The sequence below is a fragment of the Hypanus sabinus genome, chromosome 7 (assembly GCF_030144855.1).
Source record: "Hypanus sabinus isolate sHypSab1 chromosome 7, sHypSab1.hap1, whole genome shotgun sequence".
Taxonomy (NCBI): Eukaryota; Metazoa; Chordata; class Chondrichthyes; order Myliobatiformes; family Dasyatidae; genus Hypanus; species Hypanus sabinus.
Window position 1 is genome coordinate 125,154,202 of NC_082712.1, and position 288,358 is coordinate 125,442,559.

Consider the following 288,358-nt stretch of genomic DNA (forward strand, 5'->3'; position numbering starts at 1 on the left):
GGGATGTTCAACAGGGAGAGAAATCCTAACTTAAGGCATCATGCTTTGGTGAGCTGTGACCTATTGTGTCCATCACAAAGTTCCAGATTTTGTACCTGTGCACTCTCTGTAAATAACACATAAATAAATAAGGGCTGCCCAAATACTTACAGTGCTGTTCTTAGGCACCCAACACACAGGTGGACATGACTTCCCTCGACTTCTTTCTTGAATGCATGCATGGACCAAGGATGATGAAAAGTTAGTGATATTGCTAGAATCTGGCGTAACAACTAACTAAGAGTAGTTGCACGTTAATTGACAATTTTTCCTATCGTGATTGCTCTCCATTAGCAGCCATGATAATCCCAACATCAAAGAGATTCTGTTCACCTTCCCTACTCATATTACAACACCACTCATAACTCGACATCCTCCACGAGAATCATGGAGGGCTTTACACACAGATATCTCTGACATGTCTTCATTCCTGAACCATCTACCATAGTTGATAAATCTATTCCTCACACCTCCACTCTCACCTGCCTCTCATCCCGGATAGAGAAAGAATAAACTTCACCTTCTACCTCAGTAACCTTCACCTTCAGTGCATTATCCTTCACAAGTTCTGTCACGTTTGACAAGTTTCCACCACCTGAATTATCTTTCCTCTCCTTCCTTCTCAGCATTCCAGAAGGACCATTCCCTTTGAGCTCGCTGGTTCATTTTTCCATCTCCACCCAACACTCCCCTCCACGCAGAACAACTCTGCAACCACAGGCAATGCTACATCCAATCATCCAAGGACCCAAAGAATCCTTCAGGCAAAAGAGCAGTTCATTTCTGTTTCATGGTGGGTATGTAGCCAAGCAGTAGCTGAAATGCTCCTGCGCATATAGTCATAGTTGCCGTGCAGCTGGTAATTTCTTTTATATAATGTTAATATAAAGTGTGGTGCAACTTTCAGGCTGTGTAAAACATTTTCTGCCCAGAGCAAAGATTGGTTCATGTAGCTGTGTAAAAATGTAAGAGGGGACATTGGCTCACTGTCTGGTCTCCTGTAAAATGAAGAGAATGGTCACAGGTTGGGGCTGCTTTGTGGAAGCAATTGCATTCAATCCCCAGGAACAACCTTGAGGTTCTGGTGGCCTAACACTTCAATTCTCCACTACACTCCCACTCCAACTTACCTGTCCATCACTTCCCACTCTACCACAGTAATGTGCAACCCCTGTTTGAGTAATAGGCATGTCATGTTATGTATATAATATCAATAATATCAGTAATATTTGAGTAATATTGTAAATATATTGTTTGATTAAGCATTCTTTGTTGTTTATATAATTAATTACGGGTTATATGTAAGAGTACGTGAATAGCATACATCAAACAAATTGTATTACAATTGTGGTTGGGCTCAAAGGCAAAGCTTGCAAAAAATGCAACAAAGTGGGAAACATACAAAGAGTGTGTTGGCAGACAAAAATAAATGGGCTGCACAGGGATGAGAAAAAGTTGAAAAGTCTGGTTGCAGTTCCAAAAAGAGGACTAATCTGCATGCTGTTGATGAAAAATCTGAGAATGAGAGTGGTTATGATTCCAGCAATAACCAACCTCTTAAAGCACTTCATCACCTTAGATGTGAGTGCGACTGGACGATAGTGCTTAGGGCATTTCACCCTGCTCTTCTTGGGCACTGGTATGATTGCTTCCCTCTTGAAGCAGGTGGGAAATTCTGACTATAGCAATGAGAGATTGAAAATTTCTTTGAACATGTCAGTTGGTTTAAACAGGTATTCTGAGCCCTACCAGGTCCACCATTGGGATCTATTGCCTTGTGAGGGTTCACATTCTTGAAAGACAGCCTGATGTTGGCTTCTGAGACAGAGATCTCAGGGTCACCGGCTATTGCAGGGATCCTCGTAGCAGTAGCAGTTCTCCCTTACTAAGCATACATAAGAAGCATTGAGCTCATCTGAGCGTGAAGCATCACTGTCATTCGTGATAAAAACACAAAATGCTGGCAGAACTCAGCAGGCCAGACAGCATCTATGGGAGGAGGTAGTGACGACCTTTCGGGCCGAAACCCACTCCTGATGAAGGGTTTTGGCCTGAAACGTCATCACTACCTCCTCCCACAGATGCTGTCTGGCCTGCTGAGTTCTGCCAGCATTTTGTGTTTTTATTTATTTCCAATATCTGCAGATTCACTCGTGTTGCCTTTGAATTCACTGACATTTGTGATGTTAGGTTTTGCTTTATAGGAAGTAATAGACCGCAAGCCCTGCCAGAGTTGACATGTAACCTATTCCGAACCTGACCCCAATCAGAATGGTTCGTTTGCTCCATAAGTCGTACCTGGCTTCTTGGATCACCAGACTTACTATACCAGAATCCTGCCAAATCTGGCTACTCTGCTCCTCCACTTGAACTCATTACTACAGATTTGGAAGAAATGGCAATGGAGAAAGCAGTGTGAGATGGCTTTCCAAAACACAAAGGAAACGGTGATGTCAGAAGGTATACACCCACATTATGATCTGCATCATCCAGTGAAGCTTGCCTGTGATGCCTTGCCTTATTGTTACAGGTGCAGTCATGTCACATGTTACGAGTGATGGAAGTAACTAGATTTTACTTTACGTTTCTTTGCCACCCCAGAGTAAAACTACTCACATATTGGCAGAGAGGCCTTAAGTTTTGTCTGAGGTGTAAAATATTTCAACCAGTACTTGTATGGGAGAGAGTTTACCCTCATTACTGATCAACAACTCTAGAGTCCATTTTCAATCCCTAAAATGATTGGGTGGCTTCACCACGGTGATGAGGAATGTTATTTGTGTCATTGGCAAGGAGGAAATTAATGTTGGTGATGGGACAGTAGTTAGGAAGGCCAGGAGTGACAAAGGATTTTCCAGCAGAAAGTTAATGATATAAAAGTTGCAAAGGAATGTGACCGTCTCAATTGTAAAGGAATTATTTAACAAAACGGCTAGCAGAGAGACTGAGGAAAATGAGATTATGAAACTTGGTACTCAACAATGTAATGAAAATGGCCACAATGTTTGAGTATTAAATTTGTTTGGCCATTTTCCAACCATTTACTGAAAAGACATAATGGACCTTTGAATGTGATTTGGCTGTACGTGAAATGCAAAAATATCAGATATGGAAAATATTGTCATATTCTAAGAAAAATTAGAGGCAAATTATCCATCATCAGAGGAAGAAGTACATTTAATTTTCTTTTCTGCAATCTGTGTAAAGTCCACAAACCTAAGTTGGGTAAAAGTAGCCATTTAAAGACATTTTCATTGCAACATTAGTCATTCACATGTGTGATTACTAGATAAGTTCAGTAACAAAAGCAAATATTTTATACTGAAATTGTTAAAATATTTACTCAAAGAATCTCATGTAGTTTCCTAACATCTCTCTTGTGTCAATGATCTCATTAATGTTTACATTGTCATTTTTATCTCCGAAAGGATTTACACTACAGCCGTGTTATCTCCGCCTGGTTAAAATATTACTGAGAGTCAAGTGAACTCATTTACTGTGACAGAAATTCAGAACTGGCAGCTGTTCGAAACTTGTTAAATTTAAAGTTCACAGAGTACGGATAAATATTGTCTTTAATCCATGCTGTTAAAATAATTCCACGTGGAACAGAACCATATGTAAGAGTCATATAAAATGCATCCAAAAGATATTTTTGGCTCATTTTCTATTCTACATCCTAAAGATGTTGTCGGCCCACTGGGGGAAGACTTCCTCTTGCTGTTATTTTTTAGTGACTTGATCAACACTGGGGTCTCTGGTTCTATCAGAACCTGAGACATCCTCTGCTTTATATTAACGTGCTGTTGACTGCAGGGTTCCTACATGTCTGATGAAGGTACCTCAGTTTTAAACTGGCTTCAGGCTAAACTTCCTGCACAACAACTAGACTGTACTATAGCTGAGCTCAGAGTTACTGCCAAAAGGGAAAGGTACTTGCCAATTTTTATTTTAAATTTCCAATTATCTTTCTTCCTCTTTTCCAAAGGTGTTTATCTGTGTGAACAGTCAAAGCAATTGGGCAGGAATAGACCTGTTGTCCATCAAGACTGCCACTATTCCCCAATGAATAGAGTGTCAGATTTGTGCTTTACCTGGCGTCCACTGCCCTGATACTCTTTGATACCTCGCACAACTTTGCGCTCCATGTGGCTGAGACATGAAATCTCCTGATAAAGTCACCCATGCTGCTTTGAAGGCAGAATTAGTTGGAATGTCTTGACAGCCTGAGCAAGTTTTTTGGGCATTGGTCAGTGAAGGCCACCCATTAACTTAGCATGGTAGGCATTTATCATCACGGCTTTTAATCATTTCCTCTTTCTTCAACAGAAGGACGTTCTGTCAATCCAGACACTAGTCTTACCAAAACTTCTTCATGGAGCTTCTGAAGCCAAAGTTTAAGCGGGCAATACATCACCTACCCTGCTGCCTGACTGGCCGATTGATCCAGTTTTTCAAACTCCCGGTACAAAGAACGTCCATGGGCTCATCAGCTGCCACACTTGTCCTTTGAGCCTGATTGAAATTAAACCTTACCCAAGTTCAGCAAATGAATGGGTAGCAATGCTAGTTCACAGAAAAATAAGATGACATTTTTATTTAATTTAACTCACTTTACATGGATTTAATGGTTTCAAGTGTTTGTGAGTGCTTTGCTTTAAATTTGTTGAAGAAATGATCATTTCAACTTATGTTTTTTCTCTCTATGTTTTAAGACCTTTTAGGTCTTTATGATCCTGGGATGACAAGACAGGCAGTGATCACAGGACAAGGAAACACCAATTCTATTGGATATTTCCACTTCTTCTCGTCTATGGCAATCAATAGTTACCTGATTCACTGAGTCAACAGTAATTTTTATGCTTTCCTGCCTGACTTTAATTTCGTGAAATGATAAAGCACAACGTAAGTGTGCTTTTCCCTATACGTAACAAACTCCTTTGTAAGCACAAGGCAAATTATCAGGCCAGAACCTTCTGGAAAGTGCTGGAAATTCTAGATAGAATCACAATTATTTCTTCGCGTAAGCACTGTCATCTTTAGGATTCCTATGTAAAAGGGAAGTCCTGAACTGATTTGCTACTATTTGCCAATGACTTTGTCATCGTGCTCAACCAAGACTGTGAGTATAAACAATACCTGATACAGATTGCAGTGGCATTCCTTCGTTGGTCACTTGCCTAATCTTCAAGCGAACCTACAGGAACAGAAGTGGGGGAAGATTGACAGTGCATCCAAAGAAAATACCTTCAAAGTGAGATCAGTTTCAGACAATCCATTCCACAGAGCTGTAATCTATTCTGTCCTGCAGAACTTTGTACTCCATGTGGATCCAGACACAAGTTTTCCAGATGAGGTAACCCATGCTACTTTGGAGACAGAGCTACTTGGAACAGTTTATCAGCACAAGCAAAATTAATTTTGTGCATGAGATAATACTGAGCAAGTGTAGCCTTGCATTGGGGATTAAGAAAGTAAAGTTAGCCTTGAAGACCTCCTTGCTATATTCCAACTTCCCCAGTTTAACTCCAAAGCTGAAATTCCTCATTCCTGGAACCATTCCATCAAATTCATTCCCCACTCTCTTGGCTTTCTCATCCATTGCTGCTGGGCTCTAGTTGCATCAGCTCTGTTGCAAGCTACTCCCCATATCTCATTCCCCTCTTCACATCACTCCACCATCTAAAGTTGTTATGCACCTGTTGCACCAACCTCTTGCAATTTAGGCTTCATTGCTACTTCAGCCATTCATCAAAATGGAGCAAGCCTTGTGCAGGAACTAAGCCTCAGCAGATGGATCCTGAGGACTGGTCCCCAAAGCTCTCTAATGGACATATGATCACAAGTTACAGAATTAAAATATTTTAAACTCATTTTTAAAAAATCACCATTGAGAACATCTACCATAAACGCTGCCTGGGCAAGGCAAAAAGCATTATCAAGGATGCATCTTACCCTAACCATGGACTTTTTACTCTCCTCCCATCCTGTAGGCACTACAGGAGCCTCCACTCCCGCACCAGCAGGCACAGGAAGAGCTTCTTCCCCGATTCTGTGACCCTGCTGAACCTCACATCACAGCACTAAGCAGTATTGCACCCATATTGTACTGTCTCAGTACTTCTATATTTGTGTGCTGTAGCACTTACTTTTTATTCACAGTTATTTTGTAAATAACACTATTCTTTGCATTTCCGGCGAGATGCTAACTGCATTTCATTGGCTTTGTATCTGTACTTGGCACAATGACAATAAAGTTGAATCCTATCTAATCTAAAAATGCTTCCACCTGATATAAATTAACCAGAAATATTAATATTAAATAAAACGGAGAAAAAAGACTCAGTGAATGAATAAGCTCTTCTCAGGCTTCCATCCAGGTATGGGTCTTGATTAATGTTTCGTTGACAAACTCTGCCATCTTCTTCAGAGATTATACCTGGGTACATCTAGTCTGGTGGTATTTACACCCTTGTAGTCCATACCTCCTGATTGGTTAGTCCTCATCCAATCAGGTCTCAGCTCTCCCACCCTGTTTACAATTGAACTTCAGTTCTTGTTTAGAGCAAGACCTTCATCTTCATTAAAATTCTTTTTCTCCATTTTTATTTCAATGGCCATTGGTGTGGCATAGTAGTTTTGTGACATTGAAGACAATCTTATGGCCAATGCGAATGCAGTGATGTGCAAACACTGATTTCTCCAAGTAACTTAAAAGGGCTGAGAGAAAATCCAGGAAACCTAACAATAAGGAGAAACCTATCACTACTACCTGCCTTCCCTACATTTCCACTGTTTCTGGAAGGATTGCCAAGATCCTGAAGAAAAACCAGATTGATACCATCCTTAAACCTGTAAGGAAGTTCTAATCACAGCTTATGCAGATCACAGATGACCTGGGACTCAGGTTGGTGGCATTTACAGGATTCCCAGACAGGATGCACAGCGGAAACCTGCATCAAGGAGCATGGGAGGAGGGAGAGCGGTGACCTCATTGGATGAGGACTAACCAATCAGGGGGGATGGAATACAGGGGTATAAATACCACTGGATTAGACATGCCCAGATAGCTTCCCTGAAGAAGATGGCAGTGTTTATCATTGAAATGTTGGTTTTAATCGATACTTATACCTGACTGGAAGCCCAAGAAGAGTTTAGTCATCATGTATGCTGGAAAGCACTAGTTCCATTTTTTAATACTCAGTGAAGTTAATTTCCAAGAAATACCAATATTTTCATTCAAATAAATACAGTAAAGCTGTATGGCTGTCATAAAGCTGAGGGCCAAAGCTGCCAGATAACATATCTAAGAACCAGCCTAGTGCCTGGTATCACTGGCTGTTCAGAAGAATGAGAGGAGATCTTACAGAATCATATACAATTATGAAATGGATAGATAATAGAGGCAGGAAAGTTGTTTCCACTGGTAGGTGAGACTAGAACTCGGGGGCATAGCCTCAAGGTTCAGGGAAATAAATTTAGGACAAAGGTGAGGAGGAATTGCTTTTCCCAGAGGGTTGGTGAACCTGTGGAATTCTCTGCTCAATGAAGCACTGGAGGCTACCTCAGTAAATATATTTAAGACAAGATTGGATAGATTTCTGCATAGTAGGGGAATTAAAGGTTATGGGGAAAAGGCAGGTAGGTGGAGATGAGTCCATGGCCAAATCAGACATGATCTTATTGAATGCAGAGCAGGCTCGATGGGCCAGATGGACTACTCCTGCTCCTGTTTCTTAAGTTCTATCAGAATTCTATAGCTCAGTATCTTTTGACTTCAATATGGAAGTAAGGAATACTCAGATGTGCATAGAGGTATTACCCAACACTTCTCCATGGAGTTCAGTCCAATAAGGTACTAGCTGTAGGCACTATTTTTCCATAGATTTACAATCCTAAACAAAACAACATAGCAAAAATGTTTAAACATAGCTTATTCAAGTTGCTGAATCAGCTTGATGAAGCTAGAGGTCAGTGGGAACGGGTGGGAAGGCTACAGAGAGGGTGGGGAATGGATGTCGCATAATGGTTCCAGGGATGAGGAATTTTAGTTCTGGGTTTGATTGGGGAAGCTGGAGCTGTAGCAACGAAGGCTGAAATTTGTTTGGTCTTCAAGATCATGATGGGTTTAGAGAGGGTAAATAGAAATAAATCACCATTAGTGGCTGCTTTAAAGAAAAGGATGTTAAGTTGAAGAATGGAAGAAAATATGACTTTCTTATGCTGGGAATGGTGTCAAGCTGGAATTTATTGCTTGTAAAGACTTTGAAAGGGATTTGGAGAGCCGCCTGAGGGAAATTGAATTGCAGGGCTTTGGCATATAAAGCTGAACAGATTGCGATACAGGGAGCTGACATAGACCTGATAGGACAATCAGTACTCATCTATGTAGCAATAATTCGATTATCTTGATCCTAGAGTAATGGTGGAGGCTTAGTTCTTTGCATTAGAATTTCAATATTGCCAGTACCAGGAATGGAAATCAGCACCTCTGTAACAGCATGAATTCCTCTAGGCCAGGGGCTCCCAATCTTGGAGGGGTGGGGGTGGGAGTGGGAGTCCCTTGCTTAATAGTATTGGTCCACGGCACAGAAAAGGTTGGGAACCCCTTCCCTAGGCTGAAGCTGTCTGAAAAATCACCAGCAGAAATAAAATTCTGCAGATGCTGGAAATCAGAACTAGAAGCTGATGGCCTGTTGAGAGAGAAACAGAATTCCACAGCTCAGGTCAGTGACCTTTCACCAGTTCTGGTCATGCAGGGAGCAGAATGCTGATATCCTATTACAGTATCTCCCGGGACCGCTGGAGATTGGGACCTAAACTTTCCCAACAATGTTTAACTGGGTAAGTACAGCAATGACCATGCAGACAAATCTATTGCTGTATATATACACAATTGGGTAAACAGTTAAAGCTCGTGCTGAGGAAGGTCTCAAAGTTCAAAGTAAGTTTCTTATCAAATCTTGCCCTGTGCTGCATATTTCTCTAAAGCCTATGATTGAATTCAAAGGTGCAATTCACTGTGGAACAAAAAAATGAGAAATCAGTTAGGTATCAATCAACATTAGTGGTATAGTTTACTTTGATTTCAAATATAAATTTCAGGGTCAGGATGTTCTCCTGGATTAATTTACATTCTATAATGACATTTAAGAATTTTGCATTACTTATTTATCAATTGTCATGTGGGTTGCATGAAAAGTATCTGTTCGTTTTCATCTTGTTTCTGCTGAGATTTCACGCTGCTACTCTTCTTTATTTTAGATAATGAAATTGCCACAGGATTTCTTTCCAGACTGTCACAGTTAAACCTGAACTCACACCACCGATGCTGAATCACTTTGCTTCCCTGTTGCACTAGCAAGAATTGCATGCTTCGACAGTGAAACAGACTTTGCAAATTTGCCATTTAGCTGTAATTTCAGGACATGGATAAATAAATATTCATAACTGTTACCACCAATAGCTCATTAGCTCTGAGAAAACTCAGATAGGAGGATTATTACTGGCCCTGACTTTGCTGTCACTTCACACCTGGTTATTCTGACAGCAAAATCTGCTTTACGAGCCAGTCACAATATTCGGTTGCTCATATAGACTCCCTCCCCACAAAACCACACGGTATAAAATTGCACATCGACTATTTTGAATATAGTTCCTTAAGACTATCATGATCAGATGGTTTACAAATGATATCTAAAAATGGTGAAGTACGCTGTTAAATCATCCCACACAACCTCTGCCCCCTCCATTTTAATGTAGGTGTCACCTTTATATTTTGTCAATTGTCAGCTTCCATCTTAACCTGGTCTCTATTAAACATAACCTTCAGAAATCTTTGGTTGAAATAATTTACCTCTTCAAATGAACACCAGTGCTTTTAAGTCAATAAACTGCAAAACCCTGTACCTGCCTGTAATTATGATTGTTGTTAAATGTTTTATTAGAGACAAGAAGGAGCTATTGTACCAGTTTTGGTGTTTACTCCAAAAAAAAATTGGCTGAAGCGGAAATATTATGAAACTCACTAATAAAGAACTTGACTGAAACAGCTTAAAGAATGCCATTGTGAATGGATTCAAAGCTTTGGCCTTCTTATTGTTTTTCTAATTCTCTCCCTCTTCTCATGAAGCTATTAAGTCCTGCTGGGACTCATGTCCAGAGGCACAGTTGAACATCTTGTAGCGCATACAGTTCATTATTCTTTGCATGCAAGCCTGCAATTCAGAGACCCTTGTAACAGTTACCACTGGTGTTGATACCAGACCAATAGCACATATAGGAGCATCTACCTTTACTGTAACCTTATACTTTTTGTCTTAAGCAGACCCTCAAGGTCAAGTGTGATTTACCTCCAACCTTGATGACTGAGGCTGAAGAGATGATGATTCTGCACTGACATAGACATGCTCTGAGTCTTGATGACTGGCTCCTCTCCTGTAGGAGTTTTGTTGGAGGCGATATTCAGCAATACTGCGAGGAAAACCGAGGCAACGTCAGGGTGATGGGATGAGGACACAGTCATGGAGAGGAGCTTTTCTAAGTGCTTATTCCAATGGGTGCAGCTTGCCTCTTTAGCCTTTGACAAACTCTCCTCTGCTCTTAGCTTGGGTATTTGTGTTATGGAGAATCCTTGCATATTAACAAGTAATATTCTGTGTTTGTTTCTTTCACTGCCTGCTTTTTAGGTTAAGGTTGCCTGTAGTGCAGTTTCTTTTCCATGGAGTTGTGCTGGAGCTAAGTAACACAAAATTAATTGAATTTAGGATTCCTGTTCATTTCCATCAAACCAGGTTTTGTGATGGAGATGTGACATGAGGCCTAGGCGAGGATGGTAAGAGCCCGAGTGCTGGAGTATCCGTGACTGGAAATGAGACATGATTTCAAGAGTGAGACAGGAGCAGGGTTCTTGATTAGATCCTAGATGAGAACCTGGCGAGACTAGGCGAGAATCCAAGTGAGACTGAAACCCTAAACACAGCTACAGACTGAAACAAAGTTGAGCTGACGATTGAATCCCAAACCTAAGTGCAGGTGCTCTTTAAATATCCAACTTTTAGCACCGAAACATGACCGCCAATTAGAGGAGCAGGCCAGATTCTGTAAAGGAACTGCACCAGCTATTGATACCCCGGAGAATCGGGGCATCGTACTGTAACAAGAAAAGCAAAGCATCACTTTACAGTTATTGATGCTAGTCCTGATGTGGGTGTTGTGGATGACATAATATAAACGGCGCCAGGGCTTAGACGGGAAGCTGCTGCTGTTAAGTTTTGTGCTTGTCTCTTTGAGAAAACAGGACGTCGTGGTGAAATGTAGAAACATAAAGAATGGATGAAGCAATAGGTCCTTTGGATCCATGTTCTGGGATTCATTATGATTAATGGGTGATTGTTAATGTCAGTACATTCTTTTAGCAAAAGGAATCAGAGTCAGTTTATTATTATTGACATAAAAGTTATATAAGCTACAATAATAAATGAATAAACAAAAAAAATCAAACCTTCCTAAATTCCTAATGAAGTATAGCTGCTGGTGTGTGTGCCATTTTCATGATTGTATCAATGTTTTGGACATTATTTCTACTTCCTTCATGAATATACACTCGGTGGCCACTTTATTAGGTACACCTGTAGACCTGATCATTAATACAAATATCTAATCAGCCAATCATGCTTCAGCAACTTGTTACAGAACAACATTCAATCTTAGTTAAGAGCTTCAGTTGTTGATCAGACCAAACATCAGGATGGGGAAGAAATGTGATCTAAGTGACTTCAAAGCACGTTTATTATCCAAGTATGTATACCATTTACTGTACAACATTGAGATTCAGCTTCTTGCAGGCAGCCAAAAAAAACAAAGAAACACAATAGAATTCATGAAAACCCCCACACCATAAAGACTGCCAAACATTCAACGTGCAAAAAAAAAGAAAGAACAAATTGTGAAACAATCAGGAAGAAAACAAATGACATGCAGAGCTTGAACGTCAGCATCCACAAAAGTGAGCCCACAGCCACGGAGCCAGGTTCAGCACTGCGAGGAGTGCTGGTGGCTGCAGGATGCATTTGCAGAGACAGTTCAGCACTTCAGTGTGTAACACCTTACTGAGTAGAGAGCTGAGCAATGGATCATCCTTCACCCTTGGCCTTAGTTTTTCAAATCCGGTTCAGTGCTTAAACTGGCTGATCATCAGCTCATTTTCCACTCTTGGGTCTGGGTTCTGCCACTCCAATCTACCTGGAAATTTTGGTGCATTCCGAAGTCTGCTTCAGCAATGGCCACCACAGCTGTACCTGCTTTCTTGCGAGTCTAGCTCACTGAATCAATCAGGATACTGCAAAAAAACACCGGATCATACAGATGGTTCAAAAGCACGCTTTCCAAAGAGAAATTCCAGGCTGCAGACTGAAGTGAATGTAGCACCGATAAAGTATATTTTGTGGAATAGTTAGTAGTTTTGTTAGCTTTCCACAAAATGTCACTGTGTCTCACCAGCACTATCTTGGTCCTTTGACCATTGAATGATTGTTGGTGCCAGGTGGGCTGGGTTGAGTATCTCAAAAACTGCTCATCTCCAGGAAATTTCACACACGGCAGTCTTTAGAAATGACAGAGAATGGTGCAAAAAACTTAAAAGACATCCGGTCAGTGGCAGTTCTCTAGGTGAAGGTGCCTTGTTAATGAGAGATGTCAGAAAAGAATGGCCAGACTGGTTCAAGCTGACAAAAAGGTGACAGTAACTCAAATAGCAACATGTTACAACAGCGGCTGGGAGAAGAGATTCACTGAATGCACAACATGTCAAACCTTTTAGTGGATGGGCTACAGCAGCAGAAGACCATGAACTGCATACTCAGTGGCCATGCTGTTAGGTACAGGAGGTATCTAATAAAGTGGTGACAGAGAGTATTTAATGACTGTGCTTTCATTGACTTCTGTTTTAGAAAACTCTCCAGATCCTCCAATGTCCCTTCCCGGTTCAGTGGTAAAATTTACCGATGATAGGTGTTGCTGAAAAGCCCGAATATACAAATATTAAAAATTTAACCTTCCTCACCATTCTTAGAGTGCAATCATGAGAACTCCTTTAAAACTTATACTGTAGCTTGAAATTTATTTCAGAATTTTAAACCAGTTACCTAGTGATTGCTATTGTACAACTGGGGTCAGACACACACCTCTGTTAACAGTGTAGATATTGGAGATACAGCTTGCAGATTGTTCAAGGTGAAGTACTGTTAATACAGGAACTGGAACATAAAAATCTCTTTCAAGTAAAGTGATTATACTTCACTGCTAACTCACATCACTCCTTTATCTCCAGTGCAATTCGTTTTGTTTTCTCCCTCGTTCCTTTATAAATGTTTACTCTGTTGAATGTTTTGTCTGTATGGATAAGCTACTTGAGTCAGCCTGTGGGTTAGCTGGTCTGGTTATCAGTTCCTATTTTTATAAAAATCATTTTAACCATTTAATCATTATAACAATAAATCAAAATAACTTCATGTCTATCGGTAACGTGACAGACAATGATGAGAGGAGGTGGAAGAGTTTGAGTGCCCGGCCAACAAGCTTTTCCTCAATATCAGCAAGGTGAAGGAGATGGTTATTGACTTCAGGATAACTCACAGTACTCACATCCCTCTTTAAATCAGTGGCATAGCAGTGAAAAACTGCTAGCGTTTTCAATCTCCTGGGAGTGCACATCACACACAACCTCTTTTGGTCCCAGAACATATTCTACACCATCAAGAAAGCTCACCACACCTTTTACTTTCTGAGGAAGGTGTAGAAAGCTGGATTACGTGCATCAATTCTCATGTCCTTCTACAGATGCGGAGAAGAGAGATGCGTTAACAAGCTGGATCACTGCATGGTATGGAGACTGCACTGTGGTTGTCAGGAAGACTCTTCAGTGGTTAGTCAAAATTGCCCAAGGCATCACCCGCACCAGCCTAGGACAAGTATACAGGTGTCAGAAAAAGGCCAGCAATATCATGAATGATCCCAACCACCCTACTCATGTACTGTTTGTCTCACTTTCATCAGGGAGGAGGCTACATAGCTCCACGCCAGGACTAACAGATTCAAAAACAGTTACTTGCCCCAAGCAGTAAGGCTGATTAACACTTCCACCTACTAACCCACCCCACCGCACCCCCAACCACCATTACCCTGACAGAGTCACTTTATGTACAAATACACGGGTGCCCAGTGTCATTTTATGGACATACAATCTCATTGTTCTTTACCTTGTTGTGTTTTTTGTGCTGCATCGGATCTGGAGTAACAATTATTTTTTTCTCTTTTATACCTGTGTACTGGAAATGACTGAACAATAAAACCATAAGAGCATAAAATACAGGAGCAGAATTAGGCCATTTGGCCCATCGAGACTTCTCCACCATTTCATCATGGCTGATCCAATTTTTCTCTCAGTCCCAATCTCCCACCTTTTCCCCATATCCTTTCATGTCTTGACTAATCAAGAATCTATCAAACTCTGCCTTAAATATACATAAAGACTTGGCCTCCACAACTGCCTCTGGCACAGAATTCCACAGATTCACCACTGTCTTGAAACTTGAATGGAATCTAGCTCTGGCAGCACTTTATCACTTATAAATACACTGGGAAACTTATTTTCATCTGCAGGTTTTCTATTCCATTGTAAGGTACCAGTGGATACTAACTTCTGGCTCACAGTTGGCAAGTTGCATTATCTGTAAAGCAATTTTACCATTTTCATAAAGTGCATCAGCCAGGAACAGCCACGTTATGCAATTAAAGCTAATAGGGAACAAGTAGAGTCAGGAATTGTGCAAACACTATGAAGAACTGAAGCGAACATCTTTTCCAAAGTGATCGAACAACTTAATTGGTACTTTATCATAATCCCTGGAAATTGTTAATAGTCCTTAAAAATTGCAGGTGGACTGAATTAAGTTTAAAAAAGTAAGAAGATTATAGAACTCGAATGGTACTGGGAGATCAAAGGTTCTTATTGAATTTTTGGAAACATTGTAAGCTTGTAAATGAAAGCCTTCGGGACACTCCCAATAAAAGAATGAATCTGATTGGCATAACAATGCACTCAACCTTTTTTTTGAAATATTGCTGTGATCCTGTGAAGTAGTTCAGTTATCACAATAAGCATAGACATCCTGCTGATGCTGGAAATCTAGGGTAACACACATCAAAAGCGAGAGGACTATGTCCTGATGAAGGGTCTTTGCTCAAAACATCAACTGTTTATTCATTTCCATAGGTGCTGCCTCACCTGTTGAGTTCTTGCAGCATCTTGTGTGCGCTGCTCACTGTTCAGTGCGGGTGATGTCGTGGTGATTAAACATTTATGTCTTAAAATGAAAGGTTGCAATGGCCAATACACTGTTTCCAAATAATGTCACTTCCTCAAACACAACTCTACATTTCTACACATGAAATGCTTATGGTTATCATGACTGAAAGTTTCTGAGGTGTGTTCCTGTCTGGGTTGCTCCTGAAAGCAAAATACAGAAGATGTCAATCAATGACAAATAAAAGTGAAGTGCCCACAGCTTCTGTCTGCAAACAAGAACAACACATCCAGTATAAGACCATACAATCATAAAACAGAGGAGGAGAATTGGATTTGGCCCATTGAATCTGCTCTGCCATTTGATCATGGCTGATCTATGTTCCCTTTCAACCATATTTTCCAGCTTTCTTCCTGGAGACTTTGACGCCCTTTCTAATCAAGAACCTAGCTGCCTCTACTTTAAAGTTACCCAATGACTTGGCTTCCACATCAGTCTGTGGCAATGAATTCCACAGATTTACCAACCTCAGGCTAAAGAAATTTCTCCTTATTTCTTTTCTAAAGGGGTGTTCTTCTATTCTGAGGCTGTAAACTCTGGACCTAGACTCTCCCCCTATTGGAAACATACTCTGCAAGTCCGCCCTATCTGGGCTTCTCAATATTTGATAAGGTTCAATGAGATCTCTCTTCATTCTTCTGAAGTCCAGTGGGTACAGGCCAAGAGCCATCAAATGTTCCTCATACATTAACCTTTTCATTCTTGGGATCAACCAATGCCAGTACATCACTTCTCAGACATGTGGCACACAACTGCTCACGCTACTAGCATAGTGGTCTGGTTAATACCTTACAAGATGTCAGTATTACATCCTTACTTTTATATTCTAGCACTCTCAAAGTGAAAACTAATATGCATTTACCTTCCTTACCACTGATTCAACCTGCAAGTTAACCTTCAAGAATCCTGCATCAGGACTCCCAAGTCCCTTTGCAACTCTGTTTTCTGAAATTACCTCCCATTTAGAAAATAGAAACACCTTCATTCCTTCTACAAAGTACATGACCATACACTTTCCTACAATGTAGGTCACCGGGCAACCTCTGAGACCTCAGGGCTGATCTCCAGGTGCGATTGATAGGTACCTGCAGACAGAAGTCCCATCCACATGACTAAAGATAAGCTGTCTCATTTTTATTCAGATATATCTCCCCATTATGACAGATGTAACAATGGACTGGCTTCATTATTTCATTTGTTCTGGACATGTCCAAGTCTTGAAAAATACTGGAAGGAAGTATTTCAAACTTTTTCTGTAGTTTTTAAAGTAAATTTTAAACCAAACCCTTTGACTGCTTTATTCGGTATTGTTGGAGAAAAATTTGCACATTTTGGCTTTTATTTCTGTATAGCTAGGACGGCATTGTTGCTTAGGTGGAAGGATTTTGCTCTACCTACTCATGAAGCCTACTCATGACACTTAGCTCAATGGCTAAGTGATGTTATGTCATGCTGAAATTTAGAGAAAATTCCTTGTTCAATTTCTGAATCAAGACAAGACTTTCTAACATCATGGGAATCTTTTTTGAATTATATACTGTAATTTATAGTTTTTTTATTATGTATTGCAATATACTGCTGCTGCAAAACTAATTTTATGACATTATAAATGATATCAAACCAGATTCTGTCTCTGATGTTGCAGTCTGCAGGAATGCTACTCCCCAAGCTTCAGTAACAGGACAATGGGTAATTTTGATAGAAATTAATTTTTGTTGGCTTAGGGGTAAAGGACACAAATAGCAGAAAACTTAGAGGAACAATTAGATATGATGAAAAGGACAGAGAAAGGTTATTGAAATTGGTATGTACATAGTAGGTACAATTCAACAGAGAGAGAGAGAGAGAGAGAGAGAGAGATTATTTCAGTCAGAAGAAAGTGCTGAGAGAATATAATCTCCATTGTACAATGCCAAACAGATGCAAAATTTAAATGTGGCAGACGAAGTTAACCAGCTGGCATATGGGACCCTGGGCTGTCTAAATAAGGCACAGAAAAGGAAGTCATGTTAGAACTATATAAGGGACACTCTGCTCCACTTCAGCTGTACAATTGTTCAATTCAGAGCACTGAGAAGGTTTTAGGGGAAGTTCCAAAGATGTGACTTTATCCTTACAAGGAGAGACTCATAAAGTTGGAAGTTGTTTACTTAGAACCAAGATGAGTAAGGAGGTTTGATTGAAGGGTTGAAAATTATCAACAGTTTAGATACCAAAGTAAAAGGAAACTGGTGCCAATGCCTTCAGGCTCAATAACAAGTGGATACAGACTTCAGATAGTTAGTCAAATAATCACATGAAGAAAAACACACACAAATTGCTGGAGGGAATCAGCAGGTTAGGCAGCATTTATAGAAATGAATAGATGGCTAACGTTCCGGTCAAGACCCTTCATCAAGATGCCAGTAGAAAAAATTGGGAGGGGGGAGAGGGTAGGAGAAGGTGTACAAGCTAGAAGGTGATAGGTGAAATTAGATGAGTGGGGGAGGAGTGGTGAAGTAAGAAGCAGAGAGGTGATAGGCCGCAAAGGTAAAGGGCTGGAGAAGAAGGAATCTGACAGGAGAGGAAAATGTCTCTGCTCAGTGTGGGGGAAGGAGTTGAAGTTAGGGGAAAGACTGAAGAGGGGAGAGTCTTACTTCATCCCCTTTCCCCCACCCAGCTGGCTTCCCCTATCATCTTCAAGATTTTGTTCCTTCCGCTCCCTCACTTTCTTATTCTGGCATCTTTCACCTTCATTGAAGGGTCTTGGTCCAAAACGTTGACTGCTTACTCATTTCCATAGATGCTGCCTGGCCTGCTGAGTTCCTTTAGCATTTCATGTATGTTAATCTGGATTTCCAGTATCCACAGAATCTCTTGCGCTTATGAACATGAAGGAAAGTTTTTTTAACCCAATGAATAGTTAGGGTTGGCATTGCTCATTTAGGGTCGTGAAAAGAGAATTGGTAGATGTGGGGTAAATACTTGGAGAAAAAGGTTGAAGGGATTGAGGGAGGAGAATGATTGAATTGACAGCTATTCAGAAGAGTTTGCATAGACACAATGGGCCAAATGCTGTCTTTCTGCACTGTATTATTCTAGAGACCAATCCGCTTGTACACTTCCTGCAAGACACAGTGACTGAAGCCCCCGGGTAGGTTTGATTGTGCATAAGGTGAAGGTGGCAGCATTTATAAGAAGAAAAGCGGAGCTAATGTTTCAGGTTTGAGACAGAACTGTACTGGTGAATAGTCCTGGACCTGACATAGTTTCTACTTCCACAGATGCTGCCTGACCTACTGAGTGTTTCCAGCATTTTCTACTTCTATTTCAGATTTCCAGCATCTGCAGGATTTCTTTCTGATTTTTGTTTGTGCCTATTCTTTTTCTATGTATGTTCACTTTTCAGCTGCTTTCAGAGAGCTCAACACAGAGGTATGACCAAGTTCTATGAGCTGAAGCAGAGGGATGTCTGGCAAGCCCTAGATATTGTATTCTAACATTCTACCATTCATTCTATTTTAAACTTTTATAGGAGTTGGATTGGTATGGTGCAGCTTGAAAGGAGAGGACATAGATGGTTAAGTGTCATATCATTGAAACTTAGATAGACATTCATACCTAGTTCTGCCTTTCTAACCAACTGATGGCTGCTCTGATTTTGTTCATACATGCCAGTTGTCTGGAATGTGTTGTAAGGATGAAAAATCAAAAAGGATTGAAACCTTACCAAACACTATTTGACTGAATATTGCCTGTTTTATGGTAAGAGTGCTACTGGCGATAAAATGAGCTTCCAGTTGGCTGACGTTCATGGATTTGATGAAAGCCTTGTTTTATTCCCAAGCACCGATGCCCTCGACTTGTACTCAAACTTCAGCAAAATTAATGTGGATACTTGAACGTATAGTATATTTTTTAATATTTTGTGTCCAGTGTGAGCATTAAGCACTTTTAGATCAGATACAGCTTGTGTTAGATTTCCCACATTAGTAATCGATTGATATCTTTGGGGAAAGATAGCTCTGGTTATATTTTTGATAACAGTAGATTACAGTTGTAGAAGTGAATGTAATACTTTATACAATACTCATGGCCCTTAGAGTAGTTTAATAATTCCTATAAGATATTGCTTTGTTCTGGAACATTGAATTTTCTATTCAAACTGCACTAATACAAGGAACTAATTCACTAAGATACATTAGCAAATAAATAGATTTTTCAATTGATTTAAACACATGGTTTGAGTAAAATCACAGCTTCATTTTCCAAATGCCAACGTATGCTAATGGAATATATATGTAATTAGGCATAAATTGGTGTCAGGCAGGATTGGGGTTCAGGGAAATGTCAAAGAGTGGTATGAATGAAGGTGAAATAATCTCAAAGTAAAAAGATTCATCTGCAAATGTTTCTCATTAGTACCATCAGGGAGGATATACAGGAGTCCGAAGACTTATACTCAGTTTTTAGGAACAGCTTCTTTTCCTCTGCCATCAGGTTTCTGAAGTGTTCATGAATCCATGAATACTACCTCCCTATTTCTCTTTTGCACTATCTATCTATCTGCCTATTTATTTATTGCAAGTGATTTTGATGTATTGCACTGTACTGCTGTCATAAAGCAACTAATTTCACAACTTATATCAGTGATAATGTGATTCTGAATCTAATTCTGAAGTAATTCAATCATATCTTGCCATATTTCTCTGTGCTAATCAATTGATTTCAGTATAATATCAACATAAAGTAGGATTAAGGGCCCGTCTTAACTATGAAGCCAACAATATATTCCATTCCTTGAATATTTAGAGATTTTTGTAATATCTAGAGATTTTAATTCTTTGCACTATAATGCCGATACAGGGCAACACATTCCATAAGACCAAAAGACTATAAGATATTGGAGAAGAATTAGATCATTTAGCCCTGCAAGTCTGCTCCATTCCATCATGGCTGATTTATTCTCCCTCTCAACGTCATTCTCCCACCTTCCTCCGTAACCTTTGACACCCTTACTAATCTATCAACCTACTTTAAATCAACCTCTACTTTAAATATACCCAATGACTTGGTCTCCACTGCCATTTTTGGCAATGAATTCCACAGATTCACCACCTCTGGCCAAAGAAATTCCTCCTCATCAGTTAGAGATAAAAAACCTGATTCAGATTCTGTGTCTTCCAAGCATTGCCGGGAAGCCACCTCAACTCGGTCTCCTTGAAGAAATACTTAACCAGATCTTTCATTTACCCCCACCTTCACTATTACATTATTCCCAAATTCACCTCCAACCTCATTACCATCAGTGATTGTGATGACTGCAAACTCAGCAGGTGACCTTTGCAGGACCCCACACTCCCCACACCACTGAATAGCCAACCTGGCATTTCCCATTGTCATTTAATCTGCTGATTTCCTCCCCCCGCCCCCCATTGACTAACGAAGCCTACATCTTCTACCAGTCTCCTGACACTCATCCATCTGGCAACCATCCTTCAAGTCCCTGAGCCCACACTGCCCTTTTTTTGATCTCATGTTCTGCCTAAACCTTGGGTAGTTTCCCCCTACAAACTCCATCCCACCACCACAGCAAATTGACCCAGATTTACCTCAGTGCCTTCCCATGCTCTGCAATAATTTTCCACATATCTCTGCCTTTCCTGGAACAAAGCCAATCCAAAGGTATAAACAATTATAAATTATGAAATGACAGGCCCTGTACATTGTTCATGGCTTGTCTGTCATGGCGAGTTTAACACACCTTACTAGGACCATCTTATGTTTGCTCAAACATGCTCAAAAACATGTACTTGAAGAAGCATTGACATTTTTTTAAGATGAATCATTCTTTGCCTTTAAGTTTGCATTCATAAATATATTTGCTCTGTCAATCTAATTTGTACTTCATATTTTTAGCAATTTTCCCCCATGACCATCTACCTTCAAGGAACTGTAGAAAACATGTTAATTACATTTTCAATGTACTTCATTTCCCTTCATTTATACTACAAAAAAACAACAGTAATAATTAGTGGTTGGTTGCATCTTAACAGTGATTTTTTTTACACATGATGTCTGCAAAGTCACACTGGTTATTTAATTCATGCATATGACTGGATAAAATGGCTTGATATGACTTAGCTGCATACTACAAGTGGAAGAAAAGGAGTAGGGTGTTTCCCTTACAGTACTGGATGTACTGTTGGTTCAGCATATCTGCCTATGGCTTTTTAACAAGGGAACCTTATTGACATTTACCTGCTGGATCTTCCACTCAGTTAACAGCAGCACCTCAAGATGACATGATCTTTGCTTCATTACTTAAAGGGTGAATCCAAAAAATGAGCTTGGAGAAGGTCTGAAATTGAGCATAATAGGTGAAATTGTGATTCAAGGTTCAAGTTTATTTATCACGTGTACATTGAAACATACAGTGAAAAGCATCATAAGCATTAACAACCAATACACACCGAGTGTGCGTTGGGGGCAAATCTGGTGCCAACGTAGCATGCCCACAATACTTGGTAGAACAACACATAACACACCAAGCAACAAAACAACAACAACAACCTCCCTCTTATCCACACACACATCCAAAGTCCTTCAAAACCAAGACAGTTCTCCAGCTGTCAGCAGACCAGATATGCTGCTGACACTCGATGAGTTGCTGTGGCTGTAAAAGACAGATACTATTCCACAAGCATGGGATAGGAGAGCCTTCATCTAAAGCCAGGGCCGAGGCAGCTTACTTTCAATGCCTGCTATTTTGTCATCCCTACACCGAAGAAACCCAATGGAGATTGGGTGACCGTTTTCAAGGGCACCTATATTCAGTCCATGAAAATCACTCCTAACTGCCAATCACCCTGACATCTTTATTCCATTCCTCACTCATACTCTGGCCTTTCTGCTTTCAGCCTCCTTACTGTTCTAATAATGCTTTATATAAACTTGAGGGACAACACCTATCTACCATCTGGGCATTATGCAGTACTCAGTGAATTCGATAATTTCAGCTAACCTCCTTAACTCCAAGTGAGTGTTGCTTTGAAAATATGATCTGTATCTTATACCAGGCATTCTATTTTTCTCTACATCTTCCTTCTCTCTGCAACTTAGCACACTTGTCTTTAGTTCTGACTAAGTGCAATTGACCTGAAACGTTGTCTCTTTTGAACTCCCCCACTGATTCTGCTTGATCTATTGGGTGCTTCCAGCATCTCTACATTTTTGTTTCAGGTGTGTTCGTTCTGATAGCAGATTTGATGATTTAATGAACTAAGCAAGTCAGGAAAGTTGAAGCAGTGGTTCACCTCTAAAAGCAAAAGGATTGCTAGGGACAAAACTGGTCCTCTGGAAGACTGGAATGGTAACCCATGTTTGGAGCTGGAAGAGATGGGGGAAACCCTAAGTGCATTCCTTGCATCCGTATTTGCTCAGGAGATGGATGCAGAGTCAATACAAGTGAGGGGAAGCAGCATCAACCTCATGGAACCTGTACAAATTACAGAAGAGGAGGTGTTTGCTACCCTGAGGCAAATCAGTGTAGATAGATCCCCAGGGCCTGACAAGGTGTTCCCTCAGACACTATGGGAGGCATATGAAGAAATTGCTGGGGCCCTAACAAAGATATTTAAAACATCCTTAGTGACAGGAGGGGTACCAGAGGATTGGAGGATAGCCAATGTTGTTCCGCTGTTTAAAACAGGCTCTAAACAGAAACCAGGAACTCATAGGCCAGTGAGCCAGATATTAGTCATGGGAAAGTTATTGGAAGGTATTCTAAGGGACCGGATATATAAGTATTTGGATAGACAGGGACTGATTAAGTATAGTTAGCATGGCTATGTGTGTGGTAGGTCAGATCTAACCAATCTTATAGAGTTTTTTTTGAGGAAGTTACCAGGAAAGTGAATGAAGGCACAGCAATGGATGTTGTCTACATGGAATTTAGTAAAGCATTTGACAAGGTTCTATATGGGAGGCTGGTCAAGAAGATTCAGTCACTCAGCATTCATGGTGAGGTAGTAAATTGAATTAGACATTGGCTTTGTGGGAGAAGCCAGAGTGTGGTCGTAGAGATTTGTCTCTCTGACTGGAGGCCTGTGACTGGTGGTGTGCTGCAGGGATCGGTGCTGGGTCCTTTGTTGTTTGTCATCTATATCAACGATCTGGATGGTAATGTGGTTAACTAGATCAGCAAATTTGCGGATGACACCAAAATTGGGGATGTAGTGGAGAGTGAGGAAAGCTACCATGTCTTGTAGAGGGATCAGTATCGGCAGGACAAAATAGGCAGAAAAATAGCAGGTGGAATTTCGTGCAGACAAGTGTGAGGTCTTGTACTTCAGTAGGACCAATCAGGGTAGGTCTTACACAGTGAATGGTAGAGCACTAAGGAGTGCGGTAGAACAAAAGGGTCTGGAAACACGGGTCCATAATTCGTTGAAAGTGGTGTCACAGATAGGTTCGGAAAGAAATTTTTGGCAAATTGGCCTTCATAAATCTTTGTATTGAGTATAGAAAATGGGATGTTATGTTGAGGTTTTATAAGTCCATAGTGCGGGTATTCCCTTCTGCCGCCGGCATGGGATGGCGAGTCTGTCGGGACCCTGGGGACTTGTGGAAACTGTGTGGTGAGTTCTTTTGAACTTACAGTCCTTTAACATCTTTGGACTATTTTTACTGTGCTCATGGTTTTTTTTTATCAATTATGCTATTGTTTGCACTGTTGTAACTATATGTTGTAACTATATGGTTTTGTGCAGGTCTTTGTAGCTTTAGTTTTTGGTCTTGTTCTGTCTAGTGGGATTGGAGCTCCTTTCCAGGGCACACGCTAAGACAGTAGCATGATTTTAATACGCAGCAGCCTCTCCGGAATCTGGATTGGGGATTGCCAAACGTTATGTGGATTTTCTGGTGTAGTCTGTTTTGTCATATGCTTTTGTGATATCATTCTGGAGGAACGTTGTCTCATTTTTTAACTGCATTGCATTTGTGGTTTCTAAATGACAATAAACTGAATCTGAATCTGAGATGTTGGTGAGGCCTAATTTGGAGTATTGTGAGCAGTTTTGGTCACCTACCTGCAGGAAAGATGTGAACAAGTTTGAAAGAATGCAGAGAAAATTTACAAGGATGTTGCCAGGTCTGGAAGACCTGAATTAGAAGGAAAAATTGAATAGGTTAACATTGTATTCTTTAGAACACAGAAGACTGAGAGGACATTTGACAGAGATATACAAAATTATGAAGGCTATAGACAGGATAAATATAAGCTGGCCTGTTCCACTGCGGTTGGGTGGAACTACAACCAGAGGTCATAGGTTAAGGGTGAAAGGTGAGAAGTTTAAGGGGAACACGAGGGAAACTTCTTCACTCAGAGGGTTATGAGAGTGTGGAATGAGCTGCAAGTGGTGCAAGCGAGTTTGATTTAAACATTTAAGGAAAGTTTGGATAGGTACATGGATAGTAGGGATACGGAGGGCTATGGTGCTTGTGCATGTCATTGGGAGTAGGCAGTTTAAATGGTATTGGCATGAACTAGATGGGGTGAAGATTCAAGATTCAAGATTCAAAAACCCTATTGTCATTCTAACCGTACATCAGCTCTGCATGGCAGAATGAGACAGCGTTTCCCAGGAGCAGTGCAATCATAACATAACAAATGCAACACTAATAATAAACATAACAATAAAAAGTAAAACACAACAGCTACATATCAGTTAAAACAAGTTATAAGTGTCCAGTGCAAACTAAAAGTGTCCAAAGCAGAGTCAGGTAGAGCAGCTATTTAGCAGTCTGACTGCCTGTGGGAGGAAGCTGTTTATTAGCCTTGTGGTTTTAGTTTTGATGCTCCCGTAACATTTACCTGATGGCAGAAGAACAAACAGTTCATGGAGAGGTTGTGAGGAGTCTTTAATGATGTACCGTGTCTTCTGGAGGCATCAACTCTGAAAGAGGTCTTGGACAGAAGGTAGGGAGACCCCAATAACCTTCTCTGCTCCCCTAACCACCCTCTGCAAGGCTTTTTTGTTGGCAGCACTGCAGCTGGAGTACCAGGTTGTGATGCAAAAGGTCAGCACACTCTCAACCACTCCTCTGTAGAATGTAGTTAGGATGTTAGTGGGGAGTGATGCTTGTTTAAGCTTCCTCAAAAAGTGCAATCTCTGCTGGGCCCGTTTCACAATCCCAGTGGTGTTCCTGGGCCAGGTGAGATTGTCCAAGATCTGCACCCCAAGGAACCTGATGTTTTCCACTCTGACCACTGTGGAGCCACTGATGCTGAGGGGTGTGTGCTCAGGCTGAGACCGTCTGAAGTCAATGATCATCTCCTTGGTTTTGGTGACATTAGGCATCAAGTTGTTGTCACTGCACCAGCTCTCTAGGTGTTTGACCTCCTCCCTGTACATTGTTTCATCATTTTTGCTATTGAGCCCCACCACTGTGGTATCATCAGCAAATTTAATGATCAGGTTCCCCTTGAATCTGGCTGCACAGTCATGTGTTAGCAGTGTAAACAGCAATGGGCTGAGCACACAGCCTTGTGGGATCCAGTGCTCAGTGTGATGGAGTCAGAGATGTTCCTGCCAACACGGACTGACTGTGATCTCTCTGTCAAGAAATCCAGAATCCAGCGACACATGGCAGTGTTAAGGCCAAGCAGCGACAGTTTCTCCACTAGTCTCTGTGGGATGATGGTATTGAACGCTGAACTGAAATCAATGTACAGGATTCTGGCATAAGTGTCTTTGTTGTCCAAGTGTGAGAGAACTGTGTGCAGTGTGGTGGATATTGCGTCCTCCGTAGAGTGATTTGGACAATAAGCAAACTGTAGAGGATCCAGCAATGAGGGGAGGCTGGCTGTGATATGAGGCTTGACAAGCCATTCAAAACATTTCATTACTATGGGGGTTAGGGTGACGGGATGGTAATCATTCAGACAGGCTACAACTGATTTCTTTGCTACAGGGATGATTGTGGAGGTTTTGAAGCATCTGGGGACAATGGCTTGACTAAGGGAGATGTTGAAAATGTCTGTCAGGACATCTGCTAATACATCAGCATGTTCCTTGAGCACACATCCAGGGATGTTGTCGGGACCTCCCGCTTTTCGTGGGTTAACCCTGGCAAGGGTCCTCCGTGTTTGCTCTAAACCAATGATTGGAGCAGGCTGATCAGATGGTAAGAAGGGACTGGCTCTCCCCCTTGCTGTAGTGTTTGATGCTTCGAAACGTGCAAAGAATTTGTTAAGCCTGTTAGGAAGAGAGGCATTGCTGTCAATAGTTTTTTGCCAGATCTTGTAGTCTGTCAGAGCTTTAATTCCCTGCCACATCCGTCTGGTGCCACCTGTGTCACAGAAGTGTCCATGTATTTTGCCCGCGTAGGCCTTTTTCACTTTTCTGATCCCTAGTGAAAGTGCAGACCTGGCTGAGCGAAGCACATACCTGTCCCCTGATCTGTAGGCTGTGTCACGGGCCTTCAGTAGTGAACGCACCTCTGTTGTCATCCATGGCTTTTTATAATCACGTGCGGTGAAGATTTTCATCACAGTGACATCCTCTGTGCATTTGGCTATGTTCCAATCCAGGAAACATCCTGGTGAAACTCCTCTACACCTTTTCAGCCACTGATGTCCTCTTCCACGACTAGAATACCTTGCACCAATAAGCATCCTTTAAGTGAGATCTTGAATGCTTTGCACATTGCTTGCAGATAACAATGCCACTATGTTTGTCATCTCAGTTAGAATTAAAGATCTTTTATCCACAAGCCTCAGGCACCAAGGACCATAGGATTTTAGCCAACAGCAGCTTAGATTTTGGGACAGGATATGCCACTCTGGAAACCCAGGAAGAGGATGGTTTTGAAGATATCACAATCTCTCTCTTCTCCCTCTTTGGTTGTCCATCGAAATCAGATGACGGCATCCATTCCTTTAACAGTGAGATCTTTGATGACTATACAGTCCTATCCTGGACCCACAAGCTCTATTGCAGGTGGGACATGTATATGTGGTAGTGGTGGTAGTGACACACACAATAGTTGTATCAGAAAATGTTTTGTTTAGTTAGGTCATGCAATATTCTGTGTCTTTTTCTTACATTCTAATGTGCTGGATGGCAGGTTTTCCTGTTAAAATGTTGGAGATAAATGGGAAGAATAGAACTGATGAGAAGATATTTGCAAGAGCATTGGAGAAGATGGAAGGGTACTCAACACCTGTGTTTGCGACCTGGTTTTTACCATTGCCTGATGCAGTTGGCAGATTCGTGACCTTACAGCAATAGCGACTTCATCATGTCTGCATGAAATCTGTGCATTTTCCTCTGTGACCATGTATGCTTCCTCAAGGTGCTGCAGTTCCCTGCCAAAGATAAGTGTAAGGTAGGTTGGTTAGTCTTAGTAAGTTGCCCCGAACATCCACACAATAGAATTAACGGTAAAAGGGGGAGGATGCGTTACATGGCAAACTAGTGGGGGAATGTGTTTGCTCTGCAAGCAGGCATAGGCTGAATGTCCTCCTTCTGTGTCCAACAGAAAGTAAGGACAAGCTTGCATTATTAAAAGACATCCCTGACATCCTGAGCAACAATGTGACAACCTGGAAGAGCTGAATATTTGCCTTTAAACTGGAAGGCCAGGGTACAAGATGTTAAAAGTGTTGTGTATATATTATTTCAGTATTATTTCTGTAATCTTGTAAATATATTGCCTGATTAAGCATTTTTTTTGCTTCAATATGTATAAATACATGAATTACATACTTCATCACATTGCCATTGACACGTGTGCTCCTTGCTTAAAGTAAACACGAAGATAGACTCACATTTCAGACTCCCGTGTCTTCCTTTGAATTAGTTTAAAGTTACAAAACATAACAGAAAATTACCTATGAAAATCCCTGTTTGGACCGCGGCTGGAATGCAGTGCTACCACACCTTAGGAAAGATGTGTTTCATCCCGGAGAGAATGTTTTGTGGAGGAGGTGACAGTGCTGACAGAAAGGAACTATCCCAGATGATTGGGATATCTAAGATTAAAAGTTTGTATAATCCTTCTCAGGAATAAAAATATTAACAATGTTGCATACAAAAAGTGGTTGGAAGTTGAAATTCTTCTGCAAGTACTGTCATGATGTATCAATTGTGAATTCTGAAACAGATTACTAGATTTATTAACATAAACTTTTATGAGGGATGGAATAAATAGAGTTGGAACAAGGTTGCTGCATGATATTATCAAACTGTGTATGCTTAGTGTGGTAAATGATCTAATTGGGATATAATGATTTCTAACCCTTCCTCATCGTCCTACTCTGAGTACAACGGTAAAGACATGTTACTAACATTATGTGAAACTCTGGTGATGGCACATCTGGAATATTACCTAAGGAAGGACTTACTTGTGATAGAAGGAGTGTAGAGAAGATCCATAAATGTTTTATAAGATATTAGAGCAGAATTAGGTCATTTGGTCCATTGAGTTTTCTCCACCATTTCATCTTGGCTGATCTATTTTCCCTCACAGCCCCAATCTCCTGCCTTCTCCCTGTATCCCTTCATACCCTGACTAACCAAGAATCTATCAACCTCTGCCTTAAATATACCCAATGTCATGGCCTCCACAGCTGCCTGTGGCAATGAATTCCATAGATTCACCACTCTCTGGCTGAAGAAATTCCTCCTCATCTCTGTTCTAAAAGGACGCGCCTCTATTCTGAGGTTGTGTTCTCTGGTCCTAGACTCTCCCATCATAGGGAACATCCTCTCGACCTCCACTCTATAGAGGCCTTTCAACATTGTAGGTTACAATGAGGCCACCCCTCATTCTTCTGAATTTCAGTGAGTAGACGCCTAGAGCCATCAAAAATTCTCATATGGCATTCCTTTCAATCCTGAATCATTTTTGTGAGCCTCCTTTGAACACTCCCCAATGTCAGCACATCCCTTCTAAGACAAGAGGCACAAAACTGCTCACAGTACTCCAAGCAGGGTCTCACCAGTGCTTTATAAAGCCTCAATGTTACATCCTTGTTTTATGATTGGAGGGATTGTCTTCAGGATATACAGATTAGGCCTATATTCATTAGGATTCAGAAGAATGAGAGGTGATCACATTGAAATGTAAAACAGATTTCCTTCTTAGTTTGACGTTGGGTGTGGTGTCTAAAACCAGGGGTTTGAAGTCTCAGAACCAGAGTTCAGGAAAGAAAAGAGAGAAACTTCTTCACCCACAGCAGAGTGAACCTTTGATGAGTCGTGAAGGCTCATTCACTGATTCAAGCCACAGAAGAACAGATTTTAGATATTAAGAGAATCAACAAGTATATGATGAACATGAAAAAGTGATACTTTAGTAAAATCTCAGCTTGGTGAAAGGCGGAGTAAGTGGGAGGGCTTTCAATGGACATCATCCGTAGCTATTTCTGTTGTTTCTATAAATTATCCAAGGCATCTGTGCTGGAGCCTTATTCTTTCTGTATAACTAGCAGACCTATTGTATGAGTGACTTTTGATGAAATCACACAGAGCCAAAAGGGACTGGGGTGAGGACTGCCTCAGCTAATGGTGATTGTAAGAGGAACTGTTGATGTGGGCCCACAAGCACCAATAAAGAGTGAGACTTCTTTTAGCAGCGTGTTCTGCTTGATGTGATTAACTGTGCTTCTCAATTCTGCCATTGAAGCATAACAAAGGATACTCAGCCTCCTTGTCCCAATAATTATTTTATGGATGTGCATGATGTGTGCAGTGTACATAGGCAGTATTGTGCCTTTCTCCCTCTCCTATGTGAACCTGTAGAACAGTGTAGTTGGTGCCCATGCTTCTCTACACACAAGCTCCAATCTGTGCAGCGTGGAAGTTAATCCCTCAATAAAATAACTTCAGATAAAACCAGTCATTTGAGCTGCAGTTAGCATCATAGAGTAATAGAGCACTACAGCACAGAAACAAGCCCTTTGGCCCATCTAATCTGTGCTGAACTATTATTCTCCTGAATCTCATTGACCTGCACCTGAACCATACCCTCCAATTAATTCTTATAAGAGCATAAGACACAGGAGCATAATTAGGCCATTCAGCCCCTTCGAGCCTGTTCCACCATTCTATCATGGCTGAATTATTATTAAACCTCTCAACACCATTCTCCTGCCATCTCCCCATAGCCTTTCACTCACTGATTAATCAAGAACCTATCAACCTCAGCCTTAAATATACTCAACAACTTGCCCTGCATAGCCATCTGTGGTAATGAATTCCACAGGTTCACCAGCCTCTGGCTAAAGACATTTTTCCTCATTTTTGTTCCAAATGGAAATCCCTCAGTTCCGAGGCTGTGCCCTCTAATGCTAGACTCTCCAACTATGGGAACCATCCTCTGCACATCCACTTTATCCAGACCTTTCAATATTCAATAGATTGCAAATAGACTACCTATTCTTCTAAATTCCAGCGAGTACAGGCTTAGAGCTATAAGCACTCCCCATATGTTAGTCCTTTCATTCATGGGTTCATGTTTATGAGCCTCCTACTGACCCTCTCCAATCTTTTCTTAGATAAGGACTCCAAAGCTGAGCACAATACTCCAAGTGCAGACTGATCAATGCCTTACAAATGCTCATCATCACATCCTTCTTTTTGTATTCTAGTCCTCTTCAAACAATGCTTACATTGCTTTTGCCTTCTTTACCACCGACTCAACCTGCAAACTAGTCAGTAGGAAATCCTGGGAGAGGGCTTCCAAGTCAATCAGCATCTCTGATTTTTAAAAATTTTCTCCCCATTTAGAAACTAGTCCAGGCCTTTATTCCTTCTTTCAAAGTGCATAACTATTATAGTTCATCTGCCACTTATTTGCCCATTCCCCAACCTGTCTAAGTTCTTCTGCAGACTCCCTACTTTCTCAGAACTACTTGCCCCTCCACCTATGTTTCTATTATCTGCAAACTTGTCCACAAAGCCATCAATTCCATTATCCAAATCATTAAAATATATTGTGAAAAGAACCGGTCCCAATACACTCCCTGTGGAACATCACTAGTCACCAGCAGCCAACGAGAAAAGGCCCCTTTATTCGCACTCTTTGCCTCCCGCCAGTCAGCCAATTTTTTATCCATGCTGGTATCTTTCCTGTAATACCACGGGCTCTTATCTTGTTTTGCAGCCTTATGTCTGGCAACTTGTCAAAGGCCTTCTGACAATCCCAGTAAAAAATATCCACTGACTCTCCTTTGTCTATACTATCTGTTATTTTCTTAAAAAGTCCCCACAGATTTGTCTGGCAAGATTTCCTCTTAAGGAAACAATGCTGACTTTGGCCTATTTTATCATGTGCCTGCAAATACCCTGAAACCTCATCCTTAATAATGTACTCCAACACCTTTCCAACTATTAAAGTCAGGCTAACGGGCCTAAACTTCCTGTTTTTTGCTTCCATTCCCTCTTAAAGAGCAGAGAGACATTTGCAATATTCCAATCCTCTGGAACTATTTCAGAATCTTGTGATTCCGGAGAGGTTATTACTAATGCCTTCACAATCTCTTCAGCTACCTCCTTCAGAATCCTCGGATGTAGCCTCATCCAGGTGCTTTATGTACCTTCAAACCTTTCAGCTTCCCAAGCACTTTCTCCTTAGTAATAGCAACTACACTCACTTCTGACCCCTGATACTCTTGAATTTATTGCATACTGCTGGTATCTTCCACAGTGAGGACTAATGCAAAATCCTTATTAAGTTATTCCACCATCTCTTTGTCCCCCATTACTACCTCTTCTGTGTCATTTTCCATCCGATATCTACTCTCAGCTTTCTTTTACTCTTAATACAGCATATCTGAAAAAACTTTTGATATTTTCTTTTATATTATTGGCTAGCTTACGTTAATATTTCACCTTTTAAGTCCTTATTGCTTTTTCAGTTGTCTTCTGTTACTTTTTTAAAAGCTTCCCAATCCTTCCCTGCTCACCCATAGTTGCGTTAGAATACTTCCCAAAGAAGTATCCCCTTAGAATACTTTTTTGGGATTTTCCTATCCTGTGGCTTCTGAGTTGATCCCAGAAACTCCAATCAATACTGCTCTGCGATTGTCTCTGCTAGTGTCCTTTCTAATCAATTTTGCCCAACTCCTCCCTCATGACTCTGTAATTCTCTTTACTCCACTATCATAGTGGTGCATCTGATCTTAGCTTCTTCTTCTCAACCTGCATGGTGAATTCTACCATATTATAATCATAGCCTCCAAAGTATTCCTGTGGTCCCAAAGCAAATCTGATTTATTACACAGCACCCAATCCAAAACTGCCTTTTTTCGAATGGGCTCAATCACAAGTTGTTCGAAAAAGCCATCTCATAGGCATTCTACAAATTCCTTCTCCTGAGGTTCAGGACCAACCTGATTTTCCCAAACTACCAGCATATTGAAATCCCCTGTGACTATTGCAACATTACTCTTTTTACACGCCTTTTCTATCACTCATTGTAATTCGTACCCCACATCCTGGCTACTGTCCAGAGGCCTATATATAATTCACAAAAGTTTTACACTTGCAGTTTCTTAATTCTACCCATGATTCTACATTTTCCAATCCTATGTCAACTCTTTATGAGATAATTATTATCACCCAGCAATTACTCTTACTCTCTCACTGCTACCTGGGAAAACCCATAGATGCAAATTTTGAAAGCAGGTTGAAATAATGCTATCATTGAGTGATAAGACATACTGATCCACAAAGCACATTATGGATCCTGAATGGTTTCCAGTTGAAGTCAAGAATCAATAGATTAGAATTGGCATTTTGCATTTTTATCATTCTTAATCCTACTCCCTGCACTTAAATATCCTCAAACCAACCCCAACTCCACTGTCTTCTCTAAGTTAACATTCCTTTCAATGGGTCCAATGATGTATCTTGATACGTCTTCTCTCTTATATTACATAAGAGGGGCTACTCTGGTTCAAAGATCCAGTCACACTTTGGGCTACATGTCACCCTTTGTGGTGGAGAAAGGAATTATGTCATCTGTAGAATGAAACAGAAAACTTTAATATTTATTGTTGCCCTTTTTGGCTGAAATAGTAGTAAACCACTGGTATTTGAGGGAGGGGATGGTGTTTCATTGAGCAGCCTGGTTTAGCATCTCTTATGCTACAGATGCATTTATGTATAAAATGATAATTTTTTTAAAATAGTTCTGTGATGGTACTGATTAAAAGCAAATGTTGGGCTGTAAAATTCTTTTCCCAAGGAAGAACAAATTGTCCATACATCTGTATTCCCAGGGTAATTTTCATTCTTAGCACAGCTAAAATCCCTACATAATTTTAAGAATGATTAACTATTTTCTTGTTAGAGATAAGCTAAACAAAAATGATGATTCTAGGAAGATTATTTTATTCACATTGATCTAGCATTACAAAACATGTCAATAGGACATTGATGAAACATTTTGGATCCAGTCTGTTCAAAGTAGGCAGAACATGGTGTTACTAGATAAGGATCTGGTTGAAGCTTTCGCTTTCTATTTTTTAATAAAACTAGCTAACCAGTTGACTATTTCCAAAAGATTTACTTATAAAACTTTGGTTTACTTATTTCTTTGTAAGAACGATGAACACAACAGTGAAAATGTTAAGTTCATAAAGTAGATCATACACTGCAGTGACCTCAATGTCATTTCAAGATATAACGGGTCTAAGAGCTGTCATCCGTACTTGTACATTATTCACTTATTATTTCCAGCAGAATGTCAAGCGCAGAAGCTCTACCACCAAAGAAAACGTAACTTGCAGGGGCATAAAGTGAGAAGTTTGGACCCAACTGGATACCTCTGTCAAAAAGACTGCGAGCAAAGTGACTTGCAGATGCTACAGCCCAGAAACAATGAGAGAAATTGATGGAAGCACTCTGCAGCTCAGGCAACAACTGTGGAAAGAGAAATAGAGTTGTGTTTCATGTCCAGGACCCTTCATCAGAACTGGGAAGAGAAATTAAATTAACATTAAGCACCGCGGGGGATAGTGGGGTTAAGTTCCCACGACCTATTAAATATTGTCAAAGGCATGAGCCTCAAATAGCCTCTGACAACCAAATCCAGCTCCTGGCCTTCATGTGTGGCTTAGCTACTAAGCCTGGCAGAACTGCTTCTGCTGACAGGAGAAGGGGCAAATGTGGGTTACTGGCACCTTTAAACCAGTTGCTTCAGGCAGATGGGCCTTGTCAGCCGTGGTTGGCAGCTCATCTAGGAGAAGGACAACTCTGATCTCAGAGCTCTGCTGCCTTGCAGCTATACCCACTCATGGTGAAAGCTTCAGGAGAAAAGTCCCAGGAAAAATATGGAGCCAGAGTCCGTAAGGTAGACTTTATGTCGAGCTCATCGTTGTTTGGCAACTCCAGCAATGCTGCTGGTGTCAAACTGTGCTGATCTCTGACACCCCTGTGTGGAGACAGGGAGCCTGCTGCTTGGGGAACAGCTTGCTTTCCATATCGTACTGCCTTGTCTTGGATACTGGCTGATATATCACATAGACAGCTAGGACACAACATTCATGGTTAACCCTGAGCAGTGCAGGGTCTCCTCTGATGCAAAGGTGACATAAATTGGGAGTTGCACAGCTTATCATGAGCCATTGATACAGAATAGTTGAAAGGAGTTAGATGAACACAAGCACAAGCCAACAATCAATTGAAGATCTTGCCTTTCGATCAAAAGAGAAGTTTATTCCGTTTACTTATCAATTCTGGGGAAATGTGTTCCTTATTCTACTCAATCAGAACACTTTTACCAGTATTCAGTTGCTGGGCAAATAACTCTGGGGAGACCGGAAGTGGTGGCAGGGTCAGTCTGTATTTTCAGTCACGTTGGTTGTCATAAAAATATTACCAGGAGCAACTCATAGTGTCTACCAGAGAAATCGGTGAAGCTTACACATAATGGTGAGCTTCCTAGCAGCATTTTAACAGTTAGCGAATAAATCATAAGATAGAAACCTCACCTTATCTGCCAGTATAGAGTTGATTTGGCACAAATTCCCTGCAGTCCTGGTGAATAATCTGTGAAGGTTAAATGAAAACATAGCATTTTTGCGAACAACACACAAGGCTTGCTGAAATTGCCCAGATCTGGTGGACGTCAGTCTTAACATTAACGAGAAATGCAGATGTAGATATTCCATTAGGATGTTTGATTCACCTCGTAAAATAAACCCCAAAATGCACCCCTAAGAAGCATCAGGGTTACAATGTTGTCAGGTCAAGAAATGAAAAGGAAGTTTTGTGTGCTAAGTAATGTTGACTGCTTCACGAATTGATGGTTTCTCATTTCCATGTTCAGCTAGAAATCACAAGATTGTAAGTTGTGAAAACGGACAAGAGCATGTGCTTAAAAAGAGATTATTGTTTCCATGCTTTACAAACAATTGCTGCAGCATAACTCTCTTTACAAGTCTTTGCCTTGAAATGTTTACAATAATTGCTTTAGTCAGCATGTTTGCATAATTAATTAAAGAAGATACTTTTTGCAGGGTGGGTGGTTGGGGTTGGCAGGGGGAAGAATTTTTATGTAAACCACACAACCTATGACAGAGAAAAGCAGTGGCTAAATTGTTGGGGGAAAATATGGGAAAAGAAATACTCACTTTTTTTTTGCCTTTCTGTTTATGCAGCTGTTGTTAAAAGCTAAAACAAAAATGGGATAATTAAATCAAAATTCCAGGAAAAGCCTAGTCTTCAAAGCAAGAGCTGGTATTCTCAAGATACTGGTCTTCAGCAAATCTGGATGAGGTAGTATGCATGGATGTCATAGGTCACATTCCTGTATTTCACCAGGCAGATCCCCGCTAGCTTTGGTGATTGCTCACTAGGGCCAGTAATGTAAAATGAAATGAGGGAATGTGCCTTGGAGTTGTGTAAGTGACCGTAGGGAGACCAGAAGTGGTGGCAGGGAAAGTCAGCTGACGCTCATTTCTAAGAATTTTTAAGAGCAGGGTAACTAACCTGATGTCTGCTGAGAGTTAGTTATTCATAGCAGGGCTTAATGAATGTTTTGGTTTGTCTCTGCATTAACTAGAGTTGTGCTGGCTTCAATGCTAAACAAGGATATATTTTCTGTATTTTGTCCGGGGGGTGGGGGGGGGGGGAAGCTTCCATCGCAAAGAATACAATTAGTTTCTCACTGATTATTGGTTGGAAAATGGAGGAAAACTGACAGCTCCCTATCTAATTACAACCCGTGTAACCCGTGTAGGCTCAAACCTGAAGCCATGTCAGCATGTTTGTCACCTAGCACCTGTTGAATGTGTGGTGGTGAAAACAAGATCTACATTCCTACAGGAAGCTCATCTTTCCGTAATTACCTATTGAGTTACAGTGCCAGAGATCACTGCTTCTCTTTTGTTTTCATCAGTTTCCTCCCTGTCTTATTTTCCTTTCTTCCAATGAAGTTGTTGAGCATGGTCTTGTGTGCATCATTCATCCTCCATCATGATGGACGGGCATATTATATATAACTATGGACCTTGAGAATGAGCATCAGCAGGTGGGTAGAGGGAAGGGGTGCAGAGGGACACTTGTGAATGGGGGTGTTCGCTCTGATCATGCAAAGGTCATGTTCATCCACCATCTTATCCCACTCGATTTCCACAATTTATAGCGGGAGTCATTGAAAAGGAATCAGGAGACGGAATTGTTTCTAATCTGTTGTTAACCTCTTCCTAGCTTGGAGGAGTAATTATATCACGATCATACACTGGCTATGATGTAGTAGTTTTCGTGAACTGAAAGGGGCTTTCTTCCATGCATCTGAAGGTTTTACTCATCGGAATAAACACAACTATTTTATCCCAATAGCTCCAATTTTTAACCATATAGTTCCACCACAGTGAGTGATTAATTTTAAACCAGTAATGTAGTCCTTCCTTGGAACAGCAACATATCTAGGCACAATGTTGAACTGTGCAGTGACATGCTACAAAAATATAACCTTTGAAAACATCAGGACCCTTATGGCTTTATATATATGTAAAACCCATGAAGGTGACAACAACAATGATACAATATTTAAAAACCTGACTGTACAATGAGTAGAGGAGACCTGCTTAACCACAGCAGAAGGAATCTCTCATTCTAAAATGAATGAGATGCCTGTTCGAGTGGTCAGTGTACCATCCTCTCCATAGACTCTTTTTCTCCCGGTTATGATGAATAAGCAACCCATTCAATTGCTGCTATCTTACTGCATCCCATATTATGTGACACAAGAGAAAAAGGAGACCACAGATACTGGAATCTGGAGCAAAGAAACAAGCTGTGGAGGGAATTAGTGAGCCCAACAACATCTGTGGAGGGAAATGAAGATCGACAAACTTCATCTGGACTGAAAGATAGAGGGGAGATAGCCAGCTTAAAGAGGTGGCAGGACGGGCTGAAGCACGAGCTGGCAATTGATGGGTGGATCCAAGTGAGGAGGTAGGTGGAAGAGAGAAAGCTGGGAGGTGATATGTGGAGGTAGCAAAGGATGGCAGATGATGAAAGGAAAGGAAGGTGGAGCATGAACCAAATAAGGAGTTAGTGTGGGGTATTAGGAACAGTAAGGGGAGGGACCCTGTGGGGGTCAGTGGATGAGTGACAGGTAGATGGAATGGATGAAGGAGGGGACAAAAAATGTAATGAAGGTTCTGGAGTTGATGTGCTTGTTGGAGGAACTGAGTAGATCAGGAGGAGAGAAAATAGGTGCAGAGGGGGAGCAAATTACTTGAAGTTGACAACTGAATTAAGATCTGTTCCGTAACTTATTGTAAGAGTGTGTTATATGTAAATTAACATCATAATAGTTTTCCTTTCTTCTTTCCTTTGTATGACATTGTTGATGAATGTTCTTGCTTTAATCCCCCTTGCACAAATCTGGAATAATACAATTCAAAGATGAGGGTTGTCAAGGATCCTGCTAAGGTTTATAATAGCAGCTGTTTAATTTGTATGTGTTCTTACTGTCCATTTGGGTTTAATTTCCAGAATAAGATGCAAGTTCAGAAAAACTGCAACACTCATCGTCTAGGTCAGCTGCAAAAGCCCTAGGAAGACCTGGAAAATCCCAATTACAACTCCCTGATCTGATATTGCTGCTCACTGCAGGGTACCACTTGATAACTATGGTCATCCCTCTGTGTTCCTATAGGCATATTCATATGGGCTTTCGATCCGCCACCCACCTTGCCCTGTGATGGCAAGCATCAGGTACAATGTCTTTCTACAGAGGAAGAAAGGTTCGAGCGGAGTAATGCTATATGGTCACATGGACGAGTAGTGTGGGAAACAAATTGAAGCAGGCGGTTTTCCTGGTGCTGGCTACAGCAGAAGCAGATTGCATGACGTAGTCAATATGTTCAGGAGGCTAGGGGATAAAATTGGAATTTAAGTTCCTAAAGAACATTTGTCCTCACACAAGTCTATTGTGGGTATTAAAGAGAGTAAGCATAGTTTTTGTCTAAAAATACTTCCTCTCCAGTTTACAATGACTAATTGTTATCTACAATATCTTGACAACAGTTGTGACAAACCAGGAATGGTCTCAAATCTACCTTACCTGTCACCTGCTCCGAGTCCAAATCAGACTGGAAACATTCAAGCATCGATTTGTAAATTTCAGTGCTTCAAAGCACCATGGAAAACTTGAATTTTACTCCAAATTGCAGTGCCATTTTATTTCCTTTAACATTACAAAACAGTTTGCTGGTAAACACAACCAACATTTGTATCTCTTTGTTTCGATGTGCTGGAATTAATTACTTTTGGAAGGGACTGAGGAGGAATAGGGGCATGTTAAATGCAGGATTTGGACCACCTGACTTGATAATTCCTCTGAACTTTATTACTGGAACTTGGCAACATTGTGGAACTGACTGAAAGCAATTGAATTTAGTTTTGAAGGTACAGTAAGTTCTTGGCTACAGTTTGCTGCACATTTCATAAGGTGCTGTGCCTGGAGTACAGGGCCTGCTTGATTTTGTGAGTCCCTCACTTGCTTTTCACACGAGAAAAATAAAATAGCTAAAATAAATACAAAAAGCCCTGCAATTACACAGCAAAGTACAAGCTGCTTCTACGAGCAAGTCAGTTGTTTTTCAATTTCGTCATGGTTTCTTATTACATGTTAAGAATTGAATACAGTTCATTAACATTTGTAAAGATAGACAGACTTCCAACATGGTATGTAGTTGTCACTGATACTCCTTTTTCTGGAATGACACTGCATATAGGTTACTAACAGCCATATCAATAGAACTGACATTAATAGAAAAATGTGACATTTGGATGACACTAGCTCCAGAAAAATTGTCTGATCAGTTCCACTCCTTCGCGCTTCCCTGATTTCAAAATACCATTAAATTTGCTTCGAAGATCTTTTCAGGAAAGAATGCAGTCACTACACGTCATTCGGTATGTGGTGCGTGGGTAAGTGGGAGAATCTGGGAGCATATTGATGGGAATGTGTTAGAATTTTTAAAAATGGTACTAGCATTGGGTACTATACGTGAGTACTTGATTGCTGGTGCAGACTCAATAGACTGTTCCATTCTGTATGAATATAAAATCACTGTGCAATATTTGCCCTCTTGTCCTTTGCTGAATTGCCTGTGAAAGTTGATCTCTGGATGCTCACTGGAAAAATAAACTCCAGAATTCAGTTCTGTGGTGCCTCTTGTCTAGAGCCAGGGCTGCTCAACTGACTTTCATACTCTGTATTTCTCTCTTGATACGACAAGCTCATTATCCCAGGAATCAAGAGAACCTCTGCCTTCACTGACTGCAGGGGATGCATATCATTGATTTGGCATAGCGACCAATCCTTCAGCTATTAGACCATAAGCCCATTGGAGCAGAATCAGGCCATTCAGCCCATCGAATGCACACCATTTCATCATGGCTACCCATTTTCCCTCTCGACCTATTTTCCTGTCTTCTCCCCATCACCATTCACATCCCGACTAATCAAGAACGCATCAACCTTGGCCTTAAATACATCCAATGACCTGGCCTCCATAGTCACCTGTGGCAAAGAAATCCACAGATGCACTGCTTTCTGGCTAAGAAAATTCATCATCATTCCTGTTCTAAAGGGGCAACCCTCTATTCTGAGGCTGTGCCCTCTGGTCCTAGAATCCCCCATTATAGGAAACATCCACCCCACAACCACTCCACAAAGGTTTTTCAACATTCAATGGGTTTAAATGAAATCCCCCCTCATTTTTTTTAAATTTCAGTGAGTTCAGGCCCAGAATCATCAAGCACTCCATATATGATAACCCTATCACTTCTGGGATCATTCTCGTGAACATTCACTAAAACCTCTTCAATGTCAGCACATCAGTTCTTAGATAAGGGACCCAAATCTGCTCATGGTATTTCAAGTGAGGCCTCACCAGTGCCTTATAAAGCATCAGAATTACATTCTTGCTTTTATATTCTTGTCCTCTCAAACAATGTATTTGTCTTCCTCTCCACTGACTCAACCTGTATGTTATCCTTTAGGGAATCCTGCACGAGTATTCCTAAGTCGCTTTGTACTTTGGATTCTTGAAGTTTCCGGCCATTTAGAGAATTTGTTCCTTTTACCGAAGTGCATGACCATTAACTTCCTGACACTGTAATCCATCTGCCGCTTCTTTGCCCATTCCCCCAATCTGTCTAAATCCTTCTGCAGAGTCCCTGCTTCCTCAACACTACCTGCCCCTCCGCCTATCTTCATATCATCTGCATGTCTTCCATGATGAGGATGACTCCAAGTTCACGCAATAGCCACTGCTCTACATACCGTCCTTACACATCTGGAGAAGAAGGATGCTTATGTGAGAATGCTGTCCTTGGACTGCAGTTCAGCATTCAACACCATAATTCCATCCAGGCTCGACAAGAAGCTCAGAGACCTCAGCCTTCACCCTGCCTTGTGCAACTGGATTCTGGACATCCTGTCAGTTCGCCAGCAGGTTGCAAGAGTGGGCTCCCTCACCTCCAACCCTCTAACTCTCAATACAGGAGCCCCTCAGGGCTGTGTACTGAGTCCCCTCCTTCACTCCCTGTATATCCATGATTGTATCGCCACCCACAACAATCTGTTAATTATATTTGCCGACGACACTACATTGATTGGCCCAATAACGAAGTGGCCCACAGGGAAGAAGTCATCTCCTTGGAATAGTGGTGTCAAGAAAACAACCTCTCCCTCAATGTCGCAAAAACAAAGGAGCTGGTTGTGGATTTCAGGAAGAATGGAGATGGGCTAACCCCTGTTGACATTAATGGATCTGGGTTTGAGAGTGGAAACAGCTTTAAGTTTCTCAGTATCCACTTCACTGAGGACCTCACGTGGTCTGTACACACAAGCTGTGTGGTGAAAAAGGCACAACAGTGCCTCTTTCACTTCAGATGATTGAGGAAATCTGGTATGGGCCCCCAAATCCTAAGAGCTTTCTACAGGGGCACAATTGAGAGCATCCTGACTGGCTGCATCACTGCCTCATATGAGAACTTCACATCCTTTAATTACAGGACTCTTCAAAGAGTGGTGAGGACAGCCCAGTGCATCTGTAGTTGTGAACTTCCCATGATCCTGGACATTCACAAAGACAGTATGTAAAAAGGGCCTGTAGGATCATTGGGGACCCGAGTCACTCCAACCACAATCTATTCTAGCTGCTATCATCCGGGAAGCGGTACCGCAGCATAAAAGCCAGGACCAACAGGCTCCAGGACAGCTTCTTCCACCAGGCCATCAGACTGATGAACTCACACTGACTTCCTCTTGTTCTTACCTACACTTCATTCTCTGCAACTTCCGCCATCTGCAAAGTGATCCTACCACCAAACATATCTTTACCTGCCCCATACTCTCTGCTTTCCAGGGGGATTGCTCCCTCTGTGATGCCCTTGTCCATTCATCCCTCCCCACTCATCTCTCTCCTAGCAGCACTCATCCCAGCGAGTGGCCAAAGTGCTACATCTGCCCATTCACCTCCTCCCTCACCTCCATTCAGGACCCCGAACAGTCCTTCCAGGAGAGGCAACACTTCACTTCGGAGTCTTCTGTGGTCATCTGTGGTATCCCATACTCCTGATGAGGCATCGTCTACATTTTAATTCTGGTTCCCCTAACCCGGGGGTCGGCAACCTGCGGCTCCCGAGCCATTTGTGGCTCTTTCACCTCTGTGCTGCGGCTCCCTGTGGCTTTGGGAAATAATTGGTCAGTATTTAATTAAAATGTATTTTATGTTAGTTTGTTAGCTTTTGAAATGTAATTATGGTGATCTTGTACAACCTAAGTGTAGCGACACATTTCCTGCCACATCCGAAACGGCTCACAATTAGCCAGCATTCCGGCTAAGGGAGATAGCCTACGGGGGTTTGTGAGTACGCGTCTTTTGCAGCATCTGCGTCCATGGGGGCTGGGTTGAGGGAGGCTTAAAAGCAAGGCTGTTTAGTTCGAATAAAGCTATCTTTGACTGCAGTTTACTGACACCGCTACAACGTGTTTTTATCGCTGGCTGTCCAGACGGAAGGTGCTGAAACGCTTTGTCGCGTGTCTGGAAGAAGTGAAAACTTTCCTGGGCAGCAAAGGGCTCACCTTTCCTGAGCTGGAACAGCCAGAGTGGCTGGAAAAGCTACACTTCATGTTAGACATGACAGCGCACCTGAACACGCTGAACACAGCTCTTCAGGGGAAAGGACGTACAGCCCTGCACATGTTGGAGGATGTTTTGGCATTCGAGCGCAAGTTGACAGTGCTTGCCAGAGATTTACAGAAAGGCACTTTGTCTCACTTCCCCAATTTGAGAGAGTTCAAACAAGGTCACGACATGATAATTTCGGAGTATTTACATTCTGCAATCATCGCAATGCAAACATCGTTTGGGAAACGCTTCTGTGAGTTCAGAGAGGAAAAAAACACATTATCCTTCCCGGTCACTCCCTTAAGCATCGATCCTTCCCTACTGAATACGACTGCATTGGCAGGTGTGATTCAACCTGATCTTGAGATGGAACTGGCCGACATAGCCGACAAAGACATATGGGTGTCCAAGTTTAGACGCTTGACAGCAGACCTTGAAGATGTTGCCCGTCAGAAGGCCGTTCTTGCTCAGAAACACAAATGGAGTGATATTGAAAACCTCACAGATGACAGCTTGCGATCCTGTGTAAAGATGAAGGTGACATCATACAGCCCTGATGTGCAGACGCTGTGCGCTGAGGTCCAGGAGCAGAAATCCCATTAACCAAGTATGATAAATATTTTAATTGCCTATTATTTTACTTATATTCATATTTTTTCATTGTTCAGTGAAATAGTCCTTTCATTTTTCAGGATGACAGCTGGCTGACGTTATTTTTGGTTTGCTGCTGGTGGAAAATTTAAGTTCGGCGTTTTTCATAAATACAAGAAGGACTCAAATAGACATTGAATATTTTACTTAAAAGTAACTTTCAACCCAACGTCTTTTTTTCGGAGTTCAAAATGTTTTTGTTGCATGCAGAAATGTAATTTCGTTTTCTCTGCAGGAGTTCATCAATTTCATAAATGCAACACATTATAGTTTGTTTATACATAGCATAAAGGCAAAAAAAACGTTGTATGCAGTGTTATTTCATTTTAAATGTCAAACGGGTTTTGCGGCTCCCAGTGTTTTCTTTTCTGTGGGAAACGGGTCCAAGTGGCTCTTTCAGTGGTAAAGGTTGCTGACCCCTGCCCTAACCATTCCGATGTGTCAGTCTGTGGCCACTTGTGCCATGTTGAGGCCACCCTCAGGGTAGAGGAGCAACACCTAATGTCTATTCTGTCTCCAAACTAATGGCATGAATATCAATTTATCTTTCCAGTACAAAAATTCCCTCCCCCTCCCCTCTTCTTCTGTTCCTCACTCTGACCTCTAACCACTTCTCACTTGCCATCACCTCCTCTGGTGCCCCTCCTCCTTCCCTTTCTCCTATGGTCCACTCTTCTCTCCATTCAGATTCCTTCCTGTCAAGCCCTTTACTTTTCCCACCCACCTGACTTAAACTATCACCTTCTAGCTACCCTCCTTCCCCTCCCCCAACCTTGTTAAACAGCCTCATGTGTTCATGTGTCTCAGCGTATCAAAGGCCTTCTGAAAATCCAAGTAAACAACATCCACTGATTCTCCTTTGTCTATCCTGCCTGTTACTTCCTCAAAGAATTCTAACAGATTTGTCAGGAATGAATTCCCCTTCAGAAAAACGTGCTGACTTCGGCCTATTTTGTCACGTGCCACGAAGTATCCCAAAACCTCATCCTTAATAATCGACTCCAACATCTCCCCAGCCACTGAGGTCAGACTACCTGGCCTAAAAGAGTGGAGTGACATTTGCAATTTTGCTGTCCTGTGGAACCATTCCAGAATCTAGTGATTCCTGAAAGATCACGACTATTGCCTCCGCTATCTCTTCAGCTACCTCTTTCAGAACCCTGGGGTGTAGTCCATCTGTCCCAGGTGAGTAGCTACCTTCAGATAATTCAGCTTCCCAAGCACCTTCTACCTAGTAATAGCAATCTGCCTCCTGACCCCCTCGAACTCCCGGCATATTGCTAGTGTCTTCTGCAGTGAAGATGGTTGCAAAATACTTTTTTAGTTCATCCACCATTTCCTTGTACCCCATTACTACTTCCCCAGCACCATTTTCCAGCAGTCCGATCTCTACTCTTGCCTCTTTTTGAGGTCTCAACAAAACCCTGTACAAACCTCACCAAAACTTTACATTTGTACTCCATGCGATGAAGGCCAACATTATTACTGGGTTCCTAGCTTAGCCACAGATCTTTCTATACACTAATACTTCCTAGTTTCTGACCTTTCACAAATAAGAGTCAGTTCCCAATTATCTTGCAGGTCTGCTGTGATTCTCCAACCCTGCCGATAAACCACACCCCACTGTGTGGGACATAACCCTATATGCCCTCTGGCAAGTGGCCATTTTCCTGGCTGGAACCCAAGGGATGGGAGGGGGTGCCAAGAGATAGGTTGCCACTCTCTTTACCAATAAGATAGGTGGTTACTTTCTCTGCTGGAACCACAAATGCACGGTACAGAGAGTCACAGGCTAGAGCTTAGGGTGGGCAGTCATGCATCTGGTTGGGTCCATGGGTCAAGCTCCCATTGTCCCTGCAGTAACTCCTGGCGTGCACTGTCACTGTCCCAGATTGAGGCTGTGACTTCCCTGCCCGGTACTGTGGTTGGGCCAACACTTTCCCAGTTAAAGCCATTTCCAAATGATCAATCTCCCAGCTGGAGACATGGCTGCTGACACTCTTCCAGCTGGGACCCTGGGATTTGCCCAGATGAATCTCATGAACTTAATGGCTCCTCTGCTGAACCATTCACAGGTGAAATACCTCATCCAGTTGCATTATATTACGCTGTGAGTCTGATGCCTTTCCATGTGTTTTGGATTACAAAAAACATAGAACATTAGGGCCATTCAGCCCACAATGTTGTACTGAACCAGTTAAAAAGCAAATCAGAAACCCCAAACACTAATTCCTCCTACATACACAATATCCATATCCCTCTATTTTCCTTATATCCATGTGCCTACAGATTAAAAATCTTTAATGTATTTCCCTCTAACACCAGACCAAGCAGTGCATTCTAGGCATCCAGCACTCTCTGAGTAAAATACTTGTCCCTCCCACTTTTAACGCATGCCCTCTATTATTAGACATTTTGACCCCGGGAAACAGATATTCCCTGTTTGCTCTATTTATGCCTCTCATGATCTTGTAAACTTTTCCCAGGTCAGCCTCTGCCGCACTGGAGACAACAATCCAAGTTTATCCAGTTTCTCATGATGTTGCATGCCCTCTAAACCAGGGAGCGTCCTGGTAAACCTCTTCCGCATCCTCTACAAAGCCTCAACGTCCTTCCTATATGAGGCAACCAGACTACACACAATAGTCCAGATATGTACCAGAGTTCTGTAAAGTTGCAACATAACGTCTTGACTTTTGAACTCAGTGCCTTGACTAATAAAAGCAAGCATTTCATAAGCCTTCTTAACCACCTTATCGACATGCGTAGCCACTTTAAGGGTACTATGAACTTGGTTTTCAAGATCTCTCTGCTCAGCAATACTGTTAAGAATCTTGCCCTTAACAGTGAACTGCCTCCTTGCATTTGCCTAACCCAGGTGCAACACCTCACATTTATCCAGGTTAAACCCCATCTGCCACTTTTCTGCCCATATCTATAACTGATCTATATCCTGCTATATTCTTTTCCAGTCTTCTACACTGTCCACAACTCCACCAATCAGCCACAAACTTACTAACCCACCCATCTACACTTTCATCTAGGTCATTTATAAATATTGCAAATAGCAGAGGTCCCAGCACAGATCCCTGTGGAACACCACTAATGACAGACTTCCAGCTCAGATAAGTCCCTTCAATCATTATGTGCAAACTAGTTCTGAATCCTATTTTTGATATATTACAGGATCATAGAGACATATAGCACAGAAATGATTGTCTGCTACCACCACCATGCCTGTCTACATTAAGCCCATCTGCCACACATTTCCCCATTATCCATTACTTTATATCACAACCTTTTGTATGACACCTTTCCCACGAGGCAGATAGTCCACTCAATTTGCCCCTTGCCCTCATCCCTCTATCTCCTTTGACTTACAAGTTACAGATGGTAGAAGTATGCATCACTGACTCAACCATACACATCTCTCCCTGCTTTATTTCTTTCACCTTCAGCAGCCTGGCCCACACATACACGTGTTGCTCAATGTCCAATCTGACCCACGTTTCAGCACTGCCAGTAATTGGGAGAATTGTGTGATATCGGGTAAGCCATGGGATCTGAATGATCTTCGGGACAAGAGGCAAGGACAAAATGAGTGACAGTTTTCCAGATGCAGCCCTGCTGATCAACTAGCCAAGCCAACTTGCTGTTGCCAGTACCAACAAGCTTCTAGGCTCAGTTTTCCTCAAGGCCATCTTTTAAAGTCACCTACAGTTTTGCCCTCCCAAAGATCGCAGCCTTTCCACCAGCTGTAGAGACTTGAGGGGCAAACGTTATGAGGACAGCCAGTGTTATATGGAACAGAGCCACAAAGGATATACAACATTATTGGTTTATTTGCCTGTGCAGCATGCTGAGTGTTTATTTATCAGTATGGTTTGAGCTGTTTATTCGGTGTTGACTTTTGTTTTCACTATGGACAGGTTGGTGCCTGCAGTCCTGGTCTGAGGGAAGGTGAACTGTGGAACTACTGGTGAACGTAGAGTTGAGGCCACAGTTCAAGTCAAGTCACTTTTATTGTCATTTCGACCATAACTGCTGGTACAGTACACAGTAAAAATGAGACAATGTTTTTCAGGACCATGGTGTTACATGACACAGTACAAAAACTAGACTGAACTATGGAAAAAAAACAACACGGAGAAAGCTACACTAGACTACAGACCTACACAGGACTACATAAAGTGCACAAAAACAGTGCAGGCATTACAATAAATAATAAACAGGACAATAGGGCAGTAAGGTGTCAGTCCAGGCTTCGGGTATTGAGGAGTCTGATAGCTTGGGGGAAGAAATTGTTACATAGTCTGGATTGCCCAAATCACAGCCAGTCCAGCTATGCTTTGCTTTGCCTCTTCCTCCTCCACTCCCCCTCGTGCTCCAGCTCCTCGGTCACTCATTGCAGAGCTGGCAGTGAGAGTTGTGTCCTCGAGGTGCTGAGACTGTACAAGGAACAAGGGACATTTGCTCTGCCTCAATATCTTAATTACACTCTTGGAAAACCATGGACTGTTGGTATACTACTGCCAAACCATGCTACCAACACGAGGAATGTGGGCCCAGATCTTTGCTTATTAAGTAGTCTTCTTTTTCACAGCTACCTCTGTCATGCCAGCAAAACTATTTCAGCTACTTATGAAGAAAGATTGAGCAAACTCCCTTTGGAGCAAAAGAGGATGAGAGGTGACTTGATAGAGGTGTTTAAAATGATAAGAGGCATCAATAAAATGGACAGCCAGCATCTTTTGCCCAGGGTGGAAATGGCTAACATGAAAGGGCATAACATTAAGATAATTGGAGGGAGGCACAGGGAGGAATTCTGAGCTTGGTTTCTTCACACAGAGAGTGGGGAAGTGTATGGAATGCACTGCCAGCAGTGATGGTAGAGTTGGATGCATTAAGGGCATTTAAGAAACTCTTAGGAAGGCTCATGGACAAAACAAAAAATAGAAGGCGATGCAGATCTTGGAGTAGGTTAAAAGGTTGTCACAACATCATAGGCTGAAGGGTCTGTGCTGTTCTGTACTGTTGTACATTCTATATTCTATGTACTGCACCATTCCCTATTTCTAAAGCTGGAAAATATGGCCTCGGAATAAGGAGCGAGGATCTAAGGATTTGTAGAATCTGGAACGCACTGTGGGCAGTACTGTCGAAACTCTCCCAGCATTTGAGAAGTACCTTGACAAGTTCTTGTACGGCTAGGTACTGGTAAACAGGATTAATACAGATGGACAGAAATGGTTGACATGCATAGGCTGAGGAGTTTTTTTCTGTGCTCTACAGCTCTATGGCTCTGTAACTATGATTTCTGCCTGGATTACTTTCACAAGATGTATCAAAAATAGTGAAGTGTTTCAAGAACTAATAACTTATTTTTCTTTTATTTATTGAACCACTTCATTAAATAAAAGGAAAACAAGTTTTTACTTATTGAAATAACATTTCAAATATAGTTTCTTTTCTTTTTTACCTTTTCCTGTTGCAGGCTACATTCCCTCTGAAGATGTAATCCTTTCTGAAGGATGGAACTTCCTGACAAAAGTTCCAGCCTAAGTTTTATGTTGGTTTTGTGCTTGGAGATACAGCAGAGTAACAGGGTCTTCCGGCCCACTTACACCCATGTAGCCAATTAACCTGCTAACCCCTACATCTTTGGAATGTGAGGGGAATCTGCATCTCCAATACACTGGATACAAGAAAATAGTGAACACGGCCCAGTCCCACACTAGCTCAGTGACAGCTTCTTTTCCGCAGTCATCAGCTTCTTGAGCTGACCTGCACCAACCTAACCCTAGCTCAGCAACAAAATATTATGGACCACTACTTGCACTACCATGAACTTGTTTCTGACTGCGTTTTTTTTTGTGTGAAGGTCTAGTTTTGTAGTCTTTTTCTTCCTTTACTACCAGTAAAATAATGTACAATCTAAGTTCGATACGTTATTGCCTGAACTGTGGTACCCGTACCTCACAATATGTGACAATAAATGTGCCTTGTTTTTCACGCCATGATCACCCAAAATTCTATTTTTTCCAAGAGCAAATCTTGCTCAAAATCTTGTCCGGTTGAAAATACACAAGTCATGAAAATGAACTCTGCATTACCATATGCAATCCCTGTTAGCACATCTGACCTTTCGCTTGTGTCAGACACACCTTTAACAATGTCATTAGCTGTGTGCTGCATATTTCCACCCAAACTTCCACATTTTCAGCATAAACATGAGCACATTCCATTAGCTTGTTACTTTTCCTATGACTTAAAGAAAGTGCTGACTTCAAGAACTTGGCTTGGACAGCATCAAAACCCATTTCAGACTCTGCATGCATTTTTCAAAGGCAACAGAGTGGGACAAAACACATACCTCCAGGGTCAAGGAAAGCTTTTATCACACCATTATAAGACTATTGAACAGTCCCTTGGCCTCACAACCTACTGCATCATGGCCTTGCACCTTGTACAGAACTGTAACACTTTGTTCTGCATTCTGTGTACCTCAATGTACTGATGGATGGATCTGTATGGATGGCACGCAAAACATTGTTTTTTATTGTACCTCGGTCCAAGTGAAAATAGTAAACCAATTTCCCAATTTCTCCCGCATTTATTGACTGAGAGACCCGGTCGATGGGTTCCTCCAGCATTCTGTTACTGTGGGCATTACTATAGCCTTGACTGGCCACTCAGATTGGTTCAGAGACCACAGGGCAGGAGGCACGTATGTCAGCAAGGAATTCACTCCCATGAGCCTTTAGAGACGCCACATCCCATATGTGCAGGCCGCAAAGAAGAATACAGCTGTCAATCAACAATTGGTCGTTGCAAATTGTCCCTTGATTAGGCTATGGTTAAATCAGGGGTTGCCGAGCAGCGAGGCGCAAAGAGCTGGAAGGGCCTATTCCACCCTGTAGCTCAATAAATAAATTAAATTAAATTAAACAGGAAACATACCCATTCCTTCAGGGTGCAGGTCATTGTGTATCACAGAAGGATTTCTGATGTAATAGTTCTGGGAAATAAGAGTGACTCCTTTATTCTTAGGAACTGCCTCTGCTCAGAGGGACACATCCAGGACACAAGGAATGCCCTCCAAGTCCGTAGCTACTCACCTTGTGAGTTCTCCAACCACAGCAGCTGAGTGTAAATCCACGCATGCACTCGGAGTGGTAGTCAGTGGAAAGCATCGCTGGTCTCCGCACGGGGAGACCTTGTCTTCACCAGTCCTGGAGTACATAACAACCAGAAGTACAGGTGCAATGGTGGGTGATACTTGGTCCGCAGCCTCCTAAACGGAGTCAACCGTTGGAGGAGGAGGAAATTAGAAAACCAGATTCTGAGGGCCTTGCAGCAGAGGCTGGAAGGCAACAGGAGCAGAAGGAAAAGAGGGCCATCAGGAGGACATCCCTGCCCAGCACCACAACCTCATCTTCACAGGCAGGAAGTAAACTGATGCAGCCGGACAGACACCTCTCATCCAAAATTACAGCACACATTGCAGGCCAAACATTCTTTTTACCCATTCATTCAAGGAATGCTGGCATTCTTTGCCTATTATGGGACTGGCACACACACACGCTCTCTCTCTCAATTTAGAATTGAGGCATGGTTTAACTGGGAGGAAGTGTAGACATATGGATGCAAGGTGAGATGAGACATGATCAGAAAAGTGCTTATAAGTAGGTCAAAGGAATTATTCAAACCCAGTGCCTTCAAAACCATGGATGAGAATTCAGCAGCAAAAGAGCTTCGACTGCAGGGTACTGGTTAGGTAATGTTACAGAAGTTGAAACAATCAGTCATAGAGATGGCATGTACGTGTGGAATCCGAACTGAATTGAGTCCGAGTTCAGGACTGCTGGCAGCAGCAGCAGCACTATAATTTGAATCAGGATCGTTTTCAAAATCTATACTGATGGAATTCAAATAAAAAAATAAAATTGATCCAGTAATGTTTTGAATATAAATCACTGGTCTATGTTGGTGGGCCAATTTTCTCCCCACAAGTTGAAGTACGCAGTGGATTCAGTTCCCAACAATTCTTCCTGGTATTTGATTACACAGTAGAGATTCTTCTGGTCTGCTAAGGATATTGCGACATCCAGTCACTTAAACAGGAAGGGCAACAGTATCAGGGGGATGAATTGGAATGGAAGAGTGATGCTGCAGCCTCATAGTTCCAATAACTTAGCTTTAATCATGACCTTCAATGCTGTTTGCATATTCTGCCTATGGTTGTGTTGGTTTCCTCCGGGTACTCCAGTTCCATCCCACAAAGAAAGGCATATGGGCTGACATCTATACAAATAGTCCGAGTGTAGAAGTGAACGGTAGAAGAATAACGGGAGCTGATGGAGAAATGGAAGGGAATAAAAATAATAGGGATTAGAATTGATGGGCTTTTGGTGGTGTCAATATGATGGATCAAAATGCCTTTACCTTATGAATGACATTATGACCCTTCATTAACTTAGCATGGTTATCTGGTCACTGATTGCTATGAATTTAATGGAAGTGGAATTGGAATTGGTTTATTATTGTCACAACCAACCTTCTTTAGATTGTATTGGCTCCTGTGAAGTCTGAGGCTCAGAGGCTGTTGCACTGAAAGGCAGCCCAGTCATCAAAAGGAGAACACTTTGCAGCTCATAATTCCTACTGCCAATGTTGTGACTGTGAGTGAAGTCACCAGAGAGATACAACCGGCAGATATAAAGGTCTTTATTTGGGACACTCACAAGCTGACAGTCTTTGGAGTCACTCGAGAGAGAGACTCCCCAACCCAACATTACAGCATATTTTTATATGTAAAAGAACACAGGTCACAGGACTGTTTCTATAGTTACAATGTCACCATAATGCTTCTTTTGAGTTTCATGTAATTTTTCAAATACCTTGATTTTCCCACCAACACAGCCGAGATGAGTTACTGTAACCTCTGAGTCGTATTCATGCAATGGGTGTTGATTGCATTCATGCATATGCAGAAATCTCAGGTCAATTAGATGTTTCCTAGTCTGCAATTTACTCTAAGGTGCAGCTTCAGTAAGACCATTGTTCTGAGCTGCATTTTAAATTCAATCTATAATCTATATTCAGATCTGAAGACTGGTTGATGTTAACATTTACTATATTGCATATCCCCAGAATATGCCCTAACACCTCCAGATGAATATCTGAAGTGCTGGAACTAAAATACTATCATATGTCATGTGATAATGTATGGATACTATGAGTTTGAACCTCTGTGTCCCAGTTTTCAACACAGAAACAGGCTCAATGAGTCTTGATGTACACTATAATACATCATTTTAATACTTAGAATTACAGAGTCATACAATCATAGAGGAATAAAATAGGCCCTTTACTCCATCTGGTCAACTGTGTTGCCTAGTGAGCTAGACCCATCTACCTGCATTTGGTCCATAGTCCTCTGAACCCCTTCTGCCCATCAACTTGTTTACATGTGCCTAATATGGCTGCCTCAACCACTAATGTTGGCATTCATTCCAAATATGTATCACCATTTGCTTGAAGTAGCTAATGTTGATATTCCTTTTAAATCTTTAAGCATCCCTTTCCTGGAAAAAATATGTGCTTTCACTCTGCCTTCATGATCTTATATACCTCCATGAGACCATTCCTCAATCTCAATATTTCGGGATGTAAATTCCTAGTCTATACAAGCTCTTCTTGTAAGTCAAGTCCAGGCAACATTTTAGTAATTCTTTTCAGCATGCATGAACAAAACTTTTCTCAGAAATTTTCCATTTCTAGCAAAGAATCTTTCTCCATTTGCATTTTTTTTACTTCACAGTTACTGGAACTAAAAAATGTTGCAATCTGCAGATATTTTTCAGAAGGAAATATTAATCTTCTCATATAACAACTATTTTTAACAATGTAGATAGAATGACCTTACTTGCCAGTCTTTGAATTGCCTAACTATTGGTGGTGCAATAGTAATTTGCACAATGGTACCAGCCACAATGCCAATCAAATCATACAGCTTCTCCTGAAGGTGAAGGAATCCGAGAAGTATTGTGTGAAATGCTAAGCTACTTTGGCAGTGAATATTGCCAAATACCATGTATATATCAAACATTGTTATATTGAAGTTATTTTACATATTCCTGAATCTCAATATATACTTGATGTTACCAGATCTGCCAATGGTTCAACAGTGACTTCCAGTAATTTAACATGCCATTATCAATGGTTTGCCATCTGCTGCTCCCCAAATCTTCTGACTGCAGAAAGTGATTAATCAACAAATAGAAACATGGAAAACCTACAGCACAATACAGGCCCTTCGGCCCACAATACTGTGCCAAACATGTATTTACTTTAGAAATTATCTAGGGTTACCCATAGCCCTCTATTTTTCTAAGCTCCAATTATCCATCCAGGAGTCCCTTAAAAGACCCTATCGTATCTACCTCCATCACCGTCACCGGCTGCCCATTCCGCTCCCTACGTAAAAAATGTACCCCTGGCATCTCCTCTGTACCTACTTCCAAGCACCTTAAAACCGCGCCTTAAAAATGATAAAACTCAAGTGGCGGGGAAATTAAACTGGAGAGAGTATGTCTCTTCCCCTTTATACAGTCTGCCTAATTCTTCATTCCATGGCTAACTTTGGTTTAATTGGTAGTGAATTCAGGACCATCGGCAGCAGCAGCTCTTTCATATGCATAAGGATCAGTTTCTTTATATGATGGAATTCAGATTAAAGTGAAATGATCGATTTACACGATGACTGTGTATCAGTGCTGTGTGCCAATAGGCCTAGAGTATGACGGTGGTGCAGTGGTTAGTTTACTGGGCTAGTACATCTAATCCAAAGACTTGAGAAAACAGAGAATTGGGTTCAAATCCCAAAATGGCAGGTGGGAATAAGAATTCAGTTCAAAATCTACAACAGGAAGGAAGGGATAAAATGAACAACTAGATTTAGTATTGCTCACGATAATAATATTGCAGATTGTTGTTCAGAGCATATCGGGTTCAGTAATGCCTCACACAGGAGTTAGATTTAGCATATCTCTGACTTACTAATGTGATTGGCTTTGAAATGGTCGAGCTAGACATCCAGTGGTATCCTTGCATTCAAAGAGAGGAAGAATACAGTGCATTGCAGTAAAGCAGCCAGTAAATCTGGATTCACGTCTGACCCCTGTTAATATGCATGTTGAGCTTGCACTGTCTCCCTTTAACTCTGTGTGTTCCCTGGGTGGGTTTGCTCCCACTCTCCAAAGATAGGCAAGCTATTAAGTTGAGGTTATTGTCATGTGCACAAATTCGGTGAGGTACATGTACGATAAAAAGCACCCTTACAGCAGCATTACAGACACACAGGTTCAAATCATAACACACCAAACATGAATTATACATAAATTATTCAAGACTATGAAGACAGTGACACAATCAGATACAAGTCTACGGTCATGCAAGTTGATGCTGTTGGGCCCTGAGCTCCCAGTAGAGCATAGGCCATCGATGCCCTCCCGTCCCCATCACCATAGAAAGGGTGCAGAGGAGATTTACAAGGATGTTGCCTGGATTGGGGAGCATGCCTTATGAGAATAGGTTGAGTGAACTCGGCCTTTTCTCCTTGGAGCGAAGGAGGATGAGAGATGACCTGATAGAGGTGTATAAGATAATGAGAGGCATTGATCATGTGGATAGTCCAAGGCTTTTTCCCAGGGCTGAAGTGGCTAGCACGAGAGGGCATAGTTTTAAGGTGCTTGGAAGTAGGTACAGAGGAGACGTCAGTTTTTTTATGCAGAGAGTGGTGATTGCATGGGATGGGCTGCCAGCGGCGGTAGTGGAGGCAGAAACGATAGGGTCTTTTAAGAGACTCCTGGTTGGCTACATGGAGCTTAGAACAATAGAGGGCTATGGGTAAAGCCTAGATAGTTCTAAGGTAGGGACGTGTTCGGCACAGCTTTGTGGGACAAAAGGCCTGCATTGTGCTGTGTGTTTTCTATGTTTCTATGTTTCTATCCTCTGTTCTGAGACAATTTCTTGAGGGTTGACCAGTAGTATCCCCATGGTCTACTTCCAGCCTCTCTCTTCTTTGAACATCCCTATTTCCTCTTTCCTGGGAGATTCCACTTTAATGTCTGCTTGGTAATGTTGTTGGTTGCCTTCCCCAAGCTGTGGCCAATTCACCCCCATTTCTGTTTGCGTATTTAAATCTCTATAGGTCCCTGGTGGATGTTTTCCTATGGTATCTGGTTGATTACTTTGTCAGTCCATCTGATGCTTAGGATCCTTCTTAGGAATTGGTCGATAAAAGCCTGCAGTTTTTATAGTAGTGGTCCATAGCGTAGAGGTGAGATTAGGCTGGTGCAGGTCAATTCAAGTACCTAATGGCTTGTAACTTTTCCTGAAGCCGGTAGTGTGGCATTTCAGTCTTCTGTACCTCCTGTCCAACATAACAGTGAGAAGAGGACAGTTTAATTGTCCACTATAAATCGTTCCTGGTCTAGAGGTGAGTTATATAATATGCAGAGAGATGATCAAAATGTGAGGACAATACATTGGAACCAGTATAGCATTTGGATTTGTATAAATGGTGCTAATTTGCCAATGCAGACTCAGTGAACCAAAGCCCTATTTCTGTCACACACCATCCTTGTGTAGAAATCTATCATGGTTCTTACATTGCTACTTGGTACAAATCTTGCAACTCCCTTCCCAATATGAAGCACTTACATCAGGAGTACAACAGTTCAGGAAAGTGACTCATCTCTAATTTTTTAAAGGTCATTAAGAAGTGGAAAATAAATATTGGCCTTGCCCTGCAAAACAAAAATCTAAAAAATGAATATGTAAAATGACGAATAGAGTGTCTGATAGGTGTCAGACTTCATGGAACCTGCATCATGACTCCAACCAGGTCTAATTTCAACCCAATGGCCTGATGAATGGTCTCAGCCCAAACCCGCTATAGCTGCTGCCTGATCTGTTGAGTTCCTGCAATATTTTGTGTGTTTTGTTATAATTTCAACTTGAGTATTTTCCGAGCTGATATAAAGTGAGTTCAAGATGATGGAAGTGCCCCACAGAAGTGAAGGCTTGTGGGCTGTAATGCCCACAGTGCAGTGCCCACTGTGAACTGCTGGTTTTTTTCTGCTACAGCTTCATTATGGTGTTCAAATGGTTGTTGTGATGTGTCTAGTGTGGTTGTGTATTGGGTATGCTCGTCGCTTTCACTTTCATCGCTGGCTTGCAGTCTCGCAAAAAGGAGAGCTGAATGTGTACGTCTCTCCCTGCCGGTACGTAGCCTCTCCAACAGCAAGCCTCATGTGGTGCCACTTCGCTGGTAGCACATGGAAACTGAACTCCTTTTGGACTCAGTCTGAACTGTAGAGGACAGGAAGGAGGACTGGCCCCTGAACACATAGCATGCTGGCCCACCGGCGAGTGGACACACTCTAGTGCCCGTGAACCAGATCTCTTGCTATGGGCAAGCAGCCCCACTGCCTTTGGGGCAGCCTTGGGAGAGACAAACCAACAGGAGAAAACCCAGACAGAAACTCTGAAGTAGAGTCCGTAAGGTGGCTGGACATCATTGAACATCCTTCTGGGAGCTCCTGCAGACAAGATGGTGCCAAATGTATTGATTCATAAGCTTTCCTCCAACCACACTGGTGAGGCCAAGAGGGGGATCTTGACGAATGGGCCCCTCAGGATCTCCATACCTTCAGTCCAGGCTTGTGATGATGATGATCGTCACCCATTGTTCTTCGAGACAGACGGATGCCAAACAACAAGCTTCATTATGAGAGGAACCAGCATACGTAAGATGCGAAAGGCAAGAAGGTAATTACAGATGCATTCCGATGGATGCCCACGTAATACTGCTTTGGATTTGTCTGACATTGGGATCCAGAGGCTGTTTGATTTGTTAAAAGAAAGTTGCCTACTTTTCAGGAACTAGGACACTTCACTATCACAGAATTGTCCCTCCTTGCTTATCCAGTTTCAAATCAAGACATGCTTTTCTGCTCTGCGGTAATGTCAAGTCCCAGCTCACTGATATCACCAGCTGTTTTTAGGACAGCTAAGTTCTAATAAGGCAACAGATGCGTCCAGATCCTAGCCGCATTTTGTACACCAGCACTTTGTGTCCTCTGTGGGCAAATGTCAAAAGAGATGGATGGTTTGGACCTCAAATCTTCCTGATCATCAGAAATGAATGAGCTAAAGTGGAGGATTATTAACAACAGCCATTGCATGCTCTGCCTAGCATCAGTGGGGAGAAGCACAGAAATAATACAACCTGAAATGTCAAACTTTATTTTTTTCTCTCTCTGCAGACGTTGTGTATTACCAGCATTTTCTGTTTTGAGAGAACTGAATTTTATATAGTGAAGAGAAACAACTTCATTATGTTGATACTTAACTTGATGTTACTACTGTATGATCTACTTTCATTCTGAAATACAGTTGTATTGAAGTCAAAAAACTGAATCAAAGTGGAACTTGCTGCTGTTGTGACTGTGATCGCAGCCACTGGAGAGACACTGAAACAAATGATATAGAAACCTTTATTTAGCACAATAGCAGGCATTCTCATGGAGGTGCTGTTGATAGAGGCTCCCTCACTCAACATGAGATCACATATTTAAATGCTAAAGATCGAAGTAAATGGCAGGACAATTCTACAGTCACAATGTATTCATGAGGTTTTCTTTAAGTTATGAATAATTTTCAGACACCTAGATCTTTACACTAATACTCCAGGCACCCTAGATTTCAATCACCACCATCTCTGAGCTGCACTCGTGCATTTGCACACGTCTCAGGCCAATGGAGTTTTTCCCCGTTCGCAATCGACCGCAGTCTGCGGCTCCGAGACCATTGTTCTGAGCTGTATTTTAACTCAATCTACAATCCACATTCAGATCTGAAGACTGGTTGCTGTTGGAATTAATATATGCTACATTCCATAATGTTCCCTAACACTGCCACGGGATAATGGGTTTAGCATTACTGACCAGATGAGAATTTCTAGGCAAATTAAAGCTACACAGATATTTCCATAGTTTGGCTGCTGTTGCTACCGTGGTTATTGTGACTATTTCAGCAAGGATGTGCCTTTCCCACCCCCCCCCCCCCCCGCCTATACTTTTGGTCTTTGTTGCTTTGCCCCAGGCTAGCTTTTAGTGATGTACCCTGGAAAGAAACTTTAGGCTATGTCTAGCAATTGGATTTACTGGATGATTTGTTTAAAATAACAAGAAAATTTATTGTCACACAATATCCTAGCTCATTCAGACTGCCAATATACTCATTTTCTAAACAATAATCAAACTTGCACAAAACCCTTAAGTCAACATGTTTCTAAAGTATAACCGGGGCATCTGTAACTAAGGTGCTTTAGAATAAGAAACACCTTGCAAAGCTTCAATATCACTCACTATATGGGAAGGCCGTATATCTGGTGAATATAGTCTGGCTGAGGTCTCACAGAGTTTTGTAAAGAGGCAAATTACTACACTTTGATAGATTAATTGATTTTCATTACTCCAAGAAAGGCCTTTGCTATGCTGACAAAGATCGGGTTAATGTGGCACTGTGAAATTCTCTTCCTGGTTCTTGTTCATTCCAGGCTGTTGCTGACCTCTGCGATATCTCACCGATGTGGTGAGGAGGCCGCTCAAACTTCTTTCCTAAGGCAAAGAGGTTTCAGCTACTTTTTCTTCATCCCAAAGGGAAAGACAGAGTTGGTATATCACATGCTTTTATTGGAGACTTCCTCAAATTCATAGAGGCCTCCATGAAACATCTGGCCTTATCTGTGAAGATTCTCCAGTGCTCCCATAGACAAGGTACATGCACCCAGTAAGAACTGGCCTTCACCCACTGCTCTGTCTGACAACTTGTGGGAACTCTTTCCCACAGTCTTGCTACCATTTCACCGTCCAGTCATTCATTGGCAACACTCCACTACAAGAGTGTTGCTTCCATAGAGGCGTGTTCTTTTAACAGCTGTCTACAAAGGTTGTTCCTATGGTGTTGCATTATAACAACTGGGAGAACTGGCAGCACTTCAATAGGGAATGCCAGCTGAAACCAATAAGGTTAGTCTCAGCATGGCTTTACAGAGAGATGCCTGACAATGCTGTCTGCAAATCTCTATTTGAAGTTCTCACTCTTTATGTATGTTTCACAAACACTATTAGCATGACTCACTGAACTATTTTAACATTAAGCAAAAAGGTGTTGAGCAATTTCTCAGCCTTTGTTTTGCATTGGAACATCCTCCAGATACGGTCTTTGCTTTATGGCACATGTTCCAGCCTTTAAAGATCCATGCACAGATGGGCTTATAAGGTCACATTGAGATTTTGCTCTCTAACTCCTTGGGCAATTCAAATAAAGGCAAAGTGGCAGTTCCCAAATGAAAGTATTAGCTCTCTGTAATGTATAGATCTATGTCTTTTAGACCAATGACCAGCCCCCTTAGCACTATATATTGATCTGTTGTCTGTGCGTGCACTGTTGTCTACAACGTGCATTGTTTTCTCTCTCTCTTTCTCTCGCTCCAACGTGAACACACCAGTTAAAGCCATCTCCCGCATGCATGCTTTTATTTAATCAAAATGTAATTGTGCACAGACACAACAAATTAGCAAAAAGTACAAACCTGAATGTCAGAGAATATCATGAACTGCACTGACAGTTACGGGATGAAACAGTGAGAGTAAAACAGCACGAGAAAGCTAAAGTACCAGTGAAAGATGTGCTGAACTTAAAGTGAAAATAATGTACCGATGACTTTAGTTGGAAAAGTTGATGAATTTGTTAGCACTAATGATGGCTGGGAGTCATATAACAAGAGGGTGGAACTGTATTGTAACACAAACAATGTAGAGGAGCTTAAAGCCCCTACACTTCTTAGCTTAATGAGTGCAAGAACGTAGTCTCTCATGCAACCTAAGCAAGGCATTTGATGGAATTGTTACAATTTTACAAAATCACTTGAGCCCTAAACCACTAGCAATTGCTGGGAGATTTAGATTTTACAAAAGGAACCAGTCGGAAGATGAAAGCCTTTCTGAATGTTTTGCAGAACTGTGCAAACTTTCCCAGTACTGTGACTTCTAGAGATGGACTTTCTGCTACATTAAGGGGCAGCCTTGTATGTGGCATGCATAGTCAAAGGACTCAAAAGAGGCTACTAAATCAAAGAGAACTAACCTTAGAACTGTCATTGACCATTGCAATATCATTAGAGACTGCAGCAAAGAATGCAGCAGAACTACAGAAAAGGAGATTAGAGTGTGATATGCATAAAAAGCCACTGAATAGTGTAAAAAACCAAACATGTTATCGATGTGGCAAATTCTCCCATGATACAAATGTTGTTTCTCTGTTGGTTCAGAGAAAAAGTGTGCAGAAAGTGTCACAGACAAGGTCATAGACAGAAATAGTGCAAGGCAGACAAAAGCATAACCAAGTGAAAAGTCTTAAACATACAACTAAGCAAATGCATAAAGTTACTGAATGTAAAACAGATCAGACACCACACAGTCATGCCTAGAACTGCGTAGTATAACTGAAGCAGATCACAAAATCATCTGCATTGCAATAGGTGTGTCTGGTGTAAAACTGAAAATGGAGCTGGATACATGAACAGCTTTGTCCATAATTCCAGATGCTGACTACAACAGACTGTTTTCTAAGATAACATTAGAGAAGACCTCAGTGATGCTAAAGACTTACACAGGCAAAAAAAGTGTCTCCCAAAAGCAAACTGAAAGTAAATGTGATGTATGGAGACCAAGCACAACAGTTAGAGCTTTACTGTTGAAACGCGGAGGGCCAGCACTTATCAGACATGAATGGTTGAGAAAAATCTAACTAGAGTGGCACAGAATCAAAGCCCAGTGTTGTATCAACAGGCAATGACAGCCCAAATGGCAGCACTAAACAGAGACTGGCACAGCTGCTTAATGCTAATCAGAAGGTGCTTGAGAAGGGAATAGATAAACAGATTGAGGACTTGACCAAAAGCAGTTTGGCATGTCAAAAGGTTTAAAATGCACCCTCACAGGCAGCGTTACTTTATTTTACTTTACTTTATCATCACCAAACAATTGATACCAGAGTGTACAATCATCACAGTGATATTTGTTTCTGCGCTCCGCACTCCCTGAAGTACAAATCGAAGTAAATATAATAAAAATTTAAATTATAAATCATATTTAGAAAATAGAAAACGGAAAGTAAGGTAGTGCAAGTCAGGTCCAGATATTTGGAAGGTATGGCCCAGATCCGGGTCAGGATCTGTTCAGCAGTCTTATCACAGTTGGAAAGAAGCTGTTCCCAAATCTGGCCGTACGAATCTTCATGCTCCTGAACCTTCTCCTGGAGGGAAGTGGGACAAAAAGTGTGTTGGCTGGGTGGGTCTTGTCCTTGATTATCCTGGCAGCACTGCTCCGACAGCGTGCGGTGTAAAGTGAGTCCAAGGATGGAAGATTGGTTTGTGTGATGTGCTGGGCTATGTTGATGATCTTCTGCAGCTTCTCCCGGTCTTGGGCAGGTCAAATTCCATACCAGGTTGTGATACACCCAGAAGAATGCTTTCTACGGTGCACCTATAAAAATCACACCCGCGAGAGTGGCCATTTTCACCATGGCATAGAGTCCTGATTGCTGTGGATGCTCATTTGATGTGGCTAGGGGTTATACCAATGAAATCAACCATCTCAGCAAAGACTGTCTCCACTCTGAGGACCATCTTCACCAGTGTTGGCTTACCAGGACAAATTATGAATGACAACAGACCAATGCACGTCGGAAGAGTTCCGACTGTTCACAAAGAAAAAGGGAATCAGACATTTCAAGTCAACTCCTCAGCACCCAGCAATGAATGAGTTAGTTGAAAGATTTATCCAAACCTTCAAGAAGTCCATTAAAGTGATGGACAAGAAAGACATTTGGCTAATGCACAAAGTGGACAGCTCCCTTTAAGAATATCAGAACTCTGCTCATGTAATGACAAATCACACACCTGCAATGCTGTTCACGAGCAGGAATCTAAGATCTCACATAGACCTCCTGAACCAGTTCTATGGAGGGAAGTGAGAATAAACAGTTTAGCCAGTTGCCAACTGAATCAGCAAGGAGTTTTGACATTGGACAGGAAGTCCAAACGTGTGATTACCAAGAATGCAAGTGGACACCCGATAAGACAGCTACAAGAAATGAACCACTGACATACACAGAGGATGTTAGAGATCAGACATGGAGACATCATGTGGACCAGATACCGGGTGTTCAACCGAAGAACACACATAAATCAACTGCATCCAACAAGACGGACACATCACAGTCACCAGACTTATCTCTCATTGCTGATGTCACTAACAGTAATGTGACACTGGAAACCAAGAACGTATTCTTAGATAAGCCACCTACCCAATCTGATGCCACTCCACAGGCCCAGAGTATGACAAGAATGTTATCATTGACAACACACCTGTCAAACCTGATGCCACTCCACAGGTCCAGAGGGACTATCCTGAAAGAAACAGAGTGCCACCCAAAAGTCTGAACCTTTAGAACTATGAAGTTTGTTATGGATTGTTATTGTGGAAGCGTGTTTATTTGGAATATGGTTTTATGAAAGGGAAGTTCAATGTTTTGTACATATACAGTTTTATGTTTTGCATTAATCTAAAGGGGGAGGGAGTGTAATGTATGGATCTATTTCTTTTACAGCAATGAATTTGCTGTAATGGATACGGTAAATTTCTTTTACACTCCCCTCTCCCAGTATTACGTACTGATTTGTTGTCTGTGAATGCACTGTTGTCTATGCATGCACGTTGTTCTCTCTCTCTCACTGCAATGTGAATATACCAGTTAAAGCCATCTCCAGCATGTGTCCTTTTATTTAATATGTATATAGTTGTGCACTTTCCTTGAATTTCTTATCATGGTTGGCTGATGAATTAGAATTATCTTTTGAAAAATCAACTCTCCTCTTCTTTCTCGGCACTTTCAAACTGACTTCTTCATTCTTACCTTCCTTCATACTAGTTTCTCTGATGGCACTTCATTAGTAGATCCCAAAAGTAGGATACTGCGGAATTATTGAAAATGTCACTGTGGTGTATGGCTATCAGTTACTAAGGGAAACTTATCCCTAAAGGATGGTGTATTGATACTGCCTTGAGAAACCACATCAAAGAGATTTTTAGCTTGTTTGTAAAACATTTCAGATATCACAATAAGTGGACATGTTCCTTTAAGGCTACAAAAATGTATTAAACTTTTCCATGTACCCCAGCTAGTTGCCGATGAGGTGGGCAAAGATGGGATGGTATGTATTTCTGGAGGGTGGTTAGCTATATCAGAACATTATAACCCTTCAGGTAGTGATGCAAATTAACATGTATAAACAGAGGCAAACCATGCATCAGTGCAGTATATTGGATTCCTTGGTCACCATGACAAAACAACGGGTTGTGTGTATTACTCTAAGGTATGTTTAGCTTCTACTTAAACAACATTGTTCAAGCTTCACACACAAAATGCTGGAGGAACTCAGCAGGCCAGAAAGCATCTGAGGAAAAGAATGAACAGTTAATGTTTTGGCCCACGACTCTTCATCAGGACTAGGAATAAGGAAAGGCAAGAAGTCATAGCAAGAAGGTGGAAGGAGAGAGGAAGGAGGTAGGGGATAGGTGAAACCAAAAGGGGGGGGGGTGAAGTAAAGAGCTGGGAAGCTGATTGGTGAATGCAATAAAGGGCAGGCGAAAGGGGGAATCTGATAGGAGAGGGGAGAAGACCATGGAAGAAAGAGGAAGAGGAGGAGAAACAAAGAGATTTGATCCGTAGGAAAGGAGATGATGTGAGAGAGTGAAACAGGATTGGGGAAATGGTGAAGGTGGGAGTAGGGGGTTTCAATTACAGGAAGTTACAGAAATCGATGTTCATGCCATCGGGTTGGAGGCTACCCAAATGGAGTATGAGTGTGGCCTCATCACAACAGTAGGGGGAGGGCATGGATGGACATGTTGAAATGGGAATGGGAAGTTGAATTGAAGATGGTGTCCACCAGGAGATCCAGCTTTTTCTGGCAGACTCGACGTAGGTGCTCGGCAAAGTGGTCAAATCTATGTCGGGTTGCACTGGTATATAGGAGGCCACTCTAGGAGCACTGGAAACAGTACATGACCCCAACAGACAAGAATGGGGGAGGGAGTATCTCACTGAGTCCTATTGAATATTGAAAGGCTTAGATAGAGTGGATATGGAGATGATGCTTCTTATAGTGGGAGAGTCTAGCAGCAGAGGTCACAGCCTCAGAATAGAGTGATGCCCATTTAGAACAGAAAAGAGAAGAAATTTCTCTAGCCAGAGAATGGTGAATCTGTGGAATTGGTTGCCATGGAGGGTTGTGGAAGTCAAGTGACAGAGTATATTTAAAGAGGTGGTTAATAGGTTCTTGGTTAATGAAGACATCAAAGGTTACAGGGAGAATGTAGGAAAATGAGGTTGAGAGGGATAAATGAATCAGACATGATGGAATGACTAACCCAATTCTGCTCCTATGTTTTATGTCTTAAGAAGCGGATGACTTCTGAGAAAACATTGAAACTCAAAATAGACATTTCAAAGTTAAAGAAAAGTTCATTGAAATTGAGAAGGATGTTGTTGACAAAACTGGGTAGAGAAATTGAGCAACGCATCTGTGATTGGGAAAACAAAGAGAATCTGCAGGTGCTAGAAATCCAAAGCAACACACAAAATACTGGGGTCACTCAGCATCTATGGAAATGAGTAAGGTCAACATTTTGAACCGAGATCCTTCTTCAGGATTGAAAAGGAAGGGGGAAGACTCCAGAATAAACAGTTGGGGAAGGAGGCTAGCTGGAGGGTGTGTGCAAAAGGTAAAGGGTTGGAGAAAGAGTTTGATAGGAGAAAGGAAAGGTGGAGGAAAGGGGAAGTGATAGGCAGGAGAGAAGAGGGAAAAGACCAGAGTGGGGAACAGAGGAAGAGTGGAGGAGGAGGGAAAACATTTTTTTTACTGTAAGCAGAAATTGATATTCATACTATCAGGTTGGAGGCTACCCAGATGGAATATAAGGTGTTACTCCTTCACCCTGAGGGTGGCTTCATATTGACACAAGAATAGCAAAGCATGATGTTGAAATAGGTAATTTATGGAAGGTACCAGCTGATCTGTAGGAGAAGCCTCCTCATTAGTCACCTCAAGCAGAAATTGGTGCAAATTTCCTAAAAGAGCAAGAAGTACTGGGTGTTTTGGGCCCCTATCTAAGAAAGGATGTGCTGACGTTGGATAGAGTCCATAGGAGGTTTACAAGAATGATCCCTGGAATGAAAGGGTTAATGAATGAGGTTCAGGGCCTGTGCTCACTGGCGTTTAGAAGAATGAGGGGTGGGTGATCTCATTGAAATCTACCATATATTGAAAGGCTTAGTGCATGTGGAGAGAATTTTTCCAACAGTGGGGGATTGGAGACCTTAGCGCAGGAAGACAGTGTCAGGAGGATGACAAATAGAGGTAGACAAAAAGAAAAAATGTTGACAATTCTTTCTCTTCTTCATTTGCTGCTTAACCCTATTGAGTTCCTCCACCAAGTTAGTTGCTCCAGATTTGGGCATCTGCAGCGTGCTGTGGCTCCAAAATGTGCAATGTGTCTTTTGATGGTGAGTTTCTACCTCGTGGATGATGAGTTTTTAATACCTTAAGAAACTGTGTTAAGTGCTTGTCTATTGTAACTTTATACAATGTCATGCTTTAACTTTCTGTTAAATATAATCTACCATAATAAACAGTGTGTTCCCTTGAAACTCTCTGCTTGGGTGAGGTTGTTCAACTTTGCACAGTGCAGCAACAGAAACCCAACAGACCACAACCACAGTTCTGACTTCAACTGCAATCAAGTAGATTCTAAACTAATTGCCACTTAAGGTTGATTCATTACTTTCTTTAGCTTGTACAAAACCTGTATTAGAGTTAATTTTGAATTAAGAATCCCAGGTGGAGAAAGAATTTAACATTACTGAGCTCAATAGGACAGGCAGTTTCAATAGCAGCCAACAAATAAGCACACACCCCAGTTTAATGTTTAGCCATTAAATTTAACATCTATTTTCTTTGAAAATCAGGAAGGAGGTACAGAAGCCTAAAAGAACCCACCCAATGAGTCAGAAACAGCTTCTTCCCTTCTGTCATCCAATTGCTGAATGGACATTGAACCCATGAACACTACCTCACTTCTTCTTTTCTTTCTATTTTTGCACTACTTATTTAATTTAACTATTTATATATATACTTACTGTAATTCACATTTTTCTCTACTATTGTGTATTGCATTGCACTGCTGCTGCAAAGGCAACAGATTTCCCGAAATATGCTAGAGATGTTAAACCTGATTCTGCATCATTACAAGCTGGTACAGGGGCTTGTATATTCAAATTGTTCAGGCATAATGAATATATTTGAATGATATTCAACAAAAATGCTGAAAATTAACTTTTGTTTTATCACAGAAATTTAGAGCTACGTAATTCAGAGACACATGGAGATCACCCACCCCTCCCTCATTCAGCAATGAAACAGAGGCACAAGGAATGTCAGATGCTGGAATCAACCTGGAGCAACATACAAAATGCTGAAGGAATTTGGCGGGTCATGCAGCATTTATGGAGGAAACAGACAGATGACGTTTCAATTCAAGGCCCTCTATCTGGACTAAAGATAGAAGGGAGATAGTCAGTATGTGAAATTGGAGGGAAGGTGTGGAACAAGAGCTGGTAGGTACATCAGCACACAATGTCTATTCTAACTATCAAGTACTCATCTATACTTTTCACATTTATCAGCACTTAATCTGTAGTCCTCCATGCCTTGGTGATTGCAGTGCTTATATAGATACATGTTATGAGAGTAACTGCTGCCACTAACTTCAAAGGCAGTGCCTTCCAAGTTCTAACCACTTTCTGGATGAAAAAAATCTTCCTTGTACCTCCTTTGAGGTCTTAAGGCTGATTTATACTTGCACGTACAGGCTACACCTCAGCCCTGATTTTCACTTCAGCCTCACTGTACGCCACAGCGAGCATGCGTTGGTGTGCACCAAAACGCTAGTTGGCAGTGAGGTTTCTATGCCACTGTGTTGAGTTTCTTCATGACAGACATGGACAAGGAAATGCATTTCAAACATTTTCGCATGTCGGCAGGTAGATTTGACGATTTGGTTCATCTATTTCGTATCGGTGTACACATAGCCTACAGACATGGCGGAGAAGAAGCAACCGGAAATGCGTAGGAAGAAATGAAATGCTACCAAGCGGACCAATCACAGTTGTTGCAGTCTGTGTCATTGCGATGTGCGAATAACTTTTCTGGAGAGGTGCACGTCACCCTACAGCATAGGGTACGCCGTAGTTATGGCATAGGGTATGTGTTACCTACGGCATCGATGTGACACACAAGTATAAATTAGCCTTTAACCTTTACCTTAAATTTATGTCCTTTGATTAAGTAGTAGTGCATTACTCATTTATCTTTGAGAGAATTATTCTCAATCAATGATTTTGTCCTAAAAGCAGTACCTATGTCAAGCCCTCACTGTCGACCAAAACACATGCATTAAAACTCACAATAAATAAGTGAATTTACCTTTATTTTGTTCACATGGAAATTTTGCATCCTCAGCTTTATATGTACAAGTAACATTTAAGCTGCTTTTTGAGCAGACAAAAAGGAATCTAATTGAAATCAGATAACATGAAAGATGGGGTTATAGGTGCCTAACAAAATGCATATCACTCGATAGCAAAATAGATTTGGGTCTCATCATTATCTATTTCAAGATGATGAACCCTAGCAAGGCATTGGGCCCAGATGGTGTACCTTGTAGGGCATTGAAAACTTGCCAACCAAATGGCGGGACTGTTCAAAGGTGTCTTCAATCTCTCGCTGCTGCAGTCGACGATTCCCACGTGTTTCAAAAGAGTGGCAATCTTCCTAGTGCCCAAGATGAGCAGGATGAGCTGCCTCAACAACCATCACCCAGATATACCCACATCTTCTGTGATCAAGTGATTTGAGAGATCATTCATAGCCAGAATCAGCTCCTGCCTAAGTAGGGACCACAGTAGGTCGACAGTAATCTCACTGGCTCTCCACTCAGTCTACTTACCTGAATAGTATTTGAGCATGCTGTTTATTGATTACAGCTCAGTGTTCAAAACAATTAAACCCCCAGTTCTAATCAACAAGCTCCAAAACCTAGGTCTCTGTACCTCCCTCTTCACCTGAACCCTTAAGTTCCTCACTGCAAGACCATAGTCAGTGTAGATCAGAAATAACATCTCCTCCTCGCTGATGATCAACACTGGCCCATCTCAAGGATGCAGGCCTAGACAACTGCTCTACTCTCACGACACCCAGATCTGTGTGGTTAGGCACAGCCCAAAGCCTGTCCATAAATTTTCTGATGACGCAACTGTTGTTGGCAGAATTCCAGATGGTGACGAGGCAGCATAAAGGAGAGATGGATCAGCTGGTTGAGTGTTGTTGCAACAACAACCTTGCACTTAACATCAGTAAGGCCAAGGAATTGAGTGTGGACTTCAGGAAGGGGAAGTCAAGGGAACACATACCAGTCCTCATTGAGGGATCAGCAGAGGAAAGTGTGAACAGTTTCAAGTTCTTGTGTATCAACATCTCTGAAGATCTATCCTAGGTTGATTGATGAAATTACAAAGAAGGCAGGACAGTGGCTATATTTCATTAGGAGTTTGAGGAGACTTGGTACATCACCAAAGCCTCACGCAAATTTCTACAAATGTTTCATGGAAAGCATTCTAACTGGTTGCAACACCATCTGGTATGAGGGGCCACTGCACAGGATGAGAAAAAATTGCAGAACGTTGTAAATTCAGCCAGCTCCATCAGGAGCACTAGATTCCCCCGCATTGAGGGCACCTTCAAAAGGAGATGCCTCAAGAAGGCAGCATTCATCATGAAAGACGCCCATCACCAAGGATCTCTTCTCATTGCTACCATCAAGCAAGAGGTACAGGAGACACATTCAGCATTTCAGGAATAGCTTCTTCCCCTCCACCATCAGATTTCTGAATGGACAATGAAGCCAAGAACACTACCTCAGAATTTTTTGCTCCCCTTTTGCACTATTTATTTAATTTATACATATATTTTTTATTGTAATTTGTAATCTTTTCATTATTATGTATTGCACTGTACTGCTACGGCAAAACAACGACATATGCCAGTGATATTAAATCTGATTCTGATTCAGATACATAGCTATCTAGCTAACTTTATATGGAGAGATTTTAATCTTATTCAAAGGAAAGTGCAGCCGTACTCTTTCCTCCAGAAGTGGAAAAGTTGGATTAAAGAAGAGTGAAATAATAAAGTTCTTCACAAGCTCAATCCTGAACCTCAATTTTATTTTCCATTCATTTTTGTCCTACACATATTTTCCTCTGCCTTTTTTTTCTAAATTCCATCAACTTTTGACTTTTTACTCAGTTGGAAACAAAATGCCTTAGTTATGAGCCTTGCTTGGAATATTTTGATGTATAAACCATACCCTATATATAGAAGTGAAAGGTAAAGGATGAATTGAGAAGGTGTGTGTGGGCCCAATGCTCATTCTGAGACAGGGTGTAATCCATGAGTGATGCAGCCACAAGTTAGCATACAAGTCCAAGATCAACAATACACAGAAAGCATATGTTTTAATAATTCATCTTTTTCCAACCTGCCTTTAATACCCAACACTTTCCAGGTGTGTAGACTGCTTGAGCTAACGGGTTTATAATGACCCTCAAAATTAGGACACATGGCATTAAAAATGTTATGTTTGAGAACTCCTTTGTGGATTACTGCAAAACAGTGAAAAATTTTACTTTCTAACCTAAACTCTTGGTGGGGTGGTGGGTTTGTGTGTGGAAAATTATCCTTTGGGTGTGTTCACCCATTAATCTTAAGCGAGGTATAATTTGACATTTATTTTTCAAAACATTACCTGTTCACGTCTGTATTTTCATGTTCACTCTCATTTTAGTCATCTTTACATAAAACAGTAAAATAGCAAAATATAAAATAGCTCATTATTAATATAACAATTAGACTTTCAACAGTTGAATTGATTTCTTTACATTCTTGTCTTAAAACTTTTAAAGTATAAACAAAATATATCTTTAATCTAATTTTTTTTAAATTGAGATACAGTGCAGAGTAGATCCCTCTGGCAATTCCTGATTTAATGCTAGCTTAACCATGGGACAATTAACCTACCAACCAGTACATCTTTGGACTGTGAGAGGAAAGCCACACGGTCACGAGGAGAATGCACAAACTCCTTATAGGCAGTGGCAGAAATTGAACCCTGGTCGCCAGAACTGTTAAGTGTTGTGCTGGCCACTACACTACTATGCCACCCCATGGTGCATTCTTTCAAATGAAGTTCCCAGAGGAGGAGAAAGGAAGAAATACAAAATCACAAAAACATAGGATAAGATGTTAATATCTCTTGTCATATGGTTTGTGAGCACTCTCACTTGGTGTTGAGAGTGGCACAAGTTTGACACGCAGGGGTCTGCACCCTCCTTCTTCGATGTTTCATCGATTCGCCCATTACATTCCCAGAGGGCTTGACGAAGACTTCTGACATCTCAGAGTCACCCCCTGTTGGGTCTACCCACTCTCCTGATGCTGTCTTGGAGCCCAGGAGGGGTCTTCTCATTTAATCTAAAGCCTGTGACTGCTTCTTTCCATCACCCCTGATGTGACTCTAATGGTTTGCCGTAGAGTCTGACCATGGATCTCTTGCTCCTTCAGCAATTTGAAGGTGGTTGTGGCTGTAAATACCCTACAATCCTCTCCCAGTATGTATACCAGCGAACGTTATAGAACAGACTTTACAGTGGTGGCTAATTTAATTTATGCTTCAGGCACTTAAGTCATGGAACAAGTGCTATCTTCTGACTCTCTGGAGGATTTACAGGATTATTGGACACCTGCCAGGCTGGAGTCCTTTATCAATTCCAGGCACTGAATTTTGTTTTGATTCTTTTGAAATACTTTTTTAACAAAAGATAATACATATATTTGCAGAAAGAACAATGATTTTCAAGGTCAGAGTCTTAACCTAGAAAATATGTAAAAGGTATCTCCCTGATTCAGATAGTGTTAAGCCAAGTGAACTTCCCCTTGCGAACATAGATGTGAGGTGAGATCAGCATCAGGTCTTAGAGGATTTCTCACTATCTGTACTCATGGTTACAGAAGACTATCTTGGTTAGGTACAAGGGAGGTATAACTTTTGTAGGGTGACGTGCCCTTACATCCTTACTCCTCAGGGGGAGGAGCTCCATGGGTATAATTAAACAACCATAATGATACAGCACATTGGGTCTGAGAACTAAAGGAAATGACTTAAAAAGACAAAGAACAGTAGAAATCCTGAGAATTGAGAGAGAGATGAGGAGTAATGAGCAATGATAAAGTAAGCATGTCAATAAGCTGAAAGGGCCATCGTAAAGTTCACTGAGATCGGAGGGCTTGAGCTGGGACTTTTCCCCTGGAACCTAGAAGGCTGAGGGGTGACATTACAGAGATTTATAAAATTATGAGGCGCACAGATAATGTGAATGTCACAGGTTTTTTCTCCCCATGATAGAGTAGACTAAAACTAGAGGGTGTAAGTTTAAGGTGAGAAGCTAAAGATTTAAAATGGGCCTGAGGAGCAACAGGGGGTTATGGGTAATGGAACAAGTTATCAGAGGAAGTGGTAGTGGTAACTACAATTACAGCATTTAAAAGACATTTGGACAGTAAAGGTTTAGTGGAATATGGACAAACACAGGCAAATGGGACTAGCTCACATAAACTACTTGGTTGGTGTGTTTCCATACAATTTAATTCTCAAATGGTTCAATTTGATATTAGGGAATGTATACAGTATAGAAATAAAAATTCCTACTCTTTTCAGATATCCACAAAAAAACTCCAAAGAATAAATGACAGAAACATCAGAACCCCAAAGACCCCCAACCCCCTCCCACACACAGGCAGTAACATTGACCCCCCTTCCCCGACTTGCACTACAAAAGCACTGACATACCCCCCCCCCCCAGCCACCCCACCATGCAAGCAGTACAAAACTCCCAAAGAGACCTTGACCTAGAGCCCTTCAAAACTACAGTCCATAACCCACCACTTGGGTATCTCAGGCTGGCTCGCTCTCACTAGCGAGGGACAGAAAGATCGCTCCTGCAACGAGAGTGGAAGACCACTGTTCTGATGTTACAATCTTCTGCATTGTTTCTCTGAGCCCCCCGACTCAAGAATAGACAAGGTCTCACTCATTATCGAGAGTGGAAAAGAGAGGATTGATCGAGTACAGAGGGCTTCTTCTCACTGTAGCACACACCGCCTGCTGGCTCGATGTTTCAGTCTCCCACAATGCATCAGTCGGTGACATCGCGGAGGAACTCAGTCGTCTACAGGACCTCAACCCTGAATGCACAAGTCTTCAAGGCCACACCTGGAGATATAAAAACACCAGGCCACATGGCTGGTACAACTACCCGCCTCTCGCCCGGAACCGTAATTTGAGCTGTAGCTATAAATCACAGACTCTGACAAGACCCAGCCACCTTGAAAAAAAAGAAAGACATGAGAAAAGAAGAATAAGCTGTTTCACGGACAAACTGGAAGAAGTCACCTATGTCTACAGGTGCCCTCTTTTCTAGCTTCTCTTGCTCTAATAAGAAACCTGCAAGAACAATATTTAAGTGGTTAATATAAAATGTTAAAAGAGGTTAAGAGTAAAGTTGAATTCTTGGAAAACACAGAAACTTGGAAAACAAGAGTTGAGGTCACACAGTCCTTCCTCTGCTATTTAATATGATCATGGCTGATCATTCAGTATACCTGCTTTCTCACCATATGCTTTGATCCTTTTAACCAATGGAACTATAGCTCCTTCTTAAAAATGCACACTGTGGCCACTTTATTAGGTACACCTGTACTTCTGCTAGTTAATGCAAAAATCTAATCAGCCAATCATGTGACAGCAGCTCAATGTTAAAAAAAAAACAGAATGCAGCCATGGTCAAGAGGTTCAGTTGTTGTTCAGACCAAACATCAGAAAGGGGAAGAAATGTGATCTAGGTGATATTGACTGAGGAATGATTGATGGTGCCAGATTGGGTGGTTTGAGTGTCTCAGAAACTACTGGGAATTTCATGCACAACAGTCTCAAAAGTTTACAGAGAATGGTGTGTTAAACATCCAGTGAGCAGCAGTTCTATGGGTGAAAACCCCCAGTTAATAAGAGAGGTCAGAGGAGAATGTCCAGACTGGCTCAAGCTGACTGGATGCCAACTCCTGTAACTAGTAAAGTGGCCACTGTGTGTATCATTAAGTTGTGCACTCAGCTGTCTCCTATGGTAGGGAACTCCCCAAGTTCACTTCTCTGTGGCTGACGAAACTTTTCTTCATTTCAGTGCTAAGTGGCGTACCCTGCATCTTGTGTTTTCTTATTCTGGGGTTCCTTGTTATCAGGGACATCCTTCCAGTTTCTAGTCTATCCAGAACCATTAGGATTTTATAGGCTTCAGTCAGATACCCACTCATTCCTCATCCCACAAATCAGTCTGCTGAAGCTTCCTGGTGCAAGGACACCTGGGTTTTGTTGTACCACTCCTTTTCCTAATCTATCACGTTGCATTTTGCCACCTGTGTAACTTTACAATTATCCACATTGTACTGCATCAGCTATGTAATTGACCACCCGTTCAACCTGCCCAAATCACATTGTGTTGCTCCCAGCTCTGGATAAAAATGTCCTGGATGAGGAAGGTCATCCTCATTTTGGTAGGTCAAATATGATGGCAGAATATAGTATTAGTGGTAAGACTCTTGGCAGTGTGGAAGATCAGAGGGATCCTGGGGTCTGAGTCCATAGGACACTCAAAGCTGCTACACAGGTTGACTCTGTGGTTAAGAAGGCATATGGGACATTGGCCTGTTTGTGAGTAAACAGGACCCAATGATTAAAAGGTAGGGTATGAAAGGAATTAGCTGAGGAGTTTGTTTATGATTTGATTATCATTTCAAATAAGTCTTGATTCAGCAGTTATTGCTTTGGCAAGAGAAGTGTCATTGCTATTCCTCTATTTAATATAAATATCTTGGAATTTAGGAGAGAGATTAATTCTGGCCCTATTTGTCAGTTTTATGGAAAGGATCAAAATCTGTTACAATGGCCAGAGTGGCAATTGGACAAACTCTGGTATGAAAAAGAAAAGCAACATGGATTTGTAACAGGTAGAAGATGTTCAATGAAGGTTTTGAGATTAAATGTAATTGAAGGAAATGTGCCCATAATGTAAATTTCTGGATTTAATAAAGTTCTATATACAAATATCCATGAAATCTGAATTGAAACTAACCTGTAGTTAGGGATAAAATTATATACTGCAAATCTGAAAACATAAAATGATAGAATTACTCCACAGCTCAGACAGCAACTGTGGAGAAATAAAGTACTAAGGTAAGTCAAATGATTTTTCATGGACTAGAAATTGTTTGGAAGGTATTTCCCAAATAAGTATTGCACATACAAATTAGCAGTCCTGACCTGTTTGTCACTCAAGGGACCTCCACTGAGAATTTAGATTTTCGCTCTATTTTTAAATGACCAGAAAGGAAAAGTAGAGTGGCACGTACTGTATGAGACTTTTTTTTTTGAAATGTTTTAATTGAATTTTCAAATAGGTTACAGAAAGAAAAAAAATTATCAAAACTTCCCCCCTCCTCTTAACCCCTCCCCCCTAACATATCCCTATAGAAAAAAAAGAGAAGAAAAAAGAAAGAAAGAAAGAAAGAAAAAAGAAAGAAAGAATGCCTGGATATTGGAAGATCCCCACATGCTCCATGGAGTTCATAATAGCTTTAATATGTATATTTATTTCTTTCCCCAGATAACCAATAATTTTATCTTCGGAGCACCTATATATTTAATCCTATTTTTTGTAAATAAGGGCACCAAATTTTCAGAAATATTTCATATTTATCTCTTAAATTATAAGTAATTTTTTCAAGTGGAATGCAGCCAAAATTTTCATTCTTACAACGATCTATACTTAAGTATGAATCTGATTTCCAAGTAACTGCAATAGACTTTTTGGCTACTGCCAATGCAATTTTTATGAATTCTTTCTGATATTTATTCAATTTGGATTTTGATTCTATCCCTTCAATATTGCCTAGTAAGAATAATGTTGGATTGTGTGGAAGTTGTATTCCAATAATTTGTTCCAGTAAAACTCTTAAATTTGTCCAAAAAGGTTGAATTTTAAAACAAGACCAAAGTAGAGAGAAAAAAAGTACCAATTTCTTGATTAGTACTGTATATGACTTGAAGGAACACACATAAAATGCTGGAGGAACTCAGCAGGGCAGGCAGTATCTTTGGAAATTAATAAACAGTCGAAGTTTTGGGCCAAGACTCTTCTTCAGGACTGAGAAGGGAGGGGGAAGACATCAGAATAAAGAGGCATGGGATGGGAAGGAATCTAGTTGGCATTCAAAAGTGAAGCCACGTGGGTGGGGAAGGTCAAGGGTTGGTTAAGAAGGAATCCGATAGGAGAGGAGAATGGGCATTAGGAGAAATGGAGGAGGAGGGGAGGCAGGGGTAAGTGATAGACAGGTGAGAACAGGTAAAAAGACAAAGGGGGGAATAGGGGAAGTGGGGTAGTTGGAGGGGAGGAAATTTTTTTACTGGAAGGAGAAATCAACTTGTTCTCAACAGTCCATTGACTGCCCCAATAATCAGCATGGGTGGGAGGAGAAAACTACAATGACGGCAGTGCAAAGGGTCTAAACAACCTCGAGCCTAGCAACAATACAGCAGAATATTTTTTAAATGGCAAAAGATGAGGAACTGTGAGTAAGCAGGGAAATTTAGGGGCTCAACAACTATAATTGGAAAGCAAAAGAACATCTAAGAGGCTGATAGATTTTAGTGAACATTTCAAGAGGGATAGAGTAGAAAAAAAACAGGTTTACGTAGAATGGAAACACAAGAGAAGAAAGAGCCCATATAAAGGGTATTAACCCAAAATGTCAACTGTCCATTTCCTCCTACAATCTCTGCAGCTTGATCCCTGAGTTTCTCCAACATCTTGTTTCTTTTTATATAGTAGCTGCAGAGATTGCAGTGCTCTCAGTCTGCAATACTGCATTCACCCATGGGTAGAGAATCTCAGGTATGATAAATTGGCCATTAGGGTATTAAGCATGGATTCACTAGAACTGAAAGGGTTTTACGATGAGTCCAGAGTTTGTAGGCTAATTTTGATTATGGAAGATTGAGACAAGATCTAATGGAAGACTTTGAAATAATTGACTTGAGTAAATGGATAGAAATTCTTTCCTCCGGGAGGAGAGCCCAGAGTAATACCGAAAAAAAAGAAACTGGGTATTCAACTAGGTTTGCTAATGCTTTATTAAAATTAGGAGCATCCTTCCCAAAAGGATATTATGGTGGGTTCAAAATTTTGAAGTGGAGACTGAAATATTTTTATTTGGCAAAATTATTAACCAAAACATAGAAACGAAACAAAGATAAAATTTGCCATTGTTTAACTGAAAAGTGGAACGGTTTTGATGGACAGAATAGCCTACTCCTGTACTTACAGTCCCATATAACATTGATGTGAAAATATAACATGAAAAACTCCGAAATTAGTTTATGTGTCATTTATTGAAACAAGGACATTATTTTTGTTTTTGTAAACCATAAACTGATGCAGACACAATGCCTTATGACCTAGAGATTAACTCGGTTGATTACTCCTGATATATGTATTCTACACTCTCTACATTTGCAGTGTCCCCACTCCATTATTAAATTAATACAAGTTATGGACAGCCTTGTATTTAATAGTGTTGGTGTACTATGCTACTGAGAATACAAAAGCATTTTTCAGACTGTCTACAAACAACAATGAGGACCAACTTTCCTTCCAGTTGCCAAGGGCTGGGTTTAACTAGAATATAAAAGCATGGAGGTAATGTTGAGGCTTATAAGGTACTGGTGAGGCCTCACTTGGAGTAATGTGAGCAGTTTTGGCCCCCATCTAAGAAAGGATTTGCTGACATTAGAGAGAGTTCAAAGGATGTTCATGAAAGTGATTCCAGGATTGAAAGGCTTATCATGTGAGAAGTGTTGAATGGCTCTGGGCCAGTAGCCACTAAAATTCAGAAGAATGGGGGGGGGGGGGAATTTCATTGAAACCCATCAAATGTTAAAAGACCTCAACAGAGTGGATGTGGAGAGGATGTTTCCTGTGGTGGGGGAGTCTAAGACCAGAGGTCACAAGCTCAGAATAGAGGGGCATCCTTTTAGAATGGAGATGAGGAGGAATTTCTTTAGCCAGAGAATAGTGAATCTGTGGAATTCATTGCCACAGACGGCTGCGGAGTGCAAGTCATTGGGAATGTTTAAGGCAAAGCTTGATAGATTCTTGATTAATTAGGGCATGAATGGTTATGGGGAGAAGGCAGGAGAATGGGACTGAGAGGAAAATGGATCAGCCATGATGAAATGACAGAGCCGACTAGATGAGTCAAATGAGCTAATTCAGCTCCCATGTCTTATGATCTAATCTATTTATGAAAAGGTGGTTAATGAACAAAACTTCTGAACTTGTGTAGGTGATCTGAGATTTTTTTGATTAAGGTGATTTCAATACAAATGCAAAATCCATATATTTTGAAAATACTTTCACTCTCAGGAAATGGGCCTCCTAGGCATGACGAATATTTATTACCCTTTGTTTTTGCCCGGCCAGAGTAGCATAAGACTTGCTGGGCCACTTCAGATGTCAATCAAGAGGGAACTAGCTTGTATGATACCAGGGTAACATATGGCCCAAATCATTAAGGGTGATAGGTTTCCTTCCTTGAAGGACATTTTTAATGGGATAATACCAGTGTTAAATGCACAATTGAAGCATTTAACTTGCGGTTGCTGAGCAGATTTGGCAGCACTACAATCAGTGTGGAATGCATTCCAGGTCTTAGTGATTGAAGCAGAGACCATTGCCCTTAAACCATAGATCACTGCTTAAACCACAGGGAGGGAACAGTCAGAGTGAGTCAGATGTTTATTTTCTAACCTGCCCAATTTTACTTTCCATGCGCAGGATGTAAAATGGATGTCTGCTTTGTGGATTGGGTTAGAATCTGGTGCATATGAACCATTAAGGATAGATTAGAGGGTGGTGGAGGGACAGGAGATCAAAGGAATTTAAGAACAATGTGGTCACTGTGGATTAAGATCCTTGTGCAGAAATCATGCAGCAAAATGAACTAAGCAAACAGCCTGCTTCTGTCTGATCATTTCTTTGTACTTTAACAGTGGTTTGACCATTTTTATATCTTGAACTCTATATAAAACATTGGAAAATAACTTACATCAATTGCAGAAGTTTGTAAGGAAATGATTTAATCTTCCATCACATTGTTGGACTTATTTATTGGTAAATATATGGTGGTAGTGTTCTGTGCAGACCAACACATTTATTTCAGTGCTATGCAATTACTAAAATGTAAACCAGATGATTTTTTTTCAATAGAATCTATTTTTTTTATATCACATCACATAACCTTAGGTTATTGTGACCTAGAATGACTCTCCAGATCGAGCATCCATTCATTTAGCCAATTTTCATTTAAAACTCTGCTCTGAGATGCATCCTGCATTAACTGGGAATGATTTCTTTTCCTCTCAGTTTCTCCTTCTCAGAGTAGCAATCTATAGTCACTGCAGCTCTTCCTATCCTTCTGTCCACTATGCAGTAAAATCGGATTAAAACGGAAAACTCCAGCTGAAGAAAGCACTGACACAACTTGGTTGGATAGTTTTTCTCGGTACTGTAATTTAGGATTCTTAGAAAGTGCATCACTTTTGCTCAATTGATCTTAAAGGCATCACAACCAGCCTCTGTTAATATCCATGTGTCAAATTGCTGGGCAAAAGTACATAATTTCCAAGAAACTACAATCAGTTCTGGGTTTGACTCGATTCACCTTACCCAATTTACCCTGTCAGTGTCCCTGCTGGCAATCTTTTTTACTTCTTCTTCTTGGGCAGACCCTCAGTCAAGGCTGACTTGCTTCACCCTGGGTCTGTAGGTTCTGCAGTGGCAGGCAAGGTCAATAGGATGCTTCTGGAGATGGGGCAGGATGTGCCTGGGGGGTGGGGGGTTTGGTAGGTGGATGGCTTGTGACTGGTGATGTTTGGGTATTGTGACCAAGTAGAAGATCTGTTTTCATGATGACACAACTATCACAGAGCCCCCACCATCTTGAGCCAGAACTTTGGCTTGATCAGGGCTATGAGAGTATTTCTGAAGTTGTGCATCCTGCAGTTATAGACTCATAGAACATGGAAACAGGTCCTTCATCCCAACTGGCCCATGCTGACCAAGATCTCTTCCAAGTGTTTGGCCCATAACCCTCAACCTTTTCTATGCATGTCCTTCTGTTTTTTAAAAGTTGTTAATTCCCTGCTTCAATCCCTTCCTTGGAAGCTGATTCCACATACATACTACCCTCTGTGTAAAAGGAGTTACCCATCAAGTTCCTATTAACTATTTCCCCTCTCACCTTAAACCTATGCCACCTAGTTCTTGAGTCACCTCCTGACAATGTCTTTCTTCCACCTACAAGTCACAAGTCAGAAGTATGAAGCAATGCTCCCTGTTGTCATGAAACTTGGGGCAAAACAGCACCCTTGACTGGAATCCGAACACTTTGAGATTTCAGCCCCTCAGTACACTGTGGTGTGTGGCATCTACAAAATGCACAGTGATTACAAGCTTATGTTCCTGACTGTATTGTTGCTTGTTCCCTGGATGTAAACCGTGAAGCTTCTTGCTGCACAGCGCTGTGTGAACATCCTCAGGGGAAGGGCTGCAATTATTCAAAAAGGCAGCTTGCCATCACATGGAGCGTAGGAGGACAATAGCACCTAACAGTGACTTCTTTGCTTGCATCTTCAGGAGCAGCTCTATTTCTATCTTTAATATCTCTATTTTTCCCTTTCAGGGTTCTTTTGAAGACCCTGACCTGCAGTTACACACTGACTTTGGTTCTTTGCAGGAATGGGACCCACTGTCCAGATCTCACGACTGGCAGCTACTCGACATAGCAAGGACATGGCTAGGAAGACTAGTGCACCTTCAGAGCTCTGGGATTTCGTGTCTCTGGAGGCAGGCGGACCTGAGGTCGGTGCCTCCGCAGGAAATCGGTGTGTTGTGGAAGACAGAAGATGGAAAGCAACAGGCTGGCTGCTGCCTGTGTGCCCAGAGACCTGAGTTCTTTAGGCACAGAGCACGGAAAAAGCGACACAACGGACATCGTAAATCCGCGAGTTGTTTGCAATGTCTCCCCTCTCAGTGTGAAACGGGAACACCTCTTTTTCCTTTATTAGGGAGAAAGAGAGAGCATGTGGTATGTCAAATTACCTCAGACTTTGGAGTGCTGCAAGTCTGTGTCTTTATTGATGCTTTGCTGCACGCTTGAGTGCTCGGTGGGGGGCGCTGATGCTCTTTTTGTTATTGAGGGAGGGGGATTGTTGCTTTGCTGCTGTTTATGCATGGGTGGGGGGAGCTGGGGGACTTTAGGGTTCTAACATTTAACTGTCATTCATTTCTGCATGTATACATTTCTCTGACATTACATGTACCTTTGAAACATTCACATGGGTTGGCCAATAGTGGGCAATAAACAGTATTGACAACATAAATTAAGATCAAGATATTTCAATAAATGTAAGAGATGCATATTTCATGGATCCTTGTTGCCTGAAATGGAAACATTTTACCTCTGAACTCCAAAAGTATGTGTTGCAGCATAAGCTCTGCTCCTGTGGTCCGCTGACGTGCCTGAACATTGCCCTCGATGCTACATAATTTCCATGTTTACATCAATGCCCTGGATAGTCTTGTGCTGTGAACTTCTGTTAAACTGCTCTGCAATTTTGCACTTTTATTATCATCACATCATTCAGCCAAAGTCAATGTGAAGTCAGGGCAGATTTGGGAGGATGGAATGCAGGTGGGCAAACTGTCTTCTGAAAGAGAAAGGTAAAAACAGAACTTGTTCAGACAGACGGAAATGGTGCCTCAGCACTTTGAAAATGAGATTTCCTCCAGTTGTTATGCCCACCAGACCCTCATTTGACATCATTAATAGAGATTATCCGGTCACTTTCTCAGCTCTGGATATAGGATTACACAGTGCATGGACTGGGTGCTTCCTAATATTATCAATGTGAATACACAATCAGCTCTCTGCCTGAAATGTGCTTTGGGGCAACCTGAATCTGTAAAACTTGGAAGTAAAAATGACTGAGCATGAATGAGGCAAGAGAGATAAACAGAAATCCTTTGAGAGAAAGAAACTACATAAATGCTTCCTTAATCCTAATGCTATAAGTGTTTCATCCAGTGAAGGCATCCCTCTCTGTAGTAACCGCACAACAGACAAAAAACATCTTCACTTTATGACTACAAGATCATAGCAATTTTATCACAAGCGGGAACAGCCGGACTTCCCCATATCTAATGTCTGAAAGCAACAAATCAGGAGCGATGATAAATAACACCCTTACTTGCCTGGGGAATGATGTAAGCTCTGTAACGCATGGTAATATTCTCCAGGAATTTGAACATATCACATACTTCCTCGCTATGGCTGGCCTGGCTAAGGTCACCAATGCACGCATCTGTAGTTGAATCAAAAAGAAATAGGCTCAAAATATTTCAGCACAAAATATATGGTTCAATAACAGCTACTATAAATAGTTCTGCCAAGAACCACACCCTGTAAACATACCACAATTGCATGCATCAATTTTACATCATCATGTGACTCAAATTTTGTTTACCTTATTTTGCCACCAAGATGATATCACTTTATGATAACATAAACATGTGTCTACCTGTGTGCGCTAATCCACTGAGGACCTTACAGCAAGTGTTGTCAAGAACATGACCAAATGTCAATAAATAGCCTTGTCATCCAGAGAGTGAGTGAGTGAGAGTGAGAGAGGGAGACTGAGAGAGAGAGAGAGAGAGAGAGAGAGAGAGAGAGAGAGAGAGAGAGAAGATGCACAGACCCGCTGGAAATGAAAGTATTGCCCTTCGAACTACTCACCACATAGCCATTTACATTGCTGAGTTTAACAGCCTCTACCACATATGTGGCTAGCAAAATATAGATGGAAATTATTTTCTCTTTAATCCTATCCTATTTTTTACGCTCGTTCATCTCAACTAAATATGAGCAACAGCCCATCCTCTGAAAGCAGTTAGAACATCATCACCATGTTCCACAAATCCCTGAGCTACCTTCAACATATCTTCCTTTTCCTCCACACAAACATTTATTCTTTCCATCATTATTTTTTTAATGTTTATAAAGCATTTTTGGATTTTCTTTGACCTTTCGCCAATAATTTTTAATATTTTTTCCTGAATTTCCTTCTAATTTCCTGTTTCCATTTTCCATAATCTTTCTGGATGTTTGCTGTAGTAGGCTCTTTGTGCCTAGCACAATCCTAAAGCTCAAACCTCTAGAAAATAAAAGGCTAAATCTTAAGAATCAAGGGAAGGTTTGACAAAACGAATGATCCGCCTGTGGAGGAATCCACTTTTGAGAAAAAAGGTATAGGAATAAATCCAAGGAAAGGCTTTGAGAAAAACTTCTTTAATGGGTGGCAGTGGGAATGTGGAACTTGCCACCAATAGACAGATTGAGCCAAAGATCATTGAAGATTTTAAGGGGAAGCCAGTTAGATACATAAAGGAGGTTATGCGGATAAGAGTCATAGAATTTGAGTCAAAGAAGATTTGTGTGTCTTCTAGACTGGTATATGCCAGCTGGCCTGGTTGGGTGTTCCTATACTGTAAGTGAGACATAATTCAATGGGAATCTTGTACTGGACTGAGATTGGCATCTTGGTGGAGAGCACTCAGAATAAAAAACGTATGAGTCCTAATAAATCATGACATCATTTCCATTCAGTAGGAACTTTCAGCTCCTGGGAAGATGCATATCAGAATACTGACTTGCTGTATATATGCACACTTCTAATAACTTCACACTCAGCCCATTCATGAACTTCAGACAGAACCCAATTATAAGAACTCCAGGGCAGGCACAAATTGAATTTGTGTGTTCATCTATTATTTATTTATAATCTTAAAAGTCTATTATTTATTTATAGCTTAGAAAGGCTGACACAACAAGGTATTAAATATGCAATCAAAGATAGCTGGTGGTGCCTTGCTTGCCTCTGATTCAGCTACATTCTTTGCCTTTGCCTTAAATCAATGGGAGATGTTTGCTACTGCAGAACCCCATTGATTGTCTTGTAGTCTGCATTGCACTCTGAGGTCATATAAATGCTTTCCATGATGACTCAGTGGGTAAGTGATCTGCCCAGTGTGGTTCTGAGCCTTATAATCCCTCATCTGTACTCAGTTAACACTATATGTGACCTCAGTGACCCCCTCAAGCTAAAGAGGGAAAAGTAGAATTATCCAAAGTTTCTGTTTATAATTGTGATATAGAGAGGCTCTGTTGGAATTTCAACCTCATAGGGCAAGAATTCCTCTTGTCATGATACAACCGTATGTTTGAAGAATTTGTTAAGAATGGGTTTGTAGAATAAGATATTTTGAAAAAGGTGGACAGAGAATTTTATGTGAGCACATTTATGCTTCTACTGGATATGGTTTTAATAGTATCCAAGATCCCTTGTCCAATTTGGACGTGGCTGTAACGTTGTCAGTATCTGCCAAATTGACCATATTATAGGTTGCGGCCCCAGAGTCATTTATGGACTACAGAAGGTGACTAGTGCAGAGGGCATTAGTTGAGCACAGGTGAATTTGAGCTCCATGTTCTTTCCACTCTATTTTCTATTTCATGGGAGCACAAATGGATCCTCAGTTTTCTGTCTCTGCATTTTATGCATTGGCCAAGTTGAACTTGTGTCACATAGAATGGCAAGTTGCAATGGTGGAGAAACTAACCACAGGAAGTGGGCTATCTTAAATATGCCATCACCCAACATGAGGCAAGAAGAATAGGGATACCTCCTCCATGATAATTTAAACCTTTTCATCCCCTTTTGGACTGACCACATACAACTTTTCACCAATCAATTATCAAGCTGTTTAGAGAAAATGATCTGCCTAGCAACCTGTTCTCCTCTTTGTCTTTGTCTAGGAATCATAATCTGAAAAGGAAGCAGAGGGGAATGAAAACCTGTGAGACCCCACTTCTCCTCTTTCAGAGCTGAACAATTTAGATTTCTCATGAAATAAGAGGTATCCTGCCAAGGGACATTGGGTTTTAAATCAGAGGGGAGGACTCAAGATAATGAACAGGGTGTCAGTGAGCAGAACGGACTGGAGAACATAGTAGACCTTATCAACATATGTACACCACAGATCTGCCCTAATGGCCACTGCCTTTTAAATGAAAGTGCTGTTAAAGGAATAAGGCAACTGAACATATGAATTGTCTCAAAGGCATTGGTGCTACTATACCAGGCAGTCAGTCAGCACACCTTCCACCACACATTTATAGACATCTTGATTCATTACCAACCATTAGATAAATACAATTGAACTGGATCAGCAATGGCTAACGCATGAAGAGAATATGAAGCAAAGTTTACTACCCCTGTGCTAGAGGCCTTGGATGGATGAGGCAGAAACTCGAAATATTCTAAAATCTCTAAAGGTTAAACACTCTTGCTCAGACGTGATAGAAGTGTGGCCAATGACAAGGGTTAGACCAGGACAGTCTGAGCAATATCTGGTGAGTTAAGGACCTGGGTGCAATACAGAAATACGCACGCCTAGTGAATCCATATAACACTTCCAGGACAGCAGCGACTCGCAGCGCATGTGGAAGGGAATCCAGGACATCACCAATTATAGGATTACATCACCTGACTGTGTGGGTGATGCCTCCCTCCCAGATGTGCTGAGTAACTTCTACTCCCGTTTTGAGGCGGAAAGTGATGTGGCGGTGAGGAAGTCCACCCCTCCTACAAATGAGTAGGAGCTGTGTCTCTCTGTGGCTGACATGAGAAGAACCCTGTGCAGGGTCAACCCACCGAAGGCTGCTGGACCAGACAACATCCCTGGTAGGGTGCTCAGAGGGTGTGCAGACCAGAGAGCAGATGTTCTCACTGATATCTTCAACATCTCCCTGAGCAGTGCCACCATTCCAACATGCTTCAAGGCCGCCACCATCGTCTCCGTGCTGAAAAAGTCTTCAGTGTCCTTCCTCAATGACTACCGTCCCGTTGCACTCACATCCACCATCATGAAGTGTTTCAAGAGGCTCATCATGAGGCATATCAAGACCCTGCTGCCCCCCTCACTGGACCCCCTGCAGTTTGCGTTTGACCCCCCAACTGCTCAACAGACAACACCATTGCCATCACCCTTCACCTGGCCCTAACCCACCTGGACAAAAAAGACACGTACGTTCGAATGCTGTTCACAGACTTCAGTTCAGCATTCAACACAATCATCCCTCAGAAACTGATTGGAAAGCTGAGCCGACTGGGCCTGAACACCTCCCTCTACAACTGGATCCTAGACTTCCTAACTCGGAGACCTCAGTCAGTCTGGATCGGGAGCAGCATCTCCAACACCATCACACTGAGCACGGGGGCACCCAGAGCTGTGTGCTCAGTCCACTGCTGTTCACTCTGCTGACCCACACAGTGCTGCAACACACAGCTCGAACCACATCATCAAGTTCGCCGATGACACAACCGTGGTGGGTCTCATCAGCAAGAACGATGAGTCAGCTTACAGAGAGGAGGTGCAGCAGCTAACGGACTGGTGCAGAGCCAACAACCTGTCTCTGAATGTGAACAAAACAAAAGAGGTGGTTGTTGACTTCAGGAGGGCAAGGAGCGACCACTCCCCGCTGAACATCGACTGCTCCTCGGTAGGGATTTCTTGGCGTTCACCTGGTGGAGAATCTCACCTCATCCCTCAACACCAGCTCCATTACAAAGAAAGCCCAGCACCGTCTCTACTTTTTGCGAAGGCTGAGGGAAGTCCATCTCCCACTCCCCATCCTCATCACATTCTACAGGGGTTGTACTGAGAGCATCCTGAGCAGCTGCATCACTGCCTGGTTCAGAAATTGCACCATCTTGGATTGCAAAACCCTGCAACGGATAGTGAGGTCAGCTAAGAAGATCATCTGGGTCTCTCTTCCTGCCATTATGGACATTTACACTGCACACTGCATCCGCAAAGCAAACAGCATTATGAAGGACACCACACACCCCTCATACAAATTGTTCTCCCTCCTGCCGTTTGGGAAAAGGCACCAAAGCATTTGGGTTCTCACAACCAGACTATGTAACAGTTTCTTCCCCCAAGCTATCAGACTCCTCAACACCCATAGCCTGGACTGACACCTTACTGCCCTATTGTCTTGTTTATTATTTATTGTAATGCCTGCACTGTTTTGTGCACTTAATGCAGTCCTGGGTAGGTCTGTAGTCTAGTGTAGTTTTTTTTTTCTGTAGTTCAGTCTAGTTTTTGTACTGTGTCATGTAACACCACGGTCCTGAAAAAACATTGTCTCATTTTTACTGTGTACAGTATCAATAGTTATGGTCGAAATGACAATAAAAGTGACTTGACTTGACTTGACTTGAATTTTAATGACCTGATTAAACTTTCTTCCTGATTTTTTTCCATATATTAAATCCTCAAGGCACAGCCCAGTTAAACACACCCCTATTCTCTCACCATCCAGAGATCCATTTTGACTTTTCATCTACTTTCATATACCTCACGATACCTTTAAGCTTTTGCAAGCTTCAGAATTATCCCTCAGAGCTTATACCAGTGGCAAGCCATGATTAGTGTCTCTATAAAACAAACACTGACAGACTTCCCTTTTTCTTCCAGGACTGAAGGGCAGGCAAGAGGAGGCAATGAGAACGAAGAGGAAAGTAGGCAGCCGACATTTTCCAACCCCTGTGGAGAAAAGATTCCTGTTCACTCTGATGCACATTGCTCAGACCCTAAGTTATGTTAAGGTTGCCACTAAAGACGAGGACATCTTCTTGTGTGAAGACCTTCCATTATTCCCATTTTTCCACATTCAGCAAATTATTCTGTTTCCAAACAGAATAGTTCCTCCTCTCACTACAAGTGAACCCTTTGCCCATTCACAGGTCAGATCGTCAAGGGGCAGCACATTGCCAGAAAGTGGAAGGAGCAGAAATAGCAAAGAGCATTGATATCAGCAAGATACAGGAAACAGAAGCGCAGCTACCCAACGATAGCAAAGAGCACTGAAGGTGGACAGTCACTTCATTCACTCACAACCACCAGCTCGAATATCAACACTTCATGTTACAGGAGGACAACACTGAGTGAGATGTAGGACATGATCAGACCTCACCACAGTAGTCCAGGTCCAGGGCAGTGGAAACGGTGCCAGGCTGCTGGTGTCAAAAGGACTTTCAAGTTCTGATGCAGAACAGACCCTGATGCTTGTCCACAACAATACAGACAGGGTGTCTAGGAAATTCTGTTGGAATCCTTAGCTTCACTCTCAAGAAACAGGAACAAAATCCAGAAGAGCTTCGGCAGCATCTCAGTGCTGAACTGACCCTGCAAGCTGTGGCCTGCAGCCATCTGCACTCACCTCACTGCTGAGCCTGGCTCTGTTGCTGCAGTCTGCAGCCATCGGTCTCCTGGACGGGCTGCAGCTCCAAGGCTGTGGTCTTACATTTGGGGACTCGGTGGTTCATGTTCGGTGGATCGTTTGCTTGCTTTTCTCTTATTGTTGGCATGATTTGTTTGTCCTTTTTCACACTTTAGATGTATAACTGTCTTTATGATGTGAGTTTTTTTTCATGATTTCTATTGTGTTTCTTTGTTTTCTGGCCTCTGCAGGAAAATGCATCTCAAGGTTGCACATGGTTTACATACTTAGATAATAAATGTACTTTGAACATGAACGTTGCAAAGCTTGTAGTCATCCATTTTCACATGTTGACTCAATGAAGGTACAGTAAATGATGGCTCATATCAGAATGTACTGTGTGCTTCAGGTAACATCAACCCAGTGACTAGGTATTCAGTGGAAGCTCAGAGTGATGCCCACAGGAGAGGAATCTGGGTATTCTGCAAAGAAGATAAGTTTACCCTAATCTGCAGTTCATTTATAAATTTGATCCATGATGTGTAATTTGTGCTATTTGCTTTTATATTCTGAGATGAGGATAGTGCAGAGATCAGTCATAGAAGGAAGAGAGGTGTGTGTGGTGTGTCATGAAATTTGTTATTTTGTGGCATCTATAAAGTCCAAAACATGAAATGTGACTAAATTACAATAATATAATCAGACACAAGGAAATCTGCAGATGCTGGAAATTCAAGCAACACACACGAAATGCTGGTGGAATGCAGCAGGCCAGGCAGCATCTATAGGGAGAGGCGCTGTCGACGTTTCAGGCCAAGACCCTTCGTCAGGACTCACCGAAAGGAAAGATAGTAAGAGATTTGAAAGTGGGGGGGGATGGGAAATGATAGGAGAAGACCGGAGGAGGTGGGGTGAAGCTGAGAGCTGGAAATATAATCAGAATCAGGTTTAATATCATTGGCATATGTAATGAACTTTGAGGCAGCAGTACAATGCCATTCATAATAATAGAGAGAAAAAAACTGAATTACACTAAGTATATATATAAAATAGTTAAATTAAATAAAAAGTACAAAAAATAGGAAATAAAAAAGTGAGGTAGTATTCATGGGTTTAATGTCCATTCAGAAATCGGATGGTAGAGGGGAAGAAGCTGTTCCTAAATTGTTGACTGTGTGCCTTTAAGCATCTGATATTATCAAGAAGAAGAGGGCATGTTCTGGGTGATGGGGGTCCTTAATAATGGAAGCCGTCTTTCTGAGGTATCGCTCCGAGAAGATGATCTGGAAACTACGGGGGCTAGTGCTCATGAGGGTGCTGGCTAATTTTACGACTGTCTTACTTCAGCTTCAATCCTGTGCTTTAGACCCCTTCATACCAGACTGTGTTGCAGCCACTTTGCATGCTGTCCATAGTACATTGGTAGAAATTTGTGAGGGATTTTGGTGAAAGTAACAAATCTCCACAAATAATAAATAAATAAATCGACAGGTAGGTAGGTAGATAGATAGATAGATAGATAGATAGTGTACAAGAATCATATTGTCCCTGATGACAGTAATGAGAAAACTTTGTGGTTCTCACCATATAGGGCAAGATGGGCTTACTGCTCATGAAGGCTGGATTGTGAAGCACATCCACAAGTCTCGTGCTCATTGTGTAACACAATGCAGGGCTCCCTCAGACCAGTGGGAGCAAGCATTTGTTGAAGGCACCAGTGATGTAGTCTGTAATAATTCCTGTGATCTGGTTCTCACTGCAGGTCTGCCATGTTTGTGCATGTTGGATCCTGAGTGGAATTAGAAGGCATGTCATGGATCTCCTCTGTTCTGTTCCAATGATTTTGCCAGAAAGATTATGAAAGACTGAGTAAGCTGATGTAGCCAGTTTAACACACTCTCTGTGATCTCTCAAACCAGTCTTTGAGCCACACATTCAACTCCCTGATCTTCTTGAATCTGGACCAATTTTCAAATTGCTCATGTAATAATCCTGAGATTTGTACCTTTGAGATTTTGTTTTGTAATGTGTAACCTAGTTGCTCGAGCAAAGCCTCTTCATTTGCCCCGCCTTGACCTTTGCTTTCCACTGTAAAGGAGACTTTATTGTGAGAACAATATAATATGACAAATTGGAAGAAATTCAAGTGAACTGTTATTTCTAATTCCACCTGAGAGTGGAGCTTGGGTGCCTGGATGTGGAAAGCTTTGCAAATGGGGGCTTAAGCGAAAGATACTGTATCTCATGCAGTCCTGATGAAGGGTCTCGGCCTGAAACATCAACTGTACTTCTTCCTATAGATGCTGCCTGGCCTGCTGCATTCCACCAGCATTTTGTGTGTGTTACCCATTATTTCATGCTGTCAGTAACAGATAACTAACTCCATCGTTTAGTTAGTTCCCTACTCCCACATTTTCTTCATGACCCCGCAAAAGTTTTCATTTTTATATTTATTGAATCTCCTTTCTCAGATATGTCTCTCCCTTAACCAAAATATTTATCCTGTGATATATTATGGTACTTTTCAAAGGACCTGTTAGAGGAGAACTGTATGGTGTACGTCAACATTGCAACTGTGACCAAATTCAGGATTACCTAATTGGCTGAAAAGTTATTTAGGCATCCTGAGATTTAAGCATGCACTATATAAATGCAAATAGATCTTGTCCTATTTACAGAGTCAGGCCAATAGGTGGCCCTGTGGCTTTCTCCAGTTACCCTTCTAAATCTATTATTACCTTGGACATAAGAATCATGCTGAATTCACCAACTAACATTGGGCAACACCATAGTCCCTTTGCTGGCTGTATTAATTTTCCAGTGATGCACACTGGATGGAAAATCCTCGACTGTTTAGGTATCACTTTGCAATGTGCTCTCCCAGTGGTCGAGGCGGAGGCTCAGAATAACACGGCTGGAAAATTTAACCTCACTATTTCATTGATGCAGGCAAACATGCCATCTTTTATTGGTGCGAAGAACACTCCTCGCTTGAGAACAACCAAGCTATTTGATGAAAGCCAGTTGTCAAAAGCAATCAACCGACAAGAAGACCAGACATCTGAAGCCTGGCCTAATAAATCATAATGTAGCAGTTACCTGTCCAGTGGGAAGAATTGCTCTGTATGCATGTACCAGGAGTCTACTTAGAATAATAGCTTTTCAGCTCAGGAAATGGCTTCATCTGTGTCTTTTCACAGTAGTAAGACAAAAATCCAAAACAATCAAATATAGTTCATCAAAACCTCATGCAAAAGGTTTGGAAAAGGTCCTTGACACTTCAAATAACGTGGAGCTTATATTTTTCTTGTTATTAGAATCTAGAAACAGGAAAAAATATGAGGTACTGGGCACTTCAAGTCTGCTCATCATTTATTATGATGACTCTGCTGATCTTTTGACTCATCTTCACCAGCTCGCAGTATCCTATATCCCTTGATTCCCTTAATAACTTCTACAGTACTCTAGTTGATCAGAAAGCTTCAAACTATTGCAGCTAACTGACACATTGAATCATTGATATATATTATAAATAGGTGATACCCAAGCACTTCATTACAATCTGCTAACTCAAAAATTCACTTGCTCTTCTCTACTCACTCTCTTTATTTATTAACAAACTTTCAGACAATATTCATATATTCTCTCCAGTTGCCAGGTTTCTAATTTGTTGCTGAGTTATTAAAACACCATAACTTCATTCAACAATACTCTGAAATGATCCTACGACCTCCACTCAGTTTCAAAGATTTTCTACGACTCATGTTCTCAAAAAGCTCTCACAGAGTCATAGTGCAGTAATAGGCCCTTTGGCCCATCTAGTCCATGCTGAAACATTTAAACTGCCTACTCCCATTGACCTGCACCGGGACCAATAGCTATCCATAACCCTATCATCCATCCAGACCTTGTGAAATGTTGAAATCAAGCATACATGAACCGCATGTGCTGGCAGCTCATTCCACACTATCACAATTCTCTGAGTGATGAAGTCTCTCCCTCATGTTCTCCTTTATCTTTTACCTTTCACCCTTAACCTATGACCTCTGGTTATAATCTTACTCAGACTTAGTGGAACAAGACTGCTTGCACTTACCTTATCTATACCCCTTTTATCAAATATGATCTTCTTTCACAAATAATTGGCATGCTATTGTTTTCCAAGTGCCCAATTTCTGCATCTCTTAATGTAGCTACAAATATTTTCCCTGCTACTTATGCCAGACTAGCTAAAATGGTAGGGTTGTAATGATCACCTTCTATTACACAGGAGCTCTTCTAAAATCTAAGGGATTCTGGTCACATTGAGTACCTCCGAAGACGCCTTTTAAAGTCATAGAATAGAGTTGTTAAGTCAGCTTATTGTACTGTTAATTTCTCCAGTGTTATTTCCTTACTAATACAAATTTCATAGAACTCCCTATTCTCATTAAATGTTGGCAGAGTTTATTTTTATCTTCTACAATAGATGAATGTAAATTATGTATTTAATTTCTTTATTCCATTTCACATTATAATTTCTCCTAACTGTTAGTAAGTAACATGTTTGCTTGCATTAACCTTATCCCTTTTAAGTAATAATTTTTAAAATCTGTTTCATGTTTTTTTGCTAATTTAGTCTCATTCTAACTTCTCTGCTTTATCAGTTCTTTGGTCAGTTTTTGATAAATCCTCGAATCCTTCCAGGGATAAGGCTTATTTCTCTTTTTGGCAACATTGAAATCCTTTTTGTTTTAACTAATACGGCAGGTCCCAGCTCGTGAATGTATCAAACTAGCACTGCCCGGTTCTGACAGTGAGGAACAACCCATTTTTTGGTCAATTTAATTGTCGGTCCAGATGGTAAAAGTCAGGGTGTCAGGGCCAGAGGCAAGGGATGGGCCAGTCTTCAGCTTGCTGCTCCACGAGGTTTACTTGTCTCTGCGCTGAACTGAGGCTGTGACCAGCGGCTAATTGGGATCGGTTGTGACATGTTTCGTGGCAGTGAACTCACTTTTGTGATCTTCAGTTCTGAATATTATTGGCTTATTTCTATTTTTGCACAATTTGTTTTTTATTTCTGCAGATTGGGTGTGAGACAGTCTTCGTTGTTGAATGGGTTCTATTGGGTTTCTTTGTTTTGTGGCTGCCTGCAAGGAGACAAATCTCAAGTTTGTATATAGTATACATATATTGAAAATAAATGCACTTTGAACTTTAATACTATCTTTCATTTGGTGAGTGCCATGGCCAGCAATTACATTATTGAGGTCCACTTTGGCAGTGGTATCATCAAATTAGGAACACGCACATTATGCTGGAGGATCCCAGCAGGCCAGGCAGCAACTGTGGAAAAGAGTACAGGCAGCTTACAGGACCTGCTGAAGGGTTTCGGCCTGAAATGTCATCTGAACTCTTTTCTATAGATGCTGTCTGGCCTGCCCAATTCCTTCAGAATTTTGGGTGTGTTGCTTGGCCTTCCAGCATCTGCAGATTTTCTCGTTTGTCATTAAATTAGGATCTGCCTGCCTGCCTGTGTCTGTGGCAGGCGAGACTGCTATGCATGCCAATGCCTTTCCCGCAGAACAAACAGCCTCCTCCTGCTTAAAATTTGTGCTCACAAGGGTAACACATCTGGTTTGCCAATCTAACACCCATAATTCCCAAACAATGAACTTCACCATCAGTACCTTCCTGCTCACCTTTGATTAAAAACTTACTTGATCCTGTCATATAAGTAGTGTAATTCTAGGAGCAAGTTCCATCAATCCCACTTCTCACAAATTCTGCCTCCTGTTTCTCCCACATTTCCACCACTTCTTCTTTGCCCAGTATATACTATTCACCCATACATTCCAGCCAATTAACCTACAAACCAGCATGATTTTGAGACCTGGGAACAAACCAGAGCAACTGCAGGAGACCCATATTGTCACAAAGAGCGTGTATGAACTCTACACAACTAGTGAACAGATTTTGTAGCTGTTTTGTATTTTTTTTTTATTTTTAAAGGCATTATTTCTGAGCATCATTATTTTATTGGAAATTTGCAGAAGAAAATGAAAATCCATTCTTGAATTTATTTTTTTGAAAAGAGCAACAGAAGTTATTAAGTTAACAGTTTGATATTTAAGCAGCAAAACAAAAGCTATGGAAAATAATCATTCTCACTTTCCGTAACGTTATCAATGGGAGCTAAATGAAAATGCTTCGTAAATAATGGAGTATCATCTTTAGAAAGCTGGACTCCTTGGGATAAGTTCAGCAATCCCATGTTCTTTACGGGCAGCCATTCATTCCAGGCACGGATTGGAGAATTAAAACTGCAATGTCATACCATGTTGTAATCGGATCATGTCTAGGAGTAAAGGATTGCTGAATTAACCTTTGTGTTTTCTTAAGGCAAAGGGGCAGCTATTGCACAAAAAAATCTTCATACTCTGTTGGCTATTGTAAATTACTGAACAGATAATGAACAAACCAGAACATGCATCAGTAGAATCGGATGTCTGAGAATGCAGAAAGATGAACAGTTGTAATGACAGTTCAGCCCCAACATTGGATGGAACCATTTTCCATTGGAAATTTGTCTAGGCTTCAGATAAGAGAATGGTAGCATTGCAATAATTCACCTAATGGTTGACAACTGCACTGCCTGTCAAAATTCATTGCACTGGTGCAAATTTTACATTAGTGTGATGAATCCAGATTATTGCATTTATTCTTAATGGGCTTTAGAGCACCAATAGGTCACAAATGTGACCAATGTATATATAATCAGATGCGAGAACCTGCCAGTGGATGAAATGTGTGGGCAGGCATGTGGTGAATGCAGTACCAGCTTATTTTAAGTCATGTCCAAGGCATTTCTGATAATCCATGTGTGTAAAGGATTGGGTTCACATTGATGCAAAATTCATTAATTATTGTGACCTATCAAAAACTGAACTAGTCGAACATCTTTGGATAGGAGGTTCCTTTGGTCACTGTGAAAGGGCTTTAAAAGTTTAAAGCTGGTGGCAGAGATTAGTTTACAATATCATGCCTTACCTCATTTACCCATTGTTACTTATTAATAGCCATGAATTAAATTAGTTTCTATGATTGTTAATCTTAACCAGGGAACATGGTCCAAGAGGAGAAGTTTCTTTTTATATATGGAGAAATGCACTTCCACTTTACAATAAATATTCGCAGCAGACTACCTAATGTGTTGAAGTGTATAGTTTCACAGTTTGGCTTTAAAGATAGATCAGAATAAGTAATCATTCTATTCACTGGCAAATCCAAGAGTGCAAAGAACAAGTGGACAATGGATGGAGCAAGCTTAAAACAAATAAAGTAAAAATGCAGTTGCAGCAATCTTTGGTTACAGATTAACAACTAGTTTGGGGCTTAGAACAGCTACACTAAGTCCTAATTTTAGAACTTGTGAGAAAATGCACAAGCTTACCTGTCACTGACCCCCTACACGTTGTCTTCAGGCAGGTAAGAATGAGTGTGTTAGGAATCTGTGGCCTGGGACCATCACATTTTATCGTTCAGCATTATTCTTCCTCTTCCTGAACTCCATCTGTGCCCCAGAGGCCGGGCGCACAACGTAACAGCCAGGCCCAAGACAGTGATTCTCCTGATCAACCACATGACAGCATCACCCAGTCCTTACATCTTCCAAGTAATGGCATTCAAGCTCCTTGAACATTCATCCAAACTAAATGTCCAAATACCAAATTTCAAATCCCATGACAGCAGTTGTGGAATTTAAGTTCAGTTGAATGAATGAGTTTTCTCGGTTAAAGTAAAAGCATCCATCATTAATGATCATTAGGAAACTACTGGATAATGAATGAAATCTGATGCCTTATGTGACTCTAGGCCGATGGCAATGCAAGAGTTTCCTAAAGGTCCTTTGAAATGGTTGAACAAGTTATTAATTTTCATCAAAACATTGTTAAACATTGTCACAACACAGTAAGAATAAAACCTGCTGGATCACCCAACATCAACACAAGCTCAAGGTCTGGACACGGTAGTCTATTTCTGATCAATCAGTAGCCTAGCAAAGATGTACTTTACAGAAGAAGTACCAAACTCTTCCATTACTGCCACTGGGTTTGTCTTATCCCACTGGTGGGACTGATACAGCAGAGGGGCAGCAAACATCATACTGTGAAGATGTGACCCAGGTGGGTCTCAGCATTGATTCCACTTCCCATGAGATTTCATGCATTATTAAACAGGCAAGTGTCCTGTTGACTCCGGAGCTAATTATCTGTTATTTGTGAAATGGGGTGCTGTGCACAATCATAATCGATTGAAAATGGACATGGGAGCACAGAGGAACATCGGGAAATTCCAGGAAGACCTTCTTCGTTGCTGCTGCTGCTGTGAGGTTCGGGACTCTCCTGGGAAGAACAAGCCCCCAGTCCTCGGGGTCGCGTTGCCGACAGCCGTTGGCAATGCCATCTTAATACGCTCCACAGAGGATGGTGCTCGGAGAAGCTGTGTCGGAGGGGATGGTCGTCGGCTCGGGGGTTCGATGGGCTCAGAGTCCGCTGCGGTCAGGTCGCTTTTGGTGTGTGCTGCATCTGCGAGGCTGGGTTCGACGGAGCTTCCATTGTGTACTGCGCCTGCGAGGCTGAGCCGGGCGGTGCAGTGGAAGTCCATAGCGGGGGTACTCCCTTCTGCCGCCGGCGTGGGATGGCGAGTCTGTCGGGACCCTGGGGACTTGTGGAAACTGTGTGGTGAGTTCTTTTGAACTTATAGTACTTTAACATCTTTGGACTATTTTTACGTGCCCATGGTCTGTTTTTTTTATCAATTATGCTATTGTTTGCACTGTTGTAACTGTGGTTTTGTGCAGGTCTTGTAGCTTTAGTTTTTGGTCTTGTTTGTCTGGTGGACTTGGAGCTCCTTTCCGGGGAACGTGCTAAGACAGTAGCACGATATTAATACGCAGCAGCCTCTCCGGACTCTGGATTGGGGATTGCCAAACGTTAGGTGGATTTTCTGGTGTAGTCTGTTTTGTCATGTGCTTTTGTGATATCATTCTGGAGAACGTTGTTTCATTTTTTAACTACATTGCATTTGTGGTTTCTAAATGACAATAAACTGAATCTGAATCTGAATCAGATGATCACTGACTCTCCTCTCTTGACTAAAGAATCAAAGCTACACATGTTGGACAAATGTTAAAAAGGTAGTGAGAGTAACATTGATGTAGAATGTGTTCTAGGTGATGGTTCCCATTAATAAGCCTCCAGGACAAATCCTGAAGTGCGTGGCTACAAGACTGTGCATATGGCAGCTATAATGGATTGATCCACTTAGCTTCATTCTCACCAACCTACCTGTTGCAGTTGTCTCTGTCCCTGACAGCATAGTAGGAAAGAATCTCTCACAAGTCAAAATGGAAGCGAAGACCAGACTTTCTGTGTGGCACAGAAGAAAACAGGAGATACAGTACTGGAAATATTCAGCAGATCAAGATGTTGGGAGAGAAAAAGAGAATTTTTCAAGCCGTTGGGCTTTCATGGATAGGAGCAGAGTAATGGAATTGTTACAACATAAAAGGAGGTCAGTTAGCCTATTAAATCTATACCAGATGTAGGTAAGATGAATATCTTTCACCTCACCCTCCCTATTTCTCTCCACACTCACTGCAAATTCTTTCTTTACAAATACATATCTGGCTTCTTTCTGATTGCATCAATTTATATGGCCCCTAGTACACTCACCAACACTGTATTCCAAAACCTAATCACTCGCTGTGTAAAATAAATGTGTTTTCCACTTTTGCCAATGGTCTTTATTCTATATTCTCTGTTACTTCACATCTTTCTTAGAGCAGAGGAGAATTCTCCAGTAGTGGCTGAATCATTGTTTTTTAAGGTTCATAATGATTCCGTTATACTTGCACTCTCCTGCCTCTATTTATGAAGCCTAGTAACGCCTTTATCTTTCTCAATCCATCCCTCCATTTTCAATGAACTTTGCACACATATCCCAAGATCATTCTGTTTTCCACCACATGTAAAATTAATTCCCTCTAGTTTATGTTGCAATTCCTTTTGTTTCCTGTTTCTTTGTTTTGTGACTGTCTGTGGGAAGATGAATCTCAGTGTTGTATACTGCATACATACTTCAATAATAAGTACACTTTGAATTTGAATCTCCTCATTCTTCCTACCATAAAATAACACTTCTATTGCTCAGAATTAAGTTCCACTCACCACCCACACATCTATTCTACCAGTCAGTCTTCATCTCTACCAAGTCTATTACTATCCTATCTCTTCAAGCTTTGTGTCATCAACAAATTTGGAACTTCTGCTTTGTGTGTCCAAATCCAAGTGATGAATACTGACTGAGAAAAGACTAGACATATGTCAATGAATGGAAAAGCCATTATATACTCCTCACCTGTTTCAAAAATTGCATTTATTGAGATACAGCGTGGAATAGACCCTTCCAGCCCTGCAACCGCTGCAAGCAACCCCCCGATTTAATCTTAGCCTCATCACGGGACAGTTTACAATGACCAATTAACCTACCAACTGGCATGCCTTTGGACTGTGGGAGGAAAGTGGAGCACCCAGAGGAAACTCACACGGTCATGTTGAGAACGTACAATCTCCTTGCAGGCAACAGTGGGAATCGAACCCGGGTCTCTGGTTCTGTAAAGTGTTGTGCTAACCACTGCGCTACCGTGCTGCCCCATGTTACTTGTTACTTGGTTAAATTTTGGTTCGTTTCCTACAGCACAGTTTAATGGGCACACTTGACATCAAAGCTAGCCTGTGATGGGGCCACATACAGCAACTGGGTGTGATTAAGGGCAATGCCATTCCTCTGGCACGTTTGTGTCTCTGAGAGAGTGCCACCAGGCCATGGCCAAACTGCAAGGTATAGAGACCAAGAAGCCAAGAGACAGGATGCGAACCCATGATCGACTCCCTCTTGCCGATCTCGCCCATTAATGCACCGCGGAAGATTGAAATCATTGAGGTGGGTTCGGAGGGCGAGCGAGTCTCCCTGCCTCTGGCTTGCTGTTGCTGGAGAAGGTGTTTGCACCTGGTGGTCCCTCGTTCTCTCTCCTTTGCTGCACCCGAGGGAAAGCCCTTGTGTCTGAGTGATCGCTCTCTCCTTTGATTGTGTCAGTGGATGATGCTGGAGCAAATTCTAATCGATGCAGAATGTCGATTTGGATTCTAATTCAGGTTTATGATGTGTTCTAGTTCTTGGTCGGTCCTTTTCGATATGACTTTTGGTCGATTTTTGAATCAGGGCTGCCTGCAGATAATGAACACTGAGCTGACCTGTACTGAATTGTGCCTTTTGATTTTGTGTCTTATAATCTGTGTTCTTGCTCATTTTTATTTTTAGTTGGTGTTCGTGTGACTTGTTTTGCATGGGGGAGGGGCCTTGATGTTTTTACTTTCTTTTTCTTTTGTTTCGTAACTGTGGGAAAGACAAATTTCAGGGTTGTATACTGCATTTATAGTTTGATAATTAATGTGCTTTGAATCTGATTTGTATCTTTGATGGTGGTTGGCAGTTGGCACAAATTCAGAGGGCCAGGGTACTTGGAGGACCTGTAGTTCTGTAACTGAGTCTCAATGACAAGCCAGCCACTGGATAACAAGGACTTCTGCAGCTTGTGATTGGCAAAGCAACCAACACAAATTTGAGAAGTGTGCCAAGAGCAGCTCCTAATTAGGCAGAGAGCTAGCATTCTCAATGTTTCGGCCACCTGGACCAGTTGTCAGAGTGAATGGGTGATCAGCGGATCTGACAGCAGGTTCCATAGTTTCACTGTCCTAAAGACTCGGCTCGATGAAGGAAGAGGAGGAGGAGTGGGAGCATGAAGAGGGGGAGAAAAGGGAACATGTAGAAGATGGAACGGTGGGAGGCCACCTTAGTCCCAGTCTTTCTCTTTCTCAGGGCAGACTCTTTGTAACCACAATTTGATGGACACAACTCCAATTTTCCAATCAGCAGCAGTCACCCTGCTGTCTTTTGCTTTATTTTGATCATCTTCCTGATCACAATGTCGAAATAGCCACCACTATACTATATAAACATTCCAAAGCAAAGTAACTCTTGCTCCACTATTCATAAAATTATCCTAAATTCCATATGACCTGCTGATTCTTGTGTGTTTCTTCACGTTCATCATCCCTTTAACTTTGGTGAATGGCTTTGGAAGATGACCTTGATCAGCTCTAACCCTGGTAACCCTTTTTGGCATAAGTGGTAGAAGATCTGCAATGGTTGGGTAACTGCTAACACCAAGACCTCTAGCAGATTATCCCCAGAGGTGTCACAATGGCTGTCCATTGTATCTCCAAGAAGCAGATACCTCAGTGAGCTGGGAGTCTCTGAGCTAAAAAGATTGCTGATGTAACATCTTGTAAGCCTTTCTGACAGTGGATACTCCAAAACTGAGTCACCATAGTGCCATAGTGGTTAGCACAACGCATTACTGTGCAGGCCAACTGGGTTAAATTTCTATTGTTGCTTGTAAGGTGTTTGTATGTTCTTCCCGTGACCGCATGGATTTTCTCTGGGTGCGCTGGTTTCCTCCCACAATCCAAAGATATTCCAGTGGGTAGATTAATTGGTCATTGTAAGTTCTCCTGTGACTAGGCTAGGATTAAATCGTGGGGGGAGGGGGGGATATCGCTGGGCAGTATGGCTCGGAAGACAGGAAGTGTCTATTCTGTGCTGCATCTCCATAAATATATAAATAAATCATTCACTCCAAATTCCCTGAAACACAGAAACCCTAGGCAGGGCAATTTTAAATATGTTTTAGGCATTTAGGCAATCAGAGAGCAGGAGTGAGAGAAGAGGTGAATCACTCAAGTCAGCAAATGAGCTTTATAAAAGAAGCACTTTACAGGATTTTCAGTGTTTGAACTCCAGCTAATCAGAGATCGGGATTGGGTGTAAAGGAAATTACTGAGGCATGAGGGCGGAGCTGGCCAAAGTTGATTGCAAGGGGTCACTAGCAGGGGTGACAGCAGAACAGCAATGACTGGAGTTTCTGTGAGCAATTTGGAAGGCGCAGGAAAGATACAGCCCAAAGAAGCAGTATTCTGATGGAGGATGAGGCAACTGTGGCTGACAAGGGAAGTCAAGGACAGCATAAAAGCAAAAGTGAGCTCATATAATATACAAAGATTAGCAGGACTTTAGATGATTGGGAAACTTTGACATAAAGAGAGAAATAAGAAGGTAAACTAACCAACAATATCAATCAGGATACCAAAAGCTTTTTCAGATAGTTAAAGGATAAAAGAGAGTTGGGAGTGGTCATCGGAAAACTGGAAAATGATGCTGGAGAGGTAGTAATGGGGAACCATGAAATAGCAGATGAACTGAATAAGTATTTTGGGTCAGTTTTCGCTGTGGAAGAGTCCAACAATGTGCTAGAAATTCGAGAGTGTCATGTGGCATAAGTTAGCATAGTTGCTTTTACTAAGGTGAAGATGCTTGGAAAATTGAAAGGACTGAAGGTACATAAATTGCCTTCTCCAAATGGACTATACCCAGTGTTCTAACAGAGGGAGCTGAAGAGATTGTGGAGGCATTAGTAATGTTCTGGGTGGTTCCAGGGGACTGGAAAATTCCAAATGTCACTTTACTCTTTAAGAAGGGAGGGAGGCAGAGGAAAGGAATTTATAGGCCAGTTAGTATGACATCAGTGGTTGGAAAGCTGTTGTGGTCCATTATTAAGGATGAGGTGTTGCGTTACTTGGAGGCACATGGTAAAACAGGCCAGACAATGTCAGCATATTTTTCTCAAGGAGAAATCTTGCCTGACAAATCTGTTGGAATTCTTTCAGGAAATTACAGGCAGGATAGACAAAGGAGAGTCAGTGGATGTTGAATTTTCAGAAGGCTTTTGATAAGGTGCCGCACGTGAGGCTGCATCACAAGATAAGAGCCCATGGTATTATAAGAAAAATACCAGCATCGATAGTAGATTGGTTGACCGGCAGAAAGCACAGAGTGGGAATAAAGCTGGCCTTTTCTGGTTGGCTGCTGGTGACTAGTGGCTTTCCGTGGGGGTCAGTTTTGGAACCGTTTATTTTCACATTATAGGTCAATGGTTGGGATGATAGAACTGATGGCTTTGTGGCCAAGGTTGCAGCTGAAATGAAGGTAAGTGGAGGGGCAGGTAGCAGGCAGTCTTTCAGAGTGACTTAGACAGATTGGGAGAATGGGCAAAGAAGTGGCAGATTGCACTTGGAATATCGTGAGCAGCATTGAGCTCCTTTATCTAAGAAAAGGTGTGCTGGTATTGGAGTGGGTCCAAAGGAGATTTACAAGAATGATTCCAGGAATGAAAGGGTTAATGTTTGAGGAATGTCTGATAGCTCTAGATCTGTAGGGGGGGTTGGGGTGGGGGAAACTCATTGAAACATATGAGTATTGAAAGGCTCAGATGGAGCAGATGTGGAGAGGATGTTTAGGAGTCTAGGACCAGAGGGCACAGCCTCAAAGTAGAGGGATGTCCATTTAGAACGGAGATGAGGAGGAATTTCTTTGGCCAGAGAGTGGTAAATCTGTGGAATTCATTGTCATAGACAGTTGTGGAGGCCAAGTCATTAGGTATATCTAAAGTGATGGTTGATAGGTTTTTGATTAGTTGGAGCATCAAAGGTTGTGGGGAGAAGGCAGGAAAATAGAGTTGAGAGGCACAGTAAATCAGCCACGATGGAATGGTGGAGCAACTTGATGGGCTGAATGGCCTACTTTACTCCTATGCCATATAGTCTTACAAACCAGCAGGTGGTAGGTGAAGCCAGGTGGGATGAAATTGGGTGGGTGGGGGAGAAAGGTTGACATGAGAAATTGGGAAGTGATAGGTGGAACAGGTAGAGGGCTGATAGAAGAGGACAGTGGAATGAAGAACAGAGATGGGAAAATGGAAGCAGGTGAAGGGCAGGTCATGAGGGCCTGGAGCAAGAGAAAAAAATTGAGTGGGCCACCAGAATTGGGGGAGGGCGGGGGAGGTGAAGAAATAAAATTGGAGGTGGGTGTGCAAAGACAGGAGAGTAGCTACTGGAAGTCAAAAAAATCAGTGCTCCCGTAATCAGGTTGGATAATTCCCAGATGAAATATAAGGTATTGTTCATCCAACCTGGAGTAGGCATCTTCTCTGACTGCAGACCACATATCTGGTGACTTAAAACCAGACTTCACTCCAGCAATTATTGGTAACTGTGCTGAGGCTCGGAACATTGAATCAAGTTACAGCTCCTTCTCTTCCATCTTCTGTCCCTTCCACAACCGCCAGCCCAGCCTGTAGTTCCCATTATCTGAAAGGATTCATCTGGGTTGCAATGATAGCAGAAGGGGAAACAGCCTATTTGTTCACCATCTGAGTATACAAAGAGGGAGCTTGAGTACGAGGGGAAATAGGCATGAAGCTACAATCATTGTCAACAGTTTCAAACCCACTGCTGGCTACAGAAGTGCTGGTGAGCATCACACATCTTCTTTGAGTGATATACTCACTGTGGTTTTATAGCTGTCGGCTTGTGAGTTCTGACCTCTGGTGCTGACCGTGTTGAGCTTGTACATTCGCTCAGTGACTGCACGGAATCTGAGGGCCAGTTTACTCAAGCTGCAGGGTCTGGAGCTAAGAGCTCAAACTCAGATTAAGGTGCCAGATATTAAGTATGACGTAGGGAAGGAATTTTCCTTACACAGAGGCCTGTGGGTGTTCCGTCAATGAGAACATTCAAAGCTAATATTTAGACTTTTGAAAAATAAGGGGATCAAAAGATATGGAGATTCGCTGGCAAAGTGTTTGAGGCACAGGTTGAACTATGATCTTTCTGAATACCAAAAGGCTTGAGGATCCAAATGACTAACTCCTGATTCTCGTTTTCATATTCTTTTGTTAATGCACAGACAGCGTAAAACTATCATCTCTCCAACACCATAAACTAGACATGGACTAAGCACACATCGGAATTCCCTGCATCCTTTACTCAGTGTTGTACAATATATCCCCCTGTGTGTTTATGTTTCCAATCATTCAGAGTTTTCTTGTGCACAGATACAGAAACACAAGTTGTTCCAGTCATTTCAGAACAGCGTAAAGGTAAAAATTAAGGCACTAGAGCAGTGTGTCACCACACGCCCCGTTAATTAGATTTATTCTTTCAGCTCAGAAATCTTTTTTCTCTTTGCAGTATATATGTCTCTGTGGGCTCCTAGTCTTCACTGAAGTAATGCTTACATTGTGCAGAGTAATACCAGGAAATATGAAAGCTCCAGAATATGCAACTGTGCTGTTCTCAGTGTATACAGTTTACAATGATACACAAAAATCAACTCAATCATTCTCCCAAAGTCAGAACTCCTTACACTGCTCCTCACTTTGAGAGAAGGGTGAACCTAGTCAAGCAGTATTTACAAATGTATAGGATTAACTGGTTAATCAAGTTTGAATTGTCCTTGTTCTTTGTAGCTTGGCTTTTGTTTGTGATGAGTAACTACAGATGTTGTCGATGAAGCATCTGTCTCTGTACTCATTGAACTGTTTCTTGAATCTGTTCATTCTTATTCAGTGCCGACTTGCCTTCCAACAGTTTGTAGGATTCACTTGAGTGTTTCGTGCAGAGGTGTTCATGTGAACCATTCTGAATCTCATGCCTGCATTTACACTCTGCACACCCTCTCAGATCTCATTTTCAGTCTGCTGGTGTTGATACACACATCATCGACATATTAGAACACGGAACAATAGGAAAGACACCCCAATAATTGGCCCATGATTTGGTGCCTTCTTAACCCACTCCAACAATTTTTGCCGCAACTTTGAGGGAGCTGTAAACGTGGACCACAACAACCCTCTGTTCCTCCACACTGCTAAGAATCCTGCCGTTAACCCTGTACTCTGCCTTCAAGTTTAAACTTCCGAAGTGTATCACTTCACCCTTTCCCAAACTGAACTCCATCTGCCACTTCTCATCCCAGCTCTGCATCCTGTCAATGTCTCATTGTGACCTACGACAACCTTATCCGCAACACCACCCAAGATGTAACTGAACTCCCTAACTTATCGCCTGCATTGTGATGTTTGCTTTGTTGCAACTGCCGTTTTCTCAAGCTCCCTTCCCAATTCAGCTGGAAACAAACACAGATTTGCTCCGAGTCTCTGGGCTTCAGCATTCCTGCAGGACTGTATCCTGTCCTTGAAAGCTGTGTCAATCTATATCTCAGAAGGAAATCTGTGAGTGTTGTTTCATAGCATATCTCATTAGTGCTTCTATGCACTGGTCTCTCAGCTTTTCCACTGGGTGTTTTTAAAGTTCTTCAGGAAGGTCATGTGACCAAAACGGTTCTGAATTCCATTAGTCCTTAAGACAAAGAAGCAGAATTAGGCCATTCTGTCTATTTCCCTCTCAACCCCATTCTAGCAACTTCAGTCTTAACAACACCCCATTACCTGGCCTTCACAGATGCTTGAAGTAATGAATTCCACAGATTCACTACCCTCTAATTAAAGAAATTCCTCCTCATCTCCATTCTAAGTGGATGCCCCTATGTCCTGAGGCTGTGTCATTTGCTCCTAGACTCCCTAACCACAGGAAACATCCTGTCCACATCCACTCTGTCTAGGCCTTTCAAGATTCGACAGGTTTCAATAAGATCCATCCTCTCATTCTGCTAAATTCCTGTGAGTATAGATTCACAGCCTTCATTCACTCCTCACACAATAAAGATAGTCCTAGACTCCCCCATGATAGGAAACATCCTACATCAATATTTGATAGGTTTCAATAAGATCCCCATCAGGTTTATGTACTCCAGCAAGTACAGACCCAGAGACATCAAGTGGTCCTCACACATTAACCCTTTCATTCCTGGAATCATTTTCATGAAACTCTGCTAAAACTTCAATGTCAGCACATCCTTTCTTTAATAACGGGGCCAAAAGTACTCTCAATTCTTGAAGTGAGGCCTCGCCAGAACCTGATAAAGCTTCATCATTTCATCCTTGCTTTTATATTCTAGTCCTCTCAAGATGAATGCTAATTTTGCATTTTCCTTCCTCACTGTAAATTAACCTTTAAGGAATCCTTCACAGGACTCCCAAGTCCCTTTTCACCCCAGATTTTGAATTTTCTCCCCATTTAGAAGGAATAACTTTTATTCCTTCTGCCAAAGAGCATGACCATACACTTCCGGCACTGTATTCCATTTGCTGCTACTTTGTCCATTCTCCTGATCTATCCAAGTCCTTTTGCAACCTCCCTGTTTCCTCAACACAACCTACCCCTCCATCTATCAGACAGACAGACATACTTTATTGATCCTGACGTAAATTGGGTTTCATTACAGCTGCACAAACCAAGAATAGTGAAGAAATATAGCAATATAAAACCATAAATAATTAAATAATAAATTAATCATGCCAAGTGGAAATAAGTCCAGGACCAGCCTATTGGCTCAGGCTGTCTGACACTCTGAGGGAGGAGTTGTAAAGTTTGATGGCCACAGGCAGGAATGACTTCCTATGATGCTCAGTGTTGCATCTTGGTGGAATGAGTCTCTGGCTGAATGTACTCCTGTGCCTAATCAGTACATTGTGGAGTGGATGGTAGTCATTGTCCAAGATGGCATGCAACTTGGACAGCATCCTCTTTTCAGACACCACCATCAGAGAGTCCAGTTCCACCCCCACAACATCACTGGACTTACGGATAAGTTTGTTGATTCTGTTGGTGTCTGCTACCCTCAGCCTGCTGCCCCAGCACACAACAGCAAACATGATAGCACTGGTCACCACAGACTCGTAGAACATCCTCAGCATCGTCCGGCAGATGTTAAAGGACCTCAGTCTCCTCAGGAAGCAGAGACGGCTCTGACCCTTCTTGTAGACAGCCTCAGTGTTCTTTGACTCGTCCAGTTTATTGTCCATTCGTATCTCCAGGTATTGTAATCCTCCATCATGTCCTCATGTATCATCCTCACCTGCAAACTTGTTCACAAAACAATCAATTCTGTCATCCAAATCATTGACATACAATGTAAAAAAGCGGTCCCAACACTGACCCCTGCAGAACACCACTAATTCAAATCTCTCCACTTACTCAAAGTCTACTCGTGTATTTACTTTAAAAGTAGTTTCTTTACATTAAAAGTAGAACCTTCTGCATTAATTTTGCTTTCTCTGACATTGTTACAGGAAGATCATCTTCTATTGCCTGCAGATTCATTCCAAATCTTCTTATGGAAACCGTTATAATGTACTCACAGTGACTGCTCAATGTACAATACCCTGGTCAGATAGAATGGGAAGCTGATGCACTGCTGAATACTTCAGGCTACCATTGTGAGAATAGGAGAAATGTTCAGTGTGGGCCCAATGGTATTAATGCAAAGAAAGTATCTCCCAACTGGTGAATATCTTTACTGATGGTTGCTGCCTTCTTGAAGATCCATCTCATAAAGATGTACTCGACGGCAGGGAGGATTATACCCGGGATGGAACTGGCTCAGTCTGTAAACCTCTGTAGCCTCTTGTGATTGTATTCAGTTTATGAACCTCCACACCATACTGTGATACAACCAGTCAGAATGTTCTCCTCCTTACATCTGCAGAAATTTTTAAAAGGCTTTGGTGACATACCAACTCCTCTCAAACTCCCAATGAACTAGAGTCACTGGGGTGCCTCCACTATGCTTATATCAATGTGTTGGGCCCAGAATAGATGTTGGTGCCCACCAATGACCCCTCAATGAGGATTGCAATGTGCTCTCCTGACTTCCTCTTCCTGATGCCCACAATCAGTTCCTTGGTCCTGCTGGTGGTGAGTGTAGGTTACTGTTGCAACACTTAATCAGCCAGTCTACCTCATTCCTATTTCCCTCCTCATTGCCATTGGAGAATCTGTCAACAACAATGAACATCAGTGTGATTCAATTTCGTTAATTATTACCTTGAAGTTTAAAGCATCATACCATCAGTTATTAAATACGCCATTGTGGGCTTGAAAACCAATCAATGTGCAAATTCAACAATACCCACTAGTCAGGAGAGAGAGATACAGCGTGAGCATGGTTAAATTAAGGGTGATGTGTTGGTTTGGAAAGCCAAGTGTATACACATGCAGCATCTTTCTCCCTGGGAGTTGTTTGCTCATTTGGGGGTTAAAAGATCCTTTCAGTTTCACTTCATGAGTTCAAGACTTTCTTCATCAGTTGGGCATCAACTGAGTGCCGCAGTAATAGAATTACTGCCTCATCGATGCAGTGACCTGAGTCCAATCCCGACCTCTGATGCTGTCCGTGAGGAGTCTGCATGTTCCCTCCGACTGTCTGAATTTCCCTTGGTTTCCCCACCCCCCACCCCACCTCTAAAGATATGCAGATTGGTAAGTTAATTGGCTGCTCTTAGGGTGTAAATCAGTTGACAGCATTTAAGGAGAGTTGATTGAAATGCAGGGAGGATGGGTGGGGGGGGACTAGTTTAGGATTCATGAAGGCGTGGCAGTGGGTTAAAGGGCCTGTTTTCTGCTATATAGTTCCCTCACTCTCAGGTATGAAATAATTAGTCCTGCATGAAGATTGAGAAATGCTGTAATTTCATGCTGTCAGTTTGGGAGTCTTGGTGTCAGCAATAAGTGTGACTTAATCTTTTTTTATGGCTACAGCTGCATTCCTAATATTGGTGACTTTATCCACTTGTACTGATTGCAGAGGCCACATTTTAGCTAAGACAACATACCAAATAGTATCGTTTATGATCTCCTCAGCAACCTCTAGAGTTTAGCCAACAGGTGAGGCTTCCTATCCACAGCAAGAGATCAGACAACTATTCTATGCACTGTCAACAAAACCTCTTAAAGGCCAGTGCTGGATACTTCAAAAATAAGCTTTGCTTTTTATATGTTAACTGAATGAGAGGGCAACCAATCATGAATTATAGTTGCAGTTAATCTTAAAGTTTGATCATCACACTACCCTTTCTTTAATTCACCCTCTGCGCAGTTGAGCCATCAAGTTGGTGAACCGTACACTGATTTTCAAAGGGAAGGAACAGCTGCAGATGATTTCTTCTGCTGAGGTAATAGCATGGCTCTAGACAATTATAGGGTACCAAAATGGCCAAAACTCACTTGCAGTCAAACCAATATACTTTGCATGCAAACATATTTGGTAGACACCTATCCAATATACCTCAAGATAACCAATTAAAAGCTCCTCTCAAGAGGTAATGTACGAGCTGCCTACTGCAACCCAAAAGGAAAACGCTTTTGTATCAGGAGAAAGAATATTTGGTACAGTGGTGGTTGAGGTTATGGAAAAAGGGAAAGCTGAAGTAGGAATTTTCCCTTTTACAGCATTCCTTATGAAAATAAAAAAACTCTCAATGCCTCCTGCTTGGCTTTGAAACCCTTCCGAAGGTTGTGGGCTGTTTTCAAAACTGTACAGCTTAAACACTAGCTACAAAGCAAAAGAAAACACCATGGCAAATGATATAACAGATAGCTGCTAGCAATGATTAAGCATTGGTATCTTAATTAAAATTCAGTTCCCCCAGCAAGGCAGAGGTAAATAAATGATACAGGGGCCGATTTTGACCTTCAGTTGACCGACCACCAGAGGGAGCTGGTCAGCTACTCGTTTTGGCAGGGAAGAACCCCCTCCACCCCCCACCACACCCCTTGATCCTGGTAACTGTTTTGGAGCCAGTCCCCCAGAGAACTGCAGAGAGCCAAGCGGGTCACATAAAGCAGTCATGGGACTATTACCTGCAAGAGGAATGGTGGCGGAGGGGGGTGGGGGTTGATGGTGAAAGTGTGTCAGATTGTTGAAGCCTTGAGGGCGGGGATGGGAAGTGTTGGGGCGGTGGTAGTGGTGAGCGGACAATGCTATCAACTACTGCACCAGCCAAACTTGTTTTGGTGGACACTGGAGGTGCGTGCAGGGACCCACAATACCAACAGCTTGCCCATGGAACTGCTTGGAACCTGCAATCAGGAGGCACATAGTTCTCCGCTTGTATTGTAAATCAAGCATCTGATTTAAAACATTGTATGACCACAAATCACTGGGTATTGTGACCCAGTGTGACCCAGCCACACTTCTAATGATACCAACCTGCAATAAGGCTGTTAGCATTGAACATGGGTACTCACAGCTGACCCCGCTGTGTCTGAGCCATAGAGACCCTGGAGGTCATGGATCAAATCTCCAGGCATGGCCGAGATGGTCCATCCCAGTCGGGGCAGCAGGAACAAGAACTACTGTATCAGGAAAAGAAAAATTAATCATTGTGTCCACTTCTAATGGGCATCTGTTGACCTCTGTGACATTGTCTAGGTGTAAATATCAGGTGAGGGCCATATCAGTTTGCCCTTGATGCCAAATGGAGGCAGTGACAAAAGATTTTTGGGAAACTGCTACTGTGTATCTCAGCAAATCATCAATATCGTCAGCGGATGGGGGGCACTTGGAAAAAATAATCAATATATTATTAAGCATACAGTGGATTCATCCAGCTAATAAATGTATTGATCAATGTTAGACCATTTACATTAAAACCTCCTCAACTGCATTGGTTCTTAATAATAAAAAAAATCGGTAAGCTTATGATCTTACTCAAAACCAGCAGCGGTGATTTCTGATTATATGTTCCGAAAATCACTTTGCTATAAACTATGCTAACATATGTTCACATATGTTGGTGCAAAAGTTGCAATGGGTGTGTTCTGTATACATCAGGACGCTGCAAAACATAAATTAAGTCATATGCTCTCTGATTTATCCGTGTCTCAGAATCCTTTTGTACACATTTCGTAAAATATTATCAACAACATTTTAAAAGCAGTGCCATAAATCAGCCTGTGGGATTAGGAGCAAGAGATTTTCAGAGCATATAGCCCAAACAGCTGTTAGAAAGTTCTAATGTGTTGTGATGACTTGTTTAAAGCAACAGGAAACATCTGAGAGCTCATGTATTTAGCACTGGGTTTTGGAATGGTCTATATTATTTGAAGAAATCATTTTGCTAGTAAATCTTTAAAATCCCCACATCAACACCTCAGTAGGTATGTTTACTACACTGTGCAATCGGGATATCCATCAGCTTGACTTATTATCTTTACTTTTAGCGAGCTGAACACATCCAGGGAGGTAGTGGCCATGTCAGTTCTGGCCTCAAGACATTTAGCTCACTCTCCCTCACTTACCCTCCCTTTTCCCCCTGTCTCACGTGTGCCTTGCCCCTCTGGTCTTCGTACTCTCTTTGTTCCCCTTTCTCCTCTTCCCCCTCTTCTCCAGTCTTGTCTCTTTCACCATCTTCATTATTCCTTCCCTAATTCCTTTCCTGCTCCTTTTCTCTTTCCTCTCCCCCCTTTTAAATCTCTCTGATTTACTCCCATCTTTTTCCCTTGTATCAACCTGCTCCTCTCTCATTGAAACCTATCGAATCTTTAAAGGTCTAGAGAGAATAGACCTGCAATAGAGGTACAATCTAGGTCAGGAACAGAGGACATAGCCATAGTATAGCACTTCTCTTTAGAACCAAGGTGAGGAGGAATGTCTTTAACTAGAGGGTGGTGAATCCGTGGAATTCATTGCCACATTCAGTTGTGGAGGCCAAGTCATTGGGTATATTTAAATCAGCGGTTGATAGTTGCTTGAATAGGAAGGGTTAATAACTTTGAAAAGGTCACAGGAAGAAGCTATGAGAATGGGGTTGAGAGGGAAAACAATTCAGCTATGATCAAATGATGGAGCAGACTCATTGGGCTAAATGGCCCAATTCTGCTTCAATACCTTCTGATCTTTAAATGGTCTTTAAAAAGGAATGACTAGCTAACAGAAAAATAGAATGGCATAGGGATCAGCACTGGGGCTTCAACCATCTTTAATATATTATTAATGAATTAGATCAAAGGACTAAATGTAGCCAAATTTACTGATGATACAAAGATGTAGGGGTCATTATTATAAAGAAAACCCAAAGAGCCAACAAAGAGAGATAGAGAGGCTGAACGAGTATAATGTGAGAAGGTGTGAGGTAATCCGCTTCGGAAAGAAGAGCTTAAGAAAAATATTATTTTAACAAAGTGACATTGCAAAATGTATATAGGAGTATAAGAAATAGGAAGTTGAGTGGACTAACCAGCCTTTAGGTCTACTGCATTAGACACTAAGATCATGGAAGATCTTCTACCACAGTACCATCTTCCTGCTTCAGCTCCTTTTCCCTTGATTACCTCTATGTCTCTAAACCTGTTCATCTCTTTTTTGACTGAAGACAAAGACTAAGAATTCACAACCCTCCAGGTTTGAGTACTCCAAAGGTTCATTATTCCTGAGGTGAAGAAATTTCTCCTTGCTCATACCACCCTTTATTCTGAAACTGAGATACCTGGGCTGAGACATCTCAGCTGCAGGAGTGATCTACCCTTCATCTAACTTGTCAAGTCCTTTGAAATTTTGCAGGTTTCAGCGAAATCACTTTTCTTATTTCTCAACTCTAGAGAACACCAGATTAGTCAATCTCTCCTCAAGAAACCACCTTCCTTTGAACTGCTCGCATGAAGCTGCATGGAACTCTCTCAATGTCGTGTATGTTCTTTTGTAGGTGAGCAGACTAAAAAATGTATAAATACTCCAGGCATAGTATCCTTCATAGAAGAGAGGGATATGGGGTTCCAGTAAATGAACACAAAAGGTTTGTCACACAGGTGCCACAAGTGATTAGGAAGGGGCATGGGTTATAAAAGGAATGAAGTTTCAGATTTTGCTAGCTGCTGCTGACACTGAATGTGAAGTACTGCTTGCAGATTTTCCTGTGTATTTAAGGGAGAAAATATTTTCAAAGGAGGCAGGGGAAGAGAAAGTTCTCTGGCTTATTTCCTGGGCTGAAAGAGCTGACATAGGAAGAGAAGTTTCAAAGGAAGAGAAGGAAGAAATATTCATTGGGATTTCAAAGAATGAGAGGTTCTGAAGGGAATTAGCAGAGGGGAGGAGAAGAGAACGTTTCCCCCAGTTTCAGAACAAAGATGGAACATTAAAGCAGAGATCAGAGATGGGGAGCAGTTTTGTTTTCAGAGAACTGTGACCCTTTGGACCTCACCACTCCGAAGATCAATGGAGGTGGAGTCATTGAAAATACTCAAGGCAGGAATAGACCAAAATTTGAATTTTGGGTGAGTCAGGAAAGCAAAGTAAAGTGGCACTGAGATCAATTCTGGATCTTTAGTGGGGCTGATTAGCATTTTTAAAATATTCTCATGTCTTCCTTTCTTTCTCCTCTCTCTTCCCTTCTTCACCTCTCTTTCTCAAAGTCTGCCATACCTTCTTCTACAGCAGAGGCTCCCAACCTTTTTTATGCCATGGAGCCTTACCACTAACCAAGAGGTCCATGGACCCCATGTTGGGAACCCCTGTCCTAGACCCTTCTTCCTTTCCCTTGTTTCTGCCTCTTTTCTCTTCCCATTCTGCTACCCTATGAACTTCTTCTCATTCCAATACTAAGTGCTACATTTGAGGTTTGGCCATTGCCTACCATAACAGGAATCAGCCTACGATAGATGTTCCCAGCTGCGGTGTCCAGACGCCTGTGAACTGTGGAACTCCACAAAGGCAAGTTGGGATGGCAATGAAGAGGGATGGGACTGAGGGCGAGAAAGGGAGTTGAAGCTTAAAAGGTTTGGGAGTACAGACATACGCGTCTTTAAAAATAGGAGAGCAAATGCATTTTCAGAAAAAGTACATTTTATAAATGAGGTTTTGTTAAATAAAGGCAAAGAATCAATATTCCACCTGTACAGATCATTGGATAGTCTCCAGTCCCAATGTTTTCTCTGGAAATGTCAAGGATTTGGTCATAATGTGTCACTAAACACATCTTTCCCAACCTCAATCCCTCCCCCACACGCTCTGATTTCCGCAGGGAACGCTCTCTCTGTGATTTTCATTTTCACTTGTCCCTCCTCACTGATCTACCTCCTGGCACTTATCCCTGCAAGTGTGACAAGTACAATATTTGCCCCTATACCTTCTCCCTTACTACCATTGGACCTTAGACAGTCCTTCCAAATAAGGTGATAATTCGCCTGCAAGTCTGTTGGGGGACCATCTATTTTATCCAGTGCTCCAATGTGGCCTCCTCTACATCACCGAGATCTGTCATAGATTGGGGCAACCGCATCGTCGAGCACCTTTGCTCTGTCCACCACAACTGGCAGGATTTCTTGGTGACCGCTGACTTTCCATTCCCATTCTGATGTGTCAGTCCATGGCCATTCTCAGGCCGGAGGAGCAGCAGCTCATATTCCATCTCTAACTTCTGGTAATTCCTCCCTCCCCCTTTCTCTTTATACCATTCCCCATTCTGACTCTCCTCTTACACCTTCTCTATACCTGCCCATCACCTCCCTCTAGTGCCCCTCCTCCTTCTCTTTCTCCCATGGTCCATCATCCTCTCCTATCAGATATATTCTTCTTCAGTCCTTTATCTTTTCCACCTGTCACCTCTCAGCTTTTCAATTCATTCCGCTTTCTCCACATACCCACCTTCTCCCTCACCTGGCTTCACCTACCACTAGCCAGTTTACACTTTCCCCTACCATCTTATTCTGGCTTCATCCCCCTTCCTTTCCAGATGAAGGGTCTCAGCCCAAAATGTAGACTGTTTATTTTCCACAGATACTGCCTTACCTGCTAAGTTCCTCTAGCATTTTGTGTTTTTTGATTTAGTTTAGAAGAGATAGGATTTGACAAGAGGAAAGAAAGGTTTTAACTAAGACTGTGATGACAAGAACCATAGAACACTACAGCACAGTACAGGCCCTTCAGCCCTTCATGTTGTGTCAACCCATATAATCCTTTAAAAAAATACTAAACCCACACAACCCCATAACCCTCTATTTTTCTTTCATCCATGTGCCTGTCCAAGCGGCTCCTAAATACCCCTAATGTTTTAGCCTCCACCACCATCCCTGGCAAGTCATTCCAGGCACTCACAACCCTCTGTGTAAAAAACTTACCCCTGATGTCTTAATTTTGTACATATTGTTATGGTCCAGTCCAGAGCCCACATTCTGGGTCTTGATCTGGTCCATAGACTCCAGGTCTTGTAGCCGTCCCTCCTTTCGCCCTTGAGCCTAATTAGTCACACCTGTGGATCATCGTGGCTTGTTGGGGCTCAAGGAGGCGCACCTGATGCCCATCAGCTGGCGGTGTATATAGGGGGCTCTGGGGGCAGAGTGGAGTGGGGGTTGCTGTTCATCCTGTGCTTTCTGGATTGGAATACCCATAGTTAAAGACCGGTTCTGTGAGTAAATCTGGCAGTCACCCTGGACCAAGCTCCTTTCCTATCCCTTGCCTCCATTGGGCAAGCCTGGACAGACTGCTGTTGCCTGGTGGGGGACTTTGCCCCTTCCTATCCCTTGCTGCTGATGGGTTGTGCCCTGCAACCTACCCAGGTGCCCTGTGACCTGCCCAGGCCCCTGTGTTCCTGCCTGGGAGGTCTGGGCCCTGCTCAAGAGTTATGTGGCCTGCCCAGTGAACTCTGGGATCTGGCCTTGCCTGAACTCCAAGACTCTCCTGGAACCACAGAATCACCTTGAATATCACATCCCTCACACACACCACGGTCACCATATCTTGTTGATTGTTTAGTTGTTCCCGTCCTGCCCCTAGTACTTAGTGTGTCCTGCACTTGGGTCCAGCCTCCTGTCCCCTTATGACACACATACCCCCTGGTGTTTGCTATTGGTGCCCTGGGAAACAGGTACTGACTATCCACCCTATCTATGTCTTTGACAACCTTGTAGAACCCTATCAAATCCCCTCTGATTCTTCTACGCTTCAAAGAAAAAAGTCCCAGCTCTGCTAACCTTGCTTCATGTGACTTGTTCTCCAGTCCAGGCAACATCCTGGTAAATCTTTGCACTCTCTCCATAGCTTCCACTTCCTTCCTATAATAAGGTGACCAGAATTGAACAGAATACTCTAACTGTGGTCTCACCAGAGATTTATAGAGTTGCAACATGACCTCTCTACTCTTGAATTCAATCCCCCTGTTAATGAAGCCTAGCATCTCATAGGCCTTCTTAACTACCCTATCAACCTGCGCAGCGACCGTGAGGGATGTATGGATTTGAACTCCAAGGTCCCTTGTTCATCCACACTCTTAAGCAACTGACCATTAATCCTGTACTCGCTCTTCTGGTTTGTCCTTCCAAAATGCATCACCTCACACTTATCCGGATTGAACTCCATCTGCCATTTTTTCTGCCCTACTCTGCAGCCTGTCTATATCCTCTTGTAACCTTTCACAACCTGCAGCTCCATCCACAACTCCTCCAATCTTCATGTCATCCACAAACTTACTCACCCATCCTTCGGCCTCTACATCCAGGTCATTTATAAAAATCATAAATATCAGGGGGCCCAGGACAGATCCCTGCAGCACTCCACTAGTCACCGATCTCCAGGCAGAATACTTTCCTTCCACAACTACCCTCTGCTTTTGTCCCTTAAGCCAATTTTTTATCCAAACAGCCAAGGTTCCACTTATCCCATGCTTCATGACTTTCTGGATGAGTCTGTCATGAGGGACCTTGTCAAATGCTTTGCAAGTCCATGCAGACCACATCCACTGCCCTACCCTCATCAATTTCTTTTGTTACCTCTTCAAAAAACTCAATCAGGCTCATGAGGCATAATCTTCCCTTCACAAAGCCATGTTGACTATCCATGAGTAGACTGTACTTCTCCAAATGCTTGTAGATCCTATCCTTAAGAATCCTTTCCAGTAGTTTGCAGACTACTGAAGTAAGACTCACTGGTCTATAGTTCCCAGTTTTCTCCCTATTCCTTTTTTAAACAAGGGAACTACATTTGCCATTCTCCAGTCCTCCGGCACTTCCCCTGCAGCCAAAGAGGATTCAAAGATCATAGCTAATGCTCCTGCGATCTCTTCTCTCAATTCCTACAACAACCTGGGGTGTACCATATCCAGACCTGGGGATTTATCAATCTTGATGTTTTTAAGAAGATCCAACACTTCTTCCATAATCTCCACATTGTCCAGCACACAGGCCTGCTCTATTTTGACCTTACCCTGATCAAGATTCTTTTCACTTGCGCATACTGAAGCAAAGTATTCATTTAGGGCATCCCTATTCTCCACCGCCTCCAGGCACATGTTGCCCTCTTTATCCTTTAGCGGTCCCACCTTCGTTCTCATCATCTTCCTGTTCTTCACATATGCATAGAACGCCTTGGGGTGCTCCTTAATCCTACATGCCAAGGCCTTCTCATGCGCCCTTCGAGCTCTCCTAAGTCCTTTCTTTAGTTCTGTCCTGGCTACCCTATATTTCTCATGAGCCCCTCCTACTTCCTGCTTCTTATATCTAATATATGCTTCCTTTTTCCTCTTGACGAGTTGCCTCACATGTTTTGTCAACCATGGTTCCCTTTTCCTACCATTTTTTTCTTGCCTCAGTGGGACAAACCTATCCTGAACTCAGCTCAAGTGGTCCCTAAACTTCTCCCACATTACTTCTGTGCTTTCCCCTTTGAACATCTGTTTCTTATTCACTCTCACTAGTTTCTACCTCATCCCTTCAAAGTTCGCCCTTCCCTAGTTAAGCACTTCACCATTTTGTCTGATTTTATTCTTTTCCATAGCTCTGCTGAAGCTAAGGGAGTCACTCTCACTAAAATGCTCCCCCACCAAGAAGTCTGTCACCTGACCAGGTTCATTACCCAGAACTAGATCCAGTATAGCCTCTCCTCTCATCAGCCGGTCCACATACTGTGTCAGGAATCCTTCTTGAACACACCTGACAAATTCAGCCCCATTTATCCCCCTTGCACTCAGGAGGTGCCAGTCAATATGAGGGAAGTTGAAATCACCCATAACTACTACCCTGTATTTTGTGCACCATTCTAAAATCAGCCTACTTATCTGCTCCTCAGTGTCCCGAGGGCAATTTGGGGGCCTATAGACTACTCCCAGCACAGTGACTGATCCCCTCCTATTTCTGACTTCCACCTAGACTGACTCCGTGGACACTCCTTCTGCAGCATCCTCTCTTTCTATAGCCGTGATACTATCCCTGACCAGCAATGCCACTCCCCCCCCCCCCCCACCTTTTCTACCTCCCATCCTATTCCTTTTAAAACACCTGAACTTCAGGACCTGCATCATCCAATCCTGTCCTTCCTCCAACCAAGTTTCAGTAGTGGCCACAACATCGTAGTTCCACGTACTACAAACCCCATTTCCAAAAAAGTTGGGATATTTTCCAAAATGCAATATAAACAAAAATCTGTGATATGTTAATTCACATGAACCTTTATTTAACTGACAAAAGTACAAAGAAAAGATTTTCAATAGTTTTACTGACCAACATAATTATATTTCGTAAATATACACAAATTTAGAATTTGATCGCTGCAACACAACGAAAGTTGGGACAGAGTTAAAATAAGATTGAAAACTGCACAGAATATTCAAGTAACACCAGTTTGGAAGACTCCACATTAAGCAGGCTAGTTGGTAGCAGGTGAGGTATCATGATTGGGTATAAAAGTAGCGTCCATCAAAGGCTCAGTCTTTGCAAGCAAGGATGGGTCATGGCTCACCCCTTTGTGCCAAAATTCATGAGAGAATTGTTAGTCATTTCAAAAGGGACATTTCCCAATGCAAGATTGCAGAGAATTTAGGTCTTTCAACATCTACAGTACATAATATTGTGAAAAGATTCAGAGAATTCTGAGACATCTCGGTGCGTAAAGGGCAAGGTTGGAAACCACTGTTGAATGCGCGTGATCTTCGAGCCCTTAGGTGGCACTGCCTAAGAAACCGTCACGCTACTGTGACAATTATAGCCACCTGGGCTTGGGAATACTTCGGAAAACCATTGTCACTTAATACAGTCCGTCTCTGCATCCAGAAATACAACTTGAAACTGTATTACTCAAGGAGGAAGCCATACATCAACTCTATCCAGAAACACCAGTGAGTTCTCTGGGCCCAAGCTCATCTCAGATGGACTGAAAGACTGTGGAACCATGTGCTGTGGTCAGATAAGTCCACATTTCAGCTAGTTTTCGGAAAAAACGGGTGTCGAGTTCTCCGTGCCAAAGATGAAAACAACCATCCTGATTGTTATCAGCGAAAGGTGCAAAAGCCAGCATCTGTGATGGTATAGGGGTGCATCAGTGCCCACGGCATGGGTGAGTTGCATGTATGTGAAGGTACCATTGACTCTGAGGCGTATATTAGGATTTTAGAGAGACATATGTTGCCATCAAGGGGATGTCTCTTCCCGGGACGTCCACGCTTATTTCAGCAGGACAATGCCAGACTACATTCTGCACGGACTACAACAGCGTGGCTTTGTAGACACAGAGTGCGTGTGCTTGACTGGCCTGCTGCCAGTCCAGGTCTATCTCCAATTGAAAATGTATGGCATATCATGAAGAGGAGAATCAAACAACGGAGACCACGGACTGTTGAGCAGCTGAAGTCTTATATCAAGCAAGAATGGACAAAATTTCCAATTACAAATCTACTACAATTAATATCCTCAGTTCCAAAACGATTAAAAAGTGTTATTAAAAGGAAAGGTGATGTAAAACAATGGTAAACATGCCTCTGTCCCAACTTTTGTTGAGTGTGTTGCAGCCATCAAATTCTAAATTTGTGTATATTTACAAAATACAATTAAGTTGGTCAGTAAAACTATTGAAAATCTTTTCTTTGTACTTTTGTCAGTTAAATAAAGGTTCACGTGAATTAACATAGCACAGGTTTTTGTTTTTATTGCATTTTAGAAAATATCCCAACTTTTCTGGAAATGGGGTTTGTAATCCATGCTCTAAATTCATCCTCCAAGCATTGAAATAGACACATTTCAACCCCTTTAACTGCTACAATTATGTTTCGTCCCCTGCCTGTCCTTCCTCATCAACTCAGAACTCTTAACATCATGTCCTCAGGACTCACATTCTGATTCCCACCTCCTTGCCAAACTAGTTTAAACCCTCCCCAACAGCTCTATCAAACCTGCCCACCAGGATATTGATCCCCCAGGATTCAAGTGCAACCCGTCCTTTTTGTACAGGTCACACCTGTTCCAAAAGAGGTCCCAATGATCCAGAAATCTGAATCCCTGCCCCCTGCTCCATTCCCTCAGCCACGCATTTATCCTCCACCTCATTCTATTCCGATTCTCACTGTCAAGTGGCACAGGCAGTAATCCAGAGATTACTACCTTTGAGGTCCTGCTTTTCAACTTCCTTCCTAACTCCCTGTAGTTTTCTTTCAGGACCTCTTCCCTTTTCCTACCTATGTCATTGGTACCAGTATGTACCACGACCTCTGGCTATTCTCCCTCCCACTGCAGGATATCTTGGACACGATCAGAAACAACCCGAACCCTGGCACCTGGGAGGCAAACTACCATCCGAGTTTCTTTCCTGCGTCCGCAGAATCACCTGTCTGACCCCCTGACTATAGAGTCGCCTATCACTACTGGAGTTATTTTCCAAGGAATATGCAGAATAAAGAGAAGACCCCCAAACAACACCATTTCATCATTTCCTGTCAGTCACCTTATGTACCTTATGCTCCTGTGCCTTGCATCACTTTATGAATATATAATCAATCTATGCATATAAGCTATCTTATACATTTATAGTTATTGAGTTTTTGGTAATTATTGTGATCTTTATCATATTGTGCGTGTGTTTTTTTTGTGCTGCATTGGATCCGGAGTAGCAATTATTTCATTCTCCTTTACACTTGTGTACTGAAAGCAACATTAAACAATCTTGATTGAATAGAATTAATTAAAACTACGAAAGCTTAATAAAATCAACAAACAAACAGCAATTTCTTCTAATTGTTGAAATAGTCACAGCAAATCCTACTTTTAATATCATCCAGGGGCTAGTGATAGAAATTCAGACCCTATACTTTTCCAAGGGACATGAAGAGAAGTAGTGACAGAAATAGTGTACTAAACTAAAAAAAAAGACGCATAGAAATCTATGATGACCTTAGGATGTTCCATAACATTTTATAGTTATCAAAGTACTTCTTAACAAAAACATGTGCGATGAAGATTTATGACTCAATAATTTTATGAAAGATGACAGTCAATTGAAGCTTTGAGCTTATAATATATGCCCTGTATCTTTTACATAGGTATATGGGCCCTTGGTTTAACATATTAGCTAAAAGGCGGCACTTTTGACATCAGAAGAGATGTACAGTGGACTGCTAGTTCATTCACTGCTGCTTTTCCGACATTAGAATATAACCAAATACCCTCAGCAGAGACAGAAGTTCAAGAGCTATCTTATATCCTGTTGTATATTGCATTTTGCAACATCAGCTTCCTTCATAGGACTTGGACTGTATTTGCTTAGTTTAATCTCATGATAAGAATAGCATTATAGACTGAAAACTATGGTGCTCATCTTCAGTCATAATATTTACGACTGGGATCAGCTACACATGTGTAGCAATGCTAAATCTCTATTTCATGGACACGAGTCCTCCTGTTCCAAGTTCAATGCAACATTTCTTATAGGGCATCACACAAAATGCTAGAGGAACTCAGCAGGTCAGACAAAGGGTCTCAGATTGAAACATCGACCGTTTATTCATTTCTATAGATCCTCACTGGCCTGCTTAATTCCTTCAGCATTTTCTGATAATTGATTTGGAGTTCCAGCATCTGCAGACTTTCTCATTTTTATGATTTGTTACAGGGCATCTGGAATTATTAGTTTCTTATTCAGCAAGTTCCATCCATTCATCTACTGGTGGCTCGAAGGGACAAAGCTTCCATAAAAATCTTCATATGAGACCTGTTGTTTCAATCATCATTTCCTACTGTGGAGAAAGAGAAGGCAGCACAGGAAAGTTGGGAGGTAGGTTAAGAACTCTGACTTCAAATAATTTAACCCAATCAGAATCAGATTTATTATGAAAAGTATACTAACCAATACTAAACTAGGCATGACAACCCGCCTCAGAGTACTGAAATGCTACATTTATCCAGTTATGTTATATGGCTCAGAATGTTGGACAATATCTAGTAACATGAGCAAACGAATTGAAGCAGCAGAGATGTGGTTTTTGAGGACGATGCAAAGAATACCATGGATGAAATTACTATCTAATGAGGATGTCATGAACAGAGCAAGCACAAAAAGAGAAATAATGTACGAGATTATGAAAAGGCAACGTAACTTCATTGGACATGTGATTAGGAAAGAGGAGTTAGAATGCACAGTAATTATGGGAAAGATCGAAGGGAAGAAAGCAAGTGGAAGTCAAAGACAAATTATGATGGAAGCAGGAGCCAGAGAAATGGAAATGAATACGAATAGATTAATCCACTTGACCCAAAACAGGAGTGTGTGGGCCATGGCAGTCAAAGGTCAAACTGGGCATGGTACCTGATGACGATGATGATGATTATCACTGACCTGTTGTAAAGCATGCTGTTTTGTGGCAGCAAGACATGGAAAATTACTAAAAGTTACAATAAAAAGTAAATAAATAAATAGTGCAAAATAGCAAATAGAAATAGTAAGGTAGTGTTCATGGACCATTCAGAAATATGATGGCTGTTCCTAAAAGGTTGAGTGTGGGTCTTCAGGTTCCCTACCCAATGGTAGTAGTGAGAAGAGGGCATGTCCCAGGAGTGAGGGTCTTTAATGATGGGTCCCACCTTCCTGAGACTCCATCCTTTGAAGATATCCTCAATGATCAGGAGGCTCATGCCCATGATGGAGCTGCCTAAGACTGCAACCGCCTCCTGTGCTCCTGTGCATGGAAGCCTCAAACTAGGTGTTGATGTAACCAGTCAGAAGGCTCTCCATGGCACATCTGGAGAAATTCGTTACAGAATTTGGTAACATACAAAATCTCCACAAGCGCCCAATGAAGTTTAACTGCTTCATGACTGCATCGGTGTGTTGGGCCCAGGATAGGTCCTCTGAGATGCTGACATGCAGAAACTTGAAGCCGCTGACCCCTCAACATGTGTTTGCCCACCATCAATTCTTTGGTCTTGTTGATATGCCATGAATTAAGTTGAGATAAACTAAAATGTAAGAAATGTTAAAAACATGATGAAACATTGCAAGGGAGATACAAAGTGCCAGATAAGTGCAATGCAATGCCATTGGAAAAGGGATATGTTTGAAGCACTGTAGGGCATCGTGATGCTCAAAGGTGGCCCTGGTTTATTTCCCCAACCTATGGATCATGGAATGTCTGTGTCATATCAATCTGGAGTTCAGGATTGAAAACTTGAACAGGCTAGTTAAAATTCTTCTTTTGAGAGGCCTAATTGGAAAGCTGAAGTGAGGAATGCCTCCAAGAGGAAAGGATGAAGGAAGAAATATGTGAACGCCCAGCTTTTCCAACAATACAATGACAAAGTAGGAAATGACTGAGGGGAAGGGGCATAAGTAAACAATCAAGGGTGGGGATAGGAAGGAGATTACATAATCAAGAAACTCCTGGGTCCTCATGCTTAATAGCTTTTCTGAAAACTTCAGAAAAACAAACAATTACCAGCTGATGTGATACTTCCCATTAATGGAAGCTGAAAACTACATTCAGCATAGTATGAGCTTACTGAATGCAGCATAAACACAAATATACTGTGTGAGATAAAATAATTTTCTGATAGCCACCTAATTTCTAGGCGTGGTTCTGAATGGCTCATTGGACATTATGGGTTAAACTTACGTTACTTGTGCTTTGCCATACTCAAATTAGTTAAATGGCTCGTTAAAGACAAGCATAGCGATCTTAAATATGATCTGAATACCAGAGCGTGTCCCTGCTCATCAAAACATGTTATTTGAAATTCTTCATCTGTGAAACATGTGTTAATGATTAATAATATTTAACCTCTAAAAGATAAGCATATCATAAACTACTAAAATTAACACTTAGAGGCAATCTGTCTGGAACCTCCAGTCTGGGGTACTTAGGTCAGAAATAATAGCACAGCCCAGTTTGTTTCCTTAAATAATGAATTACAGACTTACATTTCAATAACATGAAAGACTCAAAAGCAAAACACCAAAATCCTACTAATGTTCGATTTCCAATTTGCACAAGCCAACTTCGACTTATTTTTTTCTTTCATCCAGTTGAGTGAGCCTAAGCAGCCTGATCTCGTTTAATTTCCATTGCACATTACATAGGTTTGATGAAGTAGAGTTAATAGGGAGGGAGACAGGGGGTGAAATAAAGTCAGGGAGACTTTATTTATAAAGACTTGAGAAAACTTTCTTCCACTTTACTCGGATTGAAGAGGTAACATGTCAGTCTTTGCCCTTCACTGTTTCCTCTCATCATTGAGAATTGCTACGGGTCAGACATAGAAACTTGTCTGAACTATGAGACATACCTGATAATGAAATACAAAAAGCTCATATCGGACATCTCTCTCCCCTTTCTCAACCTTGCTGTCTCCATCTCTATTGATACCAAACCTACAGACTTTTAGATTTATCTTGACTATACCTCTTCCCACCCGATCATTTGTAAAAATGCTATTCCTTTTTCTCAGTCCCACAATCTCTGCTGCATCTTCTCTCACGATGTGGCTTACCATTCTAGAATTCCTGAGATGTTCTCCTTTTTCAAAAGACAGGGTTTCCCTTCCACCCTCCATCACCGCTGTCCTCATCTGCATCTCTTCCATTTCATGCACATCTGTGTTCACTCCATCCTTCCACCACCATAACAGAGATAGTCTTTCCTTATTCTTACCCACCACCCTATGAGCTCCATATCCAGCTTATCATTCCCTGTAACTTTTGCAATCTATCAGAGGATCCTACTGGTAAACATATCTTTTCCCATTTCCCTTCACCATATACCCCCTACTACTCTCCACTTTCTGCATTAATCACTCTCTACATGATTTCCTTGTTCACTCATCCTTCCTCAATGATCTCTCTCCTGACCCTTATTCCTACAGTGTAACAAGTGATACACTTGCCCTTAAATGTCATCCCTCACAACATTTCAGAACCTCAAATAGTCCTTCCAGATGAGGCAACATTTCACCTGCAAGCTGAGGTTGGCTATTGCACAGGGTGCTCCACTAGATGGTGAAACTGGATGTAAATTGGAGGACTTTATCTCAGCATCTCAAAAGGCGGGATTTCCCAGTGGACACCCACTTTAACTCAACTTCCCATTCCCTTTCTGACATGTCAGTCCATGGCCTCCTTTACTATCACAATGAGGCCACTCTCATACTGGGGGTGGAATACATATTCCATCTGGGTAACCTATAATTGCTTCAGTATTCACTATGGAGAAGGATCTTGGTGATTGTAGGGATGACTTACAGCGGATTGAAAGCTTGAGCAGGTCAACATTAAGAAAAAGGATGTGCTGAAGCCTTTGGAAAGCATCAAGTTGGATAAGTCTCCGGAACTGGATGAGATGTACCCCAAGCTACTGTGGGAGGCAAGGAAGAAGATTGCTGAGCCTCTGGAAAAGATCTTTCAATCACCAATGGAGACGGGAGATGTTTAGGAGGATTAGAGGGTTGCGGATGTTGTTCCTTTATTCAAGAAAGGGAGTAGAGATAGTCTAGGAAACTATAGACCAGTGAGTCTTTCTTCAGTGGTTGGTAAGTTGATGGAAAAGATCCAGAGAGGCAGGGTTTATGAACATTTGGAGAGGCATAATGTGATTCAGAATAGCTAATAGCTTTGAGTGAAAACCAGGTCGTGCCTTATGAGCCTGATTAATTTTTTTGAGGATGTGACTAAACACATTGATAGAGATGTAGTGTATGGGGATTTCAGCAAAGCATTTGATAAGATACCCCATGCAAGGCTTATTGAGAAAATAAGGAGGCATGGGATTCCAGGGGACCTTGCTTTGTAGATCCAGAATTGGCTTGTTTACAAAAGGCAAAGAGTGGTTGTAGACAGGACATATTCTGCATGCAGGTCGGTGACCAGTGATGTGCCTCAGGGATCTGTTCTGAGACCTTACTCTTCGTGATTTTTATAAATGACCTAGATGAGGAAGTGGAGGGATGGGTTAGTAAATTTGCTGCTGACACGAAGGTTGGGGGTGTTGTGGATAGTGTGGAGGGCTGTCAGAGGTTACAGCAGGACTTCAATAGGGTGCAAACCTAGGCTAAGAAGTGGCAGATGGAGTTCAACCCAGATAAGTGTGAAGTGGTTCATTTTGGCAGGTCAAATATGATGGCAGAATATAGTATTAATGGTAAGACCCTTGGCAGTGTGGAGGATCAGAGGGATCTTGGGGTCCGAGTCCATAGGACACTCAATGCTGCTGCGCAGGTTGACTCTGTGGTTAAGCAGGCGTATGGTGCATTGGCCTTCATCAACTGTGGGTTTGAGTTTAGGAGCGGAGAGGTAATGTTACAGCTATATAGGACCCTGGTCAGACCCCACTTGGAGTACTGTGCTCATTTCTGGTCGCCTCACTACTGGAAGGATGAGGGAACTATACAAAGGGTGCAGAGGAGATTTACAAGGATGTTGCCTGGATTGGTAAGCATGCCTTATGAGAATAGGTTGAGTGAACTCAGCCTTTTCTCCTTGGAGCAGCAGAAGATGAGAGGTGACCTGATAGAGGTGTACAAGATGATGAGAGGCATTGATCATGTAGCTGGTCAGCTTTTTCCCAGGGCTGAAATGACTAGCACGAGAGGGCACAGGTTTAAGGTGCTTGGAAGTAGATGCAAAGGAGATGTCAGGGGTAAGTTTTTTACTCAGAGAGTGGTGAATGCACGGAATGAGCTGCCGGTGATGATGGTGGAGGCAGATACAATAGGGTCTTTTCAGAGACTTCTGGATAAGTACATTGAGCTTAGAAAAATCGAAAGCTATGAGTAACCCTAGGTAATTTCTAAAGTAAGTTCATGTTCGGCACAGCATTGTGGGCTGAAGGGCCTGTATTGTGCTGTGTGTTTTCTATGTTCTATAAGACCATTAGACATAGGAGCAGAATTTGGCCATTCAGCCCATCGAGTCTTCTCTACCATTCCATCATGGCTGATTTATTATCCCTTTGAACCCCATTCCCTCATCTTACAGTTATCTCTCTGTAACCTTTGACACCCTGATTAATCAATAACCTATCAAATTTATTAAATATACCCCAACAACTTGGTCTCCACAGCTGTCCATGGCAAATGAACTCCACAGTTGCACCACCCTCTGGCAAACAAAATCCATCCTCAGCTCAGTTCTAAAGAGATGTCCCTTTATTCTGAGGCTGTATCCTTTGGTCTTAGACTCTCCCTCTATGGGAAATATCCACTCTGTCTCGGCCTTTCAATATTTGATAGGTTTCATTGAGATCCTCCCCCCCCCCCCCCCACCACATCAGTCTTCTATATCCAGTAAAAAGTTTGGATAGAGCCTTAAACAAAAACAAGCTGAATCTGAAGACACATTGTCATAGGACTCTCGGAATTATAGGCCAGAACTGCTGTATATTTTCTCATCATGGCCAGAAAGTGAAGCAGCTAATTAGAGTGTATGATGATATACATATGCCAAGCAGCAAATGAACTTACTGCAAGCCTAGACTTTACTACACACAGTGAAACGATGAGACCCCCTCCCTACGTCACATTTGAGTGTCTGTAATGATGACCAATCAATTGATTGATAAGCCTATAAAGGCCAAGTACTTGGAGAAGACACCACCAGTGAACAGCACACTGATAATATCTCCCCGTATGGTGAGGAAATATTTACAAATGGATTGCCAAGACCAAAGAACAACTCATCCTACCATAAAGAGTCTCAGCCCAAAGTGTCGACTGTTTTAATCTGTTCCATAAATACTGCCTGGCTTGCTGAGTTCCTCTGGCATTTTGTGTGTTTCCAACATCTGCAGATATTCTTGTCTTCGTGCAGCCATTATATAAGTTGCTCGTGATACAGGGTACTGAATGGTACACAGGTTAATGTTTTTAACAAGTTTGACCTGCCACATACGTATATGCACAATTAAATATGGATAAAGTAAGTCAATGCTTTCTAACAGTCAACATCTGTAAGGGGCTTTATTCATACCCCCCCCCCATCCCCCATTCAAATAAACCAGGTTAATCTTTGACAGGTCTCTGACTCCCATGTGTTACTCTACAAGGTTACTTCAGTCTATGCTAGGAACTCACCTGAGAAAATACAACAGATACATTGATGTTGAAATGTACACTATGCTTGGCAACTAGTTTGCAGACATTTCATCACCATTCGAGGTGACACCCTGAGTGTGCAGTTGTTGATGTTTCTCTCTTGGAGTACTGGTGTTTATATAAGCCCACATTCGCTTGCCTCAGTCCTGATTTGCTCCCACCCTTCAGTTGACTCTTGAATTCAATTGGCTCGTGTTTCTTTGGCACTTAGAGGTTCATAGGCGACATCTATTTCAATACATTCCCAGAGAGAAACAGCACCAGCTGCTCACTGAGGATATCAACTCGACTGATGATGAAACGTCTGCAACCTAACTGCCAATCTTGGTGAACACCACAACATCAAATGCCTCAACCTGAGCTACCAATAGTACCAGCATCCTGAACAACAAATAATCTGTTTCTGTCAACAAAATGCAGAGACATTGTCCAGAACATTTTCATACAGTTCATCGTTCCATCCTGCAATCCGATGGCTATGGTACGGGTGTACATACAAGTGCAGCAAATTTGTTAACTCGTTTATACCAGACTGAGTGGTAATAAATTATGCTGCAATGTACAGTATAATCATGCCACTTCTGCATTATGTCATCATGAAGAATGTTACTTACAATTCTCTTGATACCTTTCCAAATAAAATCAGGTTTGGCAAAATCCTCTTTAAGAAGACACAGCTGCTTTTTAAAGTAATCATTGTACTTTCACAGAGAATGGGAGATCTGACACCAGACTGCATAATCTGTAAGAAAATCGTTGACCATTGGCATGTAAGAAGCATGTCAGACACCAGACTGCATAGTCTGTAACAGAATTGCTGACCATTGGTACCTGTTCTTCTGCTCCACCTGCATGATTTCTGAAATTGCTGTTCGGCCAAGGTTTCCCACCGATGTACACATTCAGCGAAAAATTGCAATAGAAACAAACTACTATTTACCTCTTTTTCTCACCTAATGCCTGCAGACCAGTGCTCTGAATGTCGGCAACCTTTCTATCAGTGAGAAGCAATGGTTGCATTGAATTTACCTATGGTACTAGCAATTGAAACATAGACCTTTATTAATGTCTGAAGCGAAGTTCTGTCATTGTATATGACACGTAAAGCTCAAAACTGTTGTAGTATTTCTGTTTAGACAGAGCAGCATCAAATTCAATTCTTTGAGTATAACGCAGGGTTGTGTGATGATTTGATTACTGCACTCAGCATTAATTAAAGGATGGTATTGGACGGTGAACAGGTATCCACCACTGTATTTCTCCCAAAGTGAATTTTATATGTGTGTAATTGTGTCAATGGAACATTGTCACAGCCGTAATATTCTACTGCAATGTATCCTGTTCTCAGCAAATATTGTATTTCACAAGCAAAGTGTTGCAGTAACTCAGCAAGTCAGGCAGTGTCGATGAAGGGGAATGAATAGTTGGACATTTTGGGCTGAGACCTTTCATCAAGACTGGAAAAGAGGGGGGCAGAAGTCAGAATAAGAAGATGGAGGGGAGTGGAAGGAGTACAAGCTTGTGAAACCAAGTGAGGGGGAGAAAGGGGGTACCTGGGGTATGAAGCAAAAAGTTGGAAGGTGATAAGAGGAAGATAAGAAGGGCTGAAGAAGAACAGTGAGAAGAGTGAACCATCGAAGAAAGGAAGGTGGAGGGAATCAGAGAGAGGTGATGGGCAGGTGAGAAGAGAAGGGGTGAGAGGGTAACCAGAATGGGAAATGGAAAAAGAGATAAGGGTGTGGGGGGGGGGGGAGAAATGACCAATGTTAGAGAAATCAACATTCATGGAATTAGATTATAGAAACATAGAAAACCTACAGCACAATACAGGCCCTTCAGCCCACAATACTGTGCCGAACATGAACTTACATTAGAAATTACCTAGGGTTACCCATAGCTTTCGATTTTTCTAAGCTCCCTGTACCGATCCAGGAGTCTCTTAAAAGACCCTATCGTATCCGCCTCCACCACCATCACTGGCAGCCCATTCCATGCACTCACCACACTCTGCATAAAAAATTTACTCCTGACATCTCCTTAGTATACACTTGCAAGCACCTTAAAACTGTGTCCCTTCATGTTAGCCATTTCAGTCTTGGGAAAAAGTGTCTGACTATCCACATGATTAATGCTTCTTATCATCTTATACACCTCTATTAGGTTGCCTCTCATCCTCTGCTGTCCAAGGAGAAAAGGCTGAGTTCAACCTATTCTCATAAGGCATGCTCCCAGGCAACATCCTGGTAAATCTCCTCTGCACCTTTTCTATGGTTTCCACATCCTTCCAGTAGTGAGGCGACCAGAACTGAGCACAGTACTCCAAGTGGGGTCTGACCAGGGTCCTATATAGCTGTAACATTATCTCTCTGCTCCTAAACTCAATCCCACAGTTGATGAAGCCAATGAACCGTATACCTTCTCAACCACACAGTCAACCTGCACAGCAGTTGTGAGTGTCCTATGGACTCAGACCCCAGATCCCTCTGATCCTCCATACTGCCAAGAGTCTTACCATTAATACTATATTCTGCCATCCTATTTGACCTACCAGAATGACCACTTCACCCTTATCTGGGCTGAGTTCCATCTGCCACTTCTCAGTCCAATTTTGCATCCTATCGATGTCCTTCTGTAACCTCTGACAGCCCTCCACACTTTCCACAACACTCCCAACCTTTGTGTCATCAGTAAATTTACTAACCCTTTTCTCCACTTCCTCATCCAGGTCATTTATAAAAATCACAAAAAGAAGGCGTCCCATAACAGATCCCTGAGGCACAGCCCAGGTCACCGACGTCCATGCAAAATATGACCTATCTACAACCACTCTTTGCCTCCTGTGGACAAGCCAATTCTGGATCCACAAAGCAAGGTTCCCTTGGATCTCATGCCTTCTTACTTTCTCAATGAGCCTTGCATGGGGTACCTTATCAAATCCTTTGCTGAAATCCATATACACTACATCTACTGCTCTAATCCTCCAATCCTCCAGAACCTCTCCCGTCCCTATTGATGATGCAAAGATCATCGCCAGAGGCTCAGCAATCTCCTCCCTTGCCTCCCACAGTAGCCTGGGGTACATCTCATGCAGTATGCAGTCCCGGAGACTTATCCAATTTGATGTTTTCCAAAAGCTCCAGCACATCCTCTTTCTTAATGTCTATATGCTCAAGCTTTTCAATTCACTGTAAGTCATCCCTATAATCTCCAAGATCCTTTTCCATAGTGAACACTGAAGTAAAGTATTCATTAAGTACCTCTGCTATCTCCTCTGGTTCTATACACACTTTTCCACTGTCACACTTGATTGGTCCTATTCCCTCATGTCTTATTGTCTTGCTCTTCACATACTTGTAGAATGCCTTGGGGTTTTCTTGAATCCTGCTCACCAAGGCCTTCTCATGGCCCCTTCTGGCTCTCCTAATTTCATTCTTAAGCTCCTTCCTGCTAGCCTTATAATCTTCTAGATCTCTATCATTACCTAGTTTTTTGAACCTTTCGTAAGCTTTTCTTTTCTTCTTGACTAGATTTTCAACAGCCTTTCTACACCACAGTTCCTGAACCCTACCTTCCTTTAACTGTCTCATTGGAATGTACCTATGGAGAACACCACACAACTCCCTGAACATTTGCCACATCTTTGTCGTACATTTCCCTGAGAACATCTGTTCCCAATTTCAGCTTCCAAGTTCCTGCCTAATAGCTTCATATTTCCCCTTATTCCAATTAAACTTTTTCCGAACTTGTCTGCCATCCCCTTTATTGCTATGGTAAAGGAGACAGAATTGTGATCACTTTCTACAAAATGCTCTCCCACTGAGAAACCTGATTCCTGACCAGGTTCATTTCTCAATACCACTTCAAGAACAGCTTCTCCTCTTGTAGACTTATCCACATGTTGTGTCAAGAAACCTTCCAGCACACACCTAACAAACTCCACCCCATCTAAACCCCTCACTCCAGGTAGATGCCAATCAATATTTGGGAAATTAAAATCTCCCACCACAACAACCCTGTTATTATTACATCTTTCCAGATCTGTCTCCCTATTTGCTCCTCAATGTCCCTGTTACTATTGGGTGGTCTATAAAAAACACCCAGTAGAGTTATTGATCCCTTCCTGTTTCTAACTTCCACCCACAGAGACTCAGTAATCAATCTCTCCATGACTCTCTCCTTTACTGCAACCGTGACACTATCTCTGTCAGCAATGCCACACACTCACCTCTTTTGCCTTCCTCCCTGTCCTTTCTGAAACATCTAAAGCCCGGCACTCTAAGTAATCATTCCTACTCCTGAGCCATCCAAGTCTCTGTAATGTCCACATCATAGCTCCAGGCTCTAAGCTCGTTCACTTTGTTCATGATGCTTCTTGCATTAAAATAGACACATCTCAAACCATCAGTCTGAGTGTATCCCTTCTCTATCACCTGCCTATCTCACACTGTCTCCTGGCTTTCTCTATTTGTGAGCCAACCGTCACTTCCTCCATCTCTTCAGTTCGGTTCCCACCCCCCAGCAGTTCTAGTTTAAACTCTCCCCAATAGCCTTTGCAAACCTCCCTGCCAGGATCCCCCTCAGATTCAAGTGCAACCCATCCATTTTGTACATGTCACTCTTGCCCCAAAAGAGGTTCCAATGATCCAGCAATCTAAATCCCTGCCCCCACTCCAATCTTTCAGCCATGCATTTATCTTCCACCTCTCTCTATTCCTATACTCACTGTCGTGTGGCAAAGGCAGAAATCCTGAGTTTACTACCTTAGAGGTCCTGCTTCCCAACTTCCTATGTCGTTGGTACCAATATGTACCATTGTAGCGGTGTGCTACATGCAGCACTAAAATTACGACACGGAATCAGTAACTGCAGTCGAAGAAAAACTTTATTCGAAATACCCAGCCTTGCTTTTAAGCCTCCCTCAACCTGCCCCCCATGGCGCAGAGGCTCCAAAGCTCTGTGCTCGCAAACCCCCATAGGCTATCTCCCTTAGCCGGAATGCTGGCTAATTGTGAGCCAGTTCGGATGTGCCAGGAAATGAGTCGCCACACCATGACCTCTGGCTGTTCACCTTCCCAATTTAGAATATCATGGACGTGATCAGAAACATCCCAGACCCTGGCACCTGGGAGGCAAACTATTATCTGCATTTCTTTCCTGCATCCATAAAATCGCCTATCTGTCCCCTATTACTGCTGCCTTCTTCCTTTCCCTACCCTCTGAGCCACAGGGCCAGACTCTGTGCCAGAGGCACGGCCACCGTTGCTTCCCCCATGTAGACCCCCCCCCCCGAACAGTACTCATAACAGGAGTACTTATTGTTTTGGGAGACAACCATAAGGGTACTCTCTAGTATCTGACTCTTGCCCTTCCCTCTCCTGACTGTGACCCACATATCTGTCTCCTGAAGCCCCGGTGTGACTACTTGCCTATTGCTCCTCTCTGTCACCTCTTCACTTTCCCTGACCAGATGAAGGTCATCGAGCTGCGTCTCCAGTTCCCTCACCCAGTCCCTAAGGAGCTGCAGCTTGACGCACCTAGTGCAGATGTGGCCATTCGGGTGTGTGCGAGTCTCCCGGACTTCCCACATTGATATCCAGGACAGAACACTGGCCCTACAGACATAATTCCTGTTTCTAATCCTCACAAGTAACTTACCTCGCCTCGACTCGTTATTGCCGAAGCCCGAATGAGCAAAAGCCCTACTACACTGACTCAGATCACTCCGTCGATGTCCGTTCCTTTGATGACTGCTCTGCTAGGCAGTGTCTCCCTTTTATTCCTGAACATTCCCTGCTATCTAACTCATGATTGGTGCTCCGGTTATAGCCGCTGATAGGCTACGTACAATGAACAAATGCCCTTGCAGGTCCCTTTTTAAATAACCGCCTCCAATCTGCGAGAAATCCCTCTTGGTAAAGCTCTCTTGATGCCGCTGATAGGCCACATACATGGTATAACTATCTTGAATTGGAACGCCGGGAGAAATATTGATGTTTATATTGATTCACTGACCATTAACTTGCATTTTAATTACAAAACTGTGTGTTTTTTCATTATTCTAGCTGGTGGTATATAGATGCTGTTTAAAATTTGCTCTTCATATTGCTCATTAATATTGCAGCAGACTCTCCCTTCTGGTTCTCTGTTCCCTTATATGGAGGACTTACTTGGTGCTTGTCTCCAGAGATGGGAATAGTCTGACACATCGAGGCTTCATGTCCTTGCTTCTTGCAGAGAAATATTTCACTGCTCTGAATTAGCATGTTCATGATGGCTGATCTCTGTTACATTGGGGCAGCTTTTTCTTCTGTAAAGCTAAATTCACTCAGATAATTTGTATCAGTCAAGGATCCCAACTTTGCTATTGCTGTTTTCCAGAATGCAGCACTAACACTGACTGAACAAAATTCTTTATCATTTTGGAAGCCATTTCCATCAATTTTACATGCACACTCAGACATCAAAATCTTCCCTGTTTAATAATTTAGATTTAATGGGCTTGTCTATTAAACTACACACAAAGTGGCCTCGCGGCATTCAATTCAGGAAGAGGCCAAAATTACAATCGTAAGGAATATTCTTCAGCACAATTACATAACCATTATTGGGGTCACCTGACCTTTATTTTCTGGTTCCAAATTTGTTGCTTTCTACCTCATCCAAAGATGCTGGATTGAAGTGATTCTGCAATCTATCTTCATATTGAATGAAACACCTTTTGTCTTACATGGTTCCAGACAAAATGGCATACATATCCAAGCCATTTTCTATCACCAAGACTGATTACTTTCTCTCACATATGGCTTCATTTTGTTCATTGCACCTTTATCTCTGTCTTTAATTTTGAGAATATTACTCAAGAACAGAAGTGGTCATGGGTTTTGTCATAAAAACCAAACATCCCATTTAAACTGGCTTGGGTCTGAGCTCCCATCTTGTATCAATGCTGTCATATCAGCTACAGGCTTGTATGAACCCCTGGCTTGCATTAGCTTTTATTTCTCCTGAAGGACCTTTGTGTCAAATCTACAGACCAAAGTAATTGTGATTCATGTGTTTTCAAACATACGCCACCCAATATCCTGTTAATCAATATATTTGCTTAACTTGATGAATTTAGCTTTAGCAGGTCCAATTCCTCTTCATTTTACCCTCATTGGTCCTGTAATGTTTGTGTATTTATGGGTTCCTGGTCTCCAGTGGGAAGATAAGAGAGTGTACATACTACAAATGTTTGTAGTAACATGGAGAATTCTCTGAGGTGGGACAGGTTTACTAAAGATCTATAAAAATCAGAGACTCATGACTAATCAGCCTACTGTGTCCATTCCAGATCTTCTCAGTGTGTGCATCTGCACATGACAAATACATGATTCTGTAAGGTATGCAATGATGTGTCACACTGGGTGACACAATAGCACAGTCAGAAAAGCTGCTGCCTCATGGCTCCAGCAGTTTGGGTTCAATCCTGGCTCCCACTGTTGTGTGCTTCTAATTTCCATGTTTTCCTTGTGACCATGAGGGGCTCTGCTGGATGCTTTAATTTTCTGCATCCACAACCAAGAGAAAGCCTGCAGATGCTGGAAATCCAAGCAACACACACAAAATGCTGGAGGAACTCAGCAGGCCAGGCAGCATCTATGGAAAAGAGTACAGTCAACGTTTTGGGCCGAGACCCTTCATCAGGATTGGAAAAAAAGATGTGGGGTCAGAGCTAGAAGATGGGAGAGGGAAGGAAGAACCACAGGGTGATAGGTGAAATTGCAAAGGGAGGAGGTGAAATTAAGAGCTGGAAAGTTGAATGGTGAAAGAGATACAGGGCTGGGGAAGGGGGAATCTGATAGGAGAGGACAGAAGGCCATGGAAGGAGGAGGAGCACTGGAAGGAGCACCAAATGCCCCCTTCTCCAGCCCTGTATCTCTTTCACCAATCAACTTCCCAGCTCTTTACTTCATCCCTCCCCCACCTCCCGGTTTCTCCTATCACCTTTCGGTTCTTCCTCCCCTCCCCCTACTTTCTGACTCTAACTCCTCAGTTTTTTTTCCAGTCCTGATGAAGGGTCTCGGCCCGAAACGTCAACGTCTCTTTTCCGTAGATGCTGCCTAGCCTGCCGAGCTCCTCCAGCATTTTGTGTGTTTTGCTCTGGTTTTCTCCAGGTCTTGTGAAGCGCTGCTAGTTTAACTTCCCATTGTAAATTAACTATAGTGTGTAGGTCAGAGGTAGCATCTGGGGAAGGGGAATGGATGATATAAATTACAAGTAAAACTAACAGAGCAATGACATTGCTACTATGGACTTGAAGAGCCAGGGTGGTTTCCTTCTATATTGCAAAGAAATATGAAATTTATTTGCACATACTGGAAATACAATGATTAAAATCAGCGATATTTCATGCAACAGTAGGTTGTAGGTTGATTCCCCTGGGCTAGAGGGACAATGTTTATAAACCAAAGGTCCACTGATCAAACAAGTTAAGGGTAGTTCAAAAGTAACTCAACACTACTTACAGTGTCCTTAATGCGTGAGTTAGGGGATTTGCCTTGCACAAATCAGATGCCATGTTTTTTTGAACTACATTAGTTATTGTCCAGACAGCATTCTGGGTAATGAAAGGATCTATATGTTTGCAATATTTTTGTTTTTCTTTATTAATTGACCTACAGGTTAATTTAGTTGCAGGGCAGAGTAATACTGATAATGCAAGAGTGATTGAGACTGTAATGTTGCATGTGATTGCTGCTCCTCTAAAGGACCTGTTTACTGAAACCAGAAGTAACAACTTGCTTTGCCAGATGGCAGGTGATCCTATTGAGAAGAACAAATGTGGTAATTGTTTGAAAAGGTGGAATTCTATGAACATTATTCTCTGTGAAGGCAAGAAGATTCTTGCATAAATTAAACTGTACTATTCTACAAAGAGCAATGGTACAAGCATTCATCAATTGGTCAAGCAGTAAAAGATTCCAATTACCCCTTTCTAAACAACCTCTCATTAGTAGTGACTGTACTTAAATATTTTTAAACACTAGGCTTATTGATTTTAAATGTATTATTGTAGATTTTACAACTCAATGCTCCTTTAATTTTCTTCTTAAGGTCTGCCTCACAAGAAGACCAGAGTAGGATCCATTGATAAAGATAGATACATGTAACTTGGAGAGCAAATTTCAGGAATTAAGTACTAGATTGGAAAACATGGATTCCTATTCATACCGTGGATAGACAAGTTGGAAGAGGAGAAGTGGAAGATGGAAAATGTTAAACTGAGGCTGCACAGATATACACTCAAAGTTTGTTCACAGTTCTAGTTGGCTCAGAATAACCTGCCCTGGAATCAATGCATCCTGTGATGACATGAAGTGCAACACGGTGGGAAAGGTATAGCAAAGATCTAGTTTAGGAGGTGAGAGAGGGAGAACATGAATAATAAAGCCTTTATAACAGAAGCAGAAGATAAAAATAGAAAATATTACAAACACAGAAAGAGAAGGAAAGAAGCTATAAGTTATTCTCAGAGATAAGTAAGAATCACAGGGCAAATACAGGGGAATGAAACAACAAGCACAGTCAGGGTGGATCCAGAACAATTCCCTACATCATCTGTTTCCAGTCCAAGTGGAAAGAAGCATGCTTAATATTTAGAATTCAGTTTTGTTTTCATGCACTGAACATGTTCTGCATTTTGCCCTAGCAGATCTCTGGCATAAAATTGTGACATTTGCCCAACACAATCTGTGTGTAAAGTGCATCGTTGCCTTGCCAGTCTCTGGGAAAGGTATCGGATCTAAAAGGAATTTGTGGGACAGCTTCAGAAATGCAGCACAAGAGCTGCCGTTGGAACTGGGACAACACGCAGAGGTTGTAGTATGTAGCTTGCCATGCTTAGTATAAAGAGATTACAATTGGTGATGGAACAATCGGTAATGAGATTACCAATATTTTTAACATTGAAAACAGAGCTTGACAGATGCAGAGTGTAAGATGTCAATGTTAAAGTGCAGACCTTTTAACTGATAACCTGAACATTGACTTCCTTAACTTCTGTTAATGCCCCTCCTCCCCTTCTTACCCCATCCCTGACATATTCAATTGTTTGCCTGTTCTCCATCTCCCTCTGATGCTCCCCCCCCCCACTTTCTTTCTCCTGAGGCCTCCCGTCCCATGATCCTTTCCCTTCTCCAGCTCTGTATCATTTTCGCCAATCACCTTTCCAGCTCTTAGCTTCATCCCACCTCCCTCCAGTCTTCTCCTATCATTTCGCATTTCCCTTTCCCCCCACTACTTTCAAATCTCTTACTATCTTTCCTTTCGGTTAGTCCTGACAAAGGGTCTCGGCCCGAAATGTCAACAGCGCTTCTCCCTGCCTGGCCTGCTGTGTTCCACCAGATTTTTGTGTGTGTTGTTTGAATTTCCAGCATCTGCAGATTTCCTCGTGGTAACTGATAACCTGGTTAATTTAACTATTGCCCTCAGCATATTGTATTCCTTGTTTCCTTAGGGACTTCAACGGAGACTGCAGATTACTCAAAGACTCCAATTTATGCTGGCATAGGAGGAAATGTGCATAAATTTGTGGTATCCTAAAATTCAAGACGGACACCAGGAAAATTTCATGATGTCCAAGATGAGTTGTGTACGGAAGTCGACCACTTTTCCCAATCTAATCATCAGATGCTGCAAATCTGAAATTAAAACAGAAGTTGAAACAGAACTACTCAGCACATTGGTAGAGTTTGGTTCTGACAAAGTATCTTCAACTTGAAACGTTAACTCAGTTTTCTTTCCACAGATACTGCCCGACCAACTGAGTGCTTCCTGCATTTTCTGTTTCCTACCCAACTTGATCTCTAGTCCAATCTACCCTGTGTTAAATTGCATGTCTGCTCTTGAAATAGGGACACTAATAGCTCCAGTTTCTAGACTGTAGTACCAATTATTGTTTCAAGAAGTAGGTCTAATAAGTAAATTGAGAACACAAGGACAAATGGGGGCTGTGATCGCTGAAAGAATCAGAAAGGAATACTAAAGGGTCAAGGACATACAGGTGCAAAGTTCAAAGTGCATTTGTTATCAAAGTGTGTATGCAGTCTATGACTGAGATTTGTCTTCTCCACAGCCAAGAATAGCATCAAAAACTCCGTGCAAAAACAATGTGCAAATGGCACAAGAGCACCAACCCCCACTCGCAAAAAATTGCATTTTCGGCAACATGATAGAATGGGCGAAAACACAGAATATAAAAACACAAAATCAAAAGAGTCCGATCGAACTACGGTCCAGCCCACAAACTGCAGACCCAGAACTTCATTACCATCCTCCGACAGCATCAAGGAAGAGAAGTTCAACTTGAAAAAGAGGAATTTGGTCATAGGAATTGAACAGGAAAGCATTCAACATACCACCAGAACAAATATGAGCTGCATAAAAGCAAAATGGATATAATGCCAAAGGATTCAAAAGTCCTACGTTAAAACTTTGAAATATGCTAATAAATTCACATTAACGACCTGATCAAAGCTGTGTGAAACTAATGCTAAGGTTAATGGTCTTCAAAATGGTAATAGAAGGTAACAAAAATTTAGTGGCAAAATGTAATGCTAAATTTGAAAGAAATAAAAAAGGGATCAAATGGAGGAAATGTTGTTGTGAAGGAAATATGATTAAGAAAAATCATCAGCTTTCAATGAAGTACCAGATATAATTGTAGAGGATGAAATTATGATAGTGATTTAAAGTAGTTTCCTTAAGTTGTGGGAAAATAGGAATATGGAAGGATAAGAAAGAAGATTATATGCAGACAAGGAATGTAGAAAATGAATTATTTTTAAATATAGTCATTGAACGTAATAATTGAAACCCAACAGCAAACACTATAATTATATAAAATCTGGAATGAGATATCTGAGGGAATGACTATATCAGTAATGAGAATACATATGAATTTTCAAATATTCTACAGATAAATGATTAGTAATTTAAGTTTTACCATAAACCTGGGGAAGAAGTAACAGCTTTGTTCAATATTAAACTGTAATTGTAGACCAGTGTGTTGACTGTAGGCAAATCTTTACAACCAAATTTTGTTTGCAATCAAATTTATAAGACCTTACAAGGTTATGAAATAATTAAAAGAACCAGTCTGGATATGTTAAGGGTAAGTCATTTTTGACAGGTTTTCTTTTAACAGGCACTTATTAGATTGAAAAATGTATTTTAGATGAGGCAGTGCATGGGAATTATCAGAAGGGATTCTGTAATGTGCTTTACAAGTAGAAAAAAATGTGTTCTTGTAGGAGAAATATATGAACGGGAATAGAAAATCTGTAGACAGGAAATTAAGATTTCAATTAATTGGCTTTTGAATATGGAACAGTCTTTGAATAACACATTCCAGAAGTCAGTACTGAACTTTGTTCCCAACATAAATAGATAATTCAGACTTGGAGAAAGATGACATATAATCAGGAAATCTACTAATGATGTAAATATTGAAGCTTTTGCTGAAAGAAAATAGGATTGCTAAGAAACTTTGTGCAGAAACAGGCAGGTCTGTGAATTAGATGCAGAGATGACAGGTGCAATTTCAGATGTTGCAACATCAAATATTTTTGGAGGAGTATCAGTAATGAGAGTACATATGAATTTGCAAATATTCTGCAGATAAATGATTAGTAATTTGGTTTTTATAAGCCAAGAGAAAGGAAATAAATAATAGTGAATTTAGACAAAGAAAAATGATCAGGGTGCAGTTTCTGTACTGTCTACAGCTTTATATTCCAGTTGTTGGGAGTATATAGATAATAAATGACATTGATGTGCCAGAATAAAGACAAGAATGTGAAGCTATTGTTATAAGGAAAGAGTTGAGTTATTAAGATGATTTCCACTAGAGTAGAAAGGCTAATGAGGGTGGGGATGATGTTGAATGCATGGATTTGATAGTGGGTATTTGAAACAAAGAAGAGTATTGATTTTGTTCCATATTTGTACTTATTTCTTTAATAAGGGATGTTTGGGGAGAGAGAAAGAAGGGAGTGAAATAAGTGCCACCATCAATCTAATTTCCTTGGAGTGTGACGAGAAAGGTTAGCAACAATATCTTATCACAAAAGCTCTTTGATGGGATTTATTAACTGAACGTGAATTGTTTTTTTAATGTTATCACTCATTTAGAAACTATAAGATATAGGAGCAGAATCAGGACATTTGGCCCATTGAGTCTGCTCCGTTATTTCATCATGGCTGATTCATTTTCCCTCTCAGCCCCAATTTGCTGCCTTCTCCACGTACCCCTTCATGTCCTGACCAATCAGGAATCTGTTAACCTCAGTCTTAAATGTACCCAATGACTTGGACTCCAAAGCTGCCTGTGGCAAAGAATTCCACAGGTTCACCACTCTGTGGCTAAAGAAATTCCTCCTCGTCTCCATTCTAAAGGGACACTCCTCTATTCTGAGGCTGTGTCCTTTGGCCTTAGACACTTAACCACAGGAAATATCAATAATGAAAAATAAAGTTTATTTTATGTTCATTGGAGTATGAATTAAGAGGGGTGTCCTTATAGAGGTGTATAACTCAAAGGAGCATAGACCGGGTGATTATGCACAGTCTCTTACAGGGTTGAGGAGTCAAAAAAAAGATACTGATTTAGGGTGGGAGGGGATTTACTAGGAATCTGAGAGGCAACTTTTTCACCCTGAGGCTAGTCAGTGTATGGAATAAGCTGTCAGAGGAAATGGTTGCGAGAGGTACATTAACAACATTTAAAAAGCACCTGGATAGAAAAGGGTTAGAGGGATATGTGCAAAACAAGGACAAATGAGACTAACCTAAATGGAAACCTTTGCTGGCTTGGAGCCTCAGGGGCCTGCTTCCATGCAGTACAAGCCAGTGCTCCTATAGTTTTCTGGAAAGAATATCCAGACTGAGGCAGTTTGAAATAAATTACGGATGTCAGTTGTAAACTGTTTCATGAATAAGGTAGTTTTGTTGCTTCATGACTCCAAGAAAATGGGTTTAATCTTGAAGTCAGGTGCACTAGTTACCTCCCTGTGACGAGAGACCCGGGCAAGGGTGGTTGGGACCCATTTGCTGGAGCATCTGAGACTAGAATCGAGGCACGGTACGAGACTGAAATGAAGACAGGGTTCTAAACTAGATGCTAAATGAGAAACCAAAACTGAGCTGATGACTGAGCACCAAACCTCAGTCCAGATGCTCTTTAAATATTAAAATTCTGGTGCCAAAACATGGCCGCCAGTTAGCAGGGCGGCCTGAATCTTTAAAGGGGCCGCATTAGCTATTCTCATTCTGGAGAGTTAGAGCGTCTAAACCTGGAAGTTATCGCGGTTGGGTGCTCGTCGTAGTAGGACCCCCTTCCCTATGGCCGACTCCTGACGGCCCTGGCTGCTCAGAGAGACAATGATGGTAGTCATTCATGAGAGCCACAGGTTCAGGAACCCACCACAGTTCCTTGGGTCTGAATCATTCCCAGTCCATAAAGAACTGCTGAACTCTCCAAACAGTTTGTGAATCCAAAATTCTTCTCACCTTGGAGACCTGCTCCCCATCAATAATCCTGGATGGTGGCGGTGGGACTGATGGTGGTGGGGCTAAAGACCTGGTGTTCACATGTTTTAATTTGGGAATAAAGGAAGTGCAATTGATCTCGAAGGTCTTGGGAGCTGCAAGGTGTAAGCCACCAGGTTTAACTTCTTAAGAATCTTGAAGGGTCCAATGAACTTGGGTGCCAATTTCTTAGACTCCACCTGGAGAAACACATCCTGGGTCAATAGCGATCTGTTCCCTAGGCTGTAAAACTGCTCCCTGCTTTCTCTTTCAGTTAGTCTTTATTTCAATCTTCCAGGAAGAAGCTAACAAAATCTCCCTTGTCCGATTCCATTTCTCCTTGCAAATGTGGTCTTCAACCCCAGGAACCTCAACCTTGGCCTCCTGCTCAGGGAAGAGTGGTGGAGAACACCCAAACTGGCATTTTAAAGGGCACTGAATGCCATAAAATCGAGTTGGCGATCTCTGTCCACATCAAATGGTCACACCATTCATTCTGTCTTTTGTGGCATCTCAGGGTTCATTCCAAATCTTAGTCCACCCACTCCTTCTCGCCATTGGACTATGGTGAAAGACTTGCTGTTGCTCCACTCAGCTTACAGAACACCCTCTAAAAATGTGACACAAACTGAAGACAGTATTCTGACACAATATCCATGGGAAAACCATGGATCCTGAAGAACTGGTGCAGGACAATTTCAGCCATCTCTGCCTCAGATAGTAGTCTGTTCAAGGCTATCAATTTGCAGGCCTTCAAACAACGATCCGCAATTACCATAGTAACATTTTTCCCACTGGAATGAGGAAGACCTGTGACAAAGTCCATGGAAATGTGTGCCTATGCTCTGGTGGTGAAGTTGCCCTTGAGGTTAGGTGTGGGGCTCCTTGTTCCAGATGTACACCTCACGTGCGTACACACACTGACAGGCTACCCTCACCATTCCAGGCCACCAATACCTTCTCTAAATGAACTCGAGGGTCCTGGCAATCCCTCGGTGAGTGGTCATTCTTGATGCATGTCCCCAATGAAGAACCTGAGACCAGATGGAACAATGAGCAAACAGCAGACCCAAAGAGCCATTCTGAGAAATCTCCCCTTGTACCTGAGCTTCGTGAACAAGTGTGTTGATTCCCCAATGAATTGGCACTATCACCTTGGCTTGGGGCAAATTGGCAGTAGGCTGCTCCCCTCATCCGGATTTGTTGAACTGACGGGACAAAGCATCTAATTTTTGGTATTTTGACCCTGTTCAATAGTTCAGGCCAAAATTAAAGTGGTTAAAGAAAAGAGCCAGCTGGTCTGCCTGGAATTCAGCCTCTTAGCCTCGTGAATATAAACTAGATTCTTGTGGTCTGTCCATATGATAAAAGGGGTACTAGCCCCCTCAAGCTAGTACCTCCATTTCTCCACAGCACTTTGACCATGAACAGCTCTTTATTTCCATTGTCGTAGTTCATCTCCGCCAGGGATAGTCACGTGGAGAAGAAGGCACCTGGGTGCAGTTTATTGTCCAAAGGTGTTTGTTGAGACGAAACTACACCCTCTCCAATGTCTGAGGCATCCACCTCCATGATGAAGTGAAGGTCCAGGTTGGGAGCGACCAAAAAACTGTTGTGAACCGCTGTTTAAGGTCTGCAAAAGCAGCCTCCGCTTCTAAGCAATAGGGCCCATGGATCTCTCCGGTCGAGCTGTCAGCGGAGCCGCCACTGAACTGAAGCTTCTGATGAACTTTCAGTAAGAGGTAGCAAATCCCAGGAACTGTTGGTCTTGTTCCACGTTGGATAGTTGTGGCCTTTCCCCGACTGCTAGGGTCCATCTTGAGATTGCCATTAAAGATGATGAAATCCTAAAATGAAGTGGTGGCTAGGTGAAATTTGGACTTCTCCAGCTTGACATGAATTCCCTGATCAAGGAGCCTCTTTAGGACATCTCTGAGGTGAGTGACGTACTCCTCCGTGGACTTAGAGAAAATTAGGGTATTGTCGAAGTAGACAAAAGTGTACGTATGGAGAGCATCCTGGAGTGTGCCGTTCATGAAGGCCTGGAAAGCTGCTGGTGCGTTCACAAAGCCAAAGGGGTCGACCAGGTACTCAGTGTCCTGTTGGTGTGTTGGACGCCATCTTCCACTCATCACCCTCATTTATGCAAACCAGTTTGTATGCACTCCGCAAGTCTAGCTTTGAGAATACTCTTGCCCCTTGGAGAATCTCGAAGGCAGTGTTCATGAGTGGAAGAGGGTAACGATTCTGGATGATTATGTAAGTCAGTCCTCTCTAATCAATGCATAACCTGGAACCTCTTGTTTAATTTCTTGTTTTATTTCCACTGTTTCTGGCTCAGTTTCTTCCTCTTCTTCTTCTGCAGGCCCCTGTCTTTTTCTGTATGAAGAAGAAGCCATTAGTGGTGGGACAGGAGGAGGGCTGAATGAATCCCAGGGCAAAACCCTCTTTTGTATACTCTCCCATTGCGCCTCTCTCTGGGTCTGAGTGTGTGTATAATCAACCACGAGGAGGACAAGCATCCAGCAGTTGACCTGTAGCACAGACATAGTGTCAGTGTGGTGCAGTGCAAGATTCAGGGCCTTTCCTTTGCTGAAGACCTCTTCCAAATCCTTGTAGACGGATAGGATTTCTACCAGCTTGCGTGCGGCAATCACCCCCAGAATCTTCCTTTGAGGATGACTCCCGAGGCTTCTTGGGTAGTGGGGGTGACTCTGCAGACCCCAGTGTCTCTTCCATAGGTTCACAAGAGTCTATACTGCAAGCAGAGGCCAACTCAGAGTCCAAAACCTTGTCCGTATCCTCAGACATCAGCAGTGAGATGTGACAAATGGTCCTTGTGCTCCTGGGACTAGTTTTTTGGAACTATTCTGGAAACTTCTCCTTAAGGCTGATTTATACTTCTGCGTCAAATGAACGCCATAGGTATGGCATAGCTGCATAACTTACGCTGTACCCTACGCCCTACCCCACACCATAGTCTGATGTGCACCTCTCCAAAAATGTAACTGCGCATCGCGGCGACGCAGACCGCAACAACTGTGATTGGTCCGCTTGGTAGCATCGCATTTCCTCCTGTCTATGGGCATACTGTGCATACGCTGATGCGAAATAAATGGTTGGAGACGATGAACCAAATTGTCAAATCTACCTGCCAACATCCGAAAATATTTGAAATACATTTCCTTGTCCATGTCTCTCAGTGGCCAGACGAGCACAGAAAATTCACCCTCCCTCTGCCTCAATCTGTTCAATGGCCGTACACACCATCTCCTCCGTCATATTCTCTCTTTTCTGCATTGCTGTAATTTCAACAAAAGTAACCCTTGCTCAACATTTATTAACTCCAACTCCAACATGATGCAGTCAGTCGCTATTAGAAACCCCACCGCCAACTAGCGTTTTGGTGGTGAATTGCAGAGCAATGTAGACACGCCAACGCACAGGTATAAATTTTCATAATGGTGCAGGCCACTAACGAAGGCTGCGGTGTAGGCTGCTACGCAGAAGCATAAATCAGCCTTTCGATGGGTCCTGGCAACTGGAACCCTTTGAGTTAGTTGCTAGAGTTCCAGACCTCCTTGGCTTGCTTCTGAACTAGAGGTCCACTCTCTTTAGTTCCAGCTCATCCACTATTGGACTTGCGGGAGCCAACGTGTCTGCCCTTGAAGGCAGAACTGGGTTTCCTGAACGCTCCAGATTACTGTGAACAGAAGTCTTCCCCCAGTCGGCTGCTGGTCTTGGGAGAGTCTGGGATTCGGAACACCAAGCTGAAAACATACCTTCTTGCTGTGACTGGACCATGCGATGATCTTCTCTTCCTTCCAATTCATGGACGGGTTATTCTGGGGCAGACAAGGGTGCCCGAGGATCAGAGGTACGTGAGGAGATTCAATGATATTGAGACTTATGGCCTCTGAATGATCTTCTATCCTCATCTGCAAGACCAATGGCTGCGGCCGGGCCTGCCGGGAACTAAGCAGAAGGCCATCCTGAACAGTTACGGGCATGGGCTGGCTCGACTCCTGCTGTGTTAGGTTGAGTGGATGGGCAGTCCGCAAGTTCAGGTAACTTTCAGCTGCCCCAGAGTCGAAAAAGCATTCACCTCTTGTCGGCTGTTACCCCAGGAGATCTTTGCCTTAAGGGTGACAGCAGAATCCGTGAGGCTGGCAGTAATGGCTGCTGCCATCACAGTCCTCTTGACACTGGACGGTCTTATCAGGTTTCTCAACAGCTGACGCTCTGGACAGTCAGCCTGCAGGTGACCTGCTTCCCCACAATGTTAGCAGCAACCTCAATTCCCACGGAGATTCTTATGTAACTAATTTGCATGGACTTGACATGACCCTCAGCAGCAGTCAGGCTGTTTATTGTCCGACGTTGGGGGGCATAGAACTGTGATGCATTGAGGCCAAACTTGGGTTAGCTCTCTACAGCTTCTTGAAGTTGTCGCACTCTTGCTCCACCAGGTGATTATCAAGGCTGGTCAGTCTGAGCCTCTAAGTCCTCTGAAAGCTCCCCCAAAGCAAGGGCATTCTTTACTTTACCTTAAAATCTACGGTGGTACAGAGTAACCAAGGCCTCCCCATTCCAGCCACTCTCTTGGGCCAAAGTTCGAAAGGCAATGGCGTAGTCAGCTGCTGACCGACTGCTGTGACAGGTCAGAGGCTCGGTTAGCTCCAGAAGGATAATGAAACACCCTCCCCATGGAGGCCTTGAACCCCTCTGAATCTGAGAAAAATTCTCCAACCTTCACTCCCAAAACAGTGACCCAGGCTAGACCTTTCCCAGTCAGGAGAGAGATCATGAAAACCATCTTTTCTGCACTCCATAGGGAACTGGGCTGACTGGAGTTCGGACACCAATGAACACTGAGTAAGGAAGCCGTGGCAGGAGTCCGACTCACTGCCGAATCCCTCCGGGATCGGAAGATGTGCTGGCTCCACAGTGCGACCAGAAAACCTCACTCCAACGACTCTGGCTTCCTCCTGTGATAGTTGGCACACAGTGACCTGGAGATCACGCATCCCCAGGCTCTGTCTGAAATTTTTTCGCTGAAAGGCTCCGATACCCTGCTGGGTCCATGTTGGCTCCGTCATACTGTGATGAGAAACCTAAGTTAGGACCCAAGTTATGGAGCATCAGAGACTAGAATCAATGAATGACACAAGACTGAAATGAAGACAGGGTTCTAAACTAGATGCTAGATGAGAGTCCAAAACTGAGCTGACGATCATCAGTTCAGGTGCTCTTTAAATATTAAATCCTGGAACTAAAACATGGCCGCCAATTAGTGGGCCACCCTGAACCTTTAAAGGAGCCATGCCAGCTACTCATATCCTGAAGATTTAGAGTGTCTAAACCCCAGAAGCTGGCACGGTAGGATACATGTCAAAACACTCCCTATGTGCTGGTAGGTTATTTAGGACTTGTTTTGGGTTACAAATTAGTATGAGTTGATAGCAAAAAGAATCAAAGGGTGCTGATATGTGAGAGAGGAAAACTTGTGGAAGTAGAAGGAGATGAGCAGAGTAAAACGGGACCGATCAGGTTGCTTCCCGGGAGTCAGAATTGAACAGAGGAACTGAATGGTTTCCTTCTGCATTGTTTAATGGAGTTATAAAAAACTATAGCACGGAAACAGGCCCTTTGGCCCGTCTAGTCTATACCAATCTTTCAAGCTGCCTACTCCCATTGACCTGCACCAGGACCATAGCCCTCCATGCCCCTACCATCCATGTACTTATTATCCAGACTTCTCCTAAATGTTGAAATTGGTCTAGCATGCACCACTTTTGCTGACAGCTCAGCAACACACTGGTGACTCTGAGTTCCTCTCATGTTCCCCTTAAACCTTTCACCTTTCACCCTTAACCCATAACCTCTGGTTGTAGTCCCATTTCTCAATGGAAAAAGCATAGGCATTTGCCCTATCTATATCCCTCATAATTTTATATAGCTCTAGCAAATCTCCTCTCAATCTTCTACATTTTAGGAAATAAAGTCCTAAACTATTCAATCTTTCGTTAAAAGTCAGGTCCTCCAGACCCAGCAATATCCTTGTAAATTTTCTCTGTACTCTTTTAACCTTGTTTTCATCTTTCCTGAAGGTAGGTGACCAAAACTGCACACAATACTCTGAAACAGGCCTAACCAATGTCCTATACAACTTCAACATAACATCCCAACTCCTTTACTCCATACTTTCATCTATGAAGGCCACCTTATGTATAAAAATATGTAGCTTTTGTTGGTACATTAGTATCTCTGGTGCCATGGAATGTGAATATGGGAGATAGGAACATAGAAAACCTACAGCACAATACAGGCCCTTCGGCCCACAAAGTTGTGCCGAACATGTCCTTACCTTAGAAATTACTAGGCTTACCCATAGCCCTCTATTTTACTAAGCCCCATGTACCTATCCAAAGTCTCTTAAAAGACCTTATCACATCCACCTCCACCACCATTACCAGCAGCCCATTCCATGCACTCATCACTCTCTGCGTAAAAAACTTACCCCTTCAGAAATCCCAAGTATTTAATCTCAAACATGGCACCCGCCAGGGATGCCCCTTGTCCCTTTCTCTTTGATTTGGCTATGGAACTTCTGGCGATAGCATTTCGAAACTGCCCTGAATTGACTGGGATTTGGAGAGGGGGTGTTGAGCATAAAGTTTCTCTCTATGCTGATGACTTATTACTCTTTCTCTCAAATCCGTCTACATCCTTACCTCTAATGTTTTCACTTCTTGACCAGTTTAGCCAGATCTCTGGCTATAAACTTAATTTACATAAGAGTGAACTTCTCCCAATTAATAAAGAAGCACAAGAACTAACATTTCATGATCTCCCTTTGAAAGTAGTCCATAATCAATTTACTTATCTTGGAATTACAGTCACAAGGAAGTTTAAAGATCTCTTTAGTGAAAACTTTGCCAATCTTTCATATGCTATAAAACATATACTGTCTGGTACATAGTCTGGTAAACATAGTCTGGTACAATGGTAACCTCTATCTATGTCTTTGCTAGGTCGTATTAACGTTGTTAAAATGTATGTTCTCCCCAAATTTTTATACCTATTTCAATCTATCTCAATTTTTATTCCTAAATCTTTTTTTGATTCCTTAGACTCTATTATTTTGTCATATCTGTGGTAGAATAAGCGCTCTAGAATTAATAAAATCCATCTCCAAAAATCTAAAAAAGAGGGTGGCATGGCTTTACCTAACTTTCGTTTATATTATTGGGCAGCTAATATACGTTGTGCTTCCTTCTGGTCTTTCTTCCATGGCCAACCCGAATGCCCTAACTGGGTGGCGATGGAGCTGAGCTCCACTAAAGAATTATCTATCTCTGCACTTCTTGGCTCTGCACTCCCTAGTAGTCTGCCCAGATCAATAGCTAATCCTCTTGTTAGACACACTTTACGTATATGGGCTCAGATCAGGAAATGCTATAGTTTCCAGGGGTTTTCCGTTTCCAGCCCTATTGCTCATAATCACCTTTTTTTACCTACTACATACGATTCAGCATTCCAGGTTTGGTATAGGAAGGGCATTAGACATTTTGAAGATCTTTTCATTGATAATCGCTTCACTTCTTTTCAGCAGCTCTCTGTTAAGTTCAATCTGCCCAATGCTCATTTTTTCAGATATCTCCAAATCTGACACTTTATTGCTCCTTTAATTCCTAACTTCCCTGAAATGCCTGCGAAAAATGCTATGGACCTATTTCTTTCCATGAATCCACTAGATAAAGGCTTAATATCAATCATCCGAGATAAACTAGCGGCCTTACGACGGGCCCCCATGGATAAAATCAAAATGGCCTGGGAGCAGGATTTAAATATCTCCTTATCTAAGGAGAGCTGGGATTCAGTTCTCAAATCGGTTAACTCAACCCCTCTTTGTGCTCGCCACTGCCTTTTACAGTTTAAGATTGTTCATAGAGCCCATATGTCTAAATCTAAACTATCTCGATTCTACCCTAGCGTTAGTCCGCTCTGTGATAAATGCAAGAGGGGCGTGGCCTCTCTCATCCATATGTACTGGTTCTGTCCTAGCTTGGAGAAATTCTGGAAAGATGTCTTCACTACGTTATCGTGTATTCTGAATCAGCACCTAGAACCAAACCCCTTAATTGCTCTGTTCGGTTTTTGGAGCGAGACAGATTTATGTCTGGGTCCGACCAAATGCCGAATATTATCCTTTGCCTCTCTTCTGGCTAGACGCTTGATCCCTCCTTAGATGGAGAGATGCTGCCCCGCCCACTCATGCTCAATGGCTTAACGACATCATGGCCTGTTTGGACCTCGAAAAAATTCATTATTCAGTTCTCAATTCGGATCTAAAGTTCCATAAGGTCTGGGGACCTTTTATCAAGTACTTTCATAACCTTCCTCTTGACTAGGGTTTTTTTTTCTCTTCGGTCCCTTGCTTTCAGCTCCTTTTTTTTCTGGTAGAAGGCATTATTATCCTCTGTTGCTGAGTGTATTCACAGTCTGGGAGCTTGGCTGTCCTGACTTATACTCTCTATATTGTGTTGTGGTTGGTCTAGAGTTGCTGTTGTTTTTTCTTGTGTTGTGGGGCTTGGGGAGGACACTAAGCTTACTTGTCTTTAATTTAGGTGCTTTTTTTTTGCTAAATTCTCTTCCTTTGTAACATATTGTTATTGTATGCTTAATTTTGCACTGTTTTAATGTTCCTCATTGGGATTTGGGGTTTTTAATTTGTAAAATGTTTCGAAAAACTAATAAAAAAAAATTTTAAAAAAAAACAACTTACCCCTGACATCTCTTCTGTACCTACTCCCCAGCACCTTAAACCTGTGTCCTCTTGTGGCAACCACTTCAGCCCTGGGAAAAAGCCTCTGACTATCCACACGATCAATGCCTCTCATCTTATACACCTCTATCAGGTCACCTCTCATCCTCCGTCGCTCCAAGGAGAAAAGGTCGAGTTCACTCAACCTGTCTTCATAAGGCATGCTCCCCAATCCAGGCAACATCCTTGTAAATCTCCTCTGCACCCTTTCTACGGTTCCTACATATTTCCTGCAGTGAGGCGACCAGAACTGAGCACAGTACTCCAAGTGGGGTCTGACCAGGGTCCTATATAGCTGCAACATTACCTCTCGGCTCCTAAATTCAATTCCATGATTAATGAAGGCCAATACACCATATGCCGTCTTAACCACAGAGTCAACCTACTTTGAGTGTCCTTTGGATTTGGACCCCAAGATCCCTCTGATCCTCCACACTGCCAAGAGTCTTACCATTAATAGTCTTGGCATCACATTTGACCTACCAGATACTGGGAGCTGGCTTCAGAAAGGATGTAAAAGCCCTACAGAGGCGACAGGGGGAAATGTCTGCAATGCTAGGAGAGTGGGGATTTCATCTGTGGGGCTAGACTGGAGAAGTGAGTTTATCTTCCTAACAGCACAAGGAGGTTTGACAGAGATGTTTAAAAATCACAGAGAGGCTAGAACAAAACAAAAAAATATGTAGCACTTTAGGAATAAAACTGACTAACACTTTGAAAGAGAGGGAAAATGGCTCTGGGGAGAGCGAAGGTCCTTGAGCTTCTTTTATTTTGCAAGCAAAGTGCCAGCAGAGACATAAGGCTTGCTTCTGCATCTCAGACATCGAATTCTGCATGCTTATAACACCAAAGTATGGGAAAGAGCTTGAGCATGTGGGTTCAAAGTTATTTGCTTGTGTGCTGAGAAATGTGAAACAGGCTTCTCCTGTGTGGTTTCCAAAGACCACATTTGCTGAGCATTTGTGTCGAGGGAGAGAGTGGAGAGTGGAGACAATTGGCAAGTAGAAAAAGGGGAAATCAAACACTTTAAAAAGCGCATCTTATCCTACCACTTCTAAACTTCTATCCTATTCTGTCAGCTGTTTCCTAGCACTTAGTAATTGGCAACAGTTAAAGACTGGTGAATAGGTTTATGAATGAGTCTGTGAAGCCCTGTAGTCCTCAGACCAATGCAAACAGAGGTATTCTGACATGTCGATCCGTGACCTCCCCCTGTGCCAAGATGAGGCCACCCGAGGAGCATCACCTTATGTTCTGTCTAGGTCGCTTCCAACCTGATGGCATGAATATCAATTTCTCCTTCTAGTAAAAAAGAATTCCCTCACCTCTTCTTCTATTCCCTACTCTTGCCTCTTACCTCCTCTCACCTGCCAATCACTTCCTCGAGGTCCCCTCCTCCTTCTCTTTCTCCTATGATACACTCTCCTCTCCTATCAGATTCCTTCTTCTCCAGGTGAACCCACCTGGCTTCACCCATCACTTTTGCCTCCCCCCTCCCCCCACTTTTTTACTCAGGCGTTTTTCCCCTTCCTTCTCAGTACCAGTATTCATTTCCATAGACGCTGCCTGACTGGCTGAGTTCCTCCAGTATTTTGTGTGTGTTGCTTATAATTAAGACTGTCCCATGCTTACACCATGTTTTGAACTGTCCCTGAAACTGCCAGGAAAATAGCTAGAGTAGATCTCACGCTTTTGCTAATGCAAATATTAACTTCTGATACCTCTGAGCAGAACGTAGTTGCAGAAAGACCATGAAAAGGATATTACATCTATTAAAGCAATGGGACGTACAAGGCTTTTGATCCTTGGAGCCTTGGGATCCAATATGTGAAGTGAACCTAATAGTTATAATAGGCAGCAGTCTCCTGAACTTGTCTACCACCCACACATGTATTGCCAAACACAATACATCGAGCTTAATCCTTGTGTGAAACACAAGTGATTTTAATATCCCTAACCGTAATCACGATTGGCGGCCCAAATCATTCTGCAGAATCTCATGCATTGTCGTCTTTGTGCAAATTGACAGGTCTGCAGGCTAAGTATGTTAGCAACATATTTTACAGTTCAATGAGACAAGGTCTTGCTGTATTTGTTCTTTCTATAAATTCCTCAGTCAGGATCAGAATCAAATTTAATATCACTGGCATACATTGTGAAATTTGTTAACTTTATGGCAGCAGTACAACGAGATACGTGATAAATAAATGTAGAGAAAAAACTGAGTTACATTAAGTGTAAGTTTTTTTGCATTACCTTACTTTCCCTTTTCTATTTTTTATTTATTTTTTTAAGTTTTTATTATATTTACTATTGATTTGTACTCCAGGGAGCGCAAAGTGCAGAATCAAATATTGCTGTGATGATTGTACGCTCTAGTATCAATCGTTTGGCGACAATAAAGTATATATATATATATTAAATAGTTACAGAAATAAAATAAAACTAGTGAGGTAGTGTACATGGGTGCAATGTCCATTTAGAAATCGGATGCAAGAGGGGAGGAAGATGTTCCTGAATCACTGAATATGTGCCTTTAGGCTCCTGATGGTATCAGTGTGAATATCCTGTGTGGTGGGGGTCCTTCATGATGGATGCCACCTTCCTAAGGCACATCTTCCTGAGGCTCTGTTGGATACTACAGAGGCTAGTACCCATGATGGAGCTGACTCATTTTACCAAGGTTCAGCAACTTATTTCAGTCCTGTGCAGTAGCCTGCCACCTCCACCCCCCATACCAGATGGTGTTGCAGTCAGTCAGAATGCTCTCCACAGAAGGTTTGTCAAAGTTTTCGAGTGCTTTAGTTGACAAACCAAACCTCCTCAAACTCCTTATGAAATATAGTCACTGTCTAGCCTTTTCAAAATGTTGTGTCCAGGTTAGGTCCTCCGAGATATTGACATCCACTGATATAAACTAAGTGTATGAAAAATTGAGCACCGTTGTAACTTGCTGTCAGTTATCACCCTGTAGATTGCTAAATTGGCTGCTTCTAATTAGTCTTTACTATTTCATGAACTGGTTCTGCCAGTTAAATTTATGAATTAGTAAAAACTAATTTTGGCCCACCCCAGGGCATTGGTACCATGTCTTGCTTCCAAAACATACATGCACTACTTGCAAACGGGCATGTATTTACTTGATCAATTTACATTCTCATTTTGGGTTTTTAACACATTGATCTAATCCACTCTCCTGGTTGCAAGCCTAATCTATTCAGGAACTCCTGCGCTATACTTAGGAAATGCTGCATTATCAGAGTGTTCTATTTCAGGCACATCCTTGTCAGCACATTAAAGAAAACAACAATGAAGTGGTGAATTGATCTGGAGGGAGGAGTGGAGCAGGGAGGACAAGGTGCATCAACCCACACTTTGAAGTTTGCAGGACAAATTGAGGAAGGAGCGCAAGGTCCTTGGCTTCATGAATGGAAGTGTGGAGTACAAAAGCAGGAAAATGTCCTTGCACCTTTATAAAACAATGGCTGAGCTACAGTAGGTGTACGTTGCTCAGTACTGGGCCCTGTGCTCTAGGGTGGATGTGACAACCTTATAATAATGCCGCCCTGCAGAGGTGCAGCAGAACGTTTCTCACAATGATGTCCCGTGTGGGGAACTTCAGTCATGTGGATGGGTAGGGTAAGCTGTGAATGTCTTTGTCACAGGAGGCTGAGAGAAGGTTTGATGAATGTGTTCAAAATCATGGAAGAGCTCGACAAATGGTTAGAACTACAGCCTCGTCATTTTATTTTATTTTTAAATTTTATTTTAGTGATACTGCGTGGAGTAGGTCTTTCCGGTCCTTTGAGCCAAGAAAGCCCTGATCGAATCATGGGACGATTTACCCTAACCAAATAAGCTACCCGGAAAGGGATTGGACTGTGGAAAGAAACTGGAGGACCAGGAGAAAACCCACATATTCCACAGTGAAGGCATACAGAGACTCCTTACGCTCTGCGCAGGAACTGATCTCCAAAATCTGGAATGCCCTGAGCTGTAACAGTGTCACACTAACCGACACGTTACCGGAGCAATACCCTAGTGTATTTGTAGCAACCCAATTCAATCTTGACCTCTGGTGCTGCCCATGTGGAAATGACACTTTTCCCTCCATGTCCAGGTGCATTCACCCCATATCCCTGGTTGGTAGGTTAATTGGCAAAAGCAAATCACTTCAAGCGTCAGTGAGGAGCAGGAGTATGGGCATGAGAGAAAATAGGTGACACCAAAGCAAACAGGAAAAAGGGACTGATGAGTACTTACTTACCAAGGCATTGAGGGCTATGGATTGGGTTTTGGTAAATGTGATTTGTTCTGATTGATACTTGATGGCCAGCACGAACCCTCTGGGCAATCATTCCTCTGAATGTACTGTATGACCCTATGACTGTATCATTTTCATCATATGTTATCATTGTTCCTCAGTTTCTTGATTTATCATTACCCCAGAGTCACAACAGACACTTACCCTCAACCAACATTGGTGTAAAGGTTTTCTGGTCAGAGAACTCACTTGTCATTTGTGGAAACATGATGCAAGCAAAGTGACTCCATATCTGCCTACAATCCAATGTAAAAAATAATCAGGCAAAAACTGAAAAAAGAGTTGAGTGCCAATTGTTTGTTTGGACATCCTAAGAATATGAATGACATTGTAAAATCACAAGTTTCTTTGGAATACTCAAGATAAAAATTGGTGTGTCAGGTTTTTACCAGTAAAGCTTGAGTAATGTTTCACTGAGTCTGAAACAGCTCAGGGCGTCCTGGTCCCATGAAAAGCATGTGGTGAATGCATACTTTCATCCTATGGCACTGAACAGGAGATAATTGTCCATTTCTGCTCTGCCAGCCTTCCAAGAAGGTTACCAAGATATCTTACACCTCTGTGTATCAGAAACTGGGTCTCATGTGCATATGTGTGCTTCAAAGCAGCAGAGAAGCAGTGGCTAATAAGTTAAAATCATACGCGTGTAATTTCTTGCCTGTATATGTTTGTGTGCTTGTCTTCTAACACTTAAGTGCGTGTGTGCATATGTGTGTGTGTGAGCGTGCACGCGCATGCGGACAATCATTGGTACCCTGAAATCCACCATCATTCAACAAACGTGATTGCACTACCCACTATAACCCTGTCGACATTGCTGCGGAGCATAATTTCCCCTTCAGGCCTGTCCGATGTCCACAGGTTCTGTGCTTTTTCATCTGTGCCAATAAGGTAAACGTAGCATAACTGCTAAAGGAAATATAACGGCAAAGTATAAAGCGGGAGCTGAATTAGTGAACTGTTGTGCAGGCTCTGCCTGTGACTCTGCCAGGAAAGACTGAGTGCCTCCCTGAGTTGGAACTCCCAGTTGGCCTTATTACAGTATGTCTTGGTTTTGCAGTTTCATCACCAGTTCTGTCAACTTGGAAATGTTTAAGCCCGAGGGACTGCCACTGGAATGAGGATAAGCACCATAGTTGTTCCCTTTCATGCCAAAAGAGGGAATTTTACCTCATGGTTAAAATTCTTCTAAAAGTGCAGCTCATACTTGGCACCATCTCTGTGGAGAAGAGACAGAACTGTTTCAGATGTGGAATTCCAAGGAGTGAGTGGTGGGGCTCCCGGGCAGGTACTGAAGGCAGTCTGCTGGGGGAAGAGGGGAGGCAATTCATAAATGGTGTATGAAATGATAGGGCTGTGGTACTTGAGATGCTCTCTGTGCTTGCTATAGAGAAAACATCTTCCTACCAGTAAGGAGTAAGGAAGAAAATAAAATGAATATACATAGAAACGTATATTAAATACAGAGCAAGGAGCAGGGACTATATCCCATTGTTGACGTCAGCTGGTGTGGTCGCGTGGCCTAGTGGATAAGGCATTGGTCTAGTGATCTGAAGGTCACTGGTTCAAGTCTCAGCTGAGGCAGCGTGTTGTGTCCCTTAACGCATTGCTCTGCGATGACACTGGTGCCAAGCTGCTTGGGTCCTAGTGCCCTTCCCTTGGACAACATCAGTGGCATGGAAAGAGGAAGGCTTGCAGCTTGGGCAACTGCCGGTCTCCCATACAACCCTGCCCAGGCCCGCACCCTGGAAAACTTTCCAAGGTGCAAATCCATGGTCTCACAAGATTAACGGATGCCTATTATTATTATGACATCAGCTGTTAGGCTTCATATGTGTCTCCTCCTAAGAAAGAAAAACTTCCATGTACGTGGCACCTGTCATGCTCCTTCTCAGGTGTCCCTAAAGCCTCTTACGTACATTTCTGAAGTACAGACGCCCTTGTTTATGGCCACAAGCAGCCTTGTAACAGAATCACACTCAGGATCAGGCTTATTTTCACTAACATATGTCAAAAATTTGTGCTTTATGTCAGCACTGCAAGACATAAAAACTGCTAAAAGCTTCAATAAATAAATTAATAGTGAAAAAAAGGAACAATCGGATAGTACTCTTGGACCATTCAGAAATGGGGTGGCAGAGGGAAGAAGTTGTCCTTGAAACATTATCTGGGGGTCTTCAGACTCCTGATCCTCCTGCCCAATGGTAGAAATAAAAGGTTATGTCCCAGATGGTGAGGGGTTTTATTGGTTGATGCAAGGAACAGATCAGCTGTTTTAATAATATTGACTCAGGAGTAAATATTCGTTAGTACACTATTAGTACTAAATAACTCGAAAGGTCTACTGGTTATATCAATCCCAAAGCTGAGGGGTAGCATAACGGTTAGCACAACGCTATACAGTACAGTGGACGCAGGTTCAATTCCTGCTGCTGCCTGTGAAAAGTTTGTATGTTCTCCCTGTGACTGTGTGGGTGATCCAGTCCAAAGGTAGTTGGTAGGCTAACTGGTCATTGTAAATAGTCCTGTGGTTAGGCTAGGATTAAATCAGGGGACTGTTGGGCGAGCATGGCTCGATGGGCCAAAAGGGCCTTCTCTGCACAGTATCTCAATAAATGGCAAAATAAGGAACTGACAATCTGTTCTGCTCTCCCTCTTTGTCTGGATATCCTTTCAACTATACCCTATACCAGTCTTTAATCTGTAAACTTCAGATTGTCAGCAATCTCTGGATAAAGAAGCATTTTGTGAACTTCCTATTTAATTTCTTGCATTGTAGCCCTTAGTTTTGCACAATTCCACAAGTGGAACTATTCCATCTGTGTCGAAAATATTGATAATTTATTATCACCTGCTTTTAATCATGGTGTCTGAATATTATCAGTTGGAAAAATGAGAGAAGTAGGGAACTCTGCATCAAAAGGTTAAAAGGTGAAACATTTTACAGTATGTTACAATATTAAATACTGGTTACTTATCATGAGTGACTTTTAACTGCATCAATTACTAATTAGGGAGCTTCCTGAACTCCCTTGTCTCCTAATTATCACCACATGGGGAGACAATGAAAGGGATTAATTAAGGATATCTCATACAGCTCCTTCTGCAAAATCAAGAAAGACAATAAACTAGGTGCAAAGAAATGACTGTATGTTAATGATAGGATCTCATTCTCTCAGGAATTCCCCTTTATATTTCTTCACCACCGTGTTGAAGGATAGTGAAAGAAAGAAGGCAGAGGGGAAAACAGTCATAATTAAACCTGATTCAACTGCCTTGTTTATGTGAGAAATTTAGTGGGGAATCCACAAGCATTTGTTACACTAAAGTGCAAGATTTCTAGTCTAAGTTTCTGGGGAGCAAATAGTATTCCAAGAATGGATCTATTCAGATTAGATAACAATCCAGATTAGATCCTTAATTTAGTTTTTTCACGTACCTGTTTTAATTTCTATGTATTTCTAGAGTATAATAGAGTTTTAATATATATGAAATGTATTATGAAACAAGACCGTGCTTGAAGTCGCTTTCCTCGGAAAGGCTGCTGGTCCAAGTTGCTACTGTCAGAGGGGCCACTGGTTCTAATCGCTAACCTTTGGAGCGGCCTCTGGTTGGCTGCCCTTGGAGGGGCTGCTGGTTCGAGTCACTTTACTTATTGGAGCCACTGGTTCAAGTTGCTGCCCTTGGAGGGGCTGCTGGCTCAAATCGTTACGTTTGGAGGGGCTTCTCCAGATGCTCTCAGAGATGTCATCGAAATTCTGAGATTTATGGATTGGACTGTAGTTTAATCTAACTGTAATCCACATTGGCTTCTTTCAGTTTTGTGTTTTCTTTTTGTGTTCTCGCCCATTCTTTCTTGTTGCCGATTGGCGGGCCAGGGTTTTGGGTGATGTGTTAGTTTTTGTGCAAGGGAGGGGTTGGGGGTGTTTGCAGTTTGCGAGCTTTTGTTTTTTTTTTGTGCAGGGGAGGTTGTTGTCCTTCTTTCTACTACTTCTATGGTTTTTCTGTATTCTATGGCTATCTGAAGAAGAAACAAATTTCAGAGTTGTATCTGCACACATACTTTGATAATAGAATGAAACTTTAAACCTTTGAATTAGGTTTACAATGCATGATGCAGCGGCATTAGAAAACCAAGCAACAACCTTTGGAAAGGTGCAATTCATTCTGACAGGAACCCACGGTGTGCAATGTCGCGGTACACACCCGCTGGACTGGACCCGAGTGTGGAGACTCTCTGTCACTGGCTCAACCCAGGAGCGGAGGAACGGCAGACTCTGGCACGGTAAGCGGCAACAACGACGCGACCCAGGAGTGGAGGAATGGCAAACTCCCTATGAAGAAACAGAAACAGGAGTTTAGACATAGGAATACCAACAGAGCATCAGAGGCACGACTGAATGACCCTGTAAGAGAAATCATTCTCCCAAACACAGAGTAGGAGTTACAGAGCACACCGAGAGACCCCTTTAAATAGTCATAGAATCTGGTGAACACATGCTGATCACAATTAACTTGACACGATTAAGGCAAAAGCACCTGGGCTTGATTGCTCTAACAATTAGTAAATACAGGTGCTCGAGAAACCCAGGAAGCTGTAGAAGCCCACAGGACTCACGACAGTGCAAGCATTTCATTATTGGATGAATTCTAACTTTAGATATTCAGAATGGATACAGCATTCCTTTTCTTCATAAATTGCTTTTATTCAGAATAAAAACTTTCTACAAAAGGGTGTTTCTGTGCAAAGTTTTGCATTCAGGGTCTTTATAGCTAATGGTGTGAACTTTAAAATATAGCACAACCCTGGGGTGATACATCCTTTCATTGCTTGAGCGGCTTCGCCACCTGAATCAGCTCCTCCACATGTGATAGCAGATGTACCCTAGACACTGATCCTTCGCCACAGAGTCTTAGCTTTGGCTGCACCATGCTTCAGAGCATTTGTCCTGCTCCCTGGAACGTGCCACTTGGCTCTGTTCCCATACGGGCTTCCAGCAGATCAAAGGGCGCCCTTCAACGAGTTGGTGACCTTCCAGCAGCACTTGATGTCTGTCTCCGGCTGTTACCTTGGGAACAGTCTGTATCTCTCTGTTACACAGCTGCATGGGGTAAACCGGGACACGGATTCCTGCATCTTCTTGTCTGCAAAGAGGTGGGTGACTGCTTCTTCCCCATTGCTGCCATCCCTAGGGCTGCATGCAATGGGATGATTTTTTGACTGTATGGGAACAATCTGACTGTGAGAGCCACTTCCTATATTCCTTCTGTATGCTTCTCATACCTTGATACAGTCTGTACTTGTAGAAGCTCCTCTTTCAATACTACCCTCTTCTCATTACTACCATCAGAGAGGAGGTGCAGGAGCCTCAGTGTTTTAAGAACAGTTTCTTCCACTCTGCCAACAGGTCTATGCACCTGTGAACACTACTTCACCACATTGCTCCCTTTTGGCAATATTTATTTATTATATACTTTTTGTAACTTATTGTAGTTTTTTTATGTATTGCAGTGTGTTTGTAGTGGTTGGCATCCATCTGTCTCGAAAGGCAATCGCTGGTGATGATCATCACAAGAGATCCTGTGATGCCCAGTTGTCAAGATCCCCCTCTCAGCCTCACCAGTGTGGTCCAAAGGAAAGCTTATGAAGCAATGCATTTGGCACCAGCTTGGCTGCAGGAGCTGCTGGAAGGATGTTCAATGATGTCCATCTGCCTTAGGGGCTCCACTCCGGATTTGCTGTTTGGATTTATTCCCGTAGCCTTTGTCTCTCCCGAGGCTGCCAACAAGGCAGTAGGGCTATTTACCCACACCTGGGGATCTGGTTCACGAGCACCAGGGCATGTCCATACGCCTGTGGGCCCATGTGCTATGTACACAGGGGCCAGATCTCCTCCCTATCCTCTGTAGTTCGGCTTGAGTCTGAAAGGAGTTCAGTTTCTTTGTGTCACTAGCAAGGAGGCACTACATGAGGCTTGCTGTTGGAGAGGCTGTGTACTGGCAGGGAGAGGTTTACACATTCAGCTCTCCTTTTCGCGAGACTGGTAGCCAGCGGTGGAAGCTGAAAGTGAGAGCAACAAGCACTACCATGACACTACCATACTAGACGCATCACAGCAGCCATTTTGACACAGTTTATAGGGCATTGCTACCTCAAAACAACAAATTTCGTGACATATGTCATTGATAGTACACCTGATTATGATTCCAGTTCTTTGGAGAGAAATTTAAATAAGGAGATTCCCCCAGGGCTGCTGAAGAAACCATTACACAGAATAGCTTTTCAAAAGCATCCAGCTGAAGTAGGTCACACGCTTAAAATGATTCCGGAATTGAACGGCTTATCATATGAGGGGCATTTGATGGCTCTGTCTCTCTACAGAAGAATGAGGGATTACCTCTTTATCGAATGTTGAAATGCACCTACAGAGTGGATGTGGAGAGGATGTTTCCTGTGGTCGCAGAGCTTAAGACCAGAGGACACAGCCTCAGTATAGAGGGGTGTCCATTTAGAATGGAAATGAGGAGGAATTTCTTTAGCCTGAGAGTGGTGAATTTGCAGAATTCATTACCACAGGTGGCTGTGGAGGCCAAGTCGTTGGGTATATTTAAGGCAGAGGTCGATAGACTCTTGATTAATCAGGGCATGAAGGAATTTTATGGTCTTAACAGGCATTGTAGAAAATAAATCAATATTGTGCACTCTTATAGAGCCTATTATTGACACTAATCATGCAACTGACTTTTCAGTGAGAATTCTTTGTTATTTTCACTATGCCTTCTGGGTTACATTTCCAGTGCTTACCATCAATGGTGGCAAGTGCTGGACAAGAAAGGTGCTATACCTAGAGAGAAGACTGTAGAACATGGCTCTGTGGGGAAGGACCATAGATTAAGGTCAATCGCAGTGCAGGATACTAAGGTCAGTTGTGATTGATACTGGTTATCCAACACAGACCATGGACACACCTTTGCCCATCTTGGAGTGAAGAGCTCCCATCACACCATTTATTCACCAGCACAAGTCTGATTATGAATGTTATCATCACTTGAACTTAATAATTGAAAAATAGAAATCACAAAAATATTTGGAAGTTCACCACACTATATAATTTATAATTATTGCTATCAATGTAATTGTACCCAAAATAATTGTAGGTATGGATAGTTTTAATGTTTCTTCAAGCATCTTTCTTGTATGTCATCCAGACCTTTAGTTTATTAGATGTACAAAGTGAAGCATATGGCCACTGTAATTTTGAAAATATTTTCCAGAAAGCATGCTTAAAAACATTGCCATATCACCATCCACATAGGGAGGCATGGTAATGCAACTAGTAGAGCATTACCATGCCCCAGCAACCTAGACTCAACCCTAACCTTGGATGCTGCTTGTGTGGAGTTTTCTCATTGACTCACTCACTCACTCACTCACTCCATTGATTGAGATACATCACAGAATAGGCCCTTCTAGATCTTCAAGCTACACTGCCCAGCAACTCCCAATTTAACACGAGCCTAATCATGGAACAAGTTACAATGCTAAATTAACCTACCAGCCAGTAAGTCTTTGGACTGTGGGAGGAAACTGGAGCACCCAGTGGAAACCCACGCAGTAATGGGGAGAATGTATAAATTCCTTACAGACCCACTGTAAATTTCCCTAATATGTTGATGAGTGGTAAAGCTTTGGGGAGTTGATGGGAACATGAGCAGAATAAAACAGTGTAGGATTAGTGATTCAATGGGCTGAAAGGCCTGTTTACATACTATAATTCCGAAAATGTTTTGAAGTATTTTCACAATACTGTTTTCCATTTTTACAATCCCATCTCTCATATTAAAATATTTTTGATGAAATCACAATTTTTGCAGAATCCATCGTTGGTCCAACACCTTACTTGTAAGGCTTTTCTCATGGAGGCCAACTAATCGGAAGGACAACCGATGACCTGAGATTGCTGCAATTCCCTTGATCACACCAACATAAATGCTCTCAATTTTGAAAAATTATCAATATCCTTTATAGGCACCAAGAGGAGTATTCTAAATATCAAAACTGCAGAAAAGCTTTCACTGTAGAAATTGTAGGAAAATGAAATTCTTTTGCATAGCTTTGTTTCAAAATCACCGGTAATATTTTTTACTGGATGCTCTGGATAAGTGTTTCTGTGTCAATCTCTTGTCTCTCATAGAATGAAATTTCTGAGCAGCTAATGGTCAAGTGAGACTTACTACTGGAATTCTCAAACATACTTAGAGTAGGAGAAATATCTTTGGGTATTTCTGACAAATATTATTGGTTAGTTCAGCACTTTTAATCACCTTTTAAAATGTTGTAAAGAAATTGGGTCCATTTGCAAAAGAGCTAGTGACCACAGATTGCAGATTTAGAACTATGACCATAAGACCATTGGACAATTAGGCTATTTGGTCCACCATTGAGTTTGCTCTGCCATCCAGTCATGGGTAATCCCTTTTTTCCCCCTCCTCAGCCCCAATCCCCAGCCTTCTCCCCGTAATGTTTGATGCTATGGCCAATCAAGAAGCGATCAATCTCTGCCTTAAATACACACAATGATCTGGCCTCCACAGCTGCCTGTGGTAACAAATTCCACAAATTCACCACTCTCTGGCTAAAAAACATTCTCTGCACCTCTCCCCTGAGCCTATACTCTCTTGTCCTAGACACCGTGAGAAGCATCCTTTCCACATCTACTCAGTCTAGGCCTTTCAACATCTGAAAGGTTTCAATGAGATTCCCCCCTCATCCTTCTAAATTCCAGTGAGCTCAGGCCCAGAGCCATCAAATGTTCCTCGTATGATAATCCTTTCATTCCAGAATCATCCTTGTGAACCTCCTTTGAACCTTCTCCAATGCCAGCACATTTTTTTTCTATGGAAAGAAATCCATTGTGGAGAGGAAGAAAAGGATGAGATTTTTTTTAAAATACTGCAGATATTGTAAATCTGAAATAAAAACAGAAAGTAAAGAAAGTAAAGTAAAGATAGTAAAGTAAAGATAGTCTAGCTTGCTGAGAATTTCCACAATTTTCTTGTTATATCTATGAGGGAAATTATGTGCAGGGATGTTGTGTTCTGAGATGCATTGCCAAGAAGGCTGGTGCAAGCAGGTTGTATGGTAGTTTGAACACATTCATTTGAAGTGCTATGGATAAAGGACAAAGGAGTGGGATGAGTTTCAAGGATCCTGTACAAACAAAGAAGGCTGGATCATCTCTTTCTACACTGTAGTCACTGTGAAAGAAAGTTGTCTTTTTTACTCCTCCTCAATAAAGGAGGAAGGAGATAGTTCTAAAACAAGTCAAATAGGACTTGTTCATTTTTTTTTGAATAAAATGATTTTCAAAGTAAAACATTTCTGGTTTTTCAATGGTCATATTTCACGGCAATACATTTTAGCTACATTTGATTTCATATCCTTATTTTTTTGCTTTTGTTAATAAGCATTACAAGTTCAAAAGTTCAAAGTAAATTTATTATCAAGGTACATATACGTCACCATATACAACCCTGAGATTCATTTTGTTGTGGGCACACTCAATAAATCCATAATAGAATAGTAATTATAATAGGATCAATGAATGACCACATCAACTTGGGCAATCAACAGTGTACAGAAGACAGCAAGCAATAAACATCAAGAACATGAGATGAAGAGACCTTGAAAATGTGTCCACATGTTGTGGGAACACTTCATTGATGGAGCAAGTGAAGTGAGTGAAGTTATCCCCACTGGTTCAAGAGCCTGATGGTTGAGGAGTAGTAACTGTTCCTGAGCTTGGTGGTGTGAGTCCTGAGGATCCTGTATGTTCTTCCTGGTGGCAGCAATGAGAAGAGAGCAGGTGGTGGGGTCCCTGATGGTGGATGCTGCTTTCCTGCAACAATGTTTCATATAGATGAGCTCAGTGGTAGGGAGGGCTTTACCTATGGTGGACTGGGCCATATCCACTGCTTTTTATAGGATTTTCCCTTCAAGGGCATTGGTGTTTCCATAACAAGCTGGGAATATACCAGTCAGTCAATATACTCTCCACTACATAGCTATAGAAGTCTGACAGAATTTTAGATGTAATGCTGAATCTACACAAACTCCTAAGGAAATAGACACACCCCTGTGTGTAATTGCACATGCGCTGGGCCCGGGACAAGTCCTCTGAAATAATAACACCCAGGAATTTAAAGTTGCTGTCCCTCTCCACCTTTGATCCTCCAATGAGGACTGGCTCCTCCTTCTGGTTCTGTGTCTATGACATCCTTCACAACACCTGAGAGAGTGTCCTCAGAGAGAAAATGCATCAAGTTTCCTCCTTCTGAAGTCAATGATCAGCTCCTTGATCTTGTTGACATTGATTTAGAGGTTGTTGTTTTGGCACCACTCAGCCATATTTTCAATCTCCCTCCTATATGCTGATTCCAGTCTTTGGTTTGGCCAGTGACAGTGGTGTCGTCAGCAAATCTGAATATGATATTGGAGCTGTGCTTTGCCACACAGTCGTAAGTGTAAAGCGAGTAGAGCAGGGGGCTAAGCACACAGCCTTGTGGTGCACTGTGCTGATGGAGACTGTGGAGGAGATGCTGTTGCCAATCCAACTTGATTTGGGGTCTGCAAGTGAGGAAATTGAGGATCCAATTGCACAGGGAGTTATTGAGGCCAAGGTCTTGAAGCTTATTGAGTAGATTTAAGGAATGATGGTGTTAAATCTGGATCAGTAGTTGATAAGGAACATACTGATGTATGCACCTTTTCTGTCCAGGTGTTACAGGGTTGAGTGAAGAGCCATTGAGATAGCATCTGCTGCGGACATGTAGCTCCAATAGGCAATTGGAGTGGATCAAAGTCACTTCCCAGGCAGGAGTTGACATGTTTCATCACCAACCTCTTAAAACACTTCATCATTGTGGATGTAAGTGCTACTGGATGATAGTCATTGAGGCAGATTGTCACGTTCTTCATGGGCACCAGTATAACTGAAGCCTGCTTGAAGCAGGTGTGTATCTCAGACTGCCTAAGTGAGAGGTTAAAGCTATCAGAAAACAGTCCAGCCAGTTGATCAGCAGATGTTTTTAGTACTTGGCCAGGTACCCCATCTGGGCCGGATTGTTTTTGTGCGTTCACCCTCCTGAAGGGTGTTCACATGTCGGCCTCAGAGGCTGAAATCACAGGGATCATTGAGAGCTGTGGAAAGCATTGAGCTCACCTGGAAGTGAACGAGTCTATCATTCTCTTTGGTCAAACACCCTCTCAGGAGTTGTGGACACAAGACATTGGAAAGTGTGTTGTGAAAAACAAGGTCGTGTCCTCATTCATGGTAAAAGGAACACGGCATTCCAATCCACATCAATTAGTTCGTAAAGAATGTGTTCTGCAGAGCTTGGAAGGTTTAAATATTCGTCAAGGTCCTGAACCAAATCATCCCAGAATCTGTAAAGAATTTAAGCAGGAAATTAGTCATGCTTTGGTATTTGATATTCTTCAGTCCTTCATAAACACAGGAGAATTACCACAAAGTAAAGGATGGAAAATATAGTTTCAATATTCAAAGGAGGAATAAAGTACCAACCTAGCAATTACAGACCAATTAGCCTCCTGTAGCAGCACAAGTGCCTAAGGGCAGAATTCAATAAATGAGCTTCTAAGGAGTTTGTGTATCGTGGGGAGCCATCAGCATGGCTTTAGCAGTAATTAGTCATGCTTTATGTACCTACAGTAATTCTTTAAGGATGGAGCTCAGCTAGTGGATGAAAGATCCCCTCTAGATGCATTTGCTAGTGTTTTCAAAAGTGAGGCTGATAAAGATGCTTAGACTTTGCAAAATAATTGACTCATTAGAGAGTATTTTAATAGGTGTTTTGGGCATGGAGAAAATGGTTACAAGATTTTTATAAAAATCTCAAGACATAATCCTTTCCTCCTTTACAACTTGCTGACTTCTGGATTTAATACAGGCTGGAGGTAACTGATCACCATTCAGGAGTAAGGTCAGCAGATTAACTATTTTATTTTTCTGAATCATCCTTCCTTGAAGGCACAAGACTGGAACAACTGTGTTTTCTTGTCCTTAGGGAGGTCAATCCATGAGAAAAGGACAGTGTTGGAAAGAAGGTTCCTCAGGACAGGCATGAAGACTTCTTCTAATCCTCCGCAATCTCCTATCAAGCTATACAACCCCCACCTATCCAGACCTTGTATTTGACACCCAATGAATCTCACACCTTGTGGTACACCAAGTAACATCCACATGCTTTATTCCTCATCAAGTGACAATGATCTAGGATCATACTAGTTTGGCAAGAAGCTTAGCCTGTCAGTGAGATTGACTATGGTGGGGAAAATGTCAGGTAGAAATGATGTGCCCTGTAGAGATGCTGTAAATAGAACTCTCCTGTAGGTTCTGAGCTATCAGTCAAAACCTACAGCAGCCGCAATCCTAATTTATCCCTGTCAATATCAAAAAAAATGTCTTGGAAGATTGAAAGGGGTGAATGGAATATCTATTTCTGTGTTTTGGGAATTCAACAAGATTCTATTTTCTACCACTAGTTATTAAGGAACATACTGAGCACAATATGTGTAATACTAATAACTTTACAGATGATAGAAAAGATTTTGCAGGGGATTATGAGAAAACACTGAACAGGGTAACATAGGAATAAGAGCTAATCATTCATCTCTTCTGCCAGACAATAGAACCACAGCTGACAACATTTCAAGTCCTCTACCTGGTTCTCTTTTGAAACAGAGAATGACAGATTTCAGGAGATGAAGGAATAAAAAACTTGGGAATCATGCATGAAATTGGTACTGAGGTAAAAAGAAAATCAGCTATGATCTTCATGAATGGTGGAATATACTCAAGAGGACAAATGGCTTTGGCCCTGCTTCGACTTCTTATGAACATATGTTCTTATATGCTCATTCAATAATCACGCAACAACCTCAGTCGTTAATTCTCAATTGAAATTCTAGATTTTCCTTTCCTTTTGTTTGAAGAAATGTTTTCTTACAACACTCCAAATGACCTAATTCTGCTCTAAGTTCGGTGATCCATTTCTTCTGCATCTTTGTACCAAATTTAAAGGAAGCTGTTTCTCCTCGTTTATTCTATCAGATCCTTTGAGTTACCTAAAGTCTTCAATTAGATCATCTCTTAGAACAATCCATATTTAATAAGCCAGATCTATTTCAAATTGAGTCCTTTTGACTTTGGTGTTATTCTGGTGAAATTGATCATTTTCAAGAAGATTTGGATTGACAGGCAACATACACAAAATGCTGGAAGAACTCAGCAGGTCAAGCAGCATCTATGGAGGGAAATAATCAGTGCAGCATTGTGTGTGTGTGTGGGTGTGTTTGTCTTCCTCAAGGTTTCCAGCATTCGCAGAATCTCTTATATTTTTGAAATAATGAATTGATCTCACCAGCTAGGTTAGTCATGCCAGTGTGGTGCCTTAACAATTCTTAATTACACTTTGGATCAAATATGATGGGTAAAGTTAAGATTAACATAGAGATGGGAAAATTTATGGTTTTACATTATGCTAATTAATCATTATGTATTGATTATGGACTACTCTTCAACACAAGTGTGGGCCTTCAAGAAAACATTTTCAAACATTTGCTGAAACACACAGAAAACTCAAAAATCTTTGTGCAGACTAAGTTAGTTTTGTTTTAATATTAATATAAGTTACTTTCTACAGTAAAATTTTCCATGGACTCATTTTAAGTCAATAATTTTTATTAATTCGGAAGTGAAATAGGAGTCCAATACAACATACTTACTTATTTGGGCCCTTAGTTCCTGAGAGGAGCATACATCATTGAAGACCTTCCAGCTCCATCATCCTCTGAGGTTGGAATTCTATGGTTCTGTAATCTGTAATCCACAGTATCCATTGTACAGAGGACTGGCCTATACAGCTTCACCCGAGCCCGGTTGGCTGTCCTCACCCATTTCCACCTCTCACAATGAGGATGTAGCATTGGACTTTGAGAGGCAATACAAAATAGAGTCACGGAATTATATGGCACAGCAACAGGTCTTTTGGCCCAATTCTTCCATGCCAGTCTAACTCCTAGGACTCTAACACTATGAAAGGACCACCAACAGAGATGCTGCAGCAGTTCAAGAAAGCAATACACCAGAAATTTTCTTCAGGACAATTAAAAATGTCCAATAAATGCCTCACTCGTATTCTAAATGTAAATGTTTCTTTCAAAAACAGCAAAAGACAATCTTTTGCAGCAGGTTGTGTCATGAGTTTTAGTGCATTAATTTTTGATTATGGATTGTTTTTAAGCTTGGCAACCTTTACTCCTAGTTTTCCAAAAACTGATCAGCTCATACATACAGTGGTGCTAGAAAGTTTGCGAACCCTATAGAATTTTCTCTATTTCTGCATAAATATGACCTAAAATGTGATTGGATCTTCATAGGTCCAATAGCTACATAAAGAGAATCTGATTAAATAAATAACACAAAACATTATACTTGTTCATTTATTTATTGAGAAAAATGATCCAATAGTACGTTCATTTGTTGGAAAAAGTATGTGAACCTCTGGGGTAATGCCTTCTACAAAAGTTATTTGGAGTCAGGTGTTCCAATCAGTGAGATGAGGTTGGAGGTGTGGGTTGTAGAGGCGTCCTGCCCTATAAAAAGGACACATAAAGTCAGGTTACTGGCAGAGCCTGTTCTTCTCAAGAAAGATCTGTCTATGTGCACCATGCCTTCATCAAAGCAACTTTGAGAGGACCTTAGAAGAAGAATTGTAGAGATGCATGAAACATTTCTAAGGACTTGAGCCTTCATTACTCCACAGTAAGGGAAATTGTCTATGAATGGAGTACTGTTGCTACTTGCCCTATGCGTGGGCATCCTGCAAAGATCACACCAAGAGTACAACATGCAATTCTGAAATGGGTGAAAAAGAACAGCAAAAGACCTACAGAAATCTCTACAACTTGCTGAAGTCTTTGTTCATATGTCCACTATAAGAAAAACACCGAACAAGAATGATGTTTATGGAAGGACACCATGGAGGAAACCACTGGTCTCCAAAAAAAACATTGTTGCATGTCTCAAGTTTGTAGAAGACCACCTGGATGTTCTACAACACTTCTGGGACAATGTTCTGTGGACAGATGTGACAAAAGTTGAACTTTTTGGCAGAAATGCACATTGCTATGTTTGGAGGAAAAAGGGCACTGCACACCAACACCAACATTTCATCCAGACTGTGAAGTATGGTGGAAGGAGCATCATGGTTTGGGGCTGCTTTGCTGTCTCAGAGCCTGGACAGCTTGCAATTGTTGAGGGAACAATGAATTCAACATTGATTCAAGACATTTTACAGGAGAAATGTCATGGTAGAAGTTCATCACCTGAAGTTTAATAGGTGTTGGATAATGCAATAAGACTATGGTCTGAAAGACAAGAGTAAATCAACAATGGAATAGTATAAAAAGAAAAAATATGGTGTTTTGGAATGGTCGTGTCAAAGTCCTGACCTTAATCTTATTGAAATGTTGTGGAAGGACCTGAAGCAAACAGTTCACGCAAAGAAGCCCAGCAACATCCCAGAGTTGAAACTGTTGTGTAAGGAGGAAATGGCCTAAAATTCCTCCAAGCTGATGAGCAGAACTAATCAACAGTTACTGGAAATATTTGGTTGAAATGATTGCTGTACAAGGCCTCTCACCAGTTACTGAAAGCAAAGGTTTACATACATTTCCAACAAATACATGTAATACTGGATCATTTTCCTCAATAAATAAATGAACAAGTATGTTTTTTGTGTTATTTATTTAATTGGATGCTCTTTATCTAGTTTTAGGACTTACCTGAAGATCTGATCGCATTTTAGACAGACAGACATACTTTATTGATCTCGAGGGAAACTGGGTTTCGTTACAGTCACACCAACCAAGAATAGTGTAGAAATATAGTAATATAAAACCATAAATACTTAAATAATAATGTTAATCATGCCAGGTGGACATAAGTCCAGGACCAGCCTATTGCTCATGGTGTCTGACTCTCCGAGGGAGGAGTTGTAAAGTTTGATGGCCACAGGCAGGAATGACTTCCTATGACGCTCACTGTTACATCTCAGTGGAATAAGTCTCTGGCTGAATGTACTCCTGTGCCTAACCAGTACATTATGGAGTGGAGGGGATGGGAGGTCATATTTATGCAGAAATAGAGAAAATCCTTCAGGGTTTACTAGTTTTCGAGCACCACTGTAGATATCACTCTCAGAAGATTCAAGCCTTACTACAGACATGTGGTCATATTGTCAAGTCTGTGTAATGCTGAGGAAGTACTACTCTTTAAAAAATGTTATCGTTTAAGTGAAATATTAAACTGAAGCCACATTTACCAGCACAGTTGGAATTAAAGAACTTCATGCCACTATTTGTACAGAGTTGGGGAATTCTTCCGGTATCTTGGCCAATATCAAACCCTCAACCGAAATTAAGGCAGATTGTTTGGTCGTTATCTTAATTGTATCCTTGCTATGCTCTGATTGCTGATGTTTCCTACTTTACATCTGTAACTGCTATTCAGGAATGTCTTATAGGCTTTCTGAAATTGGGAGATGACATAGAAATACAAATCTCTGTTTCCTGCTTTTTATGATCATAGAGTTGTTCTATGAAATATAAAAGAAATCCACAAAAAATGTATCCCCCATGAAACTGCTGAGAATAACTTGAAAGCAAGTTATTTCTTTCAGCAATGGAGGTATTACATAAAACAACTAGTGTTTGGAGTTTCAGCCTTGAAATTTATCTGTGCCACTATTCCAGTTTTAAAGCAGTGTTGGAAAATTCCCTAATGCAGTTTCAAAAACTCTAGAATTGTGATGCTAATGAATTCACTAAACTCAATTCATTAGTGAATTGACAATGAATTCACTAGTCTCTAAACTCAAAAGGAGATTCTGAAGACCTATCTGACATAAGTATCTACAGGTACCCACACTATAGGGAGGTTAAACTGTATTAGCCCACCCTTCAGAGAGGGGCTTGATTCCCTGTCTAGTCTCTGCATTGAGGTCTAGCTACTAATACTGGCTAGTTGAACGGTGAGTTTCCTCTCCCTAAGAGATACTTCCAACTAACAAAGTAGTTTAAACACAGTTTATTTTCTCAACAGGAGAAATTCTGCAGATGCTGGAGATCCAAAGCAACACACTCAAGATGCTGGAGGAGCATCTATGGAAAAGAATAAGTGGTCAACACTTCAGGGTAAGACTTTTCTTCAGGACTAAAAGCTTCACCTACCACCTTCTAACTATTCTCCTTTCCTCCCCCACCTTTTCATTCTGGCATCTTCTCACTTCCTTTCCCATCCTGAAGAAGGCTCTTGGCCTAATGTGCCGACTGTTTATTCTTTTCCATAAATGCTGCCTGACCTGCTGAGTTACTCCAGCATTTTGTGTGTGAGATGGTTTATTTTATTTTTAAGGATACATATGAGCAGTGATTGATAAGTTCGTGATCTAGGGTAGAAGGAGTCAATTATAGAAAACCAAGCACATTTATTTTTCAACATAGACCCCTACATTTACACACTTAGTCCAGCAATCATGCAGCATACGGATCTTGGACCTCCAGAATGTGTCCACAGATGGGCAATTGAAAAGTTTGTGGCCGAAGGTAGAAGCAGTTGAGTTATACAGCTCTCATTACATGCACATGCAGTTCAACTCTTTGAGTGATTATGCAGAAAGTTTGAAGTTAATAACTCATCTCCTTCTACCTTAGGCTGCAAACTTATCAATCACCCCTTGTATTTAAGTTTGAACAAATAGTTTTTAACACACATTTAAAACTCACCCAAGGTTTCTGATTATAAAAGACTTCCGAACTACAAAGGATTTCTAAACTACAAAGGATTTCCAAACCCAGGTACAATTCTTACAAACTAAAATAACATACCAATGATTATCAGCTGAATGAGTATTCTATTAATGAAACCAAATTCTAGCTTTTCTTTCTGTCATTCCATCTTTCTGTCATTCTGTTTGTCATTCCAAACAATCCCCAATGTTTTCCAACATTTATACTGTTCGCTTCCAGTTGACATTAACTGCATGTGTTGTTTCTCAGATACCTTTGCTTGGATGAAGTAATTCACATAGATTGTCTAAGAGCTTCTATAGATAGAGATCCAAGACACACATAATTAATGCTGTGAGGGTTGTCTCTCTGAGTACACAAATATCCCAACTATTAATTGGTCAACTATACCTGTGACCTTGTTTGATGTGATAAGTTCAAAGTTCAAAGTGCATTTATCATCAAAATATGTGTACTATATATCTCTTTAAGATTCTGCTCCTTACATGCTGCCAAAAAGCAAAGAAACTCAAAAGAACCTGTTAAAAAAGACCGTCAAACCGACAATGTACAAAAAATAGAGCAAATTGTGACAACAGTAAAAAGTTAGCAAATAGCAATCAGAACTAAAATTCACAAAAGTGAATTAACAGCCATGAAGCTAGTCAGCAGTGCTGCTGGTTTGTCAGTCCATTACTTGCAGGTTAGCTCCGCAGTTTCGTGCAGAGAAGTGTAAACGTCGCTGAGCAGCGAGCTGAACACTAGTCTGTCTCTTACCTCTCGCCCTGACACCCTGATCTTTTCCATCTAGCACAGCAGTTAAATTGGTCGAACATTCCTCGCTCTTGGGCCCGTGTCCCATGGCTTCGACTCTGCCTCTCCTTGGATCTGCTACTTTGAGTTGGCTGCAAACCCACTCCAGCGATGACCGTGCATTGGTGCCATCCTCGCTCTTGGGCTTGAGCCCCACTGTGGCGATTCGCCCCATACGTGCCACACCGCAACCATCCTGCACCTTCAAAACTTCAGTTCACACCACAAACATGCCAGGTTGTATACAGATGGTTCAAAAGCTCAGCTGTGGTGATACTTGTCTCAAAAAGATCTGTGATTAGGGTGGTGTTGGAAGGCGTTGCTGTGTTTCACCAGTGCCATCTTAAACCAGCGCTAAAAAGTGACAATATCTGGTCTGCAACTTTCCTTGAACTCAGTCACAGTGGTGCAAATAACAGTTCCCTGGTTTGATATAGGCCATTTAACATTGGGCCTACAAGACTTCACTGTATGCTTATTTATAACAAGAAGCTGCACAAGGAATATTTGTTGGAACATTAATTTTGTCACAAACAACTGTGAGCCTTTGGAAAGGTCAAGCTGCTGTACTGGAAAGATGAGGTCAGCAGTAAGCCTCTTGGGCCCATAAAGTGAATATCCATCACAGAGTAAACCATGAAATGGGCTAACATCTATTCTTAAACAGAGCCATCATTTTAATGCTGTTCCAGGCACAAGGGATTGCTTGTGCTACTACTGAACTGCTCTGAACTCAGGAAGCAACCCTCATGGAATGAATCGTAACCATAAAACAAGAAGCACTCTTTCAGCTATTGAAAGCTAACAATGAATGGGTACGTGCTCCATTGACAGGACTGGTGGGGTTGTAAGTCTGATGCTTTGGAGGAACCTGTACAGTATGCAGATGTATCAGAGACATTACCCTTCTGCAATGGACATTTCCAGAAGGAAGTTGCTACAGAGTAGTCTGAGTGTCCTCTTTGAATGTCTGCATGTTGAGGAACTCCAGTTTAGCCCTTCCAGGTGGGAATAGCTGAAGCAGCATTAACCAAGAAACCAGCATTACAATAGAACTGGAAGCAACAATGTGCCACATGTGGCAAACTTCAGCAAAGGCAAATGGCAAGGGCCTTGATTCTGAGGGTGAAAGTGAGACTGACTTTGACCTAGTGAACAACGATTTTGGACATTGCATTGGCCTGGCCAATGCCACCTGGCCAAGAAAGGTCACCTTTTCCGGAAGCATGCCAAGTAAGAGAAATCTCACACTAGGTACTATATGAAATGACTGAAATTAATGCACTCAAAGAAATTCACAGCTTGGTGAAGTGATTACTATCTGCTATTTGCACAAAGCCTTTGTGCTGGATTGCACAAACAAATTTCTGTGCCATATTTTAGTGAACTGAAGAATTTGGGTTGAGAGTTTAATAGGAGGGAAACCCCTGCCCACCCCTTCCTTGCTCCCCAATTCTTCAAGACAATGATATTACAGTGCATGGGCCTTTGCATCGCTGAACTGGCTCTGTGGCTGTGGGTTCACTTCCAGGGACCCTGCGGTTCATGTTCTGTGTGATATTTGTTTACTTTTTTATTGTTTGCACTATTTGTTCTTTTTTTGCACATTGGGCATTTGACGGTCTTTGTTGTGTGGGTATTTTTGTGGGTTCTATCGTGTTTCTTTGCTTTGTGGCAGTCTGCAAGAAGATGAATCTCAAGATTGTAAATGGTAGATGTACTTTGATAACAAATGTACTTTAAACTTTGAACTTCGGTTTAACACCTGACCCAACAGACGCTCTATCCCTCAGTCCGTCCTCACAAGGTTTTGCACAGGGGTGCCAGACTAACTATAATACTCAAGTCATTTGTCACAATTCATGAAGCATTCACCAGCATGTCTGCAAGACAATATGGAGTGGCATATGGAACCATTAAAATATTCAACCAAGATTAATCAGAAAAACCTGTACAGGAAAATAAGAATGCAACTCAAAGTAAATCCTACTCTGATTAAGCAATTGGATGAATTAACTCTGTTTATGATGTTTACTCAAGCACATTCCAATGACACTGTAGCCTCTTCATTAGGACAGAGAAAAATTATAATAATTATGAAACTAGTAACTAACACCCAGTTACATTCCATAAACCCCTTTGAAACAGTTCACATGTAATGAATTACTTTTAAAGTGTGGTAATATTTAGGACAGACAAAAAGTGGTAATTTGTAAAGGGGAGACAAAATTGAATCTCTTAAAAATTTTGGCATATTTAAAATTTACATTTTCTCTGAATGCAACATAAGTTATATCTACACGGAGAAGTATCAATCAAAATTGTATGGGAAGGGGCTGTAAAAATCTAGCTGTATATAGCTATTCGTAAACTCTTGCTCATTGACACAGAGTATGGAAGAGAGCAATTTAACACCATGAGTTTGTATTGACCATAAAGCACACATTTACACTAATCTGAGATACCTACCCCATTCCCATCAAGCAATGCCCTCCCTGAGGTTCAATTCCTGTTCCTAACTTCCTCCTACCTTGATCACAAAACTTCTGAAGTCCAAAATTCTGCTTGACAACCATTGTTTCCCTTTTCTTAGCAACAGAGAAGTGGATATTAACAGTGAGAAGTTTAATTGGCTCAAAATATGTCTTTAACACCCGAACAGAGTGAGAGAACTTTTCTTATTCACAGGGGACAGGAGATACTCTTTACTGAGGATTGAATGGGAGATTTATTGATAATACTTGAGGTATTGCTGCTCCAAAGAGTGATATGGAGGTCATTCTTACCCTCGGCCATAAGGTTCCATAATGAGTCAACCTATAGCTGGTGAAGTGATGACCCCCTCTTGTTAGACTGTTTGAGGTAGCATTTTTTATTCTTTCTTACTTCTCTTCTAATACTTGTATTTCTGTGCGCTTGTAATGCTTCTGTGACACTGTAATTTCCTTTGGGATCGATAAAGTATCTATCTATCTTGACATGAACTGTCAAGTTGGATGAATTCAGTCTTCCAGTGACAAATTGCACTTCCAGCCTCACCATTGTCTCAGTCTACTCCTCCTCATCACTCATGTATCTGACCTCTTCAAACTGATATTCAATCATCTTGTGCCAAGATGAAATCACCCAAAGGGTGAAGGAGCTACACCTTGTATGCTATCTGGGTACCCTCGACCAGATGGTAAGTACATCAATTTCTCCATCTTGTGATCGAACTTCCTCCCCCACCCTTCCTCTATTCCCCACTCTGATGGTTTACTTCTTCTTGGCTGCCTATTACTTCCCCTGGGCCCCCTCCTGCTTCCCTTTCTCCTAAGGTCCACTCTACTGTCTTATCAGATTCCTTCATCACGAGCCCTTTACTTTTCCAACCCACCTGGCTTCGCCTATCACCTTCCAGCTAGCCTCTTTTTCCTCCCCCACCTTTTTATTCAGGCATCTACCCCCTCCCTTCTCAGTCCTGAAAAAGGGCCTCGGCCCAAAACGTTGATTATCTATTCATTTCCATGCCTGACCTCCTGAGTTCTTCCAGCATTTTGTGCGTGTTGCTTTGGATTGCCAGCATCTGCAGATTTTACTGTGTTTATAATTCAAATAGTTTGATTCATCCATACACTTAGCTATAAATCTCTCACCCATGTGCCAAGCTGAAGACAATGCTGACTAGTCGTTCATGATCATAATTTGTACACTCCTTTCTTTATTTCAGGAGAAGATGGCAAATTAGAATGCAGTGAGAAGGAATAGAAGAGAGAAAGGACATCCATGCGTGTTTTGCCTTTAAGGGATGTTAGATTATTAAGATTGTAGCCACTAAAGATGCTTGGAGATCAGCAAAGGGGTAGTTGGAGGTCTAATTCTCCTATTTCCCCTCTTAATCCTCATCTCCCAATTTTTCACCAAGGACCCCGAGCTTTTCCCAGATGAGCAAGAAGCTGAAGAAGATGGTGAAAATGGCATTTGATCTTCCATGACAGCAGGCCAGACATTACTTTAACAGTATTCCGGAGACTGCTGAGTTCTTGCACATTGTTAGATAACAGACACAAGAAGATCAGTGGTGAGCATGACATTCTTGCTACATTGCAAAGCAAACAAAAAGGCAAAGGAAAAGCACAGTCCTGTTAGCATTTTGATTCCACAATGCCGAGCCATCTAACAGCAATTAGTGGTAACAATGGAGAATAAAATTACTAAACTGGATTAAATTAGTGGTTAACAATATTGACATATGGATTTCAAAGCAGATAATCCAGTTTAGACAAACAAGAACAGATCAAAATGTCATTTAATTGAGGAAAAATTAAGTCTGAAGTAATTTAACCTGCATATCACAAAAATGTACTTAGCAAATCCAAAGAAAAATCTAAAGTATTTGACTATGAGGAAAGACTGCTAAGTAAGCTTCAGGAAAAGATGAGTAACATTTCTTCTCACTAAAAGCTGTGGAAGCTTGGAACCCTCTCCCACACACTGGTAACACAGATAAAATGCTGGTGGAACACGGCAGGCCAGGCAGTATCTGTAGGAAGAAGCACTGTCGACGTTTCAGCCAAGACCCTTTGACCTGACAGCATTTTGTGTGTGTTGCTTGAATTTCTAGTATCTGCAGATTTCCTCGTGCCCACATAATGGTGGACGGAACCAGGCGAGCTGGACAGCTTGATTGCAATCTTATTGAACAGATGCAAGAGAGTAACTAATGAGTAAATTTGTAACACTCAGTTAGAATCTGCACTTTGTGAAATATTTTAATTGAGTCTTTTTAGAAAGAAATAATGGGATGATCATGGAGAGAGGAAAGGAAAAGGTCATGGTACAGCTTGTGAAAAAGGAGATCATTGGTATTGGGCCTGATTAACCTGACCATGTTAAGGAGAGGCACCTGAGGCTTTCCTTTCTCTTCCTCTTCCTCTTGTTGCTACTTTTCTTGCTTCTCAATGTTTCACCTGACTGGTAGCAGCATGTGAAGTTCTCTCCCAGTGGGCAGATTGCCGGATAACTTGCGTATGTTCCTGTAATGCTACATGCTGTTGTCAGTTGTTTGAAGTGTAAGATCTAGTCACAAGTCTTGTCGCAAAGTAGTGTCATGCCATTTCCTTTTGGAATTCCATCTTGCACTTTATGTTCTAGCCTTTTATGGCTGTGCTGAACTGTAAACATGGGCAGTAGATGAAATAATTGTCCCCTGTGTCTTGTCCTTTGCCATCAGAATTAGTTAATTTGCTCATTTTAATCAAAGGTGTACTGTAATACTATGACATAATTATTCCTTTTGAATAGCAGATGCAGCAATAAACAGAGGCATAACTTACACTTTGTGAGATTAAGAGTTCGGCACGGACTAGGAGGGCCGAGATGGCCTGTTTCCGTGCTGTGATTGTTATATGGTTTTATGGTTGCACTCCTGGGTAGCTCTGAAACATTCACTGACATTACTGAACACTACTGGCTGGTCAGCACTTCAGTAAACAGCGCTCAAAATAGTTTTTCAGTTCAACATCTCTGTGATGTTCATGGACGTCGGCAGTATGGTTACCGGCTGTTGCCTTCTTTAAATACCAGCAGTGACAATGCTTCTGAAGTACTTAGAGACACTTATAATACAGCATGTACACAGAATCTTAGTCCACAGAGTCTGCACCAACCATCCAACATCAACTTAAGCTCATTGACTCAAAACCTATTGCATTTCACTGAAGTTCTTGTCCATCTCCAGATTCTGCCTCCCTGCAAACTAGGGACATTTACAATGGTAAAGTCACCTACTTTAGTATAGCCTTAGGGTGTGGAAAGAAACTGGAACACCCAGAGGAAAAATATGCAGTTACAGAGTGAATGTGTCATATGGAAAATTTCTACAGATGTACCGTGGAGAGCACTCTAACTGGCTGCATCACCATCTGGTATGGGGGCTACCGCACAACATTGAAGTAAGTTGCAGAGAGTTGTAAAATTAGCCAGCTCCATGGTGGGCATTAGTCTCCTTAGGGCATCTTGAGGGAGCAATGTCTCAAAAAGTTGGCATCCATCATTAAGGACCCCCATTGCCCTAGGGCAGGCCTTCTTCTTATTGCTACCATCAGGGAATTGGTACAGAAGCCTGAAGGCACACACTCAATGGTTCAGGAACAGCTTCTTCCCTGCTGCCATACAATTACTGAATGAACTTTGAACCCATGAACACTACCTCACTACTTCTATATTTCCTATTTTCTGCACAATTTATTTTATTTAACTAATATGTATATATATATATATATACACACACACACACACAATTGTCATGCACTACATTGTACTGTTGCCACAAAGTTAACGCAGTTCATGCCATATGCCATTTATATTAAACCTATTAGACCTGATTCTGATTCTGATTCTAAATGTGCAAACTCCATACAGACAGCACCAGGGGTCAGGATTGGACTTGGGTCAGTGGTTCTATGAGGCAACAGCTTTACTAGCTGTACCACGTGCTGATCAAACTTAACTTAATTACCTGCATAACTTTGAAGCACCTCATGATGATAAAAACACTGTAAAAAGGCAAATGCTTTCTTCTTTAACCTCTGATATTCTGGTAATGAAACCAATTTCAAGCAAAATACTAAGCCAATTTAATCTATTGTAGTTCTATATTAACTACACTTTATAACCCCATAAGGTATTGAGTAATAATGCATGTAATGAGATAATAGGGTTTGTTCATCATTTAAGTATATTTTCATGAAGTTTTTTGGATAAAGCAAAGCAAAATGAAATATTCTGCAATGTGGCAATTATAACATTGTTTTCTCTGGTTGCACTAAGCATGGCGTTGCAACCTGCTGACCTGCCTTACATCAATACATACTGACCCCTGTGCACGCAAGATGCGTTTCAATGTCGCCCCGTAGGTGGCTTGGTGCCATGATATCAGTGAACTCTGCACGGCTTACTGCACCAATTGTGAAAGTTGGTCAAATAGCAGGGAGACGCAGCCGTATGCAGATTTCAAGGCCAGTCATCTGCTTCAGTCTTCGACGCTATGTGAAACCACTGAGCTCTCGAATGAAGCTCACACTGGGGTGCAGACAGCAGCCCCCACAAACACAGCCACTTGCTTCATTCAATTACAATTTCCTTCCCAATGTCTATACCTCTAGTATGGAAATAGAACATGACAAAACTGAGCAGTATATTTCCAGTAAATGAAACCAAGAACAACTTCAAATGATGGAAGTTCAGAATTAAAAATGTCGACAGGCCAGGCAGCATCTTTGGGAAGAGGACCAGTTTTTCAGGTCTAGGATCCATCATCAGAACTAGGAAAAGAGAAAACAAACAAGAAAAATCCTAGCAACACACATAAAATGCTGGAGGAACTCAGCAGGCCAGGCAGCATCGATGGAAAAGGGTACAGTCAACATTTCAGGCCGAGACCTGTGTGTGTTGAAAAGAGAGAATAAGTTAGTTTTTCCCTTTCTTCTAACCAGCCTTCCTCTGTTATTAACTTGTTTTCTGTCTTTGCAGGTTCTAACGAAGGGTCCTGGAAATGAAACATTTCCAGTTTGGTTTCGGAGGTACCTGATTTCATTGTTAATTTCTTTATGCAATCAAGTAACAGCAGTGCATTCTCATGTTAAATGTGAGAGAACTTTGTGTCATATTAATGTCCATTAGGAGGAAGGGCAGAGGTCAAGTGCTTCTATTGCAGCACCTCAACGTCAGATTCTGCAGCATGGAAACAAGCCCTTCCGTTAACCACCCTCTGTGTGGAAAACCTTAGGTCCCCTTTAAATCTTTCTCCTCTCTTCTTAAACCAAAGCCCTCTAGTTGTAGACTTCCCTACCTTGGGGAAAGTGACAGACCACTGCCTTATTTGTGATCTTATTTTCCTCTGTAGGTCATCTCTCAGCTGCTTCTGCTCAGGGAAAACAAATCCAGTCTTTGCAGCCTCTTCTTATAACTGAAGCCTTGCAGTCCTGCTAACATCCTCATAAATCTCAGCAATGCACTCAAAATACTGGAGGAACTCAGCTGGCCAGGCAGCATCTATGGAAAAGACGTTTCGGGCTGAGACTCTTCAGCAGGACTGAAAAAAAATAGTTGAGGAGTAGATTTAAAAGGTGGGGAGAAGGGTGAGAGAAACATAAGATGGTAAGTGAAACTGGAATGGGGAAGGACGCAGTAAAGAGCTGGGAAGTTGATTGGTGAAAGAGATACAGGGCTCGAGAAGGGGGAGTCTGATAGTAGAGCACAGAAGGCCATGAAAGAAAGAAAAGGGGAGAGGAACACCAGAGGGAGGCAATGGGTGAGCAAAGAGGGGAAAGGGGATGGGGAATGGTGAAGGCGGGGTGGGGGGGGCATTACTGGTAGCTGAGAAATTGATGTTCATGCCATCAGGTTAGAGGCTACCCAGAGAAATTATAAGGTGTTGTTCCTCCAACCTGAGAGTGGCCTCGTCACGACAGTGTAAGATAGGATATAGACATATCGGAATGGGATGGGAAGTGGAGTTAAAATGGGTGGCCACTGGGAGATCCCACTGGATGCAGCATAGGAACCTCACCTGGAAGGATTTTTTGGGGCCTTGAATGGTAGTGAGGGAGAAGGTGTAGGGACGGGTTAAGCACTTGCTCTGCTTGCAAGGATAAATACCAGATGGGAGGGACGAATGGACAAGGGAGCACATAGGGAGTGATCCCTGTGGAAGGCAGAAAGTAAGGGGGAGGGCAAAATGTGCTTGGTAGAGGGATCCCATTGGAGATGGTGAAAGTTGCAGAGAATTACTTGCTGGACATGGATGCTGGTGGGGTGGTAGGTGAAGACAAGAGGAACCCTATCCTTGGTAGGGTAGTGGGAGGATGGGGTGAGAGCAGACCTGCGTGAAATGGAAGAGGGTAGCGCTGATCTTTCCTACACCTTTTCCAGCTTAAACCCATCCTTCCCATAGCTCAGCAAGCAGAATGCACACAGTATTCCAGGTGCAATCTCACTAACACCTTGTACAGCTGCAAAATGACATCCCAGCTCTTGTACTCAGTTCCCCAGTCAATGAAAGCAAATGCCCCCTTCACCACCCTGTCTACCTGTGGTGCCACTTTCAGAAATTTACAGTATGTACATGTAGCCCAAGATCTCTCTACTTTCAGCACCAGAATCTGGGTTTGTCCAGATGGTGAGAGTCCTTAAAGATGGATGCCTAATTCAGCTACTTTTGATGTATACTAAAGACATAGCAGGTCACAGATGAAACAAAGGACTGAATGATTCCTTCCTTTGACTCCCATATCGCCATTATTCAGATGCAAACAATAAGTATTAAGTTCTCCATTTACTGGATGAGCAACAAGGAATGGAGGGTCTGTCCACATCCTTCATGCTGCAGCTAACTATATCCGGTTTAAGTGGATAAGACCTTTGAGTAATACAACATTTGAGTGATCACTTGTAGGCTGTTTCCCTTGGCAGACAGTCGAGGACTAGAGGGCATAAGGACAAAATAAGGGAAAGAGAGTTAAGAGTAATATGAGGCAAAGATTTTTTTATATAATGGAATGTAGTTTGGAATCTGGAATGTACTGCCTTCAAATGGTAGGGGTAAGTTCCAGGAGGGAATAGGACAAATGAATGATAAAGAAAACATCAAGGCTACATTGAAAGTGCCAGTGGGTGAGTGGTGTTAGGGAGTATTCTGGAGTTGGTTATTTAGTAAATATTATTTTCACCAGCAACCAATCTTCAGACATAAATGTGGATTGCAGATTGAATTTAAAATTCTACCCTGAACAATAGCTTTCCTGGAATTGTAGACTGGAGTTGATTGCAATCCAGAAAATGCTAATTAATATTCATTTGGGTGTCTGGAGTGTGGGTGCTAAAAAGGTGTGTGAAAATTATATGTAGTTCAAAGGAAGCATTGTAGATCTATTGTAACTATAGAATTGTCCTTTGATCTTTAGTGTATAAAATGTCGTGTAATATTGGGTCAGGGGGCCTCTTCCTCCAAGAGTCTCTCATTATAATGTCTGTTGCTCATTTTTGTTGAATAAAGCACTTCTATATTCACCAGCTTCACTGTCTCTCTGGTGACTTTGTTCATGTTACAACAGATGGAACTAGAGAACCAGTCTGGTAGAAAGCTGGTATGAACATGATAGGCCAAATGGCCTCCTTCTGCACTGTAGCCCTTTAATGACTCTGTGTTTCTAAATTACCCTATCGTCATTTCAGGTGGGATTTTAATTTCCTGAATTTTTATGCAGAGAGTCTAACTTGGCATCAGCACAAAAAGTTACAATGCTTCAGAGCAGTGATGACAGATGCCATCTATGTTTTTCATAGCCAGCCTTTTCTTTAAGGAGACCCAACATAGTCTGAGCTCAAACATCTGAAGTTGTCACTGAGGGTGTTGCTGTCTTTGTTCATCAAACTCGACATGGCTCGATGCTGCATCTTATTGTTATATCGTTGTAGCAAGCAATGCAAAGAAAGGGGAGCAAGTTAAAGGATAAAAGACAGTCAGATACAAAATTGCACCATAAGGATTTAGAGATGCAGAAATATTTGCTTTTAAAGAATGGTTTTCAAGCATTTGTATACCCCAAAATGTTTTGCTGGCCTGGTTTCTGTCAGATTCTGCTAGCTTTTTCAACAGTCTGATTACTATAGGAATGCGAGCTATTTTCATGCATCATCTGGGCTCTCCTGCCTGGCGTACTATGTTGGTGGCAATAAGTGGAGTGTGGTCTATGATTTTGCCAGCTCGTTAGTAGAAGCATCTCTCCGTTTGCAAGGCCCTTATCTATTCTGATGTATTCTGTGAAACATTGCGTCTGTGTCTCTCTCTACAGACGATGTCTGACCTGCCAAGTATTTCCAGCATTTTCTGTTTCTTAAACTATAATGACCCAAGTCTGCAAAAGACCAAGGGAATTCTAAGTGAAAATTACATTCAGCAGCAACTGAATTTCCATATTTTTTTCCTAATCTTTACTGGTTGTTCTTAAAATAAAGTTATTTTTACATTCAGCAATATTAGATTCCCAGTTAAATCATTTTAAATAACATAAAATATTTAATGCACTGTATACCTAATTAGGGTGTTCCAATTTAGCTTATTAATGATTCAATGCAGTGTTTTTAAAGTAAAATGTTCAATAATTTTAAACAAGACTACTACACTAACAAATATCAAGGAATATTTTTAAATGATTAAAAAGTGCATGCTAAAGCACATGGCTACACTGTTGCCTACAGAAGACTGGTGATTAACAGTTTCAGCGCAGTGTGCTATCAGTGACATTGACCCTAACTGAATTCCAATTGTCTAATTGCACATGGTTAGAGGAAATGTAAAATTCAGCAATTCTCCAATGAATCTGCATGTTTTGGATATCAGGAGGGAACACACACCAGTCTTATCAAGGGATCAGCAGTGCAAAGGGTGAGCAGGTTAAGGTTCTGAGGTGTAAATACCTCTGAAGATCTATACTGGGCCCAAGATATTGATGCAATTACAAAGAAGGCACTGCCACAGCTATTTTCATGAGGAGTGTGAGCTGATTTTTTATGTCACCAAAGACACTTGCAAATTTCTACGGATGTTCTGTGGAGAGCTGCATCACCATTTGGTACGGAGAGGCCACTTCACCGGACTGGAAAAAGCTGCAAGCTCAGCCAGCTCCATCATGGGCACTAGCCTCCACAGCATAGAGGGCATCTTCAGGAGGCGATGCCTCCAAGTGAGTGCACCCATCATGAGGGACTTCCTTCACCCAGGACATGCCCTCTTTTCATTGCTGCCATTAAGGAGGATTTAGAAGAGCCTGAAGACACATACACAATGTTTTAGGAACAGCTTCTTCCCCTCTGCCATCGGTTTTCTGAATGGACAATGAACCCATGTATACTACATCACTTGTTTTCCTTTTTTTGCCTTCTTTTTGAACTAATTAATTTAATCAATGACATATATGAAACTGTTATCCACCAACCCTCCTCTGTAAACAACAGCGGAGCCATGTGCACAAAGAGGAAAGATTGACATGTTAGTCTGTAAATGATGGTGAGGAAATCGACTCACAGAGACATACAGAACAGAAACAGGTCCTTCATCCCACTAATCCGAATTGTCTGCATCCTTCCAAGACTTTAATAGCATCATTTTTAAGATCAGCATTTTATTTTAATATATCATGCCTGCAAATTCATCACTTAATAGCGTCATCCCCTCAAAGCTAATCAGTACACTCCAAGACCTGGGCCTCAATACCCCCTTGTGCAACTGGATCTTTGATTTCCTCACTTGTAGATCCCAGTCAGTTTGGCTTGGTAAAAACATCTCCTCTGCAATCTCCATCAGTACAGTAGCTCTACAGTGATGTGTGCTTAGTCCCCTGCTCTACTCGCTTTACACCAATGACTGTGCAGCTAAGTACAACTCCAACACTATACACAAGTTTGCTGATGACACCACTGTTGCAGCCTGTATCAAAGGCAGTGATGAGTCAGCATACAGGAGGGAGTGAAAATTTAGCTCAGTGGTGTAATAACAACAATCTCTTATCCAATGTCAATAAGGCCAAGGAACCGATTGTAGACTTCAGGAGAGGGAAATCAGAGGTCCATGAGGCAGTCATCATCGGAGGATCGGAGGTGGAGAGGGTCAGTAACTTTAAATTCCTGGCTCACTCTCTCAGAAGATCTGTCCTGGACCCATCGTATAAATATAATTGAAAAGAAAGCACGACAGTGCCTCTACTCCCTCAGGAATCTGCGGAGATTTGACACATAATTAAAAATGTTGGCAAACTTCTATAATGTGTGGTGGAAGATGTGCTGACTGGCTGCATTATGGCCTGGTATGGGAACACAAGCCTTCATCAGTTGTAGAAATGAATTTAGGAGCCGAGAGGTAATGTTGCAGCTATATAGGACCCTGGTCAGACCCCACTTGCTCAGTTCTGGTTGCCTCACTACAGGAAGGATGTGGAAGCCTTAGAAAGGGTGCAGAGGAGATTTACCAGGATGTTGCCTGGATTGGGGAGCATGCCTTATGAGAGTATGTTGAGCGAACTCAGCCTTTTCTCCTTGAAGCGAAGGGGGATGAGAGGTGACCTGATAGAGGTGTATAAGATGATGAGAGGCATTGATCATGTGGATAGTCCAGGCTTTTTCCCAGGGCTGAAATGGTTGTCCCAAGAGGACACAGGTTTAAGGTGCTGGGGAGTAGGTACAGAGGCGATGTCAGGGGTAAGTTTTTTTACTCAGAGAGTGGTGAGTGCGTGGAATGGGCTGCTGGCAACTGTGGTGGAGGTGGATACGATAGGGTCTTATAAGAGGCTCTTAGATGGGTACATGGAGCTTAGTAAAATAGAGGGCTATGGGTAAGTCTGGTAATTTCTGAGGTAGGGATATGTTTGGCACAACTTTTTGGGCCGAAGGGCCTGTACTGTGCCGTAGGTTTTCTATGTTTTCTATGTTTTTCTAAACCGATGTTCATGCCATCAGGTTGGAGGCTACCCAGACGGAATGTAAGATGCTGCTCCTCCAGCCTGTTTGAGGCCTCATTGCGGCAGAAGAGGAAGCCATGGACTGACATGTGGGAATGGGAAGTGGAGTTGAAATGGGTGGCAACAGGGAGATCCTGTTTTTTTTCTGGCAGACAGAGAGTAGTTGCTTGGCGTAGCAGTCTCCCAATTAGTCTCAGGTCTCGCCAATATAAAGGAGGCTACATTGGGAGCACCGGATACAGTAGATGATCCCAACGGACTCACAGGTGAAGTTTCATCTCACCTGGAAGGACTATTTAGGGCCCTGAATGGTAGTGAGGGAGGAGGAACAATGGATATACTTATCTAATTTGTAGCTGACTGCCAGGGTTCCCACTGAAGTCGCATAGGAACATGAAAAAGAAATGAATTTCCACCTTTCAAACACTTTACTTTTTAATTAACCAAATAATAACCAGGAGATGATATCTTGTAAATTCAACAAGTTTAGTTTGTTTTAATTAACTTATTATTATGGGGAAAGGCATTCAGTCACTCCCTCGGCTTAATAAACTTTCTGAAATCTGTGTAACCCAAAAATTGCAACTGACTGACTAATTAATAGTTTTTTTCCACCAATGCTATTTTCCTTAGTTTCTCCTCGACACCTTTCTATCTTTTCCCTATTTCCCAAACATTCCGAGACACCTACCCAACATTTAAAAGCTGTACTTAAAACTAACGTTATTTCAGCAAACTGTATCATGTCTCTAATCAAAAAAAAAAATCAGGCCCAATGCAGGCTTTCAGAAATAACTAAAGTTAAAACTGAATATCAGTCATAGTGCTAAAAACCAAAGATATAAACTGAAGCCACATCGACATATGGTACCTGTCCCATAAAATATATTGGATTTCAGTCAAAGTATTAGACACCTCAGTTACTAAGAACAAAATGGCAAATGAAAACATTTTGAAAGTTATATTGTGTCATTATTTTGTTGGCAGTTGGGGAGGGTGTGTAATTAACACTGCAAATTCACACTGGGAACACAAGCACTGCTTGGGTAAAAAATCTTAACATTTCTTATTTGTTTATCAAGATAACATTAATAAATTTTCAGTACCATCCATAGACATTACACGTTTGGTAGAGGAGGGTTACCATGCATGAGCAACTGAACATTGGAACATTTCATGGGATTTTTCAATGGAATATACAGTGAGTGTCGGGTTTATTAGAAGCCTCCTGTACCACTGAGTATATGTACGTCATCTTTTGTTGCTGTAGCCCATCCACTGCAAGGTTCAATGAGTTGTGCATTCAGAGATGCTCCTCTGCACACCGCTGCTGTAATGCATGGTTATCTGTGTTACTATCACCTTGAATCAATCTGGTCATTGTCCTCTAGCATTTTTACCCACATAACTGCTGATCACTGGATGCCTTTTTTATTTTTGCACCACTCTCTGTAAACTATAGAGACTGTTGTGGAGCATAAATAGTTTCTGAGACACTCAAATCACCCTGCCTGGCACCAACAATTATTCCATGGACAAAGTCACTTGGATCACATTTCTTCCCCAGTCTGGTGTTTGGTCTGAACAATCACTAACCCTCTGGGCCATGTTTGCATGCTCTTATGCATTGAATTGCTGCCACATGATTGGCTGACTATATATTTGCATTAATGACCAGGCATACAGGAGTACACAATAAAGTGGCCACTGAGTTTATAGTAAGTGAATTATTTGCATAACCCACGGATGCTCAGAAAATGAAGCACACACCATAAAGTAGCCAGCACTCAGAACCTGATTTTCCCTGAACGGATCACGATGGCAAAGATTTCAGGGTGAAAATGTATTGGGTACAAAAGAGGACTGGATCATTCTCCGTGCATAATCTGCATTCACTTGCTGCAAGCTTTGCAGCAACTTGCACACACACTATTACTTGCATTCTGTCCTTTTATGGCAATTATGACATACATAAATTAGAGTCAAAGTTTAGCATTAGCACTGTGCATCTTGTGGTTCTCTCCCATCAGAATCAGGAGCACCCTGTGTCGGCCTATTGCTTTTCTCGCTATTTATAGGTACAGAGGCAAATTCAGGAACCAAAACTGGATAGCCGCAGAATTGACAAAGTTTGTTCAAACACCTTCCAAAGTTCACAAGAATGCTTTGATCAACATCCACTATCTAGCTGTTAAGAGGATCATTCTCTCATTGTCTCAGTAATGAGTTCAGTGATAACAGACGACATCATTAAGCCAAGGTCAGGGGGTCAGGGATGGCCAGCTAGGTGGCACAGAAACACTCATCGGTGAATAGTCTACTGTTGGATCTTAGCTGGACCTCTAAAATCTGCCTACATTTTCCTCTCATCACAGAGATATCCAGGAAGTCCTCCAGCCAAGCCCATGTGACTAGAGTTGTCTCTTTTGAGAATGACGTCACATTGATCCTCAAAATATTTTTCACAGGATCCTTCCAGGCATTGACAACCAGTGTTCTAACTCAACTCTCAATTTGCTACTCATCACCAAGTCAAAGTGATCACCCAGACAACACATTGGTGAAGAGATGCTATGAAGACATGGAGGAATTTCAAGCAGTGGTATGTGTCACCCTTCCTGGCTTTTCCTGACTGCAAGCAGCCGTTACCTGCAGTCACTAGCTCAGAATTACTCCAGAGCATCAGGATCAACAGAGAATGCTTGCGCTTCCTCACTGAGTAGGTTCCTCACTTCCTCACTGAGTATGTTCCTCACTCCTCACTGAGTAGCTTCCTCACTTCCTCACTGAGTAAGTTCCTCACTTCCTCACTGAGTATGTTCCTCACTCCTCACTGAGTAGCTTCCTCACTTCCTCACTGAGTAGGTTCCTCACTTCCTCACTATGTTCCTCACTCCTCACTGAGTAGCTTCCTCACTTCCTCACTGAGTAGGTTGTTATGGAGCAGAAGGAGAATGTGCTCAAAGTGAATGCCATCTCTCTGAGAAGTGAACATGAATCCCATATCAGAATCAGTTTCTTCCCCTCTGCCATACGATTTCTAAATGGACATTGAAACATGAACACCATCTCACCTTTTAAAAAATGTATATTATTTCTGTCATTGCCCAATTTTAATCTATTCAATATACATATATAGGCTTAATGTAATTGGTTACTTCTTGGTTTCTTTCTATATTATTATGTATTGCATTGAACTGCTGCTGCTAACAGATTTCGCAACATAAGCCAGTGATAATAAACCTGATTCTGATGTTATACATGATAATATAGAATGAGAAAACAAATAAGTAACTTAATTGCAGTGAGTATATATATGTATGTATATTGAAGTTAGATTAAAAATAGTGCAAAAAAGAAATAATACCAAAATAAGTGAGGTTATATTTATGGTTTCAATGTCCATTTAGGAATTGGATGGCAGAGGGGAAGAAGCTGTTCCTGAATTGTCGAGTGTGTGCCTTCAGGCTTCTGTACCTCCTACCTGATGGTAACAGTGAGAAAAGGGCATGCCCTGAGTGATTGAGGTCCTTAATAATGGACATTGCCTTTCTGAGGCACCACTCCTTGAAGATATTTTGGGTACAATGGAGGGTTGTACCCAAGATGAAGCTGACTAACTTTACAACTTTCTGTCACTACTTTTGGTCCTGTGCTGTAGCCCCCCTCCCCCACCCCCCGCCACGCCGCCCATACCAGGCAGTGATGCTGCTTGTCAGGATGCTCTGACAGCGGGTGGGAGAAGATTGTGCAGATGCAGAACCTGAGGGGCCTGTGGCAAAGGCTGGGATGTGGCCAGAACAGCAGGAGTAGAGATGGCAGTGATCAAGGAGATGTCCCTGCACCATATCCATATCCACCAGATGGATGGAGGAGGTAGGCATTATCTCTACAGGAGATAAGGGACTCTCTGATCGAGAAAAACTTCTATGAAAAAGCCAAAAAATAAAATGATAGCCTTCATTGCACGCCAAGTGCCTCTTCCCACATTCCAATCAGTCTTATCAGCACTTAATACTGATATCAAGTTAGAGGGTTAGGTGGTGGGGTAATACATAAAAATTTACTTTGCAATTCCACTACCTCATTGTGACACGTCAATGAGTGGATCACTGCTTCTGTTATGTTAACAACTAGTAAGTTTTGTTACTCCAGAAGAGTGGCACCTCTCTTGCAGAACTCAGAACCTTAATGTACAATAGTTTCCTGTTACTATCTCCAGTCTGCAGACATAAACATCTCTTGGTGGAGGTCACTGTGACATATCTTATGAGGACATGTAAAGGACTCTGCTGGTCAGGGCAGCTTGAAGAGGATACAAAGATAGGCAGAGAGACATACGGATTATCTGTGAGAGAGAGAGAGATCACACAAAGAGAAGTTCTGCAATCGAGTGGCAACCAAGGTTCTCCAGGTAACACAATATTATTGGAATTGTATCATTAATACCTGAAGGAGGGATGGCAAAGAGGTATGAAAATACAGGGAGCACCTCCATTTAAGTCTGTAGGGAAGGCCTGGAAATTTCAGTCACCTGCGACTTTAACTTTCCAATCACAAACAAGACAAAATCTACAGATACTGGAATTCAAAGTAACACACACCAAAATGCTGGAGGGTCTCAGCACGAAACGTCGACTGTTTACTCTTTTCCATAGATGCTGCCTGGCCTGCCGAGTTCCTCCAGCATTTTGTGTGTGTTACTTTAAGCTTCCATCCTGTTCACTTACTAAGTTGTGCTTTCAGTCTCTTACTCTGTTCCAATGAACATTATGTCATCTCTTGTCTGGGCACTTCACAGCCCTTGGGACTCGACACTGAATTCAATAACTTCACAGAACCAGCTTTTTCTCTTTGTGTCAGAACCAGCCACTTCTGATGTAACATCAACCTTAACCTAGTTTTCTCTCCACAGACACTGTTTAATCTGATAGGTAATCCTATCATTCTTTCATTTCAGATTTCTAGCAGTTGATGTCTTCTGTCACTGTTCCAACGCATTCTTTTTTATTTATTTGCTCACTGGCATCCTCGTTTACCTATTAACAGAGGGATCTGAAAACACTGTGTCACCTACAGAATCTGCATCTTTTCTGTACAACAAATATCCCTTTTGTCCTTCCCCCAGCCCACCTCTCTCAGCTATTTAAAACACACCTATCTTTTTTTTATTTCTCCATTTCCCTGAAACACTAACACTGCCTCACACACAAAATGTTGGAGGAACTCAGCAGGCCAGGCAGAGCAAACACTGCTTCTCTGTCCTTAGGCGTTGGTTGACTCATTGAATTCTTTTGGCATTTCTGCTTTTGTTTCAGGTTTGAGCATCTGTAGTTTGTTTTCCATCTGCATTTTTGTTCAAACTCACCATCTCGCTGATGGCATGTATCTCACTGACCATGACCTGGATGTGGTTGTCTCCTGCTCCGCTGAAGCCTCCCTCTCCTCTATGACACTGCATAATGTGTCGCTGCTGCCTGGTTGCAATGAGGGAGTGCTTATAGAGTCATGGAGTTGTATAACAGGCCCTTCAGCCCAACTCATCCATGCTGACCGTGAAGCCTATTTACATTAGCCTGCAATAGCACCTATTCCTCTATATCTTTACTATTCAATTATCTTCCCAAATGCTTTTCAAATATTGGAATTTTATCTGCCTCTGCCATTTCCTATGGGGGTTGCATCTGTGGGAAAAATTGCCCTTCAGATCTCCTTTAAATTTCTCCCTTCTGACTTTAAAGTTTATGATTCCCCCACCCGAGGAAAGAGACTCTGACTATCAACCCGAATTTTATTAACCTCTATATGGTTACCCCTCAGCCTACCAAATTCCAGTGAGAATAAACCAAGCCTATCCAAGAAAACTGTATTGAAATATGCCTTGGTGTTTTATATTTTGTGCTTTTGATTGTTTTTTTGTTGCCACTGTGTTTTTTTTTGCACATGGGGGGGGGGAGATGAGAGGGTGTGTTTGATGCTTGATGTGTTTCTTAGAATTGGACGGTTCTGTGGAACATCTTTGTTTAGTGACTGTTTATGGGAAGAGGAATCTCAGGGTTGTATCCTGCATATGTACTTTAATGATAAATGGTCTTTGAATCTTTAAAACCCTCCATTCCAAGCAACATCCTGGTTGATTATTTCTGCACTCTCTCTAAAGGTACCACATCCTCATTGCAATGCGTCTGCCAGGGCTGAACACAATATTCCAAACGGAGACTGGCTATTCAGTTGCTCAGCTACTTTAAAGCTTTTCTGAATCCTGCACAGTGTCAGGAGCTATGATGAATCAAATCCTGTGAAAACAAAATCACACAGGTTTAACATTTAGTGATAGTTTCTGGATGCAATGCATCAGAGTGCTGTCTCATATTGGATTGTAGCCATTTTGCAGTACTTCTGCAGCAATCTCTTTGCTGTTCACACTTACTGCAGCCCTGATCTAACAAAGCAAAGTTAGATGCAATCCTTTTTTCTCATCAAGATATTTGTTCATCTTATCTAACAGGTCAAAAGGATTTTCATTCCTATGAGATGTCTCTAGTCATTACAGACAAGTGGCCCTAACTCAAAGCTGACTCCAGGTTGTACTGAGGAAGATTACATTGCTGCTGACCTTTGAATGACCTTTTAAAGCAGAGTGAGAGAGTTGGGATGGAGCTTCAAATATTCCAGTGTTCTGGATACTGTTCTGTCTTCATGCAAAATGATAAAATCTAGTCATTTGTGACTGAAAGATATAAGGTGTTGAAAAAAATAAAACATTTCTTTTTATTAATATTGAAGGTTCATAAGTTGAAATTTGCTTTGCTCTGTCTCGGTTAAGTACAACTGATGGCTGTATTTAGCTTCTAAATGTTTTTTGCATTAGTCTGTGGAAACCTTAAAAGTGCATTATCAAAATGAATGAGGTAAAGCGATTGGTCTGTGTTGATGATGTTACACAGCCCTTGGGAAAACCTAGACAAGTAACTCTTACATGTTCACCCAATCTCAAGACAATCCAATTCCAGTGCCCTGAGAAAGCAACTCCCAGTGTGATTCCCTTTGAAAAGATGGGACAGATTTACTGAACTAATACAAAAGGTATCCTTCCTTCGCTTGCAGGGATCTAGGTGTCACTGGCAAGCCAACTAGTACTGTCCATGCTTAATTGTCCTCGAGAAGGTATTTCACTAGAGTACTTTTGGATTGCAATGTCCATGTTTCAGAGGAAGCAACAACGATGAGCTCTAGCTCCTGTTCCTGACCCTTCAATCTGGAATCCAGAAAAAAGGAACAGAACAGTACTGTACACACTTTTGGGTCACACCTCCAATCACATCTTTCCCTCCCCCACCGCTTACTGCTTCCCGCATGTAACTCCTTTGTCCCGTTTGGTATGAGTCCCCACTGATCTCCCTCCAGGCATTTATCCTTGCAAGCAGAACAAGTGCTGCACCTCCTCTCTCACTACCATTCAGGGTCCCAAACAGTCCTTCCAGATGAGGCAACACTTCGCCTGTGGTCTGTTGGGGTCATCTATTGAATCCAGTGCTCCCGGTGTGGCATCTTGTATATCGGTGAGACCTGATGGAGATTGAGTGACCGCTTTGTCGAACACCCACACTCCATCCATCCGAGAAAGCGGAATCTCCCAGTGGTAACTCATTTCCTATTCCCATTCCTATTCCAACGTGTCCATCCATGGCCTCCTCTACTGTCGTGATGAGGCTACGCTCAGGTTGAAGGAGCAACACCTTGTATTCCTTCTGGGTAGCCTCCAACCTGATGGCATGAACATCAATTTCTTGAACTTTCAGTAATGGCGCCCCCTTCACTACTCCCCATTCCCTCTCTCATCTTATCTCCTTGCCTACCTATCGCCTCCCTCTGGTGCTCCTCCTCCCCCTTTTCCTTTCTTCCATGGCCTTGTGTTCTCTCCTATTAGATTCCCCCTTCTCCAGCGCTATACCTCTTTCACCAATCAACTTCCCAGCTCTTAATTTCATCCCTCCCTCTCCCAGTTTCACCTGTCACCTTGTGTTTCTCCCTTCCCTCCTTTGTACTCCAACTCCTCATCTTTTCTTCCTCCGGTCCTGCTGAGTGGTCTCGGCTCGAAATGTCAACTGTACTCTTTTCCAGAGCTGCCTGGCCTGCTGAGATCCTCCAGCATTTTATGTGAGTTACACAGTTTCAACCTTGGGTTTTGAGTGCTTGTGATGCAGTGTCAAGTTTGATTCATTTTCTCTTTCGAATGGGAAGATCTGCTGTGTGTTTCAGAATGTTCTGTTCTTGTTTCAGCATCTTAATTTAATTTCACTATTATTATCTCTATTATTCAAAGCATGTCAGATCCCTACTTTAACAGAGCGAAAGTGATTTGAAACAAAGTCATGTGGTCTGAAAGTCTGTACCTTTAACTGGACTGGCACGGTAACGTAGTGCTTTACAGTACCAGCAACCCAGGTTCAATTCCCACTGCTGCTTGTCAGGAGATTGTGCGTTCTCCCTGTGTGGGGTTCCTCTGGGTGCTCTGTTGGTAAGCTAATTAGTCATTGTAAATTGTCCTGTGATTAGGCAAGGAATAAATCAGGGGATTGCTGGGTGGCATGGCTTGAAATGGCTCAAAGGGCTTATTCCACACTGTATATCAATTTTTAAAAATTTCTTAAAAAAATAACTTGATTCGCATACAATTACAATCCTGAAACATAGGCCCCACGTTGAAGGACTTCGCTGTGGAAGATAACATCATTACCTAGTTTCCAAATACCACAGAAAAATGAGCTTGGAAAAAAAAATGAAGTATGTGTTTATAAACTCTTTAACTGTCTAAATTGTCTCTAGTGACAGCAAAACTAAAATAATCAAGTTGAAGGACTTGTCATCTCTCAACCACAGACAAGCTTATTTCACACAGTCACAGTCTAAATCAGATCAATGGCAGTGAGAACTCCGGAGAAAATGAGGAGTGGTTTGTACAATGCATTTAACACTGGTGTGAAGAAGCATTACAGATCTATATTGTGTCTGAATTTATGTCCAGTTTTTAGACCATGTGCAGGATTAAAAGACATGTCTACATAGAACCCAGGGATAAAACTGGAGAATGATTAGGTTTGAGACTGAGGAAGGAGGTGCTAAGAAAATATTATTCCTCAAAAGAAAAAAAATCTGAGTAGGCTTCCTGCTCTTTTGCAAATGGTATATAATATCTTCTCTTCCATCAACAATCTGTCTACTATTGACTGAGATGATCAGTACACAGAGATGCCCCATTTCTTACTTTATTTAATTTCTCTTTCTATGTTACCTTTCTGTAATTCAATTAGCACAACCCCTTGCCTCTCGATATTTAAACAAAACTGTGACCTAATCTTCAAGTGCCTGTTCTCTTCGCTGAATACCCACCTCTGTGTTTCCAGATTTTTCTGTTTTGGATTTTGACATTTTTGTGCATTTTAGACTCCTGACGTCCTGAGTCCTGACGAAGGGTCTCGGCCCGAAACGTCGACAGTGCTTCTCCTTATAGATGCTGCCTGGCCTGCTGTGTTCCACCAGCATTTTGTGTGTGTTATACACTGTAGAAAGTTTCACTGCAGTGTTTCACTCAAAGTATGTTAAAATTTCTCATCACTACCTGAATTACCTCTTCTGAACAAATATCTACTGTATGTTAATGAAACTCACTGTTCTAAAAGTCTGGCCTGCTTGTGGAATTCTTTAGCTATAACACCATTGTCCAGTTAATATCTTGTTGATCTGAAGCATTAACTCCTTCTCTCTCTTTCATCTTGGTTTTGCAACATATCAGCACCTGCCTGAGATGTGACTTTGATCCACACTAATTTACCTGCCTGAGCAACAAGTCAATAGTAGATGCCATTTCATTGGCTCTTTGCTCAACACTAGAACTCCTGTACAATGAGGCTGTACACATCAAGATGCTCTTTATTGACTACAGCTCGGCATTCAATAGTATCGTCCCCTCCAAACCAATCAATAAGTTGCAAGATCTAGGCTTCAATGCCTCCTTGTGCAATTGGAGCCTCAATTTCCTCCCTTGCAGAGCCCAGTCAGTTCGGATTGGCAATGCCATCTCTTCCACGGTCTCCGTCAGCAAAGGTGCACCACCAGGCTCTGTGCTTAACCCCCTGCTCTACTCGCATTACAGTTATGCAGAGCTCCAATGCCATATTTAAGTTTGCTGACAACAGCACTGTCGGTGGCTGAATCAAAGATGGTGATGATTCATCACATAGGAGGGAGATTGAAAATCTGCCTGAGTAGTGCCACAACAACATCTCACTCAATATCAGCAAGATCAAGAAGCTGGTTATTGACGACAGGAGGAGGAAACTGGAAGACCATGAGTTCTCATCGGAAGTTCAAAGATGGAGAAGAACAGCAACTTTAAATTCTTTGGTTTTATCATGTTAGAGGATTTGTCCTGGGTCAAGCATATTGCCAAACTTCTATAGAAGTGTGATGGAGAGAATACTGACTGGTTGGATCATGGCCTGTTACGGAAACAGCAATGTCTTTGAATGGAAAATCCTACAAAATGTAGTTGATACAGCTTTACATGGAGAACTGTAGCAGCAAAGCAGCATCCACGATCAAGGATCCCCATCATCTTCTCACTGCCGCCATCACGAAAGAGGCACAGGATTCTCAGGACCCACACCATCAGTTTCAGGAACAGTTATTACCCCTCAACCATTAGGCTCTTGAACCAGAGGGGGCAAATTCACTCAACTTTACTCACCCCAACACTGAACTGTTCCTATAACCTATGGACTGACTTTCAAGGATTCTTCATCTCACTTTCTTGACATTTATTGCTTACTTATTTATGTATGTATTTATTTATTTATTTATTTATTTATTATTCTTCACTTTGCACCGTCTTATATGTTTGATAATAAAAATGTACTTTGTACTCGGATGCTGTCCAACTTGTTGAGTATCTCCAGCATTTTCTGCCTTTACTTCACATTTCCAGTATCTTTTAGCTCTTGTGTACTATTAGCATGTTTTATGTACTGACTGGATGGTGAAGACTCGTGCTACTGAATCTACCAGCAGAGGTTTGTTTACTTTGGTTAAATTGCTTCAGTTGAATTTCCCACACTGCTTCATAATTAAGAAATACAATCTTAACGTGTTGCAAACAGCCCGCTGAGCAACCATATCCAGGTGAACCAGTGAGTGCACTTAAAATGTTGACAATAATTGAATAATAATATCTGCTAATTATCTGGTTTAAACTTAATTGATGGTGATGAGGTTTTACACATAGTTAATCCAGTATGCTGGTTCTGTTTCGCTCTAAGCAGTTAAAATCTTAACCACAGGTAAGGTGACATCATTTAATACATGCACATTTTTCTCTCTGTACAGCACTGGCTACATTTCAAATGGCAATGTATTGTGCAGGAAGGAAGGAAGGAGAAAAACTGAGGTCTGGAGATGTGGCTATACAGATGTTAAAGTGTGGGATTGAAGGTAGAAAGTCCCATGCAATAGTGAACAGGCTTCAAGCAATCAGAAAGACCATAAGACCATAAGATATAGAAGCATAACTAGGCTAGTTGGCCCTTCGAGTCTACTGCACGATTTCATCATGTTTGACCCATTCTCCCTCTAATCCCAAATCTCCTGCCTTCGCCCCTTATCCTTTCACGCCCCGACTAATCAAAGAGAAACATTGAGTAGAAAAGCAAGGACCTATAATTGCAGTTGTACAAGTCCCAAGTTGGGATATATTTGGAATATTTTATTGCCCATCTAAATGCACAGTTGAAATTCCAAATGACACACAGGGAGCTAAGTAATGAACGTAATGTAATGAACGTAGCTATTCTTGACCTCCCTGACATTTTTGTCTCCATCAGTTCGGAGTGATCACTGAACACTCTCCACAAATCTGGCTGCCTGGAGAAATTTATCTTCATCTTAGACGTGCTTCATGATGGCGTTAGTCATGATCCTAACTAGCAGTCCACAATAGAGCAAATCACAGTGAGGACCGTATCAAGTAAAGCTACCGTTGCCCTGACATTTCTGTCACTCATTCTCAGTGCAATGTTGCACCTCACCTTTAACAAGCTTCCAGCTGATCTACAGAACTGTTGGGAGCCTGTAGTATCTAGAGCACTGTAGAATCCAATCTCAGTAGTTGGGGTGAAGGAAACTAATGGCACTTGTGCTTGTGCATGATCAGGTCATTGAAAGATGTTGGAAAATGGACCTTATTCAGCAATAACACAGAGACAGCACAGTGATGTAGCTGGAAAAGCTGCTTTCCCCAGTTTCAGTGACCTGGGTCCAGTCCTAAACTTTAGTGCTGTCCGCGTGCAGAGTGCATATTCTCTCCACAACTGTGTACTCCAGTTTTCTCCCACATCCCAAGGTAGTTTAATTGGCCTTTGTAAAATATCCCCTATTGTGCAGATAAGTGGTAGAATTCAGAGTTGAATAAAATGGGATTAGCATAGAGTCAATACTAATGGGAGATGGATGATCAGCACTGATTTAATAATTATTTCAATGCAACTTAATCTATGATGCTAAATGCAAGAGAAAGGTCCTCTACTAACCTGTGTCTAACATTGTCCAATGACAATTAAAGCTGGGTGAGTTAGTACCGTGGGAATATCAAGGTGAAGGAAATCTGCACTAATTCCTCATATCTGGGGAGTTACTTCTCAGTAACTGCAGGTTGATTAAATACAACACCCCAGCAGTGTGCCAGCACAGCCGTTGGTCAAATGAGACAAGATGCCTCTGAGTACCAAGAGCTCAAACCTGGCACCAAACTCATTGTCCGATGAATTAAGGTTATCACTGTCCTTGTGTTTGCTTCGGAGTCCTGGAGTACCTACAGTAGGCACACAAGGCCACTAGAGTTTTCACAAGCTCTTCAATCCACCTTGAAGGACAAGTGAATTAATGTCAGTGACCTCTCCCAGGTCAACACTCATACAAGTAAGGCCTCATGACCTCGGAGCTCTGTTGTGGAAGATTATTCCCTGATTTAGGGAAGAAAAGATTCAAGGATTCAGGTCCTTCTCAAGCTGCAGCAGTTCTCCATTCCCAAGAACTGACTGTAACCTGAAATGAGTTCTCATGTGATGGATAATCACTGTTCAGGGCTGGGTGGGGTGGGGGGGAGCTTTTTGACAATCTCAGCTTTCTAATACAACGGTTGACACTTCTGGAGATCAAAGTGTTGTTTTGATTAAGTTAAGCTTCCAACCAATATTCTTTGTTTACCTTGTCGTAAATGGGAACCTATTTTCAGTTCTTAATGTAAATCGCAGGCAATAATCTGCCTGCAGATTATTTATTGTTTGGGAACTCTGTCCGCAGAAGCTTTTAGAACATCTGTGTGAAAAGGCACATGTGTGAAGTCACTCAAGTGGCAATAAAAAAAAGACCAGCATAAATGTAAAAAAAACAGTCAGACATATTAAAGAACAAGAAGAATGAAAAATAAGACAGGGCAAACTCTGCCTTTCATTTCTGCAATGGACGACTTGATCATCTGCAGAAAAGGACAGCGTTGCAAGCAAAGAGCACTCTCTATGGAGCATAGACTGTTGGTCCACAGCACAGGGTGACTGTTCAAGAGATGCAGCGTAAGACAACGTGGTTATGTTAATTGGTTTGTATCAAACCAAACAACACTGCCTGTTATTTAGTTCGGGGAAGCTTGCAGACCAGACTGATGCTATCATTTAACACATCAAGTAACTAATTTATTAATAGTTGGAAGATATACGCACTCAGAGAGTCAGCATTCACAGAACTTTTTTTGTGTGTTTGGGAACTCTGTCCACAGAAGCTTTTAGAACATCTGTGTGAAAAGGTATCTGAAAAAAAATCACATGTGTGAAGTCACCCAAGTGGCAATAAAAAAAAGACCAGCATAAATGTAAAAAAAACAGTCAGACATATTAAAGAACAAGAAGAATGAAAAATAAGACAGGGCAAACTCTGCCTTTCATTTCTGCAATAGACAACTTGATCATCTACAATTTATGTTTTTTTAGCCTATAGAAATTCTTCTTGTGCTTTGGAAATCCTTTTGTGCTTAGAAATCATTTGTGTAACCCCTTGGGTCGCCTCAGGCTCGCTCAGCTCGTTCTCGTCTAGGGGGAGCAGCCTTCGGCCCCGCCAAACTGGGTAATCAGCTGGTGTGGATGCTATGTGATGTCCCCGCCTCGCCCAAAAACAGACAGTACACCATATGCGATTAAATGAGTACAATTTATAAAGGTTACTATAACTAAGTGATTAATAATGATACAGTATATATGAAGAGAAAATTAAAGAAAAGGCGCCAAACTTATCAAAGTCCAAACCACTTCGTGCACAGCCGTTGGAGCTCAATTACTGAAGTCTTCTGGCCACCATTCGCTCCCCTCCGAACTCCTCGACTCGCAGCTCAGGACCCTCCGAACTCCTCGACTCTCCAAACAGCTCAGGACCCTCCGAGTGGTCAACCAAGCACATCTAGCTTCATCCCCCCCCTCCTCGGAGAATCTCCCGGCCTCGGACCCCCCTTTGGGGTCCGATCCTCGCCCAGCTTAGAGCATTGCGTCCTCTCTCTCGACCCCCTCGCGCCGATCTGCCCAAAAGCCTGTCAACAAAAGCTTACAGACTCAGAAGAAAGAACATTAATCCCCATTTGGTTTACAAAGGAATACCATTCTCGTTATCAGTAAATTAGCATTCCTGCTAGTTAACAAAAAGAAGAAACCCTCTTTACATTTGTAAATTGGAAATCTTTTACAAGATATAACACTTGTGTGAGTTTTAAATTTTTTAAAGATCATTTTTCTAATTTTAAAATGTATCACTGAAAATAAATGAACTATGTTTAAACTACTTTGTTACCTGGAAATGTCTCCTCCTTGATAGGGAGGTGGAGGGGGTGGAGGATCCACTAGTCAAACAGTGGATATTGGCAACTGTGTAGGATAAACAGGGAAGTGACCTAGCCTTTGAAGAATAGGTGGCTACCGAATAAGCTCAGTTTAGTGAGAGTAGCTACCTTCCTCGGATAGGGCTTAAGATCTTCATTTGAGTTTGGAACTTTGTGCTCAGCAAGCTCAACACCAAAGGAATAAATAGCCTGAAGAAGCATTTTTGATCTTGTTTTGCCAATCTTAATAATCAAGCTGATAACTAATATAACCCAGTGCCTTACATCTGAGGCTAATAACAATATTCTTCTGAAAAATTTTACTGAAGAATTTGAAAAAAGGACATTAACATATTAACTAGAATGTATTCTCCTTGGGTTCAACGTGGTGAACTTCCAACTAGTATCAAGAAGAGTGGCCTGCAGCCCCACAGCAGTTGGCAAACCCATCCACTGGTTTCCCAAACACTTGTGTGTATTTATAATCCATTCATAAACTGGAGAGTAACTGTATTCTTAAAATTGCAGCGTTTCCAACAGTCCCTTAGAAACCTTAGCCCATAGCTACTCAAAGTGGAGGAGGACCATTCAGGTTGGTAGTGAGAACCTCAACTCCACATGTCCACAAGTACAATGTAAGCAAATAAAGCCTCACAGAGCCTCACAAACAATCAGCCCATCTCTCAGGTCCTATACTATTCTCATCAGTCACCTCAGAACTCATAGAGCAGGACTGGAAGCAGGTCATCCTTGATCCTGATGGACTGCCTTAGAAGAAGGAGAGGACAAATTTGTGGAGACACAAATCTGTAGAAATGACAGATGCTAAACCTGGAGCAACAAGTAGTCTATTGGAGGAACAGCAGGTCGAGCAGCATATGTGGGGAGAAAGAAATCAATGACGTTTTGGGCGCATCAGGTCTCAATAGAGTTAATTTTGATTATTTTCTTAACAGTACAGTGATGATACATAAATATCAGGAATTAAATACTGGTTAAAGCTTAAATAACCTGGAGATTTTGTCACAGTTAAAGAGCATCAAAAGTATGCAAGGCTTTGAGAAACCAATCACTGTGAAATCGTTTCCACTGTCCTGTGCATCAGTAACAGTTCACCCAGACTCAGGATTATCATTAGAACGTAGAACATGGAACAGTACAGCACAGGGACAAGTCCCTCAGCCCATACTCTCTGTCCTGACCAGAATGACCTAAACTAATCCCATCTGTCTGCACATGATCTTTATCTCCTCATTGCCTGCCTGTCCACGTGTTTGCCTAAATGCCTCAAAAATGTTGCTGTTCTTGACTTCAGCTGGGAGCACCTCTGAGACAGAACTATTATATCCTATGGGGGAAAAAAAACTTGCTTCATAAATCTCCTTTAAACTTCCCCCTTCTCACATTAAATCTAAGCCCGCTTTTATTTGACATTTTCACCCTTGGAGAATAAAGCTCTGACTATCTACTATATAATGCCCCTCATAATTTTGTACACCTCGAATAGGTTGCTCTTTAGCCTGCAATGCTCTGGAGAAAACATACCGGCTGTCTACTATTTCTAAGCCTTTCATATTCTTACAAATCTTCTGTCAGGTCTTTCCTCGGCCTCTACTACACCAGAAGAGAGAAAAAACAACTCATCTCTTCCTTGCACTGTAGCACATGCCTTCAAATCCTGGCAGCATCCTGGTAAACCTCTTCTGCACCCACTTCAAAGCCTCAACGCCCTTCCCATTATGTGGTGACCAGAAATGCACACAACGAATGTGAAGGAGCTGAGAAGAGCTGTTTTCATCCAAAGCATTTTTCAAACGCCGAATCCATTACCATGTGTGCACTTAACGTGGAAAGTTTTAGCTCAGTTGCAAGGCACTTAGATGATTTGAAATGAATGAATTATGAAGGCATACAGTACAGTGAATAGGATTATCCTCTGTGTGCTTGTTTGAGGAGATGGCATTCTGGTCCCCTGTGTTGTAATTTTGTGATTGATGAGATACTTTGTGGGGAAAAAGGTTCAAGAAGGAATTCACAATAGTCACTCAGCATGAATGAATGAATTGGGGAGGGGGGGAGGTGGTGTTTAAATTAGAGTTGCAGGAGGATAGGAACCAGACCGCCAGAACAGATTGTAGTGTGGTTGTGGAGAAAGATGTTGTTACGCCTACATACAAGGTCAGGAATCAAAAGGTTCAGCGTGGTGACACTAACGTTCTGAGCTGCGTATACTTCAGTGCAAGGCATACTGTTGGAAAGGCAGATGAGCTTAGGACATTGATCAGCACGTGGAACTATGACATTGTAGTCATTAGTGAGACCTGGTTGCAGGCTAGCAGGACTGGCAAATGTTCTGGAGTTCTGTTATTTTAGACACAATATAGTGGGAGCAATTAAAGGGGGAAGGGTGGCATATTACTAGTCTGGGAATATGTCATATCGATGCTCAGCAGGACAGACTGGAGAATGCAGCTAGTGAGGCTTTATAGGTAGAACTGAGAAATAAGAAAGGTAAGTTGTTCCTCTTGTCACCTTGTGTCACAACGGGTGGCAACCTTGTTGTTTCTTTAGCATCTTTTTCCTTGTTTTTTTTTAATAAGGCTCAGTGGCTAGCTTGACTCTCAATCCAGCACCAACAGAAAGCGTGCAAGAAGCTGGCGAGACTCAAACCCAGGAACACTTGCCACAATGTCCAGTGCAGATGCCACTCCGTGATAGTAAGTGATTTTAACTTCCCACATATTGAATGAGACTCCCGTTCTGTAGAACGGCTGAACGGGAAAGATTTTGTCAAATGCGTTCCGGAAAGTTTCCTCGATCAGCACACAGAAGTCCCAACTAGAGAGAGTGTGATACTAGATCTTCTGTCAGGGAATGAGACAGGGCAGGTGACAGATGTTTGTGCAGCAGAACACTTTGCATCTAGTGATCACAATGCCGTTATTTTCAAGGTAATTATGGAAAAGGATAGACATAGTTCTCAGGTTGAGAATCCAAATTGTAGAAACATCAATTTCGATGGCATCAGAAAGGATCAGGCAAATGTGACGGGGATAGGTTGTTTTCTGGCAAAGGTGCACTTGGTAAGTGAGAGGCATTCAAAAGTGAAATTTTGAGAGTACAGAAATGATATATTCTTGTCAGAATAAAAGATAAGGACAATAGGCTCACGGAATCTTGTTTTTAGAGAAATATTGATGCCTTTTTTAAGGAAAAGAAGGAAGTTCATAGCAGATATAGGTAGGCAGGAACAAATGAGGTACTTGAGGAGTATGAGAAATGCAAGAGAACACTTAAGGAAGAAATCAGGATGGCTAAAAGAAGATATGAGGTTTCTCCTGCAGACGAGGTGAGGGAGAATCCTAAGGGCTTTTACTAATACGTATATTAAGAACAAAAGGATTGCAAGGCACAAAACTGGTCCACTGGAAGATCAGAGTGGTATTCTACGTGTGGAGCTGGAAGAAATGGGGGAGGTGTTAAAATGGATTTTTTGCATCTGTATTTACTTGGGAGGTGGACACAAAGTCTATAGACATGAAGCAATGCAGCTGTGAGATCATGGACCCTATCCATATTATAGAGAAAGAGGTGTTTGTTGTCTTGGGGCAATTTAGGGTTGGTAAATCCCTTGGTCCTGACAAGGTGTTCCCTCAGACCCCATGGGAGGCTAGTCCAGGAATTGCAGGGGCCCTAGCAGAGATACTTAAAATATCTTTAGCCATGGGTGAAGTGTCAGATGATTGGAGGAGAGCTAATCTTGTTCCACTGTTTAGGATAGGGTCTAAGAATAAGCCAGGAAATCATAGGTTGGTAAGCCTGATATCGACAGTGGTAAAGTTATTGGAAGGTATTCTAAGGGACGGGATATATAAGTATCTGGATAGACAGGGACTGATTCGTTAGTCAGCTTTGTGCGTGGTAAGTCGTGCCTAATAATTTTTTTCAAGGAAGTTACCAGGAAAGTTGATGAAGGCAAGGCAGTGGATTTTGCCTACAAGGATTTTAGCAAGGCCTTTGACAAGGACCTGCAAGGGAGGCTGGTCAAGAAGGTTTAGTCACTCGGCTTTCTAGATGAGGTAGTAAATTGGATTAGGCATTGGCTTTGAGGAAGAAGCTAGAGAGTGGTAGTAGATGGTTGCCTCTCTGACTGGAGGCCTGTGACTACTGGTCTGCCACAGGGATCGGTAGTTGTCTGCCATCTGTATTAACAAATTGTAACTCTAAAAGTATATTCCACATTTTGTCATTGTTTTTCCCTTGTAATACCTCAATGATCTGATGTGATGAAATGATCTGTATGGATGGTAAACAAAACAGTTTTCAGTGTACCAGTACCTATAACAATAAATCAAACTAGCATTTAATCAAGTATAGATTTAATTTCCCTATGGGAGACGATTAATCAGGAACTCAGCCATGTAACTGCAATGGAAACCAGGACAGGTCAGTGGCAGGGCATCCTGCAACAAGGGGCTTTACTCATGATCCCCCAAACTATCCTACCAAATGAGGCACAAGCCTGCAGCAGAGTTGTGTAGCTCCATCAATGTATGAAACAAAGCCACGGCCTTGACCAGCATCCTATCCACCAATCAAACATTCATAGAATAGACTTGGAGGCTAAGGGTTAGATTGATAGACAGGTATATAGCCAGCCACATGGGGAATATAACAAGGGAGAAGAGAGGCCATGAAGGAATCTGAAAGGATGGATGAGGATTTAACATTGGGCCTGTGCTAGGCCAGATGATAAAGTAACATTATAGAGTGATGGAGCGATAGGTTAACTGAACCTTGAGAGTTAGGACACGGGCAGCCCAAATGTAGTAGATGAGAGGCTGTACAGAATTATAAAAACAAAAGGAGTCGTTGACTTGTGCTTCCTCGCAGATATGTGTAACTTGATCAGAATAAGATGAATTTGGTCTTTCATGAACTTTGCTGCAATTCCATCAGTTTGCATTCAAAATCACGCAGGTTTTATCTGAAGTCTAGCAGTTCTGACATGTTGTATATTTTCCAGCCTAAGTGATATGTGGTTCAATCTGTTTTTTAACCTAGCTTTACATCTTCCAGTCATTGCCAAATTTGATCTATCTTATTTACCTCTGGATATTCTTTGTCTTCCACAAACCCTCTTCTGAGTCCCTTGGCGTTTCTTAACAGTGTCCTCATGACACAAAAGAAGTATAAATTGTATTGTTTCCTGACCAGGGAACCTGGAAACAAACTAGTGAAAACAATAAAGAAATGCAGGAATATCCAGGTCACAGAAACAATTTGCAACATTGCTGTGGGACTGTTAAATAGAAGACAGCTTTCAATAAAGCCAGTGGTACACTACATAAATGTGTATGATGGATACTTAAGCCAGCCAATACTGGCTCAAAACGCTTAGTAGATTAGGAGGCAACTGTGGAAAGAGGAGCAGTTGCTTTTTCAAGTTGAGGACCCTTCACCAGAGCTGAGAAAGTCAGAGGATAGGTTAGCTTTAAGTTGTAGAGGAGGGTGGAGAGGAACTGTTGGGGCATGAGAAATAGTCTTGACAGGGTGAGATTGAGGTTAATGTGGGGGTAGACTGTAGCATCATCTGGTTGAGGAGTTAATAGAAGGAGAGTAAATGAACAAAACCTATGAAATGTTGGAAGATAGAACATAGTATAGCCCCTGACAGGCCATTTGGCCCATGATCTTGACGCTAAAGTATACTAAATGTCCCTACCCTATGTATCATCCATATCCTTCTATTCTCTTCATATTGATGTGTTTGCCTAAAAGCCTCCTGTATGACCACCAGACTGGCTGCATCCACTGCTCTAACCTATCCTAGACTCCTACGACTCACTGCATAAAAACGCTTGCCTCTCATATCGCACTTAAACTTCCTCCTTCTAACCTCAAAAGCATGTCCTCTGACGCTTGTCCTTTTAGCCTGGGGAAAAGATTCAAACTGTCTGATTGGAGAATGAAAACACAAACAAACAGATCTGAAAGGTGTTTAACTCTGTTTCTCCCTCCCCAGAGGCTGCCTGATGTGCTGAGAGTTTCTGACATTTTCGGACTTTCAGTGTCTGCAGCTTCTTGGTCTTCACAAGCGAACTGGTGCAGTTTCCTTTGCATGATCCGCTGGATGGGGATCTTTGACTAAGTTACAGAGGAATGATACCTGCCGTGCTTAGCTGGGAATGTTACCAGCTCCTTAACAGATGATAAATATTTTGTGTCACCAAAGTCAGTGGTCTAGCTTTGGAGATTTCACAGCTTTGTACTGCCAGGACAATCTAGTGTTTGCACTGAGAGGTGAACCTGTTCACTTGAATGGAGGTAACAGGACTAGCGCAAAAACCAGTAAAAGAGAATGGAAGCTCCATCTTTTACAGTAGTTTTGAATTTTGTTCAGTACTTTATTGTGTAACTTATCTTTTTAAAAAAACAGTATCGCTAAGTTTTACATCTTCTATCAGTTTATGACATTTTTAATATGTGGTGTCTGTGAATTGAAAAACAAAGGGTTGAATTGTGCAAGATCAGTCAGTGCCTCAGAGTGGCCTCTCACGGGATCCCCACAGACACTGTGTAGCTTCCAACATCTGGTCAACTGCACATTTGCAGTTCTTCTGCAAGTCGTAACATTCCTACATGATCAGTTTAAAAGTAATTAACACAAAAATGGCAACTAAAAAAATACATTCATTTAAAAATGCATTCACTCCCATAAATTAATACAAATATCAATGTTACCTTGTGAAATTAAGGAAATGAATCACGTAGAGAAGGTCAGTGACTTCATTCAAATGAATAGTGCTGTGCTGAGGCTGGAGTATTGAGTTACAGAGACATCAAAGTTCAAAGTTCAAAGTAAATTATCAAAGTACATATATGTCACCATATGCTACCCTGAGATTCATTTTCTTGTGGGTATTCAGTGTAAATGCAAAGAGAAAAATAAAATCAATGAAAACAAATTCAGACAAAAAAAAAAACAATGTGTAAATACAAGAAGAGTAAAAAATATATAATAAATATATCGGCAATAAATACTGAGAACATAAGTTGTATAGTACTTAATAGTGAGTCCATAGATTGTGGAACCAGTTCAGTGTTGGGATAGTGAAGTTGAGTGTAGTTATCCCCTCAGGTTCAAGAGCCCGTTGGTTCAGGGGTAAATAACTATTCCTGAACCTGGTGGTGTAGGTCCTGAGGCTCCTGTACCTTCCCAATGGCAACAGCAAGAAAAGAGCATGGCCTGGATGGTGGGCCTCCTTGATGATGGACGCTGCTTCTTTGCGGCTGCATCTTTGTAGATGTGCTCAGTGGTGGAAGTGTTTACCCGTGATGGACAGGACTGTATCCACTACTTTTGTAGGCTATTCCATTCAAGAGCATTGATGTTTCCATACTAGGCTGTGACATCCAAGACGAATCAGGTCCTTTGTCCAACCAAGCCCATACCAACCATCCAAGACACATGTTAATCTTACAACACTCCCATTCTGTTCCTCCTGCTGCTGCATCCACACACTGCAGATCTGACTGTTCCACAATATTCTGGAGTTACTTGCACTCTACCAATCTGCACGTCTTTGAGGTGTGGAAGAAACTGGAGCTCCTGTGGTTGAAAGTGGTAGAAAGAATGTGCAAACTGCACAAAGACAGCACTGAAGGGCCAGCAAAAAGCTGAATCCACCTCCTTTGCTCAGCGCAGTCTAACACCAGTTCTGGACTGGAGCAGATGCAACTGGACTGGACCATAGTGCCCAGTTCTCAAGTACAGAATATCTTGGTGCCTGCCACATCTTCTCTACAGAACCAGTGAGACATCAGTGAACTTACATTCTGTGGTCCTGCTAATGAAGGCAAAATCCCCAAATACCTTTATCATGCTGATATGTTCAGTCCTTGGACTTTTATAGCAAAATTCCTGTGTTCCTAAGTACTCCCTAGGGCTCTATCATACCCTCATTAGTCTTCCTAATATGCATCATCTTACCACTATTATAAATTCTGTTTGCCCTTGTTTGCCCATCTTACTAGATGATCAATATTACCCAGTAGCATAGGAATGTCATCTGGACTGTCAAAGATTCCTCTGAGGTTAAGTGGCCCACCACTTCATATGCTAGATGATATTGTCTGCTGATAGATATGCATGTGTGAAAATTAGCCTGGAACAAAGTCTGACTTTTGGCTGGTACTAGGTTGTCTTCTGTGTGATTTTAAACATGATCACAGAACATTTAGGATGAAGATAAGAGTTCCAGATCTTCTTTGAACAAATTAACATGAACATTTTAAAGCTCAAGCTTGTTCTTCCTCACATAATTCATCACAAACAGTTACGTGAGGGAGGGAGATTGTCTCCCCAAACTAGCATTAACAGCTTCACTCCTGCTGACAGGCTTTCAACCCTTTCCTTTCCTCTGTCTCAGAACGATATGTTCCACCAGCCCTGGAATATTTCCTTTACTAATCATTGAGATTAAACGGATGATGAAGAGATGTGAAGCACCACACTGCTCCCCTGCTTGCCTTCTTTATCTTATCTGCAGGGAACGTCAGTGGTTGTTCTCACAAAGACTCAGCTGGTAAACGGTAAAGCCAGCTTTATTATATGAATTAACTGAAGAAATCTGTATCCAACCTGGAAGCAAGATGTACACAAGGTTTGAAGCTTCCAGATTTGTGTCCTGGCCCTCCCTGAGATAGCCAATCATGTGATCATTCTCCCTTGGTACCTCTGTTTCCCTCAGCTTCATTTTTTTTAAGCCTCAGCTAATGGTGCTCTTTGTATCTGATCATGAAATTGATTGACAATCAACAATGTCGGGACTAATTCTGTGAGGATGATAATGAGATGCTACCGTCATCTCTTATGTGTCTGAAAAGCAATGGAGCACCAGTGCTTGTATTCTAAAAAACCTCGCTGTTGCAGGGGAGACATGATGAACGGTTACCAACTTACTTGCTGGGGTAAGAGGATAGGAGATACAAAGAAAAGCTGAATAGAACTTGGTGTCTTCTCCAGGAATATATTGGTCAAGAGGATTGAGGCAAAGATGAACCTCGAAAGCGAAAAGCACTAACCAAAACCTGTGAATTAATGAATAATCCACAAAAGTGATGATGATCTAAAAGTGGCCCAGATGTAAAACCAACTAGTTGTGCAAGCTTTGTGCAAGTTCTTACAACATAAGGGAAAATAATTATTTTCTTTAGTTTAAAAAAATCCTGATTTTGTGAATCAACATCATTTATACTTTTGCAAATCCCTAGCAGGTTTCTGACAGCAACTGAAACTCCAGGCTGTGACCTTTACATATTCCAAGTTCTATCCTCACCCAGAATTCCAATCATGCAATGCCTATGTTGTGTATGAAAATTTAGTGCTCATCAATGAATGGATTGGAGAATGGAACTTTCCATTTCAGGCAACGAGTGTTGGCACTCATTCCGAGGCCAGGTGTTGCATTCTATGAAAGGCTCTCTCTACTTTGCTCTGATCTTCCCAAGAAAAATCCCAATACCATGCCAGCAGGGCACACTGCCACTTCCCACACATACGACTCGGGCTCAGATCATGATTGGCAACTTAAGGCCAGACAAGGGCCAGCTTTGTCCAGCAAACTCACGCCGGCTGTTTCTGCCTTGGGACCATCCCACTGCAATTCATGTATGACCCCAACAATTCCCAAATGATGACACTCTCAGCCCATTGAGCTGACTTTGCACCTGACAAATATGAAAAATACACTGCCTTCTCTTCCTGCAGATCTTTCCTAATTAAATCTCCGCTATATACCATCCGAGCTAGCCATCTATTATACCATGCAAAATAAATTGTTTCAGTAGGGAAGAATGGGAGAGGGATGGGAGGTAGAGTCAGAGGTCCCTGGGCTATACTTGTTTTTCTCAAGCTTTGGGAGATGATGTCACAATGAAATCTCTGTCTGTCTGCTTTGAGCTTAAACAGCTGTTCCTGCGCCAGATGATGTTCCAGTGGCTGATAGAGTCAGCTGAACAGGCCTAATCACACACAAACACTCACAATCGTAGCATAGCAGTAAAGATCATTACCAGCCATGTGGTGTATCCCCTTGTGAAGATCATGGTAAACAGCATGAAGATCATTGTTTGATCATTCCTTTTAATAACTTGAAATAAGTAATCCATACACCGGTAACGTATGGAAAAAAGTAAAGCATTTGTCTGGAAAGCTTTCTTTTATTCAAATAGATTGGGGAAAAAAATTCTTGCACTACCTGTTACACTTCACAGAGTAAAAGAGAACTGGAATTATAAAAAAAAAGATATATTATTAATAAATATTATAACTGACTCTGAACTCCTGGCCCAGGGTCCGATTGGTTCTTCTACATGTCAAAGAATGTGGCTCCTGTAATAGAGTCGCAAATTCGTGTCACACAGAAAAAGGCCTTTCAGCCCAACTGGTCCAAGATTCCCATCTAAGCTTTTGTCCGCATTTGGCCCAAATCTCTCTAAACCTTTCCTATTTATGTACTTTCCAAGTAGCTTTTAAAGGTTCTTAAGATACCTGCCTCAACCACTTCCTCTAGCAATTCATTCCAATACCGACCACCCTCTGGGTGGAAAAACCTTCCTACCAAATCCCTTTTAAATTTCTCCTTAATGTTTCTGGCCTATGACCCTTTATTCAGAACTGTGAGAGAGGGAAGCAAGTCACCAAACAACTAGAAACTAACTGGTTTCTCTCTCTCCCAGTTCTGAGGATACCTAAAAGATTAACTGCTCTTCTTTCCACAGATGGTTCATTACCTGCTGAGTGTTTTGAGCATTTTTTGTTCTTATGACAGTCTTTTGTTCCCCTTCACAGCACTTTGACACAAAAACCTAACTGGAATTTTCTTCTATATGCGTGCTACTCATTTAACAATCAACATTATGTATCAGTGATGTCAGTATAACATTCTGAGCAGACTCCTCTCACGGGGTGTCCTTCACTCATCCTCCTCGTGGGAGTCTTACACTGCACACATGCTTGCCAGCTTTATCCTTGGTGAAAACATTGCCTTCTATTTATAAACTTCTCCAAGCATCAGTGGGTTTCGTGAGCCTCTGCTGCTGGTACAATTTAGAGGAGTTTCCCACCACTGTTTTGGGTAACCGCTGGAGTTGACAGCAGAATCTACAATGAGGTCGGGGTGAGCATCTCATTCAATCTTCTAAATAAGCTAGGTAGTTTAGAAGGTGAATGAGTTCATAAGGTGTAATGACATCCATGGCATTTAGTTCCCATTGCTCACTACCTGAGGATTTGTATTTGTAGACACTCCACATCAGTCCCAAGGGCTCTCTCTCTGCCTTCTCCACTTCATGAAAGTAGCTGTCAGAGGACTATGACATCTGCTGCAGAGCTACCTGTGAACAATATCTGAATCATCTCATAGTAAACAAAGTCACCCCCAACATGAGCATTTCACGTCATTGCATGCTTTCAGACCACAGGAGACACCTATTACATCAGTTTACCTCTATATCTCTGTATCACAAGAGCAGTAACTGCTATGATCCCAGAGCGATGATTGTGGCAACTTTCCCCCAGGGAAACTCTAGGGAAAAGAGGCAAAAAATTCCAGGTAGAATGCACAGATTTCATTGGCTGCCAGACTATTCCCTAGAGAAGAACTTTAAGTGGCATACAAATGAGCCTCAGGGCCTTTCATAGAAACTCCAAAGCCAAAATGACCAGAATTATCCGACCAATCTACACGGTCACTTCTGGTTTCCAGTTACTGGTTATTGGAAATTATTGCACCACTTGTATCTGACTTCAGGAACAGGAAATCCAAAATTAGCACCATGGCAGGATGAGACATATGTTTAGGATCACAACAAGGAGGTGACTCAATAGCAATCCTTTTTTCAATTATTGGGTCTGTTTAAAAGGTGTGGAGGGAAACAGAATTCATGATAGAAACTGAAGCTCCTCTCTCAGTCAAAAACAAGGCTATTTCTACAGAACAAACCTTGTATGTGAGAGGTAGATACATGTAAAACAGCTGTATAAACTCACCAGCTACAGCAATGCAGGAGTCAGCAGGATAGTTACCTTTACATCCACGGTCTGCCTGGGAACATTTGCCATGAAGTACAGCTTCCAAAATTATCATTTTGCACCTCGGTGCCTGTTAGTCTATAATCAATCTTGATGTTAGTGAAGGATTTGAAGTTGACTGCATAGCATTAAGGCTACAGGGCTACCTCCACTGTCTCCACACATTCTGATTGCACTGGGAAGCTCTCTCTACCCTTCGTGTAGATACTTCAGTGTCTTCATTTCCTCTGCAGCTCTCATCTCTTCCTTCAAGGAAAGAGTGCAATGTAACTCCAGCCCTGAGTGGAGTTAAAGTGCTTAAAATGGCACTTCCCAGATGATATAGCAATGCTTATTCAAACTTTGGCTTTGGTGATTGAACCTTCAAGAACTGAGGAATTCTTTGGGCTTCATCTCCTTTCAGGTGTTAACCAGTAATTGGAAAACAGAAGTGATCGTGTTGATTGAGCTGACAATCTTTATCTCTGTAGTGTCTTCAGGAGACATGCAAGAAGAAGGGCAGCAGAGAAATACAGAATACAAAAAGAGATAAATTAAATTATTGTTTTCCAGCACTATTTCCCTTCCTCAATACTTCTCGTTGGTGAAAACCATAAACGGTAATAAAGATATTATGACCAAAGTAAACATTTTTCTCTAATTGGCTTCATTAATTGCAATGTGGCGAATATAGTTAAAAAAAGAGTATCTCAAACTAACTTAGGATATTTTTGTAATAATTGGTTTGTTGTAAGATGGATGGTTCGTGGGCAGGGAAGTGGGTGCAAAGAGGTGGGTGAAAGTCATTCAACTGAAATACAACCATCCTGTGACTTCTGTTCAAGTATGTGGTTGCAAGTGACAGTATCCTGAAGGGATTTATTAGCCTTTTGCATATTAGTGAGTAAGTCTGAAAGTTTTCAAAATAGTTAATCAATGCAAACTACTGTGGCAGTTAAAAGAGAGGACAATCATTAAGAGAGAAATGAAATTTCATCAAAGCTTAACATACAACCTGTAACTTGTTTATTATGGGTCACCATATGCAAAGAGCTAGTTTAGCTTTATTATTGTAAAAAGCAATTTAATTTTCCTTGTTTTCTCTTTTAATGTTTAATAAATGTTTGACAGCTGACAAGTGTTTATTTCCCAAGGCACCTTCCAACATAAGGCCAGCACTTGGGATAGAGTAAAACATGGAATCAGAGATACAATTAAAAAGCTCAAAAACATGGCAATATGATTTTAAAGTAAAATCCTCCATGTTATTCCAAATGGCAGATTATGAAGAAGGTAGTTATGCTGTAGAAATAATTTCAGATGAGTATTCATTTTATAGTTTATATTTCATTCTTTCTTCAGAGTGGAAAGGATGAGAAATGAGGCAGTGTTTCAGGAGGTGTATTGTGACCTCTTAAATCATTGCACAGTTATGAATCATATATTTGGCAGTAGTCTATATTGGGCTGACTTTGACTGCCAGACAACTGTGTCTCAAACTCACAATAATGCATAAAGCTTGGCTCAGCTTCACAAATACTCATTTGTTTCTCGTAAGGAACCAACTTATTGTCATAATGACAAAGCAATAAACACATAACACAAGATCTTTAATATTTTTACAATTATTTTTTATGTAGATTGATGGCTAGGAACCTATTTGCAAAATCATGTTCAGACTTCAGTGCAATTCATTATTAAAAATTGGAAATGGATGAGAAAAGTTAATCTGTGATGGCTTAACCATCCTGGAAGATTCAGAACATTTATAACACCAGCAGCTCCCCCTCCCTCTACATCACCGTCACCCATCATAGCATCTAACACAAATCCTTACTCTTCATGATTAACAAAAACCTAAAAGTCATATGTTTAATTTTATTTACTAATATCTCAAGACTTTGTTGCTGTTCAGGAGGGGATAAGTAGATTCTGTGGGGCAGAACTATCAGAATCACATTTAGTATCACCAGTATATGGTGTCAAATTTGTGGTCTTTGTGGCAGCAGTACAATGTAATACATAATAATATGCAGCGATAAAACTGTGAGGTAATGTTCCTGGGTTCAATGTCCATTCGGAAATCAGACATCAGTGGGGAAGACACTGTTCCTGAATTGTTGAGTGTGTTTTCAGGCTTATGTACCTCCTTCCTGATGGCAACAATGAGAAGAGGGCATATCCTTAATGATGGATGCTGCCTTTTTGAGGCACTGCTCTTTGAAGATGCCCTGGATACAACAGAGGCCAATGTCCCTGATGGTACTGACTATGTTTAGAACCCTCTGCAGCTTACTTCGATCCTGTGCAGAGGCCTACCCACCTCCATACCAGACGGTGAAGCGGACAGTTAGAATTCTCTCTGTAGTACATCTGTAGCAGGATAAGAGATCAACCATTTAGGAATAAGAGGATAAGAAAGATCTTTAGAAGTCTCTTACTCAATCCTGAATAAAAAGTCATGAGTGTATTCTGCCCTTGGACCTTTGCAGCTTTAGATTATCAGTGAATATTAGGATTGGATGGGGAGGCCAGAGATAAGCCAGACACTGAGATGATTGAATACCAGGGGAGACTTGAAAGCCAGTTGGCCTAGTCCTGCTTCTATTTTTCATGTTCTTATTGAGATCAAGTTATGTTCAAATGACCTTTCTGAAAATGATTGCGAATGGTTTCAAGCTGCAGGTTTTAAACCTTTGCAAATTATTATTTGATTGAAGAGGGTCAAATTGTGGAATTCACAGTTAATACAATTTGAGATTGGTTTCTACTGCATGGTCTGGTTTTCTCCCATCTGATGGCTGGTTGGGTAAACTGGCTGCTCAAAATTAACCATAATGCCGGAAAATTCGGGTGGGGATTCAGTTGCCAGACTGCAAGATAGAGAAATTGGATTAGTGTAGATAGATTCTTAACGGTTGACATAGACATGATGGGAAGCTATATCACTGCGCCACCCCAAACGTCTGCTCATGTGCTAAGCATGTGTCATGTTTAATCTAATGGATCACTGAGACATCACAATTTGTGCACAACAAACAGAAATGTATTTCCTAAAAGAAGCAGAGCAGCCCTCACTTCTGCATGAACTCAAGTGATGAACCTTACCCTGTGCCTTTGTTAGTTGCAGTTTGGGTCTGGTACAGGAGACAAAGGTGGATTCAAATCTGCGGTGATAGATCAAGTTACCGTTCATTATCTACTAGGGAGTGGAAGTCTCAATGTATATAGCATCTCATCATATATATCCTTACAACAGAGAAGAAGGACATTTGGTCCATCAAGTCCATGACAACTTCCTAAGCACTTCTATCAAATCCTTCCAGTTACCTAGTTCTCATATGCCCCTCACCCCTTTCCACCTCAGTTTTTCTATAACCCTCCTTAACTAAGGACAATTTAGAGTAACCAATTAACCTACCAGCTTGAATGTTTTGAGATCTGCAAGGAAACAGAAGCACTTGAGCGATACCCACGTAGTGAAAAGGAGAATGTGCAAACTATGCACTGATTCACTTGATAAGCTCAAGAATTCCAGCTATGATGTGACTTTGCCCAATGGTTTTGTTTTAATCCCCCAAAATGTACAAGAGAACAAAACGATCATAGGTTAGTTTGAAAGTATGGTTTATTCATAATAATACATACATACAGGAAATACAATCAGTATACATCTTTATCTACATTCACTATATGATATGCCATCAGTAATATTGAGGTGAGGCACTGCCTCTGCTATCATCAAAAATCCCCAATGCCCAGGCCTGAAGGCTTCTGTGCAGCCCAAGCGTGTTGCTATGCTGGGATCCGGGTCCTAGAGTGAGGCACTACCCGGTGCTTGGACGATTTAGACGCCAGTCCAGTTAGACTGGAAGCACCGAGGCTGTAAAATACCCTGGCGGCTGTCAGCCCTGCGAGTTTCACGTAGTTTTTGGACCACTAGTATGCTGGACTGAGAATTAGTGTTGGGCCTACTCCGGCTGCTCCAGAGAACAGATTTAAGAACTCAATCTGGTTCCAAATGCTGTCATTTGTTCCTATTGTTCGCACGAGGTGTGTGTGTTTTATTCTTCCCTCATGTCCAGTGCAGTGGTTATGGCCTTTCTTTTTTAAATCGGATTCTTCGGGTTTCTTGCTTTGCGGCTGTCTGTAAGCAAGTACATCCAAGGTGTATAATTTATACATACTTAGATAATAAATGTACTTTCATCTTGAATCTTGAACCTACACCACCAGGTTCAAGAACAACAATTTCTCTTCAACCATGCAGTTCTTGAACCAACTAGCACAATCCTAATCACTACCTTCGTTTAGGAACACTGCCAATTTTGACAACTTTGCTCTACAATGTAATTTATTTTGTTCTCATTATATTCTTTTTACATGGTTTTGTATAACTTATGTTTCTTTCTGGTGAAAGTTGTGCCTCTGATATTATGTGCCTGTGATACTGTTGGAATTAAGTTTCTCTGTGTGTTTCATGTACCTGTGCATGTGTGTACTTACGCACACAACACTAAACACAACTTTGACTTTTCTTCCAAAATATCCATAGCATTCATGTCTCCTCCTTAGACAATATACATATAAAGTTTTAAAGATGCTATTTCACGGTGCCCAGTTGCAGCAGAACTGGAGGTGATGGTCCTTACCTACAAATCTTTGCAGCAGTGTATCAGTGTGTAGTCTGACCCCTCAGCTACGCACCCCTGCACCTTTTTTATATCAGTCAGTATCCATGACTAAACAGCTACATGCCTGCACAAAATCCACGCACCAGCAACAAAGCGGCAAAGGACAAACACAATGTTTTTTCAACGTGTGCTTTTGAAGTGAGGGTGAATTTCTAGGTCATCTCCTTAAGGTCAGATACCAAGGGAAAGGAGGAAGGCAATTTTATTGATTGGCCTCTAGACAAGACAACACATGGAGAAGTTAGAGCCCTCCCTCCAAGCTGTGGGCGCTAGGTCACGTTACATATATAAATGGAATTTTCTATGCTTGAGAAACATCCCTTGTTTGCTAGCTTAAAGCAGCTTAATGGAGCTGGTCTTACCAAAGATTTCAGGCAACCTTCAAAAGTTTGGAAAAGAAATAGATCATTAAGAACATCTATTTTTAAGCTGCATTTATTTAAGGTGCATTCGAAACATAGCATGTAGAACAGTACAACACAGGAGCAGGCCCATTGGTCTACAGTGTCAGGCTGAACTATTTGTACTAGTAACTACATGCCTAACTAACTGACACTTTTTGCGATACATAACATCCATATTCCTCTATTTCTCACATACCCATGCCTTTTAAACCTTTTGCACACCTCTATCGTATTTGGCTCCACCACCATCTCTGGCAGAGCATTCCAAAACACTTGCCCTTTGGAACCGACCCCCTCAACTCTAATGCATGATCTGTCATATTAGAAAGAAGTACAGTTGACGTTTCGGGCCAAGACGTCGACTGTACTTCTTCCTATAGGTGCTGCCTGGCCTGCTGGTTTCCACCAGCATTTTGTGTGTGTTGCTTGAATTTCCAGCATCTGCAGATTTCCTCGTGTTTCTGTCATATTAGAATTTTTTCAAGCCTGGGCTGAAGGTACCTTCAGTCTCCTCTGTCTATGCCTCTCATAATCTTATAAATTTCCATCAAATCTCCCCTTAGACGCCATCACTCCCGAAAAAACAAATCAAGTTAGTCTAACCTCCCAGTCTGCGAACACAAATTTGGTATCAGCAATATTTAGAGACTTAATAGGTAAGAAATTTATAGAAGTGATTTAACTCAGGTTGGATCATGAGAGCCATAATTTCTGGTTGAAGCCATACCCAATTCTTTGCATGAATCTTGTTCGTGTCTCTGAAATTCCTCTGGTGTCAGGCACGCATGTAACGATGTCATGAATTGCAAAATGGCTGTTTCCTTGCTTGCTGATAGAAGTTTGTGTTTGATTTTGCATCCTGTGGCCAACCTTGAACAGTCACAACAGAGATGGAATCTGACTGAGCTACTTTGGTAGGTTTATGTCTATTTAAACTAACAGTGTGCTGATACTGGGAGGATGGTCCATCGCCCGCTCAAGACCACAGCGACTACCTTCTACAGTATCTAGTGGTAAGAGGCTTATTCAGTGGCTGCCTCTGTAGTGACAATACTGCCAGCAGCTTCTTACTGGAGCCTTCAATCTGGCAATGACTGTCAAGGTAGGCAGGTAGGAGTAATGTGCTCATTTACAAAGTACTTACTCCTATGTGGTCCTCAGAAATATTATCTCCTATCTAGACTTCACTAATCAGCAATATGTTCACTGCTTCAGGCTTTCCTCACCCTTGAGATATTTGACATTCATATGGGAGACTTTTGACCACGTCATCGTGCTTAGAGTGCACTCCCCGTGGTGGTTAATACAAAGACTTCACTACAAGTGGCCGATGTGGAACTCTGCTACATCTCCCAGTCTGCAGCTCGTTGCAGCTTCAGAGACCTCAGCCAGGCCCTGCGGCACTGTAATTGAGATGATTTCATCTACTGGGCTCAGGAGAGCATCAGGTGGCAGTTTTGGGCCATGGGATTTGCCTGCACTCTGCTGGCTTCTCACGAGCACAGATCGTTACTGAGAGTGCTCACTCATCTCGAAGGGTTCCCATCAATAACCCTTTTCCTCAACAGGAGGGATTTCTAGTCCGTCAGTGTCCAGTTGTGTGTGGATCATCGGGAGAATTTTCTATTGGCCAGCCTTACGCTTCCAAGAAATATGGATGGCCTTCATTCTCATGGCACCTAAACATCCAGAACCTTATTGTGACCACCACTGCTCAGAGTGGTGCAATGTTCCCTCTAATTTGCAAAAATCTAGTGCTGTGCAATTTTTTGCCCAGTGACAACAACATGTCCACACTGAATTTTATATATAGAGGTATTCATTTTAACAGCTAGCAAAACACTGTTAATAAGGACTTTGATCTCCTCTGGGTTTGATCATTTTCACTCTCATTCATCGACACTTCCACAAAATATACATGGCAGGTAATGAGGGATTTTCTGGCTGGAGCTTTTGCACACCATCCGTATTTGATTCACTTGCTAAATGACTCTTTAAAAAGTCAAGTTTCCAAATATCACTCCACTTTTTCCCACTTGCAAATTCTCCAGCAACTTTTGCATTGTGACAATACATGCAGGTAACACCAGTTACTGAATTGAACATAAATATTTCTTGTAGCTGCATGTTCCTGACCTAATGAGCTTTCAGTGTAGCAGTTTCTACTGTCTCATTAAGCCATTCCACTTTAAATGATTTGCAATTCATCCCCTTTTCTTCTTTGGAATTCAACATGGTGAATCTATAATTTCTTCAATAAAAACAGTATAAGTAAGCCAGTTCTAAAATCTGCAGACAAATCATCACAAACTCCACATTGTCAACACTGTCCATATCAGAAACCGGAAAAGGAAACGTGATTGTGTATGATCATGAAATATAATTAACATGCCAATGAGGTAAATGGTGACAATCTTTTGTGTGCAGTTTAAATTTTTTTGTGCACTAGTGGCAAAAGATCTGTGTGTACGCATAGGGGCACACCTTAGAGAGAGCACTGGAGGGAAGGTTTCCAAGGAAGAGGGTGTACTCTCTGTATCTCGGAAACCAGCATCAGAGTCAGCTATATTACTCTGACATTTGTCATGAAATCTGTTGTTTTGTGGCAGAAGTGCAGTGCAAGACATAAAAGAAGTTAGGAAAATAGGATCGAAATAAAATAAGCCACAATTTAATGGCAGTGCACACCTGTTGGACCAGATGGCCTAATTCTACTCCTATATCTTAAGGTCTTATGATCTAAAGGAGAATCAGTGGCAATCTCAATACTACTTACTAGAGCAAATCACCTTACCACTTTGCAAATTGCTTCAAGCAGTGAATTTCAGTGGTAAAATCCGGATGCAATGAGGTAAAATGAACTTCCTGCTCATTCCCATTCTCTCCCATCCTCTTCCAAACTCTCTGTGAAAAGGAAACAAAATGGATCTGCAGCTTGTCTTCTCTGTATTTGGGAAACTCTACCTGGTGGACTGGGACAATCCTGTTTGTTCACATGAGACATCATATTTGATATTGTGTATTAAATCTAAACAACTCAGCTCTTGAGATTGGCTGAGGAAAATATTTATGGTGCCAATAGAGACTCTGATTTTGTCTTCGAAACGACAAGACCTAGTGGGAATTTCATTATATTTGTTGTCCTCAGGTTTCTGTCAAGGACTATTATGCTTCTGTATCTTCAGATATTTTCTTTCCTGTTAAGGTCTATTGTTGCCTCTTCTGGTCTTAAATAACTATCTCATGCAAAGACCTACAGAGAAGCTAACATGAGCTGTCCTTGACCAGTTCACATTGGTGAACAATGATTTCTTAACAAAATGCTTCCCATAAACAAAAGCTGCTTCCTGTGTAGCTGTAACAGAAAGACCTGACATCAGATAGTTGTAACACAATAAATGTACTTGTGTTAAACAAGAGTGTAATCGGCAAAATTACTATTTACATGATTATCTATAAGATTATATATAATAAGCAGACAGAATAAGTATGTTAAACTTGTTGATATGAAGGCGATAGTGCTCTGTGACATTTTTCCATGACCCCCTTAGGTAATGGAATGAACAGCCAGGATATTAATCTGACATTACAATCTTTACTACGCGACCCTGAGCAGTCGCATTCCAAAGATGACATTCCTGTTGAACCAGCAGCATTAAAACCTTCTTATTCGTTGCCTAATCAATGATCTGTGTCCATCAGCATTACCTAAATCACATACACAACATGTTCATTGCCTGACGTGTCATTTTATTTTTCCTTGTTCTTGCGATGTATTTATTCTGTAAAGTTCATTTCATGTGGCTGTATCCCTGACAGGAAGATATGCTCAGGGGGCTTTCAGATCAAAGGGCAAGGAAAGAATTTGTTTTCCTAGAGCCCTCTCATTGTACCTTCCAGTACTTCTGCGGTGCGACTTACTTTTCCATGCAATCTTTTGTTGCATTGCATGTAGGAAATGTAGTATCAAACCCTCACAACTTCAGCAAACTCCAGTGTTCTTTACAGACAGTGGACTGATTAAGGAAGAGCAGAGACTGTTGTACAGCAGATAACTGGAGCAGTGCAAGGTCCCACAAACAGTCGTCAGATAATTACCCGTGATTTGCTTTAGATGTTTACTCAAAGATAAGTATTGTCCGAATCTCAGATTGTCATCTACTTTGAAATGATATTTGAAGATCTTTTGCATTCACCAGAGAGAAAATATTGAATCTCAGTCTAATCTCTCATCCTCATGTTATCACTTATGACTCTACACACTTATTCTTGACTGCATTGCAGAATTAGGCTGGAATTTGTGATCACTTCTCAAGAAGGCACGCCAGCAGCTCTACTTCATTATGAGCTTGAGGAGATCTGGTACAGTGTGCCGCTAAAGACTCTTGCAAATTTTTATAGCTATCTGGTGGAGAGCGTTCTGCTTGGTATAGAGGCTGGTATAGAGGCTCCAATGAACAGGACCGCAAATGTTTTCAGGCCCACCGTCAACGAGATCCTAAAGGTCCTCCCCATCCAGCATATGGTTTCTTTGTATTACCTCCATCAGGAACCTGAGGACCCACACTCAATGTTTGAAGTACAGCTTATTGCTCTCCACTGTCAGATTTTTGAGTGGTTCATGAACCCACGTAAACTTCCTCATTATTCATTTTTTTTACATGTATTACTTACTTTTGTAACTTATATTAATTTTATGTCTTACACTGTACTGCAGCCACAAAACAATAAATTACATGACATAAATCAATGATAATAGCCTGATTCTGAATATTTGACTGATGAAAAGACATTATTCAATGACTGAAAGATTTTCCTGAAGGTATACTCACCAAATAACACAGTTAAAGAAGATCATATGTGATACTTTTATTATGTCATCTCAGATTACTTTCAAACCAAGGCAGGGTAGACACAAAGCAACTTGACTCATTCAACTGCTTTGATAACTTAACTTCAATACAATTTGAAACAACTGAATTTTTAGTTCATCCTTGGGTCAAAAATTTGTGAGCTAAAATAGTCCCCTTTTACTCATTTTCCTACTTGAAAAAACTTGTCAATCTTTGATTCACAAATGAAGAGGCCACCAAGAATATTGGCAAGTTATTGAAATGTACTAATCCTATTGGTTGAGACAGGTTTATTTTTCTGTGGCAAAGGTCACATTCCTGAAATAAGTACAACTGACACAGGTCAAGAGTTACTTCACTATCTGAATACTGACACGTTGAACTGACTGTATTAACTGGGAGGATGGAGGCCCTAGGCTCACTTAAGCAGACAAACACACTTTGCACCTTAATCAGTTCCCTGCTTTCTTATCTACATGCTGTGAGTGTAATTCCAAATATTCATAAGCATTCCTAATGTTATAAGCACAAGAGATTCTGCAGATGCTAAGAATGCAAAGCAACTCGTACAGAATGCTGGAGGCGCTCAGCAGGCCCGGTAGCTTCTAAGGAAATGAATAAACAGTTAATGTTTCAGGCTGAGATCCTTCTTCGTGATCGGAAAGGGAGGGGTAACATCCCAGAATAGGAAGTTGGGGGGGAGGAGATGGAGGATAGCTGGAAGTGATAGGTAGAGCTAGAAGGTGGATAGGAAAGGTAAAGGGCAGAAGGAATCCGGTAGGAGAGGAGAGTTTACCATGGATGAAATGGAAGGAAGAGAGGATCCAGGGGAAGTAATAGGCAGTTGAGATGAAGTAAGGGGCCAGAGTGGGGAATAGAAGAAGAGGGGAGAGTGAGGGAAAAAATGTTACCAGATGGAGAAATTGATATTCATGTCTTTAGGTTACAGGCTACCCAGATGGAATATAAGGTGTTGCTCCTCAACCCTGAGAGTGGCCTCATCATGTTACAACAGGAGACCATGGAGTGACATGTCAGAACAGGAATGGGAATGGCAATGAGAATGTTGGGCTACCGGGAAGTGATGCTTTTGGCGGATGAAGCAGAGGTGCACGATGAAGAGGTGCCCCAATTTTCAATGGGTCTTACCAACGTAGAGGAAGCTGCATTGGGAGCATCAGATATAATAGACCCAGTTAGATTCGCAGGTGAAGTGTTGGAAGCATTATCTGGGGTCCTGAATGAGGTAGGGAGGGAATGTATGGGCAGGTGTAGCACTTCAGCACCTTGTCAGAATAACAACCCGGATGGAGGTTAGTGGGAAGGGATGAATAGACAATGGAATGATGAAGGGAGTGATCCCTGCAGAAAGCAGAGAGTTGGGGGGGGGGGGATGAATGAGGTAAAGATATGCTTGTGGGTAGGATTCCTTCAGAGTTGGTGGAAGTTGCGGAGAATGATGTATTGGATATGGGGTGTTATGGGGTGGTAGGCAAGGACAAGACAAACTCTACCACTGTTAGGGGTGAGGGCGGATATCCAGGAAATGCAGGAGATGTTGGTGAGGGCAGCATCAGTGCTAAAGAGAAACCTGGTTCTTTGAAGAAGGAGGACATCTTTGATGTTCTGGAAAGGAAAGCTGTATCTTGGGAACAGATGTGGTGGAGATGAAGGAACTGAGAAAAGGGAATAGCATTCTTACAGGAGAGAAGGTGAGAAGAGATATAGTCGAGATAACCATGGGAGTCAGTAGGTTTATAAAAGATATTGGTCAACAGTTTGTCTCCAGAGATGTAGATAGAGAGATCGAGAAAGGTCGGGGGGAGTTATAAAAAATGAACCAAGAATGGAACGGGTGGAAATTGGAGGCAAAGTTGGTGAAATTGATGAGCTCAGCAGGGGTAAGTTCATCAATGTAGTTGAGGAAGAGTTGGGAAGCATTACCGGGGGAAGCTTGGAACATGGACTGTCCTACATAATATAAATATATTTGTTGCAAGTTTATTAATGGTTTAACATGAGTAATGAAGAAAGCTCTAAATCAAACAATTGTGGAGTTGCAGGAAAAGTGTTTTCCTTCTCTGCCTCCAGATTCTAAACAGCAACAGTTTGGACTAGGAACCCTCCTTTGGTTGGCTCAAACTTCAATGGCAAAGTATCAATCACCTGTTGTATCCCCCTCCTTGATGTTTGACTCCAAAGGCTAATCAAATGCATTTGCTATCTCAGCTGTCATGTATTCCATTCCCAACACGCTGCTGATTCAATGGACATCAAAAAGAAAATTCACTCTGGTTAATGATTCATCCGGTTGGATGGTACATACTGAGCATAGTTTATCAGTTCCTGGCAGCAGATATGGCACATTCCAAATACATGAGCACATCACTTTTAGCAATGTAGGATCACTGTAAAATAAGGGCAGCAACTTCATGACAGATGATTGCATCGCAAAGACCCCAGAAATATTAGATACCCTGTGAAAGTAAGTGCAGATTCTTCAAATGTTTCTAATTATTTTTTCTAGCAGAGTATTAAAGTAACATTATATCAGATCTCACCTTAGGCATAAACACCTCAGTGGTATTAGTGACACCTAAAAGCAAAAGACAACAGAATTTAAAATGAGAAGTGGACTTGCAATGCAAAGCAAACCTTCAAAGCAATGGAAAGAAGTATCATATATATAATATATTTTAAGGCTTTCTGTTGTGATTTTCTTTTGTGGTTAAACAAGGTCAAATATATTGCTTTTTATCAACAAAAGGCTGTCAATTTAAATTTATGTTTTGTTCTAGAGTCTGATGTCATAGAACTGAAAATACATTAAGAAGTGGTGCAAACATTAACGTTTTGGATTGATATTCCTTGCAGTCATTTAAAACTGTAGTAATGCCAATTTAATCTTATAGAACATAAAACACAACAGCCAAGTTCAGGCCCTTCGGCACACAATGTTGTATCAAACTTTTTAATCTATTCTGATATCAATCTACTCTTCCTGCTACATACAATTGCCCTTCATTTTTCCATCAACCATATGCCCATCTAAGAGTTTCTTAAATGCCCCTATTGTATCTACCTTTACCACCACCCTGGCAGGGTGTAGAATGCACACCATCCTCTGTAAAAATAATTTACCTTTGACACCCCCCTATACCTCCTCCTCAAAATTATGCCAACACATTTTAGCCATTTCTTCCCTGGGACAAAGTCTCTAACTATCCACTTGATCTATGCATCTTATCATCTTGTACACCTCTCTTAAAGCACCTCTCATCCTCCTTCACTTCTGAGAGAAAAGCCTCAATCTATCCACATAAAACACAATTTCTAATTCAGGCAGCATCCTAGTAAATCTCCCCTATACTCCATATAAAACCTTTTCTGCTTGCCTTAAAAGGGAGAATAAAGCTCCAGCTATGAGGATATCTGCAGCATCCGGTGACCCTGTAATCACTGACCTCTGATCTCTGTCTCAGGGGCCGGCATCAGTCTGCCCTTCGAGAGATTGAATCCTTGACTTCCTAATCAGAAGACCACAAGCTGTGTAGATTGGAGATAACATCTCTACCTCGCTGATAATCAGCACTGGCGCACCTCAGGGATGTGTACTTAGCCCACAGCTCTACTCTCTCTACACAATGACTGTGAGGCCAGGCACAGCTCAAATGCTTGTTATAAATTTGCTGCTGATACAACCGTAGTTGGCAGAACCTCAGATGGTGACGAGAGGGTGTACAGGAATGAGATGTACCATCTAGTTGAGTGATGTCACAGCAACAACCTTGCACTCAATGTCAGTAAGACCAATGAACTGACTATGGACACCTACACCAGTCCTCATTAAGGGATCAGAAGTGGAAAGTGTGAGCAATTTCAAGTTCCTGGGTGTCAACATCTCTATGGACCTAACCTGGACCCAACATATTGCTGCAGCCATAAAGAAGGCAAGACAACAGCTATAATTCATTAGGAGTTTGAGGAGATTTGGTATGCTACAAAAACCACTCACAAACTTGTATAGATGTACAATGGAGAGCATTCTAACTGGCTGCATTACTGTCTTTTCAAGACAAGTAAAGTCAGGTTTAGTGTCATTTAACTATATACATTTATATATAATGTATATAACCATATCATGTATATAGAAATGAGATGGCGTTTCTTCAAACCAGAGTGTAAAACACAGTAGTGCACATAACACATGATAACTTATGAAGGTAAGGATAAAATTTACAGCTGAATCACACATAAATAACAAACTAAAGTGTATTAATATTAAATATTGTAAGGTACAGAACAGATTAACCACTGCGAATATGATGTGACAGGGAGTTCAGAAGCCTAGTAGCTTGGGGTGGAGGAGGGTGCAGCGGCTACTGTACAATATCGAAATAACCTCAGAAAGTGATAAAATTAATCAGCTTCATCATGGGCACTAGTCACCATAGTATCCAGGGCTTCGTCAAGGAGTGAAGCCTCAAAAAGGCGGCATTCATCATTAAAGACCCCCATCACCCAGGATATGCCTTCTTCTCATTGCGACCATCAGAAGAGAAGTACAAGAGCCTGAAGGAACACGCTCAACAATTTAGGAACAGCTCCTTCTCCTTTGTCATTCAATTTCTTAATGGACATTGACCCAATGAACACAATCTCTCTACTTTTTAATTTCCATCTTTTTTGCACTATGTACTTAATTGAACTATTTAATATATATTAAACTTACTGTAATTCAGTTTTCTTTCTCTCTATTAATATGTACTGATGCTGTAAAGTTAACAAATTTCATAGCATATTCCGGTGATATTAAACCTGATTCTGATAAAGCTTCCATATCCTTCCAATCACGAGGTGATCAAAACTGAACACACTATTCCAAGTGTGGTTTAACCAGAGATACAACATTACTTTGCAGCTCTTGACCTCAATCCCCCGACTAATGAAAGCCAACACACCATAAGCCTCCATTGGCCTTTTTAACAACCCTATCAGCTTGTGGGGTAACTTTGAAGAATCTATTGACTACTCTAACTTCCGTTAGTGCCCTTCCTCCCTTTCTTACCCCATCCCTGATTTATTTATTTCCCCCTCCCCTTTTTGTTCTGTCTCTGCCCATCACTCTGCCTGTTCTCCATCTCCCTCTGTTTCTCCTCTCCCCCTTTCTTTCTCCCGTCCCATGATCCTTTCCCTTCTCTAGCTCTGTATCCCTTTTGCCAATCACCTTTCCAACTCTTAGCTTCACTCCACCCCCTCTGGTCTTCTCCTATCATTTCACATTTCCCCCTCCCCCTCCTACTTTCAAATCTCTTACTATCTTTTCTTTCAGTTAGTCCTGATGAAGGGTCTTGGCCCGAAACGTCGACAGTGCTTCTCCCTATAGATGCTGCCTGGCCTGCTGTGTTCCACCAGCTTTTTGTGTGTGTTGCTTGAATTTCCAGCATCTGCAGATTTCCTCATGTTTCCTGTTTGCCTGTTCTGGTGAATATTTTGTGGTAAAAATCTCTGATTCTTTTTAAATATTATGGAGCACTAAAGTACTTATTTCCAAATTCTACCAGCATTCCTGCCTCAGTCAACACATTAAGTAATAAATTAACTTGTTATTCAACTCTCTGATGTTCCTCTAGCATTATAAATTCAGAATAATTACTGTGTGGAGTCAGATGAATTGTCACATAAGTACATTGTGTAAAATAATTTGTGATATCCTGTGACAGTAGACTGAATAATTTTAAAAGATGACATAAGCATTACCATTCTTGAAAGAATGCAATTAATTTGCTGTTGCTGAAAATAATATTAATGAGAGAGACTCCTACAATACACAATATAGTATTTCACATTCATTGATATGGTCAGATTTAGCAATATTGGGACTGAATTGTCTTGAGCATCCATTGTGGAAGCTGTGAAAAACTGGTACAATTTCTGCAGATTTTCCAACACAGTTGCAGTGAAAAGCTGAGGGACTCTTGTGAAGATTCAGTTTCAGTTATGTCTAATTTTGGAAATCCATGCTGAAAGGAAGACAGTGATGAAAAAAAAAATCACTTTCTTTTTACAACAGCCAATAACAAGAAGTGCTTTAGGGTTGGTGGAGGAAAGCACAGTGACGATGCACTCAGCGAAAAAATAAAATGAACAATCACACACAAAAAGTTGATAAATTGAATTCCTTTCATGCATACATGCAAAGATAATGTGGAATTCTCAGAAAGATTTTCAGAGTTAACAACAACATCTCAATAAACAGTAAGCAACTCTTTGCACTGACTGCCGAATCACTTTCAAAAAGCAGACTCAGTATTATTGATTGGAGAAGCATCAGGAAACATGGAAGAAACTCAGAATTGTCACTTTAGAAATTGTTGTTGGACAGAGGTATTCAAACAAGTAAGGAACGAAATTTGAAAATTGTTGTAGGAAAGACTGAAGAAACTGGAATGTGTGAGGGTAAGATGTGGGAACATGCACCAGTCCTCATAGAGGATTCAGAAGTGGAAAGAGTGAGCAATTTCAGGTTCCTGGGTGTCAACGCCTCTGAAGATCTATCCTGGACCCAATATATCAATGCAGCTACAAAGAAGGCACACAATGGTGCTACTTCATTTGGACCTTGAGGGCATTTGGTAAGTTTCTCAAAGACACTCAGCAAGTTTCTACAGCTATAACGTGGAAAGCATATTAACTGGCTGCATTACAGTCTGGTATGGAGAGAAGGGGAATACTGCACAGGATCAAAATAAGCTACAGGAAGTTCTTAACTTAGTTAGTTCCATCATGGGTACTAGCCTCTGCAGGACATCTTGAAGAAGCAATGCCTCAAAAAGGTGGCATCCATCATTAAGGACACCATCACACAGGGCTTGTCCTCTTCTCATTGCTACCATCATAAAGGAGGTACAGGAGCCTGAAGGCACACACTCAATGATTCAGGAATAGTTTCTTCCTCCCTGAAAACTGATTTCTGAATGAACATTGATCCCATGAACACTTCTTCACTACAGTTTTTTATTATTAGTTTTACACTACTTATTTAGAGTCTTAGAGAATTACAGTACAGAAACAGGCCCTTTGGCCCCTGTAGTCCATGATGAAAACCATATAAACCTATTCCCAATTACCTGCACCAGGACCACAGTCCTCCATATCCCTACTATCCACGTACCTATACAAACTTCTCTTAAGCATGGAAATCGAGCGTTGTGCTGGCTGCTCATTCCACACTCTTACAACCCTCTGAGTGAAGAAGATTCCTCTCATGTTCCCCTTAAACTTCTCACCTTTCACCCTTAACCCATGACATCTGGTTGCAGACCCAAGCAACCTCAGTGGAAAAAGCCTCCTTGCATTTACCTTATCTATACCCCTCATAATTTTGCATACCTCTATTAAATCTCATGTTCTAAAGAATACAGTCCTAACCTATTCAATCTTTCCTTATAACTTAGGATATAACTTCTTTATATCCTTCAGACCTTGCAATATCTATGTAAATTTTCTCTGCACTCTTTCAAACTTGTTTACACCTTTCCTGTAGGTGGGTGACCAAAACTGCACACAATACTCCAAGTTAGTCTTCAGCAATGTCTTAAACATCATCAACATAACATCCATCTTCTGTACTCAGTATACTGATCTACGAAGGCCAATGTGCCAAAAGCTTTCCTTCTTTACAACCCTGCCTACTTGTGATGCCGCTTTCAATGAACTATATTCCCAGATTCCTTTGTTATACCAAACTCCACAGTGCCCTACCATTCATTATGTAAGACCTACCCTGGCTGGACCTACCGAAGTGCAGAATCTCACACCTGTCTGCATTAAATTCCACCTGCCATTTTTCATTTTTCAACCCAATTTTTCCAGCTGATGCAGATCCCTCTGCAAACCACTGTCCATTAATCCCTCAGTCTTGATGCGCGCGCGCGCGTGTGCGTGTGCGTGTGTGTGTGTGTGTGTGTGTGTGTGTGTGTGTGTGTGTGTGTGTGTGTGTATGTGTATGTGTGTATGTGTATACACACATATAGTTGGCATCTATATATATATGTATATATGTTTGCCATATATATGGGTGATGACCATCATTATCAGAAACCTGGGCGGTAAGTATGGAGATCCTGAGATGCCCAGTCATAAAGATCCCCCTCTCGGCCTCACCAGTGTGGTCCAAAGGAAAGCTTATGAAGCAATGTGTTTGGCACCAGCTTGGCTGCAAGAGCTGCTGGAAGGATGTTCAATGATGTCCATCTGCCTTAGGGGCTCCACTCTGGCTTTGCTGTCTGGATTTACTCTCATAGCCTTCGTTTTTCCCGAGACTACCCACAAGGCAGTAGGGCTACTTATCCATAGTTGGGGATCTGGTTCACGAGCACTCAGTGTGCCCACACACCAGTGGGCCTGCGTGTTATGTGTGCAGGGACCAAACCTCTTCCCCGTCTTCTGTAGTTCAGCCTGAGTCCTCTGTAGTTCAATTTCTGTGCATTGCCAGTGAGGAGGCACTACGTGAGGCTTGCTGTTGGAGAGGCTATGTACTGGCAGGGAGAGACTTACACATTCAGCTCTCCCTTTCACAAGACTGCTAGCCAGTGGAGGAAGCTGAAAGGGAGAGTGATAAGTACTGCCCACTATATTACCACACTAGACGTATCATAACACCAGATATATATATATATATAGTGGTGAGCATTTGATCCATAATGACAGATGGGGAAGCCCTGTAACTCAACAAGTTTTTATTGTGATAGACACCAAAACAGACCGGGTCCATAACCTGGGGAGAGGACAGCTCAGTTCCAAAATGATGGGAAAGGTGACCATCACACATCCTGGTTACAGTTAGGGTAACCCACAAATACACAACCAAATAATGGTAAAACACAAGCCAAATGTAACAATAAGTGAACTGGAACTTCCCACCATAATTCAACGGAAGCATTTTAACACAGGAGCAGTAAACAGTGCTGGTCATTAGAAATGCAAGGGCGGGCTGTCTACCATGCCCCCACCCCCAGAGCATCACAATATATATAAAATAATGAGTTAATTTAACTCTTATATATATACTTACTGGAATGCACATTTTTTTCTATTATTTTGTACTGCATTTTACTGTTGCTGCAAAGACAACAAATTTCACAACACATGCTGGTGATATTAAACCTGATTCTGATTCTGAAAGCTCTAGTGAATATCCAGCAAAATGTGGATAGAAAAGATGTAATGGACTGAATGGACCACTTTTCTACTTAAAGCTTGGTTTAAATGATTTCAATCATTGAAAAGTCAGTGACCTGAAACTTTAATTCTATTTCTCATTTCACACTATTCTCTGAATATTTTGCAACATCTTTTGTCTGTGTTGACATCAAACAGAATTGTTCACATTGGGAACAGAAAGGCAGAAAGAGGCAACAGGTAAGTTTTTGAGAATTCTACACTGTAATTTACAGCCAATCAGAATAACACCATTGTCAATAAAATCTGATGTTTAATCTTTCCCTAAATTGATTTACTTTTAGTCTCCTACTGGTACAATGCTTGTGAAAAATTATTGAAATATTATTTGGCCTGTGCTCAGCAGAGAATTAACAATATTGGGATGTGCCTACCACCCTTCTCTGTTCAGTGCTCATTGAGGATAGAGAATAGTTGTTGCTCTGTATTGTTCTGAACATTTGACATTTAGTCATTCACGGTAAGTCAAGCAGAAGAGAGATCTCTCTTTTTTCGCAAGGCTGGGGAAGGACTGGGATTTTTGTTTCTAATATATATCTTCGTTTTCTTTCCCACATGATGATGGGCATCTGTCTGGCTCAAAGGACAATGGATACCAGCACTGAAGTGACCTCTCCAAGGCACAAGTTTGGGAGGAAGGTGGGGAGATCTTGGGATACCCAGTCATCATGATCCCCCTCTCATCCTCGCCAGTGTAGTCCAAAGGAAAGTGAAGTAATATGTTTGGCACCAGCTTGGCTGCAGGAGCTGCTGGGAGGTGACATCCAGCTGCCTTAGGGGTTCCTCCATAACAACTACCTCCTAGTAGCACTGACACCAGTCATCATGAAGTGCAAAGTGCTTTGAACAGCTGACAATGGCACTTTTCAAAAACTCTAATCTTGCCACATTCGACACTCACCAATATGCTTAGGGTTGTGTACTGCATGCATACTTTGATAATAATGTAGCTTTTGAACGTGGAAATTTAAAGCAGGCAATCCCCAACACCATCAGGGTGGCACAATTGGTGCCACACAGCTTAAGTAAACTGAGTTCAATCCTGATCTCTGGTGACACTGATGTGGCATTTGCACACTCTCCCTGTGGCCTGCCAGCAGTTACTTTTTGCTCCACGTCCCAGCATTTGCTGTCTCTTGTCTCTCCCTGTATTCAGATGGATTTCTTCCAAATGCTCCAGTTTCAGACAGACAGACATACTTTATTGATCCTGAGGGAAATTGGGATCCTACATCCTACAGATTTACAGTTTGGGAGGTTGATCTGGCCCCTGCAAATTGCTCCTTGTGTGCTACTGAGTGGTAGAATCTGGGAAGAGTTGAAGGAGAGTTGGGGGAAAGGAAATAGGATTAGTTTCAGATTCGAGTTATTTCTGTGTCGTATCACTATGTCTCCCTTCCAGACTAGGAGAAGAGTTATTATTAATCCAGATTAATTTGCTGCCAATCGATACAGCAACCAAGTGAGGTGAAATTGCTCAGTGTAAGAAATTTACAGTTCCTTTCTCATAGAATAGCAAAGACATGCTGTCCAATTGTGACACTTTGATAGATTACAAAAGACACAGAGGAATGAATGAGTTTGAATGGATGGTGCCTATGTTCTCGGGCATGACCAGAATTATTAACCAGAACTTCTGATCTATTAATGAACATTTAGGAAATAAGCAGCAATTTGCATCATGCAGAGCAGTAGTCAACTTCCACAAGATGACATCCTGACTTCTCAGAAGTTAAATTCGGACTGTAAATGTAGCCCCTCAGTAAAAAAGAGAGTTTGGCCCCTTTAGCTAGCTCCAGAAACCCTACCAACTTGATGCTTCTGCAGCCATATTAAACACTCAAGTTATCTCCCATCTATAGGCAGCAGGCATCTCTGAAAAGGTAAGTGCTTTTCCTTGTACCAGTTGCAGGTAATTGTCGGCTCATTCTAGCCTGAAGAAATTTGACAGGGAAATAATCTCCATGAAGACTTGAAATAAGCACTTACACAGTATTTGGCACTCCTACATCCTCATGATAGGAGAATGCAATGTACCATATAAATGTTCCACTGAAATGAGTGCGATCTCTAATGCTGGATGTTCCTGCACACATTTTAACAATGCCAATGCAAGCATGACATTCAGCTTGGTTTGCTTTTGCAAGTCAAGGTGACACATGACCAGAAGCAAGAAAAACACTTCTAAGGGAAGCAGGAATGGCAGCATCACCTGTACCATTAAGAAAAGGTTATGCCACCACTGAAGCAATTTCTAGTGGGTCCTTGGTCAGTGAACCAGAATCAGGTTTATTATCACTGGTATATGTTGTGAAATGTGTTGTTTAACAGAGGAAGTATACTGTAATAGTATATGTTGTGAAATTTGATGTTCTGTGACAGCAAGGTACAAAAATTACTATAAATTATAATATATATACTTGAAATGGTGCAAAAGAAGGACTAGCAAACAAAGGATCCGTCAGAATTCTAATGGAGGAGGGAAGGAACTCTTCCTAAATCATTGAGTGTGTGTCTTCAGATTCCTGTTCCTCCTCCCTGATGGTAGTAACAAGAAGAGGGCATGTCTCAGGTGGCCAGGGTCCTTAATGATGGATGCCACCTGTTTGAGGCACTGCATATTGAAGCTATCTCAGATGTAGATTTGGGGCTTCTGAAATGCTACCCTTGGAACTGCAAGATGGCTTGCAAGGAGTTACTGCAGACGAGCAACCTGGCCATAACCTAGAGATCCCCAGACCACAGAGGAGAATCGGTCTGCTGTCCGCAGGATGACAGTGAAAATGGTTCCACTGCAGTTATTCTGCCAGTGCCCTTGCATGGTTTATCATCCAACCAATCCAGACTAATGTCGTATCTTCCAATGTTATTAATCTTATGCAGAAGAAAAGAAAGCCTTTAATTCCGAGTAGCGTCATCAGGACGCCGTCGTGATGGCGTTTTTTAGCAGACTTTCTTATTTTTATGAGGCCGAGTTGCTAGCTTGATGCTCAACCTAGCGTAGATGGAAAGTGTGCATGGGAGGGAGCCTTTGCTCTGAAGTTCGGCACTGATGCCAGTACACCACCAGCTGGCCCTAATCTTATGTATTGTATGTATAATGTATTTATATTTATTGTGTTTTTTATCTTAGTTTGTTTTTAACATACTTTATCCAATCCATAGTAACGTTCTTTCTCATTTACACTTACATAGAAATATTAAACAATCTTGAATATTGTATCTTCCACTGAAACGCATTCCAAAGCCATTAGGATTTGCACCAGACTTTACTCAATAGATGAGAGAATGTTGATGATGAGCATTGGCTTATAATAACCAAATACAATGAACTCACTAAATTTCAAAGAAATGCAGTGAAAGATGGAAACAGAAGATGAAAGGGAGAATGCCAACACATATGCTTCTGCTGCCTGAAATCAGCTAGGTCAGGAAAAAGCAAAGTCTGGATCAAACCTGGATCCTTCAGACCTTGTACACATATTGTTTCCATGCTGGGCACAGATTTCTTCAGTGGATTTTTGGAACAGTGTTCTCCTTACTATTCTCTGCAAGAACAGCCACTGATGTTCCCCGTGGATAAAGTAAAGAAGGCAAGTGAGAGAGAAACGTGGTGCTTCACATCTCTTCATCATCTTCTAAATCTCACTGATTAACAAAGGAGATATTGCAGGGTTGGTGGAATAAATTGTCCTGAGTCAGAGGAAGGAGGTTCAGGAGCATGAAGATTCGTATGGTCAGATTTGGGAACAGCTTGTTTCCAACTGTGATAAGACTGCTGAACAGATCCTGACCCGGATCTGGGCCGTAGCTTCCAAATATCTGGACCTGACATGCACTACCTTACTTTCCCTTTTCTATTTTCTAATTATGATTTATAATTTGAATTTTTATTATATTTGCTTCGATTTGTACTTCTGGGAGCGTGAAGAGCAGAAACAAATATCACTGTGATGATTGTACGCTCTAGTATCAATTGTTTGGTGACAGTAGAGTATAAACATGGTAAAGGAAAGTACATCTACATGGTTGGAAGCTTGTCAGCAGGAGTGAAGATAGTGATGCTAACTTGGGAGACAAGTACCCCACCCCATATCCCACATGTAACTCTTTCCTCTTTGTAACGAACTGTGTGAGGAAGAACAAGCTTGTGCGTTAAAATGTTCATTTGTAGATGCAACATTGTAAAGGGACCTGGAACACTCGCCTTCATTGCAAATGTTCAAAACCATGCAGGAGGTACCTTGTACCAGACCAAAGTCAGGTGAATTTTCACATATGTACTGTATAGCTAGTAGCAGACAAAATTATCTAGCATATGAACTTCCTCTCTACTGCCTATTAAGCTGCTGGTGTTTAGGGCAATAATGAAGGCTCTGATGGTGGTTGGGGTTTGCTTCATTGTGTCAGTTGCTCGGTTTTCACTGTCGGTCGTACAAGTTCCTGGTGGAGACTCAGGAACGCCATCACACTCAGATGTCAAAGGATACTTCATTGCTGTTTCTGTAACTATTTTGTTTTATCAGTCGGGGTTGTTAGCCCCGTGCCGAACCCCCAAATCAAGAGGACCAGAGAGCCACTCTTAGTCTGGCCTCTACCCTTCCTGTCTTCATTAGCTGGAACATAAAATGTAAGAGCTGGGAGGTTATGAAACATTTTAAGGAAATATTGGTAGGCCAGATCTAGATTACAGTGCACAGTTCTCAAAGTCATGCTTTAGGAAGGTATGGTTACTCTGGAGAGAGTGCAGAGGACATTCTCGCCGAGATAAAGTATTTCTGTTACAAAGAGAAACCGAATGGGATGGCGTCAGCTTCCTTGCAGCAGGAACTTGAAAGACTTGATTATTCGACTGCAGACTGCTGCAACATTCATGAACTCAGAATCTTGGACTAGTTTTTTTCTGAGTGACTGATATCTTACATGTACCTGCTATCTTATATAAGCTATACATGCCTTGTGCTGTGTAGGAATGCTGGTACTGTGTTTTGCACCTTTGCCCCGGAGTAATGTCGTATTGTTTGGCTGTGTCCATGGGTATCTATGCATGGTTGAATAACAATTAAACTTGAACTTAAACTTGAATTAGAATCAGGTTTATTATCACTGACATATGTCGTAAAATTTGTTGTTTTGTAGGAGCAGTGCAGTACATGATATAAAAATTACTGTCAGTTACAAAAATCAATAAATTATACAAAAGGCAAATAAGCAGGTAGTGTTCATGGACTCATGGATTATTCCAAAATTGGATTGGGGTGGGGAAGAATGCATACAAAATTATGAGGGGCATGATAAGGTAAATAGTGGGGATCATTTCCCCTTAGCAGAAGTGTCTAACACTGTAAGAGAAATGTTTCAATAGGTACCTTTAATGTCAGAGAAATGTATACAATATACATCGTGAAATTCTTTTTAGCAGGAGATTAAGAAAGAATTTGAGGTGGAATTTCTTTTATCTAGAGCTGTTTGGAATCTGAAATGCACTAGCTTGAGGATGTGGTGGAAACAGAGAGTTTTATAACAATTCAGAAGCATCACAGGAGATCCATAGGAATTATCAAGTTGCAGAAGGCCATGCTGCGAGTACTAATGTAGGGGATCAATAGAGATTGGTACTAGTTGATCGTTGGTATTGACATACTGAAGTGAAGGGCTATTTTCTGTGCTGTATGATTCACTCTCTTTGAGGGAGTGACAATTTCATTTAGTAATTCAAAATATTCTTGTAGAATTTGACATTTGATGGACAGATTGGAGACAAAAGAGAGAACTCTCATTGATATTACCTCACAGCCGGTGAACCCTAAGTATTGTTCTAACCTTCTCCTTCTGAAGCAGAGCCTCAGGGTCAAGGATGACCTGCATTCAGCCTGTGCTCCAGGTTCTGACAGGGCTGATGTGGGAATGACAGCAGGCACTCGTTGGGCTGTCTGACAAAGCAGGTGGGTGATTGGTTTGTGAGGTAGACAGCTCCTTCCCCCATTCACATTGTGTTTCCCCGTTGCATGGACTTAACTTGGGCACACCAGATCCCACAAACTAGTGTAAGATGAGAATCTGTCTTTTCCCATTAAGTTTAATTGAGAGACATTTCTGGACATGATTGGAGGATTTCTCTTTCATTTGATCTCCAACATTTATGCACCTTCTGAAAGTTAACAGTTCACAGGTAAATTCTGTCCAGTGTAGAGAATGCAGAAGTACTTCAGTCTAAGGGGACAGCGGGGCATGCTGCCTAAGTTCACCAGTCCCCCAGTCTGGCCTTGTCTGCATACTGAAGGCCCTTTCTCTGGACCCTGTGGTTTGAGAACTGAATGGTGAAATCTTGTGTGGCAGCAGGGCCTCAAACAGTGAAGAAGGACAAGGTGGGAGTGCTGCCAGCACACTCCCCCAAATTATCGATAGTTACCAAGCCCCACTTCCTCTGCCTGCCTCCTCCAGATCAGTAATGGTTGGGTCACTGATGTCTCGTTGTTGGGTCTGTAGGGAAGCTGTGACAGATCCCAGGGTATTCTGGACGAGGTCTGGATGCTGCCGATGTGCTGGTTGTCCAGACCGGGTGCATCTGATCTCCTGCTCCAGCCCTGCACTGGATCCTAAATGTAATGAGCCAAGGAGCTGGATACAGTTTCTTCCTGGCCTTTCAGCTGAGGACAGCACAATGGCTGCAACTAGAGCTGTTGCCTCATAGCTCCTGTGAGCCAGATTTGAGTCTGACCACTAGTGCTAACTGTATGGCGTTTGCACGTTCTTCCCGTGACTGCATGGGTTTAGTTCAGTAGCTCTGTATTAACTCTATTTCAAGTACAAGCAGGTTGGAAGGTTAAGTGTCTCTCTCTCTCTCTCACACACACACACACACACACACACACTTGCTGCTAGTGTGTGGGTGAGTGGTAGAAGCTGAGGACACTTGGTGGGAATGTCAGCATGGTAGTGTAGTGCTTAGCACAATACTTTACACTACAGGGGACCCAGCTTCATTTCTCATTGCTGTCTCGAAGGTGTTTGTACACTCTCCTCATGACCGTATGGTTTTCCTCCAGGTGCTCCATTTTCCTCCCTCAGTCCAAAGACATACTGGTTGGTAGGTAAATAGGTCATTGTAGATTGTCCGGTGATTAGGCTAGGATTAAATCGGGGTTTGCTGGGTGGCATGCCTCAAGGGCCTATTTCACACTGTATCTCAATAAATGAATAAAAGCAAATACATTTTTAAAAATAGATTAGTGCATCGTTAGTGTAAATGGATATCTGATAGTACAATTAGTGGGTTGAAGGGCCTGGTTCAATGATGTGTGATACTATGATGCTGTGGCCAGTGAAGTCCCTTCAGAAAGTGGCCATCTTGGTTGACTCCTTGCTTTGTCCTCCTCCTCTTCCTCTTCTTTGTCTCTTTATCATTCCGTTTCCTGGTCTCAGGCTCCCGTTGGATGACCCAGGCAACAAAGCCAAGATAAGAAGGCTGCAATGATTTACCCCAGTGGTCCCCAACCTCCAGGCCGCGGACCACGGGGTGCAGCAGTAGCTGGGACGTACCCAGCACATCTTTAAGAGAAAAGCCAAAATAAAAAGGCTAATTAATTAGGTGCTGCCTGGCAAGTAAACGTCAGCCCAGATCAGAGGCGATTTCCGATTGCCTCACCTTTGATCTGGGCCGACGTTTACTTGCCAGGCAGCACCTAATTAATTACCTTGTTTATTTTGGCTTTTCTCTTAAAGATGTGCTGGGTACGTCCCGGTTACCGCTGCACCTCACGTGTTTCACAGCCCGGTATCGGTCCGTGGCCTGGAGGTTGGGGACCACTGATTTACCCAATCAGATTGTGTGAGGCAGCATGGTGATTGCTAAATGCATTTTCACTTGTTTGTGTGAGTAAACCAATGTGCAATGCTCACACGTGGGAGTCTACAACACAGACATAGCTCCGTCAGTCCATTTAGCTTGTGCTGAACTGGTCTTCTGCCTAGTCCCATCTATTTGGAACCAGATCACAGTTCTCTGTTATCCATCTACCTTTCTGAACTTCTCTTAAATGTTAGAATTGAATCTGCATCTAACTCTTAAGCTGACACCTCATTCCATCCTCATGCCACACTGCGTGTGAAGCTCCCACTCAGGTTCCCATTAAATATTTCACATCTCACCTTAAACCTATGACCAATATCTCTAGTCTCAACCAGACTAAGGGGAAAATGTCTGAGTGTATTTGCCTATCTACAGTCGTCGTCATCTGAACCCTTAGTGCCTAGGTGGCACATGGGGCCTCCACAAGGGTCTCCCATTTCTGTCGGTCTTAAGCTCTGCTGCTCACCGTTACCCAGTTCATACCTACTTCTTTCAGTTCTGCTTCCACAGATCTTCGCCACGTCATTTTGGGCCTGCCCCTACTTCACTTTCCCTGTGGGGTCCACCTTAGTGCTACTTTTGACAGCTGATTATTTGGCATTCTCATTACATGGCCCAGCCATCTCCATCGTCTTCTTTTCTCACAAACTGAGATTGATTCTATATTGCAAGATGTAAGCAAGTCTTGGTTTCTGATTTTCTCAGGCCAGAAGATCTTCTTGATACATTGTAGACATTTTGTCTGGAACGTGTCAAGTTTCTTGCAGATATCTTTTGTCATCTTCCAACATTCACTTCCATAAAATAACACGCTTAGGACGTTGCTTTTAAAAATTCTGATTTTGGTGTTAAATTTGAGTTGTGTGGATTTCCAAACTGCATTGAGGCTGCCAAAAGCTTGATTTGCTTTAGATAGTCTTGCTAATACGTCCTTACCACCACCACCATCAGTGTTGGCTTTACTCTCAATGTACATGAACTCATCTACCTCTTCCATTTGCTGATTGTTGATGTTTACTGGTTGAAGCTTGGAAGCATTCTTATTCATGACCTTTGTTTTTCTCACTTGAATGTTCATCCCAAGTTGTGATGCATATGATGTATGTCTGTCTGATATCTCCTGAATGTCACAATGACGACTCGCTAGCGGACTGATATCATCAGCAAAAACGAGGTCTTCAAGTGTTGAGGTAAGTGTCCATTGAATACCCCGTTTCTTTTCTGTGATTGCTTCCCTCATATGCCAATCCATTGCTAAAATGAAGAGCAAAGATGATAGGATACTTCCCTGTTTAAATCCTGTGCATACCCCGAACCTTTCTGTCAGTTGCTTTCCACAAATCACATTGCACTGAAAGTCGTTGTACATCATTTGGATAATGTTTACAATCTTTTGGGGAAATCTGTATTTTCTTAAAAATTTCCAGAGTGTTTCTTGGTGGATACTGTCAAATGCTTTTTCGAAGTCCACAAATAGTACATCAAAATGTACTATATGAGGGATGTACCGTAGATATACAATCTACAGTATATCTCTCATAATTTTGTATACCTCCATAAGATCTGCCCTCGTTCTCTTACACTCTAGGGAATCAATATTCAAACATTTAAAGTACATTTATTATCGAAGTGTGTATGCAGTAAACCATCCTGAGTATTGTCTTTCTACAGACAGCCATGAAAGGGAGAAACACCATCAAACTTTCTTTACAACTCAGGTATATTAGTTTGTTTTTGCTGCTCAGGGTCATGTAACAGGACAGAACAAAGAAATCATTGACACTACCAGAAGACCATGCTTTTGTCCACACTGCACAAGAGGGCCATTCCTCACTTGGACACTGAGGCAATGGCATGCTTTTCAGCAATGTAGCAGCATTAACATGAGATGGTGTCTACAATGTATGAACATTGGAACACTGCGTCAAGGAAAAATCTGTAATGTGCTTCAATCTCTTTAGCACACAGAGTTTTGAAGGTTACAAGGCATTATGTGTACATCAAGCTGGAGGATGGAAGTAATAATACACATGAAAGCCCTGGCTACAGTGACCCTGCCAGCTATTGAGAACTTGCTGGTGGCTGCAACGGGAGCAATGGCACACGGTGTCCTGCACTGAGGTTCAGGCAGAAGGAAGTGATCCATGAACACTCTGGGTGGATTTGACTCTTGCTTGGAGCCATTCTTCCAACCCGTTCCCCTTGCCAGTGGCTTCTGCAGCTCATTCTCCGATCAGGCTGCATTCTGAGGGGACTGCCAACTAATGTGCCTGCTAATGGGCCTGAGCATCACTGGATTGTGCAAGAAACCTTACAGTCAGAAACACAAGAGATTCTGTGTGTCTTAAGCATCACACACAAAATGCTGGAGGAACTCAGCAAGTCAGGAAACACGATCGGGACCCTTCATCAGTCTGAATGGAGGGCTTAGGCCTGTAATGTTCACTGTTTATTTCTCCCCATAGATGTGGTTTGATTTGCCGAGTTCCTCCAACATTTTGCGTGTGTCGAACCTGAAGTCAGGTTCTTCAGCACTTCGCATATCGCTCTCACCGGATTTCAGCAATTAAAAAAAACATGTATGAAGAACTAAACATTTACAGAACTGCAGGAACAGTCATCTTAAATCAATCAGCCGCGAGCCTGTAAGTGGTTGATAATCCCTTTAAACAGTGCTGGTGGGGGTCCTTCCTGCGGCTCAATGTGTGTTCAGCTATGCGAGGTTAAGTGAGGGTGTGAGCTGCAGTTCTGAGCTTCACTTTGGCAGCATTGATGTCAAATTAGCATTGTGCATTGATTGATGTCATGACCTACCTACCCCTTGCGCTTCCAACCTACAGGAGCGGCAGAGCCTCATCCTCTGATCTTCTACTGGGCACATCTGTGGAATAAACAGCTGAATAATAAGAGGAATGAAAGCCTAGTGCTAAAAGCAGGGCATTCATTTCTCATGGTTATCACCTATTTTCAACTTCTTTGGGAACTGAAACCGAAGATTGAAAACTAGTATGTGAGATGAGAAGATTAAAGTTGGACCTTATTATGATGTGTGTAAAGGCACAGGATGAGAATGTGCATAATCATAGCACTTTGGTTCAAATGCTTGCAAGTCAGAGTTTGGAAGACTGAGGCTGTGCAGTGTATGAACATTTTGCCCTCTCACCCCCAGGTTAAAGGCTTAAAGACAGCCAACAATGTTAATAGGAAATCATTGTCTGCCAGTGCTCTGTGGGCTGACCTTGGGTGGTCTCCCTCTCAGCTCCAAGAGAATAAGGGTTTTGCAGCATGAAGCTATGAAACGGCTCCTAAATTGTTAGGCTGATTCAGGGATTCCACCAGATTAATGAAGTGGGAAATAGGACGATAAAAGTAAAGATTAGTTAGGTGAAATTAGGGATAGCACTCAATAATTACATGAGAGAATGAAATAATGCACTTCTGACTCAAAGACTGATTAACAGTTTAAAAGAAAAGTTAAATTTATAGAGTGTCCTCTATGAAATCCCAAATTTCTTTATAGGCAATGGATATTTTTGAAATGCAATCCTTTTGTAAGCAGAAAATTTCCATACACGAATACAAATTAATAGTTGGATTTTCTATTTCAGTAGCATTGAGTGATGGTGCAAGTAATTGGGATTCAATTCCTTCCGCTGCCTCCAAGGAGCTTGTATGCTCTCCCCATGACTGTGTAGGTTTCTCTTGGGTGCTCCGCTTTCCTCTCACGTTCCAAAGGTGTAGAGGGTTGGTAATTATGGACACACTATGTTAGTGCCGGAAGCACAGTGACTCTTGCGAGCTGCCCCCATCGCATGCTCAAACTGCGTTGAACGCTGGCACAACTGACACATTTCACTGTACGTCTCAGAATCAGATTTAATATCACCAGCATATTTCTTTTTTTTTCTTTTTTTTTAATAATTTTTTATTGCATTTTTAAATGATTACAAAGTATGAAAAAACAATGTATATAACCCATACCCCCTCCCCTTAACCCCTCCCCCCTAACTGCCCCATAGAGAAAAAAAAAAGAAAGAAAGAAAGAAAGAAAGAAAGAATGCCTGGTGGTTGGAAGATCTCCACATGCTCCATGGAGTTCGTAATAATTTTAATATGTATTTTTACTAGGTGATATTGAAGGGATAAAACCGAAACTCAAACTAAATAAGTATCAGAAAGAATTTATAAAAATTGCACTGGCAGTAGCCAAAAAAGCTATTGCAGTTACTTGGAAATCGGATACACATTTAAGTATAGATTCTTGGAAGAAAGAAATCTATGGTTGTATTCCATTAGAAAAAATTACTTATAATTTAAGAGATAAATATGAAACATTTTTGAAAATTTGGAGCCCTTATTTACAAAAGACAGGATTAAATATATAGATGCTTTTAAGATGAAACAATTGGTTATTAGGGGAAAGAAATAAATATACATATCACCAGCATATTTCGTGAGATTTGTTAACTTAGTGGCAACGGTACAATGCATTACATGATAATATAGAAAAAGAAGTAAATCAATTACATAAGTATATATAAGTATATGCAATAGTTAAATTAAAAACAGTGCAAAAACAGAAATAGTCTTAAAAAATGAGGTAGTGTTCAAGGGTTCAATGTTCAATTTAGGAACTGGATGGCAGAGAGGAAGAAACCGTTCCTGAAATGCTGAGTTTTTGCCTTCAGGCTTCTGTACCTCCTTTCCGACGGAAGCAATGTTCAATGCATGTATGACAAATAAAGTTAACCTTTAATCTTTAAACAGTGGCCATGAATAATTACTCTATCCTTTCTTGAAGTAGAGATGAGGTGAGAGCATTTCTTTACAACCACATGAAGGAGTTTCGGGTTAATATTTTATCATTTCAACAACAACACAACATTATCCTTTAGTGGTTGAGTATTCAGTGATGAAGATTTGTCAATTTATGGTAAAGAGAATGGAAGAAATTTCTTTGTTTAAAGATTGATTGAAGCATGAAATGTGCTGCCATTGAGCATAATGAGTGCAAAGCCTATTTTACATTTTGAGTAAAAATTGGATAATTATTGAAGCAGATATTCAGGACTAGCAGGAGAGAGGAAATAACGAAATTAACTTTACATTGTTTATGCAAGCAAATGGCCTGAAGATGATGGAGCTAAATGGCCTTTCCCTCGTTTGAAATCTTTTATTCTACAGTGTAGAAGTTGACACCCTTTAGTGTTTAGAGCAACGTCAAAGAACTTTTAAATACTTTGTACCCAGTATAGGATACCTGCATTAGGAACATTAACCAGTTTGCAGAATATTGTTTAGCTAAATTCCATACTGCCTTGATAGTATCTAGGATCACCAAGGATGATTTCAAAGAAATCAGTAACCCATATCTGAAATGTCATGTGTACGCAAATCTGATGTTCAAAGTTCAAAATACACTTTGTTATAAAAGTATGTATACGTTATTCAACCTTGAAATTCATCTCCTAACAGGCAGCCACCAAACAAAGAAACCCAAATGACCACATTAAAAAAAAGACCATCAAACACTGAACCGCACCGGAGAAACAAAAACAAGTAAAGCAAACAATAATCACAAGCAAGTAGCATTCGTCAAAGAGAGTCCGTCCACAGACACTTAGTTCAGCTCAGAGTGGAACAGTGAGCTGAACTAGCCCGTCCTGCGCCTTGGGCCCGACACCCTGATCTTTTCAATCTGGCCCAAAGTCTAAATCGTCATCTGAACATTGGGTTCAGTCGCTTCATTACACCCTGGGGCCTGGACCCCGCCACCACAATTTGGCCAGTACCCAACCAATTGTTTTGCTTCAATAGGTAATAAATGAAAACAAGTTGCAAAATTTTCAACAGAATTGCTTCCATTAGGGAGAGGATGCCTCCAGATACTGGTAACCTCCACAACCTACCTCTTAAAAAGATGGCACCCATGTCAAAAACCATCTAATTGCTGTCTCGACCCTGTCCCTACCACACTTTTTGAAGGACTCTTTAATACTGTTTTCAATTCTGTTTGGAAAATTATTAACACATCCCTTGAAACTGGTGTTCTTCCAGATGCCTTCAAAACTCCGGCTGTCAAACCCCGACTTAAAAAAAAAGCTAATCTTGATATTGAGGTTCTAGTTAAATACAGGCCTATATCAAATCTTTTCTTCCTGGTAAGACCCCTGAGAAAGTTATGTTTAACCAATGCAACAACTTTCTGAATAAGAACAATATTCTAGAGAAGTTTCAGTTAGGTCTTAGTGCAAACCACAGCACAGAGACGACCCTTAGCAAAATTGTCAGTGACCTTAGGATTAGCACTGGTGCAGGTTGTGCTCTCTTCTTGCTCCTGCCACCAGGAAGAAGGTACCGGAAACTCAGGACTCACACCACCAGGTTCAGGAACAGTTATTATCCTCAACCATCAGGCTCTTGAACCAAAGGAGATAACTTCGGCATCAACACGGGTGATGCTAACAGGCTCAATAAACTGATTAGAAAGGCTGGTTCTGTTAGAGGAGTCAAACTGGACACACTGGAGGCTGTGGTAGAACAAAGGACCCTTTGGAAAATCCTGGCAATTCTGGACAATGTTTCTCACTCTCTGCATGCCGCTTTGGCTGAACAGAGGAGCCCTCTTAGTAATAGGCTGAGATAACTGTGCTGCTCCAAAAAGCACTATATGAGGTCATTCTTACCCTTAGCCATTAGGTTTTATAATGAGTCAACCTATAGCCAGCGAAGTGCTGACCACCACCTGGTAGACTGCTTGAGGTAACTTAATTTTTATTCTTTCTTCTAATATTTGTATATCTGTCCGCTTGTAATGCTACTGTATCACTGTAATTTCCTTTGGGATTGAGCAAGAATCTATCTATCTAACTTACTTCACTTAACTTCCCTTGCCCCACCTCTGAAATGTTCCCATAACCTAAGGACTATTCATCTCTCGATATTTATTGCTTATTTATTTATTATTTCTTTTTTTCCTTTCTTTCTGTGTTTGCATAGTTTGTTGTCTTTTGCATAGTTTTGCTATTCTTTTCTGCGAGCAAGGGGGTCAGGATTGTCATTGTCACTTTTTTTTCTGTGGGGAAGGGTTTGGAGATTTGTTGCTATTGTCGCTGCTTCTTTTCTGCAGGAAGGGGAAGGCGTATTTTGCAAATTTTGATTCTTTTTCTTTGTTGTTCCATGGGGGGGGGGGGTGCAGTTGATGTCCTTTCTTTCAACAGCTCCAATAGTCTTTCTGTATTTCATGGCTATATGGAAAAGACAAATATCAGAGTTGTATTGCACATGCATACTTTGACAATAAAATGAACCTTCGAACCTTTGAACTGGCTGTCTGCCCTGTTGGTGTGGCCTTTCATTGATTCTATTTTGGTTATTGGATTAACTGAGTATGCCTACAAGAAAATGAATCTAAGGGTAATATATACTGTATGTATATATGCACTTTGATAATAAATTTACTTTGAACTTGAGCAGAGTCTTAATTCTAATTCTTTTAGATCTAAGTGCTGCCTTCAACACAATTGGCCACAACATTTTTCTGGATCGCCTTGAGAGCTGGGTTTACCTCTCTGGTGGTACCCTTCATTGGTTTTGTTTACATATCTTAGAGAGAAAAGTTTTCTAAGAGCTATAGTGTTCCTTATGGTGTTGGAAGGAACAGGGAAGCTGTCTTGGTCCCTACTCTTCTCCTTAAACATGCTTCCCTTAGAGGAAACACAAGTGAATCTGCAGATACTGGAAAAAAATAAAAACACAAAATGCTGGCAGAACTCAGCAGGCCAGAAAGGGTTTCAGCCCAAAACGTCGTCACTACCTCCTCCCATAGATGCTGTCTGGCCTGCTGAGTTCTGCCAGCATTTTGTGTTTTTATTCCCTTAGAGGACATCATTAGAGAGCATAAACTTGATTTCGGCAGTTATGCAGATTACACAGAATTGTATATCTTGGTTAAGCCTGATGATGGTAACACCCTATCTTCTCTGACTTCTGGTATGGCTGCAATAAACAAATAGATGAACAATAATTTCCTAAATCTAAGTGATGATGAAACTTATTTTCATTTGTCCTAAAGCCAAAAGAGATAAACTTCTTGTTAAATTTAGGAACATGGTTCCCCTTGTAAAATCAGAAGTTACTAGCCTGAGTAATATCCTTGATTCAGATTAGAATCTTAAATCCTTCATATAGAATGTGACCAGGGCAGCATTTCTACATTGATTACTGCAAGGCACTTTTTACTGGCCTTTCAAAGCAATCTATTGACAAACTTCTACTCATTCAGAACACCGCTGCTGAACTTTTCACTAAAACCAGGATGAGGGAATGTGTCACTTCCATACCAATTACTCTGCATTGGCTTCCTCTATCTTTCAGATTTGATTTTAAACTTCTCAATGGTCTGGGACTGAAGTACATCACAGAACTATTTTGTTTTATAATCCTGCTCAAGCTCTTGGGTTTTCTTCCGCCAGTCTCTTAAATTTAAACAATCATATCAAAAGATAATTGGCAGGTCAGCTTTTTTGAACCATGCTCCTAAACCAAGGAATTCAATACCTAAAACTATAAAGGATGCAAACTCAGTTGACACTTTTAAGCCCAGTTTAAAGCCTATTTATGTCACCTTGTTTTTAACTAACATCTTTTGTCTTTCATGTTCATGTTTATTTTTATTGTTGTTTTTTAAATTTTATTTTCATATTTGTACTTTTATCTAATTCTAAGTCATTTTGAACTACATCATCTGTATGAAAAGGGCTCTATAAATAATGTTATTACTAATAAAGGAAAAGACAGGAGGAAATCAATGAAATAAAATATAAAATCAATAGCCTTGGTAAATAAATTTACAGACTCGTACTTGGGGGAAAAAGATTCATGAACAGAACAGGGGGCACTTGAAGGGTTGAAGATATCATTGAACACGAGATATTAGCCACAGCTTGCTTTCCTGTATCCATAATGACCCTTAAATTTTTAGGTACTTAAAGAAATCAAAAGTGGGCAGAGAAGCTGTCTGCTGTCATTGTATGACTTAACCTCCAGAAGACAAACAATAGAGTTCAATATAGCTCATTAAAGGTCTTTTAATGTCAAATAAATGATATCTACTGCATTATCCATGTCTAATTTCTTACGTGTGTTCTCAAAACACATTTGGTTAAATAAACTTTCCATTTTGCAATGTGTGTTGATTATGCTGTATTTAGTATTCTTCCAAGTAAAGATGAATGGTCTATAGTTTACCCAACGTGTTCTTGTCTCCTTTCCTGAACACTGATATAATATTTGTTATCTGCCAATACTCTGGTACTGAATGTTTTTCTAACATGTTAATCAATTTGAGAATATTGGCTGCATTTATTTTTCTCTGGATGCTTTAAAAATATATAGATGTGATTCATTCAGTCAAATGGGCTTTCTGCCTACCGTCTGTTACAAACCCACAGACTCTCACAGCTACCTGGATTATACCTCCTCCCACCCTGTTACTTGTAAAAACATTATCCCCTATTCTCAATTCTTCCGTCTCTGCCACACCTGCCCTCAGGATGTGGCTTTTCATTCGAGAACAAAGAAAATATCCTCCTTCTTCAAAAAGGGGGCTCCCTTCCTCCACCATCAATGCTGCCCTCTTCCATTTTACACACATCTGCTCTCATCCCATCCTTCCAGCACCCTACCAGGGATAGGGTTCCTTTTGTCCTCACCTACCAGACTCAACATCCAGCACATGATTCTCCAGTGTAGCCTCCTGTATATCAGTGAGACCCAACGTAGACTGGGAGACCGCTTCACCGAACACCTACGCTCCATCTACCAGAAAAAGTGGGATCCCCCAATGGCCACCCATTTTAATTTCACTTCCTATTCTCATTACAATATGTCTATCCATAGCCTCCTCCACTGTCATGATGAGACCACACTGAGATTCATGGAACAATGCCTTATCCATCTGGGTAGCATCCAGCCTGATGGCATGAACATTGATTTCTCGAACTTCTGTTTGATGCACCCCCCCCCCCATCTCTCCTTCACCATTCCCCATTCCTTTCCCTCTCTTTCCTTTCTACTTGCCCACCCACCACCTCCCTCTGGTGCTGCTCCTCCCTTTGCTTTCTTTCATTGCTTTCTGTCCTCCTCTGTCGGACTCCCCCATCTCCGGCCCTGTATCGCTCTCACCAATCAACTTCCACCTCTTCACTGGATCTAATGCAGCACAAAAAAACACAGTAAGATAGAGAGTGCAATAATAATAAAAAAAACACACAATAAATTTAAATACAAAAGATAGCTTATGTTCATTGACTGATTGTCTGTCACGAGACACAGGAGTGTCTGTATATAAGGTGACTGACAGAAAGTGATAATACAATGGTGTTTGACGATGTGGAGGGTGCTGCTTGGGGAAAGAAATTGTTTTGAGTCTGGTGGTCCTGGCTTAGATGCTATGTAGTAACATCCTGATGGGAGTGGGAGTAACAGTCCATGAGCAGGTGGGTGGATTCTTTCATGATGTTACTGGCGCTTTTCCACCTCTTTTCTGTATATATCTCCTTGATGGCCGATAGACTGGTGCTGGTGATGCATTGGCAGTTGTGACAGCCCAGTGTAGAGCCTTCCTGTCTGCTGCAGTGTAGTTTCTGTACCGTGCAGGGAAGGAGCTTGTGATGATTCTCTCTACTGCACATCTATAGAAAGACATGAATATAGACATGCATAGTTCAGCTGTCTTCAGCCTCCTCAGAAAGTAGAGGCATTGGTGAGTTTTCCTGATTGTGCATAATGTGTTTTGTGACCATGACAGGTTATGTGAGATGTGCACTCCCAGGAGTTTGAAACTGCTGTGCCATTGATGTAAAGAGGGGTATGATTGGTGCAAGTTTCCCTAAAGTTGATAACCTTCTCCTTATTTTGTTGACATTGGGGAAGAGGTTATTTGCCTGGCATCAGGCCTTAAGCTCTCCCACCTCCTCTCTAGAGGCCATTGCCTCGTTGTTGGTGATCAGCCCCACCACTGTGTACAATAATGGGCTCAGCCCACAGCACACTGCCCGAGGAACGTTCATGTTGAGGATGGTGGGCAGGGAGGAATGGTTGCACACCCTGACCATCTGAGGGCTGTTGGTTAGGAAGTCCACCACCCAGTTACATAATGATATATTTAGACTGAGAAGTAGGAGTTTTAATGATTGAGTATTGATTCTATCGCTTATTTAAATGTGTCATTTTCTTTAGTAATCGCATTTTACAGTATTGGGTGAAAAAATAATCAGACTGTTCCCAGAAATGCTTTGAACTTTTGAAAATCTTCTGAAGATGGAGTGAAGTATTTTTGAATATGTTTCCAGGTATCTTAGTATCTGTCACTGACAATATTTTCTTCTGCCTAGCTGGGATTATTATTACTATTTGTTATTGGGATTCATCATGGAATTGGCCCTTCTGGTCTTTGAACCAAGTCACCCAGCAACCCCTGATTTAACCCTAGCCTAATCATGGGACAATTTACAATGACCAATTAACCTACTAACCGGTTTGTCTTGGGATTGTGGGAGGAACCGGGAACACCGGGAGAAAATTCCACAGGGAAAATATGCAGAATCCTCACAGATTATGTCAAAATTAAATTCTGAATTCTATTGCCCAAACTTGTAATAGCATCGCGCTACTCCAGTTATTTTTCTAGGATGAACGTTCTCCAAGTACCATCCTCAACAGCATTCAATGAGATTAATTGGCCATTAGTGAGATTTTAGTGGGGTACTGATTGTGGATGATCAGCCATGATCATACTGAATGGTGGTGCATGCTCGAAGGGCCGAATGGCCTACTCCTGCACCTATTGTCTATTTTCAACTGCGTAGGTGTGGAACTCATCAATTATTGTCCACTGGTAGTGGAGCAGCTTTTACTAATCCTGATCACTCAAAAACAATGCAACTAAAGGCCAATAACACACAATTTTATTTTATTGTCATATTACTGGCACAATAATTTGCTGTTTGACACTTGCTCACATTCAGGAATGGACCTTCCATAAGTATGAAACTCCTTTGCTGTTTGTAAAATTGATCTACAATAGGAATTTGTTGAGACTACCTCTGGTTTTGATAGATCAGCTAAATCTCCTGTGTACCAGAGGTACTCCTGGAGACTGTCATACAAAGGTTCAACGTTTAGCCAGATTTCATACGTTAAGTGCCATTGCCCTTCTATTAAAGAATGCTACATTTTTAAATAAGCACAAATGTTGAACTGATCACAATAACTTAGAAAGTACTTACTGTTGCTCACTACAGCCACGTGGATGATTCAATCTTTAAAATCAATGTAGAACTTACTGCATCAGATTTGCCTAGCACAGGTTGTTTGAGGAGATTTTCCACCATTTAGTGGTTGAGAGTTTATGAATCTTTGAATTTCCTTCCCTGGAAGCATTGAAACAAGATCAGGAAAACTGCTGGGAGCGACTTCATAACTTTTCAGTTTGCATATTGGTCCTGAATTGTTTAGGGAAATATTAGGGATTCAGGGAATTCAGGCTGTCAAATTTAATTTCCTTATTATATTTGCACCCTCAAAATCAGATTTTTCCCTGCACTGATGTGATAGTATTGTGTTTGTCATATTGCTATAGTTCTCAGTTACTTTTCTAAACTGTTTTAGATTGTGGTTACCATCAGTTAGATCTGTCACCACTTTTACTTCTCTTTCATGCCTAGACCTTTCTATGACTAGACCTTCTCTTGTTAGACTTCCAACAAACTAAAGAACCCTGTAGCCATTGTATGGACCCCTGTTCCCCTGTGCACTTCACCAATATTTCTTGGCAATTGAAGTTGAAATTCCCCTAATTATCATTCCATGTTTGTTACTCATTTCGCTAAATCTGGTTGTATATTCCTTCTTCAACACCAATACTCTATAGCCTTTTAATATTATTTATCCTTTTGCATTTATCTGCAACTGCAAACTCATTGGATCCTAACTGTTTTATCAATTGCTGTTATATATTTGCTGCCATTATATAATCTAAAGAGTAAAACTCCACCTCTTCCCCTTTTCCTATTCTTCCTTCAATATTTTGTAGCATTCAACATCTAGTTCCCAGTACTAAATTTTCTAAAACTCTTTCTCAGTAATCCCAACTATATTTATTTCCTTGGAACATATGATTGCCTCTTGTGATTATGCTTCAATGCAGACAGTCAAATACGTTTCTTCCATCAGGTGCATGCATTAAACATACCACTATACTCAGCCACTCATAAATAGTGCATTTAACACTTGCAACCAAGGAAAATTTCTATTCTATTGCTGAACAGATGATTCTAGAAGTGGTTTTGTTCAATCTTTTTTTAACTTCCAGTTCTAAAGCCACGTTCTGGAGAAGTTTTGCATACTTTTGTTTGGGTTGAGGGCCATGAGGGGATGGGGGATGAGGCCGGGGGCATATCAGCCAGGATCACATTGACAGGCAGGTCAAGCTTGAGCAGCTGAATGGCCTACTCTACATTCTTAATTTTAATCAACTTTAATTATATTTATATTTTTTATTTATTGAGATACAGTGTGGAGTCAGCCCTTCCAGCCCTTTGAGCCTCATCACCCAGCAAGCTCCCAGTTTTAATGCTAGCATAATCATGGAACAATTTACAATGACCAATTAACCTACTAACCGGTACATTCTTGGACTGTGGGAGGAAACCAGAGCATGTGGAGGAAAACCATATGGTCCTGGGTATGTACAAACGCCTTACAGACAGCGGTGCGAATTGAACCCTGGTCGCCTGTACTGTAAAGCATTGCGCTAACCTCTACACTACCATGCTGCCCCAATATAGCTTGAACAATGTTCTTCTTTCATGTTTCATGTCTATCTATGCCTGCTTATGTCTCATGAATCTATCTTGCAGTATTAAAAGTTTTTAGAGTTCATGATGTACTCCCTACTTCTAAGGGATATTGACATTTTAGAAGATGTTTGGAGAACACCATTTTTGTACTCTGGGGGAACAGTAAATGAGTTCTGGCTTTATATTTGCAGTATAACTCAGAAGTAATACAAATATGTGTATTTTTGCTGGATCTACCTCATTGACTTGTCTTGTTGAATTTTGGATTTGTAAACAAGTGAAAGAGGAAAGCTTTTGCCAAACATCTTGTTATTGAAGACAGTGGTGCTTAAAATGTTAATACCCAGCAATTTTCAGATTTATTTAATGCACATCTCAAAATATCTCTTTTCAGTTAAATCAGTCTCTAATTTGGTTTTGCTGTTCAGCTGCAGGGTAGAGTATTCTAGTGCAGTTGATGATGGGGTTGTGGTGGGGCAGTTCCAGCTTTTACATTGTAACTTATGCTGGCCCTGGTGGAGGACTTTGTCAAATCGTGCAAGATGAATCACCTGCTGCTCAACATCAGGAAGACAAAGAAGATGATGATGGACTTAAGGAAGACTAAACATGCACTGCTCCTTGTTACCATTGATGCTGAGGATCTAGTTATACCCTTTAGTGCACCTGGATGACTGACTTGAGTGGAGCATCAACACAGAGGCTGTGTATAAGAAGGGCCAGAGTCACCTCTACTTCTTGAGGGGACTGATGCCCTTTGGAATATGCAGGCCTCCCCTTCACATGTTCTACCAGTCTGTTGTCACCAGTACAATCTTCTATGCGGTGGTGTGCTGGGGCAATGGCATCAACACAGGTGATGCCAACAGGCTCAATAAACTGATTAGAAAGGCTGGCTCTGTTGTAGGAGTCAAACTGGACAAGCTGGAGGCTGTGGTAGAATAAAGGACCTATGGAAAATCTGGGCAATTCTGGAGAATGTTTCTCACCCTCTGCATGCCATTTTGGCCGAACAGAGGAGGACTCTTAGTAACAGACTAAGACAACTGCGCTGCTCCAAAGAGCGCTGTATGAAGTCATTTTACCCTCGGCCGTTAGGCTCTATAGTGAGTCAACCTAAAGCCTGGGAATTGCTGACCCATTCCTGTTAGACTGTTTGTGGTAACTTATTTTTTATACTTTTTTACTTCTTTTCTAATATTTATATCTGTGCACTTGTAATGCTACTGTGATACTGTAATTTCCCTTGGGATCAATAATGTATCTATCTATGCATCTTTAACCTTAAACCTACTAGTCAAACACATGCTAATTCTTGGGGTGAAGGCTGATATCTGACTGGGCTATGCACATCTTGAGAAACAGAGAAATGGTAAACCCATTTGACATTAAATGCAATTACAGATTATTTCTCTGATCTTCCTTTTAGATTTATGATGAAGTGATGTGTCGTATTGTGCCATTCCTCCACCAATTTGTAGTCATGCTTAGCTTCCAAGATTTGGACATTTAAAGAGCACATGAACTCTGGGTGCTCAATTGTCAGCTCAGTTTTGGTTCAGTCTGCAATTGGTTTTAGGATTTCTGTCTTGTTTGGTTTCTACTCTGGTCTTATTAGGTTCCCATCTAGCATCCATTCAAGAACCCTGTCCTCATCTCAGTCTTGAAATCGTGTCTCGATTCTTGTCCCGGATGCTTCAGAATTTGGGTCCTTACCATTCTCTCATAGGCCTCTGGTCACAATCAAGCCCTGAAAAAGGACCTAAGAGCAGTGAACAAAGCTTTAAGGAAATGGTGAGTTCTGAGGAGTGTCTTAAAGCAGTGGTTAGTGAGAAAGCTCCAGGGCTCAATGGTGTGGCAATTAAATTCTGTGATGGTCAACAGACCCAAAACTAAAAGAGTGCAGATACCTCAGGTTACAATGTGAGATGGAGCAAGATGAAAGACATTACACAAAAAGTGAGAGTAAGGCCAAGAAAACCAGGGTGATTTTTTGATCTGCAATATTTGGCACATTCCTGATTTGCTGGGAAAGCCTAACATTAGCCAAATGCATTAAAATCACATTGTATTGACCGGGCTGAGTGCCAGAATACAGTTACTGTCTACCTTGCTGCTCGTGGGTCTTTGCCTCCATAGGCAATAAATGTGAAAATATTTCCCATTACTGTGAAACCTTAACTCCCGAGGAAGAATAAACCAGGTATCAGATATGCTGAATGTTTCTATGTTCATTGGGAATTCAGAATCTGGTTTATTATCGCCAGCATGTGTCATGAAATTTGTTAACTTAGCAGCAGCAGTTCAATGCAATACATAATATTGAAGATAAATAAATAAGTCAATTACAGTATATGTATATTGAATAAATTAAAAATCATCCAAAAACAGAAACAATGTATATTTAAAAAGTAAGGTGGTGTTCATGGGTTCAGTGTCCATTTAGAAATTGGATGGCAGAGGGGAAGAAGCTGTTACTGAATCGCTGAGTGTGTGCCTTCAGGATTCTGTACCTCCTACCTGATGGTAATAGTGAGAAAAGGGCATGCCCTAGGTCCTTAATAACGGACGCTGCCTTTCTGAGACACCACTCCCTGAAGATGTCCTGGGTACTTGTAGGCTTGTACCCAAGATGGAGCGGACTAAATTTACGACCCTCTGCAGATTCTTTTGGTCCTGTGCAATAGCCTCCCACCCCCATACCAGACACTGATACAGCCTGTCAGAATACTCTCCACGGTACATCTATAGAAGTTTTTGAGTGATTTTGTTGACATACCAAATCTCTTCAAACTCGTCATGAAGTAGTCGCTGTCTTACCTTCTAGGAGTTCAGAGCGAAAGTGAAGGGTGTGACCTCAGACCATTTATCTCATCAACTGAAGAATAACCACTCCTCCTCCAAAGTTCTCATCTAGTTTATGTTCCCAACATGTCTTTGAATGTTCCAGCCCTATATGGAGCTCTCTTCTATGTCCACTATTCTCAACTGTACAATCATATGGCAATGATGGCCAGAAATGACAAGCCAGTGATTCCTCCCAAATCATGGTTCTTGCAGCTTCATGAATGGTTGACATTCCTCCCTATGGCCATTGCCAACTCTACTCCAGTATATATTCCCATCAAGCATTTCTAATATTAAACATCTGAGAGAAACATGAAAAGCATACAATATAAGCACAACTCTAAATACTAACAAAAACTTTTCCGGGAGATTACAAGGATTGCGGTCTGGTCTCCCTATCTAAGGAAGGACTTAGTTTGAGCAGAGGGATGGCAGCAAAGGATTACCTGGCCGTAGGGTTGTTGTTTGAGGAGATTAAACTGATTCTGATCCTCTCTTGAACTTAGATGAATGAGTGTAATCTCACTGAAAAGGACAATGTCTTTTTCATGGCTTCACAGAGTAAATTCCCATGGCTATGAACTCCAGAATTGGACTTTCATGTAAGAGATGGGACACAATTTCATCACCCAGAGGGTAACGAATCTTTGGAAATCACTTCCCAGGTGAGCTGTGGAGGCTCAGTCACCGAGTATATTCAGTTGTAAACTGAGATAGATAGGTTCTTAAGTATTAAAGGAATCAAAGGATAGGGTTTTAGTGTAGGAAAGGGGCATGCGGTTAAAAAATAAACCATGATCATATTGAATAACAGATGAACCTTGAAGGGCTAAAATATTCTGCTCCTTATTGTCTGAATACCTCAACTTTTTGGGACCATTTTTATTTATTCAGCTTTGAAATAGATCTAATCAAAATCAAATCAGCTTTGGGGAATGGGAAACAGATTATTCAGGACAACTGCTACCACAAGTGAGGATCATAATAATAACTTCCTGCTCAAGGGGGGGGGGGGTAGTTTGACTACTCCCAATGTTAATTTGCTTTTTAAAGTACTCAAGTGTGTTGGTCAAAGTATAATTCACCATTTTCATCATATTTGTATATCAACCATGGCCTTGAAAAGATACATAAATAATAATCACCTCCTCCGTCAGCTCCACTCAGGTCCCAACAGTCCTTCTAGGTGAAGCAGTACTTCACCCGAGAACCTGCTGGGGTCGTCTACTGTTTCTCTGCTCCCATTGCAGCCTCCTCTACAGTGTGAGACCGGATGCAAATTGGGAGACCGCTTTGTTGATCACCTCTGCTCCATTTGTAAAAAAATGGAATTTCCTGGTGGCCAACCATTTTAATTCCTTTTTCCATTCCTGTTCCAACATGTCAGTCTATGGCTTCCTGTTCTGCCACTCTCAGGTTAGAGGAGCAACACCTCATATTCCACCTGGATAGCCTCCAACCTGATAGCATGAAAATCAAATTCCCTTTCTGTTATTTTTCCCCTCCCCCATCTCTTCCATTCCCCACCCTGACCTCCTACCTCTTCTAAACTACCTATCACCTCCCCTTGGCAGTCCTTCTTCTTCCCTTTCTCTCATTACCCTCTCTCCTCTCCTATCGGATTCCTTCTGCTCCGGTCCTTTGCCTTTTCTACTCCTAGCTTCTTACTTCATCACCCTCCCCCACCCATCTGGCTTCACCTATCATCTTCTAGCTTGTCCTCCTTCCCCTTCACTCACCCTCTTATTCAGGCATCTGCCCCCTTCCTTTCCACTCACTGTGACATGAAGCTAATCCTGACCATAAATCCTCTGTTCAAACTTCCTACAGGGTCTGGTGACAGTGATAAATTCCATCACACTTTAAGTGTGTTTTTATGTACCGCGTGTTATACCACCACTATTTACATAACTTCTTTGCATTCTGCTTCTGATTATAAACATATGCAGCTTTACAGTATTCTGAAATGTTTAGCAGAAAACCCAGCCACATTCATCTTGGATCAAGTTAGGTTTGAAGTCTCTCCAGCAAACAAGTGATTAGTTCAGACTGCCTTTATCTTGCCTCAGTTGTTTTGAACTTTCACACAATTCCACTTCCCTTTGTCAGACGGGAACAATAGGACTGTGGCGAATTTAACAACTGCAAATGCCTTTCAACCAAATGAAACAAATAAATTAAAAAGATACATTTTAAGTGAACCACAGTAAGATTCTTACCTTTGCAGTCCTTTCATAGTAGTTTTTTTTAGATTCCAGCTTGTAATTCACTTCAAATAGTCATTATATATTGCCAAGGCACACTTTGATAATAGTGTAACTCACTTCTGGGGTCCATTTCTGTAAAGCATCTGAACCCTTCACTGAGACATCAGTTTGACTCATTCATGGGTAGGGACATAAACCACGGGGTTTCCCATTTGTAACTTGATCCTGGAGTTCCATACTTCTTATACTTAAGCCATTAGATCTCTTCAGTTAAATTTTACCCTGCACCATCACCGTGATACCCACAGTTCAAAGGTAAAACTCCTGAATACCTCGGAGTTTACTGCTGGTCATATTTTTTTCCCACAACACTGTTTATTTCCACATGAAAAGGTTCTGGCAAATTATACTTTAAGGAACCTAAAACAGGCAGAGGGAGATAGTAGACATCGGTGAATCATCATTGCTTTTATTTCTACAATGAGCTCAGTTCTTAAGCTTTGTGCTTTTACTGCTGTGTCACTGTTTAAATTAACTTTCGTAGAAGCCATAAGAATTATTCCAACATGCCATTATCATTCCTTTGTAATCGGAGTTTGGGATTTTATTTTGTGCAATTAAGAATTTTCCAATATAATATGATGGCACTGTATGACATGGCATTCTAGTTATTTATTTAAATATAAAATGATTAATTCTATTCTTCTTTTCCCCAGCCTCCAAAAGATTCTGAACCATTTTGGAATATGGAAGCAGGAATCTGCATGACCTCAGAATATCAGCAGCATCACAGGCACATGTCACTTGAGAGGCAAAATTCACAAGTAAAATACTAATTAAGCATAAATTATGCAAATTTATACAAGAAAGAACACAAATAGAATAAGAAAAAGTGAACTCCTTTGTATGACAAAGTAGTCAAATAGTGAAGAATATAAGCATTTGTGATCTCTGCACCTCCTTTGCTGTTGGCTGCCAGTCAGCCAGCACAGACAATGCTCCTATTGGGGCAAAGGTGATGAATGAAGCCAGCTTTCGAGGTCCTCAGCTACCTGCAGCTTCACTTTTTTTATTTTAGCACCTTCCCCCTTTCCTCCTCAGTCCTGAAGAAGGGGTCTTGGCCTGAAACATTGACTGTTTATTCACTTCCGTAGATGCTGCCTGCCCTGCTGAGTTCCTTCAGCATTTTTGTGTGAGTTGCCTTGGATTTCCAGCATCTGCAGACTTACTTGTGCTTATGATTTGTTCCTCCCGCTCTGCTCAGCTGCCTTCGACCTACTGGATTCACTCACTGGAGGGGCACTAATTCCAAACGTGAGCAAGCATATGCAGAACATGGGCTCTAAACTATATAATGCTCCAGCTTGATTAATTGCAAGGTTTGCCATTCTGCATTGACGCCAGCCTTTATTTTGGTGCTTTGATGGGGCTTTCCCCTTTGCCTCATTCTTTCACCTTCCTTTCCTTTCCCCTCCATTTTCCCCTCCTTCTCCCTATCCTCTTAAGCTCCTTCTACTGCTGTGAAGCTGTTGACAACTGCAACTCTAGCGGTAGACCCTCAGAGATCACAACAAGCTTATGGAGCCCTGCCTGCTCAGTTTCCAGGCTCTTCACTGGAAGTCCAGTCAGCAGAACTACTGCCTGAGCATACAAGAGGGCTGCTCCACTCAGTTTGCAAGTCACAATGCCCTGAGTGTAGTTTGACCTGGGGGTCAGGTAGCCCATGCAATCTCACACTCAACATTTAGTTCTCCTCTTCGTACTCTGCTCTTTTTCACTGGGGCACTGTGCCAATATCACTATCCTTGATGAGAGTTATTAACCTGTTGCAAGTTAGAAGTGGACATATTGTTTCATGCTAATGCTACTTCTGATCTGAAAGCTTGCATTACATGAGGCATTCGCTCAGTAAAATTAAAATTATTGTCTTCATGCAGAGTTAGAGCAATAGACATTGTGTGGGAATTAAATAATCTACATGGAATGACGTTGATCTTTGATATTGTATGAAAGCAGAGGTCCTTGAAAAGATTAGAGCATTCGCTTCTCACCAAAACCATGTATATCCTATCAGTTTGTAACACGTCAAGCACTATCAACATAGCTTCCTTTGTAAAAGCTTTCAGCAGCTGCTTTGTAACTTTGGTCTCTATCGTAGTCTGAACCAAACTATTTGCAACCTTGGTTCTTCTCTGACCCTGAGGTGGCTTCTGATCCCAACTTTTTCATAGTAATGGCTTATTTTCACTTCAGTTGAGTCTCTGATTTTGACCCTGTCACTGCGCACCTGAATCTGAGTGTTCAGTTGAGGCTTCTGTTAACCTTAGACTTAGATTTCCTATTGCCACAATAAGTCAACGGCAAACACAATCTCAATGTCTCTTCATACAGCTTTAGACCACCTGGGCAATACAAACACCTATGTCAGGACGCTGTTCATTGACTAAAGCTCAGCATTTAACACCATCATTCCCATAATCCTGATTGATAAGTTACAGAACGTGGGCCTCTCTACCTCCCTCTGCAATTGGATCCTTGACCTCCTAACCGGAAGACCACAACCTGTGCAGATTGGTGATAATAATGCCTCCTCACTAACGATCAACACGGGGACACCTCAGGGGTGTATGCTTAGCCCACTGCTCTACTCTCTCTATACTTATGACTCTGTGGCTAGGCATTGCTCAACTACCATCTATAAATTTGCTGATGATACAACCATTGTTGGTAGAATCTCAGATGGAGATGAGAGGACATACAGGAGCGAGATATACCAACTAGTGGAGTGGTGCCATCGCAACAACTTTGCCCTCAATGTCAGTAAGATGAAAGAGCTGATTGTGGACTTCAGGAAGGGTAAGACTAAGGAACACATCCCTCATAGAGGGATCAGAAGTGGAGAGAGTGAGCAGTTTCAAAAACTCAAGTATTTCCATAGATGTACTGTGGAGAGCATTCTGACAGGCTGCATCACTATCTGGAATGGGGGTGGGGGGGAGGGCTACTGCACAGGACCAAAATAAGCTGCAGAGGGTCAGAAATTTAGTTGGCTCCATCTTGGCTAGTAGCCTACAAAGTACCCAGGACATGCCCTTTTCTCACTGTTACCATCAGGTAGGAGGTACAGAAGCCTGAAGGCACACACTCAGTGATTCAGGAACAGCTTCTTCCCCTCTACCATTCAATTTCTAATTGGAAATTGAACCCCTGAACAGTACTTCACTTTTTTAAAATATATATTATTTCTGTTTTTGCAAGATTTTCAATCTATTCAATATATGTATACTGTAATTGATTGATTGATTTCATTGCATTGATGTATTGCATTGAGCTGCTGCTGCTAAGTTAACAAATTTCACGACACATGCCGGTGATAATAAACCTGATTCTGATTCTGCTGTTCTAAAATTCTGATTCCCAAAGGTTCTTCTCAACAAACCTGAGCTCAAACAAAACTCTGTACTAATCTGTTTCAATCACCACTATAATGTGCATTCACCCCCCCCCATACTAATTCATGATTGTTCAAAATAAAATCAAACTACACAGCAAGTCAGACAGCATCTGTGCAGAAAATAAATTTGGGTTCCAGGTGGATGGCCTCTCCTCATGTTTGTGTCAAAGAACTGCCATGGCCTTATTCTTTTCAATGATTTTAAGATCCTCCTGCCTACCATCCCCAAATTAAGGTCTTCTGTGCATTTTCACTCCTTTTGAAAGCTTATTACTCTATCTAATTCTTCTCGTTTCCTCTTATAAAATGTTTCTTAAACTGAATTCTTTAAGCTATGGACACGCTGTTGAAATCTGACTCTTGTTCAGTACCAGCTTTTAACTGAGGATTATAAAGTAGAGAGTACTATTCTATTATATGACTGTAAAGATACCATTAAATTTTGAATGCTACTGATGATATACGAATGAGAAGACATTTTAAAATTTCAGACAGGAACATGAACTCTGAGAAAAACCTTCATTAAAATTTCTTATTCCCATGAATTCTGATTTCCTGAAGTGCTTGTTTCTGTATTTTAGAAGCAGTCCATCATATTTGGTTGCCATTTGTGCATGGGGGAGGGGGGTTGATGTTTGTTGTTTTACTTGGAACAGTTGGTTCCAGGGTTCTTCTTTGTTTCACGCCTGCTGGGGCAAATTTCAGGGTTATATACTGGAATCATATTTTAGAAGCAGTCCATCATATTTGGTTGCCATTTGTGCATGGGGGAGGGGGGTTGATGTTTGTTGTTTTACTTGAAACAGTTGGTTCCAGGGTTCTTCTTTGTTTCACGCCTGCTGGGGCAAATTTCAGGGTTATATACTGGAATCATATTTTGATAATATACGCACTTTGAACCTTGGAAACATCTTATAATTGTGGATATATAATTCCATTTTTTATTGCTAGCCACTCGACAAAGCTTTTCAATTAAGAAAGCAGTGTGATTGTTTGAAGGAGCAAACCACTTAACACAGTAGAACTAATATCTCTTGAGAAAGGATCACAAACGTTTCAAAGGATGAGTGTTCTTGGCTGGTTCGAGGATCTGTCTTGTCCACAGAAGTGTTTTCCAACCCAGTAAGATTAGATTTTCATCTACTGCCATTAATGGGAAGATGCACCAGTAGAACTATATCCTGGGTATCAATCTTGTCTCGTTCTGAAGACTGAGAGAAAATGTCCATTAAGCATCTCTCCTTTAATGACTAGAATTTTACTGAGTAAGTAACAATCTGATAAGTGAGCATTCATTTTCCTGTGTGTATCTCGCACTCTTTGGCTGTAGAACTAACAAGCTATTTAGTAAATGGGTAACTATTGGATCTTTTTTAAATAAAAGTGAAACAAGCAGGTTATTGATTAAATGGCCAATTTCCAGGCCAGTGAGTAACTTTTATAATAAACAAATGATTTTTTTTTCTGAATCTGTTTTCTCAAACAATTTCTTCAGCACCTTAGCTGTCAACTTGACTGTGCGAACCCATTTTTAACATAGCTTGCACAATCTGGATAATGAGTCCACTGGCCCTTCATCAACATCTTGTCCAAAGCCATCACATGCGGAAGAGAGCCTGAATCAATATCTTAATTTCTGTGATGTGTATTTTTATTTGCTATACTCAGTTTATGAATTAATTCCAGTACACACTTGGGATGCTATGGTGGTGTAGTGGTTAGCGCAATGCTAGTACACCCTGGGGCATTGGAGTTTAGAGTTCAAGTCCAGTAGCGCCTGTAAGGAGCTGGTGACCAAATGGGTTTCCGCTGGGTGCTCTAGTTTACTCCCACTATCCAAAGACGTACTGGCTAGCAGGTTCATTGGTCATTGTAAATTGTCCAGCGATTGGTGATTGTTCATCATGTTGGACGATGACAGGAAACCCGTGCAGGAGAGTTTTTAAAGTGGAAAAGCCATTGCACTGGGGCAGTTCCACTGCCCCGACCTCAGAACACCACGCCCAGTGGTACAAACAAGCGCCACAAACCTCCTTGGTTGCAGTGGTTGACCATGACTTCTGTGTCCTTCGCTGTCCATGGAGTATTGCACTAGCACCTTCCTCGCCATTGGCTCTCACTGGTGACCTCATCCACCCAGTCCGCTGGAGCTAACATCACATGCGAGGACAGCCATGAATGTCCCTAATTCAACGGAATATGAGGTAGCCGGCTACCCTAACACCGTTTAGCCCGCCTGTCAAAGTGGTGTAAAGGGGTGTGGCCACAGGTGAGAGCTGAGTGTCTGGTGGGGACCAAAGGTGAGTGAACATCCCCAGAATGGACATGATAAGCCCCTTTACCACTGGTGCTGCACCTCCCTGGGCACCCTACACACTCCTGTCCTGTGATTAGGCTCGGGCTAAATGAGGTGCAGTTGGGGGAGTTTGCTGGGCAGTGTGGCTCACTGGCCCAGAAGGGCCTGTTCCACACTATATCTCTAAGTAAAACAATCAATAAATAAAACTATTGTGTCGTGCTTTAAAAGTGTGCAGTACAGTATTGAATTTTTAAGTTCAATAGATCTATAGGAGAAGGTGGAAATGGAAAGACTGGTAAATGAATACTTTGTGATGATCTTTAGAAAGGTGGAAAATAAATCAGCTATTATACTTAAGGAGGAGAGTGAAATGATAGATGAGATAAACACAGAATGAGAGGCAGTATTAAATGATGTACCATTTTTGAAAGTTAATATCTCTGAAGACCTACCCTGCTTTGAACATATTGATGCAGCTATAAAGAAGGCAGGACAGTGACTATATTTCATTGGGAGTTTGAGGAGATTTTCTATGTTACCAAAAACTCTCACAAATTTCTACAGATGTACCATGGAGAGCATTCTAACTGGCTGTATCACCGTCTGGAATGGGGTAGTGGGGGGGGGGGGGGGGAGGTGGCGCTTAGCTTTTGCACAAGATCAAAGTTAGCTGCAGAGGGTAATAAAATTAGCCAGCTCTATCTTGGGTATTAGCCTCCGTAATATCCAGGTCAGCTTCAAAGAGCAGTGCCTCAGAAAGGCAGCATCCAGCATTAAGGACCCCCACCAACAAGGCAATGCCCTCTTCTCATTGCTACCATCAGGAAGGAGGTACAGAAGCCTAAAGGTGCACGCTCAATGATTCAAGAACAGCTTCTTCCCCTCTGCCATCCGATTTCTGAATGGACATTGAACCGACAAACGCTACCTCACTACTTTTTTATTTCCTATTTTTGCACTATTTATTTAATTTAACTATTATATATACACACACTTACTGTAATTCACTGTTCCTCTGTTTTTTTCTCTATTATCATGTATTGCATTGTACTGCTGTCACAAAGGTAACACATTTCACAAAATATGCCAGTGATATTAAACCTGATTCTGATTTTGATTCTGAAAGTACACTTATCTCCTGATCCTCATGAATTGAGTCATAAGCAAGAGGCAATGGAAGACATAAGACTATAGGTGGTCCTCCAGTAGATGGTAATTTAATTAGGTACTTTTATTTTAAAATGGAGAAAGGAATAGGTCAATTCACTATAGACCCATCAATGATAACCAAATACCTACATAAATAAAAAAAATCTAATGGCAGTATTAATCATGACGTAGAAAGAGTCAGATTATTCAGAAATTGTTTAGGCAAAGGAAGCCTGAATCTGAAAAACTGACTTATTTTTTTGAGGTGGTGTCCTTGATATAGAGATGGGGGTTTAGAGTAAGGCATTTGTCTCAAGGGACAGATTACATAAACCCATGTGATCCTGATTCCTTTGTACAATCCCCAATGCTAGAACAAGTAACTGACAGGAAGACCTGTTCAGTCCACCATTATTAGCCTTGTGTGCCACTGAATTTCCATGCAGCGAGCACTGAGGCAAAACTTTTATTGACCTGCTCTGAGCTAACTCTGTTCCCCATCTCAACATACAAATTACTTTCCATTGCTGAATGTAGCCTATCCGATTCTCGTCGGGTTGGCCAGGAAGTAACAGTTGCAATACTAAATGCAATTTCAAATCATATATAGAAAGTGAAGTAGAGGAAGTGAAAGAAAGGTTGGATGAATGGACAGAAATAAAAGAAACAGGATGGAGAAAATTTTTAATCAGATTATTATTTTTAATATTTTCCACAGCAAATAAAAGCTGAAGGAATTAGACTCTGCAATTGTAAATATTATTTTGTTAGGCCAATGGGGCTGTTTGAAAGTAATTTTAGTATGTTATGTTGTAATAAGGCAATATGTACTAAAACTTTACAAGCCCTAACTTTTTCTAGTAAGATTAGCTTTCATTTTCATTTAACGGGATGTGGGGATGGCCAATAAGGAAAATATTAATTGCTCTTGGACAAGTCAAGTCGGAATTCAATACATCCATTTTTTAAATAAGTAAAATACTCCGGTGGAAATCAATAAAAGAAAATATGCTGCCTGAATTCAAAAGTTCAGACAGAGAAAGGGCAGAAACCAGTTCTAACCTTTGAGGCCAATGATGTTTGTTGTTCTGAAGGATTAACCTTGTTTCTTTCCCCTCATGGGGCTTGCAAAGATTGTGTAGTGCTATTTTGCATTGATTTTAGGATCAATGTGCTCAGGTTCCATGGGTGACATAGCTCTCCAAAGCTCAGCAGAGCAACTGAAAATTGCCCTTCATGAGAATACGACAAATCCCCAGTAAAGAAGAAATGCAATTAGTTAGAGGCTAAGGGACATTTTCCCAGTGCCAGTGATTACTCTTTTATAATGAGGCAAGCTTCACTTGTTCTGATGGCACACAATTACTTAGGAAGAATGCATTGTGGCCTCAGACTCTTCCCCCCCCCCCCCCCCCAGAATGTATTAATCCTGTCGATTCAAATTATTTGTTATACCCATTAAACCAAGGGACCTTGGTAAGGATTTTTCAGTCAATCCTCACATCTTTGATACTCTTCTCCAGTGCAAAATCTGTTCGAATGGATTGCTGGCATCCAACAGCCATAATGTTATTAAATTGTCTAACTAGCCAATCACTTTGAAGAATTTCCACAGAGGGATAACCAGTAAAGAACATCCCTTGCTGATCATTTAAACATAACTAAGAATATCAGAGGATATACATTTAGGGAAGAGGCTGAAATATCACAAGTAAACTTGATAAAATATTTAAAATCATGTCTTTTTGGAATTGTATTCTTGTTACAACCCACATAAATAAAAGTAATACCTTTGTGCCAGAAAGTTTGCAAAACATTAGCTCTGGGAATAAAAGGCTGTTGTACTAACAAAAGTATGTTTGGTGTATTTTCCAATGAGACTAGTTAATATGTAGGTGAAATTTCTATAAATTCAGTGAGTTCCCTTGTTTGTAGTGGAGAAGGTGGGATAATGTGAATGGGAGCTCAATCAGTAGCTGTGAGATTTCCAGACTGAACTAAGCTGAAGAGAATGTGCTGAAGTTGCTTTCAATTTCACAGAGTAATAATGACAAATACAGGAAGTTCCATTGACCTTACGACCACTGAATCTGGGGCCTCTTTTGGGGAAGATAGTCTGTGGGAGAAAATCTCACCTCCTTTTAGATGGAACCAGTCGTCAGTTGTTGGTGTAACACAAGTAAAGAAAGAAAAACAGAGGATCAAATCTCAAAAACAAGTCTCGGATAACACTTCAAACCCCCAGTCAGATCTGTGTAACATTCACAGAACACTTCGTAATAGAAATTCGTAATAGTCCTGGGGAGGAAGTAAAATCCGTTTCCCACATGTAATAGAAATGGACTCCAGAGACAACATTGCTCTCACATGCTCCTAGAGTGATGCAATGTCCTCAGCTCTAGGTAAAACATAATCAAAAATAAAGCAAGACTGCTGGAGAAGAGACAGGGAACAGCAATACAAGTGTTGTCCACAATAGTACCAACCTCGCACACTGGATACATGGTCACTCAATTGTCCTCGTTTTGCAACAGATGAAGAACCTGCTGCAAGATGAATCAACCGACCTGGCAACATGTGGACACGACGCAGGGAGAATCCCCAAAATTCCAAGCATCATTATCGCTCAGCCAACGTCTAAAACTGAAAGCTTTCCACAGAATAAAAAACACAAAATGTTGGCAGAACTCAGCAGGCCAGACAGCATCTATGGGAGGAGGTAATAACAACATTTCGGGCCGAAACCCTTCATCAGGAGTGAAGTAACATGGGATGGTTGAGGGGGGATAAGAAGTGGGAGGAGGGATAAAGTAGAGAGCTGGGAAGTGATAGGCTGGAGGGAAATGGGCTAGGAGGAAGGTGGAGAATTATGGAAAATAAAAGAGAAAGAAAGGTAGGGCTGGGGGGAGAGATTATAGTGAGGGGGTAAAAAGAGAGAGAAAGAGAACCAGACTAAAATAATAGATAGGGATGGGGGTAAGGGTGGGGGGCAGGGGTATCACCGGAGGTCAGTGAGTTGGATGTTCATGCTGACAGGTACGAGGCTACCTAGACGGGAGATAAGGTATTGCTTCATCGACCTGTGTGTGGCCTCATCTTGACGGTAGAGGAGGCCATGATTGCTCCATTGACCTGTGTGTTGCCTCCTTCCTGCCGGCATACCTTATCATACCTTATCATTTTGTTTTTTATGTATTTCCAGCATCTGCAGATTCACTCGTGTTGCTTTCAACAGAAGCTTGCTCCTGAGCAAATTGTTACCTCAGATATTGCACTGCAACTGTAAGTGCATTTATTGTGTATTTCTATAGTTGTATAATGCTCTAAGATGCTATGCGATCATTAGATGTGATATGTTGGCATGTACTTTCATAGTATGACATATACAAGTTCAAGTTCGGTAGAGCACATCTAAATTAGATAGTACGTTGAAATCTTCCAATGATTGCATCACATCATGCTTGAAATAGCTTTAATTACAGTTAACAAGGTTCCAAAGGGCCTGTGAAGGGTCTTGGCCAGAAACATCAACTATTTGTTCCCATCTATAGATGCTGCCTGACTTGCTGAGTTCCTCCAGCTCATTGTGTGTTTTGCTCTTTGGTTTATTCTTAAGGTTGTTATAGCCAGGGGTGGTAATTGGGACATGCTCTCACAACCTATTAAATGCTCCCAAAGGCATGCGCCTCAAATAGCCTCTGACAACCAAGTCCAGCTCCTGGCCTTCACAGGTGGGTTAGCTACTATTCCCTGTGGAGCCATTCCTACTGACAGGAGAAGGGGTAAAAGAGGGTTACTGGTGCCTTACAACCAGTCACTTCGGGAAGATGGGGCTTGTCAGCCAGGGTTGGCAGGAGAAGGAAAGCTCTCATCTCAAACCTCTGCTGCCTTGCAGCTATACCCACTCTTTGGGGAAGACTTTGGGAGTAAAGCCTGAGAGAAAAATCAGGATCTGGAGTCCCTCCGGCAATCCTACATTGAGTTCAACATTGACTGTCAACCTCTGTGACACTGCTGGTGCCAAACTGTATCAGTCTGCCATTCCTTTGGGTAAATCAGATGTGTGGAGAGAGGGAGCTTTCTCTCCATATTGTACTATTCTTTTTTTTTTCGTATCTAGGCAGCTAGAACATAACACCCATGGTTAACCCTGATGAATGGAGGCCCCAGAGTTAACAAATATAAATCACTGGCTTAATTATTTACAATACCAAATAATCACAAGAATACATGCAGAATTCAGTTCACTTTAGTCTGTGTGAAAATACATAGTGCAATCAGACATGTTGAGAGGAAGATGTTGGAGTTTCAGATGCTGGAAAATAGAGCATCTCCTCCATGAACCTAAAGGGCAACAGGAGCAAAAGCTATATTCCAGGAACTGTTGAATTAGAACCAAGGAGAGGTTTAGTTCCCCTCATGTTTGAAATTGTGAAACACAATTGGCTTTGTCGACAGACACTGGCCTCAGAAGTGATAAGAAAATGTTTATTCAGCTAACTAACTACAGTCCATATGACTAAATGAATAACTATTCCAATTTGAAAGTTTCAATTTGAAAGATCCAGAGCATTGTGTTAAGATATTATATTGATTTAATCCTTTTCTGTTACAAAAAATGTCTTTCTGAAGTATTGTTTATCATGACACAATGTGTTCCAGTTAGAAAATTGTTCAATATTACATCACTTTTTGTAGAAACACTACAATCAAAAGAATCTAATTGAGATTTATTATTACATAAATATACAGAAAATGAACAAAAATGAATGTAAGGAGTGTAATAAATCATCCCAAATATTTTTGCAAGACTGTCCTACTTATAAAATTTGATACAGAAGATCAGATTCTAAGAGCATGGAAGGAGGTTTATTGTAGCTCTTTGAAAGAGCTAGTCAATTAATCCCAGACCCCAGTTTTTTCCCTCAAAATAATGCCTTTTCAAACGTAGATCCAGTTCTCTTTTGAGATTGCCAAAACTTTGGAGGACACTCCATAAAATTATATGCTGGGTGCTGGGACAACAGTCCCAGTTGAACTATATTTTGCCATACATGGTAGTTTTTAGAGTAGGTGAAGGTGCTCTGCATAATAATATCCAATCAGTTTATCTCCTTGAATAAGTAGATTTAGAAGCCCTAAGGAAACAGCATTTTATTGCCTATGGTGAGAGTCCTAATTCGGAAATAACCACTGGTTCTACAGATGTACTTTGTACAGTGTTTAGTCATTAATTTGTAATTGGGCCTCCTGCTCATCAAGAAGGCAAAATCTGCGGAACTCCACTACCTATATGTTCTGGTCTATCATCCCAACTTAGGTGTACATCACAATTCCTCATTGTTACTGGATCTAGATCTTGCAACTCCCTACCCAACAAAGACTTCATCAGTTTGAGGAGATGAATCACCACCACCTTGCCAATGCCATTAGGGACGGCTAATAAATGCTGACCAATTGCACCAACAACCAAAAGGTGAATTAACATAAAATGGTTCCAATCATGGCTGAGTGGTTGCGATTTTTTCAGAGGGCAAATAATTATCTATCTTGTTGCTGGACAAGACAGTGTTGGGAGTGGGAGGTAAGGGGTGGTCCCCTTTTACATTAATTATAAACTTTTGACCTCATTATCTACTTATCGTCACCTTTGCACTTTGTCTACCTTCATTGCACTGTCTCTGTAACTGTAACACTGTTTATTGTTATTGCTTTTTCCTCGTACTACCTCAACGTACAAATGTCTTAAGATGTTATGGACGGATGGCATGCAAAACAAACTTTTACCACTGTATCTCACTACATGTGACAATAATAAACCAGTTCCAGTTGATGGGCATGTGATGAAGTACCAGCCACGAGGAAATAGTGGGGAAATGTTGCTGACAAGGATGCTCTGAGAGCCACCATAGGCTTAATGGGCTGAATAGCCTCCTCTACTGTAAGAAAATGTGAAAATTATTTAATCCAGGTCTGGTAGGGGTTTCCTTCCCTGAATTTGAGGTTGATGGCAGTTTCAGCACTTTCATGACAACCGGTTTGATGTTGTCTCCACATATTTTAATCCTGAATGTAATTTGACAAAACAGTGGGAATGGAATTAGGATTTGGGTCTGGTATGGAGGGGCTGCTGGACAGGATCAGAAAAACATTACAGTAAGTTGTGAGCTCTGCCAGCTCTGTCAGGGGCACTTGCCTCCCCAGCATCGAGGAAATGTTCCAAAGGCAATGCCTTAGAGAGCGGGCATCCATCATTAAGGACCCACATCACCCAGAGACATGCCCTCATCTCATTGCTAGCAGCAGGGAGGAAGTAGAGGGGCCTGATGACACACACTCAAATTTCAGAAACAGCTTCTTTCTTTCCGCCATCAGATTTCTGAACGGACAGTGAACTCACAAACACTACCTCTGTCTATTGTCCTCTCTTTTTGCACTATTTGTTTTATTCAGTTTATATACATGCACTTCTTATTGTAATTTGTAGTTTTATTATTATGTTTTGAAATATACTGCTCCCACAATACAATTAATTTCATGACATAAACTAATGATATCAAACTGATTCTGATCAGTCATTCTTGTAATACAACAACTCTGGCAGTACGACCATCATTTATCAATAACATGAACAAGTCTATGATTTATATGGTGGTTTGGACAAGAAATTAGAAAATAAAATTAGTGTTCAAATTGCTCATCAGAATAAAATGTTCCTTTTGAGCAGAATCTCAATTATCCCTATTCCTCATCTTTTTTTTAGACATGCCAAGCTTCAGAAACTTAGCTCCACACATAATTTTCTGAGTGAGACCTCATTGCTTTATCATAGTGAATTAATAGAAACCCTTGGAACTGAATCCCATGTTAGTTGCATAAACAAGTATTTAAGTGACACTCAAATATGAGTCATTAATTTTTCAGTAGCAACTGATGTTAGTTGGTAATTATACAGAAGCATTGGCCTAGAAATCCATTCACAAACATCCATCAGCACAGTTCACTTTCAGTAGGTGCATGTAATTATCGAATAATTCCCAGTTAGCATGTTCTAATAAGAGAGGAAGAAAAAAAATGATTGGAGCTTTCTTGGTATATGGTAGCTAAAACAATGCAGTTTAGATCACTCCTGATGGTTATCCATGATCTTCATATGTTCAGTCATTCAAGCACCAGTTCAGAGGTTTGATAAAGATGGGATCAGCCTGGTGAGTTATCAGCTATGAGTGGATCGTCTGTAAATAACATCGGTGATGGAGACCTGATTTTTACTTTCCAGTTTTTGAACCTGGAAATTCAAAACCTTCTTACAATCATAATTTTTCAGTTGAATAATTAGGGAGCACATAACACAATAAGCACATAGCAGATTAGCATTGATAGTATTGTTGTTCCATGTTAAATGAATTTCACATCACTAACAACATTCTCAGCCTCTCAAAGTCCAACCTTACACTCCTGTCGTGAGAGGTGGAAATGGGTAAGGCTGGCCAACAGGGCTCTGCAGAAGCCGTATAGGCCAGTCCTCTGTACAGTGGATACACACAAAATGCTGGAGGAACTCAGCAGGCCAGGCAGCATCTATGGAAGAGAGGCCAGTCGAGATTATATAATATATATGTATATATGTGACCAATTAAATAAAGTAAGTACAGTAGTGCAAAAAGAGAGCCAAAAAATAGTATGGTAGGGTTCATGGGCTCTCTGTCCATTCAGAAACCTGATGGCAGAGGGGAAGAAGCTGATCCTGAAACACTGAGCGTGTGTCTTCAGGCTCTTGTACCACCACTGTGATGGTAACAATGAGAAGAGGGCAAGCCCTGGGTGATGGAGGTTATTAATGATGTATGCACCCTTCTTGAGTTACTGCCTTTAAAGGTGTCCTGGATACTGGGGAGGCTAGTGTCCATGATGGAGCTGGCTGAGTTTACAACTTACTGCAGCTTTTTCTGATCCTGTGCAGTAGCCCCTCCATATCAAATGGTGATGCAAGAAGTAAGAATGTTAACCTGTAGAAATTTTGTGAAAGTATTTGGTTACACAGATATTCTTCTGATACTCTAAATGAAATATACAAATATAGAGTGAGGTGGAGGATAAATGCATGGCTGAGGGATTAGAGCAGGGGGCAGGGATTCAGATTTTTGGATCATTGGGAACTCTTTTGGGACAGCATGATGAGCACAAAATTGATGGGTTGCCCTTGAATCCCAGGGAGACGAATATCCTGGCGGGGAGGTTTGCTAAGGCTACTGGGGAGAATTTAAACTAGAACAGCTGGGGGGTGGGAACCAAGCTGAAGAGACAGAGGAAGGGGCGGTTGGCTCACAAATAGAGAAAGCTTGGAATTAATAGACAATAGACAGTAGGTGCAAGAGTAGGCCATTCAGCCCTTCTAGCAAGCACCGCCATTCACTGTGATCATGGCTGATCACACACAATCAGTACCCAGTTCCTGCCCTCTCCCCATATCCCTTGACCCCGCTATCTATATCCAACTCTCTCTAGAATGCAACCAGAGACTTGGCCTCCACTGCCTTCTGGGGCAGAGCATTCCACATATCCACCACTCTCTGGGTGAAAATGTTTTTCTACATCTCTGTTCTAAATGGCCTACCCCTTATTCTTAAACTGTGGCCTTTAGTTCTGGACTCACCCATCAGCGGGAACATGCTTCCTGCCTCCAGTGTGTCCAGTCCCTTAATAATCTTATATGTTTCAATCAGATCCCCTCTCATTCTTCTAAATTCCAGTGTATACAAGCCCAGTCGCTCCAATCTTTCAACATATGACAGTCCCGCCATTCCGGAAATTAACTTTGTGAACCTACGCTGCACTCCCTCAATAGCAAGAATGTCCTTCCTCAAATTTGGAGACCAAAACTGCACACAATACTCCAGGTGTCGTCTCACCAGGGCCCTGTACAGTTGCAGAAGGACCTCTTTACTCCTATACTCAATTCCTCTTGTTATAAAAGCTAGCATGCCATTAGCTTTCTTCACTGCCTGCTGTACCTGCATGCTTGCTTTCATTGACTGATGTACAAGAACACCTAGATCTTGTTGTACTTCCCTTTTTCCTAACGACTCCATTTAGATAGTAATCTGCCTTCCTGTTCTTGCCACCAAAGTGGATAATCTCAAATTTATCCACATTAAACTGCATCTGCCACACATTTGCCCACTCACCCAACCTGTCCAAGTCACCCTGCATTCTCATAACGTCCTCCTGACATTTCACACTGCCACCCAGCATTGTGTCATCAGCAAATTTGCTAATGTTACTTTTAATCCCTTCATCTAAATCATTAATGTATATTGTAAACAGCTGCGGTCCCAGCACCGAACCTTGCGGTACCCCACTGGTCACAGCCTGCCATTCCGAAAGGGACCCGTTAATCACTACTCTTTGTTTCCTGTCAGCCAGCCAATTTTCAATCCATGTCAGTACTCTGCCCCCAATACCATGTGCCCTAATTTTGCCCACTAATCTCTTATGTGGGACTTCATCAAAAGCTTTCTGGAAGTCCAGGTACGCTACATCCACTGGCTCTCCGTTGTCCATTTTCACAATTACATCCTCAAAAAACTCCAGAAGATTAGTCAAGCATGACTTTCCCTTCATAAATTCATGCTGGCTCGGACTGATCCTTCTACTGCTATCCAAATGTGACATAATTTCCTCTTTTATAATTGTCTCCAGCATCTTTCTCACCTCTGACGTCAGGCTAACTGGTCTATATTTCCCTGTTTTCTCTCTCCCTCCTTTCTTGAAAAGTGGGAAACATTAGCCACCCTCCAATCAGCAGGAACTGTTCCTGAATCTATAGAACATTGGAAAATGATTACCAATGCGTCCACGATTCCTAGAGCCACCTCTTTAAATACCCTGGGATGCAGACCATCAGGTCCCAGGGACTTATCAGCCTTCAGACTCAACAGTCTATCCAACACCATTTCTTTCCTTCAGTTCATCCTTTACCCTAGTTCCTTTGGCCACTATTACATCTGGGAGATTGTTTGTGTCTTCCCTAGTGAAGACAGATCCAAAGTACCTGTTCAACTCATCTGCCATTTCCTTGTTTCCCATAATAAATTCACCCGTTTCTGTCTTCAATGGCCCAATTTTGGTCTTAACCAAACACTGTCCTGAGACAGTGTGAGAGGGAGGATAGGCTGGTGATGAAGAAGGGATACGCTCATACCAATGGTTTGAGATGTATCTATTTTAATGCAAGAAGCATCATGAACAAAGTGAACGAGCTTAGAGCCTGGATTAGTACTTGGAGTTATGATGTTGTGACCATTACAGAGACTTGGATGGCTCAGGGGCAGGAATGGCTGCATAGAGTGCCAGACTTTAAATGTTTCAGAAAGGACAGGGAAGGAGGCAAAACATGTGGGGGCATGGCACTATTGATCAGAGATAGGTCATGACTGCAGTAAAGGAGGAGCCTTTTGGGTGGAAGTTAGAAACAGGAAAGGGTCAGTAACTCTACTGGATGTTCTTTATAGACCACCCAACAGGGACATCAAGGAGCAGATAGGGAAACAGATTCTGGAAAGGTGTAATAATAACAGGATTGTCCTGGTGGGAAATTTTAATTTCCCAAATATTGATTGGCATCTCCCTAGAGCAAGGGGTTTAGATGGGGTGGAGTTTGTTAGGTGTGTTCAGGAAGGTTTCCTGATGCAATATGTAGATAATCCTACAAGAGGAGATGGTATACTTAATCTGGTATTGGAAAATGAACATGGTCAGGTGTCAGGTTTCTCAATGGAGAGCATTTTGGAGAAAGTGATCACAATTCTATCTCCTTTACCTTAGCATTAGAGAGGGATAGGAACAGACAAGTTAGGAAAGCGTTTAATTGGAGTAAGGGGAAATATGAGGCTATCGGGCAGGGACTTGGAAGCATGAACTGGGAACAGATGTTCTCAGGAAAATATACAGCAAAAATGTGGCAAATGTTCAGGGGATATTTCCGTAATGATCTGCATAGGTACATTCCAATGAGACAGGGAAAGGATGGTAGGGTACAGGAACAATGGTGTACAAAGGCAGTTGAAAACCCAGTCAAGAAGAAAAGAAAAGCTTACGAAAGATTCAAAGAACTAGGTAATGATAGAGATCTAGGGGAGCCAGAAGGGGTTATAAGAAGGCCTTGGCGAGCAGGATTACAGAAGACCCCAAGGCATTCTATGTATATGAAGAGCAAGAGGATAAGATGTAAGAGAATAGGATCAATCAAGTGTGACAGTGGAAAAGAGTGTATGGAACCGGAGCATATAGCAGAGGGACTAAATGAATACTTTGCTTCAATATTCACTACAGAAAAAGATCTTGGTGATTGTAGGGATGACGTACAGTGGATTGAAAAGCTTGAGCATATAGACATTAAAAAAGAGGATGAACTGGGACTTTTGGAAAGCATCAAGTTGGACAAGTCTCCAGGAGCAGATGAGATGTACCTCAGGCTACTGTAGGTGGTGAGGGAGAAGATTGCTAAGCCTCTGGCAATGATCTTTGCATCATCAATAGGGACAGGAGAGGTTCTGGAGGATTGGAGGGTTGCAGATGTTGTTCCCTTATTCAAGAAAGGGAGTAGAGATAGCCCAGGAAATTACAGGCCAGTGAGTTTTACTTCAGTGTTTGGTAAGTTGATGGAAAAGATCCTGAGAGGCAAGATTTATGAACATTTGCAGAGGCATAATATGATTTGAATAGTCAGCATGGCTTTGTCAAAGGCAGGTCGTGCCTTACGAGCCTGATTGAATTTTTTGAGGATGTGTCTAAACACATTGATGAAGGTAGAGCCATAGATATAGTGTATATGGATTTTAGCAAGGCATTAGACAAGATAGCCCATGCAAGGCTTATTGAGAAAGTAAGGAAGCATGAGATCCAAGGGGACACTGCTTTGTGGATCCTAAACTGGCTTGCCCACAGAAGGCAAAGTGTGGTTGTAGACGGGTCATATTCCACATGGAGGCCAGTGACCAGTGGTGTGCCTCAGGGATCCATTCTAGGACCCCTTCTCTTTGTGATTTTTATAAATGACCTGGATGAGGAAGTGGAGGGATGGGTTAGTAAATTTACTGATGACACAAAGGTTGGGGGGTGTTGTGGATAGTGTGGAGGGCTGTCAGAGGTTACAGTGGGGCATCGATAGCATGTAAAACTGGGCTGAGAAGTGGCAGATGGGGGTTCAACCCAGATAAGTGTGAGGTGGTTCATTTTGGTCGATCAAATATGATGCAGAATATAGTATTAATGGTAAGTCTCTTGGCAGTGTGGAGGATCAGAGGGATCTTGGTGTCCAAGTCCATAACACTCAAAGCAGCTGCACAGGTTGACTCTGCAGTTAAGAAGGCATATTGTGCATTGGCCTTCATCAACCATGGGATTGAGTTTAAGAGCTGAGAGGTAATGTCACAGCTATATAGGACCCTGGTCAGACCCCACCTGGAGTACTGTGCTCAGTTCTCCTCGCCTCACTATAGAAAGGATGTGGAAGCCATAGAAAGGATGCAGAGGAGATTTATAAGGATGTTGCCTGGATTGGGGAGCATGTCTTATGAGGATAGGTTAAGTGAACTCATCCTTTTCTCCTTGGAGCGACGGAGGATGAGAGGTGACCTGATAGAGGTGTATAAGATGATGAGAGGCATTGATCTTGTGGATAGTCAGAGGATTTTTCCCAGGGCTGAAATGGCTAATATGAGAGGGCACAGGTTAAAGGTGCTTGGAAGTAGGTACAGAGGAGATAAATTTTTTATCGGGGTAAATTCTTTATGCAGAGAGTGGTGAGTGCGTGGAATGGGTTGCTTGTGATAGTGGTGGAGGTGGATACGATAGGGTCTTTTAAGAGACTCTTGGATAGGTACATGAAGCTTAGAAAAACAGAGGGCTATGGGTAACCCTATGTAATTTCTAAAGTAAGTACATATTCAGCACAGCATTGTGGGCCAAAGGGCCTGTATTGGGTGTAGGTTTTCCATGTTTCTATAGCCACCATCATGCCTTCTTTGCAATTGCATCAATATATTGGGCCCAGGATAGATCTTCAGAGACGTTGACACCCAGGAACTTGAAACTGCTCATCCTTTCCACTTCTGATCCCTCAACGAGGACTGGTGTGTGTTCCCCTGACTTCTCCTCCCTGAAGTCCACAATCAATTTGTTGATCTTACTGAAGTTGAGTGCAAGGTTGTTGTTGCGACGCCACTCAATCAGCTGATCTATCTCACTCCTGTACACCTCTTCTTCACCATCTGGAATTCTGCCAACATTAGTTGTGCCATCAGCAAATCTATAGCTGGAACTTGAGCTGTGCCTGGCCACACAGTCATGGGTGTAGAGAGAGTAGAGCAGTGGGAGGATGACAGCTGTACAGCTGGGAACAGGGACCCATTCTACACTTTGGTTTCTTCCTGATTCAAAAGCTGTTTATGTTTACAGTGACAATGACTCACACAGTTAAGTGTTTTGTCATTAGGTAGACAGGGAATTGAGTGCAGCATAAAAAATATATCCAACCTACATCCTAAAATATGATTTGCAAGTAAGAAAGTATTAAATTATCATGAAGGCACACACTCAATGATTCAGGAACAGCTTCTTCCCCTCTGCCATCCGATTTCTGAATGGACATTGAACCCATGAACACTACTTCACTAGTTTTTAACATTAGTTTTTGCAATACATTTAATTTTATTACTTTATATATATACATATTTAACGTAATTCACAGGTTTGTTTGATATTATCTTGTATTGCATTGTACTGCTGCCACAAAGTTAACAAATTTCATGACACTTACCAATGATATTAAACCTGATTCGGATTCTTTATTCCTATACATGTGCAAATAAGAATTTCTTTATATGTAGCTGGATCTTACTTTAATATACTGTAGTATAAACAGATAATTTGTGAAAGACACAGATGAAAAGCTGGAGATAACCAGCAGGCCAGATAGCAACAATGGTGGGAAATGAACAGTAGATGTTTCAAGCTGAGACCCATCTTCAGAACTGGAAAGGAAAGGGAATTAAGCCAGTGCTGCTGTACCTTCTCCATCACCAATGTTCAGGGCCCCAACAATCTTTTTGGTTGAGGCTACATGTCGCCTATGAATCTGCTTGGGTCATCTACCGCACGCCGTGCTTCAGGCGCGACCTGACGTAGGCTGGAGGATTGCCTCATCGAGCATTTTTGCTCCATTCTAGTGGGCCCATATTTCAATTCGATTTCCCATTCTCACTTCAACATGTTGGTCCATGACTTCCTCTACTGCTACGATGAGGCTTCTCTCCAGTCAGAGGAGCAACACCCATATTCCATCTGGGTAGCCTCCAACCTGATAGCATAAACTTCGATTTCTCAAATTTCCAGTAATATCTAACACCTGCAACACACACAAAATGCTGGTGGAACGCAGCATGCCAGACAGCATCTATGCGAAGAAGTACAGTCGACGTTTCGGGCCAAGACCCTTCGTCAGGACTGTACTTCTTCCTATAGATGCTGCCTGGCCTGCTGCGTTCCACCAGCATTTTGTGTGTGTTGCTTGAATTTGCGGCATCTGCAGATTTCCTCATGTTTGCAAATATCAAATTCCTTCCTCTTTTCTCTTTTTCCACTCCCCATTCTGGTTCTACTCACCCCTTCTCTTTTCACCTGCCCTTCACCTCCCTCTGGTGCCCCTCCTCCTTTCTTCCCTGGTCCATTCTCCTGTCCTATCAAGTTCCTTCTTCTTCAGCCCTTCATCAGTTCCACCTATCCCCTCTCAGTATCTTATTTCATTCCACTCCTCCGCTCTGCTTCCCCCTCACCACCAATGGGTTCACTTTCAAGGACCCATGTTGTCTTTATTTTTTGCTTATTTATTTATTATTGTTATCTTGTCTGTTTCTATCTTTTGTACTTGCAGAGTTTGTTGTTTGCACATTGGTTGTTTATCCAGCTTGTTGGGTACGTTTTTTTGTAGATTCTATTGTACTTCTTTGCATTTATTGTGAATGCCTGCAAGAAAAAGAATTTCAGGGGAGTATACGGTGATGTATATGCACTTTGGTGATAAACTTACTGTGAACTTTGTGTCCTGCCGAATGGTCTCAGCCAAAACATTGACTGTACTCTTTTCCATAGATGCTGCCTGGCCTGCTGAGTTCCTCCAGCATTTTGTGTTTGTAGCTTGAGCTTTGAATCTGGTTCCGCTTCTCACCTGCCAGCTTGTTCTCCTTCCCCTCCTCCCACCTTCTTATCAAATTTCTTTCCAATCCTGATGAAGAGTCTCGGTCTGAAACATTTCCCTCCATAGATACTGCCTGAGCTGCTGAATTCCTCCAGTTCTCTGTGTGCGTTGCCCAATACTGCTGGCCTCTGTAGAATCTCTTGTGTTTATAACTTGGGGAAGAAATAAATTGATTTTATGGATAACTTAGTCCTGCTGCATGCAAAACTGATGACAAATGTGTTTTTTTTTCATTTTGTTTTCCTAACCTGCAGTTCTTTAAACTCAATGTTGCAGAGGAGAATCAGAAGTTGTTAATCATTTTGGAACTTTGTTAAAAGAAAAGAACTTTATTTTCCCCTGACCTATATCATCGGCAACAAATTGTTCACCCCTCAGAAACTGAAATACTGATACCAAGTAGAAAACAATTTTACTGCATCTGAATTATAATTACTATCTACCTTTACCTTCATACCACAACAATTTCCTTTGGGATCAATAACGTATTACTTATCTATCTTCAACTCAAACTCACATGTACTAGATACTTGGCTCATAAAAACTACTTGTCCCATCTCATCTGCTTCATCTTTCAATAAGGTTTATCTAGTTACTGGTTTCATTCTGCATTACAACCTCTGCCCATTACTTTTCATCCTTTACTGTTCTATTTACATTTCCCTTGAAAATATTTAAAGCTTCTCCTTCCATTGTCCTTTGAAAAACAGAGTTCTAAAGACCCGTGGACACCTGAGGGAAGTGAATGCACCTGACCTCTATCTTATCTCTAAACAGTGACCCCTGGTTTTGCATTCTTCAACATGAGGAAATACCCTCTCCACATCCACCTATCAGGCCGCCCCAGGATCTTGTATGCTTCAGTCAAGTCGTCACTCACTCGCAAGCTTCAACAGATATCTAACCTGCACAACTTCTCCAACTTTCAAAGTATCAGACTAAAAACCTTAATAACTTAAAAGGTCGCATTTCATTTTAGTTTGCTCACTTCAATGAGCTGGATAATCTTGTATGTTCTTCCCCATTGAAAATCAGGCATTCAATTAGCAACAGTAATTAGTCCCATTTCAGACAATGCAGCCAAAGCTAATTCTCAGTTTAACTGCCATTACTCTATTCAGTAGCAACTTCATTTCTGCAAAGGTAGAGAACAATGGAATGAAAACTATAAATGTAAAGAGAATTGAAAGAAAACCAGAAAGTGATGAGAGGCATTGATCATGTGGATAGTCTGAGGCTTTTTCCCAGGGCTGAAATGGCTAGCATGAGAGGGCACAGTTTTAAGGTGCTTGGTAGTAGGTACAGAAGAGATATCAGGGGTTAGTTTTTTAGGCAGAGAGTGGTGAGAGCATGGAATGGGCTGCTGGTGACAGTGGTGGAGGTGGATTTGATAGGGTCTTTTAAGAGACTCCTGGACAGGTACATGGAGCTCAGAAAAATAGAGGACTATGGGTAACCCTAGGTAATTTCTCAGATAAGGACATGTTCGGCACAGCTTTGTGGGCTAAAGGGCCTGTGTTGTGCTGTAGGTTTTCTATGTTTCTATGATCAGTTTAAAGAGAAAACGTATGTTTTATTGCTTCAAGTTGTACACTTGATAGCAATTTGTTTTCTCTCCTTACCAAATCTCAGCATGAAACATTAACACTATTGTTTTCCCACATGCTGCCTGACCTGGTAAGTGCTTCCAGTATTTTCTGTTTCTACTGTTGACTTAGGCCTGGCCTATTGAAAAAATCCACATCGATAACTTATTTCCAGAAGCGCTGCAGCACGTATGTGCGGCAGTTCAGTGGGAACAATGGCTTTAATGGCTTTGCAGTTAAATTACTTGACCAGTTATCAGAGGCAAAGTGTAAATCTCAGTGGCCTAGAATTTTATCCAATTACTTAAATAATCTACAATTTGTATATTAGCTTGTGGTATGAATTTTGAACTAATAAAACTATCATCCTACAATGCACTTAGTTCCCTTTTGTCCTTTATCTCCACTCTATATATCTTCTATATGTGATGTCAGACTTACAGTAATGTGGTTGACTCATAACTGCCCTCTAAATAGATCAGTGATTCACCACCACAAACCAGCTCACAAGGGCAGGTAAGGACAGACTAGAAAATGTGGACAATATTACTACATTCACAAGACAATTTAAATATTTTTAAATTATGGAAATACAGCACATCACAGGTGAATAGCTGAATCGATCAACTAACATATTTCTCATCCAGATCAGAAAGTGATCTTAGCAGGGAAGTTGCAAGGCTGCTTTGTCAGTGTCCAGACTTGCCATTTTGAAGGAAAAAAGGCTTTGGTGAAGGATGTAGGGAGGGCAATTCTCTAGGACACCTCCAGAGGTGGTGCCCAAGAACAAAAGCAGCAATAACAAAAGCTGCTACTACAGTCGGCCCTCCTTATCCGCGGGGGATTGGTTCTGAGCCACCCTGCGGATACCAAAAAGTGCGGATGCTGAAGTCCCTTATTTAAACTGTCTCAGTGTGGTGGACATTAGGACCCAGCGCAGTTCAGAATCTGCAGTGTTTCTGTTCTCAAAAATAATCACAATCACAATTGAAAATAAGGTGGAAGTAATAAAGCGATCGGAAAGAGGTGAAACGCCATCGGTCATTCGAAAAGCGTTAGGCTACAGTCGGTCAACGATCAGAACAATTTTAATGGAACAATTATTATCAAAGCTACAATTATTACTAAGGAACGCAGTGATTTTACTATTGAAATACCTATGTTTCTTAAGTGTTTTATGTGGATAGAAAGGTAAAATATGTACTATATACCAAGAAAAACTTTTGACTAACTAACGCTAAATAATGCCAGATGTACCTGTTCCGACTTCAAATCCGACTTAAAGACAGACTCAGGAATGGAACTCATTCATTACCCAAGGACTGCCTGTACTTTTAAGTCATTTCTAGATTACTTATAATACCTAATACACTGTAAATGCTATGTAAATAGTTGTTATACTGTATTGTTAGGGAATAATTACAAGAAAAAAATAATCTGTACACGCACAAACAATGAGTGCTGGAAAGAGAACTTCTGGGTTTTCCCGATCCACAGTTGGTTGAATCTGCGCATGCAGAATCTGCAGATAAGGAGGGCTGACTGTAATGTGATTCTAGCCTGCAAAGCGGTTGGGAGGACAATTAAATGGGATCAACCTCAAAAGAGGTACAGATTCATTTGGCCCAATCGGTTTGAGTCTCTTCCAAAAACCATATGGTCAATTTTTGGTGAACTTGAAGACAGGTAGAGAGGTTGGGTGTATAATTAACCAAATCTGTGCAACCAACATCATGATGTCTTCTAACTACAATGCTTGTGGCTCTCAGCCAGCAACAATCGTCTGGGGTCCAATATCATTAGTATCACTAAAGCTGGTCTGTTTTGCTTAATATCAGCCTGCAACCCTTAAAAAGTAGATATAATAGATTTGTAGAGTTTTACAACACAGAAACAGGTCCTTCAGCTCATTATGTCCATCCCAGCATATTATGGTTGGAGAAGGTGTGGCAGCTGTTTCTGAACTGCTGCTGGCCTGAGAAGCTAAGAGAAGGAGGTTACAAGTCAGAGCATTTTTGGAAGCCATTGTGAAGGTTGTGTAAATGAGTGGAGATGTTCTACACCTGCAGGGAAGCAGAAAGCTCTCCACACCGCTGCTCGGGAGGCAGTGGAGCAGATAGCTGTGAACATCAAAGGCTGTGGCAAAAAAAAACCTTAAGATTCATGAGTTTGAAGGTGCAACAGGCTAAAGCAGCTAATAATCTTTGGCACGTGCTCCACCATTCCCCCTGGGATTTCCCCACTAGAACAAATCCCAGAAAGTACCAAGGTCCTACAGAATTACAACAGCAGCAAAACAACATTAATCCACAAGAATGGCTGGTGGAGAGCACAGTCTGGCCAAGAGACTTGGGTAGTTAGAACACTAAGTACCAAAATAAGATGTGCCATTTTAACATTGCCTGCATTCATAGAACCATAGAACATTACAGCACAGAAACAGGCCTTTTGGCTCTTCTTGGCTGTGCCGAACCATTTTTCTGCCTAGTACCATTGAACTGCACCAGGCCCATATCCCTCCATACGCCTCTCATCCATGTACCTGTCCAAGTTTTTCTTAAGTGTTAAAAGTGAGCCCGCATTTACCACCTCATTTGGCAGCTCATTCCACACTCCCACCACTCTCTGTGTGAAGAAGCCCCCCCACAATGTTCCCTTTAAACTTTTCCCTTTTCACCCTTAACCCATGTCCTCTGGTTTTCTTTCTCCCTTAGCCTCAGTGGAAAAAGCCCACTTGCATTCACTCTATCTAATCATAATTTTATATACCTCTATCAAGTCTTCCCTCATTCTTCTACACTCCAGGGAATAAAGTCCTAACCTATTCAAACTTTCTCTGTAACTCAGTTTCTCAAGTCCCGGGAACATCCTTGTAAACCTTCTCTGCACTCTTTCAACCTTATTAATATTCTTCCTGTAATTCGGTGACCAAATTCAGAACTCATTCATTAGTATCGTTCAAACTTCTTTTCACTCTGTTCTTGAACATGTGCTATCAGGCTGTT

The 288,358-nt window shown here is 41.6% G+C and overlaps 3 protein-coding genes across 14 annotated transcripts; 2 read left to right on the top strand and 1 right to left on the bottom strand.

Annotated features, from left to right (window-relative positions):
• Positions 1 to 11,526: 11,526 nt before the first annotated feature.
• On the bottom strand, positions 11,527 to 96,101 carry LOC132397158 (uncharacterized). 3 transcript variants are annotated; one of them, XR_009513283.1, is made up of 9 exons: positions 95,961 to 96,101; positions 82,434 to 82,547; positions 81,645 to 81,893; positions 36,028 to 36,067; positions 35,386 to 35,443; positions 25,258 to 27,753; positions 21,645 to 21,744; positions 15,326 to 15,547; positions 11,527 to 14,000 (listed from the first exon to the last, which is right to left on the bottom strand). XR_009513283.1 is itself a non-coding variant. In XM_059975536.1 (6 exons), exon 6 carries the CDS (start codon positions 27,058 to 27,060, stop codon positions 25,894 to 25,896), a length of 1,167 nt encoding a protein of 388 aa, XP_059831519.1. In that variant the 5' UTR covers positions 27,061 to 27,753; positions 35,386 to 35,443; positions 36,028 to 36,067; positions 81,645 to 81,893; positions 82,434 to 82,547; positions 95,961 to 96,101; the 3' UTR covers positions 21,759 to 25,893. The 3 variants fall into 3 exon arrangements, 1 of the variants encoding a protein (XP_059831519.1); XR_009513284.1 differs by lacking the exon at positions 11,527 to 14,000 and having other exon boundaries at positions 14,235 to 15,547; positions 27,633 to 27,753; XM_059975536.1 differs by lacking the exons at positions 11,527 to 14,000; positions 15,326 to 15,547; positions 21,645 to 21,744 and having other exon boundaries at positions 21,759 to 27,753.
• LOC132396393 (general transcription factor II-I repeat domain-containing protein 2-like) lies at positions 42,894 to 43,803 on the top strand. Its single transcript, XM_059973922.1, has 2 exons — positions 42,894 to 43,660; positions 43,746 to 43,803. Exon 1 carries the CDS (start codon positions 43,054 to 43,056, stop codon positions 43,654 to 43,656), a length of 603 nt encoding a protein of 200 aa, XP_059829905.1. The 5' UTR covers positions 42,894 to 43,053; the 3' UTR covers positions 43,657 to 43,660; positions 43,746 to 43,803.
• A 422-nt stretch (positions 96,102 to 96,523) lies between the features above and the next one.
• Positions 96,524 to 150,660, top strand: LOC132397159 (uncharacterized). Of its 10 annotated transcripts, XR_009513286.1 has the most exons (5): positions 97,114 to 97,251; positions 107,721 to 108,345; positions 113,029 to 113,132; positions 122,291 to 122,452; positions 138,449 to 150,660. XR_009513286.1 is itself a non-coding variant. In XM_059975537.1 (4 exons), the coding sequence occupies exons 1-4, from the start codon at positions 96,828 to 96,830 to the stop codon at positions 140,102 to 140,104; spliced, it is 987 nt and encodes a 328-aa protein (XP_059831520.1). In that variant the 5' UTR covers positions 96,541 to 96,827; the 3' UTR covers positions 140,105 to 150,660. The 10 variants fall into 10 exon arrangements, 3 of the variants coding, with proteins under 3 accessions (XP_059831520.1, XP_059831521.1, XP_059831523.1); XR_009513285.1 differs by lacking the exon at positions 107,721 to 108,345 and having other exon boundaries at positions 96,524 to 97,251; XR_009513289.1 differs by lacking the exons at positions 107,721 to 108,345; positions 113,029 to 113,132 and having other exon boundaries at positions 96,536 to 97,251; positions 138,449 to 138,618; positions 139,253 to 150,660.
• The last annotated feature ends 137,698 nt before the right edge of the window (positions 150,661 to 288,358 follow it).

Bases quoted from the DNA above. Each gene is read 5' to 3' on its own strand.
- LOC132397158 (XM_059975536.1), bottom strand. From the start codon at position 27,060: ATGCTTATTGGTGCAAGGTATTCTAGTCGTGGAAGAGGACATCAGTGG.
- LOC132396393 (XM_059973922.1), top strand. From the start codon at position 43,054: ATGTTAGACATGACAGCGCACCTGAACACGCTGAACACAGCTCTTCAG.
- LOC132397159 (XM_059975537.1), top strand. From the start codon at position 96,828: ATGGACATGGGAGCACAGAGGAACATCGGGAAATTCCAGGAAGACCTT. The intron at 97,252-122,290 runs GTGAGTTCTTTT...GATTTGTTACAG, and splicing joins GGACTTGTGGAAACTGTGTG to GGCATCTGGAATTATTAGTT. The intron at 138,613-139,870 runs GTTGTAGTATGT...TCTTCTCCACAG, and splicing joins AACTGGGACAACACGCAGAG to CCAAGAATAGCATCAAAAAC.